Source organism: Lampetra fluviatilis, chromosome 31 (genome assembly GCF_964198595.1).
Source record: "Lampetra fluviatilis chromosome 31, kcLamFluv1.1, whole genome shotgun sequence".
NCBI classification, from domain to species: domain Eukaryota; kingdom Metazoa; phylum Chordata; class Hyperoartia; order Petromyzontiformes; family Petromyzontidae; genus Lampetra; species Lampetra fluviatilis.
In genome coordinates, this window is record NC_136305.1 from 7,037,566 (window position 1) to 7,281,730 (window position 244,165).

At 48.5% G+C, this 244,165-nt stretch overlaps 2 protein-coding genes across 11 annotated transcripts; one reads left to right on the top strand and one right to left on the bottom strand.

Annotated features, from left to right (window-relative positions):
- The first annotated feature begins 7,885 nt into the window (after positions 1-7,885).
- On the top strand, positions 7,886-65,958 carry GAD1 (glutamate decarboxylase 1). The gene is made up of 17 exons (XM_078870994.1): positions 7,886-8,101; positions 22,927-23,202; positions 31,589-31,651; positions 38,500-38,709; positions 38,941-39,183; positions 42,243-42,333; positions 45,453-45,565; positions 46,242-46,357; positions 47,585-47,664; positions 48,429-48,483; positions 48,918-49,034; positions 50,620-50,684; positions 52,751-52,829; positions 53,643-53,792; positions 54,654-54,761; positions 54,989-55,078; positions 55,365-65,958. The coding sequence occupies exons 2-17, from the start codon at positions 23,106-23,108 to the stop codon at positions 55,536-55,538; spliced, it is 1,851 nt and encodes a 616-aa protein (XP_078727120.1). The 5' UTR covers positions 7,886-8,101; positions 22,927-23,105; the 3' UTR covers positions 55,539-65,958.
- An 11,099-nt stretch (positions 65,959-77,057) lies between these two features.
- LOC144943498 (5'-AMP-activated protein kinase subunit gamma-2-like) lies at positions 77,058-219,420 on the bottom strand. Of its 10 annotated transcripts, XM_078870997.1 has the most exons (17): positions 219,113-219,420; positions 208,581-208,668; positions 169,692-169,766; positions 167,512-167,911; positions 151,760-151,968; positions 94,160-94,211; positions 89,885-89,988; positions 88,982-89,063; positions 88,367-88,425; positions 85,966-86,011; positions 85,225-85,279; positions 84,280-84,406; positions 83,308-83,473; positions 82,184-82,221; positions 81,482-81,628; positions 80,806-80,899; positions 77,058-80,052 (listed from the first exon to the last, which is right to left on the bottom strand). In XM_078870997.1, exons 3-17 carry the CDS (start codon positions 169,746-169,748, stop codon positions 80,033-80,035), a joined length of 1,656 nt encoding a protein of 551 aa, XP_078727123.1. In that variant the 5' UTR covers positions 169,749-169,766; positions 208,581-208,668; positions 219,113-219,420; the 3' UTR covers positions 77,058-80,032. The 10 variants fall into 10 exon arrangements, with proteins under 10 accessions (XP_078727123.1, XP_078727122.1, XP_078727121.1 ...); XM_078870996.1 differs by lacking the exon at positions 208,581-208,668; XM_078870995.1 differs by lacking the exons at positions 208,581-208,668; positions 219,113-219,420 and adding an exon at positions 186,185-186,322.
- Positions 219,421-244,165: the final 24,745 nt, after the last annotated feature.

Here is a 244,165-nt window from a genome sequence, read left to right on the forward strand (position 1 = left end):
AAGAGACGTAGCGCAGCAGGTTGATGCCAGAAGACAACCGCGATAGCTCTCGGGACCTCTGCTTTAATTCTAGATTTGAAGCTTTCGTGACTGCAAGGATTCATATTCTTAGGTTTTTTCGGTAAAGTCACGTAGGTAAAACATTTAAATTAATAAAAGTAAAATAAAAATAAAATAAAAATCACGACAACTTTTCGGAGGCAACACAAGCTTCCGTCTTCAGGTGGAACCGTCACAGCACGATAGCTGTATCAAGTGAGATATACAGCTTGATACAGCTATCGTGCTGTGACGGTTCCACCTGAAGACGGAAGCTTGTGTTGCCTCCGAAAAGTTGTCGTGATTTTTATTTTATTTTACTTTTATTAATTTAAATGTTTTACCTACGTGACTTTACCGAAAAAACCTAAGAATATGAACCTCTGCTTTATCCTCGTGGCCTCGCTCCGCCCTCGGCCATGCCTCCTTCTGGATCTCACCAAAAGGCTCTCGGCCCAGAGGCGTAGCTAGCTGGGGGGGCAGGGGGGTACATATGTCCCTGGGCGCCAAGGTAAAGGGGCGCCAAAATGAGGCTTACAACGTCACATTATAACTTATTGCGGCGGGCGCGGCAGCCTGAAACTACTGCACAAATCTACACCTCAACCTAAAAGTGTATATATCCCGCCACACACAGCCGACATGTCATGTAATTACATTTTGGTATGTGATTAAACGGGGGGGGGGGGCGCCAATTTTATAGTTCGTCCCCGAGCGCAAAATATCCTAGCTACGCCACTGTCTCGGCCCCTTCTCACGTGTCACTCAAGCCCCCTTTGGGCCCCCTCACTACCCTGTACCGGTCACGCGCCCTCTCGGGTTCACCCAGGCCCGCTATAGGTCGAGGTACACTGATTGTTCTCTTGCACACATTGACGACGTTCGCCAATTTCTCTTGTAGCCCCGCCCACCACCCCCACGTGACATTCCCTGGTTACCACATTCAGATAAGCCCCTCCCCCCTTAACTTGTATTTAAGGGCTGGTCTCTTGGAATTTTGATTCACTTGATGCAGTCACGAAAGCTTTAAATCGAAATTGATGCAGTAATTTTAGCTGTGACGGTCCCACCTGATGACGGAGACTTGTGTTGCCTCCGAAACGTCGTGATTTAATATTTTATTTATATTATTACTGATAATTGTTTTTTTACCCTTCTATCTGGCAGCAAAACTGACACCTTTTTACAAGGAGTCATGTTTGCATAGACCACAATACCTGCAGTCATAATGCAAACAAAAAACATAACTCTGATAATGTGCACTGTCCTTGAAGTTGATTGGTCCACACCCGAGACAGCTTTCCTTAGAGCCTAGTCTCACATGGGTTGGACCAGATGACGCCAAAAGGCGCACAACTCAAAGACAATGCACCATCAGAGTATGAGAGCTCGGGGCAAGCATCTACACTATGGGAACCTCATTTGCCAGTAAAAATATGATAATTGTTTTTTTACCCTTCTATCTGGCAGCAAAACTGACACCTTTTTACAAGGAGTCATGTTTGCATAGACCACAATACCTGCAGTCATAATGCAAACAAAAAACATAACTCTGATAATGTGCACTGTCCTTGAAGTTGATTGGTCCACACCCGAGACAGCTTTCCTTAGAGCCTAGTCTCACATGGGTTGGACCAGATGACGCCAAAAGGCGCACAACTCAAAGACAATGCACCATCAGAGTATGAGAGCTCGGGGCAAGCATCTACACTATGGGAACCTCATTTGCCAGTAAAAATATGATAATTGTTTTTTTTACCCTTCTATCTGGCAGCAAAACTGACACCTTTTTACAAGGAGTCATGTTTGCATAGACCACAATACCTGCAGTCATAATGCAAACAAAAAACATAACTCTGATAATGTGCACTGTCCTTGAAGTTGATTGGTCCACACCCGAGACAGCTTTCCTTAGAGCCTAGTCTCACATGGGTTGTAAAAAAGGTGTCAGTTTTGCTGCCAGATAGAAGGGTAAAAAAAACAATTATCATATTTTTACTGGCAAATGAGGTTCCCATAGTATATTATTACTTTTAGTATTTTTTTTTTTACCTACGTGACTTTACCGAAAAAACCTAAGAGTATGAATCCTTGCAGCCACGAAAGCTTCAAATCTAGAATTAACGCCATAGTGACATAATTTACATCATAACACGTAAGCAGTGACTACCTTGAACCTTTGAGGCTGCACAGCCATCATAAGATCAGGCCTCTCTCGCTGAGGGGAGTTCTCCATTCCCCAACATGTCAGCTCAGCAGATCTCCAGACCTATTCCTTGGGATCAGAGATAGGATCGCTTGATGATGGGTAATAGGGGTCGTGCTTCAAGCTCTTTCTATTGTATCAACGAGTGATTTGTGATCGTGGGGCCACGTAAACAACTTATTGGTTCTTTCGGTAAAGTCACGTAGAAGGGAAATAATAAAATAATAAAAATAAAACAATAAAATTAGATTTTATTATGTTTAAATAAAACATTATACATTTTTATTTTATTATGTTTTATTTTTTATATTTTATTATTTCCCTTCTACGTGACTTTACCGAAAGAACCAAGAAGATGAATCCCTGCAGTCACGAAAGCTTTAAATCGAAATCCACTTAAATAAGTTTTCATCTCCTCGGTCGAGGGGTATGTAGATGGTGATAATGGACTCACCCCTGTAAACCAGGGCTTCTGGGAACCCCGCACTGGGTCCCTAACGGCAGCCATAGCAGCTGCGAGAGTCACGGTCCTTCAGCTCAAACATTCCCCCCTCGGCGTCGACTTGAGACAGACAGATGTTAATTGCAGCTGCAGGTGATGTTTACAGTATTTCTCTACGCAAAGACACACGTGCCGCACACCCACGCAGAATAGCATTCTCAGCACACACACCCATACACCCCCATACACAAACTGCCATACAGCCACACAAAGTGAACTCGTGAATGAAACGCAGGGTTTAGCAAATCTAACGCTAGTTATAGAGCTTGATGGTATATAGTGATAGGCAATAAGGGTAGTAGCTATCACATCTGATGACACCAGCTATGGAAAGAAAATCACGGAAGCGAAGTGTGATAAATGGGTGGTCATCGAACTAGTCTATGAAGACAAAAAAAAATGTTGACTTTAAATTAACACCACCGCTGCCGCCACAATTCTTGGCACATTAATTTGGAGTCAAGCCCATGAGAGCCCGGTACTGAGATACATCCTCTTTAACATGGATAACTTCCGTGGCAACTGGTATCTGGAATGACGACTCAAACACATTCCTGCGGAGGGAGCTGGTAGGAACGTTGGGTTGCTCGGTCAATGGCCAGGGTCAACGGCGGCGTGGCGTATTCCGCAAATATGGCGAACTGTGAGGGTGGGCACAAGCCGGCGTGAGTAGGTTAAACGTTGAGTTTTATAAGGGCGACACGGGGTGACCAACCCCTCCCCACCCAGCCCCACCCCACCCCACCCATCCTTGGACGGGCAAAAGGCGAGTATAAAAGAATTAGAGATCACCAATAATAATACAGCAATACCCTTAATATATCTAGAAACACCTCAACGAGTTTGTAAGAATTTCTCTTTTAAAGAGGAGGATCCTTTATTGAAATGTTCATCCATTAAAATTAACGAGTGACATTGGGGACCTGTCTCGGGCCTCTCTTAGGTCAACTCAGCCTTAATTGAGTGTCCGGTACATCGTATCTGCAATGACTAAACACGTTAATGCCACCTGCACCTGCAATGTGTATATATAGATGCAATGTGTATGATTAAGGTGACCGCACCGCCACTCACAGGCCATGCCTGCTGTAATATGTGCTCGCCAGTAGCACCCGCTACTACAATTCATTCGGAGAAACAGCGGGCCTTCGACTTTGTGCATTAAATACAGACACAGACATACGTCACATATTCGACTCATTGGGGCCTGAGGTATTTCGGGGGATGTGAGACAAGGTCGGATAAGCGAACATCTGTAGCACGTGACAGTTGCGCGGTGCACAGACACTGCACTTGGGTGTGCACGGTCAACTCGTCAGGGTGATTGTGTGACTCTCTCATATGCAACGTTGGACTTTAATTATGTCACGGGGTCGATGAACTCTCGCCTCAATGCAGGCCTGAACCGTGTCTCCGCGTTTAACCAAGGGTTGGTAGAACTGGTCTGGAACAGGTCCTGCCACTGATTCAGTTATCAGCCACCTGTTGTCAGAGGTGTCGATCAGGGCCGATTAAGCCAGGTGGGTGAGGGGGGAAGCTGTAATTAAAAGCCCCCAGGTGGAAACGGGTGAACCGCTCCTCACGATGTGGCCGATGAGCCAATGGCGAGGCTGCAGGAGGGGGTGGTGGCTGGCACACGGATATAACGATATGGCTTGGACCAGAGAGACCGTGCACCGTTGTGGTGCTCAACTTGTGAATCGGCAGCAACGAGGGGACAACAGGCGGTTTGGCAAGAACCAGTCTTCGAGGCCGTGAGTTCAATCTTACACTCGCCCTGTAGTTGCGGCGAGATGGTTTATTTGTGGGTGGAGGAGAGTCCGTGATCGGGCTTTGCTTGCACGAGGACCTGGTTGGGAATGCAGCCTGTTTGAGAGCAAGAGGACGCGCAGGAGGTGAGGGACCCAACGGACGTAGGGAGGTTTTAATGACCGGAGCTTCGGCAAAGGAAGTCGGCAGCAGGCGAACGGGTGGGGCGGCCACGAGACGGGGAGCGACCAGCGGTGTTTGCTCGGGCGATCTCCAGTCCGGAGGGCTGGTAGGGTGGGGTGGAGATTATGCAGCGATAGTGGTGGACGGGGGTGCAGGCGAGGCAGGGAGAAGGGCACGGCCCCAGGTCTCCCCGAAGTGCCCTCCTCGGCGTGCCCTGCTTGGGCTGGGAAGGCGGGCTGACCAAGCCGCGTGCGGAGCGGTGTCCGCGAGCATTGGGGCTGGCGGCTCCGACACCGGGTGGAGGGCGAGCACACACGAGAGGGCGGTGCGTGTGTGTGTGTGTGATCCCGTCGGGACTGGGTTTAAATGTCAGTTGTTGCCAGTTCCCTGCCGTGCTGGATTGTGGAGATTCTTTGGTTTGAGCACCGTATTTTTAAACCGACTCGACGCGTAATCCCGCAGTGTCGCATACCGTCGGACTCCACCCATGGTTCGCGTCTTTAAATGCCCCGATTCTTTTAAAAATAATATCGACGGCATGCGAGGGTCATGTGGGGGGGAGGGGGGGGGACCTCGCACGAGCTCACGGTTCGCCTTCCCAGAACCTGACGTAACAACTTCTAATTGATTTGCAACTTGCAGTGGTGAATTTTTTGTATCGTTGTGGCGGTTGGAGGACTTTGTATCTAATGTGGTATTTCACTGCACCGCGTGAATCTGCCAGGGGCCGTGCGGGGAACGCAAAGTCGGTGGGCCTGCGGTCTTTCTCGATTACACCAGTTGGTTATCGGGTTCCAAATTCGGCATTCTAACTAATTTGTTTTAAACCTTTATCCAGTTTTAGATTTGAAGCTTTCGTGACTGCAAGGATTCATACCCCCTCTCGATACGTTCTATTCATTGGCTACCACATTCTGATAAGCCTCCCCCTTAACTTGTATTTAAGAGCTTGCATCTTGAATCCCTGCCTCACTTGATGCAGCAAATCTGGCTGTGACGGTCCCACCTGATGACGGAGACTTGTGTTGCCTCCGAAACGTCGTGATTTGTATTTTATTTTTATTAATTTAAATTTCATTTTTACCTACGTGACTTTACCGAAAGAACTAAGAGTATACTTCATCCAGTTGCAGGGCTTGACCGTATGATCTCATGAGTGGTGAAATAAGCATCTGCAATGGCTATTGTTCAATACAGACACAGCCAGGGTTTGCGCCTGACATCTCGAAGCTGCTGAAATTGCTGTTCTACCATGGCCATTATGAACTTCCAAAAAAACATACGATTTTTCATCCGCTAATGTTAAATCGGTTATCTAACACGGCCACGTTGAGCCTCTTGTGGTAAGAGGGACGCCCAAAATACCCAAGGCATGAGTTTGAGATCTCAGCGGTGCTGAAGAGGGTTACTCGGATACTGGCCATTGTGAATCTCTGAACGGAAGGCGATGGTGGCGCTAGGCATAAGCAATTGAAGCAAAAACTCGCCTAACACATGGATGGATGGGTGGGTGAGCGCGGTAGATGATTCAATTTATCCAGAAATTCCTCCCCGAGTCTCCAATTTTTTTTGTTTTCAAGGAGGCTTCCTCCAAGTGTCGATCCCCAATGTCACTAATTGGGGATGTTCGGCTGATACCAGTTGCATGTTTTTTTTCCCGTGAGAGGAAATCCTGAGAACCCGAAGGAAACCCATGCATAGACACCACAGACGCCTGAGGTGGGAATCGAACCGTAGAATGTTGCGTGAGGCGTGTAGTTCAATTGCACTGCCCTATTAATAAAAATCGAGGCGCATACAATAACGGTCAATTTCCTCCATAAACACAAGCTAATTAGTTTGGGGAAAACCAACGAATACTATCTGCATCCTACTACATTTTCTATTTTTGTCTTCCATTACGCTTCCTACGAATATATTTATTTTGTCTCTAACTCCTTCTGTCATCTGACGGCATCTATTCTGTCATCTCCCTGTGTCTTATCTCTTGTTTCTATCTCTTCTGTGAGCTCACTAGGATTTTTTTTATCAACGGAAATAGCGCCTCACCCCCCTACCCCCCCAATATAATTTCTGCTTCGGGCCCTCTGCTCTTGCACCTGGGGGGGGGGGGGGGTGCGAGATGCCCTTTCTGGGGCTGCGAGACGTGGCCAGATAATATATTTTTTAGAAGGTAAATCCTCAAACCCATTAAGCACGGACACGTAAGTACAACTACTGTGTTTTGTCAAACCTCTATTTGCTAACATACATGTTTTAACCGATTGAGAAACAAAGGGGGGGGGGTGCAAGGCTGCGGTAAAGGTTAAGAAGCGCTGTTCTAGAACAATTCTGAGAGCTCGGGGCTATCCGGGTGCTCCACGTGGCCATAATGGGTCTCGTAATCCGCACATTCCCAGATGTTCTTCTACACGTTTCTGGTATGGAGTAGTTATGTAAACAAAAAAATCTGGCGCTGCCTCGGGGCAACGTTGTGCGTACTTTGTGTGTTTTTGTTTTTTAACACCGTAAGGCGAGGGTGCAATACCGTAAGATGATTAAACAAAACTAAAATGTTTTTTTTATAATATACTGTGTTGCACAGGCATGTAACGGCCCGACGCTTTTGTCAAATAAGCCCTTGCACAAAGAACGGATTGGGTGACGTTTCCGGCAATGACCCTTCGTAGCAAAGAAGGGCAATTGTCCCGAAACGTCAACCGTTGTTTCCTGTACGCTGCTGGATCGTGGTCTCTCTCTGTGCCATTGTCATCATTTGCGATATTAAAAGCGACATTTTTTAGATTATTTAGCAAATACAATAGAATACTGTCATTATGGATAGGTCGCACATTTGTACTCTAGCCAGTAACGTAATAAATTAACAGAAAACACCCCTCCTGCACGTACGTCTCCCCTTTTAATTTAAACGATGAAAGTAGTCTCGTAGTGGTGGTGCCTCCCGTCGACACGCTACTCCTCGCCATCCTTGCAGCGTTCCGGAAAATACCGAGGTGAGGAATGAAACCGAGTGTGACTGTCTGAAGTAAGGACCAGGGTCTGGGAGGAGGAAGAGAGGGGGGGTGTTAGTAGGTCTGCGTTTCGTAACAACACCTACCTTGCCGTGACTCACCCTTCCATCACCACCCACCCCCAAATCACCACCCACATTCTCGCCAGACATCAACCGCCCCCCCACCACCACCACTACTATCAGCAAGCAGCCTCGGGCAGCCCAGCCTCGCTGACTCTGTCCGCCACCGCTGCCTTAGCCAACATTCGCTCGCCAAAGCCCTCTCGACCGCACGCACGCGCCACCCAGCAGCAGCAGCGGCAGCAGCAGAAGCAGCAGGAGTGTGAAGCAGGGGAGGGAGGAGGAGGAGGAAGGGGAGCGCATTCAACAAGCCAGCCAAGCCAGCGGACAATCATCCACCCGAGTACAGGTGTGTGTGCAGAGGTGGGTGAGATGAAACCGGGCCGCGCGCGTGTGTACACGTGCGCATATGTGGTGCACGCGTTTGCAAACCTGCGCTAGCGTGTGTTTCTAATATACATACGCGCGCACCAATACACGCGTGTGCATACGGGCGTGCAGGTGAGAGTAGTGCGCGCGTGTATTTATATTTGTGTGCGTACATTTATGATTTTATACGTGGTGGTTTTTGCGCGTGGTTTCTAATGGAAAAGCGGGGACTATTATCAGAACCGGCGCCGTGCCTCCACCTAGGAAGATAAAGGCGTCCGGGTGTGATCCTGGCCACACCACAACCCCCTCTTGTACTGTCGACCTTCATGAGGTGTTCTATGACAGCATTTGCCCCAACAGTCTGTTAAGACTGAACGGGAGAGCTTTTTTCACATTTGTGTAATTATAGTTGCATTTTTGCGGCGCTTTTTAAAATTATGTATTTATATCAAGGTGGTGCATGTGTACGTGTGTACTCTTCTCTCTCTACACGTGCATGCGTATCATATGGGCCGCAGCCATCGTCATAAGCGAGTCGGATCTGAACCGCTCCAGTGCCACCCCAAGGTCTGCTCGGCCTTAATTAGTGCGATGTGTAATCGTCAACGCTGGGGATACAAAAGGCGGCCGGGCGTGATGTTGACTACACACCCTGCGAGCGCCGTCGTGGTCTTAATAGGTGCTTGCAATCTTCACTTCAACAATATCTAGGTTGTACAGGGAGGGTATTTGCACTGACGCCTGGGTTGTGTGTAATGAACGTATACTATGGGGAGCCGTAGTGCAACGGTTAGCGCTACGCTGCGCTACGAACTTGTCGGGCCAGAGTTCGATTCCCGTTCACGATCAACGCCCGGTGACGATTATCTAAACGGGTCCTGGATCTCCCCTAGGTCGATTTTGCCTCGTGAGTAACCTGGTGCGGCGTGTAAACATCGCCACGAGGGAGACAAAGACGGCCGGGCGTGGTGCTGGCCACCCACTCCCCCCCCACCTCGTGTGCCGAGCCGGCCTTCATAGGTGCTCGCTAACAGCACTTGCCCGAAAAGTGTTCGGGCTATACGGGGGATCTTTGTGCATGCATATACTCGTTTAAGTATATTTATTTACATATACGTGTTTTTTTTAAGATTACGTTTTATTACATCCGTTTTAATTACCGGTAACCGTTCGGGAAAAAAATCGATTATCGTTTTTTCTGCACGAATATAACTGCCGAGCACTAACGCTGGAGTTGTATCTTTATTAACCAAGCGACGTAGGGACCTTCTACCGCTTCATAGTTCATCGGATTTCTCCCAGAATAAATTATTCCGAGTCTGCTATCGCAGCGGACTTGCAATCCAGAAATCGTCGGGTTGGATTCGATCTCCAGGCGTGGCAGCAAACGAAACGAATGGGCAACGTTTATTAAGTTATACACGCAAGCATGAATGACTATTCCTCGGTCGATCGGCAAGTTGCGTCCGGTGGGGTAAAGTGTGGGTACACCCCCCTCTCTTCTTTCAAAACGTCCGATCAGCGTGGAGGAGGAGACCAAATGCCGTCCGGGGAAATCCATCCTTGTGGCGAGGCCCTTACGCGAGCAGTGGCTGCGCCTTTTACCCCCCTTTGTTAACTTGAGAAACGAGGGCACGATCTCGCCACGCGGTGACCCGGGCTGCCGTCCCGTTTGCACGCGCGCGTGCACCCGCTACCGACGCTCCACTCGACAACTATCACCGTTTTCTGACCTTTCCGAAAACGGTTAATCGTTTCTGGAAACTGTTACCGATTTCCCGATTCTATCACTCAACAACCCCCCCCCCCTACAATATAAAATCGCAATTAAATATAACGATATCTCTGGCTAATTGCGAGGTTAATTAACCCAACGTGCCATTTTAATCTGAATCTCCAAAGTGACATCTGGCTAAGTTAAAGGACGTCGATCAAAAATATAAAATCCGTATCAATTGCTGATGTGGTAACACAAAAAAGGAACTTTAATAGAAGACTATTAATCTCGCTGCGAGCTCACCTGGCTAAATAAAGGACGTAATAAAAAAAATGAATGATCCATATCAATTGCTCGTCACCTGTGGTTCAATAAAGGACTTCGATCCCAACGACAACGCCACAACGAATCTCGATGGGGCTTCGCCTGGATACATTAATTCTCGTGTACAAATCGCACCAATAAAAAAAATCTACTGCGATTGGAATGCCGCCCTCCCCCTGCCGCCACTTCGTTTGGTTCTTTGACCATACTTCACCGCGCGGGTTAGTAGCGGGGAGGTGGTGGGGGGGGATTCGTGTGCGAGTGCAAAGACCGGTGGAAGATATCCTTCGGATGCGAGAGCCCTGCCCGGGAATCGAACCCGACTGGAGCCGGGTTTACGGCGCAGTGCGCTAACCACTGCGCCACCGCTCAATCCCGGGGCGAAAGCACGGTCGGTCAAAAATAATATTGCGTATAAAGTGCTCATTACAATTGTATATGGAATGTTAGATAAAGCGGGGCAATCGGGGAGTACACGACGCTCTCTATAGGCTACCATAGCCATCACCCCGGACCGTAGCTTCAACAGGTGCTCGCTGACTAACAGGTGTGCACGCGCATTGCCATGCACAACAGGTGAACGCGTACAGGTGTGCGCGCGTGAGCTGAGCTCATCAGTGCACTGCGCTACGCTCACGTGCGTGTGTGTGTGTGCGTGCATGTGCACGGCGCGTGTGCACGTTTTTCTTTGTATGTAGCGCAGCGTTTGGCCGTCGGCGCTTCGCGACACGGCGACCCGAGTTAGATTCGCGTTCACGGTCAACCTCACCTGGCGAATACCTGTACCGGTGACGATGAGCGTCTTTTCCCCCCGGCCTAACTCGACTCATCCTTTTTTGTTTGTTTTAAACACGAGTTACCTGGTGCGGGGTGTATAAACGTCGACACTGGGTGAGACAAAGGCGGCCGGCCGTTTGTGCACGTGCTCTGTAAAAGCACAGTGCTTTGCCCCCGGGTGCTGTGTGGATGTATTTGCGCGTCGTACGGTATATGGCTGTGTAGTTGTCTAATCTAATAACTATGACTGTGTACTGTATCAACACGCACACACTTATGCATTACACGTGTTTTTTTTTACTTTTGGAGGGCGGGTGGTTGACTGCGCTAGGGTTCGAGATATGCAAGTGCACGCACGGGTACACGACTACGTGTACTTCTACACAAGCATACGTGCGCTCATCTACGTGTTTTTTAGCAACTGCGTGCGTGCAAAAGCAACTATGTTGAGGTGGTGTACGTGTGTATACGGTACAAAGGTTGTTAAACGATAACCGGTAAATCGTTAACTGTTTTCAGAATCTGTTACCGGTTCAAAGTCAGGAACCGGTAACCTTTTCGAGTTGCGTTATTAGTAACCAATGCGCTAATTTATTTCGCACGTGCAACCAGTAACAAACCGCACGGCGGCCGAGGTCATCGCTTGGCACACTTGCCATTGTTTTTATTCAATTAAGAAGATAAAGGTGCAGCCCTGAAATTGCTCTGTTAATGCCACTGTTGTGGGAAGGGCCTCTACGAGTAGGGGGGCTTTGTAATGGTATTTGGCCTACTCTGCCACGCTAACCAGTCGACTTGGAAGCGGTGGCTGTACCCCATCCAGGCGTGACCTGCCAAATTGACAGGACAGTTTTAAAAAGGTGTATTGCTGAAGTTGTGCAGAAACCCGTTAACCGGCTTTCGCTGGAGATTTGTTTTAATGCGGTTACTGGTAATGCAAATACTGCAAACGTTTAACAACCTTACGACTTGATGTGCGATTTAACAATCGCCCAGGACGTGGACGATCTCCTCCCCTCGAAAGCTAAGCCGGATTGGAGCCTGGCCAATGCTTCGAGTGACCATCACGCAAAAACAGGTTTGCGATAGTTGGCCACGTGGTGGGCAGCATTGGGCAGTGCAGCAACATTCACAGTTGTACGGTACTTCTATGCTCCAACGCCTTCATCACGCACTGACCAGCGTGTTTTTTGTAGTGTGGTCAAATAAATGCCATCACCCGAAGGGGCCTGGAGCTGTCCCTCATCCAGCAGTGGAGAGACGGACTGTACGCCCCCACGTACGGCAACACACACACACGGTTCGTGCTCTTGGGCGGTTGTGCCATGGCCCAGCAGCAAGCTTGCTGTTGCAGATGCTTACGGTTCGACATCCAGCGGCCGCCCTGTTTAATACTGCCGGTGGTTAATGCGCCGTGTGGATACGCGCCCGCTTGTTTACACTGCGGACGTCCAAGATCCCTTGACGTAATTCCACCCTGTGCGTCGGCGTCGCGGTCCAAATGTGCCACAACTTTTTTTTTTAATAAAATGACCCGACCCGCGGTCGCAATCATCGACCCTCCAGCCACCCCCACCCCCCCCCCCCCATTACGAATATTCGGCAGGACCCTCCTGAGAAAGAGGGTCGTGAGACTCGGTGAGGCGTCTCCCTGGGTAAGGAAGCCTCACAATAAGAATGATGCGATCAAGTCACTGCTGGGGAGGTGGGGGTGGCGGGGTGAGGAAAAGGGAGGCCACCTGAATGGGACGCGATAGGATCGACGTGCTCGGATTTGTAATGAAATCTGTCGAATCGGATTTAAAAACATTCCATCTCCCGATACGGTCAACGCACGAACATGCTGCACAGCCCCCTTTGTCACTCCACCGTTGGATGATAATAGACCCCCCCCCAGGTCGTCCGGTTCGTGACAGGCGGGGGGGGGGCTATTTTGACCATACCTCACCACGCTGGTCAGTGCGGGTTAGTGAAGGCTGGGGGGGGGGGGGGGGAACGGCAGTACACGTCGGAGCGTAGAATCAAAGTACGGGGATGCGAGTTGACGCGAGCTCGTCAACATAATAATCCTCATCGGCCAGTCTCGATTCGCTGCTGGATGGATGGGTCTCCCCAGGTCGTGGCCATCTCTCACGGTCGCGCCGTGCCACAATCCACCTCGTGCCGGCAACAGCTCGTTTCGTCGCTCCATCTCGTCTGGTGAAGGGGGGGGGGGTGGTATCCATCTCTCCTTTGATTGACACTCTGCTGTTGGTCTTAACCGGTGCACATCATCCCCCCCTCCCCCCCCCGTGACAGTCGCCAGGATGCCTCTCCTCGCTTGTCCCCTGCTCTTTTGGTGTCAATAAAGTTTTTTTACAAATCTGCACACGCGCACGCACACACACACACGCACACACATACTGGACTCATTATATGACGCAACCATCCCCAAATTCTGCTTTAAAATACGGGGACAGAAAGTGCGGGTTTTTTTAAATCATGCGGCCAACACGGTAATTAAATTCGTGGTGGAGGTTGGGGGGGGGATCCGTTACATATTTTCTGACCGCAAATCTCAATGTTTGCCGTATCGGCCTTTAATGGGTGATCGTTAACAGCCCCTGAAATGTGTGCTTGTCGAACTTCTTTCGCGCCGTACGTAGCCAACCGTGCTAATCTGAAGTGAATCCACGGCCTGTAAGACCGAGCCGCGGGGGGCCCTTTGTCTTTGTAATTGGTGATGTGTCTGTGTGGGGAGCGGATTGTGTAGCGGCTGGGGCACTATTCCGATCCAGGTGTCCCGAGTTCGATTCCCGCTCACGCCAATATTGGTGGCGAATATCTGAACCGGTTCTGTGCGTCCCCCTGGGTCGAATCCTCCAGGACCTGGTGCAGTGTAAAACAAACAAAACATCGCCACTGGGGAGACAAAGGTGACCGGGCGTGGTGCTGGCCACCCTTACCCCCTCGTGCAGTTCCAACCTTCCTAGGTGCTCACTAACTGCACTTGTCCCAACAGCCTGTTAAGGCTATACGGGGAAAGCAGGAGGGGGGGGGGGCTTTGTCTTTGTTTTGTAATGTACGCTCGAATTTACTGGCAGGGCAGTAAGCTAGCACGGACGGACGCGTGTGATAACGGAGCCAGAATAACTCTCCTGAAGGTCGCGGAACGATGACATTAGCCGGGTTGACAATCCGACCTTAGAGGAATAAAAATGATCGTCCGATGGTGAAACACGTGGGTGTGGTGTACATTCGCCGCGTCGCTCGCAAGGTTGCGAGTTCAAATGGTGGTGGAGGGGCGGGGGGAGTCGATCAACCCAATCGTCCCTCCCCCGGCAGGGTCGATAAAATTAGTATCCACTTCTCTGGAGAAATCGGCAGTGGGGGGTCCTAATGGAGAGACTCGCTCCCGCCATAGGAAATGTGGAATTCGCACCACTGGATACTGCACGGCTGTAAGTGAGTGGGGCGCAATAGGCGAAAATTTGGCTTGGGTTTGTTCTTGACTTCGACAGAACAGCGCTTGGGAGGCAAAGGGGTTGGTGGATCACGTCGAGATTTAAGAAGCTCCCAAAGCCGCTGGGCAGCCAGGTGTGGCTAAGGCGGGGGGGGGGGGGCTGTGCAAAGAGAGTGGGTGGGTGCACCAGTCGGTGTGGGACCACAATATCGGTGTTCATCATCTCCTCGTACCGCGGTTCCCTTCCCACACTAAGAACCAAACTCCCTCGATACAGGGTGGCCCGAAAGTAAGGACACCATATAGGGTTATTTACTGTATGTCGGTATGGACTTCTTTCGCACCGAATGCAACCAGCCGTGCTAAGCGGAGGTAAGATTTTTTAAATGTCATTGTTTTATTTAAGTTAATGTTTTATTACCGTTATTTATGTCAAATGCGTCTCTCGTTTCCAGTGGGGTCGCATCAAATCCGTTTATTAAAACTCTTATCAAGAACCCTGCGAATTCGGATGAAGCATAGTTGAAGAATGGTAAAATATTACCCCTAAAAATATAAATATATCCTAAAATGCATTTAAAAATATTATTTATACATGCGTTTAATGTCAATGGACGTCTGTTTTTGGGATTCGTTAACTTTACATAGGTAAATGATTGAATTCGGAATTGTATTTGCAATATATATACCCACTTCCCTCCTTCCCTCTATAAATCTTGGGTCCCTCGGCCTGAATCTGGCGCCGTCTCCACGACGTCTTGAATGCTGATAAATGTTTCAGCTGCACTGCCCTCTGCTGACGACGCCGGAGCCTGCAGAGACCTACAACACCTGTTATGCATGGTCCATCCTCTATCCAGGGCTACATCTGCTTGGCGTTCGATATTTGACGCGGTCGGCTACATTTCGGGCTATATGGTCAGATGGGCACACGGATAACATCTCCTACTAATTATATATCTGGGCAAACCAGAATTCCTAACGAAGCTCCTTCCAAGCAAAAACATATCTTAATGGGTCTCATTTCGTTAAATAAATGACCATCAATCAAACGCGACGTCAGGCCACTTTGTATCAGCGTGTCTGTGCGTTGGGGCAAATGCTTGTTCGCAAGCACCTAATTGTCTGTGCGGATCTGTGCGTGTGCATGCGTGTGTGCGATGGACGTGTGTGTGTGTGTGCGTGTGGGGCAATCGGTAGTGTAGTAATTGGTGCGCTGCTAACGACCCCGAAATACTTTCACCGATCCTAGCCCCCCCCCTAGGTCGACTCGGCCTAAACTGAGCATCTGGTGCGGTGTCTAAAACGTCTATCGGGGAGACGGGCAGTAACCGGACGTGTTGCTGGCCACGCTCTCCTCCGTCGTGTGCCTTGCCAACCCTAATAGGTGCTCGCAGACAGCATTTGCACCAATAGTCTGCTAATAATAAAACGTATGCGTGTGTAAGTGTCTCTATAATTCTCGTGTCGCGGTCATCGTCCTATTTAATGTTCTGAAATCTGTTAACACACGTACGTTATAAATATATACATGTATCACCATCGTACTACTAAAGCACGCATACATGAATGTTAATATACACTTGCAATGTTTGCTGATATACATACACACACACACGAAATGTATCGACATAGGGGGAGCGGTGGCGCTGTGGTTGACGCGCTGCATTATGAACGACGCCGTCTGAATTCGATTCCCCGCCATAAATTACATAAAACGAACTCGACAATCGTATAACACACACTGGCCTTACCAGGAAAACTATAACGAACGACGTTTCGGGCAATGACCCTTAATTCAAATGTCTCCCCCCTCGCCCTGCACGCCGTGACCAGCGTGGTGAAGTATGGCCAAACGCTCCCCCCAGCCACCCCCGCCTATGACCAGCAGCCGATTGACAAAGGTCTCCAAGTTATTTCGTTGTCTTTGTATCCATGCGTGTTGATTCTCACGTGATCCAACGTAGTATATATTACACAGTGCAAAATCTGTACATTTGTATCTATGCAGAGGTGTTTCCTGTATATATAGTAGTGTGCATTTGTTTTTTTTTTATATTGAGTACGATTTATATTACAGTGACATAACCCATTTCCACGCTGCCTTCATAAATTACGCCAGATTCCATTCCATTCGTTTGTTACATATATATGCACCTACTATTCTAAAATAAATGTGCACAATTTCGCATGCGTTTTTCGTGTACGTGCAAAAGAACGCACGAAATGGATAGCGGTGTCCACTACCTTCTCCGGTAGACGGGTCACGAACGAACAAAAACAAACTGAAGTGTACACAACAAACACGTGCAGAGATGCACGTCTGCAAATGGAGCGAGAGACGACGGGAGGAGGAATCAACCACGAAGATTGGAGAAGGCACGCTGGGTTGGAAGCCTCCAAACTGTTAGGACGCGGGGAAGGGGGAGGGCTTGGGCACGACTCGGGGCTAGACGAGACGGTGCCAGACGGCCAGGGATGGGTGACGGGACGCCAATGCAACGCGACGCGTCCGAGAAGGCGCCCGGCGGGCAGAGATGGAGCGATGCAGGAATCTGTGTGCAGGTGCCAAGTGGATTCTTAACCATCGTAGGGTCGTTGAGTATAAGCGGCGGGTTGCGATTAGCCTTCATCCAGCAGTGGATCAATCATAGCCGCCGCTGCTGCTGATGATGATCTTCTCCCAGAATATTTAGGACTCGCGATCTTAGCCTCAATAATTCCTGAAGGTCGATCGGTCGGAACGTCCAGATGATCGTAATGATAATAGAATAGCGCGCGCGCGCACACACGTGTCGTGTTTTATAATTATCCCTGTAAGATATTCGTATATTGCCTCGCCGTAAATATCCGGAGAAGAGCGGGATATTGTATTGAATCTGTCCCCATGAACATGTTATTTACGCGTATGCCTAGACTGAGTTACCTGGTACGTAACACATTTTCCAATTAGCCATACAAAAAAAACCGTGCGTGATATGTATACTGTATACACATTCACAGCGCACAGACGAATATAAGCCTCGTCCGTATGAACTTGAATGTCACCAGCGTGGTGAAGTATGGTCAAGCAGCCCCTCGATGCTGAGTGCGGGGGATATGCCTTCATCCAACAGTCAACTGACAACAGTTACATATGTGTACAGTACTTAATGTTTTATCCTAAGTGTATAAAATACACATATCGTAAATGCGTATTCGTAGTAGATATATATGTTTTTAATATGCACAAGCGCATACCTTGGCAAACACAAAGATGAATGTCCCCGATTTAGCGATATTTCATACAAAGACAAAGATCCCCTGAATGGCTGTTGAGACGAGTGCTGTTAGTCGGCGTCAACGGAGGCAAAGCGCTTCGCACAAAGACCGAGCTGGCGTGTGGCCCAGACGCACGCCCGGCCGCCTTTGTCTCCCCAGTGCCGATGGGTTTTTACACCGCACCCAGATTTATTTAATTTTTTTAACGCCGAATTGACCTAGGGGGAGGCCCCAGTAACCTGTCCGGAATAGTTTTGCCCAACCGATGTAATCCGTCCGGCGGGAATCTTGACTCTGAATGCTCAACTCGGGATCGTCTCACAATGCCGCCAACCGCCGCGCCACGGCTCTCCCCCTAAGAAGATCGTAACGAGAGGCTCACGTGAAGGCGCGTGCGCGACCATTGCATATGTAGCGAGCAGCGGTCTCGCTACGTTAGCCGTGCGTGTCCAACACAATTTGAATGATGGTGCTATCACCCCGCCTCCCCATCACGCATCCCCTCTACCCCACCCCCCACACACCACGTTACCCCCATCTTATCCCATCGCACGCAATCGCCATCGCACCAACAGCAGCCGACATTCGCCACCTAAGTGGCGGTCACGTCACAAAGGCGCCTGTGCCAGGCTAGGTGCACTTTGAGGCCACGTGAAGCGTCGATGGCTCGCTGGCAGGAGGTCTCGGAACACACCCAGGTGCCGTGGGTTGACTGAGATGACTGACATGCCCCCACCACCTGTGCTTCCTACTGTGCCAAATGTTGCAGTATTATATCCGCCTGGTATTCCGCTCGTTGTTGTGAGCGTCGCTCCTGGAATGCGACTGCCTCCTTCACGAGCCTCCTCCCATGAAGGCCGATTTTGACACCGCTGGTACCAATCGTCGGCAAGTCCACACGGCTGCACATCCTCCTCCTTTGTAACACATCGGTTCAACTCTTCTCCGAGCCCGTGCCGCACCCGTTTAGCCGCCTCCGTTCTCCGGCCAAACAGAATCGACACTCTTCACTCGCTCGTCATCCGCACACCATTCTTAGTCCCAACACCACGTCGCATATCGCACGCTCGTTACACTCACTCGGATCGTGGGTTTTTTTCCACGCAGTTCAAGCGAAACGTCGTATTTTGACTGCGATTTTGTTTTTAATTTTGTAAGATAGTTGTTGATTATATTAGCCGTGAGTTGGAACAATAATAATGATCCGCGCGCTTTTAACAACGATTGTACACGACCACGTGACAATGTGCATTTGTTTTGACTGTCGGGTGGCGGAGGGTTTCACTACAAAGACAATTGGGCCAGGTCACTGGCCGCGCACAAACCAATGGTGAACATTACTTATACAGATGTTTGTCAATCCGCTGCTAGATGGAAGGCCTCCCCACGCCGTATCGATCGGGCGGGGGGAAATTGTTTGACCATACTTCACCACGCTGGTAAAAAAATGATGGTTTGGTTATTGAAATAGGAGGGAGCGGATTTAAAATCGTAGCGGTTGCTCCAATTACAAACCAGGCTCTCCGATAGCGGAGACAAGATCGGCGGACTTTTATACGTATGATTTGGTGTGTGAATGTGGGTTCACACAGTGTTGTACGTGTGAGTATTTACACAGCATACGTGTTCTGTACACACAATACGCGTGTCTAGCCGTGTGTGCAGGTGTGTTTATGGAGCCGATAAGCGTGTCTGCTTATACCACTGCTTATATGCATGTCCAATGCATCACAGTGAAATATATACATTGTGTATATATGTGTGTTCGTTATATACATATGTACGCTTGTAAAATGTGTAATTAATAATTGTCCGCTCGCATTAATTTCCGGCATAAGACCACTGGGCCGAAACGTCGCGATAAAATGTATTCTTCTACGATTTATAGGAAGATAATTAATCTAATTGCCTTTTACCGTTGCCTCTCATGCACCGGTGAACACGCGCGCGCGTGCACACGCGTGCGTGAACACGCGCGCGCGTGAACACGCGTGCGTGAACACGCGCGCGCGTGCACACGCGTGCATGTACACGTGCGCGCGCGTGCACACGCGTGCATGTACACGTGCGCGCGCGTGCACACGCGTGCATGTACACGTGCGCGCGCGTGCACACGCGTGCATGTACACGTGCGCGCGCGTGCACACGTGCGCGCGTGTGTGCTAGTACGTGGGGAGCGGTGGCGCAGCGGTTAGCGCACACAAACCCGAGGTTAAGAGTCTCGCGCGCGACCTCCTCTAGGTTGACTGAGCCTTAAAACGATTATCCGGTGTAATGGATTGAACACTGGCACTGGGGAGACAAAGGCGGCCGGGCGTGTCGTCGGCCACTGGACCCCCCTCGCGTGCCGTGCCGGCCTTCATCGGTAGTAGATTATGGCACTTGCCCCCCCACAAATAGTCTCTGAAAGGCTGTACCGGGAGGGGAGGGTAATCATTATATTTGTGTGCGCGAAGCAGCTTATGAATGTGTGGAGGCTGTTATATTTGTACGATTTTAAGATGTTAATGTAAATCGAGGTGTGTGTGTGTCTCATACGTGCTTGTATGTACAGTATATAATAATCCGTACAGTGAAATGCGGTGTTGCGTGTGTGTGGGGAGCGGTGGGACAGCGGTTAGCGCAATGCGAACCCGGCTTCTTTTCCCCGCCTCGCGAGCAATGAAAGATGACGGCGAATATTTGAACCGTTCCTGGGGCTTCGATAGTCCTGATGTTTAAATATCAGCACTGGGAAGACAAAGGCGGTCGAGCGCGGTGGTTGGCGACCCACCGCTTCGTGTGCCGTGCCGGCCTTAATAGGCGCTCGCTAACACCACTTGCCCCAGCGGTTGGTTAAGGCTATGCGGAGGAATCAGAGTTTTTTAATATTTAGATTACATTTAAGTGTGTGGTGCGTGGTGCGCTATGATATATATAGAAGGCTGTGTGTTTGCACGCATGCATATATGTATTTGTGTCTTTTAGGACGTGTAATCCACAATCTGGTGTCTTTGTATATCGGTTTGTGTAATATGTGCGGTCTATGTTGTATGTGTGTATTTAAAAATATAGCGCAAATATCTGTTGTGTGTGTAATATGTTTCTATAGAAGAGCGGTTACATTTATTTTTTCAATCCCGGGTAACCAGTTTTGAAAAACCGGTTTTGATAAACCGGTTTTAATAAACCGGTTACCGCTCTATACCACGCACCTTGTCGACTGAGAGACGCGATGGGAGGTGCCACCCGAGGGTGAGTGTCGGTGATGAGCTCTCGAATTCGCTTCCCATCTCCCGCCGCGGCAGTGAAACCCGGCGGTCGAGACCGTGTGGGTTCACCCACACAGCTGATCGATCGTGTGGTGGGGTAAATCGTGGGTACATTCCACCTAACTTTTAACGACCATTTGGTGGGGTGTGTGTGTGTGTGCAACGTTCACACGTGCGTGTGAACTGATGGGTGTGCAGTTTGTGTTAACTGTAATGCGAATATTTGTGTGCATATGTGCGCATGTATCTCATATGCTTGTGTGTATTTGTGTGTGTGTGCGTCGTGTGTGCGTCGTGTACACGTCATGTAATGTGGGGAGCGCTGTAGTGTAGCGATTAAATTGCTGCGCTAGGAACCGAGCAAAGAGTTCGATTCCTGCTCGTGGCCAGCAGCAGGTGACGATTTGTCTGAACCTGTGCTGGGCCTTCCCTATGCCCACTCGGTCTCCAAACGAGTACCTGGTGCGGTGTGTAAATAGCAACACTGGGGAGACAAAGGCGGCCGGGCGTGGTGCTGGTCACCCCCCCCCCCCTCGTCTGCTGCGCTGTCCTTAATAGATGCTGCTCGCTAACAGCACTTGCCCCAACAGTCTGTTCAAGGCTATACTGGGCATCTTTGTCTTTTGCTATGGAATGCGCATCATCCAGCAATGGATTGACCATGGCTGCTGCTGATGACGCGTGCAGTACGCGTGTAACAACACGCGGGATATGTGTAAAACTATACTGCATCTGTATATGCGAACGAGCAGTTATACTGCATGCGATGACTGGCACTGCACGTTTTATATAATACGTTGATTGTGTGTGTGTGTGCGCGCGTGCGCGCGTTCAATCCACGTGTACTGCATTTGCTGTACGTGGGGAGCGGTAGTGTAGTGGTTCACGCGCTGCACTACGAACACCCCCGGCCACCCGCAGTTCCATTTGGCGCTCAACGCCACCCAACGCCACCCAACGCCACCCAACGCCACCCAACGCCACCCAACGCCACCCAACGCCACCCAACGCCACCCAACGCCACCCAACGCCACCCAACGCCACCCAACGCCACCCAACGCCACCCAACGCCACCCCAGGTGACGATTACCCGAACCGGTCCTTGGACTCCCACGAGGTCGACACGGCCCCGTCCGCGTGCCGAATTCGATGCGCAGCCATCGCCACTGAGTCTGCGCGATGGAAGCGAGGAAATCCTCATCCCGTTCCGCATCTTCCCTCCCCACGTCTCCCCCGTCTCTGAACCCACGGGCGTGCATCACACGCGCGTGCACAAGACAAAGATCCGCCCCCCCCCCCCTTAACCGGACCTTTTGCCGGAGGGGGGGGGGTAATGTGGTGTGTTCGCGAACAGAAATGAAGGGCCGGCCAAGAACCACGCACTACGAACACCGCGGCAGGATACCCGTTTAAGGGCCGAGTCGACCTAGGGGGAGGTGGGAGGACCGGTTCAGATAATCATCACCCGGGCTGGTGGCCATGAGCGGGAATCAAACTTGTTGCACGGCTTCCTCCCTCGCACTGCTCCACTTTGGAATTCCCTCCTCCCATCGTCTCCTCTCGTCCCCCCCCCCCCCCCAAGCTCTTTACAACCTTCCTCGATCCAAGACTCGGTGTCTTCTACTCGTGTCCACTACGGCAACTTGGTGCTCCATAGCAGAAGTTTGTGGGTTATATCGCGTAAAATATAAACGCGTCGTTAAACCCGCCGTCGCCGCCGCCGCACGACCAACGAGTAATGTTTGTCACGTGAACGGGAGATGCCAATTAGTTACGAGCTCAGCACACCGGTGTGGGGAGTAAACCCGCAACATTTACAATTCGAGGGCGACGTTTCGCCGGTAATTACAATCAACATCGTCAAGCGACAGCCAGAGTTGTGGAGAAATCCTGTTTCGCTCTTAAACTTAGTGCTGTTTGTTGCTGCCCGCTTGGCGTTTTGGGCATTTTTTTGGACGTGTACTCAGTCGCCACGATGCAGATTATAATACATTTTAAAGTGCCATTTGTTGTTTTTTTGCCCTCCACAGCATTCGCTCGCCAACGTTCATCGGCCACCTCAGAACGGGAGTCCGGCTGTTACTTCGGGAGGTCTTCACAACCGGGATAACCCCTTTCTGAGACGGAGAAACAAGAGGACACCAAGGGGGGGGGTCTTACGGCACGCAACATCTCCTTGAGTTCAACTCCGAGGGAAGGTTCATTCATAATGGCTACGCCGCCCAGCACAGCGGAGAGCGGAGGGGGGGCTGCCTCGAGTGGAGCGGGGAAGGACCCCTCTGCGCGTGTCCTGCGACCCCCAACCGGTGAGTGTGAGTGTGCGTGTGGTGACATTGATCGAGAATGTAAAGATACGGAGGTGATTGGACTCGCCGATTTGACCGGGTGACCAGTGCGGTGTCAAGATCGCCCTCTGTGGAGGAGGCTCGTGAAGGACGCTGCTGCTGCTGCTGGGGAGTTTGAGGCAGTCGCCCTCCAGCAACAGCGGAGGGCAGAAGAGCGAAACTCGCAACAACGAGCGGAGATTCATCTTCTTGGTTCTTTCGGTAAAGTCACGTAGAAGGGAAATAATAAAATAATAAAAATAAAACATTATGAGATAGAATTCTCACGACGTTTCGGCCACAACGCAAGCAGCCGTCCTCAGGTAAAGAGCAGGTCTGTCGGAAAGACAGCGTCTGAATGGTCTTTCCGACAGACCTGTTCTTCACCTGAGGACGGCTGCTTGCGTTGTGGCCGAAACGTCGTGAGAATTGTATTATATTATGTTTTATTGTTATTATTGTATTATTTCCCTTCTACGTGACTTTACCGAAAGAACTAAGAAGATGAATCCCTGCAGTCACGAAAGCTTTAAATCGAAATTTAACGAGCGGAGAGTTGTCACAGTCGGGGAGCACTGTTGGTGTATCAGCCAGCCATCTCAGTCCGTGGAAGCATGGCACCTGGGTCTGTTCCGTGGCCTCCTGCCAGCAGGCTTTCGACACTGCACGAGGCTTCACTGTGCACCCAGCATGGCACAAGCGCCGTGGAGACGTCACAGCCACTTAAGCGGCGAACCGCGGTTGTTGATGGCCACCTATCCCCCGCGTGTGTTGCGTGCAGGTGCTTGCAAACGACACTTGCCCCAACAGTCTGTTATAAACTACACTGGGGTGTTATTTATTAGGCAGATGGACGGGCAAACAGTCGTGTTTAGCCACCACTGCGAATAATGGACAGAAGTTGGTCCACACGAGTCTAGTAGCCAATTGACACGATCTTAACAGCAAGTACACTAATGGATTTTACAGTAGAATGGAAATAATAAAATAATAAAAAATAAAACATAATCAAATAATTCTCACGACAGCGTCTGTCTCCCCGACAGACCTGTTTCTTCACCTGAGGACGGCTGCTTGCGTTGTGGCCGAAACGTCGTGATAATTATTTTAGTATGTTTTATTTTTTATTATTTTATTATTTCCATTCTACGTGACTTTACCGAAAGAACAAAAAAGATGAATCCCTGCAGTCACGAAAGCTTTAAATCGAGATTTTACAGTAGTACACAAAGGTGTGCTGCTCTGAAACTGCAGGAGGGCACGAGTCCCATCCGGTATGCCAGGTGACCGCTTTGTGCGTGAAATTGTTCCAGGAGAGAATCTTGAGTGTTGTTTGTCTCCGTTGTAACCGTCTCGTTTGCATCCCGTTTAATTCTCGCATCTCCCTCGCGGTCTAATTAATATAATTAAGCACAGGACAGGTTTTGGATATTTTGCCGCTGGCAAAGGAGGTCCCATGATGGAGCTGCTCACCCCGAGCTCTCAATGTCCTGACGGTGGCATTGTCTTTGTGCTGTTCGCCTTTTGGCGTCCTCTGGTCTAACACTCTTCTTGGTTCTTTCGGTAAAGTCACGTAGAATGGAAATAATAAAATAATAAAAATAAAACATAATAAAATAATTCTCACGACGTTTCGGCCACAACGCAAGCAGCTGTCCTCAGGTGGAGAGCAGGTCTGTCGAGGAGACACTCTGTCGTGAGAATTATTTTATAATGTTTTATTTTTATTATTTTATTATTTCCATTCTACGTGACTTTACCGAAAGAACCAAGAAGATGAATCCCTGCAGTTACGAAAGCTTTAAATCGAAAAATGGTCTAACACTGTTTGAGACGAGGCTCTAAAGAAAGCTGTCTCTGGTGTGGACCAATCAGTTTCAAAGACAATGCATATACTGTCAGAGCATGTTTTTTGTTTGCATGTTCACCACAAGTATAAGTGGTTAATGCAGACATGATTCCTTGCAAAAGGTTTCAGTTTGGTGTTTTAACATCTTAACAACTGTTTTGTTGTCAGAAAGTGGAAAACCGATTTTTATGTGGGGGATAACTCTCCTCCTGTGTGGTTACTCCCCCAACCTCCTTCCAAAACGTCTGGCCAGTGTGTGTTTTGATAGTAGGCCAAATACAGTACTGAGTGTTACCGTCTAGATGGGTCTCTAGAGCTCCCCCGGGGTGGGAGGACACCCACCGCTATAGCGGTGGCGTAGGGCTGCACCTTTTACCATCTACGCGTTGCCCCATTCCACACGCACGCGTTAATAAATCACGCGCGCGCGCCAATGCAGGGCTTATTTTAGCCCAGCGAGAAAAGGGGGGTGGGGGGGGTGTTATGGGGAGCGGTGGTGTAGCGGTTAGCGCGCTGTGCTACGAACCCGGTGATCCGGGTTCGATTCCCGCTAGCGGCCAACACCAGTGACGATTATCTGAACCGGTCTTGGGCCTCCCCCAGGTCGGCTCTGCCTCAAATGATTACCCAGTGGCGGTGTCAACATCGCCACTGGGGAGACAGGTGGTCGGGCGTGGTGCTGGCCACCCCACCACCCCCTCGTGTACCGTTCCAGCCTTCATAGGTTCTCGCTAACAGCACTTGCCCCTACAGGCTGTCAAGGCTATATGGGGGGTCTTTGTCTTTGTTTGTGTGTGCGCGTGATGTGGCGGTATGGATTTTTGTGTCGAGGTACTTAAGCCCGGAGAGAGAAAAAAATACCACAGGTGCCCCCCCCCCCCCATCATTACACACAGCCCCCCTCTCCCCCCCCACATCCCCCAATCCAAAATAACGACGTCACGACGCCTCCCACACGGTACGGAGCAGGGTGGTCCGGACGGGCGTCCTGCTTGTCCGTCATCTTGACGAGGAGGGGGGGGGGTGGTGAGAATGAGTAAGTCGGGGGTTGCTGGACCACGCAAAGGTGGAGCAAATCCGTAGGTGGTGCCTGGTGTGGAGGTTGTTCCAGCAAGTGGGGGGGGGGGGTGGGTGCGCGTCCCCACGTGGTTTCCAGGGCGGCCGAGGTTAGTGGATCGGGCAGAGACGGAGCAATGGGGACGAGAAGGCCGTGCAGTATGTAGGAGATGTGCATTGCTGCTGTTATAGCCATCGAGTCGGTGATGACTGAGCGAGTCCTGGGATGGTGGAACCGTGAATCGAAGCCAGGATATATGTGTGCAATATATATATATTCTAGTTGTGAACGTACGCTCGACCGAATAATTTTGCCAATTTTTTTTAGTTTTCGTCCCCTTCCACCTAGAATATCGTTGCATTTCTGTCGGTTGCTCAAGATCGTTTGACATGTAAGGAGACATTCGGGCGCGGCACGGACACTTGATGAGGAGGCGAAGGAAAGCAAACGAAGCCTTGCGATAGCACGGCGGGGCTAAATCCTGCAACCAAGCGTGGCGATGATTGTCAAATGGGGGGAATGAGTTGACAGGGCGATGGGAAGCGTTTGAGTGTGTCAGTGTCTTTGTGTGTCAGTGTCTGTGTGTGTCAGTCTTTGTGTGTCGGTGTCTGTGTATGTATAAATGTGTTGGGAGCGGTAGTGCAACGGTTCGCGCGCTGCGCTTACGAACCCGGCGGGCCCAGTTCGATTCCCGCTCACGGCCAACACCGGTAACGAATATCTGAACCGGTCTTGGACCTTCTCCCCCAGGTCGACTCGGCCTCAAATGAGTACCTGTTGCGGTGTGTAGTAAACATCGCCACTCGGGGAGACAAAAGCGGCCGGGCGTGGTCCTGACCACCCCCCACCCCCATCGTGTGCTGTTCCCGCTTTCACGGGGGTGCTCCGCTAACAGGACTTGCCCCAACGGTCTGCGTAGGACACATGCCAGGGAGGATGTTTGTGTCCGTCTCTCTCTCTCTCCCCTTCTGTGAGATTGGCTTGGACAAATACAACAGAGGGGGCAGCGGTGCGTGGAATGGGGAGGGGGGGCAGAGGAGAGAGGCCTCGGGGTTCATGAACAACAGAACGCCCACCCCCCACTCGACTCCCCATACTGCTCAACACAGCCGTCTCGCCTACCCAATCCTCGCCCAGCTGTGTCGCTCTTCTTCATATTGCAGCGTTTCCCCATCTCTTGGTGGGATTTCACTCTGGGTTGGAGTGTGTTTGTGGTGTTTTCAGTAGTAATATAGCGGTTAGCACGCCGCGCTACGAATCCGGCGACCCGAGTTCGATTCCCGCTCACGGCCAACCCAGTGACGATTATCTGAACCGGTCATGGGCCTTCCCTAGGTCAACTCGGCCTCAAATGAGTACCTGGTGCGGTGTGTAGTAAAGTCTTCGCCACCAGGAAGGCAAGGACGTGGTTCTAGCCACCCATCCCCTCATGTGCCGTGCCGGCCTTCATAGGTGCTACTCGCTCACCGGGGGTATTTTGTCTTTGGTGTTTTTGGTAGTTTTTTGGAGATGCGAGATTTTTATTTTCAAGTGAACCAACTTATATATGTCAATAACTGAAACCTTGTGAACCCGATTCCTCCTCCATTGTGTCCCTACCGGAACGGTGAATCAAGTCAGCGGGTGATGCAATCCAAATGCAGATCCGCATCCATTGACCAAGTGGGTAAAAAAAAAAAATTGTATGTTAAATGAATTTTTGCCATCGCGATCTGTGTAACATTCCTCCCCACGAATATTAGGATTCTGTCTTCATCGTGGGACTTGGGTCCCATCGTTCTCCCCGAGGGCTACCCACCTACCATGTGGGATTCCCAAATAGAACCAACCTTTTTTTTTATCTAGCTCGGATGCTTTTTTTTGTGTTTGATCGCGTAAATATATAAATGTGTCCGTTAAACCCGCCACCACCCGACGCAACCAATTAGTAAGGTTTGTCACGTACACAAAACGTGCCAATTCGTTACGAGTACAGCACACCGCTGTGTTGGAGAGTAAACCCACAACATTTACAAATGAGAGAATGACGTTTTGACGGTAATTACAACCAGCTTCATCAGGCAACGGCCAGAGTTGTGGAGAAAATCCTGTTTCGGTCTTTATATTTACACGATATAACCCAATCACCTTGTATATTTGCCTTTGCACTTCCCCAATGCTTATTTTGACGTCTCTAATCAATTCTGTTTTTTGTATCCTTTGATTTTTGTTTTTCTTATTTTTTCTAATAGTTTTTTACAGTAAATTCTGAGAACCGTATTTGAGTCCTTTCGTTGTTGGACATTTGCATCTCTCTCTCACTCGCTCCTCTTCAACAAATCCTTTGTGGTCCTCCGATCATTATGCAATTTTTGATTGTTACCCTTTTCTCTCCATTTTATAGGCTGGTTAGCGTGCTAAAATTTGTAGAATGATGATGTCCCCGTTGACATTGTGCTTCAAAGTAGTGTGTGTATTTATGTTAGGTGTTTGCTAGCCGCACCTACCCTCGGTCTAAGGCTATATGTGGGGGATCTTTGCCTTTGTAATCTATGATCTGTAGTCTACCAGTCTTGTCAGTCGGTCAACCCATGACACTCGGGCCTGCCCCATAATATGTCCAGCGAGCCTTCGACATTTCACCTGGTCTCCAAAGGGCACCTAGCCTGGCACCAAGCGCTGTGGTTCATTTCAAGTTCAAGTTCATTTATTAGGTGTAGCCCTGTGAGCCATTCGGCTCTTGAATCGGGTGCAACCGCAACAAACAAAAAACAAAAACATGAACAAAAAACATCTTAAAGTGAATATGTGACTGAGTGCAAACAGAAAATCCAAGAAAAGACAGCAAAATATTGGAGAAAAAGCACCGTACACAAAAATGTGCAAAAATCCCAGTGGGATGCAAGTCAAACAACAACGACCACAAGCAGTGGCGGCTCCTGCAAAATCTCTCAGGGGGGGGGGGCAAATGTCTGGATGATTTATAAGGATAAGGTCCACCCATGCAAAGGATAAATTAACAGCTTAAGCATGTAAGGGCAACTTCACTTCTTTAATATTAATGAAAAATAAAGTGACTCTTACAATACATCATGTTTGTTTCTATATTCACTATTAATACAATCCACTCAAGTTTATTTTATTAAAGATTCCACTAGGTGGCGACAAATACAATTGTTGACTGAAACGTGCTTACGTATGATGACGTAAGCACGTTAGTGCGAGCCCTCCCGGAAGCCATAGAGAATGCATTGCAGCGCCACCCGTTCGAAAAAAAAACATCTTTGAATGTAAGTCTATGGGAACACTCGGGGCGATTCTCAGCCGGAGTGAAATCGCCCAAAAAGAGGCGGTACTCCACAGAACGTGACATGACGCTGATTGGACTATATCCAGAGGCACAGTGACGGCTAGCGTGACTCTGTGGTTGAATTACATTGGTGGTGCGTCGCCCAATCGCCCTAATGAAGAAACCGCCCCTGACCACAAGACAACTTAGATTAAGGCCATCAGTCTAACTCTGTACTACAACAAACAAACATGGCCAAACCAAAAAACTTATCGAAAATCACCAAAATAAAGCCATAAAAGCACAGTGATCATAGGAACATAGAAATAAAGCCATAAAAACAGTGATCATAGGAACTGTGACCGAATTTTCACAATAAACGACGTAAACAACATGTACCATCAAACTCTGCAGCCATATCTGGCTGCATGAGTTGCACGTCTTCGCCACTTTAGTGGTGAATGGGTGGATGTTGATGGGCCTTGGCAACTTACATCTGACAGTTCTCCTAGAATGTATTTCAGGCAGGCCTGACTCTGCTGACGAGACACCACGTGTGTCAAAACCAGCCCAAAGTGTTTTCCTGAACTGAATCCATGCTGCTGAAATTATGCACTTCCAGAAAGCACATGGGGCCAAGGGCATGCGAGACGACACTTATGATTATCTTGTTGGGAAAAGTAATGGTTTATTTTAAATGCCTAAAAAAGGCTCGTAGTGCCAGACGAAGGCACGGTTCCATGAATGTTCTTATGATTCTAATGGATATCCAAGACGAAGCTGAGGTGAAGGCTAAATATATGTTTAAGCAGCTTAGGGGTTTCATATTTCCTGTTTGGAGAGCCAGACTAAACACCTTTTTGTTAGTGGGAGTCCGTCTAAAGCTCCGTTACAATTGAGATCTCTGGGTGAAAGGCGATTTAGAAGTGTCAATTATTATTATTATTGTTACTGCAGTGTTAGGGGTCAAAGACTCGGGTGTCTGACTGACACCATTTTAAGATCCTTAGAGGTCACGCTGTTAATGTCTGACCATTTAGTGAGCCAGTCTAAGGTACGCTTGACAAACAGAAAAACCTCGTCAGTAACACTCTTAAAAGATATAGAATCGGTGACGTTTCAAGCAATGCCAGTGTTATTGACGAATGTGTTGAGGTTTTTAAGGCTTATTTTAATATTCTTATGGTCCACTGTTAATGTCCCCGGCTCACGCAGTCGGGCCGCAGCAGTTACACGAGTCAGATTGTTGGTGCACGGGCTGCAGTAAAACAGCTGATATACCCTTTTAAAGGGCTTCTATCATGAGTGCACCTGCGCGCACACAATGAACCTTCATCCGTCGCAACTAATAAATTTCGCTTGCATTGTCTAATATTTTAAGTGTTTGTGTGTGTGAAGCCACTGAATCGATGGCAATTAACACACAGGCCTAATGATGGTGAGATAATTAATTTGGAGCACCGCATCTCCTTAATTTGTTTTGCAAAATGTTCATTATTAATACTTTACGTGCCGGGTAATAATATAAACATAAGCCTTCGCCATTAGTCTTTGTGCAAAAAATCATAAACGAAACGAGAGTAATTAAATGCATGAAGGGGTTTTAGCGTGAAGCGTTCGTGCTGTGTGGGATGTTTGTGGAGTCGAGGGGTATGGGTTGGTGGAGGTGTGTGGAGAATGGGGGTGGTTTTAAAACCTCTGCTTGTGTGCAATAATATTTGTGGGAAGTGGTAAGTTTAGCGGTTTGCACATGAGGCTCCAAACCCGGTGACCCGAAATTCGATTTCCGCTCGCTGCCAACACCAAGTGGACGATGATGAAATTATCTGAACGGGTCCTAGGCCTCCACTAGGTCGACTCGCCCTCAAATGAGTATCTGGTTTCGGTGTGTACACATCGCCACAAGGGAGACAAAGGTGGCCGGGCGTGGTGCTGGCCACCCACACCCCCCTCGTGTGCCGTGTCGGCCTTCATCGGGTGTGCTACTCGCTAACAGTAAGTTAAAGGCTATACGGGGGCTCTGTTTTCGAGTTTGTGCGGTGCGAGTTTCTCTACTAGTGGTGTGTGCGCGTGTGTGGTCGTGTGTGTGTGAAATATTCGTAAGCGTGTGTGTGTGTGTGTTAGCGATGTTGCGTTTTTGCATGTCCTAGGTGCGCACAATAACAACAACAACTGCTGTGGGTATTTCTCGCAGATTACAACGATTGGTGTGAAGTGGCCCACGGCTGCACTCGCAAGCTGGGCATGAAGCTGTGTGGTGAGTCTCTAACATCCCCCCCCTCTTCCCTTTCGCAATCGTCCGTGTCATTGTTGTTTGCCAGTTCTCTGCCTGCTGCATCCACTGCGTGCCAGCCTACGTGACCGCCTAACAGAGGTCGCAACCGGGTACCCGATACCCGTACCCTACCCGATACCCGGCTACCCGTACCCAGCCGGGTAAGGGTACCCGTTTGCGACCCTGGTGCGGCTGGGTACGGGTAGGCCGTGAGTCACTGGTGAGTAACCGTTTGTCACTCATTTCTGGTAGGGTACGGGTAGGATACGGCTACCTGTACCCGTCCGGGTACGGGTACCCATTTGCGACCCTGGTGCGGCCGGGTACGGGTAAGGAATCAAAACCCGTTTGCGACCTCTGCCGCCTAACCCCCCCCCCACCCCGTTGCACGACTACCGCGATCGCCGCTTGTTGCAGAAGCTCTACGCTTCCAAGCCGGGCAGGGCGCCCTGCCTGGCTGATACCGCAGGCGGTGTCGACCGTCAAATGCGGCGCCTCCATCGTGCGATGTCGTTCGAAAAGAGGGGGGGGGGGGGGGCCGTTGTGTGCTGGGTTTCGTGGTGAAAAATTTGAAAGCATTAAAAAATTGTTCTCTGTTGGGGAAAACTCTCCCAACGACAACGTCGCCCCCATCCTGTAAAGCTGCTGCCGACTGTGTCTGTGAAACACAGCAGCATTGTGATCAGCCTTGCAACTACCAAACGAACTGGATTAGTATTACTATTACCTGCAGGTCTGTGTGTGTGTGTATACTATTGTGCCTGCATGACTGGCAGGCTGTGTAGGTGTCTCTTCTATATTATTCCAGTCTAAGGCTGGTCTCTTAGCGCTCTGTGCACATCTCTTCTTCACTGTCATGCCAAGTCTCCGAAATTCTGCCAAGTTAAAATCTCACCCGGGTGCTACGGTGGCACACTTTCACTATACCTCCTAAAGTCTCTCTCCCTCCTCCCAATGAAGTTTCAAACTCCTCTCGGCAGACAGCCCTAGACACGGCTCTGGGTGTGTAGCTCCAAGATTAGAGCCGTGTGTCCTCCTTTGAAAGGTTGAGTCTTGCTTTAACTTTCCCTTTTGAAGACCCCTCTCTATCTCTCTCTCTCATGGCAGTACAGCTGGGCTATGCAGAGGCAGATCCAGAAACTGCCCAAGTTGGGTTACGTTCTGAAATGTTAGCATTTGAAAAAGGGCCTGGCATTGATGAACAAAAACATATTTGGTAAATATCAATAATATACCAGTTTACAATCCTGGAGGCTTCCATCCAATCAATAATATACCTTGTCAGATATTTGTTTTGACGCCATCGTCATGAAGAGACATGATGATGATGACGACGACGACGACGACGCTCTGTTCCATTCCGGTGCAGTTCCAACTTTTTCACCAGCGGTGCGGCTGGTGAGTGTGCAGGCAGTGCAAATGCATCGACGCCCATGGGCCGAAGGGGCCCTGGTGCTCTGCTAAAGAGGTGGTGGGGGGGGGATCTTACAGCCCCCCCCCCCATTATATTCTTTGGAGCAGGGCCCATACCAATCGCGCTACGCCACCTCCATTCCCCACTCCACCTGTATGGCCCTGACTTTGTCCTTGGCCCAATGTGTACGGGTCCCCTGACCTCGCCCTTAAGTAGTGAGGATAAACAAATGATTGCTGGTGGGAACCAACATATAAATTCTGCTTGAGGAGGGGGGCGGGGGGGTACAAATATTCCGGGTGGGTGTGAACCGATCTTCATTTCATCACCAGCTCGCTGTCACTGACACGGCCATTATGAGGCCCCCAGAGCCACGTGGCCAACTCGCGGCGTTTAATCTTTCGAGAGGCGGAAAAACGCAGAAGCACTTTGCGACGGACTCCCAATTTATCGCCGCGACTTTGCCGCCGTAATCATCGCCGAGAGAAATGTAAATTGTCACCGTAAATGCCGGGAGCCCCCTTTTTTGTTAACTGTAAAAGCCGCCCCTGAGTAATGGAGAACACCGGTTCATTTGTGGCTCGTTGAAGGCAGTCGTCGTATTTATCACTGCGCGCGGCTCGTTCACGAACAAGAAATGTTTTATGTACAGAATTGTTAGTGCAGGCATCCAACGCCACCGTCGGCCACGAGCAGCTGCGCTTTATCCACTGCTTGATGATGGAATTGGAATCCTTTTCAGCCCCTGCAATGGTGCGATGTATTGCACACCTCAACTCGGAACGACTTTTCCCCCCTTCGGCTGCACTCCATCGTAAGGCTTGACCGTCGAGCATCGTGTCCTGACCAAACCCGGTCTTGTTGCTGAACAGTCGGAACGATGTCTCTAAATTGCATTGGGTGGGTGCATGGTACAGATAAAGATGCCAATTTAATTAAACCTCCGGAGTAGTTCTCATTGAGGTCATCTTCCAGGACCATTCTCTGGCACAAGGGATGTGCGCTGCTGCTCGCTTCTTGAATTGAAAATGTCTTGATCTCATGACATGGTGCTGACGGCACAATTGAAATAAAAATAAATCTAAATTCTGTGTGCGTAATACATGTGAAGACATTATTCACTGCTGTGTTGGCAGTGATGCAACAAGCATAATTTAACGAAACCATTCCCAACGTGTTCATCAATGACACTGGCCTGAAAATGAAAAGTGTATAATAGGCGACGTTTCGGAAAATGACCCGTCTTCATGTCGCATGTAAGTTTGACTCCGTATATAATGCAAACCGATGTTTGCTAATGAAGAAGGGTCATCGCCCGTAAGGTTGCCTCCTAATTAATTTTCCTGTTTTTGAAGGGACACGGTGTGATTGACGAATGCGTCGATGTTTTGTTGTCAAATTGTGAGATTAACTTGACTTCCGATTTTTTTTTTAAAGGCACACTATGTATTGACCATTTTTTGCTTAATCAACGTTGCTTTGTGCACGCTAAAAAAATTATTGTGTTTTAACATGACCATCACCTTTTTAAAAAGGTAATTGGCCCGTCCGCATTAAGTAAAAGTGAACCGATTACGACCCGAGTGGAATAATGACGTCTGGGGTTAGAAGGAGCGTGATATACAAGGTGCATAAAAACACATTCCTGCTGCGGAGGGAGCTGGTAGGAACGTTGGGTTGCTCGGTCAATGGCCAGGGTCAATGGCCAGGGTCAACGGCGGCGTGGTGTATTCCGCAAATATGTCCGACTGTGAGGGAGGGCACAAGCCGGCGTGAGTAGGTGTAACGTTGAGTTTTATAAGGGCACCACGGGGTGACCAGCCCCACCCCTCCCATTTTTGGATGCACGACGGACGGACGGACACAATAATCCCCTGTGGGCTGGTGGAACCAGGAGGTCCCTACCAGTAAAAGTGAGCGCTTTTGAGAATTTGCAACAACAGCACAAGAAGTCTACCTCCCAGACTCCGGAGACCACCTGGAGAAGATTCCAGGCACGTGACAATGATGGCGAACAAGTGGAGACTCTTTGACTTTTGAAGCTATTAACATACATTTGTTATCATGTTACAGTGTATTATCCGTTCTTTTTCCACTTTAAAAACGATAGTCCCATGTAAGTGTTAAAAAAAATTTGAAGCAACCTGTGTTTAGCTCGGAAAGCCTTTAATAAGGTCCCACTAGAATGTGCAATTAATCCAAGTACTGCAATCGATTCACGATTATCGGTTGGTATCATAGGCCTTGACCAGGTTAAAGCAGATGTGTAGGTCTTGTAGGAAATTCCCTACACCTCTGCTGTAGCAGACGGACAGAGAATATGGCTTCTGAGCAGAACCGCCCTGCTATGAACCACATTGGAGCTCTGCAAGCCTCTTTGCGTGCCTGGTAAGGCAATGTTGAATTATCCTTGCCAGCACTTTTCCCGTCACACCTGAGGAGAGGGAGATGCACCTGCAGTTGTCACAGTCTGTGCGGTCCCCCTTCTCAAAGAGGGAGGCCACCAGGGCATCCTTCCAATCCTGCGGAAAATCGTCCTGTGGCCCAGACAGTTGCGATGATGTCATGTAGGACAGTCTGCACACAGACGGCCACCCTCCCTCAACATTTCGCTTGGGAGATCATCTCTGCCCGGTGCCTTTCCTGGTCTCAGACTCTGGATCGCCGCTCGTAATTCCTCCAAAGATGGCACCCTCGGTCATCCACTCGGAAGGGGTGTTTACTTCTGCCAATATTTGAGGCACCGCAGCCACAGCAGGGTCATGTCCCCCACCTTTTGCTCACCCACTCACTCACCCACCCGCTCACCCACTCCCCTGCTCGCAGGGGCTTGAGCGTTCGTTCCCCGCTTAAGTGACTGCTCCACTCTACCCAGCGCCGCTCCCTCTCTTCCCCTCTCATCGCCTCCCTCTCCTCTCTCTCCTCCTTCCTCCTCTCCTTCCTCGTCCTCGTCGTGTTTGTGTTTTTGTATTTCGCTGTAAGCACCGCACACGCCGCACGTCTGTCTTTGCTTAAGCCGTTACGTTGAGGCGTGTAATGACCAGTCCAGCCGACCATGTAATGATGTTACGGGGGGCTGCCTGTGTGTGTGTGCGCGCGCGTGCATCTCCATGTGTGTGAATGGGTGTGTGTGTGTGCACGTGTGTGTGTGTGTGTGCATTGTGTCTGGGGGTACATGTGCGTGCATCTGCACGTGTGTCAGTGTGCGTGCATCTGCACGTGTGTCAGTGTGCGTGCATCTGCACGTGTGTCAGTGTGCGTGCATCTGCACGTGTGTCAGTGTGCGTGCATCTGCACGTGTGTCAGTGTGCGTGCATCTGCACGTGTGTCAGTGTGCGTGCATCTGCACGTGTGTCAGTGTGCGTGCATCTGCACGTGTGTCAGTGTGCGTGCATGTGCACGTGTGTCAGTGTGCGTGCATCTGCTTGTCTTTTGTGGGCATGTAGTGGGTAGCGGTTAGCGTAGAGCGCTACAAACCCAGCGACCCGAGTTCGAATCCTGCTGAGGGTCAACACCAGTGACGATTATCTGAACCGGTCCTAGACCTCCCCTAGGTCGGCTCAGCCTTAAATGAGTGCCTGGTGCGGTGCGTAAAAACATCGCCACTGGGGAGACAAAGGCGGCCGGGCGTGGTGCTGGCCCACCCATCCCCTTGATGTGCCGTTTTGGTCTTCGTAGGTGCTCGCTAACAGCACTTGCCCCAAAAATCTGTTAAGGCTACACTGTAGGTCTTTGTCTTTTTTTTTTGTACTCGCGTGGTCGTGTGCGGCTGTGTAGTATCTGTCGTGGTGTGTGCGCGTCGTCATGTTAACGTGATCGTGCGTTGCGTGTGTGCGGCATACGGGCATTCGTGTGTGTGGTTGTGTGCGAGTGTGTTCACGTGGTGGGGTGTGACGGGGAGTGACTGACGGAACGAGCTCTCTAATTACAAACGGCCGTGTTGCCGCCGACCTGAAAGCATTAGTCCCCTCCACTGCCCGATTAGTGCGCCTAATATGCTCGCCGTGACGGATACATATCGGCTGCGGGCCGTTGCGAAGTGAGTTGCCTTTGACGCGAGGCCGTATGAATATAAAATCACCCCACCCCCTTCCTTTGAAAGCGTCCTACATATGAGCACATTTTAATGTCTACTCTTCGCAGACGGAGCGCTGGAGGAGGAAATACGATGACAATTATTTAAACATATACGGGCATCGGCCTTAATCTATCCACTGCTGGATGACGACTTCCCCAAGCTGCGTGCTATCTCTCGCAGCCTTGTCTATCTTCGACACGCAAGTTGATGTAATCTCTCTCGGATATTATGTCTTGTTTATATTGAGGGCAAATGTTATTTTTTTTTACAAACTGCAAAGGGAAGTGTAATTTGCCCGTGGCGCTAAACGCAAGTGACCTAAAAAAGAATGTCACCTGTCGAGGCAATAATCCCGCCGTTATTTTAGATTTTAGCGTCGCTCTGTTTTACAAAAACGGCAACATTATTAGCAGCGGTCTTGTCACGAGCGGCTACGCGAAATCGATTTTCCTATCGGCCACACGACCATCTGCAGCCAGATGCGTTTCCGCCAATGTATTTGTCTTTCTCGCCTTAAACTCCCGTTGACTGGAGGCTGTAGGAGCGCAAGGCTATTGAATTATACAATAAACAAGCGGCCCTCGGAGGATGTGTCCAACATGCGAGCCAAGGGGGAAGGCCTGAAGCTAATCGTGGCTGTGAGGGGGCATTTGCTTCGCTAGCGTTTCAACAGTGGGGGGGGGGGGGGACCAGGTAGAAAAACGTGCAACAGTTCTGAGACCTGGCCGAAGGTGATGTGGTATATCATCGCTGTTTACCCAACGAAGAAGGAACTCTTAAATTCAATTTGTCTCCCCCCTCCCCCACCACCCCGCTGTTGTTATTCCAACTTTACTTTTGGAATCGTGCCATGGGACGAATCGACGATTCCGAAATCTCTCGGAGCAGTGCAGCGCCGCGTGGCAATGGCCTGCGGATGGCGGTAACCACAGAGCTGCTTTCCAGTTGGCGCCGGGGGGGGGGCTTCCTCTTTGCCCTCCTCCCCTGGGTGCCCCACAGGAATTTTTGCCGCACGGAGGTCAAAACCAAAAGTGTGTGTTTTTTTTATTTTCGAGCCTGAAATGTTAATCAAATCGAGTTCAAACCAATACAGTATTACTGTCATGGCTATTTTAGGGGCAGTTATTGGTTACCGGGCTGAACCCACCAACCTCCCTACACTGGAGAAACCCAATTTAATCGCCGTGCGGCTGAAACCCCGGATTCAAAATCTCCACACCGCAGCTTCGTCGCGTGTCCGTTTTGCGAGCCGTGCGCGTAAACAGCGAGTCGGGGGGCAGGGGGGGGGGTCGGCCGGTCGTCTTTGATGGGCGCCTGTTGTGCCGGCGTGGTCCGCAGGGTTCCTGCAGCGAGGGGTGTTGGACGAACGCGGCTCTGGCGGCGTGCCGGGCTCGCTCGGGAGCCAGCAGAGCCAGCAGCAGGCTGGCGGGGGTCGGCTCGGCGGCGCGGACGGCACCGCCGGCTGCAAGGGAGACGGCGCCGAGATGGACGGCGACCCCAGGGTTCACCGCCGCGCAGAGGTCAACTTCTCTAACCTGTACGCGCGAGGTGAGTGCCCTGACGGATGGGATGGGATGGTTGGGTGGACGGAGGCAAAGATAGAGAGATCGATGAGGAGGGGAGGATGGATCATCATCGTCACGATGATCAATTCTTCCGTCCGTAATCGTGACAATGATGATGATGACAAATGAGGAAAATGATGACAAAGAATGGCATTGTCGCCGTCACGGGCAACAATGATGACGGTGACGACAACGATTATTACGATCACCCCAGACCTGTTGCCGGCCAAGAACGGCGAGGAGGCGACGGTGCAGTTCCTGCTGGAGCTGATGGACATCCTGCTGAGCTACATCCGCAAGACGTTCGACCGCTCCACCAAGATCCTGGACTTCCACCACCCGCACCAGCTGCTGGAGGGCCTCGAGGGCTTCAACCTGGAGCTGTCGGACTCCCCCGAGTCGCTCGAGCAGATCCTGGTGGACTGTCGAGACACGCTCAAGTACGGCGTGCGCACAGGTCGGTCGCTCGCCCATTAACGCGCCCACTTTGCTTGACAGCCCACCGACTTGATTACTCGTTCAGAGTTCAGAATCTGTGTTTTTATCCTGGAGAAATCCGATGGGTTATGAAGCTAGTTTGTTACGGACGTCCACTCGAGGCAGGTTTCAAGGTTGCAACAGACGAACGATACAAACAACGATAGGAGTGCAAAGTATAGGAAATGTAAGCAAATCGCGAAAATTAAATGCAGAAAATAGATGAAGTATCCAGGTTCAAATTACATAAGTACACCAATTCCCAATCTTGTGCAAGGCAGCAAAAAAAGACAGTCCCAGACCACACCAAGACAACAACAGTCCCTCCAAAATGAGTTGGTCCCATCCATTAATCTGCCCTTATGCTCACACTCGCCAACTTAAGGTTGAAAGTTTTGACGCCGTGAGCCCTGTCCCACGTTGAAGGGAACTTCAGTTTGAGGTCGTTCTGCTGTCGGGGACTGACTTGGCTGAAAGGAAGCCAGATAAATTGATCAATGGGGTTGCCCAAACCTTTGGAAGATCCGAAACGTGCTCGCCCTGGCGACCAGATGCCCATCGGTAATTCAATAATTCTGAAGACAAAAACTCGCGTGCCGGAAAGCGTCGCGTGACGCACGTTTATTCCTAACTTGTTCATGATGGATTTTATTCAGCCGATCAATCGGGTGTGTATTTTATTTGCTACACGGAGAGAGTCCCGTTTATTTATCCGGCCAGTTGTCTTGTCCTATATATATTTCTATAGCAGAGCCTTATTCCAAGGGGCCCAGAGCTTCGCTCTTCGCGATGCGTGGCGGCACAACCCCCGTGGGCGGACGCCTCGAATTGGGTCGAGCCCCCCCCCCCCGTACCGTGCTACTAGCCAATGGCACAATGACAGCTCGAGGGGGCATGTCGTCAAAGCAAGCCCTGGGCCCAACGAGTCCACCAATGCGACCTCCAATTCGTCTGACTCTCACACACAAGACAAAGATCCCAACCCGCCCCCCCCCATAGCCTGTACAGGCTGTTGGGGCAAGTGCTGTTAGCAGTGCCGGATAATTATATCGTAGAAGCAAAAGTTGCTACAAATGTAGCTACGGGCCCCACACTTCCAAGGGCCCCACGCTTTCAAGGGCCCCGCACTTTCAAGGGCCCTGCACTAAATACTTTCAAGCTATCAATTCCGGTTCAGTGATTCTGCACTTGCTCTATTACTATAGTACTATACTACCTTCAACTTTTATGAACGACTGGGTGTTTAAGGTTAGCGATTTGTCGTATTATCTGGCTGTATAGCAAATGAAAAAATACAATTACTTTACTATGCAAGTTAAAAATGTGTCTTTTAATATTTGTCTATTTTTATTTAAGGCCCGTTTATAATATATGCTACAGGCCCCGCACTAGCTTAATATGGCACTGGCTGTTAGCGAGCACCTATGAAGGCTGGCACGGCACACGAGGGGTTGGGTGGTCAGCACCACACCTGACTGCCTTTGTCTCCACAGTGGCGATGTTTACACACCGCACCAGGCACTTGTTTGAGGCTAAGTCGACCTAGGGGAGGCCCAGGACCAGTTCAGATATTCGTCACTGGCGTTGGCTGTGAACGAGAATCGAACTCGTGTCACCGGATTCGTAGTGCAGCGCACGGACTGCTACAATACCTCCACCACCACACTCGCGCGTGTGTTCGCTTCTGTTTTTTGTGCCCTTGGCAAGCCGATTCGCTAAGAATGGACCATCCCACCAAGGAGGATGATGATGATGCTGCCGGTGCTGATGATAATGCTCACAATGAAGCTCAGACTGCTGATGCTAATGATGCCAATACTTCATTTGCCATTGCCGCTGATGATGATGATGATACAAAGAGCTGTTGCTCTAACTCAAGCTGTTGCAGCTGATACGGTTCTTTTAGCTGTTGCTGCTGCTTAGGTTAAAAGGTGGTGGTGGTGATGATGATGGTGGCTATCATAATGATTATTGTGATGGGTCTTTACAAATCTCACTGGCTGGGATGTGAACTCATCATGTCGTGGCGCGGGGGAGGGGGTGGTCGCCCTGCCTATGGAGCTGAATCAAGGGCGGGGGGCGGGGGGGGGGGGCAGGTTACGTGCGATTCTAAATGGAGATGGGGGGCTGACGGCTATAAACGCTTGGGGTTATAATTGCCCTCTCCTAATTGCCGCTGCAGATGTCCGCTATTGGGGCCGTGTTTTTGTTCGACTGCCGTGGTGGGAGGGTTATCTGGCACCAGGGGGGTGGGGGGGGGGGCGAGTAAAGTGTCACAGTGACACCTTCAGCCCGCCCCACTAGAATGCAAAACCAAAGACGACAGAGACCCCCCCCCCCCCCCCGTGCAGCCTTTAACAGACTGCTGGGGCAAGTGCTGTTAGCGAGGTAGCACCCTAATGAAGGCACGGCGGGGTGGGTGGCCAACACCACGCCCGGCCGCCTTTGTCTCCCCGGCGGCAATGTTTACACACTGCACCACGTGCACCCTAACGCACGCACTCGCACTCGCACGTGCTCGCACACGCAAGCGATCTTTTCCAAGCCTGCTTATAGCAATGCAATTAACTGGCAAAATGTGTACAGGCAAGGGAGTCTCTCTTTAGTTATGGCTCCTGGTTCAATGCAAAACTATACAATACCCACCGCAAAATAATCATTAGCGGAATTTCGAAGCATATAACAGTAATACTTGCTGAAACATGTAATTCCCAGAAGGCAGTGTGTGGACAATAGGTTTTGTAACAAAAAATAAATGTATACGTGGAGAGACCGATTATTTATCGGAAGTTTCTACCTATTGTATTTAGCATAACATTGTCCATGTATGACGCTAACGGTTGCTTCATGTTTGCGTCGATGTTTACAATTTATAAATGTGTGCAGAGACGGAGCGAGGGGAACCGGCGGCTCTTGTGCGGCGTGGGGCTCGGTGGAGAGTTGCTGCCACGGGGGGAGGGCGGGGGATTATCTTCATCCAGCAGTGGATGGATAACGCCCGGCGATGATGGCTTGTATTGTACGTGTCGTGTGTTCCAGGTCACCCACGGTTTTTCAACCAACTGTCGTGTGGCCTGGACATCATTGGATTGGCGGGGGAGTGGCTCACCTCGACAGCCAACACCAACATGTAAATACCCACTTGTGTGTGTGTGTGTGTGTGTGTGTGTGTTTGTGTGTGTGTGTGTGTTTGTGTGTGTGTGTGTGTGTGTTTGTGTGTGTGTGTGTGTGTGTGTGTGTGTGTGTGTGTGTGTGTTTGTGTGTGTGTACGTATAGACCCTTGTCAACCTACTGTTGGATGAGCGCCTCAACCACGGCGTGGCGTTTGTCGCCTGCACAGCGCCCCCCACCAACCTTTGTTTCCCTCTACCACCCCCCCTACCCAATGCTGTTGTTTGCACGCCACACCGGGTACAGCTCTCGCTTAAGGCCGAGTCAACCTCGTGGGGAAATCCACAACCGTTTATGATGACACTTTTTCCCGTCGTTAAAATATTCGCCACTCTTATTAAGTCGTGAGCGGGAATCAAACTCTGGAGGCCGAGTTTGTGGCGATGCGCGCCGACCGCTGCACCACCGCTCCCCTCCTACGCGCTCTCGCAACGCACGGTAAACCTCGCACTCGCCGCGTCACATCGGCCGCGATGCCGAAAGCCCCCTTCGTCGCTGCAGGCAAAGGGCTTTGAATTTAAAATCCCTCTTCGTTCAATTTGCTGGAGCGTGAACGTGTATCAATTAGGCGTTTCATCTCTGGTGGGGTGGGCGGTGTAGGCAGAATGGGGGTGAGGGGGTCATGTGATGGTCTGGGTCGGCCTAACTCCATCAGCAGCAGCAGCAGCACTAACACCACCAAAATCATTATGATCAGCAGCAGTATCATTGACAACACCATCGAAATCATCATCGGCAGTAGCAACAGTAGCAGCATCACTAACACCATCGTCAAAATCATCTAAATTCATCACGGTCAATCCACTGCTGGATTAAAGCCCCCCCCCCCCCCCCACAAATTGTGATGCCAAAAGAATCGGCATCACAATTTCTGTGTTTTGTTTTCCCCCCAAGAAATCAAAATAAGCGCACGTCTCGCGGTAGCAGAGCGGAGTGCGCGCGACGCTTGGCTACGGCCAGGGGGGGGGGGGGGGAGAAAGAGGGGGGGGGGGAGAAAGAGGGGGGGGGGGGGAAAGAGAGAGGGGGGGGTTGTTAAAAAAAACAACCTCCCACAAGCGCTGGGGCGAAGTTTAATGGAGACGAGCGGCAACATTGCTACCGCCCCGGAGGATGACCGATCCTCCTCCTGCTCCTCGTTATCGGGGCTTGATGGGTGGAAACGCGATCGGCTCTGATGTGGCGGCGACTCCAGCCCCCGGTAGTGACGAGGCGGTGGCGGCCGAGCGCTCGAGATCACCCCCCACACACCCCCCCCCCACATCCCTCCCTCTCCTCCGTCAGCTCCGTGAGAGCAAGGAGAGCGGAATCGTGAAAGATCGTGAGCGATGGAGTTGGAGGAATCCGGGTTGGGCTCGTGGCTCCGAGCACCGATCTGAGTGCCGCTGAGAGATTTCGTTCTATTCCCGAGGGGTGGGGAGGAGGGGGGATCTAGCCGCCCGTGATTTTTAGCCGGGTTTTCAGTCTCAGCGTGGCGAGGGAATTGTGGCGGTCTCAGCCCGGTCACTGATGACTGCACAAAAAAAGAGAGAAGCCCTCCCCCCCCCAATCGTTACATTCTTGGCACGTTGGACTGTAATCCCGAGGTCGTCGGTGCGGCAGTTGAAACGTTGATGCAAGTTTCTTAAATTCTCCCCCCCCCTCCTCCCTCCAATAGGTCCCTGTGTGTGGTGGGGTAAAGTGTGGGCACCTCAATTTTTTCAAAGATGTCGAGTGATAATGGAAGAGTAGGCCCAACACCCTCCATTGGGGGGGTGCTCTAGGATTCTGTCTTGTGTAGGCCCCCTTCCTACCACCAGTGGCGTGGTAAGGCAATTGCAGGGCTTCACCTTTGCATTTTCCCTAATGCAGTGCAGAACATTGGATGATTTGTCTTCATTGTGTTCTTGCCGAATGGGAGGCCGAGTAATTACAGTGAGCAGGGTTATGCATCCGTGGATGTTGAGTGTGAGATTCACTGGTTACTGCCCTAGTAGTTCTACTTGGCCTCAATGAGTAGCTGGTGCGGTGTGTGTGTGGAAACAAAGGCGGCCAGGCGTGGTGCTGGCCACCCACCCCCTCGTGCGCTGTGCCGGCTGCCATCGGTGCTACTCGCTTAACAGCACTTGCCCCGAACAGTCTGTTAAAGGCTACACGGGGGATATTTGACTGCCATCGTGACATCTGGTGGATTCTCATCAAGTCAATTTCAAAGATTAAAACAAATCAGATAGCTCGTTGTCTTTGAGAATTCGCCTTTTGGTGAGAGTAAATGATGCCACGGTTGTTGGGTATTCGCCGCTGTGCTGCTGTGCACAGCTCGCGGATGCGCGTTGTTTTGGCACGATGTCCGACGTTTCACTCCGCGTGCCCGGGAGCTCCTCGAGGATGTGATTTTGTAACGCCATGCTGGCGGGGGCGGCGGCTGCTGCTGGTACCACGCCTCGAGTGAACGGAGGCGTTCGTAAGGCGACGGTCATGTTGTGAATCGGTGTGTTTTGTCACCGGAACGTGACGCCCACATCCTCCACACGCATGAAAAATATATCCTGCACGGTGTCCATGCCACAGCCTATGCGATATTCCCCACCCCCCCCCCCCCCCCCCGAAAGCGTCACCCTGGGGTGGTTTGAACCACCGCCAGAACTGGAAGAGAACTCCACCTCATCAACCCATATAGAACCATCGTTTCATCCAATACAGAGCCCTCTTCTCATCCAATGTAAACTCATTGACCCATATAATAGTGCCCTAGTGAAAAAAAGCATCTTGGTGTAACTATGGCAAGCCTGTGTTCTGTGACGAATGTTAATGCATTTCAATGGGTCTTCGCCAAATAACTGTAAATTGGAAGTAATTTCCCGAGTAACATGAAAAGGTAATTGTAGTAATTTCCTGGTAGATGTTTGGTCTATTATTGTGTCTGTGTTGTGTGTGCACGCATTGAATGTATTGTGGCACAGTGGTGTAAACATCAGTACCGGGGAGACAAAGGCGGCCGAGCATGGTGCTTGGTCACCATGCTCCATAGGTGCTTTATAACAGCACTTGCCTCAACAGTCTGTTAAGGCTATTTGGGGGGGGGGACCTTTGTCTTTGTAGGTTCACCTATGAGATCGCGCCCGTGTTCGTCCTCATGGAGAAAATCACGCTGAAGAAAATGCGCGAGATCATCGGCTGGCCCAACGGCGATGGCGATGGCGTCTTCTCTCCAGGTCGGCACCCCCCCCCCTCTTCCTCCATCTCATCTCCCTCGCGTGTTTCTATGTTACATTTCTTTCGCACCGTACATAGCCAGACATGCTATTTGGGAGGTGCAGGGGAAGGATGACGAACTAAACACAAAAAGGAGTTTTTAAGAAGTAAATTTTAAAAGTGCACAGCTCCCAGGTGGCTTCCTTTTTTAGTTTCGGAAGGCAGAGCGTTCCAGACGGCCCCAGAAAAGGTGATGAAGCCTCTCCTTAGAGTTCCTTTTCCTCGCACCAGCCTCGCTGCCTTCAGTGCTTCCGAGGGCCCCATGGCGAGTGGCAAACAGGATCAACGTGGGGGGGGGGGCGAGGGTCGTCGGTATGTTAGTCTCCAGCCTGTCCCCTCTCTTGTTCTTCCTCCTCCCCAGCCGGTCAGCCTGCACGGTCCACTCCGCCTTCACCGTCGTAGGTCAGGGGAGTAGTCCGGGTGTCTTCTTCGATTCCTGTTCACCGCTACCGGTCCTTGAGTACCTGGTGCGATTGTGTAAACATCGGCACTAGGGAGACAAAGGCGGCCGGGCGTGGTGTTGGCCACCCAACCCCCCCTCGTGTGCTGTGCCACTCTTCGTAGGTAATCGCTAACGGCACTTGCCCCTACAGTCCGATAAGGCTATACGGGGGATCTTTGTCTTTGTGCACACAGGGGGAGCCATCAATAACCTGTACGCCGTCATGGCCGCTCGCTACAAGTTCTTCCCGGAGGTGAAGATGAAGGGGATGGCGGCTGTCCCTCAGCTCGTGCTCTTCACCTCCGAGTGTGTGAGTGCCAGCACCGGGCATCTTTTTAAATCGCATTCGACAGCATCGTCAACGGCGACGGCATAAGCGTGAGAATCTCGTCAGCCTTGGCAGCAAGCTTCGCCGCCATCGTCAATGGCACCGCAAAATAGATTTTTTAAAAAGTGGATCGCACGAGTGCAATGTTTTTTGTTGTATACCCTCCTCCACCCGACCCATGGCCGAGGTCATAAAGTTTGTCACGTGAAGAATTATGAATCGTGATATTGGTCCCGAAAGCCGACCGTGTTTTTCAAAGCTTTGCCATGGTCGACCATTGTATAAACAGAAATATTAATCCGTTGGCGGCAGCAGCTGCCTCCGCAGTAGCACCATCATCATAGACATTCACATTATCAACAGGAATATCAGCAGCAGCAGCATCTTCACAATCGCCGGCATCATCATTACGCGACGATTATCCCTAATGAGCGGCCCAGCCATCCGTATGATTTGAGCCACAGGGTACAAATACTGTTACGGCAACTTCACTTTCCTGCCCTTGAGAATCGGAACTGGAGTCTGGTTGTGAGTTTTGACCTCCCAGGGGTCAAAATGAGGCTTTAGGTTTGAGGGTTAAACTACCGCACAAGGAGGGGTTAAAATAATTTAGAGGATTGTGACCCCTTGGTTCGAATTCTAGGAGGTTAAATAAACTTTCTGGGTCCGAGCCCCAAAGACACCTTGACCTCCTGGTTGTTCCATTGGAACCTCATTTGCCAGTAAAAAATATGATAATTGGTTTTTTACCCTTTTATCTGGCAACAAAACTGACACCATTTTTACAAGGAGTCATGTTTGCATAGACCACAATACCTGCAGTTTTGTTGCCAGATAGAAGGGTAAAAAAACAATTATCATATTTTTTACTGGAAAATGAGGTTCCAATGGTGTAAATGCTAACCCCGAGCTCTCATACTCTGATGGTGCATTGTCTTTGAGTTGTGCGCCTTTTGGCGTCATCTGGTCCAACCCATGTGAGACTAGGCTCTAAGGAAAGCTGTCTCGGGTGTGGACCAATCAACTTCAAGGACAGTGCATATATTATCAGAGTTATGTTTTTTGTTTGCATTATGGCTGCAGGTATTGTGGTCTATGCAAACATGACTCCTTGTAAAAAAGGTGTCCGTTTTGTTGCCAGATAGAAAGGAAAAAAAACAATTATCTCCCGATTGTTGTTGTCACCGTTGTTGTTGTTGTTGTTGACAGAGCCACTACTCCACCAAGAAGGCAGCTGCCGCGCTTGGGATTGGAGCCGACAATGTCTTTCTCATCAAAGCCGACCAGAGGTGATTTTCTCTCACCCCCCCCCCCGCGCGCCTGCCATGCTCTATCCACTGCTCGGCGAGGAACCAGGGTAGGGTTTGGCCGAAGGGTCTCTCCACGTGTCCTGCTATGCCCAGGAATAGTCCTATTGCTGAGGCCGCTCTCCTGGGCAATCGGATGAAGCTCTGTTTCGTGTCAGAAATCTGTCGAGCAGAGATGGTGATTTATCAATTTTCTCCCCCCACTACCGACTCTCGCTTGCCTCCTGCTGCCACGAGCCAATCTCGCACTAGCCACTATCCGCTGGTCACTCTCACCAGAGTTGCCACCTGTCCTTGGTTTTCCTAGGATCATCCAGTTGTTGTGAGGGGGGGGAGGGTGGGGAGCTGCAATCCTGGGGAGTCTGTCGGACTTCCCGGGACATTGCAAGTCCGAGTTTTTTGTCAGTTTCGTCGTAAAGAATAATAATGCACTGCCGTAAACATCGCATTTACATGCAGTTCTCTCCTCTTTCGATTGTCAGATATTCCGACGCTTTCCATGGCTGTCCCCTTTATTTCCCGTACCTCCTCCTAAAAGGTGGCAACCCTACTTAAAACCCACCCTCCTCTTCCCTGTGCGGAGTCTTGAGTCTCTGGTCCTGCCTGCAGAGACTCGCATTTCAAGGCACCAAGTTGCGCTTTTTTCCAAGAGATTTTTAAACGAGCAAGTGTTGTGCGTGCTGTGGCCCAGTGCATTTTTTATTTTCTTCAAATCGAGAGAGCTGGGTTGTGGCGTTTTCACACAGGGGGAAGATGGTTCCTGCTGATCTGGAAGCCAAGATCATCGACTCAAAGAAAAAGGTTCGTTTATTTTTCGTTGCAATTACTTAAATCGAGAAATTATAGCAACGTGCGTGTGGATCGGGGCCTAGTGGTTTGGCGCACTGCACCACGAACCCGGCGATCGGAGTTCGATTCACGCTCACGGCCAACGCCAGTGACAATTATTTTCTCTGGGTCCTCTGGTTTATCCCTTCCACTTTTTAGAATCAACTTGGCTGCTATAAATGTCCACATGCTGAGCCACGTGTTGAGCCGATCATTTGTGATAGCCAGGTTGCTTTGGAAAAAGAGCTACATAGCTCAGTGGGCCTTACCTAGTAAAATTAAAATTAATTTTTTTTTTCTTTTTCGTTTTTTGACCTCGACATTGGCATCGAGCTCCTGAATGTGCTGCTGCGGTGATGCGTGTGAGCGTAGAGGGGGATTTTGACCGGTGCGTGTGCGGTGCGCAGGGGATGGTGCCGTTCTTCGTGAGCGCCACGGCTGGCACCACGGTGTACGGCGCCTTCGACCCGCTCCACGACGTCGCCGACATCTGCCAGCGCCACAACATGTGGATGCACGTCGACGTGAGCGTCACTCACCCACCACGCCCTTCGTCCACCACGCCACTCGTCCACCACGTCACTCGGCCACCACGCCACTCACCCACCACGTCGCTCACCCACCACGCCGCTCACCCACCACGTCGCTCGCCCACCACGCCACTCACCCACCACGCCACTCACCCACCACGTCACTCGCCCACCACGTCGCTCGCCCACCACGTCGCTCGCCCACCACGTCGCTCGCCCACCACGTCGCTCACCCACCACGCCGCTCACCCACCACGCCACTCGTCCACCACGCCACTCACCCACCACGCCACTCGCCCACCACGCCTCTCGCCCACCACGCCACTCGTCCACCACGCCGCTCGCCCACCACGCCGCTTGCCCACCACGCCGCTCGCCCACCACGCCGCTCGCCCACCACGCCTCTCGCCCACCACGTCACTCGCCCACCACGCCGCTCGCCCACCACGCCGCTCGCCCACCACGCCGCTCACCCACCACGCCGCTCACCCACCACGCCGCTCACCCACCACGCCGCTCACCCACCACGCTCACCCACCACACCACGTCACTCACCCACCACGTCACTCGCCCACCACATCACTCGCCCACCACGCCACTCGCCCACCACGCCACTCGCCCACCACGCCACTCGCCCACCACGCCACTCGCCCACCACGCCACTCGCCCACCACGCCACTCACCCACCACGCCGCTCCCCACCACGCTCACCCACCACTCCCCTCACCCACCACGCTCACCCCTCACCCACCACGCTCATCCACCACGCCGCTCGCCCACCACGCCACTCACCCACCACGCCACTTGCCCACCGCACCACTCGCCCACCACGCTCACCCACCACGCCACTCGCCCACCGCGCCACTCGCCCACCACGCTCACCCACCACGCCACTCGCCCACCACGCTCACCCACCACACCACTCACCCACCACGCCACTCGCCCACCGCACCACTCGCCGCTCGACATTCACCAGCCGCCACTCCTGCGTCCCACTCACCACAAATGCGGCACTCCACCACGACACCACATTCGCCAGTCTTGCCGACCCGCCCCGACTAGACATCTGTGAAAGAGCTTCATAGCTCATCGGATTCCTCCAGGATACACGAAGATTCTGATTTTGACCGGTCGCCCAATGCACCACGCTCGCCACTAAACTACACTCGCCACTACACCTCACACTTAATGCTTTACTCGCCGCTATTCCACACTCGACGTTATATTTTATACCCGCCGTGGTTGGTAATATACCAAGCTCGCCACTATTACGACGCTACACTCGCCACTAAACCACGCTGCTCACTGCGTACTCTGCCACTCTATAGTTAGCACGTTCATCATTACGCTTGTCGACCTCGGGAAGCCTCGCTGAGGCCTCATGGCTCTCTTTCAACAGGGTCCTGCCAAGTTTTCACAGCATTGGCAGATAATTGCTCTGTATATAATTCCCGAGTAAATTGGCAAACAGACTTTGTAGACTTGCCACGACCATCCCACCACGCTCGCTAAACGGCACTTGGCCCCAGCAATCTAAGGCTACACGGGGGGGGGGGATCTTTGTCTTTGTTTGTGCCAGGCGGCGTGGGGAGGTGGGCTGCTGATGTCTCGCAAGCATCGCCACAAGCTCAACGGAGTCGAGAGGTCGGTGTTTGGCGTGTCACTGCCTTGCTCGCGATTTAATTTATGTTTTTTTACCAGGTATTGCCCACTGAGCGTATATCGCTATTTTTCAGAAGCCACTTGGCCAACAATGATAGCTCAACAAAAAAAGTGGCTTATGTGGAGGGAAACACCGGAGGAGCTGGAGGAAAATCCAGAGAGAACCTGCAAACTCCAAATTATACAAGCGTCGGGATCGAACACGTGATCTCCTGCATACGAGGCGAGGTAGTTAACCTCTCGCCACCATGGCGTGATTCCTTTCCTGCGGATACCACGGGGTCAGCAGCAGCACCACTGGACTTGCACTCCAGGGGTCGCCGGTTCGATTCCATCTCCCGGCGCGGCAGTTGAAACGATGAAACAGGTTCATTCAAATCCCTCGGGGGGGGCCCCCTCTCTCCACCCAGCGGTAAATAAACCGGACTGGGGTGTTATTATCTCGGCTCGTAAGGCCCCATTTGAGCTCGGTTAGCTCTGTTACGCAAGGAATACCAACCGGGTTCAATCACAGTCTATCGAAGAGTCGCGTGTGTTTTGGAGGTCATCTTCTTTTGTACGGCTGATCTCAATATGTTGAGTAACAGCCACAATGTCACGTGTTCAGGTGGTCAAGCTAGACAACAACCACGTCACGAGCAGCGGGCTGTATCAACGTGATGACGTCTCCTTCGTATTTGTGGATCGGGGCATCGCGTTGTTGTACCGTCTGTTCCCGATGACCCCACAATCGCACACTACTGGAGAGTTTTTAATTTTCCATTTGTGCCGTGGTTTGTACGGATGCGGTATAGGGTGAAACCATGAGCTTCGTGCGAGGTCAAAACCCCAGGGGTCTTTCTGCGTCGGCCCTTTCACGAAGTGTTTGTGTCATTTTGAACTCCAGAGTTACCGAGCCCCACTGGCCCAACAAAACGTCAAGTGGCCCGGCAACCAACGGTGACGTCGGAGTTGTACGAAATAAGAGTAAACACCTTCTTGGTTCTTTCGGTAAAGTCACGTAGAAGGGAAGTAATAAAATAATAAAAATAAAACATAATAAAATAATTCTCACGACGTTTCGGCCACAACGCAAGCAGCCGTCTTCAGGTGGAGAACAGCTCTGTCGAGAAGGTAGAGTCTGAATGACCTGTTCCCCACCTAAAGACGGCTGCTTGCGTTGTGGCCGAAACGTCGTGAGAATTATTTTATTATGTTTTATTTGTATTATTTTTTATTACTTCCCTTCTACGTGACTTTACCGAAAGAACCAAGAAGATGAATCCCTGCAGTCACGAAAGCTTTAAATCGGAAAAGAGTGAACACGTTTCTTACATTGATCAAGGGTCATGCACGAACTTGGGGAACCGTGTGGTCAGCGAGGGAAGAGAGCCTCTATGGGCTGTCTCTGGAGGGGCTCTCAAGATCTACCCCCCCCCCCCCCCGCCTAGAGGAGGAGTCTCTTCCATCAGCAGTGGAGTGAGCATGGCAATCGCAGGGCTTGCAAGTGTTGCACACTCGAATTGAAGGACGGTGGGCAGGTGTTCCAAATCGGGGGCAAGCACATTTATTGTGGTTAATAGTAATCTTGTGAAGAACAGCACCGTCACTCTGTAAAATGCACCGGCACGTGTGTCACACACAGCAATTCTTCCGAGTCGCCATTAACCACGTGGCTGGTGTATCCGCGCGGTCATTCAATAACCCTACCAACCACCTACAGGCCCGACTCAGTCATCACATGCTGCTGTACACACGTGCATTGATGCACTGCACAGCACATCAGGACTTTCACAGAACCACACTTTTACTCCCTTGCTGCACAAATATATAATTAAAAGAGTGATCCATTCCTAATGTGCCACACAAGGCTTTGTATGAACTCACAATTGTCGTGTGTCTTGACGTGTGGTTGGTTTGTTTACGTTGTGTGTGTGTTGGTGTGTGCAGTGTGTGGGAGTCACTGTTTATTTACTCTGCGGGCGCGTGGCGTTTCTGCTGTGGGCGCGTTGTGTTTACGCGCTGTGCGGTGTCTGAGTTGTGGTTGCTTTGTTTTGACGCTGTGGCAGGGCGAACTCTGTGACGTGGAACCCCCACAAGATGATGGGGGTGCTGTTGCAGTGCTCGGCTATTCTCGTCCGTGAAGAGGTAAGAGATGCACGCTTCTCCCCCCCCCTCCCTCACCATCGACACGATCAGCGACACGATCAGCGCCATCATCGGCAACCGTTCAGTATCAATTGGAGCAAAACGCCTGAAAGGTGCGCAGAGAAGCTTGGAATCGCAGAAAGAGGAGCGCGTGGATTAGAGACAATACCCCAGGTTCAAAACTGTTTCTTAAATTTTGAAGTGAGTGGGCTTGTGTGCAACACGCCACTCGAAGGCACGATGGTCAACTAATGGAGTGGCAGCCGAGGGATGGAACGAGTGGTGAGATCGGCTGGTGAGCAGGAGCGAGGTGGATTGTCGCATCGCAGAATCGCGAATGGTGGCGACTGCTTGCGGAGGCCTTCATCCAGCAGTGGATTGACCATGATGATGTTGATGGGGGGGGGGGGGGATAGTGTAGTGGGTAGCACGCTGCGCTATGAACCCGACAACCCGAGTTCGATTCCCGCTCACGGCCAACGCCGGTGACGATTATCTGAACCGGTCCTGGGCCTCCCCTAGGTCGACTCGGCCTCAAATTAGTACCTGGCGTGGTGTGTAAACATCGTCACTAGGGGAGACGAAGGTTGTCGGGCGTGGTGCTGGCCCACCCACCCCCTCGTGTACCGTTCCGGCCTTCATAGGTGCTCGCTCACAGCACTTGCCCCTACAGTCTGTCAAGGCTGCACGGGGGATCTTTGTCTTTATATCGATGTCTCTGCTGGGTCTCTGGAATCTCATCTACTCGGCCGTCCCCCACCCCGCCCCCCTCCCCTGGACGTGTCTTGGGTTGCCCCGCGTCTCCACTGACAGGGCTTGCTGCAGGGCTGCAACAAGATGTGCGCCGGGTACCTATTCCAGCCCGACAAGCAGTACGACACGTCATACGACACGGGCGACAAGGTGATCCAGTGCGGCCGCCACGTCGACATCTTCAAGTTCTGGCTCATGTGGAAGGCCAAGGTTTGGGGACGCTCCCAACGAACGCACGCACACACAGAGACCTCCCCTTATAGCCTTAACGAACTGTTAGCGAGCACCAAATGAAGGCCGGAATGGTGCACGAGGGAGGTGAGTTGCCAGCACGGCGCCCGGCCGCCTTTGTCTCCCCAGTGGCGATGTTGACACACTCATTTGAGACCTGAGTCGACCTAGGGGAGGCCCGGGACCAGTTCACATATTCGTTACTGATGCTGGTCTTGAGCGGGAATTGAACTCTGGTCGCTGAGTTTGTAGCGCAGGACGCTAACCGCTACACTACCGCGTACAGGCACGCACATTGCGCGCACACGCACCCTACCAGGCATGTAAATCCTAACCCCAAATCAAGTCAAAGTGATTACTTGCTCAAATAAGCATTGAGGTGGCAGCCATCTCCTGTTTGTAGCCCTGAGCCAGTGGCGAAAACTCCACTTCCTATGGAGAAGTTAGCGATTGGGTGAAAATTCCCCCATCCTCCTTCCCGCCAGAAGGTTTTGTGAAAATTAGGATTATCACCGGTGCTAAGCTCCATCATTTACCCCGCATTACGAGCTACCTGAGCAGTAGGTGGGGCTACCTGAGCAGTAGGTGGGGCTACCTGAGCAGTAGGTGGGGCTACCTGAGCAGTAGGTGGGGCTACCTGTGAAGTGGGCGGAGTTGACAGGGTTGGACGGGGCTATGTAAAAGTAGGTGGGGCTGGCATACGGGGAGGCACGACCAGCCCACCATGTGGCTTTTAGTTGAGCCTCCCTGAAATGTGTAGTACCTTTTTTTTAGCCAATCCACAACGTGCATATTGTCGGCGTTGTTAATTGTTGTGTGTGTGTGTGTTTGTGTGCCCAGGGCACGGTTGGGTTCGAGGCTCAGATCAACAAATGCCTGGACCTGGCCCAGTACCTGTACAGGACCATCAAGAACCGAGAGGGATACGAACTCGTCTTCCAGGGGGAGGTAAGCATGGGGTGGGGTGGGGGGGAGAGTCCTGAGGAGGGGAATCGGGATTCAGGATTGCATCGCAGTTTTGCATGCACGGACGCGATTTTTTAAAAGTTGTATGCATGGACGTGTCTGTGTGTGTGTAGCCAGTCCTTGATAGGCGCTACTTTTGAACGGCACTTGCCCCAGCAGTCCGTCAAGGCTATACGCGGGGGGGATCTTTGTCTTTTTCTTTTGTTTAGCCGGAGCACACGAACGTGTGTTTCTGGTACATACCTCTGAGCCTGCGAGGGATGCCTGACGGGGAGGAGAGGAGAGCCAAGCTCAGCAGGGTGAGTGTGGGACCCCGAGTTCACGTAGTCAGCAGCAGCGCAACCAGTAACCGCCACGCAATACCCCCAGTGCCATCAGCATTGGCGGCGTCACCACCAGCACACGCTAATATTACCACCGGCACTACTGGCACTACCCCCGATGATACCAGCATCATCCACATGGATAGTATGACGCATTGATAACAGCATCCCAATCGCAACAACCGGCACTACCATCACCACCCGTACCACCACCACCACTACCCACGCTGTGATGGAGCTGTTTGCGTTGGCGTCGGTGCAGGTCGCGCCCAAGGTGAAGGCGCGCATGATGGAGGCGGGCACCACCATGGTGGGCTACCAGCCGCAGGGGGACAAGGTCAACTTCTTCCGCATGGTCATCTCCAACCCGGCCGCCATGCAGTCCGACATCGACTTCATGCTCTCCGAGATCGAGCGTCTGGGCCACGACCTGTGAGGGCAGGAGGCAGCCCTGCCCTGTTGCTGCCCCCCTCAACTTCCCACGCTGCCCCCCCCCCCACCCTCCACCGTGGTGCTGCCACCCACCAATAGGGTCCCTAGGTTTGCCAGCGCTGCTTCCATGGCTTGGCGAGAGGAGGTGTGTGTGCTGGATGTGGAATTCCGGGTGCGGAAATGTTTTCTGGGGTTCCTGCCCCGAACAGAACCGGGTAGAGGTTTAGCCCTGGCTGCTCCCATGAATGCCGGCTGGGTGTAGTACTTCAGCGCTGCCCCTCCTGCGATACATATTCACCCCCCCCCCCCTTATCGCCATCCACTCTCGATGAAACCTCATCGTAGCACCTCTTTCCGTGTGCCACCCATCTTCGATAAATCTTTTATTGCCGCCTTTCCGAGTATTTCCCAAAAACTGTTTGACCGCCACCCAAAGTGCTTCCCTCCCCCGTCCGTGGCACTCCGTCTCCCCGTGGCCGCCCGTCCTGTGATTTAAATCCTTCGAGCACCCCCCTCGCTTGGTGCTTCCCTTCCCAGAGCTGCCGCCCCCCCCCCCAACCACCAGCCCCCATTCTCTGGGAAGCCGTATCGTGCCCCCCACACAGACACAGTGATTCCCTTTCAGCGCCACCCCTTCGAAGAGCTGCCTTTGCTAAGCTTTCTACAACCACCACCTTTACTCCGTACGCAGTCCAGCGGCGTCACACGGGCGACACGCCAAATCCATCTCGACTGGCTGCGACTATTCCATGCGCGGAGTACCGTAACTCGGATCGGAGCCGCAACGCGCTGTTCCACACAATGCATCGCAGGTGCCACGCGCTCAATCACTCTGCTGCCACCTCTCCCCCGCCCGCCTCTATCCCCATTTGATGCCCGCTCCAATAATTTTCTGAGTAAATCGGCAATATAAATCTTCTTCTGCGCCATGGGATGTGAAAAGAGCGGCTCAAATTTTGAACAAACGATACGTCTTGTAATTTTCGTTTCAATTTGACAGATCGCTGAACGTGGCACGAGCGTCGGCACTTGTGTACGTATGAGAAATTACGCCGAGCGAAAGAAGGAAAAAAAAATACTTCTCTAAATCACACGCACGAGGGAGGGATGTCCCGACCTTGTATAACGGTGAGATACGATCTCCCGGCGGGGGGCATTTAAAACGACAATGGAGCAACTTTCTATTTAAACCTCCGTTGCCTCTGTCCATCCCAGTCCTGCGAATCGGTTCACTGATCAGCGGCTCGACTGCGCTGGAATCCAATTTTGGTGACTCTTCCCACCTTGTCCCAAGGACATCCGGTCAAATAACCGTGTTGCAAGAGGCCGTTCCCGCCAGCAGCGGAGTGAGCAAAAGAGTTGTAGTCCTGCGTATTTACCTTTTTTGTTTTTTTCCAGTCTTCATGTTGCGTTCACATGTTCTCGTCACCTCTCTCACGGCTACCCGTCTCTTTTCATTGTCGATCCAGCCAGGGGCAGGCTGCTGTTGTAAACGCACATTCCCTCCTGGTGGACATTGCTCGCTGGACACTTGCAGCCTTCTCCCATGTCCTGTAGCATGTACTACACATGTACACTCTCTTCGGGGTGGCACAGCAGATGTGTCGCTTGCCTCACGCTGCCGCTAGCCAATCTCACACTCGCCCCGATCCACTGGCCACTTTCACGTACGGTTTGCCGCCTGTCCTGATCGTCCCCTTGCTGAGGGAGGCAGCCATCAAAATCAACATCCTTGATTCCAATTTTGTTTTGAAATGCCCAGCGACGATCACAAATTGCTGTAGGTAATTGCAGGAAAATAGGTTTCATTATGTATACATATGCAATCGAACTTCGCTCTTGAACTCAACCCTATTACCGTGGTTCTCATTACCCCCAGGACCTATAGAATTTACGAAAACTCCTATTATCCGCAGCCCCATTGTTCCTATTGTTCACGGTTACCGGCTGTTTTTCTTGTCCTGCATTGCACGGCTTTCTATTATCCGCACATTTTTCGCGAGTTTCCATCGGCAAAATAATCCCGTTCGCAATAATCCTGTTTTTTTGGGGTTGTTGCCTGCAACAGACGAGTGGAGTCAAATTTGGGGACTACATCCCCCGATAACAGCTCCTGCGTTCCCAGTAAACGCGCAACGTTGGGGCAACGTTGACCCAACGTTGGGGCCCAAACCTTGCACGTCTTGCTGGCTTGTTCATAAACTCGCATCTCGCATCACAAAAGGAGGTTCTCCGTACCTCTTTCAGTCTCGCAGGTTTCCAGTGGAACCTTTTTGTACATTCGTTTGGTTGAAATGAGGGCCAAAGATTTCCGGTGATTTTGAAATAGATGATGAGATCTTGCGATAAACGCTTTGAACAACAATCTACTCCGATGTTTTTTTTTTTAAAGACGGAAAGTAAATTAACAAAGAAGCACAGTGCAATAAGCAGCAATGTTGTATGCTCACAGCATGTGCATTAAACTATATATCATAATTCAACTGAAATAGCATTCGGGTTCTAGTGAAGACAACTCAAGCGTGTCACGCAGATGTCTATGGAGAGGGGCGATAGCGCCTCTGTGCGGTGTCACGGGGCAATTGTAAGGAAGAGTTTGGCTGCTTGCTGGCAGGTGGGGGTCCCGTTCAGGGTTAGTGGGGAGCGGTGGTGTAGCGGTTAGCGCTACGCTCTGCTGCGAAACTTGGCGGACGCGAGTTAGATTCCCGCTCACGGCACAACACCAGCTGATGATTATCTGAACCGGTCTTGGGCCCTCCCCTAGGTCAACTCGGCCTCCAAATGAGTGTCTGGTGCGGTGTGTAAACCGCCACTGGGGGAGACAAAGGCGGCCGGTGCGTGGTTGTTGGCCACTCGCCTTAATAAGTGCTCGCTAACAGCACTTGCCCCAACAGTGTTACAGGCTATACGGGGGATCTTTGGCTGCACTGCTGGTGTTGTATGGGGAAAGCGATGCTGCGACAGAATTGGCAGCAGCTCGAGGTCGAGTGTGAATGTCACCCATCTAGCAACTATTCGATTTGGCTGACTAAACGGAATTGTCTCCTCCGTTACTTTACACAAACTTTCGTTTGTTATTTTGAAATAAAGTGTATTTTGTTGCAATAACAACTTCCCCCCCCCCCACCCCCGCCCCCACAATGGTTCTATTTTCTTCGCAGGATAATTAAGTAAGCCTCGGAGGGGCCCCATGATTTCTCACCTCGAGCTCTTGCCCGCTTTGAGACGGCTGTCATGTCCCGGGGCTTCTAGAGGTGATGTGAGAGGTAGCAAAGAACGGGGGCCTATCTCAAGCGCAGCGGGCTTTGGCTCTAAATGGGTCTCTGTGGTAGTAAACACAAAAAAAAAATCTGTATTTAGCAACGTACGAAGCAACGACGTTTTAGCATCAAACGTTTAAACAAAAAAAAAACTGCGCAGTGAGAATTCGTGACCTTTGTCGACCTCCAACGTGCGTGACCCCCCTACTACCCCACGTGGTGTTCTTTGTGAGTCTGTATGCCCCCCACCCCATCATCATCATTCGTGTGCCCGTGTGGTTACAGGGTGTTTTCGAGACCGTCGTCGTTTTCACACCGTTTTTGGTCCCCTACCCTTCGCGTCCCCCCCATCCCCTCCCCTCCCACCAACCTCTCCTCCCACTCGGTCGCTCGGTGTCTCGTCCGGTGCTGTCAACTCTGCGACCCTGTCGCCTTCGACGATTTGATGCGCGAACATTTCGATTTTGTGTTTTGCGTGTCGGGTTTGCCAACGGCAAAACAAAAGCGGTGTTCGATTTTTTTTTGTGTCGAAGCGAACGAGCGACAAAACTTTTCCCCGCGGAGCGAATTTTTGAGTTTGTGTCCAGTTGGCGTGTGGCATTGTTTTGAAGGTTTTCCGTGTTAGCACTTCTTCGTAAATTGCCAGGTGATAAGACTTTTGGAAGGGTCCTTCTCGCGACTTTGTGAAGTTTTTTTTTCGTTCGTATTTGGTGATTCTCCACTTGTCAGGGAGAGTTGGCAACGCCGGTCTTTTTGGGGCACCCCCCCCCCCCCCCAATGTCGCGTCCCCCTGTGTGACCTTGCGTTGTGTGGCACCAAATAGCAATAGTGGTGGGCTGTAGCTATTCGCCGTTTCTCGCTGTTAGGAACTGATTTTTCTCTCGAACAAATTGCACTCGAGTTTAAGAATATATATAGATTGTGTGTATATATATATAAACCGTATATTGCTGTGATGTGCGATGTAACTGAATGAAATGACGAACAACCCTGTAGCTTTATGGATTGTTGGGGGGGAGGAGGAGGAGGTTAATGTTATGTCAGCAGTGAAAACACAAACACACCCCCCCCCCCCTCATCTTTCCCCACCATCTACCCCAAAACGACAACCAACTTTGTCCGCTCAACCCAACTTTGCCCGCTCAACCCAACTTTGCGAGCACCTCCAACTGAAATGTAACCAACGCAGAGTGGAGTCCAACGGGTTCGGCCGTGCATGGCAGTCCCCCCCCACCACCCCCATTCACGAACGAGTTTCTCCTGTCTCCTGGCCGTACCGCCGTGGTTGTCCGGCACGTGTCGCTTCCGAAGAAGCTCTCCGGCACATGGCACGACCCTCAAACGCGCGCAGGAGGGATGACCACCACCACCAACAACAACAGCAACAACAGCTACAGCTGAGTCATCACGGTGGCAACACAAACAAAAAACACACATCAACCGCCCATAGCAGAGTTGTGGGCCTCCAATAACACGCGCGGACAAAATCTCGTTCGGCTCTCGTCGATTTTCCAACATTTCACGTTCCCCGTGAGGTTTGAAAACCTCTCCTCCTCCTCCTCCGACCTTGCATTGCGAATCGCCTCCATTCGCGTGCATGGCTCCGAGTTGACACGCGATTCAATTGCACGTACAAACCCGCGTGTCTTCGCAGCGAGTGTGTGACGGCCGCTGTCTCTCTCTCTCTCTCTACTTTCAGAGGTACAAGCAAGGTTCACGCTCGTTGCGGTTCTTTTAAAACAAGCAGCGGTAACTTTCATAGACAACAAACCTATTCCACAACCAGAGGTGGGAACCACCGGGTGTGTGTCTGTGCTGTCGTGCCGAAGAAGACTTGACGCTATTTTGGCAATAACGCGACCAAGACACTTTGGTGCACGGTTTTGTTGGCAGGTCAAACAAAAATACCCCCCCCCCCCACCCTCTAGTAACCAATTAGTACGGCTACGATGCTTGTACTGTCGTGAGGAATAAATAACAACAAAAACGGAGAAATATTGCCGTTTCAAAGCGGTAGGGCCTCCAAGAACCTCGGGCCGTACGAAATGAAGTCTGGGATTTGGCCCAAGCATCATAGTTTCCCATACTGCCCCCTCTGTTAAAGCGCCGTTCAATCTCCGAAACCTACTCAACTCGATCGCCAATTCCATCACGCGTAGAGATGTACAAACGTTCACCACGCATATACTTACCCCAATGTTTATTCCCAGTAATGCAAACATCCATTCCAGTCATAATTAAAGAGCTTTTTTTGTTTTGGGTTAGATCGCGTAAATATAAATGCGTCCTTCGTAATAGCCTACGTGTTAAACAAGAAATTCGCGACCAATATCCATTATAGAGGTTTTTGGGGTTAATTGCTGAATTTATGAATAAATATAAATGCATCGTTCCACGACCACCACCCGGCACGGCCAATTAATCAGGTTTGTCACGTCAACAAAAACGTGCTAATTAGTTACTACTTCAGCACACAACACACGCCGTTTACAATTCGAGTACCGTCACGTCTCGCTGGTGATGACAGCCATCTCCATCAGGCGATTCGCTTGCTCCATCTCATTTACCGACTCCTCGTCTCTCCACCCGGCAGTACAAATCGGTGGGTCCGAAGGTGGCGTGTGGAGGAGTTTAAAGCGGTGGGGTTATTATCTTCCAACACGTCCGGTCAACGTGGAAGAGTAGGCCAAAAAAAAAAAACCCCACCCCGTTGAGTTTCCTCTCGCGTGGAGTGGCCACTTTTCCGTCGGCAGTGGCGTGAGCTCGCAATTGCAGGGCTGCGCCTTTAACCATCAATGTTATTATCGTACTCGTGAATAGCCACCACCGTGTTCACCGCTACAGTTCTACTGAAGTGAACGAGCAGGTTGTGTTACACGGGGCCGGATTCAGGCACGGGGCTTTAGGGGACGCGGCCCAGGAGGGCCTCCAGAGAAGAAGTGAAAAGTTGTTTCAGTTGTGAACTCTGAATTGTATTTTGTTAGCCTTGTAAAAATACAATTTCTTTTCCTTTAATTTTGTTTTCCTTTTGGAAATATTATTGGGGGGCCTCTCAGTACCTGTAGCCCAGGGGAGGCCTACACAATCTTAATCCGGCCCTGGTTGTATATTGGGACTGGACCTACAGTAAAGAAGGAATCTATTGCGGTCGCAGTATTTTACAACAATGTATCTCGCCAGACGTTATGATAACAACATGCAATGTTTGACCGTGACACCCCCCACCCCAATCACAGCCCGTGACACCCCCCCTACTCCCAGCGCTGGGTGTGTAAAGTTGTGATGGTCTCCCCCGTGTGTGCCGTCTCCCTGCCCACCCACTCCCCTAATCCTAACCCCCATCAATAGGTGTGTCCTTAGGTGCTTACAATAGATGTGGGTGTGTTTACACGCTTGTGCTTTGTAGATCAATCGGTGTGTGTGTACACAGTCGCTTTAAAAATGTTCGGGTTAAACAAACACAAGTCCAGTGCTTAATTCTTGTGACGGCAGAAATGCCCTCTTTTAGAACGCTTTGAGAAACATTCCACGTTCCTATGGCAGGGACAAGTATGTTATTAATGAATGCGAAGACGACAGCTGGGGATTTCCCTGACAGAGTGGTGCTTATTTTACTGGCAATGGGAGGATGATGATCTTTGTTTTTGATGATGACTGATGATGACTGATGATGACTGATAATGGTTGATGGTTACGGTGATGATAAGTTTACGCCGTTCTGGATTGGAACTCTCATTTCAATGCTCGATTCGAATCAAATGGAGAGACCATACACTGACACCCATACAGAGTCGTGGGGCAATCCTTTATCGATTGTCCATTTAATATAGAGTGCGTTTCACGACGCGCGTGTCGAATCACGCCTCCCTAAGAATTCGATTCGTATAAGCTTGTTAAGTAATAATGGGTTAACATTACCCCTGCAGCCGCTAGTGGCAGCATTCGCCCACAGTGTTGTACAAAAATACGTGATTGTGGAGTCGATCCGCGTTCTTGCATTTGTGAAGGACTTGGCTGCTTGAGATTTTTAGTCGGGGTTTTTCGCACATGGGAGAACCATTTGTTACCCAGAGAAAACCTTATCGTATAATGCGGAAAAAAAAATCCGTCAAACCTACTTGCTGTACTTCTATATAATTGTCCACCGTATATAGCGCTGCTGGATTGGAGCTGCTAACCAACTTGCGACCTGACGCTCTGGTTTGCAGGCGTATGCCACCACAATGTATACATAACTAGTAATATAATATGCCACCACAATGTATACATAACTAGTAATATAATATGCCACCACAATGTATACATAACTAGTAATATAATAACGTACTGTAATAATACAACATGCCTCTGTCAATCCACTGCTGGATGAAGGCCTCCCCATACCCTAACACGGTTTTCATCCCATGTGCAATTTGTCAAATACCTTGAAATTGGGTCCATTTCCAAAAGGTTTAAACCGTCAGTCAGACGGTTCTTGCCTTACTTTCGCAACAGTAATACAGAAGTACAATTTAAAAATATACAGCATCTAATTGCAGCTCAAACCTAGTCCCGTTTCAGTTCAATCGTTGTTAATGTCTTTGGCCACGCATAATAACTACTAGACACTTTATATACGTTCATCGGGAATGAATAATACAGTAATCGTAATTATAAACCTTACCACACCGTAATAGGTTGCACAGTGATCACTTTGTTCGGAGCACGTATGTGCTGACAAGGTTTACGAGTTCGAAGATTTTCAGAGGTGACGTCCGTCACGATGGTGGAATGACTGAGTGTGGAATGATGCGATGGGGAATGATTGGATTTAAGGTGCGCGGGTTACCCTTGTATTCCCCAGTGAAAGCACATACACAACGGGATTTTATGTATAAATATATTTATGTATACAGTACAGTATATATACACAAGCTCGCAAGTAGGGAATTGAATTCCATGTTTTCGGGTTGTGCCGATATCTCAATGATTCTGCTTTTGTTTTTGTTTTAAAGCTGCGTTTCTCTTACAGAGTTTAAATGTTCCCCTTCTCCAATGGGCATGTGGTCGCTCTCATTCAGCTGTAGGAATTTTACTTGAATTACCTTTGGAGGGATGATGGGCTGAATTGACATTCACCCAGGGATTAGGACTCAACTTTAGTAGTAAGCGGAAGTGGTATAATAAAAAAACATTCGATGCTGTTACAATAGACGTCCTCCAGGAGTCTGGTGACCCAAAGACCTAAAAGCAGATGGTAGGATCGTGAAGGTTAGTGCCGTGTCGACTGAAACAGACCACAGCCGACGCCTGCGGGATTTTTTTTTCCATCTGAGCCCCGGGAGGGACACGTGGGTAGACCGATGACGACGTGGCGGCGGTGGTGGTGGTATCAACAGCGATCTTGTGATCAAAAGAAAAGTAGAGATGTATTCGATGCGAGGGGTGATGTTAAGGGTCTAACGAGCTAATATAAAGAGCGAACTGCTACAGTGGCGAGATGTTAACTACCTTGCCTGGTATGCAGGAGGTCGTGGATTCGATCCGGACGTCTGCTGTATATTTGTACTCTTTGGTTCTTTCGGTAAAGTCTCACGAAGGTAGAAAAAATAATAAATCGAAACGTCGTGTTCTATTGTTTTTTTCTACCTACGTGACTTTATCGAAATAACCAAAGAGTGGATTCCTGCAGTCACGAAAGCTTCAAATCAAGATTGTATATTTGTAGTTTGCATGTTTTCCCCGTGGTCGTGTGGATTTTTATCCGGGTCCTCCGGTTTTCTCCTCCCACGTTAAGAAACATGCGTTTAGAGTATTTGGTTGCGACACATTTCCACAAAGCCACTTCGCTATCATGTGTGGTCAGGTCGCTTCTGAAAAAAAGCTATATAGCTCAGTGGGCCTTACCTGGTGAAATAAAAAAAAAAATAGTTTATAACGAGAGTCTCGATGAAAAATGAATTGTATCTCGACGTGGTTTAATTACAATTCAATAGACTTTGGTACCGTCGTCGGCATCATCGATGTCCCAAGGATTTAACTCATCCCCGGAAGAACTCTTTAACAAATTCCTCAAATCACTCGGAGCTTCAGTTCGGGTCATCGCCGCTCGAAAAATCCGGTTTCCCAGCAGGTTTAGCTGTGAAAACTTGTGGGAGCCAGGTTTGGTGGACATGGATTTCTGCAGATTTCTCTGGATGTTTCTGCAGACGTCTGACTTTTTGAGACGTTATCCACCGTTTAATTAACCCGCATGTCGGTCAGAACTCAAAAATATAAATAGACAAGACGCTACAAAATTGAACTAAGGAATAGATTATTATTGACCCAAAATCGTGACCCAATTTATTGACTCGCTGAGCGAATTAAAGTGGTTACATGCCTCCCTAAACAAGGAACATAAACGAAAATAAACTGAATATAAGCGGTTTTTCAACAGGTTGAATAAGTTATGAATCTTCAATGGTTTTCATATGGTTTATTAAAATTCGTCAGTCGGAAATCTCAATGAAATTCACCCGGTTAAATTCCACAAATCTCATGAAATCTCCAAGTTGTATTTATAACTGTACAGCCCTTTTAGAAACCCTCCACTGCTGGATGGATGAAGGCTTCTCCAAACTGCCAGTTCGGGTTGTTTGACCACATGCCTCGCCACGTCGGCCAGTGCGGGTTTGTGAAGGCGCCGCTACCACGACCGGTTTGGATATCGCTCCCCATTCTTGTTCGCCATGGCCGGGAATCGAGCTCGGCTCGCCAGGTTCATTGCGCATCACGTAACCACAAAGCTACCGTTCGACCTTCGTAACTGGTTAAGTAAACAAATTCTTTCAAAAGGTCCATGAATTGCAATAGCCCTAAACAATGTTGAATAAAGTTCGATGCTTTAATCAACAGCGGCAATTGCTGAATTATTCGTTCAACGTTACTCCCGATAGGGTGGACATCTTAACAAATATGCCAAAAAACTGAAAACATGGAGTTCTGGAGATGTGTATAGTGATACGGAATCCGAGAGGACTGGCGATTCACTCGTGTGTGTGTGTGTGTATATATATGTGAGATTAGGCGTTTTTGATCCTGTCGGTTGTAATTATTTTTGTATCTGTATTATGTACTATCTGTTCCTGCGTGGCATTCGTGAGAGTCGCATTATATTTAAGAGGTCTATGTCGAGCTTATAATAAACCCAATAGTTTTGCATTATGCGAGTGTTTTGTTTGAGTGCGTGCGTGCGCGTGGAACGACTGGTGCTACGAATCCGCTCACCCGAGTTCGAATCCCGACCATTGGCTACTGTTGCACACTCGAAATGAAGAACGTGGGCAGGTGCTCCAAATCGAGGGCAAGCACATTTATTTATTGTAGTCAATATTAATCTTGTGAAGAACCGCACCGTCACTCAGTAAAATGCAACAGCGCGTGTTACACGCAGCAATTCTTCCGAGACGCCATTAACCATGTGGCTGGTTTACACGTGCGGTTTTTCATTAACCCTGCCAGCCACCTACAGGCCCGACTCAGTCATCGCATGCTGCTGTACACACGTGCATTGATGCACTGCACAGCACATCAGGACCTTCACAGAACCACACTTTACTCCCTTGCTGCACAAGGATATAATTAAAAGAGTGATCCATTCCTAATGTGCCACACTACCATCGGTGCCGATCGTCCGAACCGGGGCATCACCACCATCCCCCAATGGTCGCGCGGTGCAATGATCCATCTCGCTCCTTCACACGAGCTCCTCTCATCCTCGCTCCATCTCCTCTCGGGTGTGTTCACTCCTTTGCCTGTCGTCACTCCGTTGTTAGTCTCGACCCACTGGTTCATCGTCATTACAATCTGGTAGCATCACCTGCGCATGTCCACTTCATAGCGATAACAATCGTCATTCGCCACGAAGGGCCCCATGCCAAGCGCACTTTGAGGCCACCTGAAGTGTCGAACGCCCGCTGGCAGGTCACGGGACAGACCCAAGAGCCATGAGTTGAGGTGACTGGCAGATGCACCGTAACAATGATGTCTCAAACATGCAAATCTTCTCAAAACCACGTGCTCCTCTTTAAGTCCCTTAAGAAATTATAACTCGCTATCTGCGACATCTTGACGGGGCCCTGCCGAAAGAGTCAAGACCCGGTGAGGCTTTCTGGGTAAACGAGCGCACTAAATAACAAAACTTACACCGCTGTTATTTTGTTGTTGAAGACTGATTTTAAATGAATAACCCAAACCCGCCACAACCCGACACTGTCAATTAATACGTTCAGATGGTGATTGCTTGGAAGGTTTGAAAGCGAGAGAATGCGGGGGATATTTGAATGATGGGAATCTTATTCTTTGGGTCTTTTGGTAAAGTCACGTAGAACAAAAAAAACTACGACGTTTCGATCGCGAAACAAGCAATCGTCATTAGGAGAAAAACGAGCGAAGGGGGGGGGGGGGATCTGTTGAGACGGTTTAGAAGGTGGAGCAGAGGTCTTGGCGTGATGGAAGTGATGCGCGGAGCTTGGAGAGGGGGGGGGGTATAAAACTGAAGGCCAGGGATTTGTGTTGGCTCGTGGTCGGCACTGGACATTGTTGTTGAGGATAATAAACTTTATCTAAGAAGTACCGAGTTTTTAAGTCCTTAATTCACACTTGCACCACGTGATGGCGATGGGTTAACGACTGTGCTGTGAGTGTCAGCCACAATCTCCACGATTCCCAACTCGCCGTATTTTATTCCGCCCGGCACAACGCTACTCGTTGAGATGGAGCTGCTGTGATCACAACAAAAACCTGCTCGTGTTCAGGTGCTGGAGAGGGAGTGTTATACTGGTAGGAACCACCTGGTTCCACCAGCCCACAGGGGGCTGAGGGTGGGGAGGGGCTGGGTGGGGAGGGTGGAGCTGGGTGGGGAGGGTCAGGAGGGTGGGGCTGGGTGGGGAGGGTGGGGCTGAGTGGGGCTGGGTGTGGAGGGGCTGGTCACCCCGTGGTGCCCTTATAAAACTCAACGTTTAACCTATTCACGCCGGCTTGTGCCCGCCCTCATAGTCGGCCATATTTGCGGAATACACCACGCCGCCGTTGACCCTGGCCATTGACCGAGCAACCCAACGTTCCTACCAGCTCCTTCCGCAGGAATGTGTTACACATCGAAAGACCGCGGCGATATGACGGATGGCTCGGGACCTTCGTCCAGCAGTGGATTGATCATGGCAGACGATGAGCTAAAAACACAGGCAACGTTTAGAAATCGAAGCATCAAAATGCAACGTTAAAAGTTTTACATCAAATAAATAACTGTAATCAAATAGGTGGATATATAATTTAGCCAGTGCCAGAGAACCAGAGCATTCGTATTTTATTAGCATCGAATGTGTTTTTTTACTGTATTATTAGCGCAGGCCCTGCTTTAAAGTCTTGAAATTTGGGTTCGCCTTGGGCGGTTTCTCGATCGGCCTCTCGACTTCGCCATTCTTCTTCGCTGTTTTTTCGTACGGATTAATAGCGGCAGATTTAAGACGCAATTTTAGACGTTGTCTACTCAGTTTCCTGTTCGGACTCAGAGTGGATCCCCGTCCGTTCCTCCTTTAAAGGAGGCAAGACAGACGTAGCGGCGGCGGAGTGTTTACGACGTGGGTCGATGGTCTGGGGATTCGTGGCCGCTCCCACTGCGCCGTTTGTGGCATCATCCGGTGGCCCAATCGGCCACGTGGCCCAGTCCTGATTTGGTTGATGGTCGACCCATTGGCGGCGTGGGAGGTTGAAACTCGGGAGGTTCGACGAGATGTTGCATTTTTTTTGACGTCGGCTGCAGTCCAGATGCTCGCTTCTATCTCTCGCCTTCATTTCTATTTTTCTTTCTTCCTCTGAACGGACAACGTTGGTGCTCATGCCACCGGCGGGTCTGATGACACTGTGTAACACTTTCTTTTTGTTCCTGGCTAGTAAGTGTTATTTCCTAATTGATTATGCCTCAAAAGTACATAACATGGCTAATACTCCCCACAAACTTTGCTTTTGTGACCAGAACAGTGATTTAAAAAAAAAAAACTATTTTCCAGAACATTTGAGATAGATTCAGTGCTGAGTAAACTTGGAGTAACTTCTAGAACATTCTAGAACTTTCCAGTAATTTAAATAGTAGTATAAATACAGGGGCCTTAAGCCCACCAGGTCAGTTTAGTTCCAGCTGCCTAAGTGGATACATCTCTGCATTTTTCTGAGAGGGCATCAAGAGGCTGCAAGCATCCGGCAGACGCGTTTTGCGATGTCTGCGGCCAATTTACCAAGACAACAGCGATAGAGTTACTCTGTGGAAGCATCTGCTAAGGTGTGTGAGGCCTACAAGGCATATTTCGGCATGCCTGTCAGGGAACAAAACAAACCCTGGGCACCTCATTTCACCTGCGAGCAATGCAAAAAAACTCTGGAAGGTAAGATGGACAATTGTTGCTTGGAATTTTACGTTATAAAATTTGTTAAAATTTTTTAAATTGTCAAAGTTTTAAATTTTAAAATGTGTTACAATTATAAATGTTATTGAAAAAATATATATCATATATGAAAAATGTTGCGAGAATCTCTTAAACATTATTCATGGGTGAAATAAATGCATTTGTGTAGGATGGTACAGAGGGGAAAAGAGAGCCATGAAGGTCGCTATCCCAATAATTTGGCCGGGAACCCACTGACCACTCAAGCAACTGCTACTTCTGCATGGTGGACCCTTCCAAACGTCGGACTGGCAAGAATGCACCTGCTATCACGTATCTAGACCTTCCTTCATCCATCGCCCCGGTGCCACACTGCCATGAGCTCCCCGTACCCACTCCTCTGGAGAGAGAGCAGCCGTCTTTAGAAGAGAGCAGCAAGTCAGAGAGCGAGGAAGACGTAGATCCAGATGACAATTTCAGAGGTGGAGCTGAGACAAACAGAAGGACAACGGACTCTGTGCCGAGGCCTTGCTTGTCTGTTCCACGCTTAACTTCTAATTTAGCAATCTTTGGAAGAACGTTAATCAGCCAGGCTATGCGTTAACTGTGTTAACCGACACTCTGTGTTGCATTGCATTACACTTTTACTTTTACTAAATTTGCTTTCTCAAACTTTCGATTTTCTTGCTCTAAACCACTGCCTCTCCTCCGGCCACTGTGGTCCACACTGCTCCCTCGTCTCCTCGTTTGTCTGCTGCTCCACTCATTTTCCTTCGCAGTCCTCTCTCTTCCCCGGCCCCTTCCCCCCCTCTCTCGTTGTCCTTCTGTTTGTCGTGGTGTGTGTCTTTGTGTTTGTCTCTCTCTGCATAGTGGAGCGGTTAGCACGCTGCCCTATGAACCCGGTGACCCGAGTTCGATTCCCACTCACGGCCAACACCAGTGACGATTATTTGAACCGGTCCTGGGCCCTCCCCTAGCTCGACTCAGCCTCAAATGAGTACTTGGTGCAGTGTGTGAAAATATCGTCACTGGGGAGACAAAGGCGGTCGGGTGTGGTGCTCGCCACCCACCCCCTCGTGTACCGTTGTGGCCTTCATAGGTGCTCGCTAACAGCACTTGCCCCTACAGTCTGTTAAGGCTATATGGGGGATCTTTATCTTTGTCTCTCTCTGCATGTTGTCTGATTATGTTGTTTGCGTGTCTGTGTTTTGTCTTGGTGTGTGTATCGCTCGGTGTGTCTTTGTGTGTCTCTCTCTGCATGCGTGTCTGCCTGTGTTGTTTCCGTGTCTGTGTTTTATCATTCATTCTTACCCTGACGATGGTTGCTTGTGTTGCAACCGACACGTCGTATTCTACTATTAATTGATTTCATTTTCTACGTGACTTTACCGAAAGAACCAAAGAGTAATTCCTGCAGTCACGAAAGCTTCGAATCTTCGAATCTAGTTTGAAAATACACAAATTCGCCCGTTTTCTCATTGGAAATAGGTAAATTTCTAAATATCACTGTCCTGGTCACAAAAGCAAAGTTTGTGGGGAAACATTACGAAATAACACTTACTAACCAGGAACAAAAATTGTGTTATGTTGTGTTATGCATGTTCTTCCTGGCATCATCACGCACGGACGCGATTAATATTATTGACCACGAGGTGGCACAATGACTCCACTACAGAAAACAATTGCGCCAACTGCTGAAATTATAAACCCTCAAAAGGCCCCGGTGCATGGCTGATCGGATGTGTACAAAAATTATTTTTTTACATTTTACGTGGATGGACAGACATGGAAAACTGGCTTGTCTGAGTATTTAAGTTTCGTCTTACATTCTACGTAAGGTAATCGCACTCATGATATTTTGGTGATTTCGAAAGTTTTTTGGTTTGGCCATGTTTGTTGTAGTACGGAGTTAGACTGATGGCCTTAATCTAAGTTGTCTTGCGGTTGTTGTTGTTTGACTTGCATCCCACTGGGATTTTTTGCACACAGCGTTGGTGAACGGTGCTTTTTTTCCTGGAATTTTTGCTGGTTTTTTTCCTGGATTTTCTGTTTGCACTTAGTCACATAGTCACTTTAAAATGTTTTCTTGTTCATGTTTTAGTTTTTTGTTTGTTGCGGTTGCACCCGATTCAAGAGCCGAATGGCTCACAAGGCTATACCTAATAAATGAACTTGAAGTTCGCACGACTGTCCTGCATTTAAATCAGTTGAGCATCCTTCAGTCGCCATCATTTGTGCATGATATTGCCCCCTTGCGGGTGAAAAAAGTTGGTGCTTTCAAGGGCGCGGGGAGCGGTGGTGTAGCGGTTAGCGCTACGCTGCGCTACGAATCCGGCAACGCGGGTTCGTGACGATAATTATCTGAACCGGTTCGGGGCCTCCCCTAGATCGACTCAGCCTCAAATCACTACCTCGTGCGGTATGTAAACATCGCCACTGGGGAGACAAAGGCGATCGGGCTTGGTGCTGGCCACCCACCCCCTCGTGTACCGTTGCGGCCTTCATAGGTACTCGTTAACGGCACTTTCCCCAACAGTCTGTTACGACTATACGGGGGATATTTGTCTTTGCCTGTAAGGGTAGTACAGCAAGTAGGTTGTCTGTGCAGCAGGGTTGGGCTGTGCTCTTGTCATTTGGATGGTTTCCTCCCATGTGACACATACACACGCACAATAAGGAATTGGCCAAACATCCCAATGTAGCATCCCTCCTGAAAGCTCCCTGAGAATCAGTGGGGCGTTTTGTTTTGAGTCGTGTATATGGGGTGAATCAAGGGAAACCCATTGGGACACAAACAGCAGGCACCACTTGCCACGTCACTAACCCTTTGTCACAGCTCCTGAATGTGAATGGCCCTATGTTAGTCCAGGGAGGAGGCATCATCAAGTCTCCAGTCTCACTTTTTTTCATTCTGAAGATGTGACAGCTCAAAATGTCACCGTCTCATGGAATTTAACTTCCCCACAACACAACTGGGATGCAATTGCTGCTAGCCACGTTGGATCGTGAACACTCAATAGTCCCTCAACGCAGGCCTAACCCGTATCTACACATTTGGGGCCGTCCATAAATGACGTCACGCGATTTTGGACGATTTTTGAACCCCCCCCCCTCGTCACACGGCGTCACAAAAAGTCAGACCTCCCCTGAAATATGACGTCACAAAGCTCTACCCCACCCCCCCCAAATCATATTTCCATTTTGAAAATAAAACATGCTTCAAATCGCTTCAAACTATTGTCATTGTAGTGCATATTTAATGTGGCGCTGCACTCTGATGTTGAAGGAGAAAACATTTGTTAAAAAGTCGATTTAATTAAGTAGAACGTGTTGTCAATATTTATTCAAAGTTGCGCATTTTGATGTGACGTCACATTTCTCACCCCCCCCCCCCTCGTCACAAATGTCTGACCACCCCCCCCCTAGGTGCGTGACGCCATTTATGGACGGCCCATTTGAACAAGGGTGGTAGACCTGGTCGGGACAGGTGTTGCCACTGATACAATGATATCATCAGCCACCTTTTGTCAGAAGTGTCGATTTAGGGTGCATCCGTGCGCTTCGTGTGTTCGATATTCCTTGCAGCTGCGTGCTCCACCCCAAATCGCATCCGCCCAGACCATGGCAGCTGATGCGTGCACCTGATGGACAAAAGGAAAATTAAAAACTCTCCAGGCAGTGCGCGACGACCAGAACAGACCGGAGCGACGGGCAACGGACGCCCTGAATGTGACGTTGTCGCTGTTTCTCTGCGCCTACATCAGCCATTGGGGTAAAAACCAGAAGAGGTGGTCGATCAGGACTGATGACGCCAGGTGGGTGGTAGGCAATTGAAGCCCACAGGTGAAAACAGGTGAACCGCCTCTCATGGTGAAGCCGATGAGCCAATGGCGAAGCTGCGGGGAGAGGGTGGCTAGCTGGTTCGCGTCTAAAACGGGCTGAGCCAGACCAGAGCGACCGTGGATTTTGGAAATGTAAGTGCAGAGGAGAGCAGCATCCCAGGACATCAGGCGCTTTGGCAAGAATCAGTCTTCGAGGCTGTGAGCTCAACCTTCCGCTCGCCATGGCGTTATGGCAAGAGAGTTTATTTTGTGGGTGGAGGAGATTCGGTTATCGGGCTATGCTTGCAGGGGATGATGTGGGGGCTGAAGAGCAGTGGAGCGCAGAAGGCGAGGAAGCCAACGGATGAGAGACGTTACAATGGCAGGGAGTTTCGGGCAGAGGAAGCCAGCCAGCCAGCCAGCATCAGGCCAGCAGCTGGCCAGGGGACGTAGCGATCGGCGGTGGTTGCTCGGGCGATCTCCAGTCCGGAAGGGCTGGTGGGGTGGCGATTCTGCAGCGATAGTGGTGGACGGGGTGCAGAGGCGAGAAGGACACGGTCCCAGGTTTCCCCGAAGTGCCCTCCTCGGCGTGCCCTGCTTGGGCTGGGAAGGCGGGCTGACCAAGCCGCGTGTGGAGCGGTGTCCGCGAGCATGGGGCTGGCGGCTCCGACACCGGGTGGAGGTCGAGCACACACGAGAGGGCGGTGCGGAACTGGTGTGACGGCGCCGGTATTGGAATAAAACTGCAGGTTGTGTTACGGGTTGTTGCCGGTACACTCATGCCACACTGGATTGTGGCGATTACCTTGGGTTTTGAGATTCCGTATTTAAAATTGGGCTCCACCCCTAACTTTGCTCTACGCGTCATCTCGGTGTCTGACCGTCGCACTCCACCCACGAACGCCCCGATATAAATTGTTCGCCTGCGGTAGAACGGGGAGACTGTTTTGGAACTCCACACAGACCACGGGTTCTTGTGCCCGAGCGAGCCGTAACAGGGTGATAATGCACTTTAAAAATCAGTAATGTTCCTGCTTGACAAACTCTCTTACAGATTGCATACGTAAATAAATTGTGACGCACCGATACAGCCCCTGCCATTGACTGCATGCAGTCTCGTTTATTAAACATTGCAATTTTGGCTTTGTTTGGGGGGGGGCGCAACGTTTTCCTTGCTTCATGTTCAAGGGAGGATGAGGAGATAAAGGAAAACGACAAAACAAACACGGACAAACGAATTGCAGTGTGTATATGGGAGCGGACTTGATGGAATAATTCCCTGGAGCTTCAAGCTTCCAAAGCAACCTTGGGATATTCCAAACTCGAATTTGAGGCATTCTTATCAAAGGTACGGCAGCCTAAGCAGCTGAGGCTTTCCCGCCTGTAACATGACAACCATCCTACCAAGCACAAGGCCTGCCGAGCCAATATATAAGGGTTTCAAAGCCAAACCATGAGGCCGTAAGTGAACTTGTCTGCCAAACTAATCTGCCACTTTCTCCACCAGGGCCAACGTGTGTGGCTTTGAAAACCAAATTTAAGGTCTCCTAACCAAAGGGATCATTTGAGGCCTTCCTGGCTAATGAGAACTTGTGTGCCAACTCTCGAAGCCTTATGGCCCGGCCTCGCATCGTTAGCGATCTTTTGGGTGACCCATTCACAAATGCGTGGGTTGCAAGCACTTCAGATCGGCCACGCTCTGTCCACTGCCGAGTGAATGCTTCGTGCCAAGTGGCTTTTTTTTCAACACAAGTTTCATTGCAATAATTGAGTATCAAGGCTTTTTCAGGAGGCTGATGATTTTAGAATACTCCCTTTAGTTACTGACTAGTGAAGTATTTTTTGCACTTGGGTATAAACGGCATACCCAGACAAAAATCGAAGGAAAAAACCCTTTAATGCTAATGAAGCACAACATGCATTGAATCACTTCCTTGCTGTACTGCCTTTTTTACAGGGACACTTTTCAATACCATCTCCAAACATGATCGTAGCGCACAGCCCTTTTGTCGACCCATTACTGGACGAGGGCCTCTTCCTGTGCAGGTAATGGGGGCCATTTAACCATACTTCACCATGCTGGTCAGTGTGGCTTTGTGAAGGCAGAAAGGGCCTTTATGTAGAAGCATAAGGAGGGCAATAATGTGTTTTTCTGTACTGCCCTCCTGCATGCCACCCAGAGCCTCTGACGACAAATCCAGGCTCGAACCTGATTGGCTTTTAAGCGAATTGGTAATCGACACGCATGGATAATGTGCCAAATATTAAACACGCAATTTGTAATCCAGTGTCTTGGAGGCTTCAACAGATGATCACGTGAGCAAGACCTCCAATCCGTAAGGACACAGGGCGGCTTGTAGGAGACTGTACAGCAAGTAGGTCGTTCACCGACCTGTACGGAACTTTCCGTCATGTACGCTCATGAGCATGGGTTTCAGTTTCCTCTACTAGGCAAAAAAAATATCCAATGAGCAATCGGTGAAAACAATGCAAGACACTCGGTGAGCAAATAACTTTAAAGTTGTATCGTTTCATCGGCACGATGTCCAACGTTTCGCTCCACACGCTCCCAGCACGTGGAGCGAAACGTGGGACGTAGCACCAAACAACACAAAGTGCAACCCGCAAACACAGCTGCGCGGCACTACCGTGGAAACGTACGCAGTAGGACTATCATTATTTATTGTGCGCTGCTTTATGGGCTGTTCATTCATTTAAAATGCGGTTCCCAAATAAGCGATCTGCTGTGCAAGATGCGTGAAACTGCATTAGCAAATGGAATGGCCAGTTCACTGGATGACTGACGGACGCGCGCGCGCACACACACACAATCGGCACACCTTGTGATTAAGTAACAAACGTACACAACTCCATGCTACGGAATTACATGTTCCATGAAAACACATCGTACGACCAGCCTTGACGCGAGCAACGATAACCATACACGCGGCGAAAGGTGATTTCTGGACGGCAAAAGCTTCCGATTGTGACGATGAGATCACCCCCCTCCCATCGTGTTTCGCACGTCACTTGACACCACCACCGCACTGCGTGGACACCGCAGCCTCCACCGAGACCACAATCTCAACCAGACTTAATATCTGAAGCGACGCTTTTTGAATTATCAATACATAATTTTGATATTTCCCATTTTTTTTTTAAACACGTATCCAACCGTGCTATTGTATTGGTGTCACACGAAACAAGGTGACGTAATTATGCGACCCGCCTCCGCGTGGCGAATGTGTCGTCTGACACAATCGTCTTCAAGAACTCGGTGGTTTCTTTGGGCCTTCCTCGCCCAAGATGACGACGACTGCGTCGCCATGCTCTGCCAAAAAAAAAAGAGTGCTTCGCCGTGAGTGTCGCTCCTGGAATTTCATTTGTGAAGTTTGGCCATCGGTTGAGGTAGGCTTAGATTACGTGGTGGGGGAGGGGGGGGTCTAATATTTTTGTTTTGTGTGAAGATCGTCTGCTTACTATGCACGGATGGTTTATTTGCAGGTGTTCCTCACCTGGGTGCAAACTTGGGATCTTGGCAATTCTGGCCAAGTGCTCTACCAGCTGACCTACAGTATTTTTAAATCATTTATATTAAGTTCACTTGCTTGCTTGCGCGCTTACGACTGTGCAAATCTTTCGGTCGTTTTTTAACCCACTTCCCGTGACCCAATCGAGCTGACATTTTGCACACAGACTCGTTGTGCGTGACAATTTATTTTCGTGAAAAAAAATCAAAAATTTTCCACTTTTTAGGAATTTTTTTTTTTCATATTTAATTTAAAATACCAATGTGATAAAAATGAAACTCTTACTCAAGAAAAAAAGAAATGAATAATAAAATAAAACCGATGCCACGCATATAAAGGATTTATAGTGAAAAACTTTGTTTTTACGGGTTAATTTTTTGGCCATTGGGTTAAATCCACTTAAAACGGTAATCCTGTTTCTAATGGGGGAGGGCGGGCAACTTGGGAGGTTTATTTTTGATTATTAAATGTGCGTCAAGGCAATATACTCCTTGGTAGACTGGGTGGGGTTCTTTTTTTTTTATTTGGTCGAATTTAATCGACGATACCTCAGTTTGATATTTACTCTCATAATGCAGATTAGATCCTATGAATTACAGCGGATATTATTAATTATCATGTATTTTTTAGACACTGCCTAATTCTGCGGCCCATGATGTGGTATGATCATTAATATTGTTTCCTAGTGTTTTGTAATATCACCTTTTTAAAAAATTTGCCTGTTTCGCAAAGGTAGAATTTGTAAATAATCGAATTAATTTATAACAAAAAAAACATAAATTGAATGCAAGACCATGGAAAATATTACCATCAAAATGCATAACGCCCTTTAACATTTTTTCTGTGTTATTCTGAAACTAATGCATTTAACAAACCTCCATTATCGAACGCTATATCAGCATTCACCCTGCTGTTAACTCAAAATATAAAAAAAAACACAAGGAAATCATCAACAGCAACAATAAAAATAACATACAATTAAAAAAAACCAGTAACAAATTAACCATTAAGTTTTTATCTACAAGAATAAATCAAGTTCCAACAGTGTTCTGCTCTCTGTCACCTTATGGTCAGATTAAAAGGCAGGTGTGCAAATAGGAAGCGTCGTAATCATCACCACCAACTCCTGCCATAACCATTGTTAACAGCTGTCTATTGTTAATGACGCTGATCATTTTGATGTCCGATTCTCAGGACCATCACAGTGCTTGTGGTGATGGCGTGATTTATCTTCCAATATCAGCATCATCGTTGTTAGTCTGTTGGCAGCAAGTTTTCATTCCTTAATGGTCAATGTCATATTCCACAATATCATTAATGAGCAGTCATCAACTGGCTTTTGTGTGTGACTAGTTCCAACAACCTTGCTACTTATCAACGTTGTTATCCATATCATTGCAATTGCCATCGTGCATCGGTACTTTTTTTGTGATAACTGATCTCATTGGTAATTTCATTTCGATTACGGCTGAATGGAAATGTCTATTGCATATATCAGCCTCGCCTCGGCGCATTCATGTCATCGACAGTCTGTCTATTGATGCCACTCGTGATGTTTATCATTGACGTTATCACCACCAATGCAATGTAATCATTTCATCATCACAATCATGGTCGTAATTAAAAAGTCAACCTTCCACGGTCAGCGGTGTGGCGTCTCGATCGCTATCATTCACTGTCACGGACTATCAACGGCATCGTAGTGGGGTCACCACCACCACCGTTGCCATCTTCGTTATTGTCATCATCATTCTTACAATCGTAATATTCATTATTTTAATGGTTATCATTGTCATGGGTGGCACGGTCATCTCCGCCACCGTTGTATTCACATCGCCACACTGTTGCGTTAACCACCACACAGACTACAGCCTCTCGACAACAGCAACACGATGAAACAATGCAATACCAGCATTAACAGCGTTTAAAATGACAATTACAATATAGACACAAACAACAATGACCCATGAAAGCATTGTATCATACCCAAATGCATAACGATGGAAAAATAACAATGGTGACAACATAAATACACTAACACGTGGACAATAATGAAAGTGTGTAACAATCATTACAATGACTAACAATGATTAGAATGATACAAAATCAACATGACAATATCCTTCAACAGTAGGGATGTAACAATTTGCCCGCAATTAATTATCACGATTCAGAGTCCGGTTCCGACCCACTCTTTGCACTTATGACACGTGTGCGATCCTATAGAGCAAGGTGAATGCATGGGTGCCAGGCTTTTACATCTTGAAGGCCCCAAAATAATTTTATAGTCTGTGTTCCTCTCAATCTGTCACTAGTTTTTGTGCGAGGTTTTTCTCTTATCTTTGCATTATTCCTTATACAACTCTATTTTTGTATGTCACCCTCTGCGTCCATGAATCCATGTTCATGCGAGTGTCTTTTTAAAGAGTCTGCGTCTGTCAACTCCGTGTCCATCTCCGTCTATTAATGCGGTTGTCTTCATGTATCTATAAATCTCTAAGCCCAGTCTCCCGCTCTCATCTACACACGGGTCCCACTTCGTGATGAGGCAAGCTCTGCGTACAAACGCACACCTCCATCGGAGCATTCTGAATCGATGTCAACCAACCGAGCAATGAATCGTCACATGCCTACTAAACGGGAACAACGCATCAAGTACATCGTAATAACAAATATGGTAATCAATCGCGGATAACGCAAAAACGGAAATAAATAATGACGTCAACGGCGACAGACGAACAGCTGAAGAACACCTCATCCCCCAAGGCCGGATTCCCAGTGACGATTGCACCACGAGGCCCTCAACTCCTTGCCAAGTCACACTCAATCTCAACTTTCTCTCTCCGTTATCCCCTTTGTCCATCTGTTTCAATGTCTGTCCGTCTGTTTGTCCGTGCGTGCATCTTCATTGACTTTATAGGACATCAGCTGCCCCTGTCATTGACTCTGTATAGTTATTCAAATACGTGCACGTCAATTTATATGTGCGTCTGTAGGTCCTTAAGTTGGTCTGTCAATCTGTTCCACCACCATCTGACTGTTCATTTCATCTCGGTCTTTGTCTGTTATGCATATCGGGCTAATGTGTCCCATAAATATATCTGGTACTGTAATCATCCATTCACCTGTCCGTCCAACTAGTTAATTGGTCCATCAATCAGCCAAATGTCAGCATCCATCTATTGCTTTGTCTACATCCATATCTGCCCATCCATGTGTCCTTAAAGTCTCACAATCTGTCCATTCGCCTGTCTGTACATCCATTTGTCTACGTCAAACTGCCCGTCTCGGCGTGAGTCCCCTCCTAAATACAGTATAGAGATATATAACATCAGGCTGTCCCTTCTTCAAGCCTTTGATAAGGTCTCATTGGAAAAATATAATTAAAATTAAAAAAACTCAAAACCACGGCTATCCCTTGACAGCAGAGGTGGTGCATCGGTGACAGCGATGGAAAGCCATCCACTTTGCAGAGGCGGTGCCGCTATTTCTCCTTGTCATTATCTGTAACAGAGCCGGCAAACTATTGATCAGCACAGACAAACACATGCCAATGGGTCCTAAAGAACGTTTGTAATCGGCGCTTGCCATCTGCTATTCATGATGTATTATTACTTGTTTGCAAAGGAAACGCACTTTTAGGAGGGGCCTACCAAGTTTTTTGCAGCAAGTGGCGATGATGCTTTGTCTTGTAATCCAAATTAAGTAATCTGCAGGTATTCTTTTTCAGCATTGGCATGTTTTGGGCAAGACCAGTTACATTATAGGGGTTTCTGTAGTTATAACATGGTTCGTAAAAATATTCATACATTGTGTGGCAATATGTGAAGGAGCTAAGTGCCATAGAGTTCTGCTAGCCACGACGAGAGGGCTTCAGGATAGAGTTTGTGTAGTTTTGCTGTTCCTCCATTTGAAGAAGCGCAAACCACTGGGTTTACTGTGTGGTCCATAGTTTGGGTTGCATTTCTACAATCACGTGACTGGCTTGTCTTAACGTTTCCTTTTGTGAAAGATGTGCATTTATAAAGGGTGGGAGATCATAGCCTTCTTGCAGTGAGGTCACCTGTCATGTCACTTTCTGCACAATTAATACTGTTATCCAGGAGAAATGGATATCAAATCCAGATATGCATGTATATTTATGATATGCTATTACACTTAGCAATCCGATTTTACAAATTGAAACCAGTAATAATATTGCCATTACTGTGTCTCCTGCCTTTATAACACTGCAGGTGAGTTCAGCTGTATGTTCACCTGCGGGAGTGAGCACCAGCGCTTGCAAGATGTCTGAAAGTGACACTATTCCTTCTACCACATCGCTCTCGTTCACCACCACCAGACGATGAACCTGAAGACGCACAAAGATGGACACGCACACGCGTAAGTGCGTACACGCATACAGGCACTGTCCACGCTCATTGTCAATCACCAGCACATGACAAGCACCGCCAAAGCCAGCATCAGTAGAGCAACAGCCACGAACCCATCCAGTGTCATGGTCGTCACAGTCACATCTGACACGGCAACTGTGGTGTCCACCAGATCCACAACTGCCACCCACACCACACTTGCCTCCACCACCATGGTCATCCGCTCCCGTGTGTGTGTGTAGCGTTAAGCGCGCTGCGCTATGAACCTGGCGACCTGAGTTCGATTCCCGCTCAAGGCCAACACCAGTGATGATTATCTGAACCTGTCCTGGGCCTCCCCTAGGTCGACTCAGCCTCACATGAGTACCTTGTGTGGTGTGTAAACATCGCCACTGGGGAAACAAAGGCGGTGGTCTGGCGTGGTGTTGGCCACCCACCCCTTTGTGCTGTGCCAGCCTTAATATAGCCACTTGCGAGCAACACTTTCTCTAACAGCCTGTTACAGGCTACACAGGGGGGGGGGGAGGGAGGGGCTGTTTTGTGAGTTGAGTGGGCCCAACCTCTGCCTTCACAAGCCGGTCGACGATGGTCTGCAGCTGCTCGTGACGCCGACACGTCATGACACCCTCGAAGTGCTGCGAGCGGTGCCGCAGCGCTTGCGTCACCGTCACGTCCAGGTTGTTGTAGGTCTTCTCCGCTGCCAGGTTCTGTATGGAGGTGATCGGGCCGGCACGGGTGACGGGGTGAGGGAAAGCCAAAATGAAACAAAACCACACGCAACACGACATGCAGCTGTGGCTTTGGCATTTCAACTCTTTGTATTTTCAGCCTTGACCAACAAATAAGGTAAGTTTAGAAACCTTAAGGCAGACGAATATGCAGACAATACACCTCCCTTTCTATATTGGTATTTTTGTAAAAAAAAGTTCTACATCCCACCAGCCACATGGCCTTCTGGGAATTCATAATTATAGCGGCAATGGTTCGGCACAAAGCAAACTCCTGACTGGTTTTGACATTTGGTCTCAGAAGAGGCAGGCACACTTAAACCAATGCTCGTGAACTGCCTTGTGTTTATCAGCAATGACTTGTGAATTCCATATGGGTGCTCATCTGATCCCCAAGTATGTAATACGTAAAACAAAATCATTGTATCCATAATAATTCCAGATGTAAAAATTTGCTGTAATTATCCCACATAGGTAAAAACGATTGCACTAGTGGGGAGCCCGGTTTTGGTGGGGTTGTACCGCACTACTTACAATGACATCAAACTTGGAGTAGATGTCCACAACCTTTCCTGCAAGAGAAGAGATGTTGAAGCGATGCCACGGCAAGATACAGAACAAGAAGTTGAAGCGACTAGGCAGCAACAACCGCAACAGGCTGAGACAATTATGACCGTCTTTGGACTACCAACAATTTTTCCAGTAGAAGAGGTCATTCTGGAAAAAACTGTTGTAGCCGGCAGAATGACCCTGGAAGCTGAAAGCAGAAGCACCACTTCAACCAGTTGCCCCTTCAACACAACTTGGTGCAACACTGCCAACGTGGGGTCACCATTTAAACAAATACATTCAACAATAAGTGCCTTAAGAAACATGCACAATACGTGATATTTTAGGCCATAGACTTTGTTAATACTTTTCAATAAAGTTTGTACTCTACACTAAATTGTATCCCTCCATGGTCTGTAAAGAGTGGGTTGCCACAAGCTGAATCATCCCAAAATACTGATGCACATTAGGCCAACTTTAGTAAAAAAATAATCTGCACTTGTATGCGTTTTTTTAAGTGTGTCATGGTGACTGTCAATACTATAAAATTCATTAAGCGAGAAACTGAGAGCCACAGGTGGTTGAAACCGGCATGCGTTCAACACCAGTGTCTGCTGGCCCAAAGCCTCAAAAAGCTCTGTATGAACTCTCAGAGCAAACCATTTCATTCATTAAAACTTGAACTAAGGCCCAAATGCTTCATTTTCACTACTATGCCCTCTGGTGGACTGATAAAAGGATGACATATCTATGAGCAATGCTTGCAAAAAAAAACAAATTTTTTAAGAACTCCATATTAATTATTAGCTGCTCTGGGTCCTCAACAACATGCTTGCAAGTAAACACACCACTTTAAGAAGCAATACACAGGAATACATTCTATACCACCTCCCCATTTTACACAGGTAGATGTGTTATAATCCCATTTACATGAGTTTTTTTTTTTTTAGGCCCTCCCCATTACCCCAGATAATCCAGAATTAACTATCACTAAAACCTGACGATTCTCAATTTTTGGTCCGTTCCTCCTGGGGAGATGACACGAGTGGGCTAGCACCCAGGGCTGGTGAATAAGTGAGTAGGTGGGTTGGGCGAGTGGACACACTGACCAGAAGAATCGACGACAGGAAGGGCTGAGACTCGTCGCTCCACAAAGAGGGAGAGGGCGCAGATGACGGGCGTTCCAGGGTGGATGATGGCAATGTCCCGGAAGGTGCCGATACCGAGCTCCTCCAGGGAGTGCTTCATGAACGGAGGCTGTGGCATCTCTGACATCTGGCGCCAGGTGGGGGGGGCAAGACATACATTAATATATATATAAATGTTTTAAAAGCTAAAAGTGCCCCTATGCTCTAGCCATGAGAAATGATCATTTACGTCGATGGGGCAATTGATGACTCTGAGCCACGGGTGAAAATTACACATTGCTGTAGCACAGAGCGGTCTAAAATGCATTCCTCATTCATGGATCGTGTAGATTTGTGAGACTCCCAAACTCGCTGTGCTGCCACGAAGCCAAGAGATGGCAGTATAGCGAACGGCTTCTGAACTAATGTCCACAGACCCTGCGTATGTTTGGGATTTCTCTCAATGCTCCAGTTTCCTCCCAATTTGAAAGACACTCCTGAAAATGGAACTGGCCAAACTGAAAGTCTTGATACTTCAGAGGCTTTTGTAGATGAAGAAAATGTATGAGTGCCCGGAGAAAACCCATGCATACGAGGGAGTAACAGTCAACACTGCCACATCAATTAAACTTCTACAAATATCAATTAACATAGTAAACATAACAATGTAACGTAACACATCAATTCATCTCTATCTTATCTGCATCTCTATCTCTTGTAATCTCACCGGGATTTTTTTGTAAAACTGAAAAGGGTAGGCCCCAAGAAAACATTTTGGGTCAATGCCCCTAATTGGATAGCACCACCAACGACCCAAACACAACAATTTGGATGTCGGTCAGTCGGTCGGTCTGTTAATTTCAGATAAGGCCCATTGCGTTTGGAAGCTCAATGGCGACACAATTTATATAGTATTTGAATACGGTTACACAAGGCGCAAGCACAGGCACTCACAAAGAGCGTGAGGAATCGCAGCACGCGCTTGTGCGTGAGGATGTAGAGCGCGTTTCCTGTCACGGGGTCGACAACGGGGAGCCGGTGAATCTTGTTCTTGATGAGCGAGTTGACAGCATCGAAGAGGCTACGACAGCCGGAGAACAGAGAGAGCAGAGCAAAACCAGAGAACAGAATTATTCAGTGTAGTAACAGGAATAAGATCAACAAAGTCATCACTGCTGTCGCTGCTGCTGCTGCTGCTGCCGCTGTAACCTCAGCTGACCATATCTGCCGTCTGCCAGAACTGAATATTTTCAAACTTTTAACATGGTTGTTTTTTGCTCTGATTTTTAGTTGCTTTCGTGTTATACTTAAGTTTCTATACTATTGCGTTTGTCATTTTGATGACCCAGGTTACTTTTGCAAATGAGACTATCCTTCAGAATTTATATTTTTTTGGTCAGATCGTAGAAGTAAAATGTGTCGTAAAACCACCTCCACCCGATCTCACAACAATTAACCATTGGGTAGTCTGACGTTTTGCTGGTAGTTACTACCAGCATCATCAGGCAGTTGCGAGAATTGTGAAAATGTCCTCCAGTCTTGCGCATGAATTAGGTGGTACGATGTCATCAATGTGCACTCACAAGGGACCAGGCTGTGGTAGGAAGTGATACCTAGAGGATCATGTATTTATGTTCTTAGAAAGAGGCTACTCTTTTCTTCAACAAAATAAACCTGAAACATGACCTGGCAACACTGTGTTTATAGATTTAGCGAGTTCTGTCACCTTGGTGCGTGTTAACGTGGGCAGCCGAAGCCATTTGAAAGTCCCTGACCCTCGGTAAGGAAAATACTCAGAGAACTCGCAATAGTTTTACACGTTCGTAAGTTAGTGAACACATGTTATTCCTCTATGCACACAGAGATGTGGACGAGGGAATGAAACCCATCGCAACTCACCTGGCGTGGGGAGGGATGTTCACCAGGGGCTTGAAGGAATCTTGGAGGTACAACTCTGTCAGGGGTCACATGGGAGGAAGGGAAAAAGCCGCCACATTACAAAATATTTTGGAAGAGGCAAAACGTCAATTGGGAGAAAATGCAAACACTGTTTACCCAAAACAAATCTAAGGCCATTTGTCAATCCATTGCTGCAGGCAGGCATCCCCCTTCGCCGTGTCGATCATGGAAGTTGTTTAACCATACTGCACCACGTGGATCATCCAGGTTGGTGATGAGGAGGCCCGGGATTGGATCAAAAAGCAAGTTAGCCAGGGAACCGAGGTCGCCGAATTCATAGCGCAGTAACTACGGTGCCATGGTTCTACCCCTTACCCGAGATACAATCACCGAGTCCAACCACGAGTTTACATAGCGCCCCACAGGGCCAAGGCCTTGCGTGTCGCACGACTACCTGACCACAATGCGACGACCCAACCACGATGCCTGCGTTAGTACACCCCTTATGCCAACCCACTGATGGATAAGGGCCCCTGCACGCAATACAATTATGGCGGCGATCTGACCATACTTCGCCATGCTGGTTGGCGCAGGTTTGGTGAGTGCGGGCAGCGTAGATGTTGGAGCACAGTAAATTACCGATGGGTTACCAACATTTGCCATGTTCAGTCACCGATGTCACCTATTCTCCCTCGTCCCCCCACCTCCCCTACTGAGACCAACTGGGGTCCCCATCCTCACCTCTCCACGTCTCGATCTTGTGTTCCTCCAACTCGTAGATCTGTACCTGCACGGGAGATCGTGCGAGTGAGGGATGTGCGCGCAAAAAGCCCACAAGGCTCAATCCAAAGATCATTCCCCCAGGGCTCTGCACCTCCGATTAGCACGATTGTGGTGGCACCTTGCCAAGCCACCGCCTTACGTCACCTCGTCACAGCAGCTCATCTTAACTCAAACCACCACCAGCTCCTTGCATCATCACCTTGTTAACTCCTTAAGCCATTGCTTAGTCACAATCAGGGATAATGTAACATTTTTGGATTAGAGAGACGGACAGTTTTAGTTATATTGGCTTCAGTGTTTGGATTTAAAATGAGTGTTAGTGTTAAGAGCGCTAAGCTAGCACTGCTGGGATCCTGTGTTTAGATACAGGCAGCCGCCACCCGTGATCAACCCGGGTTCAAGGGTAGTGGAGTTGACCGTCTCAGCCCAGTCACCAATGACTGCACGAAAAAACACTTCACCTTCGAGTTAGTTTGTACCTTTAAATTGGTTCAATTCCAGCACTTAGAATACAAATGATGGGTTCGACTGTCATGTCGATGGACATTGTGTTGAAAACAGGCCGGTGGTAATTCAGGTGCTGCTTCGTAGTGTGGGATAAGACGTCATTTTAAAGGATCTAAAACATAGATCTGCAATATTTGCTTCTGCAGACCATTCTATAATGAAAAATGGTGTTGCGCTGCCCCGTACCGCGAGAATTACAAATTAAAGTATTTGCGCACGGTAGGAAACAGGAACTCCCGGAGAATAAACACACAAAACTACACTGTGCTAAATCTCTCGCCAAAAAAGCCACTCGCTGTACTGCATCCAACAACATTCATCAACCGCTTTGCCTTTTAAGTCGATCATCTCACACACACACACATCATAATCACAGCATTTACTTAGAACTGCGAGTTCATCCCTAAGCAATCCAGCAGCCAAGAGCCCCAGGGTTTAACAAAGACAATGCATTCCCACATGACAGTACACATTTTCAGCATTAAACAAACGTCCAAGAGATCAAAATCCATCTCGGGTTCGCCAATTCAACAGGAGCATGCTCAACCCGTCACCGCGTAGGGATTCCCCGCCCTTGCGCCAGGAGCTCCCTCCTCTTCAGCAATCGAACTGAAGCTCACAGCACGTGCAGCGGAACATCGGACATCGCGCTGAACGACAATGCGCGGTTTACGACCCCCTCCCTCCCCCCCCCCCACATCGCAAAGCTCTCGTCAATTTTGTCGCCAACTTGACGTTTTTGCGACGGAGAACTTTCCGAGAAAAGGAATTTGTATGAAAATAAACAAGGGCGAAGGCATTTTCCAGCACTGTTTATTGCCCAATAAGGCTTCATAATTACTGTTCCAATTTCCAAATGGGATTTATTTAATTTTTTTTATTACCTCCATTTAAGTTTTATTTTGGTACTGGCTAATAATTTCTTAAGTCTGCACGGCAAACTCTGACCCAATTTGGACCGAGTACATGTCTGGCCTTGTTTAAAATCACAACAGTACTAATGTTACTGTCGTGTATATACACACAGTGCACATGTATGCACGCACACAAGTACATTCTAAACATATGCAGAAGATGCATAGGCATCCATACGCACGACTGTATATGTGTACGTGGGTCTCAAGGGCAGAGTTCAAACCCTGGTTGGTGACTGACTGGGCCCGTCTATGAAATGAATACCGACTGTGGGGAAGTCAACAGTGGTTCTCCTACGGAGAGACTCGCTCTGTCATCGGAGTGGGGAATGTCCACCACTGTCTCAGGGATGTAAACAGGAGGAGGAAGCACCGCCTTCTTCATGCTCGTTTGAGCAAGAAAGTCACCGACTTTTTTTATTTTCTAACGTGAACCCAATTACACACGTGCGCATTTTTTCAATTTAGCAATATGGATAAAGTTAAGAATTCCAGAAGAGCCCAATGAGCGGACACAGCGATATTAATAAACAAATCTACAGATCCTTCATTCAGCAAGGATGCTGGTGCCTGTAGAGGGCAGTGCAAGATTGTAACAGGCTATCATCTATAATACTGGGGTTTTTTGGGGTTAGATAGCGTAAATATATGTGTCGTTAAACCCGCCCCCGATTATTAATTATGGATATTAGTCGCAAAAGTCTGCGTGTTGAACAGGCGATCATCTGTGTGCCCCAGGCTTGCCTTCTCTCGGGGGTCACTCCCGGTTTATTTCCACATGCCGTTTTAGCAAAATATCCATAAAGAAAAAGCATTCATGAGCCATAATCTTGCGGGCAGGACCCTCATGGGGAAGAAAATGGTCACGAGGAGTGAGGATTAGTGATGCATTCCTGCGTAAATATTTAGAAGGAATGTGATCATCTTAAAGGCCTTACCAGTGGAGACTTGTAATATCTGTGAAGGATGTTGATGAAGTCTGTTATAGTCAGCATTCCTGCAAAACAAATCAGTTCAAGTATCCTGAATGAGCAATAAAAGAGGCCTTTGAAATCCAGAATGTATTTCAAAGTGATACTTGATAATCTGTGTTCATAGGGACACTATAAAATATTTTTATCGCTTGTATTATATTTTAGATAGAGGGATGACGTAGCGGTTAGCGCATAGCACAATGAACTTGGCAAACAGACTTCTAATCCCAACCAGGGCTAACATCACTGGCGAGTGATACTTAGACCACAGTGACGAACGCTGCCAAGTATGGTCAAAACCCCAATGACTGAGGAGGCACGGGCAGGCCTTAATTCAGCAGCGGATTGACAAAGTGCTGTACACTTTTCAGACCTTATTCTTATAAAAGCAAGACACGTAACGGTTTGTCGCAGGATCTTTTGACATCCACTTGCCACGGTGGTAGACAGCATTGTAACGCACAATAGGCAAGTTACATACCGAGAGCTGATGAGATCGGGCGCGGTGTGTGGGCGATCTGGTCATGGGCAGCAGATTGATACATCTTTAGTGCAGAGATGAAGGTGGTGTGCTCTCACCCACGAAGGCCTGCCTGTGATTGTCCCACAATGGTGCAGCCCTCACTCCATTGGCCACCAGGGCAAAGAAGGCCTTTTTGACCTGAGCACAAACACACAAAGACAAAGATTCCCCCCCCCCCCCCAGTATAGCCTTAACAGACTGTTGGGGCAAGTGCTGTTAGTAAGCACCTATGAAAGGCCCACGAGGGGGTGGGTGGCCAGCACTACGCCCACACACACATGCCCACGTACGTATAAAGGCCCCCACACACACACACACGGTACATCCACAAATACACAAAAATACAACCATGTGCCATTTAGTATTTACAGACTGTTGGGGCATGTGCTGTTAGCAAAGATCTTTTAAGTTAGGCATGGCGAGAGAGGCGAGTGGTGTGACCAGCACCACCCCCAGCTGCCTTTGTGTTCCCCAGTGCTGATGTTTACACACCACACCAGGTACTCATTTGAGTCTGAGTCAACTTAGTGCACACCCGAGACAAGTTCTAATACCAATTGCTGTGACTGGGAACGTAAGTTTCCAAGTTGTTAGCTCACGCATCCACGCAATCACGTGCGCAGCCATCATTCGCCACTAATTTGTAGTGCTTGTACCGGGCTAGGTGCACTGGGAGGTCGCGTTCACATGAAGTAGATGACGTGGAAAGTGAAGGCTCGCGCTGGCAGGAGGGTCATGGTGATGAGCCAGCGGTTACGAGTTCACAAGCAGGGTCACAGCGATGACAGGCAGATGCACCGACATGCTCTAACCGCTGTCTCAATTTGCCAAATTTCATTCACATGACGCTCAGCTGCTCATTGTTGTAAGCAGTCACTTAGGGCTGTGTTTAGCGGTGGAGCTGGAGTTTTATGTTTACGGACAGAAGTACGGTTAGGGCTCCGGTTGGGACGCCTTACCTGCAGCGAGACGTCAAACACCACGAGCTTGGAGCTGGTTGGGATGATGTCGTAACATCTGTGCGCCTTCATGAAGCGCGTGTACACCGTGTCTTCCGAATCCTCTGCGCAGAGATATGTGGCGGCAAACGAAGTGTGAACGTCAGTTGCATTCGTTCATTTCATTTAACATCCATCAGCTTTTACACATTTATTTTTGGTCTACATGCTAAAATGATATCCCGTCACTCATAACCAGGGTTGCTGCCACAGTGGTGTGGCAGTTAGCACACCGAGCTTGCAATCTTAAGAGATCGCCTCCAATTTTGTCTCCCAGCCACGGCAGTTAAACGAAAATTGGTGGCAAGTTTCTTAAATCGCCCCCACCACTGCATCTGTCCACACAGCAGTAGAAGTGGGTACACGGCACAGTCAGACGATCGGCAGGTCGCGTGCGGTGGGGTAAAGTGTGGGTACTCCCACCTCTCCATGTTGTCTCACCAGCGTGGAAGAGTAGGCCAAAAACCCTCTAGAGCCCCCTCTGGCTATATATGTGCAAAATTCAGCTTTATGGTGCTTCTGGAACATCATTAGAATGGACGTCAATCGCTCACAAAATTGTGATCATCTCTAAGAGTGAGATTACGATCATAACATCATGTCATAATGTGACAGGAAACCCCTGGTGGAACTGTAACAGTCAACAGTTTCAGGTGTCATGTAACTGCCCCAGAAGCTGACACCACACAATTCCATCCATAAAGATCTCTTTTACAAATGTTTACAATGAGTCTTTCTCACCCTCACGTCAGTTGCCTGATATTCACAGCCCACTGCGAGTGGCTGGTTATATGCCAATTATCCGATGCGTTATCACAGTTTTTGCTGTGGAGTTAAACCAGGCCAAATCAAGTTTAAAAAAAAAAACTAATTTAATAAACAGGGGCATACTGTGCTTGAGTGCAGTCATCGGTGACTGGGATGAGAATCTGGTATGATAATGGGGAGGCTGTGCGGATTGAAACCCACGATCTCAGCCATAATACGGGCTCAGTGCTCTGACCAAAGACAAAGATCCCCCGTATAGCCCTAACAGACTGTTGGGGCAAGTGCTGTTAGCGAGCAACACCTATGAAAGCTTGCACGGCACACAAGGGGGGTGGGGTCGCCAGCACCACACCCAGCCGCACCAGGTACTCATTTGAGGCCGAGTCGACCGAGGGGAGGCCCATAACCGGTTCAGATAATCGTCACTGATGTTGGCCGTGAGCAGGGAATCGAACTCGGGTCACCAGATTTGTAGCCAGCGCGCTGGTGCTCTGACCCCGGCCATTATCAGACCCACGAGCTCTTATTCCGATATTATTTGTCCACCTTACGCCAGGTCTTGCTTGTAAAATAAATGCGCACACGTGTGGTCATTTCAACCAGCAGTGGATTAACACGACATAAGCACCCCCAACCCCCCCCCCCCTCACATGCCACGCAGGTTGTGGGGGTGATTTGACCATACTTCACTCACACTGGTCAGTGAGGTGAAGGTAGATTGGGAGCGCATATGTGGGGCCATAGAAGTACAATGCAACAGTGGCGTTTGCTACAGTGCCCCTCTGCTGCCCATCACACAGCCCCATAGCAGCCTAGATGGATGTCTGTCATGCAGAGCAAAGGAAATATGTTACCGAATTCAACTCTAGCCTAGTTTCCTATTTTAAAGGGTGACCCATTAAATAGATTAATCTATTAAAATAAAAACATTCATTTACCCAGAAAAGCCTCATGGAAGCCATAGAGTATATATATTATGACGTGACCTGTTCGAGATATTTGACCAACCGTTGAATAAATATGTTTTGCAATGTAAAGAAAACACATGAACATCTGGGAGAAAACCCGACATATAGGAGAGACAGTGGCGTGGTCTCCAGGCGTTCGGCGAACCAAGAGAAGGGCCCAACACCAGAAGGTGGTGGAGGCCGTGAGGACAGATGCTGGGAGGTCACCGTGTGTCTACTGTGCAGCAGCAGCAGCTGTGGTATCTGGCAGAGGGTGGGAAACGCTGGAAAGGAGCGGTGGTGCAGCGCTGGTGGCATCAACGGCTCTGGCCATGGACTAAAAATTACATAGAGATAGGTCATCAACCCAACTCTGTGTACTGCCACGTACTACCCAAGTAGCCCTACAAGGTTTGGCATCTCGTTCAATCGGTGATCTTGGTGCGATCTGCTAACCCCACTTCATAGTCTCCGAATGATCAAAGGCCAACATTTACTGCCATTAAAAACATTCATAATAAAACACAATTCTTTTACGGCACAATACAATGGAAAAGTTGTCAAACTTATGAGAAATATGCATTGTCGAGTGAAATATGCCATTACTATACATAGGGCATACGAAGAGGAACACGTGGATTAGGGTTTGAGACGACATATTGACCCTCAAGAAAAATAATTGTCAATGGGCAGGACACGTCGCAGGAAGGGATCATAGCCGGGTGATTGAGCAGAATGACAGAATCACAGCCAAAGGAGGGAACATGCCTGAGACTCTGTCCACCGTGGAGATGGAGTGGTGAAAATAATCTCACGTGTAATTACTAGATGGATTGTTGCACTCCAATATGGTGAGAGATGGTGACAGCTTGGGGGATGCCATAATCCAGCATTGGATTGATCATAGCTCATGATGATGTAGGATAGTATATCAATTATCTAGACAGCTGTCACCGTGGTAGAGTGCTCAGCACAATTGCAAAGCCCCGAGTTCAAATTCCAGTCAGATGGACCAGGGGTCATTCAAAGGAACACCACTTGGTGGAATATCACCAACATAAATATTACGGATAAACTGGCCTCTGCCATAAGAAAGTGGAATTTCCTAATTTAGCTCGGAGCACCACCATACCCTCACATTTGAGCATTGATCGTTGTGCGATATATCTGAAAAGACGCCAAGCTGATGAAATACAAGTATCTATAAAAAGTAAATCAACATATAGATCAATAACTGTAATCAATTAAGCGGTCGTAAGAGTGTGTGGTGCATAGGTCAGCGTGATAATTCAAGCTCGGGTGGCTGCAATCGTTAAATCGTAACGCAATACAACCGCACAGAGTTTTGAAGTGGGGGGGGGGGGAAACAAGGCAGCCACACTATGCGGTTGATGGCATTTCCCCTGCGAGTGTTTATCATTTTTCAAAGCTTGATTCGCGCTTGAGCACCACTGCCAATGCAGTCGCCTAATTATTTTAGCCGTTGATTTTCACTCTCAAGAAGGGGCCAGACTGACAATGTTAACGATTAAATTGTGTGTTGTAAGGCAACCGACAATCACAGTATTTATTTATACCGGAAGAATTCGTTGAGCTATAAAGCTCTTTCTCACAGATGTCTGGTAGACCAAGGAATGGAACACATCTGAGAGGACATCCACCACAGAGATCAAACGATGAAATCGGCTCGTGAGAGGTGGCGGTGGCTTGGGGAGGGGCCTTCATCCAGCAGTGGACTGACCATGGCTGATTGATAATGATGGCAATATTAATGATGGATGTGGTGATTTTTTTTTGCTATTTGTAGTTGTGCACGACTGCCAACAGATCTTTTTCTTCTTTATAAACAGACTTTGATCATCACTCGAATTAGTTTGGTTCTGTACGACTTGTATTTCTAGTGAACTTTAATAGACCATAACAATAGCCCCAAGCGTATTCTTTGACTTTTGGAAATTTGCAGTGCACCTCAAGGAGGCCAACAGTGCCTTAGATTGGTTGTTCCAGTCTTGGCCAGCATCTTGATAAGCAGCTGTTACAAGAGGGCAATTACGCTGAGTCTTACGAAGCATCAACGAGTTTATACCTGCCTTTACCTTTTTACATTTGAGAAATGCATCTGAGGAATTCTACGCGTACAATACGGTTAAGATAAGTGTACTTGTAAGGGTGCAGCAACGAATGGCAGTATAGCAAGCAGGTTTGCTGGCCTACGTATGGTGAGTATTACCCATTGTACGCGTGGGTTTCCTCTGGGCGCTTCAAATAACTCTCATATTTCCAAAAGGACTCCATAAAGAATTGGCCAAACATCAGAAGTAGTTCTGGGACATCAACTTCCGGAGACTATTTGCTGACACAAGGTTGCTTTTGAGAGCACCAAATGGTAATTGATTTATCTCGTTACCCGATGCCAACAGCACGACCGTAATACCACTTTGGGATTTTAAAAAAACGTAGCGTTATTAAGCCTTGGGTTCCGTCTCAAGATCGTGCTCGGGGAAGAAGTAAAGGCACTTACCGTCCCCGTAAAGGTCGAGTTTATCCAGCATGCCGTCTGCCAGCGAGGAGACCTGTAAAGGCAAATACACGCACACACAGACACAACGGTCGGTTAGCCTTGTACAGAGTATATAGCATGAGGGGCAGCTTCTGTAAAGCAACAACTTTCAACGACAGCATGCGACGGGTGTGTGATGTTGGACATTAGCTCGCACACCCCTTGCACACCCCGCCGTCTTTGTCTCTCCAAACATTTGCCAATGATGGAAAACGAATACTAAACTATTAAACTACTTTTTATCTTATCAGGTAGGGTCAACCGAGCTATGTAGCTCTTTTTCAGAAGCGACCTGGCCACAAATTATAGCTCAACGAATTGGAATTATACCGTGCAAATGTATCTCTGCCAAATATTCTAAAATACACGTGGAAGTGTAGGCACGCACAAGAGGGACTGTTTACAGATACAGACATAGAGCCGGGGCCACCACAACCCAGGACCCCAGTGACAAAATATTTGTTCTCCCAGTTTGCCATGTGTGTATATCAGGCTTGTCCAAGCACAAACACAAAGATCACCCCCCCTACCCCATGGAGCCTACACAAATTGTTGGAACGAGTGCTGTTAGCGAGCACCCATGACGGCCGGAGCAGTGCCACGAGGGACCAGCATCACACCCAGCTGCCTTCGTCTTCCCAGTGCTGATCTTTGCACATAGCACAAGACACTCCGCACCTCCGATTAGCACGGCTGGCTACGTAATGGTGAGAAATAAGTTCAGCAGGTAGCAGGTAGTCTGCTGATTTTTGTGTAAGTACATCGTGAATACATAAGATCTGATGCACAAGCCGTCGATCATTAAGAGATGTTAAGTGTGACCCATTGTAGAAATCGCAATGGTGGGTCCTATATGGGCAGTTCAACACACATCTTAAGGCCGAGTGATAAATTGAGTCAAGCTTCTTCAGTACAGTACTGGGGGCTGATTTACATACGATGTCACAGTAATCAAGTAGAGGCAGGACCGCTTCACGTAGCCACCTCTGATATTATTCGTGGCCTGGAATGGAACTCATCAAAGTCGAGCAATGAATCACTTCACTAATTTGCAGGGAGCATACACAATATCTCCTGTACGGCCTTAACAGAGGCTGTTGGGGCAAGTGCTGTTAACGAGCACCTGTAAAGCCCAGCACAGCACACAAGGGGGTGGGTGGCCAGCACCACGCCTACACACCAACACGCACATGCCGACATACGTAGAGAAACAAAGATGCACTCCCCCCCTCCAGTACCACACTTAGCCGCCTTTGTCTACACATTGCACCAGATATTGAGTTGAGGCTTAGTCGATCTAGGGGAGCCCAAAAACCGGTTCAAATAATCGTCACTGGCATTGGCCATGGAGCTGCAATCGAACTCGGGTCACCGAGTTCGTAGCGCAGAGCGCTAGCCATGATACTACACACACACACGTCCAAATACAAACTATCACATTCACTCTTGGCTCTCAATGAGCGAGGGTTGTGTGCGTGTGTGTTTGTGCAGCGAATACCATCCTCCTACTAGCTAGCACTCGACAAACAAACACGGCCTTCACAAACAGCGGGCAGCATTGTTTATTATTTGTTCAGCCCAACCCTGAAGGGCCAAGACCGCTTCTACCCCCCCACCTCTCTCTACCAGCTGGGAGTGACTCATTTCAGAAGCGATCAACCAACCACCACCTCCTGGACTACCTCCGAGGTTTCACGTGATTCGGAGTTGCGACTTAATTCAGGTAGAGTAGAGTATCCTGTTCTGGCCGATGTCTCCAACCTCCCGACAAGGAGAAGTGCTGCCCTCTACTGTGTGGAGCAGGGATTCCGTGTCTCTGACATGGGACATCCAAAGTAGAAGTAAGAAAATTAACCCGTAAAAACAAAGTTTTTCACTATAAATCCTTTATATGCGTGGCGGCTAGAGTCCTCTCGTCCTCTGGCTTGAGATGGCTGCCACCTATGGGTCAGATGATTGCCTGCCACCATTAAGCAATTGGTAATTAAATATAATTTATTTTTTCCTAAAAAGTGCAAAATTTAGGAAAAAAAATTTCACCAAAAGAAATTGTCACGCACAACGAGTCTGTGTGCAAAATGTCAGCTCGATTGGATCACGGGAAGTGGGTTAAAAAACGACCGAAAGATTTGCACGGTCGTAAGCGCGCAAGCAAGCAAGCAAGTGAACTTAATATAAATGATTTAAAAAGATTGCATGCAGTAAAAGACCTGATGATGCTGGCAGTGATGAGAAGGAAACCGGGCACTATTTGGACGCACGGATAGGATGGACAACAACATGAAAATTTAAAGCGTTGCTGTTCAGAAAAATGGAAGGAACCGGAAAGAGAGGAAGACCTCACAGAGAACGTTCCGGCGACGACAGAAGGGATTGGTGCCAGCAAGACGTGGCACTACCTGAGCATATTGGCACAAGACACAGAAGAGTGGAAACAAGTGACTAAATGTGCAGTGGACACCTACGGCTATCTGCCCATGGATCGTGATGATAATGACATGGCCACTGAGTCACTTTTGAAGGGCAAAAGACGACCAGTCCCTGGAGTTGAACCCATGGTCGCGAGCAGGCCTCTAACCTATACAATAGCACCAAACTGCATAAGCAAATGATGACGATGATTAAACATTGAGCCCGTTTACATTTAAAGGCAAATTATACCTACCCTGCATGTTTTAATTACAGTGGCCAAAAAGTCCAGATATGATTTGCTGTCAGATTAGCAAAGGTGTCTGGAACTGTCCGAAAGAAATGGCTTAAAAATGAACTCAGGCAAAGAGGCATGGCTTGGGATGGTTCATTACGACTGTTTCAGTCACGGCGCCCGGGCCAGGCAAAAACTTGGGTTCGAGTCTGGGTTACAGCCACCTGTGATTGAACCACACTCTCATGTGAGATGGATGGTCGTCACGTGTAACTGCCAGGGACAGCAATAGCTTGGGGCAGTTCTTCATCGAGCTGAGAATAGATCGTGGCTGATGATGATGATGACGATGATGAGTGGGAGGCAACTATTTTCATGAACAAGAAATATGGAGCAAAGGCCATAGCTCTACTGGACTGTACTTCTATGCTCCCACATCTCTGCCTTTCCCCTCTGTCTTCGCCAACATACACTGACCAGCGTGGAAAGGGCATGGTCACATTATCGCCACCGTCCACACGGCGTGGGGAGGGCCCTCATCCGGCAGTGGAATGACCAAACGCTGTATATGTACAAATTAAAATTCTGGCTTTTAGAGCCCACCCAACCGCAATATTCACCAGCTTATCTCCAAATGGATTAGAGTGAAACTCAAGGGACTCTTTCCTGGATAAATAACGGTAGGGTGAATGCAACGGGTTTTACAGTGTGAAGCTCAGAGGGTTCAATAAGATCTGTTTAAAGGGTTAACATCAGTCATTGTGAGTGCGCAGTCACTGGAGCCAAGGCAAACACTATCACGCTTGCTGCCCTTGTTAATCCGTGTCGAGTTTTTTTTGCAGTGCCAAAGATAGTGAAAGACAATGAGACTTTTTTTTTGTTATTCTGAAACTCAAGCCCTCACTCAAGTTGTACTGGCTTGGTGCCCCAATGCAGCCAGCAGCCCAATGAGAAACACTCAGGCCCAGGTCTTGAACCCAGGAAATGCAGAAGTTGGTGGCTAATTAAACCAAAGTTTGTCATCCCTCTGAAGGAACACCCACCCCCAGGTCTCAAATCTTATACCTCAAAAATTGTTGGTTTTCCAAACAACATAGACACGAGGAAAAACAAGAAATACTGACTCTACAGGTCACAAACCCAGATCCTGAAGCATGCTGATTGAGTGAACACCAGTGATTAGCCTCCCTCAGCCTTGACTCACAACCAACCTTATGTCTTCAACCTATGACATCAAATATGTTTACTGAACAACAGAGATATCAGCCTCCTGTGAAATAATGTGTTCAGCTCAAGGAAATTAACCCAGACCCTCCAAGGCGATTGATTGGTTCGCTTGGTAAACAACATAGACACCAGGTCATTGAGAGATGCCAACCCTAAATCTCAAACTTTAGAACTTAATGATGCTGGTGAGTTCACAACACAGAAATGTGCATCCTGTGACAGACCCAGCCCCAGCACGGTATAATTTAACCCAGGCCCACGATGTCAGCTTTTAAAAAAAAAATCTAGATTGAAAACTCATTATCTTTATAGCTACTTTTCGTGTTTAGTCTGTTGCCCTTGCCCCACACCTCCGATTAGCACGGTTGGTTACGTACGGTGCGAAAAAACGCTCGACATACATACGTTACTTAGCACAATGAAAGGCGGGCATGAACCCAGGACCTCATAAACAATGGCTGAATTCCTTATTCTGTTGAAAAATACAGTTTCCGTTACCGAACATTGGAACTGGTAGGAAAGCAATAAATTGGCCGGCAGCGGTAGGCAGCATGAGTCACTGGCTCCGTGCGAGTCACACACAGGCGCAGCACAGCGTGACTCATTCGGCTCATTGATGTCGGCCAACAAAACACACAACAGGTAATTTTGTTGGGAGGCGTAATTGCCCCTGCAGACCCCTGCTATACAACAGCAATGCAGCCACACTTGCAGGCTAAGCATGCGTCTCCCGCTCCCTCTTAGAATTATTTGTGTGCCTTACAGATTTGCTCTGGGTTTTGGATCGTTTTCACTGAACGCTGAGAATCCTATAGATAAAGTGTGTCAAGTGTGAGCATCCGAATCTTTTATTTTTAGCCTTTGCCCCGCGTATTTACCCTCATTGTGTCATCGGCTTCAATCGTTGTGGCAATGCACGCCTCGAACCCAGGACTGTGGAGGCGGGGGTTGACGGAGAGCACGTGTTACGCGAAACTCCCTTCCCGTGGGCATTGAGGTGCCACATACCCTGGCTTGCCAGGAGAAAGTACAGCAAGTAGACTAAACGCCATCTTCTGGGTTCTTTCGGTAAAGTCACGTAGAAGGGAAGTAATAAAATAATAAAAATAAAACATAATAAAATGAAATAATTCTCACTGTGAGAATTATTTCATTTTATTATGTTTTATTTTTATTATTTTATTACTTCCCTTCTACGTGACTTTACCGAAAGAACCAAGAAGATGGGTCGTGAGAATTGTATTATTTTATTATGTTTTATTTTATTATTTCCCTTCTACGTGACTTTACCGAAAGATCCCAGAAGATGAATCCCTGCAGTCACGAAAGCTTCAAATCGAAATTTAAACGCCATCTGTTTCGGTTTGTACAGGCATCGAGTGTTGCCCCCTTGCATATGTGTGTGTTTTCTCCAGGTGCACCAGTTTACTCCAACATATATAATAAACACTCATTAGGAATTGGTTGCAAACATCTTAAAATAAAAAACCCAGTTCAGGAACCTCCTGAAGAAAAAGTCCTACAACTGTGTGGCTCTCCTGGATTAAACAAAAAGTAAACTATTTGTATTATTGAGTAAAACAGGCTGGTGTGTGTAGTGAGCCGGTTCCACTGAGACTGTGGGTTCCAATTTGAGTGTCAGCCACTTGCTATTAAAACCACGTTGTCATTGCGTAGTGAGTTGATGGACTCAGCCTGGTCAGCGGAGACTGCCCAAAAACCATTACATTTTATTTGTGGTTTGTAACTTAATTTGGCCTAACTCAGTTTGGCTGATATGTGATGATCCATTGTACAGAAAGCGTAAAGCTGCGCGCTTGTATAGCATCGCGCAAGAGATGCCTATTTTAGCGACTCCTCTTCCGGGATCGTTCCATTCCATTTGGATTCGTTCAACTAAATTAATAGTTTCACGCTTTTGATAAATCGCTCCAATCTTATAGGATGAGGCTGTCACGAAGAAGCTACGTGACAGCCTCATGGCGATGTTGCCACGTGTAATCCCAATCAATTCATTAACTTGCAGTGTAATTTTCAAATCATGGCCCTTGACACCGGCACACAATGGCCTACTCTTTTTGAATGGCATCAAGGGGACCTTTGCCATCCACGCGATCCTTTTCCCGTGAGCCTCTGCAACAGCCAGCGGTGGAATTGGGCCGTGTCACCTCCCCAATAATGACATCATCCTCATCAGCTGACGCGAGCTACAGCAAAATTATTCCACCAAGTTTCAAGATTACATTTTCAAGAGGGTGCTCCTTATTGAGTATATTACACATGAAAAGAAACTCAGTCTCTAAGGACGGTTGCTGACCACGGGCTCAAAGGCTCGAAATGTCGAGCAGCCAGTAACAAACAGCACTGTTGAAAGTGTAATAGATAAGAGTTAACACATTTCTTCAGTTGAGTTATAAAGACTTGGGGATAAGAGGCGATGGGGAGCCAATAGTTTTGACTTGCAATATGGATGAGACGAGAGATTCGGTCCGGAAGATTGAGTCGTCAACATCGGTGGAAAAATGAACGAGTGAAATTCACGGCAACGGAAAACTACGATAGCAGCAACAGAAAAGTGATAAGGAGGCGCATGACCACCGGTGCGCGAGTGACTGGAGAAAAACCCATGCCCTCAAAGCAAACGGCAGCGCCTTGCTGTACTGCATCTGGACAACAGGACACCCACAAGACCATTTCTGATAAAAATCACCACAGCCACTTAAAAAGCAAAATAATCCGGCGGATACCGCGTTGGCGGTGGCGCCCACAAGCACAACTAATGCGACCGCGACACAACACGCTCGTCAACAACAGTCGTGGGGGAAATTTAAAAAGTATATGCTCGGTGACGTTCTGGCCAGCGGCTCTATTTCACAGCACGTGTGTGACCCTCTCTGCACGTCTCATATCTGCATTACTTTTTTATGTTCAAGGCCGCGGTGTTATTGACGAAAAGTGATGAGTTTTGTTTGTTATTTGCAGATTTTTTTTTTAAAAATCCGTAGACCCTAGCAGGCAGAGTGGGAAAAAAAACCACGTTGTCAATTACGCAAACTCTGGGTTGAACTCTTGTCAGTTTCGGATGTTGCTGGTTGCAGCCGAGTGGGACAAATATCTTGCTCAACTGGTTTTATATGAGGTAGCTTAAACCCCTCAAAAGCCAACAGGAAACACCGTCCTTTAGACTTTATAAAACACCAGCACGTATTTTACAACTTCCTGTGTGCAATTGCTTAACGTGTGCACACACACACGTACAGTTTAGTTGGCTCTCCACTGCTGGATGAGGGCTTCATCCCCACGCCGTGCGCGCGGGGGTCGTGGGGGATTATTTCACCATACTTCGCCTTGCTAGTCGGTGCGGGTTGGGTGAAGGCAGGGGAGCAAAGGCGTGGGAGCGCAGAAGTACGGTACAATTGATTTCGCCGTCCTATTAAACGACGGGCCCCCAGGCATGGAAATGTGGAATTTTCACTGCTCGCCCAGAACCCTCATACAAAGCAAATCGCCACTCCATGCCTTTATCGAGTGCAACTAAAATTTTTTTGAACAAAGCAGAAACGCAGTTATTGGCACAACTGCGCAATGAACCCCCCACCCGAGTTCGGGCCACGGGGAAAACGTCGATGGCGTTATGGTGATATCAGAGCCGGTCCTAGGGGTGGCCCCCTCTCTTCGCCAGTACGCACTGACCAGCGCGGTGAAGTATGGTCAAACAACCCCCGGGCAGCGAAACGGTAACGCAAAAGCCTTCACCCAGATGGCCGCTTGACAAACGGGGCTGAGAGTGAATTGTCATTGACCATATAATAATTTCAGTTGAAAACACATTTTATACGAATTACTCCACACCGCGACAGATTGAGAGAAAATTAAAAAGGCGGTTAAGTGTAGGTGTGCATTGATTTACGTGACCGTCCCACCTGCGGGTTAGCTCCGTCGGAACTGCCGTGTCGCCCATCCTGGGGCTCTGCGGACCCCCGCTGCCTCCGTTTACCCACCGGCCCGGCCATCGGGCCCCCTTCAAAATACAAGTGCCGGCAGAGGCTGTGTCGGTAGTACGGGCTGCTGCTGCTTTCACAATGACGGCCGTCGTCCCCCTTTTGACGAGTCGCGTCTGCAACAAGGAAGGCCGGCTGTAGTCGAAACACAGGCCGTCTCAGAATACGCAGCCTGTATCGGTGTAAAGGCCGAGTCGGAATGAAGGCTTTACGACAAAAAAAAACCTTCAAGGCGAAGTATTTCTCAACATTAAGGGGGCTGAGCCAATGGGGAATGTTGCCTCAACGTAAGAGGCTGCCCTCCGTTTTAAAAAGGATGCGCCCCCTCCCTCTGCCTTGATGTCTCTCACGTCTCGCTTTCTCTGCGTCTCTCTCTACATAAGCCGGTCCACCCCCCCCCCATCTCTCTCGTCTCTCACAATCTCTAACCCACGCGTCCAGGTTCTGTCTATTCTCACTCGGCACGGAGAGTGACAGACAGCTGCATGGCTTGCCCTCCACTCGGTCGCCAAAACACACTGCTCGTAAGTGCCCCAAAAGTTACAATGTACGGTGTACATGTTTATTCACAATGCGAAGTAAGGGCCAAATAACGACAGTCGCATTTTAGTGAACTGTGCATGCTAACAGCAGTTGTCCCTACAGGTCAAGCCCCTCGCATCTGGACACGCATGCAAATCGCAAACACGCACACAGATGTTACACACAACACGTACACACTCGCACACTCGTGAATACTAAACACAAGGTGCTGTCAGCGGGCACCCTTTGAACACCGACAAGGCACACGAGAGGGAGGGTGGCCAGCACCACGTCCGGCCGCCTTTGTCTCCCCAGTGGCGATGTTTACACACCGCGCCAGGTACTCATTTGAGGCTGAGTATATCCATGAACACACACACTCCACCACGTACGCACATTCACGCCTACGGACACAAGTACGAATATATAGACATTACAGACAACGCCAAATATCCCCGTTATAGCCTTGAACAGACTCTTGGGGGCAGTGCTGTTAGCGAACGCCTCTGAAGGCAGCAACGGTACACGAGGCGGTTGGTGGCCAGCACCAAGCCCGACCGCCTTTGTCTCCCTCGTGGAGATGTTTACACACCGCACTAAGCACTCATTTGAAGCCGCGTTGACCTGGCGCACGCACACACACACACCAACGCACCATCTCACACACATACCCCAACACAAAACACGTAGCACACCTGTGCTCGCATAATCTCACACACTCAGGTACACGCGACGCTGTTCAGAAAACACACGTGTGCGTGCGTGCGTGCGTACCCTTTCGTGGGGGTACGCGCACGTACCACGGACACGCGGACCGGACGACGCACGCTCGCACAGATAACCCACGCACGCCACTTAAAACCCTGCTGCCCACCTCCCTCATTTCATTGCTTCCCTCCCAGATGCCCCTCTTATGCCCCAGCTACCCAGCGTCTCTACCCACAACACAGCATGCAAAGACACTCGCTGCTCTTATCAACGCGCCGGAAAAAAACCACGCTATCCACAATAATTATCATCCGCCCTTCGCCAGCACACAGGCTACATTCTTGTGGTTATAGACTCACCCCGGGAATGCAGAAATAATAAGAAAATGTAAACGCATTGGGGCGTTAGCGTGCCCAGAAGTCGCACAATAAACAGACCCTGCCAACATCCTGATTGGCCGTGCGTGTGTACACGTGGGGTCGCAGGTGCACCTAGCCTGGCACAAGCGCCGTGGCAACGTCATTGTTGGGGTGGTAGGTGTTTGGGTTGATGGGTTAGTGGTTGTGCGATTTGATATTTGGGTAGGTGAGGTTATTGTGTCGGAGGATGACCGTGGGTTAGTTGGTAGATACTGTACGTGGGTAGGTAGTATGGAAGATGGATTCATAGCTATTTAGGTGAATGGGTTAATGAGTTAGTAAAAAGTTAGATGGGGTAGATGGTTGTGTAGAGATATATGTGGGTTGGTTGGTAAGTGATTAGGTGGATGTATGTTGATAATTGGATCGGTAAATCAGTAGGTAGGTGTGTGTGCATGGGTGGGTGGGTAGGTGGGTTGGTAGGGATTCAGGTGGATAAGTTACTTGGTTAGTAATTACATAGGTCTGGAGCTACATGGTGTGTGGGTAGGTGAGTTTATAGTTATTTTGACTTGTGGATTAGTAAAGAGATTTGGTGGGTAGATGGTTGGGTGGGAGGATGGGTAGATAGGTAGGTTGGTGGGTATGAGCGTAGGTTGATACTTGAAATATATGTCTGGACTATTGCATAGGTGGGTTTGTAGATAGCTAGGTAGGTACACATCTAAGCAGTTAGGTGTGGAAGTTAGGTGCTTAGTTGACCATGTATTTGTGGCGATAGTGTTTGATAATTGGTTTTTACCCTTTTATCTGGCAACAAAACTGACACCTTTTTTTACAAGGATTCATGTTTGCATAGACCACAATACCTGCAGTCATAATGCAAACAAAAAACACAACTCTGACAATGTATGCACTGTCCTTGAAATTGATTGGTCCACACCCGAGACAGCTTTTCTTAGAGCCTAGTCTAACATGGGTTGGACCAGATGACGCCAAAAGGCGCACAACTCAAAGACAATGCACCATCAGAGTATGAGAGCTCGGGGTAAGCATTTACACCATTGGAACCTCTTTTGCCAGTAAAAAATATGATAATTGTTGTTTTTTACCCTTTTATCTGGCAACAAAACTGACACCTTTTTTACAAGGAGTCATGTTTGCATAGACCACAATACCTGCAGTCATAATGCAAACAAAAACATAACTCTGATAATGAATCCACTGTCCTTGAAGTTGATTGGTCGACACCCGAGACAGCTTTCCTTAGAGCCTAGTCTCACATGGTGTTGGACCATATGACGCCAAACATGACTCCTTGTAAAAAAGGTGTCAGTTTTGTTGCCAGATAAAAGGGTAAATCGCCAATTATCATATTTTTTCTTCTGGCAAATGAGGTTCCAATGGTGCGATAGTGTTTGTTACAATCAGTGCGTGGTGATGGATATACATTGACGGATGGCTGCGAGCGTATGCACGAATTCTTGTCAAGTGGTGTGTGCCCATACGCACGCAGATCAAAAGTCGAGCAGAGTGTGCGCGTCTGTGTATTATTAAACGCAGATGCTTGCATTCGTGAACGTAATCACTGTAGCGGATGTCAAAAGCAGTTTTGAATGCAGTTGGATGGGGGAGTTTGCGCGTGGACCGAGCAAATTGAGATAATTGATGCAGTAACGGGTTTTCAACAGGCTCAATAAACAAACAGGGGCCAAATTAGTTTCTCGTAAATCTCAACAGACTCCGTTCTGGTTACATAAAGGATAATTGATGAAGTCTTTATTTATTTTATCTGTTATATACCCTGGAATGGGGCTGGAGCGGCGGTGGGAGCCGTGATCGGAACCCGGCAACCCGAGTCCAATTCCCGGTCACTGGATCACTGAAGAGACGATCACTGGGCTGTCGTCATCCTAAAGGTCTTCTGAAACAGTTCCGACAATTACCTACAGAGAGCACTTAGCTCCTCTAAACTCCCTCCCGTAGCCTCAGAAGTGCCTCCTCGTACCTTCAACAACAAAAACATGTTTTGCTAAAACTTTGTGTGCTTCAAAAAGCCTTTCCGCGTTACTCATTTAAGGCCGAGTCGATCCAGGCGAAGCCCAGGACCGGTTCAAATATTTGCCACTGTTATTGGTCGCGAGCGGGAAGTGAACTCCGGTTTGGAGCAGAGCGCGCAGGACCATGACACTACCCAGCAGAAACAGACATTGAGCACGATTGGTGGCGCTGCGGTTACAGCCCTCAACTCACAATCTCATGGGCTCCAGTTGAATGTCCCGGTCGGGGCTCTATTCAGCAAATCATCTTTCCGCGGCTGATGTTTTTACGTTCGCCCCACACACCGCTGCTGCGTCATGGGACCAAGGGAGTAAATTTCCATTCAGAACCCTCGGGGGGGAAACCACCGCCGCATTAGACCACGGTTAGACAACCGCCTCTGGATGGCCACGTCATAAAGCTTATGGCATCGCCATTGAAGAGTGGATCAGGACGACTTCTTCCCAATTCTGGCTAATCGCCTGATGAGGCTGGGTTGTTGTAATCACCAGCGAAACGTCACAGTACTCGAATTGTAAATGTTGTGGGTTCACTCTCCAACACACCACCGGTGTTCTGAACTTGTCATGAATTGGCACGTTCTGTTTACGTGACAAACCTTACTAATTGGCTGTGTCGGGTGGTGGCGGGTTTAACGAAACGTTTATATTTACGCGATCTAACCCAAAAAAACCTTTATCATGGCTAATATTGGTCGCGAAAGCCGACTACCACGTGTTCAACTGCCACAAAACTATTTTCGTCGTCCTTTCAATTGCCTCGCAGCCACACTGGGGGTGCTGCAACACGTGACCTGCCGCGATGACTGAACACAGCAAAAGGTTTCCAATCCTTCACACTGGAAATACGTGAAGTTAAATACCATTTGCGAAACTAAAGTTGTAATGGATGGGGGGGGGGGGAGCAGGTTTTGTGTAGTTGTTGGTGACCACCGGACTGGGACCATCAACTCGCTAGGCATGACAACCTGGTGTCATCAAATGTAAGGTTGCCCGGATTGGAACCCAGGTATCAGCGGTGCTGGCTCAGTCCTCCGACATCGTATTGTGCCGCCAAATCATCAGGTCACCTTGGATGTTACTAACGATAAGTATGCAGAGGTTAGTCTGCAGTGGCTACTCCACAGACAAATTGGCTATCACCACCTACGTACTGTAGAGCATTTTGTCCATCCACTGCTGGATGAGGGCCGCCCAACACGCCGTATTTTTTACACCATACTTCACCACGCTCATCGGCGTGGCTTGGCGAAGGCGTGGTGATGGCCAGGACAGATTCGGTTATCACCGTGCCGCTGATGTTTGCTGTGGCCGGGAAACAAACTTAGGTTGCCGGGTTCATAGGGTTCATGCGGCAGCTGCTTAATTCTTACAGATCACTGGAACATGGAACAATTGCCAGAGGGATGGTGGTTGGCTGTTCTATCAGCGAGCGTTAATACACTGCTGCTATTTGACCCAGAATCCTAAAGACGAGCTTTGGGATGAATTCAGAATGACAGTAGGCGTACTTTGTTGGTGTGTGCGATGCTCTTTCATCTGCCCCCTTCTCTTTGTGTGTGCCTGTGCCTCTCCCTCCATCGCTTTTGTTTCTGCCACAATTCCTGAATAAATGAACAGGACAAGCCTCTAGGCAAAGACTCTAGGTCAATCCAGGCTGCATTCACACACAAAACAAATATCACTCAGACTGTTGGGGCAAGTGCTGTTAGCAGGATGGGTCGCCAGCACCACGCCCGGCTGCCTTTGTCTCCCCAGTGGTGATATTTACACACCACACTAGGTACTCATTTGAGGCCGAGTCGATCTGGGGGAGGCCCAGGACCGATTCTGATAATCGTAACTGGTGTTGGCCGTGAGCAGAAATCGAACTCGGGTCGCCGGGTTCGTAGCGCAGCCCACTAACCCGTTGCACTTCCGTTCCACACATTCAAACACATTCAACTGCACAAGCATTATTGTACAGTCACATGCAGTCATACCCAAACACGCAGTCACACAGTTATGCGCGCACGTAAACATACGAAGACAAAGATCCCCATTATAACTTCCACTGACTTTACCAAGAAGATGAATCCCTGCAGTCACGAAAGCTTTAAATCGAAATTTACACTGACTGTTGGGGCAAGTGATGTTAGCGAGCAGCGTTAAAGGCCGGCATTGATGTTGACCAAAGCAGTCATTTAAGGCTGAGTGGCTAGGGTACTACAGTCATTTAAGGCTGAGCGGCTAGGGTACTACAGTCATTTAAGGCTGAGCGGCGATCGTGGAAGCCCAGGCCGGCTTCAGATATCACTTGCCACCGATGTCAGCCGTCGTCGGAAATCAAATTCAGGTCATTGGGTTTGTAGCACAGTGCGCGAACACCGTGCCTGGCCGCCTTTGTCTCCCTAATGGTGATGTTTACACACCACACGAGGTACTCATTTGAGGCCGAGTCGACCTAGGGGAGGCCCAGGACCGGTTCGGATAACCGTCACTGGTGTTGGCCGTGAGCGGGAATCGAACTCGGGTTGCCGAGTTCATAGCGCAGCGCGCTAACCACCGCACCACCACTCCCCGACACACACGTGCAAAACCCGTCACACACATGCTGTCAGGTATACGCGCGCACACACACAGTACAGTAGTCCAGTGCACTCTCTTTCAATGTGGATGCCACCTCCCCCACACCCCCCTATTTGTACAGCGTTTGAGATGAAGCCACTTTAGGAATCCAAATTGTATTCTATAAATACATTAACACACTCACAGTCACATGCAAAGTGCCATATGCATGCAGTCAGACTTACAAGTCACACAGTCACATGCACAAAACACACACACTCCCACATACACAAAAGACAAAGATCCCCAGAATAGCCAGCCAAAAACAGACTGTAGGGGCAAGTGCTGCTAGCGAGCACCGATGAAGGTCGGCACGGCTCACGAGGGGGTAGGTGGCCAGCACCACGCCCGCCCGCCTTTGTCTCCCCAGTGGTGATGCTTTACACACCACACCAGGTACTCAATTGAGGTTGAGGCGACCTAGGGGAAGCCCAGAACCGGTTCATATATTCATCACTGCTGTTGGCCGTGAGCGGGAATCGACCTCGGGTCGCCGGGTTCGTCGCGCAGCGCGTTAACCGCTGCGCCACCACTCCCCGCATCGTCATACACATAGCATCATGTGCATACAAATTGACAACACAATCACACGTACATTTATACGTAAACTAACAGCAGCAATAACTGCATTTCGCCACTAAGTGGAGGTGTTTTCATCACTGCTTGTACCAGGCGAATTGTGCGTGCACACACAGAGGTTGAAAACAAGTGATACGCACACATTCACAGTTACATAGACACAGGCTTCTCAGTTTAACGGGAGCCTATCTACTAACAAAGGAAACAGCCAAGGGAAGCTATACTTGAAGGCATGACTGTACTGAAGTGAAAGTCTGCATGCACGTGCTGTATGGTTATGCACGTGCTGTATGGTTATGCACGTGTGGTATGATTATGCAGGTACTTTTATACAGGTTTTCCTTGATTTCTGCGGTAGATGCATTCCAAAAACGAGGGGCGCACAAAGCAAAACCTCACGAGACAGCTGCTGCCGAGTAGCGTGCGGAGTGCACACAATGTTGTCCCACGTCCCACCCCATAGCGTGAGTTCAAACCGCACAACAGCTAATTTTGGGTAGAAACAGGTTATCCGCATACACGCAAAATCACGCAAACCAAGCCCGCGTAAAGCGAGGCAAAGCTGGTTGTAACCCCGTGTACTCAAGCCGATTATCACGGTTGGCTACGTAACGGTGAGAAAGAAGTTCAACACACATACATGCACACACAGATGTTGTCTTCCTACAAAGAGTCTCCTTGCTCCCTGCTCAAACGAACGTGGGCCAGTGCTCAATTAGGGTTTGCAATCCGTCCGGATTTTACCCGAGGTTTGACCTGTGCACAGTCCAGGAAGAGGCCTCTGCGTTCCGGTGGCAGGAATTGATCTCGACCGAGATATGGTTTCTGGTATTTCGTTGAACTTTGTCGCAGTATACTGCACACTTTTGGTCATAGACCGCGTGCCCGACTGAGAAATGTGTGGGTTTGGTAAGCGGAAAAGGTGGCAAAAACCTAGGGAAAATTTGAACTAGAGCCACACTTCCTAACAACCCAATCAAAGAACCGACAAACATTCGTCACGAATAACCTCATATTTCTAGCCGTACAGCCAACACATAGTGAAACCTGCCGTATAGAACACTGCAGGCAAGGAGGCTGACGGGAGATCATATTGCGCGTATGACTACACTGACCCGAGTCTTGCTTTGCACGGCTTTACCAAATGACATAAGAGCAAAGGATAATTATTCTTATGCTGTATCTGTTGCTGATCCGAAGGCGGGGTGGGAAATTTTATATTCTTGTGACGGGCATCTGTCCCTACTGAAATAAACTCACAGCCCATTGTCAATCCCCCATGGCCGTGTCAGTCTTGGGGGTTGTCTGACCATACTTCACCATGCTGGTCAGCGTGCATTGGTTCAGATATTACTCGCCACTGATATTATCCATGGCCCAGAATCGAATTCAGGCCAGTGGTTAGTGCTCTAACCACTGTGCCACAAACCCACCCCATCCTGTGATAAGATATTTATTTCCTACAAAGAGTTCCACATTTTATTGACCCTGTAAGGGTTGGTAAGTCGAGTGAAACTCCAACAGGGATTTGAACTGGCAGCCTTCTGATTGTGGGTTAAACCTTCGAACCACGGCTGAATAAAAGTGATATTAAAAAAAAACTTTTTTAAAAAACACGCTTTAATGAAATGTACCGTACTAGTAATGGAAGAACTCCATGACTCCAGGAAGTGGCCCCGAGGCTTGCCATAACATAATGGACCGTGGTGATTTACAGCCAACGTCAGTTGAGCGTGGACAATTAGACCCAAGCCGAAACATAACATATACAAAATAATGTTAAAAAAAACTGTTTTAATGATAGAATATAGTATTGTCATCAATATGACATAAGTATCTCAAGTTTGCAATCGATACCACATTGGGAAGTGGGTAAAAATTGAGTTACACGATTTTAAGATACAACAGACAGAGTGAGTTAAAAAAAAGCGTGTAATAAAAACAGAAGCCAGGTTGCCAATCTCTCCTCCGCCGGCAGTGGCATGAGAAAGCAATCGGAGGGCCGCACATTTTTGTCTATTTCATCAACACTGCAGTGGCATCAGCATCGACATAAACCCGGCTAACGTTCGGGGAGTGCCATTAATAGCAGCGCGAATAAACTAGGCCATGACAATACAGTGCATGAGTCTCACAGCGTCAGCAATTCTCTCCCCCCCCCGCCCCCCACCTGCCTCACAGGGGAATGCCTCGAGCATTTTAATCACTGAAGAGAAAATCCAGTCGCAAGAAACAAAAAAAACCGCAACGGCAGCCCAGTGAATACTGCGGAAAATCTAGCGCAGCAGTGGAGGAAAGGGCCTTTGAGATCAACGGTGCCTTAAGCGTCCAGGGGTTTTTGCGCTGAATTTGGAATCGTTTGAACGAGTTCCAAGGAGATTGAATAGTTCACCGATAAACACACGATCGTTGTCGTAGAGATCACATGTAGGTGTGTAATGATTCACGCAACACTCGCGATTGGATAAAAACACCGCCGAGGATTGGCATCGGGCTTGGATTTAAGAATTTATTTTCTTTTCGAAGTGGTCGCGTGGCTCAGAGGGGAAAGCCGCTGAGTTTCCACCCCACCCCGGTTAGAATCCAGGCCAGCTGCCTGTGATGAGAAAAAACTGGGTTCTAAAGCGTTGCGGAGTTGGCGGTGTCAGCTCGGTCACCAGTAACGGCGCTACAAAACCAAACGTTTCGCGAAATTTGGTTCTGCATTCAAATTTGGCCTAAATTTCCAGCTGTCGTGATTTTAAAAAGATATCGGTACAACTCTCACGTGGCGAACATTGCTCTCCAGTTATGCAGAGAGAGTTGGGAAAGCGCTGCCTCCTCAGATGGTGGAGGACCAGAGGACACGTGAAAGGGATTTTAGAAGCAGTTCTGTGATATCCGCCTCTGCGGGCCGTTCTCTAACACCAAAGGGTTGCGCAATGCTCTGTGAGCGTTCCGAAAGGACATTTCGTCTCGTGATATGACGCGAAGGCACAATCAGGATAAAATTGGCGATAAAATACAAAGTGGAATGAACTACGGCAGATCATCAACTATCCGGCAAGCGATTAATTATCCGGCTTTCAACCTCCATCACAGCTGATGGAGTTAGATTCGGACTGAATAACCACCTCCAATTCTACACCCCGCTATAATTACCCTATGCAAAGTCTTCCAGATTGGAGTGGTAAGTACAGTACAGTAAATACGGTAACTTTTTACAGGAGGATATTTATTTTTGTCTACTCTTAGGTTTTTTTGGTAAAGTCACGTAGGTTTTACCTACGTTTTACCTACGTGACTTTACCGAAAAAACCTAAGAGTATGAATCCTTGCAGTCACGAAAGCTTCAAATCTAGAATTATTTTTGTCTATTTGTACGTATATTTATGCCAATTTCATATAGCAAACAAATTTACAGGTTTTTTTTTTTTAACACAGCAGTGAATGTAGCACCTCTAGTGGTTGCCAACCGTGCACATCGGAGGTGCGGGATGCATAACAATGAATTCGACTTGATGCATCATCTATTGTGAGCTTTAAGAATCTATGTCAGCCTACGGGTTCATTGTATTATTAATTACCAACAATTCAGGAATGTGTTATCAATCATATTAAAGCAATAGAAAATAAATATACATCATTATTGTTTTGTTTGGCCTCGTATGCAGCTAGGCAAAATTGTATCACTGCTGGTACTGTAAGAGGTGGGTGGAGTGGTGGTGCAGTGGTTAGCACGTAGGGCTCTGAGCCCGAGGACCCGGGTTGGACTCCTGGCCACGGTTATGGGTGTAAAGTGATATCAGAACCGGTCCAGTGCCCTTCCCCCTTTTACCAACCTGCACTCACCAGCATGGTGAAGTATGAACACAAACCTCCGTGACTGACAAGGATGGTGTGGGGAGGCCTTCGTCCATTGGTGGATTGAGAATAGCTCAAGTCCGTTATCTTTGTTTTACACAATTTCTAATAGCAGACAATTACGTTCAAACTTAAATCCAATATATTACTAATTTGATCATGTTTTAAATTATGACCGAGAGGGTGCCTATTTCTGGACCTGCCCACCGCGTATATCTGGGCCTTTAAGTGAACATATATGCCCATTATTGTCCTGTTATGAGTCTGTAATGAGGATTACAGACCCATAAGTATTTTTGGTCTGTGCTTCTACACCAGAAGAAGACAAAAGATCCCAACGTATAGCCTTAACAGACAGTTGGGGCAAGTGCTGTTAGCGAGCACATAAAGGCCGGCACAGCAGACGAGGGGGGTGGGTGACCAGCACCACGCCCGGCCACCTTTGTCTCCCCAGTGGCGATGTTTTCAACACCGCACCAGGTACTTATTTGAGGCTCAGTCGACCTAGGGGAGGACCCAGGACCGGTTCAGATAATCGTCATCGATGCTGGCCATGAGTGAGAATCGAACTCGGGTTCACCGGGTTCGTAGCACAGCGTGCTAACCACTCCACTACCGCTCCCATTCTACACTACCTCTGCCAAGACAGTTGCTTCAGATCTATTATTGAAGAGCCACACAGCGTAGGGTTGGCCTGTGAAACACTGGACGCACTTTAACAAAATGGGCTGATGCTGCTGCTGCCGCCGCGGAATCTGAAAAGATAATTGAGCGCAGCGTACAGTCAATGCCACTTAAGCGTGTAGCGCAAATCTTCAGAGTCTACTAAATTTAGCTCTCATACTCGTTTGTTCGTCACTGTGTCAGCTGTCAATTAACAGCATTGTTCCTTGCCGCAGACGGCCAACCGGCCCACTGCCACCACCGCAGGAACGTGCTCTACCATATGCTTCGGATTATACGAGGCTGCGGAAAGTTAACACGCACCCCAAGACTTGTGCCCTGTACCAATACAAAATCTGGTAGACCAACACACTCACACCTACCCCGGTTACGAGATGAACCCCCACGTGCCCCCAACTTTTGCTTTAAAATACAGGGAGGGGGGGGGTGTGTCATATAATAATGTAGAGAATATGATACTGCCAAGAGTTATCTATACCTTTGTGGGAACGGACAATCATACTATATTATACTGGTAGGTACCTCCTGGTTACACCAGCCCACAGGGAATTATTGTGTCCGTCCGTCGTGCATCCAAAAATGGGGGGTGGGGCTAGGTGGAGAGGGGAGGGTGGGGAGGGGCTGGGTCGGGCTGGGTGGGGGGTGGGGAGGGTGGGGCTGGGTGGGGAGGGACTGGTCACCTCGTGGTGCCCTTATAAAACTCAACGTTTAATCTACTCACGCCGGCTTGTGCCCGCCCTCGCAGTCGGCCATATTTGCGGAATACACCACGCCGCCGTTGACCCTGGCCATTGACCGAGCAACCCAACGTTCCTACCAGCTCCCTCCACAGGAATGTGTTTTAAAGTTTTGCTGGCTGGAGGGATGAACGGCCACGTCGACAGGACGTGCACATTGCTAGTGATAATTAAAAACAAACATCCTTCATACAGCAAAAGCCAGATATAAGTACACCTCGTATAGACAGTTCTGATATAAGGATATGCTTACATTACACTGGGGGCGGGGGGAGGTGAAGGGGAAACTTCTGATATAAGCACACGACTTCGGATATGAAATCCAGTCTTTTCACGACGGTGGTGTATCCTTAAGCACATTCGCTCACTTCTACAGCACAGCGAAGCGTTTCTTTCCCATCTTCTAAAAGCAGTTTGCGTTTCATGTTTGTTCAGTGCCATATTTGTTGTGCAACTATAACTTTCTATAGATGTTCATATTACCGACCTTTTCATAAACTGTATCCGCTTATACCTCGCGCCCTCCCCCGCAGGAGTCGGATATGCAATGTTGTGCTGTGTTCACATTCATTGGGGTTTAAGAGTAACGAACATGAATCTCCTCTCACCTGGTAATACACAATGTTTAGGCTCATAAGTAAACCAGCTTAATTGTCACTCACCCGGTTAAATACATTATCAACTAGATAACGCCCAGACTACTGAGCGAACACGTGAATTTCATCGTCAGGGTCTGGGATCGAACTCACAACCGCCTGCGTACCAGGCGAGGGAGGTAACATTTCACCACCACGGTGCCCCATATTTAAGTGTAGTCACTACACTCCTCCTCCTGTAAAGCTTCAATAATATTTGATTCTTAACGGAGAACATCGCCCATAATGGTTAAAGAAATGTAATTTACAGTGCTTACCTTCTTATAAAAATAAAATAATTATATATTATTATATTCTATTATTTTATTATGTTTTATTTTTATTATTGTATTACTTCCCTTCTACGTGACTTTACCGAAAGAACCAAGAAGATGAATCCCTGCAGTCACGAAAGCTTTAAATCGAGCGCTTACCTTCTGACAAACTAAAAGAAATAAAAATTATTAAGACTGCTTTGGATGGGTCCATCTTAGGCAAACGCATCCGTCTTTTATTTTAAACACCCGTGGGACGTTTCACAAATAACAATAGCTCACGATGATTAACGTCTTTGTGCTCACTTGACTAAATGTAGGTTGCTTATTGATTGTGTTACTGGATTGGTCTGGCTGGGACGACTCTATGCTAGAACAATCGACTCACAATCAGGAAGACTGTGCCGGTGAAATTCCACTCGTGGGTTAAATCAGCCCATCATCCCTCGAAGGTCGATAACATGAGTGCCACTTTGTTGCACAGACGCAATTGTCCAAATAATACACACAAATGGTGATTCATAGCCAGTAAACAGTATGATTGTAACCATGAAATCGTTCCTCCCATCATGCCTTGCATGTCATGTGACAATCACCAAACTGCATGTATAATAATGCACACAGACTTGATTTAGACGACCATCTAAATTGTCAAAATTGTGGCGATATTAATTTAGACAGCAGCAGGGCAACGAGACAACTATATTACTGGTCGGTTTCATTTTTGTTAGTAAACCAAGCCCTCCCCAATCACTGTAATGGATGGTTTTGGCCCTGCCTAAGAGCAACAATAAACCATCATTTGCAGGTGTTTACAGATTGCCCTATAGGTTATTAACTTGGGCTCTCACGTAAATGTGGATTTTTTTACCACTGTCCAGCCTACGTCAGAAAACCAGCAGCATCAAGGGAGAAATATGTCGTCGCTCAATACACCTCCTGAAGAAGCTCCCAGCAAGTCGCACGTGACGACGGACATCACGCCGACTAGCACGCGGCACACAAGCAGGGAAGCCGCGTCGGAGAGGCGACACCGCACGACCACGAAAAGTGGCAGATGAAGCAAGTACCAACGCCGATCCATAACACAAGTTTTTTTTTTGTTAAATCGCGGAAATATATAAACGTGTCGGGAATGGGATTTTCCCCTTTTTTCTGGCAACAAAACAGGTGCTAAGATGTTAAAACACCAAACTGAAACCTTTTACAAGGATTCATGTCTGCATTAACCACAATACTTGTGGTCAGAATGCAAACAAAAAACATACTCTGATAATATATGCATTGTCTGATTGGTCCACACCAGAGACGGCTTTCTTTTGTGCCTCGTCTCAAAACAGTGTTAGACCAGAAGACGCCAAAATGAGGTCCCATGATATAAACGTGTCGTTAAACCCACCATCACCCGACAGCCAATTAGTAGGATTTGTCACGTAAACAGAGCAAGCCAATTCGTTATGAGTACATCACACCGGTGTGTTGGAGAGCAAAGCCACAACATTTACAATATTGAGTACTGACTAACCCCGATGCTGCGAGTATGTCACTGAACTGCTGGTTGTTTTTTTTTACAAACTACGTGTTGGATTCAAGAGGATGAGAGTGACACGATAGGTGAAGTGATCGAGTGCAGATTAAATTTCATCTAAGGGCCATGATGCTTATATATAAGATTTACGATTTCTGTTGCCAATCTGCGATCACTTTTGCCACCGGATACCCGTGCAGAAAAACACCCCCCAACCGGCTCCGTGCAGAGTAAATGTAAGATGACTTGCAAGCCCTCTCCGGAATCCTGCTGGTCTCACAATTAACCTTTATTATGGGGCCTTACCCCAAAAAACTCCCCCATGGGGCAATACATTTTCTTTTAAGGGCAGAGAAAACAGAGACAAATGTCTCTTGTGCGGCCAACATAGCCTGGGGTGGGAAAAGCACTGTTAGTGAACACCTACTGGCTGAAAACATCTTAACATATAGAGAACTGCAGAGCATGGGGCATTCTTGGCATCGGACTCACTGCGCCTGGCTTGCCTGTGGTTTCTCGGTAAATAAGTATATGGCAATTTGAATTTAAGGGATAAACAACGATATACACACTCTCACACTTCACACCGTTGGGGTCTCATCCCTCTTCTAACCCTGCATGTGCTCGCTGTGGAGTTGGCGATGCACGCCGTAGCTATGTGTGAGAGAGAGAGGCCCACGTTTTCACCAGCAACTTGGGGTTGTGATTGTTTCAACTGCCCCGTATATGCCGCTGCCGATGATGATCGCTCACGCCATTTGTTTTTTTTCGATACAAACTTTATTGTTCAAATAACCCTGGAATTCAACTGCACGGTTCAAACTGTTTTCTCATTATATGTAACCACCATTCGCCAATATAAGTAGTGGTGACGTTATCACGGTATTTGTGCCAGGCTAGGTGTACCTTGAGGCCACACGTATTGTGAAAGGCAGGTCTCGGATTAACCGTGATGACCGGCAGATTGCAGCACCCGTGCCAACTTGCTGCGTTCTCACCGCCAGCCGGCAGAGCTCACAGACAGCGGACTGTGTCCAGATTTTTCATGGATCTGTGAGCTCCTCACACAAACAAATTCTGGTTAAACCCAGGATGGATCGTAAGCAGGGCCAACGTTAACGTTTCAAACCGGTGCAGATATTCCCTGCAAAGGGTCCACGTTTCACACGGGGTCCACGTTTCACACGGGGTCCACGTTTCACAAGCGTAGAGAAATGAGGGCATAATTGTGGCCGGTAAGGTCCGAAGAGATTCGTATGGACACGCATTCCCATTACAAAAAAAATGCCCTTTCTCACACACACACACGCAAAGCCCAGACGCCCACACACTCCGATGACACACTTCTCACAAGAATCCATGCATGTTGAAACACACAGGTTGGTACAGTACAGACCCCACTCATGAGACGACTTGAATGGTCAAATACTCACAGCCGCATACCATCATGCATGTCCTTACACACGTGTGTTCATACCACCATCACACGCTCGTGTGTATGTATGTATATTTTATCTTCTACACAAACAGCGCAACAACAACAACACACCCCAAAGACAATAGTCCCCCATATAGCCTTCGTGGGGGACAAGTGCTTTTAGCCGGGCACCTATTAAAGGCATGCTCTCTCACACACACACAGTACTCAACTGGGATGATACAGGGCAATCGTCGCCCCCCTTACTCGGCAAGACCCTCCTGAGAACGAGTCACAGGACTCAGTGAATGCGTTCCCGGGTAGACACGTGCATTAACAACACTAACAAGGCCACAGTGCACACACAGGCGATGCACACATGGTGGATGCACATACGCCGCACACAGCAAATGAGTACGCACACAATTCACATGCTAAACACACACACACATGCCAAGAACATGCACACACGTCAGGAACATGCACACACAAAGAAGTAATAGGTTTTTACCCTTTCAACTGGTACAAAAACTGACACCTTTATACAAGGCATCATGTTTGCAATAACCACAACACAAGCAGTCAAAATGCAAACAAAAAGAAACAACTCAAGGACAGTGCATATCATTATCAGAGTTGTTTCTTTTTGTTTGCATTTTGACTGCTTGTGTTGTGGTTATTGCAAACATGATGCCTTGTATAAAGGTGTCAATTTTTGTACCAGTTGAAAGGGTAAAAACCTATTACTATATTTTGCCACTGGTAAAGGTCTCATAATGCACACACAAAGACAAATATCCCTCACCCTTATAGCCTGTAACAGAATGTCGGGGCAAGTGCTGTTAGCGAGCACCTATGAAGCCCGGCACTGTGGCACACGAGGGGGTGGGTGGCCAACACCACGCCCGGCCCTCTTTGTCTCCCCAGTGGCGATGTTTACACACCGCACCAGACACTCATTTGAGGCCGAGTCAACCTATGGGAGGCCCAGGACCGGTTTCAGATAATCGTCACCGGGTGTTGGCCGTGAGCGGGAATCAAACTCGGGACCCCGTGCACACACAGAGACACACGACGTGAACACGTGGACGTGGTATGTACATGTACACACTGTACGCAAAAACACATGCTATGCATACAGTGCATTGCACACACACGCGGTGAAAGTCCACACACACACAGTGTACACATATAACATGTACACATCACCCATAGTATATACCTAGCACATGTAGACACAGCACATGGCACACATTACACGTACGCAGTGTATCCACACAGCACGTGTACCAACGCGTATACCACGCACACAGACAAACCAACACCACCACCACCACCACGGAATCCACCACAGCCGCTCAAGCAGACACAAACCTCGCAGCTCCCGGCAAAGGAACGTAGATCCCCTCTCGTCTTCTCCTGGCCGTGTGTATCTCTCAATCTCTCTCTCCTCTTCCTCATCCACCTCCTCCTTCTTCCCTGGCAATGCCGCTCGTCCCTCTCTCTCTCTCGACAGTCTCGCAGTCAAAAAAGTGTCACGAACGCTGCCACCGCGGCGCCCTCGCTGCTTTTGTCTCTCACGGAACCCCCCTCCTCCTCCCTCCCTCCCCGCCCATCTTTCCTCCATCCCTACCCCCTCCTCCTTCCCTCCCCCCCACCTCCTCCCTCCTCTCCTCCCTCTCCGCCCCTCTTTCCTCCCTCCCCCCTCTCCTCCTCCCTCCCCCCTCCCTCCCCGCCCTCCTTTCCTCCCTCCCCCCACCTCCTCCCTCCCCACCTCCTCCCTCCCCTCCTCCTCCCTCCCTCCTCCTCCCCCCTCCCTCTTCCTCCTCCCTTCCTATTTCCTCCATCCCTACCCCCTCCTTCCTCCCCCCACCTCCTCCCTCCCCCCCACCTCCTCCCTCCCCCCCACCTCCTCCTCCTCTCCTCCTCCCTCCCCTCCATGCAAGACGCGAGACGTACACAGGCTGTGCGTGCCTTGGTATGTGTGTGGCTGTTTGTGTGTCTGTGTCTGCGTATGTGTGTCTGTGTGTGTATCTGTATGTGTCTGTTTGTGTGTGTCTGTGTGCGTGTGTCACCGTCTGCGGGCTCATGAACCCGGCGACCCGAGTTCGATTCCCGCTCACGGTCAACGCCGGTGACGATCATCTGAACCGGTGCTGGGCCTCCCCTAGGTCGACTCGGCCTCAAATGAGTACCTAGTGCAATGTATAAACATCGCCACTGGGGAGACAAAGGCGGTCGGGCGTGGTGCTGGCTACCCACCCCCTCCGTGTGCCGTTTCGGCCTTTATAGGTGCTCGCTAACAGCACTTGCCCTCTACAGTGTGCTGAGGCTACACGGGGGATCTTTGTATTTGTGTCGCCGTGTGTGCGAGCGTGTCTGTGCTGCCATACCAATGTTGCCTCTGCTTGCTGATGACGCTGCTGATGATGCTGTTGTTACGACTGCTGCTACTGTTGCTGCTGATGATTATGCTGCTGTTGTTACTACTGCTGCTGATGATGATGCTGTTACTACTGCTGATGCTGTTGTTACTACTACTGCTGCTGATGATGATTCTACTGCTGCTACTAATGATGATGCTGCTACTAATGATGATGCTGCTACTACTGCTGCTGCTACTACTGCCGCCCCCGCTTCATCAACGCTCTCTCATCTCTCGTCCACCGCGTGAAGGACCCCTCGTTCTCAGGGGCTGCCCGCCACGCTGCCCAACTCAATTACAAACACGAGAGGGACCTATTCCCCCCCCCACCACCAGCCCCTCCCCACAACAGCCTCCCCCACCAGCCTCCCCCCCCCCCACCAGCCCCCCCCCCCACCAGACCCGCCCCACCAGACCCCCCCACCAGCCTCCCCCCACCAGCCCCCCCCCCCTACCAGACCCCCCCCCCACCAGACCCCCCCACCAGTCTCCCCCCACCAGACCCCCCCCCACCAGCCTCCCCCCCCACCAGCCTCCCCCACCACCAGCCTTCCCCCCCACCACCAGCCTCCCCCCCACCACCAGCCTCCCCCCCACCACCAGCCTCCCCCCCACCACCAGCCTCCCCCCCACCACCAGCCTCCCCCCCACCACCAGCCTCCCCCCCCCCACCAGCCTCCCCCCCACCACCAGCCTCCCCCCCCACCACCAGCCTCCCCCCCCCCCACCAGCCTCCCCCCCACCACCAGCCTCCCCCCCACCACCAGCCTCCCCCCCAACACCAGCCTCCCCCCCACCACCAGCCTCCCCCCCACCACCAGCCTCCCCCACCAGCCCCCCCCCCAGCCCCCCCCCCACCAGCCTCCCCCCACCAGCCTCCCCCCCACCAGCCTCCCCCCCACCAGCCTCCCTCCCCCCCACTAGCCCCCCCCCCCCACCAGCCACCCTCCCCCCACCAGCCAAGGAAGCCCAAGGTGGAGGGGAGAGGAGAGGGAGCCCATGTGTTTTTTCTGGCGTCAACATTTTCACGCAAAAAAAACCGGCAGTGTTGCTGGCCACCCCAGAACACGAGCAGATATCTGTGAATGACCAGCCTATAAAATATAATGAATAACCAAGTCCACCCCGCCCTACACGCAAACAAGACGACTGTCTGAAGATGGTACTGTAAGAGATATAAATTAAAAAAAATAAGTTTGGCAATTTCCTAACGCTAAAAAATGACCTCGTATTTTGATAATTTAACATTGGGAAGGTTTATCCAGGATGTTTCTATATTCTTGGTTCTTTCGGTAAAGTCACGTAGAAGGGAAATAATAAAATAATATTAATTAAACAATAATATTCTCACGACATTTCGATTACAACACAAGCAATCATCATCAGGTGTGAAAACCAATCAAAACGTCGTGAGAATTGTATTTATTTTATTATTTCCCTTCTACGTGACTTTACCGAAAGAACCAAGAATATGAATCCCTGCAGTCACGAAAGCTTTAAATCGAAATTCAGGATGTTTCTGTTGCGCGTCGTCGCTTTAAGATGTTCTTCGTTCATATATTTTGTTTGTTTTGGTTGCACCCGACTTAAGAGCCACATGGCTCACAGGGCTTTACCAAATAAATGAAACTTGAATCTTATCAATGCCCTACCTTATTACAGACCAATTCAGATCTTATTGGTCGCCCCGTGACGTTCATCCTACGTCCCATTACAAGGGAGAAACACAAATAGACAAAACTACATTTAGTTTTTTTTTATTACCTAATAGTCGTGTGTATGTAACTTATTTATGCAAGAAGCCACACCGTGTCGTAGGACTCGGTAAGTCTGTATTGGGTTTTATTTTAAGATGTGTACAACCACTTAATGAGTGTCTGTACAAGTGGGAAGAAACCGGAGCTCTCGGGAGAAACCCCCACGCGTGCGAGGGGGCAACGCTCTATCCCCGTACAGATGGAAACATATGGCGATCAGTCCCATTCGTTGCACTCCCTTCTCCTTGCGAGCCTGGAGTTGTAGCACCTCGACGCGCACAAGAAGGGAATTTCACAACATTTGTGTGATCCGCCAACCCTCACTGCCTGCACAGTGCTGCATTGCAGAAGGGCAGAGGCAGCAACGCCCAGATTTATTACAGTTGTCTAAAAGGGGTTTATGAAATCGTAATGAATATTGATTGGCTCATCGATGTCCTTTACTTAACCAGGTAGGAGAAACAAGAGATTCACTATTTCTTGAGTGAGAACCTGGCAGACAATAGTTGCGCACGGTCAGATGATAATCATCAGCAGCCATGGTCAATCTACTGCTGAATGAAGGTCTCCCAAAGGCGCCACATATCATGTGGATCTTGACTAAATTACGCAATTGCGTTTTTGGACAGAATTTTGTTCAGAAATGTGGGTTATGACACTTAGCTGGACTTAACTAGATTGATACTTGAATCACAATAGAATCCCATTCAGTTACACTAATCTGTCAAGCCAGAATCTCAGTTAAAATACAATTCAGATGAACCGATATTTTAACATGGCAATCATCCATAATGAAAAGGCCAGGTGGCTCATCTCGCAATTGGAAGGTTGCGAATTCAAATCTTGGATCGGGATTGACTCAGTCCATTTATCCAGGATCGATAAAATATTCACCAGTTTGTAGGGAAGTCAACAATGTCCTTAGGGACACAGACTCACCTCCATCATTGGAAAGTTAAATTTCCACAGTGGCTTGTGGCTGTAACCAGGAGATGAAGCACTGCGTCAATGCTCATCTGAGCAGAAAATCTAAATGACAATTAAAATCACCTGTTAAAGAATCACAATTCCAGAGTAATACGACACTTGTGGGAGTCGGAATAACACTAAAGTTGTGGAACAGCTAAACCTGGAAATACTTTTCGTGTACTCACAATGACTAAAGGAAAATGACGCTATTTTCAGTTGGCGTATGGATAACTCAAATGAAGTGGACAAAAAAATTGAGTGAAGTCTCAAGCACAGTTTACCTTTCCAATTTAGTATTTTTCTGGTTCGTGTATCTTTTCTGTAACCACATTGAATTTTGAACCGTATCGTATTTTGTCTGCAGCATTTCCCTTACTGAGCAATCATCTCAAAGAACCCTTTAGACTGGCACTATGTGATGTACTGCATGGGAGGAGCGAGATAAAATAATCGATGATGATGACAAATTCGATTCCTGCAGGAATCTCCCAGCTTGACTGGTGGTACACAGCAGCCTATTCTTGTGAAAGATGTCACTGGGTCTTTGATGTCTGCTTTACAACAAAGTGCATTGATCATTAATACAAGAAGTCACTCGTGTTATACTCATCAATAAAGCAAGAGGCGGTAGAAATTCCACGTTCCTATGCCAACGAGGCAGGTAATCCACAAGAAAACCACAGATGAATTAATGACACTGAGCAGAGAAAAGTAATATTCCTGTTACCTTTCTGTTGCAGGAATGTAACGGGAATATTACTTCGCACACACTTGTACGATTATATCAGTGGTGTGTACTGCATTCCACGTTTTTATGGCAGTGCCAGGTTCATCCATAATTCAATAAACCTTGCAACATCTGGTGGGAACCTCACAATGCAGTGCTTATTGTACCGACCACAAGGGGATTGACGATAATTACGGTGTCAGTGAATGACAACCAGAATTTCTACTCGTGAACCTCACGATCATAACCTTGGTGGGAAATACAGTATGGCAATTAGGCTACCGACAAATTAAAGTGTTTGAGTGCCCTTTCCTCGTTGGCGTGCGTTCCTCCGTGCACTCGGGAAGCGGAATCTGCGGGGTTATCGTCTCCCGGAGCTGTTCTCCGGTGAGGACGCACGAGCATCTGCTCGCAGTGCCAGCGCACAGGAGCATGTCCCCGTTCATCTCATCACGTGATACTGCGACGATGAAGTACGTTTTCGATATATATACACACACAGTCCACTCTACAATATATTATATTTCGTTTGTGATGCACAGCGCCTTGAGTACCTTGTACAAAAGCGCTTTATAAAAGCGGCGATGTTTGATGATAATAAAAAAAACATTTATAATGAAGTTATATTTATACCTCCCCCCACACCTCTGTCCACCCACAGCAGCATCAACTGGTGACACCACAGCTCGCCCGAACGGGCACGCCGTGTGTGTCTTTCAAGCCCAGGGTGGAAGAGTAGGCCAAAAGATCATCTGCAGACTTCTCTAGGGCTCCCTCCAGTGGAGGCCTTTCCACCTGCAGTCGCTTGAAAGGGGCCTTTATCTTCACCGCACCGTACTATACGTGATCAAATATGTGGCAGGATCGGGAATGTCATTGTTTACTTGTTTGTATTGTTCGTTTATATTAACACCGTGCACGCACGCTTCCCCTTTGTGTTCCGCTCTTTTTTTCCTGTGCGATTGACGCGTTTGTTTCCCACGTCGTCCCTGACAATGGAGACCCTTGGTTTCAGACAACTCCCACTTGGTTAATGCCACAAGACCTACAAATTATATATCTTTCATAGGGTGGAGCTGGGGCAGTTAGTGGCGCAGTGCTAAACCCGCTGTGGCATCAATTAGATTCCAGGCCATGTGGCGAATATCTAAACCCGATTCTGGGACCACTGCCCACTGTTGGTTAAGTATGGCCAAACAACCCCCTGACCGACATGGCTTTGTAAGGCCTTCATCCAGCAGTGAATTTACAAAGGTCTATGTATTATTATTACTATATTGGAGAATCAGGGGGCACTTCAGGCAGAGCTAGTCTCACAATCATAACGTTAATAGATCAAAAACCTGGTAGGGGTCAACTCGTGCCCGCATGTAACTTGCTGACAACGCCCCTACTGGAAATCTGTGAAAAAGAGCTTCAAAGATGATGATTCTGCATACCACCCTGTGGCACTGTGGATATCTTATGGAGAGACTTCAACTGCTATTGGAATGTGGAATATCCACCTCTGACTAACGGTCACCAATGTGAATACAGTATTTCACCAATGCTTGCCTGGACATGAATCTGTTTTAACACTTTAATAACTTCTCCTGGAAAGCCTTTCCGGGCATGAAGACCCACTCTGAGGAGGTCCTTGCCAGTTCATGATTTGACAAATGCCTTGCTGTGACAAGCGATGGTATTGCCCGAAGCAAACCCACGTACACTAAAGGAGAAAAATAAAAATGGCACACAAACAGACACATTTACCGCACTCAATTCCACAGGCACCGCTGCTCTGTAGGAGGGGAATCCTGCCCAATTCAACACGCACACAAACCCTCTAGCATCCCTAAGCCGAGTGATCCACCAAATCTGTCTGAAAAGCAATGTATTCACCGGACAAGCGCAACTAATATGATGTTGTTGGCATTGGTATGCAGTGTGATCGATTACATCCATCTATTTTACTTCCTCTATACTTTGGTAACGCACACACACACACACGCGCGTTTTTATTAACGAACACAAAAAGACAAACGTGCCATTTAGTATTGACAGACTGTTGGGGCAAGTGCTGGTTGTGAGGATCTATCAAGGCTGGCATGGTACACGAGGAGGTGGGGTGGCCAGAACGATGCCCAGCCACCTTTGTCTCCCCAGTGCTGATGTCTGCACACTGCACCAGGTACTCATTTAAGGACTAGTTGACCAGGTGCAGTTCAGACCTCAAATCGCCACGGGAGTCGAACTTAGGTCGCCGGATTGGTAGCACAATGTGGCTATGTCGCTACGCAATTGCGTGTGCCACTGCAAAGACACACGCACGCACGCTTGCAAAAGTACATACATAGCACACGCAGTGCACACACAGCACACACACAGAATGCACTCTCAGCACAAACACACACACACACAAGACCCGTGTGCTTACTCAGCCCCGGTATTGTACATCTGTGACCCCATTGCATTCATCATCACAATGTGACGTTAGCGAATGTGCATACGTGTGTGCATTGAGAGTTCGTGTTTGTGTGTGCCGAGGTTCACGTGCACTTTCGTGGACAGCCTGCGCGTGCGTGTGTGTACACGTGTTTGCAAAGTCACGCGTGTATCAAGTTGCATCGGTCGTGTGTACGTGTATATGCATATTTATCGAGGCGTTTGTTCGTAATGTAAATCAAATACAATGTGGATGTACAGCATAATGCATCAAATCAGCTGTGTGCGCGCAGGTGTTAGTATCAGCATGTATGCATATCAGCCAACTGGCTCAGAGTGGAGAGTGTGTGGCTCGCAATCACAAGGTTGCGAGTTCAAATCCTGGTTGGGAGAGCTGACTCAGCCAATTATCCTTCCGGGGGTTAATAAAATGAGTAAAGCATGGTGGGGGAGTCAACAATGGTTGTCCTTTGGATAGACTCGCCCCCACCATAGGAACGTGGAACTTCCACCACTGGCTCACGGCTGTGAAGAGAAGAGCAGAGCAGCACACCTCTGTGCTTATTGAGCAGGAAATCGCTTCGACTTGCACAGCACACAGCTGTGTCTACAATGGAACGTGTGTTGGCTTTAGCATGTGCGTATATGCTCCTGTGTAAGAACAATGTTTGGAAAGGGATGTTTGTACTGTATACTGAGGTGTGTGTGTACATGGAATTGAGGGAAGAGGTGAGAGAACCACGATATGTGCCTGGCGACCTAAGTTCTACTCCCGGTCACGGATAACACTTCTTCATCAGTGATTTCTCAACTGGTGATTTAGTCCGGACAGCCTGAAATGAGTAGCCGATGCAGCCGGGCATGGTTTGGCTACACGAGATCTTCCCAGTATGCCTTGCCTGCCTTAATAGGTTCTCACGAACAGCACTTGCCCCTACAGTCTTTAATTCTATACGGGGGATGTTGATCTTTGTGCATGTGATAACTAACAGTGCATGCGTTTGTGCAGTGCTGTATGTGGGTGTGTATGTATGTGTGCAAGCCTTTGACAGTTCACGTGGGGGCTCTCTTAGTGACAAATGGCAGCGGTTGTTGTTTATTCACAGCCGTTTCTGAGTGTGCTTCCACGGGGAGCAGTAGTGCAGCGGTTAGTGGACTGAGCTACAGACCCGGTGACCCGAGTTCGGTTCCTGCACGTGGCCGACACCAATAATAAATACTCTGAATCGGTTCTGAGCTACTCGGTCGAGTCAGGCTCAAGCGAGTACCTGGTGCGGTGCATAAACATCGCTACCGGGGAGACAAAGGCGGCCGGGCTTGGTGTTCGTCACCCACCCCCTCGTGTGCCGTGCCGGCCTTCTTAGGTGCGCGCTCACAGCACTTACCCCAACAGTCTGCTCAGGCTATACGGGGGATCTTTGTCTTGCGTTTCTATACAGCTGAATGTACTTATTTTAGTATGCGCGTGTGCTCGCACGTTATTCTCATGGAATAGATGCACTTTAATTTTCTAGGAACATGGCACTGCCTCTCTTTCCACATTGCCTGGGATGAGGAAATCACCGTTTGGACACGGCTCCATAAATCTCACAAATCTATAAATCCCGGCAACAACTATTCACGGGGCTCAAGGGCTCACGCTTGCTTGGGCAGACGATAAGAGAGCACTCTTTAGCATGAGCTTCAGACACCTGAGGGTTACCACGTTTTCACCACGTGACCAAGCCCAGACAGGTATCTTATTCATCACTCGGGCTATTAAAGCTGTGCAGTGTACGTGTACTGTTGTTTCTATTGTTGCGTATGATGGGCAATGTGTTCAGGAGGTAAATGCCAATGTTAAGGTCTGCTAGCCGCGACCAGAGAGGGCTTCAAGAGAGAGTTGGTGAAGTTTTGCGATTATTCCTCCTCCTCTGTTGAAGGAACGCATACTACAGTGGGTTTGTTTAACACGTAGGCTTTCGCGACCAATATTATTCATATTTAAGACCGGGAGCAAGAGCAGAGCCTCTCCATTCTGGCGAATTGGCCGATGATGCTGGATGCAATTACCAGCGAAACGTCGTACTCAAAAATTGTAAATGTTGTGGTTTCATGCTTCAACACACCGGTGGGCTAAAGTAGTGAACTATTTGTCTTTTGTCAACGTGACACTTTTTTGCTGATTGGCCGTGTCGGGTGGTGGAGGGTTACGACACATTTTTAAATAACGCGATCTGGCCCAAAAACGTTTATTATGAATACAGTGGGTGTATTATGCGGTCCATAGTTTGGGTTGCATGGCCACAATCGCACTACTGCGGCTTGTCATTACGAAGCTGTAATGAAGTTCAATGTTATACGTGTACCAGCTGCAGGTACAAAATTAATTCCTGCCTCCTGAACTGGGATGCCAGAAAAAAACCGACTAGAGAATTAGATTCGTTATATACCTATTGATGGCCAATGCCTGTAACAACAAAAACATTACACCAGCAATTTTAAATCTTATCGTTTGCTTAAATGTGCAATATTCTAGCTACATGTACGACAAACGTTGAGTTTCATTGCCATGTGGCGAACACCTAATTTCCAGAGGTGTGGACTCGAGTCATGTGACTTGGACTCGAGTCAGACTCGAGTCATGAATTTGATGACTTGCGACTCGACTTGGACTTGCATAACAATGACTTTGTCCCACCTATGAGATGTGGACTCGAGTCATGTGACTTGGACTCGAGTCAGACTCGAGTCATGAATTTGATGACTTGCGACTCGACTTGGACTTGCATAACAATGACTTTGTCCCACCTCTGCTAATTTCATCACGAACGGCTGCCCTGATTTGAACTCCGAGCGGCTCGCGGGGTGCTCAGACCGTATTATCCTTTTCCTCCTGCGCCATCCAATTCAATCTCTGCACAGACCATCCCACACTGTTGCATGGGCTGGTCATTGCGAGGGAAGGTGGGGGGGGCTAGTTTACTGGACATCTGTGAAAAGATCTTTACGGCTCATCGGATTCCTCCAGTATGAATAAAATATTGTCATTCTGATTCTGGGTGCATGCAGGGAGGTAGCATAGACGTGGGAGCATTGAAGCATGGTACAACAATGGATTTGTTTCGCTGTGCTCATCTGCTGACCAACAAATGTCACAGCCCTGTAGATGCTTTTATGATAACCTCGTGTGCATGGTGATTATCCAAGTACTGTACTATACAGGCACAAGCATGTTTAAGCTTCCAAGTAGCAATGAGATTGGGTGCATTCTGAGTGAATATATGTGCAGTTTTGTCTTTGGAAACTCTGGTTTCCTTACACACACACACAAAACACACTGTACTCAATCAGAACTTTGATGATAAAAAAAACGAACCAAGCGGGACCCACTTCAAAGCTCCACAAGAAAAAAACTCAAAACACTTTTTGAGACTCTGGGAGACTTTGACAGGTGGACAAAAAACATCACGGTCACAAGGAGCGGCCCCGGGTGCCGCCTTCCATGGAAATGTAGAATTTCCACCAAACGAAGATAACCGTACACTAGGAAACCGCCTTCAGACTTCTACGCAGCGTCACCGCGCCGTTCGACGAGAGGGACAAACGTCCTCAGGCGGCCCGCGCAGCCTGGCTGCCTTTAATTTAATTCTGTTTCATCTTCTTGGTTCTTTCGGTAAAGTCACGTAAAAGGGAAATAATAAAATAATAAAAATAAAACATGATAAAATAATTCTGACGACGTTTCGGCCACAACGCAAGCAGCCGTCCTCAGGTGAAGAACAGGTCTGTCGGAAAGACAGCGTCTGAATGAACACCACCAGGCTTCGAAGCGTATATATATGGCTGCTTGCGTTGTGGCCGAAACGTCGTGAGAATTATTTTATTATGTTTTATTTTTATTATTTTATTACTTCCCTTCTATGTGACTTTACCGAAAAAACCAAGAAGATGAATCCCTGCAGTCACGAAAGCTTTAAATCGAATTTTTGTATTTTTTATTTGTTTCCACGGTGGCAGCAGTGAGCACGTACGGCTCTCGCTGGTGGGAGTCGCCGGGGGTCCGGGGTTGTCGGCCCTCTCCCTCCGAGGAGCAGGCGCGCTCACAGCATGCGAACGAGCGAGCGAGCGAGAGAGCGCGTGGAGTCATCGGGCAACAGCTCGATTTATTCGGCCTGGCCTGACATGAACACGAAGCTTGCCATTATGCCTGCTTAAACGCGCAGATGTCCTGATGCGAGCACAGCGTACCAATGAGTACCGTATTTATTTTTCGATCTAAAGCTTTCGTGACTGCAGGGATTCATCTTCTTGGTTCTTTCGGTAAAGTCACGTAGAAGGGAAATAATAAAATAATACAAATAAAACATAATAAAATGCAATTCTCTCACGACGTTTCGGCCAGAGAGAGAATTTGTATTTTATTATGTTTTATTTTTTATTATTTTACCGTATTTATCTCAGAATTATTTTCGGGCTTGCGCCGCGTGTTAATAATTATAATTCAGAACCGAATTTACTTACACTTGTACATTCGGCTGCTGAAAAAGCTCCCAACACATGCAAGCAGAACGTCAAGACACCACGCGTAGCAAAACACGCGGTACAGCACTGAAGACGCATCGGCGAGGTGTACGGCAACAACTGCAGAAGCCCTACGCAGCAATGCTGTGTTCATTCTTACAGTTGGGGACCGTCCATAAATGACGTCACGCGATTTTTTACTATTTTTGACCCCCCCCCCTAGTCACACGGCATCACAAAAAGTCAGACCCCCCCCTCAAATATGATGTCACAAAGCTCTGCCCCACCCCCCCCCAAAAAAATAAAACATGCTTCAAATCGCTTTAAACTATTGTCATTTGGCGCTGTACTCTGATGCTGTAGGAGAAAACATTAATAAAAAGTATATTTAATTAAGTAGAACCTGTTTATATTTATTTAAAGTTGCGCATTTTGATGTGACGTCACATTTCTCAAACCCCCCCCCCCCCCTCGTCACACATTGTCACACATGGTCACAAATGACCCCCCCCCCCCCTAGGTGCGTGACGTCATTTATGGACGGCCCCTTATTTGCGTGCGTTCATTTTCACGCGAGCTGTAGTGCTGTACCATTCATGTAAAAGCGATTTTTTTTCACCCCCCCCTCCCCCCGTGCGTGATTCTCGACGCATTCACGGACCTCGAACCTGCCGAGCGATAATTTAAAATCGATCTGGAGGCACGCGCCGATTAATTTCAAGGGACAATTACAAATGCAGCCCCGTGCCGTGGTGTGGGTGTAGTGGCTGCTCACTGAGCCGCACCCAACTCGCACCAAATGCAAAAGGCAATGGATCGGTAGGATTCTCGAGCCAATGATAAGATGTGGTAATTGGCAAACGGCCTTGCTAGGTCATGAATATTTTTTGTTTTTAATCACTGGAACAAGAGAACCCATCAGGATGCTTTTGGACGCGATGCGTCGTTATCTTTAAAATCCCTCGATCCCATCTGAGCCTCGTGTAAACCACAACTTCAAAATAATGTCTTCACTGCCCGCCTCTCACATTAACTTAAATCAGGCAATGTTCTTCTTGGTTCTTTCGATAAAGTCACGTAGAATGGAAATAATAAAATAATAAAAAATTCAACATAATAAAATAATTCTCACGACGTTTTGGCCACAACGCAAGCAGCCGTCCTCAGGTGGAGAACAGGTCTGTCGAGAAGACAGAGTCTGAATGTCTTCTCGACAGACCTGTTCTCCACCTGAGGACGGCTGCTTGCGTTGTGGCTGAAACGTCGTGAGAATTATTTTATTATGTTTTATTTTTATTATTTTATTATTTCCATTCTACGTGACTTTACCGAAAGAACCAAGAAGATGAATCCTTGCAGTCACGAAAGCTTTAAATCGAAATTCAGGCAATGTTGTTGTTAATATAGGTGGGAGTACAGGTGCAGCCCTTCAATTACCTGCTGGCACCACTGCTTGCCGAAGGGCCTCCACAACAGGGAGCTCTAGAGGGCAGCTCTTGAGAGGCTATTGTTGGCTGGCCAGATATCTTGAAAGAGGGTGAACCAATAGGCTGAAGATGTAATCCCCAGTCCAGTAATTTTCAGGTAATTCTTCAGCATTGGGGTGTTGTGGCCAATACCGGTTGCATTGTGTGTGTGTGTGTGTTTTTTAGCTATGGCATGAAACCGGCAAACCGAGAGGACGCCCGTGCAGAACAGGAGAACATACAAACGCCACGCAGAAAGTGTGCCCAGAGTCTGGAATCAAACCCAGGCTGTTCCTGCTATGAGGCACGAGTGTTACCATTTCGGCGCCCTGCCACCCCGATACTTTCCACCTTCAAATAACCCCAAACAACCCGCATGGTGATGAGGGAGGCCCTCACCCAGCAGTGGAATGGCAAGAGAGCTGTTCACGTTCGTAAACAATGTACAGACCGGCACATTGTTTGGCTAAATGGTGACCATGCCGCGAAAAAGCCGCAATGCCATTCATTTAACGAGGTGACCAAATGCTGATAGCGATGCCTAGGACCCTTAATAACGTGGGGGTTGATCGTACGGAGGAGACCTTGTGCAGTAGACACCTGCCCGCCGGGCTACGACACAGTCGATGGCAGTACACCAAGTAGGCTGTCGACCCAGGCGTATGTATTTTTGAGCGTGAGCATACCCTTGGACGTGTGGGTTTCAACCACGTGTTTTTATGTTTTCGCATACATTGCCCCACCTGTATGTGTGTATGTTGAACTTCTTTCGCACCGTACGTAGCCAACCGTGCTAAATCGGAGGTGCGAGGGGGGGGGCACAGGACAACAAACTAAATACAGTGGAACTTCGGTATACATCGTTAATTCGTTCCAGAAGGTAGGACTTATACCGAAAATGACGTATACCAAACTATTTTTTCCCATAAGAAATAAAGGGAAAGGAAATAATCCCTTCCAGAGTATAAGAAATTATATTTTATATGGAATATTATACATTAATGGGGTTGTATAAATTAATTTAGACACTACTTATTACTAAAATGCATACATTAATTAAAATAAATGCACAAATTAATTGAAAGAAAATTAAAATTTTACGTCACTTTAACTTGCTGAGAGGAGTTGATAGCCTACGAGGATGGTGGTGAGGAAGGGGAGGAGGAGGAGACAGTCGTGAACGGGATATACGCGGGTACGTGGTGACTCATCCCGACCCATACAAGTTCTAGCAAGCGCGTCGTATCCCAAGCAAGACGTCGTATCACAAGACATTTTTTTCTCGTCAAAACACGACGTATACCAAATTCGACGTATTCCAAAGCGGTCGTATACCGAGGTATGACTGTACCTACCTTAGCTCCACGGGTGGAAAACATTTGTATAGAGTACAGCGGATGATCATCGAGTGTTGGGTAAAGAGAGCTCTATTGAAGAAGTGACTCGCACGGGGAATGTGTTTATAAAACGGAGAAAAATACAAGCGGAATATTTTCATTTTATTTGGAAATGTTATTTACAATCTGGTGCTTGGACACCACGGAGACACTGCAGGCAAGATTACATCCGTTCTGCGGAAAGGCCAATGCCCAATGTGTTTGCATACTACTTCTTATAAAGGTGGCGTTAATGGCAATACCAGAAGAAAGAATGCCCCCCCCCCCTCTCATCTCCCTTTACTCTCCTTCACATTCTCTCTGATCCAGCAGTCAAGGTCTCCTGTTGACCCTCCCCCCCACTGCCCCCACACTAACCTCTACCCCATGGGAGATCGATTCTTCTCCTCTGCTGCTCTTGCAATATGGAATCCCCCCCTAACCCCGCCCCCCCCCAGCCATAATGCTGTCAACTCCCTGTCTCAGTTCTCTTCTGTCTATGAATGACCATGTCTTCTCTGGACTATACACCTAATACATTGAACAAAGACGGCCACTGTATCGCGTGCTTTCACATGTGCTTCTGTGGCCGTCTGGAATGCTCTTCCGATTTTCGGAAGCCACTGGAGCTATGCACTTTTCGACCTAGATTGAAAATTAATTTCTTTAGAACTGATTTTTGTGCATGATGTGTTGTTCTTCCCACGCACCTCCGATTAGCACGGTTGGCTATGTACGATGCGAAAAAAGTGCAACATACATACATATATGTATCTATTACTGCCCAAGTGATGCACATGTCACACCGTTTTTTTTCAGCACCATGAGCTGCCGTTGTATTTAGACACCATTTAAATCTGCATTGTATTTTACAATTGTAAACAAGTGTCGCCTACTAGTCAGCTCCACTGGTGGTTTGGAGCCAGGATAGGGGTCGGCACGGTTTGGCTCAAACCACCAAACCGCGGTTTGAACCGAACCAAATCGGTTTGGTTTGGCTCTGTTTGAACTGGTTCGGTTTGGTTTGGGGCTACGAAAACCGACTCGGTTTGGCTCGGACAGGGTGGAACCGGCTCAAACTAGTTTGGTTCAAGCCAACTTAAGAGGTTTGGTTTAGCTTAGTTTGGTTTGGTTTTGGTTTGGTTTGGTTCAGTCGTCGCTGGTTTGGTTTGGATTGCTCAATTTGAAACCAGTTTGAGTCGGTTCAAACCGTGCCGACCCCTAAGCCAGGATAAGCCTTCCCATATGAAATACACTACAGAATCAAACAGAGTCCTGAGTTATCTATAAATAATTTCAATTGCAGTCAAGGTTTCACATTTAAAGCTGGCCTTTTCTCTCAACCAGCATATTAAATATTCAACAGTAATGTCATACTTTATTAGAAAGTTTTAAAAAAGTTTTGCTTGCTGGATTCCTGCCTGCATTCCTAGTTAGATCCTCTTGCTCTACATAGTGATCGACATGTCACTGCGTTTCTGTAACAGGAGGCGAGGAAGGGGGGGGGCACCTCACATCCTCAACCGTGCATTGCTAAGACATCGGCCAACACCCGAGCCCCCAAAAGCAACGAAGGGAACTGGCTCTAGGCGACGTGACCCGGCTCAGCTGCGAGACACGGGGTCATGGAAAACCACCACGGCCGCATACGCAAAAGGGGTGGGCGAGGGCTGCTGTCATAGCCCCAGTTAGATCCGGCGTTGTTCAGCAGCGTGACAAAATATTAAAAGTGCTGGTTAAGCTCTTTGCTTGAGCAAGGAAAGCTTTTACCGGAGTTTCGAGAATTGCATGCATAAGGATCCCACCTTGGAATGGTCAGTCAATTCGTCTTGTGTGTGTGTGTGTCCGTGTACGTCTGTTTGGGGGGTAGTTTTATATATTTTTAAGGTGGAAGAATTATATTCTTGGTTCTTTCGGTAAAGTCACGTAGAAGGGAAATAATAAAATAATATGAATATAAAACAATAAAAATGCTCACGACGTTTCGACTACAATACAAGCAATCATCATCAGGTGTGAAAACCACGGCAAGAAAATGTTCTTGCTGTCGTGAGAATTTCTATTGTTTTATATTTATATTATTTTATTATTTCCCTTCTACGTGACTTTACCGAAAGAACCAACAATATGAATCCCTGCAGTCACGAAAGCTTTAAGTGGAAGGATTAGTTAACTTTTTTTCTCTGTCTGTGTAACCACCTGTCACCGATCCTCTGATACTGCGCGTGCACCTAGCCTGGCACAGGCACTGTGGTGACATTACTGTCATTTAGCGGTGAATGGTGTCTATTGTTGTTGTTATATTGTTGCTGTAAGGGGGAGCGGTGGCACAGTCGTCTGCACACATAGATCTTCCTGAAAACATGAGCTTAGTTTGTATAAGCGTTGTAAGGCAGTCATGTATTAATCATTGGGTTTATGATTACAATATTTGCCCTGCAATTTGTTCAATTAATAATTGCTTAGAAAATAGGATGCATAAAATGTATGCGCCCTTAGAAAAGAAAGACAGATCCCCATCTAGCCTGTAACAGACTGTTGGGGCAAGTGCTGTTAGCGAGCATCTATGAAAGCCAGCAAGGCACACGAGGGGGCGGGTGGCCAGCACCATTCCCAACAGCTTTTGTCTCCCGAGTGGCGATGTTTACACACACCGGAACCAGGTACTCTTTTGAGGCCGAGTAAACCTTCATATGCCATACTCACCATATGGGATAACATATTGATACAGCTGTTATTTTGTCAATACATTTAGGATGCAGTGATTAAGTTCAAAGAATAATTCTATCCCATTGCAGACACTTCTAATCAAGGAAACACTGAAAAAGCAATGTGTAATTCACAGCACATGGATGTCAGTGGGTTGTTAAAAGAGTCCAAAAATGATTGTTGGAAACCGGTCAGTTTTTAAAACTTTTGCGAATAAATAGTGGGAGATTTCAAATCGCAAAAGTTCACTTCCCTCTTAATGAAAACCCACTAAATGACGACGGCGGTCAGTTTATATTCACGGTTTTATCACAGGTGCCAGAAACTCGAATTCAAACGCGGGACCACAATGGCGTTGGCTCGCCGCCCTGAAACCAGCATTGTGAGCTCCGAGAATAACCTGGCCATCACCTCATCAACCACTGCATTTCCCCTACACCCGAGCTTTCCCATCCCAGGCACGGGCTTTTTGCCAACGCAATTATACAAAGTTGAACAATTCACATGCAGCAAAAGCATTAAAACTAAAAAAATAAAGTTAAAATTCAACGGTGACCCGTTCTTGGGCTGGTATAGCCGGTACGAGCTTGCAATCCTCGTCGTCTTAGCCGGGAGCAGCATTTTGCACAAGCTTAATGCGTCTTCCACGGCCAAACATTAACCAAACACGCAGACGCGCTCTGGTGGCTGTGGCGGAGGTTCATAATGGCCGTGTCAGAGCAATGAGCCGATAACGAGGCTGTGATCCTGCGTTCGAAACCAAGTTTCAGCCACCCGTGAATATGTATGTATCAGACCCTCGGTGTTTGATCTCCCTCCCCAATTAGGATTCAAAAACGGCCCATCAGCAAACCGATAAAAATCGCTTTCAGAATCAATTACTGATGCTGAACGTCAGGAACGGATAATCTATTCCAGTGGAATCGTCTGAACCCCCTTGGCACGTGCGATTTTGGTTGGTCAGCAGCAGGCCTAAGTGGCTGCGTGGTAAATTTACCATCGTTTCTCAACTCAAAGTAAACCGTTGTGGTAGTCGTTCAACTCCTTGCTCATGCCACCGCTGGGCAGAAAGGCCTCCACTATTTTAGTATATATTTTTTATTTTACCAGGTAAGGCCCACTGAGATATATATAGTTCTTTTTCAGAAGTGACCTGACCACAAACGATAGATCAATGAAGTGGCTTATCGCGTGGGTGTTTTTTTTTTTATCGTAGCCAAATACTCTAAAACGCAGGTTTTTAAATGTGGAGGGAAAATCCGGAGGACCCAGAGAAAAATCCACCCGACCACGGGGAGAACACGCAAACTCCAAATATACAGGCGTCAGGGTTGGGATCAAACCCACGACCTACTGCATACCAGGTGAGGGAGATAACATCTCGCCACTGCGGTGCCCCTAGAGGGACCGTGAATTTTGATTTCTTTTCCATGGTGACCAGGCATTTTGGAAGAAAGAGGTGGACGTCCCCCCACTTTATCCCACCACACACGACACGTGGACTGACTACCTGCGGTAGCACCCATTCACACCACTGGGTAGATGGAGGTGACGGGGATTTCAGAAACTTGCACCATTGTTTCAACTGTCATGCGAAAAGATAGAAGCCAGTAACCTCAAGATTGCAAGGCCAGCTTGCTACCCATTACACCACTACAGCGCCCGTAAAGAATTGTATTATGTAATTCTTGACATTTCTGTATGTGCAGCAAACTGATAACCCTGTTTTTACCGGTTTACTCCAATGCAAGCAATTCATAATGCAAAAACAAAACTATCTGAACAACCGTAATGCCAATGCAGCGTTTCTACTTTGCTATCAACGGCGTGTGTCGAGAGAAAAAGGAATCTCCATTCGGAACTCGAACAGCAAGTGGTGTAGTAAATTCTAGATTTGAAGCTTTCGTGACTGCAAGGATTCATACTTTTAGTTTTTTCGGTAAAGTCACGTAGGTAAAAAAAATGAAATTAAAAGTAATAAAAATAAAATAATAATAAAAATAAAAATCACGACGTTTCGGAGGCAACGCAAGTCTCCGTCATCAGGTGGGACGGTCACAGCCAGATTTGCTGTATCACTCATCACTCAAGTGATACAGCAAATCTGGCTGTGACGGTCCCACCTGATGACGGAGACTTGTGTTGCCTCTGAAACGTCGTGATTTTTATTTTATTTTTATTAATTTTAATTTCATTTTTTTACCTACGTGACTTTACCGAAAAAAATAAGAGTATGGTGTCGTAAAGTCAGAAAGCCAGAGAATGGTCCCAAAAGTTGACGTCACATTTGTAGTACCAATCCATTTGCCTCGTATCTGCTCATCACATCTCAGTCAGTCATATGATGAGGACGCTCAATGGTTTTTTGTCAACAGACTAATTTCACCCACTACCCTATCTTACCGAGACGACTGAGACTCTCCGCCTCTCCGCCCCTTTATTAAACCTCAATACTTCCTGAAGCCTTTCACAATATTCAATCACCTGTTGAGCGGAAATAAAATTAAAGAGGGTCATTGAAACCAGTGGAGTATCTATAAGAATTGACAACTGTGGTGTATAACGAAGGCTATTGGTTCTTGACTGTTTTTGAAAACGATGTTCATTTGACGCTAAATTGACCTTTAACCTGTAAACTCTTAAAGATCCTGCCTGGATGCTTAGCGCCCGGTAAGAGGTTTATTAAAATGAGGGTGGCGATTAAATGAAGTTGCTCCACATTGTAGCAGCTGGCTGGGTCAGGTTTCCAGCCGTTTTAAAATCCCATTAAAGCTCATTGCAAAAAGCCACGCCAACAAACTTGAGCACTCCGGTACTGTATTTGGGTGTGTGTGGTCAGCCATGGTGAGAGTACAAAGTCCAAGGAATATAAAAAAACCTTATGACCACCACAGGGTGCAGGGAACAGGCAACACATGGGTGGCAGATAACGCAATGCATTCAGTTCCCTGAAGAGGCTCCCAGCACGTGGAGCGGAACGTCGGACATCGTGGTGAACGACGACGCAGTGGTACAACCAGAAAACGCATCAGAGAGCCGTGGAGCGCAATCAGCGAAAACTTAAAATTATCTGCAAAGCAGTCGTGCATTTGCTGCTGGGACACAAGCAAACTTGCTGCATGCAGCATTTCAGAATCTGAATATTTAGTTATACTGGAGGAATCCGATGAGCGGGTAGGAACGTTACAACAACAAACAGTTCAAAAACATGATAGCAGTGCAACGTACAATGTAAACGAATAACCCAAACACATACAAATAGATTTTGACTTGAAACTTTCGTGACTGCAGGAATTCATATTTTATGGTTCTTTTGGTAAAGTCACGTAGATAGAAAAAAAAAATGAAAATAAAGTTAATAAAAAATAATAAAAAATATCACGACGTTTCGATGGCAACACAACCGCTTGTATTGTGATCGAAATGTCGTGATATATATATTTTTTATTCACTTTATTTTCATTTTTATTATTTGATTGTTATTATTTTTTCCATCTACGTGACTTTACCGAAAGAACCATAGAATACATACACATAAATTTAAACCATCCTCATCCTAGCAAGCAAAACCCGCTGAGGTATTGACTTATTTTTCAGAAGCGACCTGGCCACAAATAATAGCTCAACGAAGTGGCCCATCATTTGGACATTTATAGCACAAAAATACAGTACTTCTTTGCAGGATTTTTTTTTATTTGGGGGGAAATTCAATACAGAATTCCTGGAAACATTGTTGCTTCCAAAAGAATTGCCATTGTGATTGACACCTCGTGAGCACGTGCTCAGACAACGTCGTGTGTGGTGAAGGGAAGCGGGGTTTGTGGATCACGTAGAGATTGAGCCATCATATGAGCGACGTATCCACTTACAAAATTAAACAACAACAATGCCTGTGGGAGGCAGAACAGAAGGTAGGGGGTTAAACGCCTACAAATGCAGCCCAGACTGAAATTCATCCTCTCTGCCTTCTTCCTGGACACGATAGTTTTCTCCAACATTGAAAATGTAAAACGTTATTGGCCACTTCCAAACATCCCAAGCCAGATCCTTCGAACACTGTGAGGTTTTCATCGGTGTTGAATTACCATCGGTATTCCTCAAGTTATAAACGTTCGGTTCATGACATTTAGCTTTAACGCAATTGACAGGTTAGGGGCACTTTTCGATTAACGTAATACTATTTCCACAAGAACAAATTTCACATGGCACGCGCCATGAGATCAAACAAGAGACACCCAATCGGGGCTATGTCCTCCATCCGCGATAGTGTCACAGTATCCCTACAGTGCAATAGTGACAATCCATCTTTTCACACAAACGTGAATGTATTCTTAGGTTTTTTTCGGTAAAGTCACGTAGGTAAAAAATTTAAATTAATAAAAGTAAAATAAAAATAAAATAAAAATCACGACGTTTCGGAGGCAACACAAGCTTCCGTCTTCAGGTGGATTTTTATTTTATTTTTTATTTTACTTTCATTCATTTTAATTTTTTACCTACGTGACTTTACCGAAAAACCTAAGAATATGAATCCTTGCAGTCACAAAAGCTTCAAATATAAACGTGAATGTATTTATGCATTACCTCTTTTTACCATGGTGATCAGTAATGTAGAGGTGAGTAATTCCACCGCGGTGTCTAGTATGACCCTAATTGCTGTAAAAAAAAATACGTGACATCATCGTTGATTAATGGAACGTTTTGAAATAATATAATTTTAAGTTGTGCAATCAGCATGTTTTGCTACGAGGCTGCGGTTGACCACACTTATGATGAAAGTTTGAGGCCAATGTAGGGGGTGACATTGCGGTTAAGATACACACTACCAAGTGGGGAGAGTTACAGCTTCATACATTGTTTGAGTTAGGTATTCATTGAGGAATGAACCAACACTGCGGAGATCTTGAGCTTGAATCTGGCCAGCCAGATTCTGTCATTAGGCCACGTTCAATGCCGCGTAGTAATTGGCCGTGGTTTAATTCCAATCACAAATTACTGCACAACAAACCACCACGATTGATAGCGTTTGTTTTCAATTAATTAAGATCGCTACACTTTGTAAACATAATGTACCAGTAACGTGTAGAGGATCAATATTTGCAGTGTAAATTGTCTTTAAAAGAGGTTCAGGAAGTTAATGCATTTGCAAGACCCTTTGGTCCTTCTGTTTCTTTAGATAACTGGGCCCAGGAATGTTTATTATTTATTCGTTGATTGTGCACCACTGCCAATGCAGCATCACCAATTCATGTGTTTTACAGGGTCGGGTCAAAAAGTCAAAGCAATATCTGCTCAAATGAGCATTTGGGCAGTGTTCATCTCCTGTATAGAGCCCTGATCCAGTGGTAAAAATTCATTATTTCATTATTTCCATATTACTATGGAAGGGGCAGGTCAATTCATAGTAACACCACTTTTGACTTCCCTACAAAGTGATTCTCATTTGTACTGAGTCAAGCCCCAACCAGGATTTGAACTCGGCCACCTTATGAATGCGAGCTGATTGCGATCCGATTGCGGGTGGCTCGCTCAACTGCCAAGCCACATGGCCGGTTTAACGCGCGGGGTAAAATTGGGCCGATTGAAGTGACATCCAAGGTAAAGCTGCGCTGTCACCGTCTGCACCTGTTCTTTGATCTAACGCGGGAGGCCTTGCTAACTGGAGGAGTTCCTCCATGCGTTCACCTCTTAAGTGGCTTTGACAGCAAAATTGTCACAAGTCCAAAAAAAAGTTCACGAAGTGCTCCGGTGCGGCGAACTGATGCCCAGCAGTAACGCAGAGGTTTGTGGTTCGAAACCGGCGGCCGCCCTGGTTAATACTGCGGTTGTATTAACCGTAGTAATACTACGTGCCGTCTGCTTCATTGTGGACGTTAAAGATTCCGTGACGTCATTCGCAAGAGTAGTCCAGCGTGTGCAGTTGTCATCGCGTCCAATTTGCCAAAATTAACTAAAATTAAATACCTCAAATTACTACATTAAAATTACACGGAACAACCATTGTTCTCTACTGCAAAAAAAATTGGCAGGATCCGCTAGAACACACGATTAATAAGATTCGATCAAGCTGTTCTGGGTAAACAGCAACGATACATAATAACATGTAGCGAATTCCATGTACCTTTCACTTTTACAGCCGCCTCAAAGCGCATTTATGTTGAGCCTTTTACAAGAGATAAAATCTGTCACAGGCTCTGTTTACGTGGCATGCAATGGTCCGTCTCCTTCCCGGCCTCCCCAGAGCGTTGGCCATGGATTGTGAGGTGCCCTGGAAGAACCCGAACGATAACCCGCGAATCTCATCCGTACGGAAAGTCGACTCTGGTTGGGTAGGCGGTCGCAGCAGATGGATATGGATGAAAAAAGTTATTGACTGTCTTTTGAGTAATCTCTTCTCAACCACGAGAGGGGACGCTGCCCTCGCCCGAGATCCCAATGGGTACTCTGTATCAGGATACTAAGCCGGTACCAAACATTGGGGTATAATTTATGGGGGGGAGGGGCGGTGGAGGGGGGAGGGGCGGTGGAGTGGGGATGCAATTGCAAAAAACTAAAAACTATTTATTTTTTCGTTTAAAATTTTGCAGATGTACTTTGTTTCCGTACGGTTGTGTTCATTCCGAATATTTAAATGTAACCTCGACATATACCATACGCATATTTTGCGTAAATCAGAATAAATGTTTACCTCGCAAGCACGATTTGATGCACGCATCTTCAGAAAAAGAATAAACTTTAAATCAATGCATCATTACCACCTACTGTTAACAACCCATTACACGGTGTGTCTGTATTGCAATGCATATTCAATACAGGACGAGTCAGTGTCTTGCTGCTCAGATGAGCGTTGGGCACGACTCATCCCCATTGGCTGCCCCTCACCAGCAGTGGAAATCCCACATTTTAACGAATTGGCGGTACACCGGTGGTGGGCGACATAAAAAATGCAAATGTTTGCGCAATAATTATTTATTTTCCTGCGAATCGCAACCCTCGGTCAGAAAATCTTTCAGGGTGGTGGCGGTGCGTCGAAATCAGTTCTCGTGATGCCGAAGCAGTCGAAAGACGAATGTCGGATCAAATTTTCATTATGGACTGTTTTATGGGGACAGGTGTGTTATGCTGCACCGGTGTACCGACAATACCCCCGCACCTCTGATTTGCACGGTTGGCTCGCTCAACGCGGATTTTGCTTTGCGCGGCACATTTCAGGAACGCATCTACCACGCTAAACAAGGACTTCCTCTACAGCGGTTTGCTTCCTGATCTCTATGTACGAATTTTTCCACGTTATCCCCCGTGTGTGCGTGTGTGTGCTTTCTTTAGCTAGTGGGGGTTGTCGTTTCCATATCAAACACAGTATGATACAGCACTGGAGCACAAACATGCATCCAAACCCACGGCCGCAGTGCGAGGGTCATGAGATTCCATTGGAAAGTTATTCTGTCATAAAGAATTGCTAGACATTATGATTGTTATTGGGGTGGGTGGGGTGGGAAGGAGTGGTGGTGCAGTGGTTAGTGCAATTCGCTATGAACCATGTGACCTGAATTTGATTCCTAGCCATGGCCAACATCCAGTGACATGTATTGGTGCCTGCCTTCACCAACCCAAAGTGAGCAGTGTGGGCAGGTTAGGTCAAACAGCCCCTCATGAACATCAAAGCATGGGGGAGGCCTTAAATTCCCCACACCGGAATTACAAGGAGCAGCAGACACTTTAACATATTAACTATCGTTATTGTTGTTATAAACAAAGTCGTGCTGGCTCCTCGTCACTGAAATGAGCCACGTAGAGGCACCCAGCCACTCCTAATTTCTTATTCTTAGGTTTTTTCGGTAAAGTCACGTAGGTAAAACATCAAAATTAATGAAAATAAAATAAAATAAAAACAAAAATCACGCCGTTTCGGAGGCAACACAAGTCTCCGTCATCAGGTGGGACCTAATTTCTTGACTTAAAGCTTTCGTGACTGCAGGAATTGATATTCTTTGGGTCTTTCGCTAAAGTCACGTAGATAGGTTTTTTGAACCAATCTAATACTCCTAATTTATTTTTGTAGTCCCTTTGCCTCTAAGGCCTTTATGCGGTGACCATTACCCATCACCGATATGTCTGTTGCGCAGCCATATATTGTACGGGTGAAGGCTCAGGATACGTCGTACCCTGGATGTCAGCAGTGCTGGCTTCAACGCTCCACTACTTCCATAATAAGCCCTCCCACCCCCCTAGCAAACCCGGTCACCCTTTGGTTGTCCAGTGATTAAAGTAACATTCTATGCATACACTGACCACGATTACTTTGGCAAGGCTCGTTTGGCTGCCCGTTCGTTATACCCCACTGTCGTTTGGCCATATAAGGTTCCGTTTTCGGCGTGGGTAATTATCAATGCCTCGCTCGCAAAGGCATCTGTGCACGTCAAGAGCGAAAGCCTCGATTTGCCAAGACCCCCCAGTGTGTACGTGTCCAGTATGTGTGCCCCATTGCCATGCCTACGCGCATTAACAAACATCGCCACCCACTCCACATTGTCGTTTCGGCAGCAAAGGGCGGCATCGAGCTCACAAACGCTGCCCCTGTAATTCAAAATTGAGGTGCCGTTCGGTGCCTTTTGAAGAGACGCATTATTTTTTTACGAAACAAGTAATTTTTTTCTTGGGATACTACGTTGGCAGTGGTGCTTAGGTTAAGTCAATCGTAAAAAAATCTTCGCGCGTTTGTCAATAACGTGCCCATAAAAGGCAAAAAAATATGTATAACGAGGGGCAGTGCCACTTCTTCATTGAGGGTATGTGATGTTTTAACGGTTAGCTTCCCATTGGTCAAATAAGTTTAATTAATTCATTCATTTGTCATTCTCACTCGTAAAATCGGTCGAACAGCACGGCGATTTCTTATTCAACTTCACTCTTCCATCCACTTCAATGCTCGCTTGCATTGTACACGAGTCTTTTCATATGCAAGTCCATTCACACAAGAGCAGAGCTTTGTAAACGCCTGACGATGCTGGTTGGAATTTCCAGCGAAATGTCGTGAAAATATGTCGACATTTTCATTGCTTTTCAACGTTCCTTGCATATTTGCCCACGTGACAACTTTAATTGATTGGCCCTGTCAGGTGGTGGAGGGTTACAGTTAAACATGTTATTATTAAATTTCGATTTAAAGCTTTCGTGACTGCAGGGATTCATCTTCTTGGTTCTTTCGGTAAAGTCACGTAGAAGAGAAATAATAAAGTAATACAAATTTTCATCAAATATTATGTTTTTTATTTTTTTATTTTATTATTTCCCTTCAACGTGACTTTACCGAAAGAACCAAGAAGATGTTATTATTATACATTATACCGACACGACAACCTAACCCAAAACTAATTAACGAATCAAGTCCATTCACGATTGAACTGCTTACTTTTCAGGTGCCCCATATCACGACCCAGCATTGTATCCAAAGTTGTTTTAAAATGGGCACCTGCCGTGTGTTTGCGCGCAAGCTTATTCTACGCAAGCGAGCAAATGTTGACAGGGCACTTGCAGTCTCGTTCAAACCGGATTCGCAGTTGGAAGGAGGGCAACACAATTGGGTTGCGCCGAGACTCTCCCCCCACTGTCGCAAGACGGACATCTATATCCCCACCGTTTTCAGATAATATTACAATCTTGCCATGAGACGGTGCTCTGACGGTCTCTCGTCTTCAGACATTTCTCACGACTACATGCAAACAGACACCACTCTGGACCCCCGTCTCCACAGACAGTGCCTTCATTCAGACACCTCGACACCCGTCTACAGACACCCCCACCCACCCATCATCAGACACCACTTTCTACGTAGACAGACACCAGGACAAGACACATCTCGAACCTCTGTCAGCAGACACCCCTGTCCGCACAGACGCCGTCTTCAGACACCTCTACACCCGTCTAAACACAGACGCTGCTATCACTACTGACTTCAAAACAAAGACAAAGATCCCCCGTATAGCCTTAACAGACTGTTGGGGCAAGTGCCGTTAGCGAGCACCTATGAAGGCCGGCACGGCACACGAGGGGGTGGGTGGCCAACACGACGCCCGTCCGCCTTCGTCTCCCCAGTGGCAATGTTAACACACTGTACCAGGTACTCATTTTAGGCTGAGTCGACCTAGGGGAGCCCCAGGACCATTTCTGATAATTGTCACCCGGGTTGGCGGTTAGCGGGAATCGAACTCGGGTCGCCGGGTTCCTAGCGCAGCGCGCTAACCGCAACACGACCACACATCACTGTTTGCAGACACCCCATCTTCAGGCAGACACACACGTCCCTCCAAACGCATGTCGTCAGACACCCTAATTTAGAAAAAACGCCTGCCTTGAGACACCGCTGCCCTTCAGACATAAAGACAACGCACCTACCCCTTCCTCACCTGCCAGTCCCACCACCCCGACATCTCGTGGGTCGCGCGGATTTTTACTCATTTGTGATAGCCATGCCACTTCTGAAAAATATGTATATAGCTCAGTGGGCCTTACCTTGTAAAATTAAATAAAAATATAGTCGACTCTTGATTATTCAAGTGCAGTTTATCCGAGATTTTGACATAAATAACTCATGGATTTTCCCTTAAGCCCAAATTAATAATCTAAAAACAGTTATAGATTGTTACTCTTGGAAATCTTTATTACAAGTCACGTGCTTAAACCAAACAAATATGTGCTCCGGTTAATCCGAAATCCACGTGATTGCCTCTGCAGTACAGGAGTTGCATTTATTTACAACAGTTGGTGAAGTTGGGTTTATGTCAATTCCCTTGGCTCTCTTATCCACTTTGTGGGCCGAGTCTTCCGTACGGGAGCAGGAAAGTGTTACCATCACTGAGCAAGTGCATCGATCGGTCGGATCGTTGGAATTCGTTCCTAAATCGAAAGAGTAACAATCGAAATCGTCATCTTGAGTGATTTGGTATGGACTTTTGTAATAAAACAAGAACAATACATTCTTTACTACAAATGTTTGTTTTGTTCATTAACTCAATTATTTTACTTAAACATAATTTATACCAATATTAGTGGATTTTTGGCATAGAGATGCGCGGAAAATGGATATTTGTGGATTATCCGCGATTTTTAATTATCCGCGGCCGTCCTCCCCGTCATTATCGTGGATAACCGAGAGCCTGCCGGAGTTAAAAATCTCTGAGCCAGGGCACCTCAACCTCACCTCCATGCCGTGCAGGGCGTCCAGGTTACTGCATCCCAGGAAGATGGTGCTGGGCACCCTCGACTGCAGAGTCTGCAGATTGGTGTTGAACACGGACATCGGAGCTCCTCTGCCTCTCCCCCACCCTGGCCAGAACCCCCCACTGCCTGCCACTGACCCTGCAATGCTACAGCCCGCTTAGGTGAACAGCCCCCCACCACCAACCCACTGCTCGCCGAAGCTGACCAGCAGAGTGAGTGAATGAATGAAGCAGCTGCGATGATGTCACAGGGCACCGGTGATGTCACGGGGCACCGCTGAGTTACCGCTAAGACAGCTAGACTAACACTTCTGGATTTAAATCTTTTCCTTACGTTTTTTTTAGTTAAAAGCAAAAACGCCTTTTTTGTGTTTCTAAGCAGTGCAGATTAGAGTCGCCCTGTGCGAATGTGTGGGAAACTACAGCATAAGCTGCCACTGTGCAACATCAAGTGCAATGTCTATGGTATAACTGGGATAGAACAAGTACTAGAAAATCTAAGGCAGTGAACTTCTGGGAGTTGTATGTTTGTCCTTAGGAGAGTTTCACCCCCCCCCCCCCCCAAACTTGATTCCAAGTACCAAAGACCTGTCACTGTTTAACAACAACAACATCAACACGTGTCGTAGTGTACGTGAAGAAATGGTAGTACTAGAGAACCAGAAAGAAGTACTGCCGAGTTGAACTCTGTAAAGCTGCCCCTAATTCGATCTATCTCTTATGTTGAAGCTGCGTAGACTAGTTCGTTTCAGTTCTCCGCAAGTATAGCAGATGCCGTATCTCGAAGCGTCAACGTGCAATAGGAACGTATAAAGTTGTCGCCCCTATGCAACAGCCAGACTTGTATATTTTATCTAGCCACGGACTGTGCTACGAATACAATCACGGGATGTGATGCAGTACGGCACCGTAAAGTGCAGTGTCCAGCACTGTTGTGATAATGTCGTGCGAGTTCTACATATTAATGCACATTCTAGGTACGACAATAGTACGTGTGTAGTACTTAAGCGTTGTTCTCACTATGTATAAGCACTGCAGTTAGATTTCAGATGGAGTGTGGTTTCTATGTAGATTAAGTTCACTATTTCTACAGTACTACAATATGCTTTAGCTCTGCCTTATACAGTAATAATGCAAGTGTTAATTAGTACGGCGCAAATCGAACAAAGCACTTAACAAACACATTCTAGAATATCCAGCACCACACTATTCCAATGTGTGTCTACTGTCCTATATACGGGCACACTTCTACAGTGGAGTATGTACACAATGCTACCACATAACACTTTACGCCGTACTTTACTGTGCTACAAATACTCTGCTAGTGTCTAGAACATGCACTGCAATACCTGTGCTACAGCTGTGTCTACAGCAGTGCGTGTGATGGTAGCTACTTATCTTACCTATATACAGGCACCTGTGTAACAGTTAAAGTAACTACCCTTACCACTGCAGATGTGTCTACAGCAGTGCGTGTGATGATAGCTACTTACCTTACCTATACACAGGCACCTGTGTAACAGTTAAAGTTACTTCCCTACCACTGCAGCTGTGTGTAGTCTATTATAATTCAGAGACGACGGTCGTAGAAGCTCTACACACACCTGTGCGATGAAATATTAACCCCTGACCGTATGCTGATACACCTGCGTTCCGTGTGTAGTGGGGCTAGCCCCAGAATCCCTGTACAAGCACCTGTGTGATCAAATGACCTACCTGCACGGCTACGGCTGTGTTGAGTCGTGTGCCGTCATGGGAAACACCAGCCTCGTGTAGCCCTCGCACATGTGCAGCGCTGCACAATATTCACGTGGACGCTACTCTGTCGCATACATCTGTGGGACGCAACGCTACCTGTACCCGCTGTAGCACGGCAGGTGTGCCTAAACAGCACGCCGAGCACAAAAGGCACCACCCGTGTCGTATCGTAACTCCTGCGGCTATACAACCCCCGGGTAACACACTCGGCGTGTTGCAGTCAACGCTCCAACTCCCCTGGCAAATGTCGAGGGGGCCCACCAACACCACCACCCTACCACCACCCCCCCCCTACTCTCTCTTTCTCTGCGAGCGAGTTGAGCTTTCGGTTGGCACGGGACGCGCGTGGAGTAAGGAGGGCTCCGTGCAATGTGAGCAAGGCACGAGTGTCACACACGCTTGGACTGGGGGTGAGAGTGGCGGTGGGTGGGGGTGGTGGAGCCGACGCCGTACGTGTTAAAGGCTAACTTATTAACGAGAAGGGCTCACGGAGGCACACAAAGGTTGTTTCAGTCTCAGCCACGGAGAATGAAAGAAAGAAAGACAGCGCCCTTTTTTTTAGTTTGTTCATTTTTGGCGCAGCGCTTCGGGTGTGGGGAAATTATTTGATATGCAGCCGATTGGACATATGGCCCAACGATGATTTAACGAGATAAAAACAAAATTTTACAAAGATAACGATCGCATACAAATCATACATGGTACGCTCACATGTAGACACACGCTGCAGTGTGTGCACCGTACTCGCACAATACTGAACATAAACTCGCACACACAATGCCATACACCTCGTACAATGATGATCCACCCTGCCCCCTTAGGCGTAAGTAACTGTGAGCAGTGTGCTGCTAAACAATCACCCAGTGAACATGCAAACGTTGGACCAACGTTGGTCAATGCTTTGGCCGTTAGTATGCATATAACGATTTGTCGCCTGCCCCCCCTCTACCCATGACACCCCCCCCCCCACATACGTTCCCCCCTGATAATCTACGACATTTCAGTGTACAGGAAGTCGGCCTTTGTTGAGTAAGTATATGAAATGGAGGAAGTTAGGCTAATGACCATTACATTCATTGTGTGTACATCATGGGCCAACAGAAATGCTGCTCGTCGGCCCAACCTTAGCCGATCGACGTTGGCCGATCAATATTGGCCCAGCGATTGCCCAACGTATACTGGGGTCACACATTCACAACATAGCCACAGCCTCAATGTGGCCATAATACAAAGTTGGCATTTTTCGATGTAAAGCTTTCGTGACTGCAGGGATTCGTCTTCTTGGTGCTTTCGGTAAAGTCACGTAGAAGGGAAATAATAAAATAATAAAAATAAAACATAATCTGTTTTATTTTTATTATTTTTGAAATAATAAAATAATAATAATATTACATTATATGTTTCATTTTTATTATTTTATTATTTCCCTTCTACGTGACTTTACCGAAAGAACCATGAAGAAAAAGTTGGCATTGTGAGTGCTACAATATTGCACCACACACACACACAATATTGCTAAATCAGGGTTGCCTGCCAGGTTTAAACCGCGAACCTCTCTCTCTCCACAACAAGTAGCAAACCGTGCACTCCCGCACCACAATGTGTTCACGTGCAAGTGTGCCCCTCGTCATGGGGTTGGTGGCCAGCACCACGCCATTGCCACTGTCTCTGTAGTGGCAAAGGCGGCCCGGTGTGGTGCTGGCCACCCACCCGCCTTCATAGGTGCTTGCCCCGAAAGGGCACCACGATGGCGAGATGTTAACTACCTCGCCTGGTATGCAGTAGGTCGTGGGTTCGATCCCGACCCTGACGATGTCTGCTGCTGTATATTTGGAGTTTGCGTCTCTCTCTCTCTCTCATCATCATAACGGTGGCTAGGAGATGTTCACTACCTCGCCTGGTGTACAGGAGGTCGTGGGTTCGATCCCGACCCTGACGATGCCTGCTGCTGTATATTTGGACTTTGCGTCTCTCTCTCTCTCATCATCATAACGGTGGCTAGGAGATGTTAACTACCTCGCCTGGTATGCAAGAGTTCGTGGGTTCGATCCCGACCCTGACGATGCCTGCTGTATATTTGGAGTTTGCGAGTCTCTCTCCCCGCGTCCGCGTGGATTTTTCTCCGGGTCCTCCGGTTTGTCCCTCCACATTTAGAATCATGAGTTTAGAGCAGTTGGTTGCTATACATTTCGAAATGAATAGCCACTTCGTCAAGCTATCATTTGTGGCCAGGTCGCTTCTGAAAATGAGCTATAGAGCTGAGTGGGCCTTACCTGGTAAGATAAAAAAATAGCTTCGTTTCAAGTCTGTGAAGGCTACAGTGGGGAGGGGGGGGGCAATCTTCGTCTTTGTGTCCATGTGCTCGCGAGAGCTCGCGAGCGTGGGCGCGTGCGGTGCGTTACCGGTGAGTGGGGGAAGCCGTCCCACGTCTCGCGGTTGGCCGGTGCCGACGGTCTCCGCCGGTACGAATGGGGCACCAGCGTCGGCGGCGGTGGCTCGGGGACGCAGCTGTGCGAGTGTCTACGCGAGGCCGCACGCTCCATCTCCAGCTCGGCCGACTCGAACGGCCGCGCCAAGGGCGGGCGGGACAGGGGCGACGTCGGGCCGGACGCTGGATGGCACAAAGAGACATTTGAGGCCGAGTCAACGTAGGAAAAGGTCCTCCTCCGTCCGGCTGTTCAACCGAGGAGGACCGCACAATCGCACAGCGCCTACCCAGCCTCCAGCACCTCCCAAACAAACAACGAAAATCCTGCGTGGCATACGTGTAATTGGTACCAAATGACATAGATCTAGTCGTATCTAAAAAGCTAAGCAGGGTTAAGCCAGGATTGTGCTTGAATGGGCAACCAGAATGCAAGCCAAGTTGCCATAGACAGCTTTGAGGATGTGCTGCTACACTGGATGCAGCAGATGGCAGTGCAGAAAAAAATCCATTGTCGGACTGTACTTCTATGCCCCCATGTCTATGCTCCACGACTTAACCAACCCACACTGACTAGCATGGTGAAGTAAAGTAAAAAAATAACCCACACGACTTGCACGGCGTGGGGAAGGCCCTTATCTAGCAGTGGATTTAAGGCTGAGCTTTCCAATTACGGAAGGTCCATTCCAGGTTTGAATATACTAATAAAATCATAAAAATACATATTTTTTTTGTTAAAGCACATTTCTACTAAGTACTCAAGGCACCTCGCCTCACAAAAAAACATATACACATTACACAGGACAAGAGGAGGAAAAATCAAGACGACAAATAGAAGTTAATTCAGCGAACCTAGAGAAAAACCGCGTGCCAAAGTGGGGTTTAAAGACTGGACATGACATACGCGACGATACGGAACAAAGAGCACCCGATATGTAAGGGTACATTTTGTCCTACCGTTCCACATCGTCTTGGAAGAGGTGATAGTACTCACACTTTACCCCCACCATATTTGACCTGCCATTCGATTAAACGGTGGTGTGCCCACTCATATCGGTGGATGGACAGCGTGTGACAGGATTCGAGACACTTGCCCCGTCGGTTCAACTGCCGTGCCGGGAGATATGGACAGGCGATCTCTGGATTGCACGTTCAGTGCGCCAACCGTTAACACCACACCACTGCAACGTCCCATCCCATATATCGTCTCACTTCATTTGCCAACGCGAAACGTGCCACCGCATTTTAAGGATTTTTTTTTACAAAAACAAGGCATTTCAACAAGCGGGCGAACATTGGGTGACGCTCACCTTTGTTGAAGTCCTTACGCCAGCGGTGCAAATTCCACATTCCTCTTAAGGGTTCGGGACTATCAGTAGGCGAAACACTGTTGATTTCCACAAATTAGTAGTAATGTTATTGGTCTCAGAGGGATGATGGGCCGAGCATTCCCACAACTAGGATTTGAACGCACAATCATGCTCCCTGCCGCAGTCACACACCTGGCTGCGTTCAGTGCTCCGACATGGCCATTATGAAACTTCTGAACCAACAGGCTGCCTGGAACGGCATGCGTGGGGGTCTTCACAAACACTGGATCCCACTGGACTGAACCACCGCAATACCCGCCATAACCACACACCCCCCCACACCCCTATGGCAATGGGTTGGGTGCGCTTCGTTACTCTTGTGTTATCCTCGTAATGCAAGGCCGTAGCCATGGAGTCAACATTGCGGGGGACCAAATATTTCAGAGGGTCTGGGGGTCCCCCCCCAGAAAAAAGAAATCTAAATTTGAAAATGAATTTCCTGCCTAAAATATTTAAAAATTCACTAACACATAGGATTGACTTTTTATATAAAAAAAGTTTACAATGTCTAATAGTGTATTGTATTACAGTGGCAGAGATTAGGGATTTATAAAATACAACCATAACCACAATCATATAAACATAAATCTATTTTATAGCAATATATTGGGGGGGGGGGGGAATTTGAAGCATATTTGAATATAGGGGGGGTGTGTTCCCCCCAATATATATTATAATTACGTCCTTGTCGTAATGTGTATATGAAACAAACCGAAAAGCACTGCACTTTGCAGCCTAGCTCAGATTAGAGCATGACAGTTTTCTGGCTCCAATCCCGAATTTGGAATTAGAATATCAAAGGACACTTGCAACCCTCTGGATGTTTGCATCCGTGTGTGCGTTTGTAAGATAAAGCGGGGAGCGGTGGTGCAGCCATTAGCGCACGTCGCTTTGAACCCAGTCACCTGAGTTCGATTCTCAGCCACAGCCAACCTCCGTGACGATTTACATCTTAACCGATTCTGGGCCTCCCCTAGGTCGACTCAGCCTTAAATGTATACCTGGTATGGTATGTAAAAATCAACACTGGAAAGACAAAGATGGCCCGGGCATGGTGCTGCCCACACAACTCACTCCTGCGCCCATTCTGGCTTTCATAGCACTTGACCAAACAGCACTTGACCAAACAGCTTGTATGGCTGCAGTAGCATCTTTGTCTTTGTGCGCAAGATACAACAAGAGTCAAATTTATCCTCCGGTTCAAAAGTTACACGATGCTCATGTCTGTTTAATTGTCCCCTGTTTAATGGACCCCTAATTTGACCCCAAGTGTAACCCTAACTGTAGTCTTGACCCTCAACTACCATCAACCCTGAGTGCTCACCCGTTGTCCAAATTTTGGCCCTCTCCATACTCCATAAACCACAACACGAGTCACGGACACGAGTTCCATCCCTATCCTACATGGGCTTACTTCCACCTGCAGGGGCTTAGTACAGAATGCAACAAACATGCAGGGCTGAGGTTGCCACCTTTTCCACTGTCGACCAAACCCAGACGCATTTCTCCGTCGGCCTAGGTCTATCAGAACTGTGCAGTAAACTAGCCGCAATAATGTTCGACAACAATACGGGTACCAGATTTCGGGACGAATAAATTCTCTTCCACCCGAACGCAGATGGCCAAAGGGGCCGTCCATAATGACGTCACGCGATTTTGGAGGATTTTTGACCCCCCCCACCCCCCTCGTCACACGGCGTCACAAAAAGTCAGATCCCCCCCCTCAAATATGACGTCACAAAGCTCTGCCCCCCCCCCCCCAAAACCATATTTCCATTTTGAAAATAAAACATGCTTCAAATCGCTTTAAACTATTGTCATTGTAGTGCGTATTTAATGTGGCGCTGCACTCTGATGTTGTAAGAGAAAACATTTATTAAAAAGTCTGATTAATTAAGTAAAACGTGTTGTCTATATTTATTTAAAGTTGCGCATTTTGATGTGACGTCACATTTCTCAAACCCCCCCCCCCCCTCGTCACACATCGTCACAAATGTCTGAACCCCCCCACCCTTTAGGTGCGTGACGTCATTTATGGACGGCCCCAAAGATCTGATTTTCCGGGTCAAACCGGGACAGGTGGCATCGTTATCATAATGATCTCGATCCGTGGGGGCAGACAGCTCGTTTCGTCATTTGCTTCCACTTCTGTCTTCTGCCCATACAGAATTCACATCATTCTGGCACTAATCTCCCAGGTCGTCAGGTGGCAGGAAACCCCTCTGCAGGGTACCATCAAGGCGTCTCCCAGCTCCCACGAGTGTTACTCTCTCGTGCAGCGGTGCCGCAGCGCCCCCTACAGCGCAGAACAACAATAACAACAACCACCATTCGCCACTAAGTGGCGGTGACGTCCCCACGGACGCTTGTGCCAAGCCGTGTGCACGTTGAGGCCACGTGAAGTGTCGAACGCCCGCTGGCAGGAGGTCACGGGGCGGACGCTGAGGTCACGGGGTGGACGCAGAGGTCACGGGGCAGACCCAGAGGTCACGGGCACATCCAGAGGTCACGGGGCGGACCCAGAGGTCACGGGTCGACTGAGATGACTGGCCGATGCACCACCTGTGCCCCCTAATGGGCTAACAGCTAACATGTACGACCAAACTTTGCAGCCAACTCTGGCTTGGTCGTACATGTTATGTATATCGTTTATTGTTAAATTTTAATCACAGTTCCTATGATCACTGTTACATTGCTTTTATAGCTTTATTTTGGTGATTTTGAAAACGTTTTGGTTTAGCCATGTTTGTTTGTTGTAGTACAGAGTTGGCCCGATAACTTTAATCTACATTGTCTTTTGGTTGTTATTGTTTGACTTGCATCCCACTGGGATTTTTGCACACAGAAATGAAATACGGTGCTTTTTCTGGAAGACTTTGCTGTTTTTTCCAGCATTTTTCTGTTGCGTGTAGTCACTTTAAGATATTCTTAGGTTTTTTTTCGGTAAAGTCACGTAGGTAAAAACATTAAAAAGTAAAACAAAATAAAAATAAAAAATCACGACGTTTCGGAGGCAACACAAGCTTCCGTCTTCAGGTGGTACCGTCACAGCCACGACAGCTGTATCAAGTAAATGAGAGATTGCAGGAGTTACCACTGCGTTTATATAATGGTTGGAGAAGGTGGTGGGGCAAGGGCCGCATACTTGTTATTAATATGGTAAGGTGAGGCTTGAGACTAAGAACAGACTGCATAACAAAGGCTGAGCCTTATTACAAACACATACATAATTTCAACCGTGATGACGGTTACAAACTGAGTAATCATTGGAAAGATGTGATTAACCATGCAAAAAAGATTTAACTACACCTATTTGCCAATCTTATTTGACAGACAAACATTACTGTTTAACCATGTTTAGTGGTGGTCTTCTTGTTACAGGTTGAGTCACAAACCGCACCTCTCCATAACAAAGGCTCAGCCTTTGTAATGCAGTCTGTTCTTAGTCTCAAACCTCACCTTACCATATTAATAATAAGTATGCGGCCCTTGCCCCACCACCTTCTCCAACCATTATATAAACGCAGTGGTAACTCCTGCAATCTCTCATTTACTTGATACAGCTGTCGTGGCTGTGACGGTACCACCTGACGGAAGCTTGTGTTGCCTCCGAAACGTTGTGATTTTTTATTTTTATTTTATTTTACTTTTTAATGTTTTTACCTACGTGACTTTACCGAAAAAAAACCTAAGAATATGAATCATTGCAGTCACGAAAGCTTCAAATCAAGAATCACTTTAAGATGTTTCTTGTTCATGTTTTTGTTTTGTTGCGGTTGCACCCGAGTCAAGAGCAGCATGGCTCACAGGGTTATACCTAATACATGAAACTGAACTTGAAGTTCGTGTGTATCAGTGTGTGTTCAACGTCTTCTCAACCGTGCTAATCGGACAACAAACTAAAACACAAATAGCAGCTCTAAAGATAATAATAATAATTCAATTTCGATTTAAAGCTTTCGTGACTGCAGAGATTAATCTTCTTGGCTCTTTCGGTAAAGTCACGTAGAAGGGAAATAAAAATAAATAAAAGATAAATAAAAAATACAAAAACATTTTAGTTTATTTATAAATATGTATTTATTTATTATTTCCCTTCTACGTGACTTTACCGAAAGAACCAAGAAGAATAATAATTCAATTTAGATTTAAAAGTGCAGAGAGCTTCACGGCTTATGCGGCTTGAATAAAATACCTACGTGATTATATGTCTACAGTGGTGTAGTTGCTATGGCTATGATGCAACAGAACTTCAAGGACAGTGCATACATTATCAGAGTTATGTTTTTTGTTTGCATTATGACTGCAGGTATTGTGGTCTATGCAAACATGGCTCCTTGTAAAAAAGGTGTCAGTTTTGTTGCCAGATAAAAGGGTAAAAAAACTATTATCATATTTTTTACTGGCAAATGAGGTTCCAATGGTGTACATTCTTACCCCGAGCTCTCATGCTCTGATGGTGCATTGTCTTTGAGTTGTGCGCCTTTTGGCGTCATCTGGTCCAACCCATGTGAGACTAGGCTCTAAGGAAAGCTGTCTCGGGTGTGGACCAATCAACTTCAAGGACAGTGCACATTATCAGAGTTATGTTTTTTGTTTGTATTATGACTGCAGGTATTGTGATCTATGCAAACATGACTCCTCGTAAAAAAGGTGTCAGTTTTGTTGCCAGATTGAAGGGTAAAAAACCAATTATCAGTGGAGTGGTTGTTAACTTGTTATGAAGATGATGGTGACATGGATGCTAGAGTAACGCTGTGTGTGTATCTATGTGAGTATGCCTGTGTGTGTTGTTGCTATGGACCAGTAACCATGGTGACACGGTTGCCATGGTGACACTGTATGTGCATGCCTGCGTGTGTGTGCGCGCGCGCGCATGAGATCCTGAAAATTAGTATCTTATTGAGTGTTTACCAGAAATAAATAAATAAATATCACTAAATGTGGTTTGATTGATGTCGAGGGTTGGGGTGGGGTGGGTCCCTCGTTAAAACCGCCCGACACTTCTGGGAGATTTTACGATCCGCCTCTGGAGGGTGGGGGGGAGGGGTCCACAGTGGCTGGGCTGGGACCGCCACTGCTGGCCCCTGGGACAGCGCGCGACGCGGGGCCGTGCAGTGTTGTGATTGGCTGGCGCGCGAGAGGGCGGGGCTATGAAGTGTTGTGATTGGCTGGCGCGAAAGAGGGCGGGGCTATGAAGTGTTGTGGTTGGCTGGCGCGCGAGAGGGCGGGGCTATACAGTGTTGTGGTTGGCTGGAGCGCGAGAGGGCGGGGCTATGCAGTGTTGTGGTTGGCTGGCGCGCGAGAGGGCGGGGCTATGCAGTGTTGTGGTTGGATGGAGCGCGAGGGGGCGGGGCTATGCAGTGTTGCGGTTGAATGGCGCGCGAGAGGGCGGGGCTATGCAGTGTTGTGGTTGGCTGGCGCGCGAGAGGGCGGGGCTATGAAGTGTTGTGATTGGCTGGCGCGCGAGAGGGCGGGGCCATAAAGTGTTGCGGGTGGCTGGCGCGAGAGGGCGCTGCTAGCAACCACGGAGAGCGGGGTTTGGGGTGCGATGAGAGTTGCGGTGGGGTCTGGTTGGCTGGTGTGGTTAGGGTGAGGGTCTGGTTGGTTGGTGTGGTTAGGGTGAGGGAGTGGCTGGTGTGGTGTGGTTGAGGGTCTGGCTGATGTGGTGAGGGTGAGGGTCTGGTTGGCTGGTGTGGTTAGGGTGAGGGTCTGGTTGGAGAGTGTGGTGAGGGTCTGGCTGGCTGGTGTGGTTAGGGTGAGGGTGCGGGTCTTGTTGGTGTGGTGAGGGTGAGGGTCTGGCTGGTTGGTGTGGTGAGGGTGAGGGTCTGGTTGGAGAGTGTGGTGAGGGTCTGGCTGGCTGGTGTGGTTAGGAGGAGGGTGCGGGTCTTGTTGGTGTGGTGAGGGTGAGGGTCTGGCTGGTTGGTGTGGTGAGGGTGAGGGTCTGGCTGGTTGGTGTGGTGAGGGTGAGGGTCTGGCTGGTTGGTGTGGTTAGGGTGAGGGTCTGGTTGGAGAGTGTGGTTAGGGTGAGGGTCTGGCTGGCTGGTGTGGTGAGGGTGAGGGTCTGGTTGGCTGGTGTGGTGAAGGTGAGGGTCTAGTTGGAGAGTGTGGTTAGGGTGGGGGTCTGGTTGTCTATTAAAAAAATCTAGAAAAAACCTTCCCCAAAAAAATATAAACTCAACGCCAACAAAATAAACATTCAATCACTTCCTATTTTGTAGAATAAATGTATTCGGGACGCGGTGACTATCTATTTCAATCTTGATTTGAAGCTTTCGTGACTGCAGGAATCCATACTCTTTGGCGATATTTCGATTTAAAGCTTTCGTGACTGCAGGGATTCATCTTCTTGGTTCTTTCGGTAAAGTCACGTAGAAGGGAAGTAATAAAATAATAAAAATAAAACATAATAAAACAATTCTCACGACGTTTCGGCCACAACGCAAGCAGCCGTCCTCAGGCGAAGAATGAGAACATTATAAAGCTAGGAGCTTATATAGGTGTAGCGAGGAGGAGCGCCTTAGAGTCGCGGCATCTCTTCAGAAAGGTGAGAGACTCGATTAGCTGAGCCTTCTTATCCCGGAGCTTGTTGAAGGATCTCTTTGGCGATATCCACGATGTCTGCAGCAGACATCGTGGATATCGCGATTTTTACCTGAAGACGGGTGCTTGTGTTGCGTTCGAAACGTCGTGATTTATCTGATTCAAGTTGAAAAAATCAGCTACGGGTGACGGATTCCATCAAATGACAGCTCCGTGAAATGGCACATGAACCACAGCACAGGGTGTCAGTAGCGATCATGAATGAGAAACAAATCTAGGAACATGAAGAGTTACTCAGCTTTATGAACGCGTAATGACTTGAATTCAGCTGATCTCTTGCTCATACTTGGTGAATTTGTTTTTCACTCTCTCGCTAAGGAGTAGGACCCTCTTCCCTTTTCATCTTTGCAATGTTGTCATGCTTCTTGGATCAGCTGCAACTACCGCACTCGGATAACATGAATAAAACATTTTAACAGGAGCCGAGCAAAGACAAAAAGGTGCAAACATCAAGCGTCCAGAAACAAACAGCACTGTCAACGTTGTAATCGGATTAGAGTTCTAACGCGATTCTTGAATTGAGCAAAGTTATCATGAGAGCTTGGGGGGAACAGGGACGATGGGAGGGAATTTAAAAGTGGAGCGGTACAAGGGAAGAAGCAGAAAGAGAAGTGGTGTGACCTGCAGTGTGGTGGTGAGTGAACGCGGTGTGTGTGGGTAGGTGAGTTGGTGAGTGAGTGGGTGAGTAGGTGAGCGAGTGATGTGACCTGCAGTGTGGTGAGTGAATACGGTGTGTGTGAGTGGGTGAGTGAGTGGGTGAGTAGGTGAGCGAGTGGTGTGACCTGCAGTGAGGTGGTGAGTGAACGCGGTGTGTGTGGGTAGGTGAGTTGGTGAGTGAGTGGGTGAGTAGGTGAGCGAGTGATGTGACCTGCAGTGTGGTGAGTGAATACGGTGTGTGTGAGTGGGTGAGTGAGTGGGTGAGTAGGTGAGCGAGTGGTGTGACCTGCAGTGAGGTGGTGAGTAAACGCGGTGTGTGTGGGTAGGTGAGTTGGTGAGTGAGTGGGTGAGTAGGTGAGCGAGTGATGTGACCTGCAGTGTGGTAAGTGAATACGGTGTGTGTGAGTGGGTGAGTGAGTGGGTGAGTAGGTGAGCGAGTGATGTGACCTGCAGTGTGGTGAGTGAATACGGTGTGTGTGAGTGGGTGAGTGAGTGGGTGAGTAGGTGAGCGAGTGATGTGACCTGCAGTGTGGTGAGTGAATACGGTGTGTGTGAGTGGGTGAGTGAGTGAGTGGCTGAGTGAGTAGGTGAGCGAGTGATGTGACCTGCAGTGTGGCGAGTGAATACGGTGTGTGTGAGTGGGTGAGTGAGTGGGTGAGTGAGTGAGTGGGTGAGTAGGTGAGCGAGTGATGTGACCTGCAGTGTGGCGAGTGAATACGGTGTGTGTGAGTGGGTGTGTGAGTGGGTGAGTAGGTGAGCGAGTGGTGTGACCTGCAGTGTGGCGAGTGAAAATTATGAACGAGACAAGTCAGCCAGTCTGGTAGAACAAGTACTCAACACGGGTGGAGGGATCAATGAGTGAACATTATCGGTTCAATTTACAGCCCATTTTCAATCAACTGCTGGATCAGGATCTTCACATGCCATGGCAATCATGGGGGGGGGGGGTTGTTTGACCATACTTCAGCATGCTGGTCAGTGTGGGTTAGGGAATAGGGGACAATGGGGGGTCTGGCAGGCCTGGCACAGATATAATTCGTAAACGATGTTATCCGTGGCCAAGGGATTGAACTCAGATCACCGGCTGGGTGCAACCCCACCACTTGTGCCACTGCATATTAATTGGACGTCCATCAAAGCAAAATAATTTATAGAGCTGGAATAAGCCAAACTAAATTAAAAACCAAATTTTAATCTAACTTTTGTGCAGTTGTTGGTGACTGGGCCTTAGACTGTCAGCTTACTACAACAGGAGAACCTCAAATCCGGATACCAACCCAGAATCTCAGTGCCGATGCCCCTACGCTCTAAAACAGGGGTGGCCAACCTGTAACACACCAAAAATAAAAAAAAGTACCCGTGAGTTCTGAAAAGAGCCAAGTCTATATATATATGTGTATACGTATATATTGACAGTTTTCAGCACAGAATGGGAGATATTCATTAATCTTTGCTACTACTGTGACAGTACGTTCTCCGTTATGTCCCTTCGATCGAGCCGCATGTGATGGATTAAAGAGCCGCATGTGATGGATTAAAAAGCCGCATGTGGATGGATGAAAGAGTCAAGTATGATGGATTAAAGAGCCGCATGTGATGGATTAAAGAGCCGCATGTGGATGGATGAAAGAGTCAAGTATGATGGATTAAAGTGACGCATGTGATGGATTAAAGTGACGCATGTGATGGATTAAAGAGCCGCATGTGATGGATTAAAGAGCCGCGTGCAGCTCAGGAGAAGCCAGTTGCCCACCGCTGCTCTGAAGGAACATTTGTTCACCCATCACCCACCTACTTACATTCACGCATGAAGGTGTGTTACGTGAGCACGCTTTAGCAATTCATCAGCACGTTTGGCTACGTGCGGTGCGAAAGAGGTTCAACATACATTCATTTTGGTACGTGTTTTCGTACGATAATAAACGCACAGTCCTTTTATCAATGCACTGCTGAAGGTCTCCCCATGCCTTCCGGTCAGAGGAAATGTTTGACTATTGTGGCACATTAGGAAGGGACCACTCTTTTAATTATGTCCTTGTGCAGCAAGGGAGTAAAGTGTGGTTCTGTGAAAGTCCTGATGTGTTGTGCAGTGCATCAATGCATGTGTGTACAGCAGCATGTGATGACTGAGTTGGGCCTGTAGGTGGCTGTCAGGGTTAATGATTAACCGGACTTGGACACCAGCCACATGGTTAATGGCGACTCGGAAGAATTGCTGTGTGTGACACACATGCTGGTGCATTTTACAGGTAAAGGACCCAAAGGATGTTTTTGATCGTTATATAAATGATCTAGACTTGTTCTAGACTTTAAGCTTGGCTTTGAATTGTTCATTTGTGATATATGCAATTAGAGGGGTTTTAGCACAATGCATTGTAAAGGATGACGCACTGTAATTACCTACTGTCATTGTAATTCTCTAACCCTAATACTGTTTAATCTATAACCATGCCCATGCACCCAGAGTATGACTACTTGCAATGCTATTGAGAATAGAACACGTGTAAAGTAGTAAGTTGTACAATAGTGACACATACAGTACGTATACTGTACACATACAGTACAGATAATGGGTGTAAGATACCGATATAAGTGGATGGTATAGATAGACATACAGCTTAGGATTAAAGTAATATTCGAATAGTGATGTTCAAATGTTATTGTCAAAGACAAAGATAGTTTATCAATAGTAGCATTGGGTTTAAGAAAAAAACTGTTATTGAATAACCGCACTTGGACACCAGCCACGTGGTTAATGGCAACTCGGAAGAATTGCTGCGTGTGACACACGTGCTGGTGCATTTTACAGAGTGACGGTGCTGTTCTTCACAAGATTACAGATTAACCACAATAAATGTGTCTGCCCTCGATTTGGAGCACCTGCCCACGTCCTTCATTTCGAGTGTGCAACGCTATACTTCACCATGCTGGTCAGAGTGGATTGGCGAAAGGGGGAGCCCGCGACCAGTTCAGATGTCGCCTAGCCGCTGGCTTTAGCCAATGCCAAACATTGAACTCGGGTCGTCAAGTTCATCGCGCAATGCGCTAACCAACGCGCCACCCTTCCACCCCCAGATGCTTTAAAAAAAAAAGGCGCCTTGGATGCATCACGGCCTTCAACAGAAATTCCCAAGACTGAAAACCTATTCCGCTTGCACAACGAGAGTACCACGCGGAAAATTAACATCGCCGTTACCAAAGTGGCCCCTGTGCTTGGTGCCACATTTAAGGGTCTGCGACAAAGCGCTCTTCACTTTGTGTCTAGGGGCCTTCCATGTAGTAGGTACACAAAAATCTGTCAAAACTTGACCGCTCCCCACCTACTCTTAGGTTTTTTCGGTAAAGTCACGTAGGTAAAAAAATAATAATAATAAATGAAAATAACTAAGTTAAATCACGACGTTTCGGTAGCAACACAAGCCTCCGTCATCAGGTGTAAATGCTCCAGTAAAATTACTTTAACGTGTGAAGAGAGCTATTCAAGACACGTGTTTTTTTTATATAGGGTGCTGGGCAGGGAGGAGCCAATGAGTGGGGGGGAGATAACCATCTCGGTGCTTGTACACTGCATGTACGGTGCTTGTACACTGCACGTACGGTGCTTGTACAATGCATGTACGATGCTTGTACAATACATGTACGGTGCATGTACGGTGCTTGTACAATACATGTACGGTGCATGTACGGTGCTTGTACAATGCATGAACGATGCTGGTACAATGCATGTACGATGCTTGTACACTGCATGTACGGTGCTTGTACACTGCATGTACGGTGCTTGTACACTGCATGTACGGTGCCTGGACGCTGAATGGCGAATGGGATTGAAACACTGTTGTAAATCAAACTTTTTCCTTAATGATGGTGGTGTATCAGGCTGGATATGACTGTAAAATTATAAGAATCAATATGGATATGATTATGAGAGTAAATATAAACTGGCTGTTCCCTGTACGCAAGCGTACTTTTTCTACCCCCCCTCCACCTGCGTACGTACGCTTGACCCCCCCCCCCCCAGAATCCTATAGAACAGCCGATATTTAATCCACGCAGAAATGATCAAGGAGTACTAATATCAACAGAAAGTCCACCGCTGAACTATCTAACTAATTTGAAGGCCAATGTAGACAAATTATTATCGAGGCTTCAACCCCCCCCCCCCCCCCGTTTCCTATGCGTACGCAGTCAGTAGAACCCCCCATACACAAGCGTACGCATTTGGGTTAACCCCCCTTACATGCGTACGTACTAAATGGATGGCCCCTAAGGAGATTTAGCGAAGTGATACCCAGTGGGTGGGGGGGGGAACGTGCCCCCCCCCCCAAATGATTCGATCGAAATCCCTAATTTCGGTCGGATCATTGGGATTGATTAGTAATAAATCGGAATTTTGCGACCCCCACTGCCACTGTGTAGCATAATATTACGTGCCATGGACTCTATGAGATGATAGGACAATAGTGTGAGATCCATAATTGGCAATAAGTAACGGCAAAGCAGTTATAAGTGACTCACAGAATTGTGCGCAGTTGCATATACAGGACACGACTTCCCTGAAGGCATTCACCTTCAGCGAGCGCGATGCCGATCACACACGGTTAGAATTCGACCCTCGATCGATGGCTGCACCATCGCCGCACACGCGTCGAATAAAAAGCAAGGGACAAGTCCTTACTTACTAACAACTCCTCTATCATTGTTCATTGCTGGAGGGGTTGCCCCCCCTACCTGAAAATCCTGGCTCCGTCATTGCCCGCACCGATGAGCACTGTTGGCTATGTACGGTGCTAAATAAGTTAAACGTACATAACGAAGAAACACCGTTGGGAAACATTAATCTGGAAGCCTCATTTTTTGTTTCATGTTCATCACAGCCATTTTGTCAATCCACTGCTGTTCGAGTGCCACCTGAAGCCGTGTGGGTCGTGGGAGAGTTATACTGCCATACTTCACCATGCCGGTTAATGCGTGCTGGTGAAGGCAGGAAGCGTTGATGTGGCAGCACAACAACGAACATTGCCCCAATCATCGTCTGGCTGCCACAAAACACAGTCCCACGGCGGCAGCCGACAGCACCCCGTTCGTGCACACGGCAGTCACCCATCCGAGCACTCTCCAGGCTCAACCCCACTTAGCTTCTGAGACCTGGCGAAAATCTGGTGCAGTTCGATGGAGCCCTTCCCATACCTGTCAACCCATACGGTTCAAACGTATTCTTGTACAGGGAAATGGAGTTTTCAGGTCCGTACGGTGTACAGCCGGTTTCAATACGGGCAACATTTTTTTGTCTATTTGTTTGTGTTTCTCCCTCGTGATGGGACTTTGTAGGATGAACATTGAGATTTATAAGTGGCATGGGGTGACCAATAAGGTCCGAATTGGTCTGTAATAGGGTAGCCACTGATGAGGGCTTGACAGGTGTGCCATCCCATGCACGGCCGAGCTCCGTCACTCCTTCCCGTCCGGTGCTTTGCCAAAAATGCCTCCTCCCAGGTCCCAGCACAAGATCTTCACAAACAGACTCTGAAGTCTGCGTCTAAAACGCCATTAAATATTTTGCGCAGAAATAACCACCTTGCGCATCACCCCTCCGGGGGTCATGGAAAACGATCAGCGGCGATTTTTTGGGAAGTCAACTGGAGCCGTCCCATGGAAAGACTGGGCCCCCGACCATGCAATGTGGAATTTCCACCACTGGCTCAATAGCCAGCAATGGAGACTTAATGCTCAAGAAGGCAATTTGACTTTTTGACCTGGATTACCGCCACGTTTGTTTATTGTGCACATTAATAGAGCGTAATTCTTTAATTTCATAGCAAAGCCTCATTAATTCTGGAAAGCCTTTCTTGGAATGTTAGGTAAATTCCTTTTGTAGTGTTTTTTTTCCGAGTGTGGCAGGAAACCAAAACCCATATATATGAGGGCTAACACTCAACTTTGGCATGCACACTCCAGAGGACAGAAACCTACTTGCTATACCGTAGCCACGTATCGGTTCACACTCCTTGAAATTCAAGGAAGTGTCACAATTTATAGCTGCAATGCGATTCAAGAATTGATTCAGTTGTTTCACGTTATGGTGAACCCAGCGGCCCCTGACGTCTTGAGGGATCAGAGTTCGCTTACAGCCCTTTGTGCCATCTGCTGGATGGGTCGCTTTATCCATACTTCACCAGTTCTTGTATGGGTTGGTGAACGAAGGAGTGGGGGGCAGGACCAGTTCAGATATCCGTCGCCACTCACGTTAGTCATGATCAGGAACACAACCTTGGGTTGCTGGGTTCGTAGCGCAGTGCACGAATAACTGCACCGAATCATAATTATAGATCAGGTCATACACTTCATATGCAGCGATCAGCACACTGCACTATGAACCTATCTCCCGAATTTTATTCCCAGTTATGGCTGACATCATTGACGAGTGATTAACCGAACCGGTCCTGGGCTGCCCCACCCCAACACCAACCCGCACAGACCAGGGTGGTGAAGTACGGTCGAACAACCCCCCGCCATGATCGACACGGCGTGGGGGAGCCCTTGCAACCAGCAGTTGAGAGACAGGGAAAGTTAAATAAATTAATGCAAATTATATAATGAAACTTGCGTGACCTTGCACGATGACAACGTGCAGATTTAAAAGAGTAACCAGTCCTTGGCAAAACGTTGCATTAATAATGCACCTATTAATGCGCGCTTAATTGGAGTTCATTCTTTGTTCAATTAACTTGCCAAACTCCTGCCCTCTCCTCGACCTATTGTCCTTGAAACTTGTGATCATTCACATTTAATCCTACCCCGAATTCTTAATAATCCCAAAAGGCTTCATTTAATAAAATTTACATGGAAGCTGAGGTTGGTGGATCACACAGGGATGTTGAATCACCAACGTCTAGCACAAGGGCAGTGGCGATCAACTTATTTCTGTTTCGCGAAATTACACCATTACCCGCAAATCACTCAATTGGGATCGTACACAGCAATCACCGCTCCCTACTCGTTCGAGAGCTTACAGAATCAGAATATCTATTTCTATGACCTATAAAGCTCTCGACCCCCCCTCCCGCCTCCCACATCCCCTCCCTCCTCCAGCCGCCCCTACCTCGCCTGGACCTGGAGAAGAAGCGCGAGGCGATGGACGGCACGGGCGGAGAGCCCACGGCGGACGCTGGAGCCGACCCCGACCCGGAGCTCGACCCGGAGCTGGATTTCTGCGGCGAGGAGACGGAGCGGAAAAGGCCCGGGAGGCTGCGACGTCGACCGCTCGGCTCCACCGCCGCCGCGGCGAGGCGGTGAGGCGAGGACAGCGGCGCTACCGGCGCTACCGGCGCGACCGGCGCCGGGGGAGGTTGTCCGTGGCCGTGGAAGGCGCCCGCCGGCGCGTGCTTCTGCGGAGGCGGCGCTGGCGTGGATGCTCGCCGCTGGAGGAGTCGGTGGCTCGGAGCGGGGCGCGGAGGAGCAGACGGTAGGGCGGCCGGGAGGCTCCGGAAGCACGGCGCGTCCTGGCGAGCGGCGGGCACAGCAATGGGGCATTACGGAGGAGCGGCACCGCAAAGTGCCTCTGCGTGACGGAGCGCAGAGTAACGTTGGTTACAAATCGATTATTGGGCTTACGGTACATGTGTAGCCAACGGAATGGAGCTGATGCTGGTTGCTGTAATCTCCAGCGAAACGTCGTACAAAATAGTGAAAAAATTGCTTGCATTTCAACTTTCCTCCTCTGATGTTACTGGAAAACCAAATAAATTTGCACATTTCCCCATGATGTAACACCTGGGGCACCACGGTGGTGAGATGTTAACTACCTCACCTGGTATGCAGGAGTTCATGGGTTCGATCCTGACGCCTTTTTTATTTGGCGTTTACATGTCTCCCCGTGGTGATGTGGATTTTTCTCTGGGTCCTCCGGTTTTTCCCTCCACACTTAGAAACAACGTCACGCGTTTAGAGTATTTGGCTGCCATACATTTCCACGTGACAAGCCACTTTGTTGAGCTGTCATTTGTGGCCAGGTCACTTCTGAAAAGAGCTACATAGCTCAGTGGGCCTTATCTGGTAAGGGTTATGGCTAAAAATGGACATTATACCAACACGACGATCTAATCGTGGTACTGGTCGTGTTGTCCTTTCATGGCAATGTCGTCACCCCCCAAGTTGACGAACCGCCCCCCCCCCCATGGCAAACAACCGCAACGCGCGGCATGGCTGGGCAACACGGCCAACGCCGACAGCCACCAAACGAGCCCATGGGGGTGGGGGCCCATCGGGGGGAGCCTCGGACTCAGCACAACGTCGTGGCACGGACACTCACGTCAGCATGGACACGCATGTCGGTACAGACACTCATGTTAACATGGACACGCATGTCGGCACGGACACTCACGGACATCACGGTAACATGGACACGCATGTCGGCACTGACACTCACGTTAACATGGACACGCATGTCGGCACTGACACTCACGTTAACATGGACACGCATGTCGGCACAGACACTCACGTTAACATGGACACGCATGTCAGCACTGACACTCACGTTAACATGGACACGCATGTCAGCACTGACACTCACGTTAACATGGACATGCATGTCAGCACTGACACTCACGTTAACATGGACACGCATGTCGGCACTGACACTCACGTTAACATGGACACACATGTCGGCACGGACACTCACGTTAACATGGACACGCATGTCGGCACTGACACTCACGGACACTCACGTTAACATGGACACGCATGTCGGCACGGACACTCACGTTAACATGGACACGCATGTCGGCACGGACACTCACGTTAACATGGACACGCATGTCGGCACAGACACTCACGGACACTCACGTTAACATGGACACGCATGTCGGCACTGACACTCACGTTAACATGGACACGCATGTCAGCACAGACACTCACGTTAACATGGACACGCATGTCGGCACGGACACTCACGGACACGCACATCAGCATGGACACGCATGTCGGCACTGACACTCACGTTAACGTGGACACGCATGTCGGCACGGGCACTCACGTTAACATGGACACGCATGTCGGCACGGACACTCACGTTAACATGGACACGCATGTCGGCACGGACACTCACGGACACTCACGGACACGCACATCAGCATGGACATGCATGTCGGCACTGACACTCACATTAACGTGGACACGCATGTCGGCACAGACACTCACGGACACTCACATCAGCATGGACACTCACGGACACTCACGTTAACATGGACACGCATGTCGGTACAGACACTCACGGACACTCACGTCGGCGGAGCTCTTCCCTCCTGTTGGTCCATCTGACTCGGGCTCCAGGAAAGGCATCGTGAAGCAGCTCAGATCCTGCTCCGCACACAAACGCACGAGACAAAGATCCTTGAACAGACTGTTGGGGCAAGTGCTGTTAGCGAGTAGCACCTATGAAGTCCGGCACGGCACACGAGTCGGTGGTGTAGCCCCACCACGACCGACCGCCTTCATCTCCCCAGTGCTGATATTGACACACCACACAAGCTACTCATTAAAGGCTCAGCCAACTTAGGAGAAGCCCAGGGCCAGTTCAGATATGCATCATTGCTGCTGTTGTTGGCCGAGAGTGTAAATTGATCTCGGGTCGATCAGGTTCGTAGCAAGGTGCGCTATCCACTACGCTACCGCTCCCCGTACGTACATGCGTGCGTCCGCGCACATACGCACGCACGCCCGCAGCCACACGCAAAACACGCGGAGACGCAGACGCATCTCTTCCAAGTGCGCTCACTCATTTAGGAACCACACATTGCTTGCCGGTCACAATTGAACTGCTGGCTGCTTTCAGAGCAGCTCAAGAATGCGTGCTGTGGTGTGACTGTTTGGATAAGATATGGCCCTGTGCATGTACTGTACCACTCAGCCCAGCCACACCATCGTCAACATCCCAAAGGTTTTGGTTGCCAGTGCTGGAGTGTGTTTGGGGCGGAGGGAGAGCAATGGACTTGGGCATTGGGGAAGGAGGGACAGAGTTCATTAGCCGTGGGGCTCAATTTGAGCCGCCAAGGTTGCCACCCTGTATTTGATTTGTATCCTTGTCCGTTTTACATCACCCGTGCAATAATCCATTTCGACGATTCTCTCACTTAGTTAGAATTTGAACGTGAATGGTAAGCATCTATCTATCTATTAATTAACATATTTATTTGTTTATTTATTTATTTTAGCCAGCTTTCACGACAGAAAAAGGTATTTTATTTAATATTGAGTTACGTTTTTGCACCGATTTCTGTTTGCTGTCCCGAGTCACTTTTGCAAAGGAAACTCTGCCCACTTCTCTTGAGTTCTCATCGAGTTAAACACATTTTACTTGAAACCTGCCCCTGAATACTATTCATTTAAGGTGCACGGATTAATTATTACCCCTATATAAAGGTTAGGGGGAGGGGGCAAACACCCCCCCCCCCCTAATCCCATGGTCCCCCAAACCTATGAGGGGGTGAGAAAGAGGGAGATTTAAATGATCACACCACCAACGTCACGTGATCAATAATTCGATCATGCGACCACGGGCAGCCGCCAATTGCGAGTCAGCTGCCAGAGTAAAGGCTGCAAGCCGCAGGTTGTCCTGTAAACGATTCGAATATTCACCAAGCAAAGCAAGAAAAAGATCGTGCACACGCACGGATATTCAACAGGTGTTTTGCTATAAATCTCCACGTTATAGGAAACTTTGTTGAGCTATCATTGTTGGTTGTTGTAACGTTCTTACCCTTCCATACTGGACATCTGTGAAAAAAACAGCTTCAACGCTCATCGGATTCCTCCAGTATCAATAAATATTCGGATGATTTAATGGGCGGCAATTACGGCAGCGCTCGTGTCAAGATGCACAGCAAAGAGCGTGTCCACAGGGGTCTCAGATGGAAACTCTGTTGGCGCGGGCAACCTCTGTATGTAGTCTGTTGAACTTCATTACGCATCGTACGAAGCCAACCGTGCCAATCGGAGGTGCTGTACCTCAATTTGACCGCATCTTGATTTCGGACGAGTCCCTCGGAGCAATAAAGTTTTACGCTCAAGTTTCGTTCACATTGGATCAAATTACGTGAGTTATTGCGCCCTCCCCCCACTCCCCCCCTTGTGTTCCAGGTATTGAACCGGACAGAGCTGATTCCTTCATACAGAGGGTTTCCCCGAAACCCCAGTAGTCCTCGCGACCCGTCACGCCACGTTTACCAATTTACTCCCAGTTCAGAAACGAATTATCTCGTCCCACACTGCCCTCTTGAATCTAAGGTCATGCCGAACATTCATTCGGTGGTGCTATTCTCCGTTCGTGGCCAACAGCCAATGGTTGGAAATTCCATATTCCCACGGCAAGCGCCATAGTTCTATCGGACATGTACAAAACCTTGAGCCTATCCGCTGCTGGATGAGGGCCTCACTCCATGTGGGCCATGGAGGCCATTTTGCCGGTCAGAGATGGCTCGGCGACACCCACAACATTTTGTTGAAAGGTCACGGCATACATTTTTTTTGTCCGCGTTTTACCTCCCTTCAACACGGTGACACAAATCGTGGTTATGCCAATGATGGAACCTTTACGTGCACGGTAGCGCACGCACAGTCGGCTCGGTACGGAGACAGCGGCCAGCAGTGCTTTTAGATTCAATGCGATAGTTCAGTGGACCGCCTCTCATCCGTGGTGAAGTGGAAGGGAAGGGGTGCGGGGGTGGGGGATGGGGGGGGGGTAACTTGACAGGACCCAGTTACCCAGTTATCACTGGGTAGCATCCGCTAGCGAGGCAGCCCCAACTCACTCGCTGCGACTGTTCCCCTCCCTGACTTTCCGCCCCGAACTACACAGGAAAAGAAACTGCGATCTTGATCCGGAAGAACAACAAAAACCAGTGTGATTTCGAGTTAAATTAAATTAATCCGTTCCTAAAGTTGATCTGTAAACACAGATTCGAAGGCGCATATTTGTTCTCGAGTTTGAGATGGTTTCAGAATTATGTGTATACGGTCAATGTGCAAGTTCAACCATCGCATTACATAAGAGTTGAGCGCAAGAGGTGCGCTGACATCATACAAACAAAACAAGCAAAGAATGAGATGTAACCAGTCGTGTGGATTTTGACCTGAATTCGAGATTGAATTCGAACTCCAAATCTGATGCAGAATTTTTTTTTTTTTACCAATTACAGATGCAATTTTAGGCCCAACAAACATGCAAATATGGGCACAATGTTTTATTATTCTTCATAATTTATTGATGATGACGATGATGACGAACGATAAACATGATGGATGATACGGACGATGATGGACGATGCAGATTATGACGAGTCAGTTATGATGAGCCAGGGGTTGAACCTAGGCTCTGTGGAGGGTCTCCTCTGACATGGCCACTGTCAGAATCCGAACATTTTTTTATCCTGGAAGAATCCTATGAGCTATGAAGCTTTTTCATCTCACAAATGTCTAGTAGGGGCACGTCAGCAACTCACAACAAACAATATTAATACATTAATCATTCACGCCTTTTGGCGTCCTCTGGTCTAACACCGTTTTGAGACTAGGCTCAAAAGAAAGCTGTATTTGACGAGATGTTTATTTGATAACAATGTGGTATTTGACGAGATATTTAATTGATAACAATGTGGTATTTGACGAGGTATTTAATTGACACGAAAGCCAGCGCAGCTCCCAGGCTATGGAACGCTTTTCCTTCGGTAAAAACTAAAATCAATCGTTAAGAGCTATTAAGTCTTCCCTGAAAACTCACATTTCTAAACTGGCCTTTACCCCCCTTAATTCCAGCCGCTGACCCTGCAGGTTATGTTTATTTCCTGCTTTCTATACACGGTGACGCATTTGGGATCTACGGATGAAATGCGCCTTACAAATGTGAATTCTTATTATTATTGTTACATGTTTCAAAACGCATTGCGTGTGTTTTGCCGTATGATAATATCAGTAAATAGAAATTTAAAAAAAACACCACCAATTCTAAGAAATATTTATTGTTTACCTACAAAAGAAAAACCAGGATGATATGCATGTGTGTGCAAGCTGTTTGTTGCGCATGTTAATGACAAAGGGTTTCTCATTAAGCGAGTCAGGTTTTTTCGGTAAAGTCACGTAGGTAAAACATCAAAATTAATGAAAATAAAATAAAATAAAACAAAAATCACGACGTTTTATTGTTTTATTTTAGTTTATTTTCATTAATTTTGATGTTTTACCTACGTGACTTTACCGAAAAAACCTAAGAATATGATTCCTTGCAGTCACGAAAGCTTCAAATCTAGAAGTGAGTCGGTGGTTGAGTGAGTCAAGGGAGACCAGTGAATGAATAAATCAATGTGTCAATGAGAGTGAGCGGGTGAGTGACTGAGCGAGTCAAGGAAGGGTTGTTATTAAACAGGTAAGTCAGAGTGAGCGAGCAAGCGGTCGATCTAAATCGTGGTGAGTCACTCGGCATGCGTGCGGGACCGAGGGAGACAGAGACGGTCACACAAAACAACATTCTTATATTTTCCACTCGGTATTCGGTACCCACACAATACGTATGCTAGTACATTTTCTTGCCAAAATTCAAACACTGAAACACGATAGGAATCTAAGAGCGCTTGCAAATGCCAACTCGGGAAAAAAAAACCGTTTATTTAATTTTCTCTCAGCAAAAACAATCGGCTCCTGCCAAAGTCACAGCTCCATCACAATCATAGCACACAGAAGAGCTGGTGGGCCGGGTGTGCGTTACTCACGGGGGCTCACAGTGGCTCAGCCCGAGCCACAGAGGCTGCATCATCGTGGGTTAAGCGTGTCCCCAGCTCCCACGCTCACAAGGATGTAATCAGGCTCTGTCGTGCGTATGGAGTTTGATGGGCTCACGTTATAAATTCGACGCTGCTTCCGATTGAGTATCGTGGCTTTGATAATGATGCTTGAAGGATGGCAGCAAGAACAGCGGTTCTGGATTGTGGCGTGTTGTACTGCTGCTCGTAGGAGTCATCAACATTAGTCGCAATTAGCCATGATCTATCCACTGCTGGATGACGGCTTCCCCATGCCGTCGCTCAAGGTCTTGCTAGGCAATCATCCGTCTAATCTCCTCGACATGCACGCCCATTACACCGCTACATCTCTATCGGCGGACACCCTAATTCGGCGCGTGGCCTCCTGCTAAGAAGAGCAAGGAGTCTCGGGGCAGGATACGTCGCCAGAAGGGATGCCGGCTGTGGTCGAGGCTAACGACAGTTTGGTAACCACAGGAGGGAACACACCCAAGGAGTAGTAGAAACGTTGTAATCAATCGGTTTGCTTGACCTCGACAGCCATTCGAGGTGATAAAAGGCACCATGATGTGATTTAAATTAAACATAATGAATTGTCAGTCATACGATGCACGTTATCTCTCAAAGCTGGACAAGGCTCAGTTCGCCAACGATCGCGCTCATCGAACAAATGTGATGCGCACAACAAGCCATGCTCATCTCAGTTAAATGGATTCCAGAGTTAGGCGCAGGCTATCAGCACCGCTGTCGCAGTGGCCACCACCTCGGCCCGTAGAACCCAAGTCGAGCGGCCGCCCGTCCACTACAACCTTTGTGTCGATCGACAACCCAAATCGCAAGGGATCCGACAGAAGCAGAGGCAGTGCTGCAGCGAGACCGCGGGCGGACCCTCTCGGAAAGTGTAACCGCGCGAAGATGTGAGAGCAATTTGCCTCCCGTGAAGCCGGACGAATTGTGACACCGGGCGATGAAAAACGACACCCCCGTGACACTCGCGCTCCACCAAAGGGCTTAGGCGAGGATTACGAGCCGTCCTCTGACGTGTTCTCTGAGGACGTACGGACCGCGTGTTGCTCGGTACGATGTCCGACGTTTCGCTCCACGTGCTGGGTGCTTCTTCTTTTTTTGGCAAACCAAAATTCCTCCGGAAACATGGGGGCGGAGGGGTTGGGCGCCAAACGTCGGACATCGTGCCGAACAACACGCGGAAACTACCCGGAAACCGCATCGGACAGATGTACTGTACGGCAGAACCGCGAAATTCCACATTCCCCACGGCAGAAGCCAGTCCTATCCCCAGGACAACAACCGTTGACTTCTCACGACAGGTCCATGTAAAGTCCAAATCTAAGGCTGGGTGAGGGCCTCAGCATGCCATGCATGCCATGCATGCTGAGGGTGGTAATATGAACATACTTCACCGGAGTTAGTTTATATTTATATTCTTGGTTCTTTAAAAAAAAAATTCTTGCTGTGGTTTTCACACCTGATGATGATTGCTTGTGTTGCAATCGAAACGTTGTGGGAATTTTATTGTTTTATATTGTTATTATTTTATTGTTTCCCTTCTACGTGACTTTACCGACAGAACCAAGAATATGAATCCCTGCAGTCACGAAAGCTTTAAATCAAGAGTTAGTTTAGTTAAAAATGAAGGCGGGAAGAATAGATGCTTAGAGTGGAGAAGCGCAGTGCAGTACAACAGTGGGTGATGCTGCACTGGCCTCTGCTGCACCCAGCCACGCAGCCGTCTATGACAACCTGGAATGCATGGCGGTCGCCCATCCAGGCACTGCCCAGGCTCAACGCCATTTAGCTCCCGAGATGTGGGGATATCGCGCGCATTCTGGGTGATAATTTCAACAGCACAGTTGTTTCATTGCTTGTGATCATGGCGATGATGATGATGATGGATGATTCAAATCGCGATGTCAAGAGATGATACAGATGTTGCGGAGCTGGCGACGACTCACTCAGAGACGGAGGTGAGGTTAAGGGCTTCCGCCGTTTATTAAAGGGCTACACAAGACACAGGAGGGGTGAACCACTGGGTCCCGACACAGCCGGCTGCCCTGTGATGTCTCCTCCAAGCCGGCCGTGGGATCAGCCAACACGGCCGACCGAGGAGCACAGCCACGTCCAGTCCTGGCGCTGAGCTATCTCCACTGTCCCTAACCCTCTTGACCCTGGCTCCCCGTCTCACCCTCTCTCGACCCTTGACTCCAGCTACGACCCCGCTTACGTCACGGGGTCCCCCCTTTACCTTCGAGGAGCTGTGTCGTCATGTGCACTGTCCAGCGCGCGTGACCCCACGTCCCGTGACGCCATCGTACCGGACAGCGCACACGACGCCACTACTCTCCTCTACTCCTCTGCACAGATAACGGATTACGCAAATGATGATGGAGGAAATTAATGATACAGATGATTCAGCGTTGCGAGATGAAATTTGCATGAATGACGCTAAATAAAATGAAATTAGAATTATTATTTTGATGTGGATGATCATTTTTGTGATATGGTCATGGGTGACTTCCCACAAAGTAGTAGTATATGTTTTTCAGCCTCGAGGAATGATGGGCTGAGCCAACCCGTGATTTCAACTCATGCCCTTCTGAAAGAGAGTCGAATGCTCAGCTGCAGCGACACACGGCTAGCTACACAAGTACATGACCTCAAATTGCTTGAGTGGAGATATGCATGAGTCTGGCCTGTTGTGTAACGGTCAGCACACCCCAAGACTCAGAATCTAGAGGTCGCCGGTTGGATTCAGAACCTTTCAGAATCTTTATTTATACCGGGAGGAATCCGATGAGCTACTAAGCTCTTTTTTGACAGATGTCCAGGAGATTTGGAGTTGAAACGATGGGGAAAGTTTCTTAAATTCCACCCCCCCACCCAAACTCAGTTCGCCCAGCCTGTGTCAACTGGTTCACCACAACTAATCGACCGACAAGTCGGTTATTGGCTGCGTAATTTGCGGGCCCTCCCAACCTTTCCAAGACGTTCGTGTCTGGCCGTCGTGGTAGTGTAGGCCAAAGGGAGCTCTCGAGAGCTCCCTCTAGTAGAGGCTTTTCCACCAACTGTGGCGTGAGCTGGGCATTGCAGGGCTGCACCTTTAGCTTTTTTTGTTAGTATCCACGTCTCGTAGCCTTCCGACTGATGAACTGTGCAGAAACGTACATGTCATCAGGAGATAAATACATCATATATAGTGTACGGTATTTAAACTAAAGTAAACTATTTTTTTTTTCACCAAGGTAAGGCCCACTGAGCTATATAGCTATCTTCAGAAGGGACTTGGCTATCACAAATGAAAACCACACGAAGTGGCCGATCGCGTGGAAATTTATCGCAGCCAAATTTTTTCAACGGATGTTGTTGATTCGACATGTGGTGGGAAAGACATGAGGGCTACGGGGAGAACATGCAAACTCCAAATATGCACGGTTGTGAGGGTCAGGATCGAAGCCACGACCTCCTGCATACCAGGCAAAGTAATTAACATCTCGCCACCATGGCGTCCAGGTATACAAATAGTTATACCTATTTAATTAGATATGCAACAGCATCTCACTGTCTCATACCGAGTGTCATTGGACAGCCCACCCCAAGATGATTCCAGTGCACCACAGTTGGCCTGAACTGATGCTGGCGCTTCCATGATATTCTGAGTTACTTGACTACCACGCAAGTTGGGCAGAACTATCTCAGTAATACCTCCGAGTAAGACTTTCCCAGAAATGCTCGTTAATAAAAGGTCAACACCCGCCGCGCTGACGAGGTTAAACATTAAATGCGAACGAGCGCCCTCCACCACACGCGACCTGCCGTTTGACTTCACTGCGGCGTGACCCATCTTTGCTACTGGGTGGACAGAGATGGCGGGGGGCATTCGTGAAACTCACCCCCCTCCTGCCGCACCTGGAGATCGAATCAACTGGCTACCCTCTGGATTTCAATTTTCAAATATAATAATGTGAAATTAAACGTTTCCGTTGCCTTACGACGTTGCTGACCGACACGCTTGGTCACGTAGTGCTGCTTGGCCCGAATCCTCACGTAGGCAATGGAGGCCAATCCGTGAAGCAAAAAAATGGGCCCGTAAAAGGCAGGCCTCCAGCCTGAGATTGCAGGCAACTCGCATATGCTAAAGACAAACACACACGGTTATGGGTTGGTGGTTATTCGAGTACACACTCGGGTTGTGCGGTTGACACAGAAGAGGTATAAATACGATGGGCTTGGTGGCATCGTAGCCAAGGCGTTTGACTCAAATTCCAGTTCAGGGTCCACTCAACAAGCAGGACTTTGCACAAAGTCAAGGGTGACTGTCCTGTGGTCTGACCCCTGACGTAGGAATGTGGAATAAACACGAATGGCCATGGGCCTCACGACGGAGACACACATGAGACCCGTTTGAACAGGCTCAGGGCTTTGACTTTGAAATCAATAAAAGGACACACAAATGAATTTAGAATCTCGCTCAATAATATGGCCGCAACCTTCCCTCGCTTACGGTTTAACATTGAGGACAAAGTCAAAAGACAGCAGATAGGGGTGCTGGGTGGGTGGGTAGGGGCACAGCGAGACTGAGAAGGGGATAGGAGGATTAGGAGGGTGCCTCACAACAACTCATGGTGGAAAAAAAAATGTGGGCATCAACCCGTGGAATTTTTTTTTAACGCTGCGTTGACTGCACATCCATCCTCCTTCCCCGTTACGACCTTCGTTTGGCAGAATATTCTGCCGCTGCCAGCGCGTAGTGGCTACTGCTGCACGATGCACTGGCAGGCATTGCCTCTGCAACTCAGTCAGAGTGCTCGCCATTCAGCATACCATCACTCGATGTAACTGTTGCATCAATAATTTTGCGGATTATCACTTCACACGGCCACGAGAGATGGTGGTGGCTTTGGGAGACCTACATTCAACAGTGGATGATTATTATCATAATTTGCTCGTTTACCCAGGAAAGCTTCGCCGAGTCTCATGAATATTTTTCAGGAGGAATAGGGTCCTACCAAGTTTATTTTGCAGTCGGAAGTGATGATTGTTGTACATCATCTTTATTCAGTCCATTCGTGAGCGATTATTCAAATGCGGCAAATTTGGACGATGACGATGGCACTCGATGCGCCTACTCTTGTGAACGACGTCACAGGAGCCTTAACGTCCACTGCGAGGCAGGCTGTGACTCGTTTTGTTTTGGTTAGTACTCTCGACGCAGTCTTAACCAGGGCGTGCCGCTGGGTTCGAACCGCGAACATCTGCCAAAAATTTCGATTTAAAGCTTTCGTGACTGCAGGGATTCATCTTCTTGGTTCTTTCGGTAAAGTCACATAGAATGGAAATAATAAAATAATAAAATATAAACATAATAAAATAAAATAAAAATTATTTTATTATAATAAAATAAAAATTATTTTATTATGTTTATTTACTACTAGGGCTGGGCCACGCCACACATTGACCGTAGCTGACCATGGCTCGTGTCTGCGAGGACTCGCAAAGCGGTCGTGATTTTATTGACCGCCCCCCCCTCCCCCCGTATCCATTATAATCATTGACCGAGTTGTTCCCCGACGTGGATTGAAACTGGTTTGGCTACGTACGGTGCGAATAGAAGTTCAACGTACGAACGTACGGTTGTGACGTTGCATCTGAGAGTTGAGCGCGCCGTAAAAACAACGCCCCAACAACGACATCGATGCAGGAATAATCGTTATCATGTATTTGCTTACCCATGTGTCATTGCGGAAAGCCGCGTTTTGAGATATTTGCGCAATTCCATTGTTAATACAAACGCAATTGTGTTTGGCAGGAAACTGGGAGCGCCCAGAGAATACTGTGTTTTTAAATATTATTTCTATCAAACAAAAAAAATACAATAACAGTTTACAAGCCTGTCAATTCATCGCTGGATGAGGGCCTCCTCATACCTTGTCGATCATGGGAATCGCTTGACCGTACTTCACCACTCTGGTCAGTGCGGGTTGGTGAAGGCAGGCATCGCAGACGTGGCTGATGCACGGCAAGCCGCTTTTTACAGATCATAAGCCAAGAGAGGCCTATTGAGGAAATGCATGCAAGGTGGCCCATTTATAGATACCCCACACAACAAAAAAACAAAGAGAAATCTAAAGAGAAAACATTCGATTGAAAAACCTCGACACATCCCCCACCAATGTCAAGGCACTCGTTACATCTTGCAACTCTCTCCTGATATACGCGGCACCATCATACTTACTCTGCTCCTCTGTAATACATGGAGGCATCCATCGCGTTCACAACACAGTACAATACCTTGTCCAATAACCCATTAAAAGATCAGTGAGGTGGATATAAAAGGGGACCTGTAAAAGAAGTGTTACCTGTCGCGGGTCCTGCCACATTGCTCAGAATCTGCTATTCCCTCGAACACCATCTATATCAGCACCATCCCCATTGCTCTAAGTTGCTGCGATGGACGCAACGTGAATGAACCCTGTATCTTAAAACACAATAGTGCCGTGCGATCATCTTTCCCAGGTTATTTTCTGGCAGCGGCATTCAGTAACGCCTTGCTGGATGTAGGAATTCCAGAAGGCATTTTTTTTCACCTCCTGTACCGGTGACTCTGATAGCACCAGAGATACAAAAGGTGAAATCGTTGTGCAATGTCCCCTGGACAATGCACAAAGCGGTTGGTTTTAGGACCAAGCAGGTAATTCATATCACGAAGAAGTTAATGTTCAATTTAAGCAGGCAAAGGGATTTTGCTTGACTTTGCTCAAGGTCAACTGCACCGACCCTGGACACACGTGAGAGCGCGAGCGAAAAAAAATAAAAACATCACGTGGTCTCGGCGACAGCTCCCTGTCAGTGGTCGATTTACCTCTGCCTTTCACCATCCACACTACAACGACCACCTCCGTGTTCGAGACTCAGCTCAAGACTTCCCTGTTCACCATGTGCAGAAGGGACTGCCTTTCTCCCTACGTGGTGAATTCATACCCCCCCCCCCCCATCTATTTAAAGTGGCCTTCCCTCATTAGTTTGGTCAGTTACCCTGTTTTTGTTTCCTGCTTTTCATGCATTGCGCATCAGGATCATAGGATGAAATGCGCATTCTAAATTTGAATTCTCATTATTATTACTATAATGTAATGCCATCATCTCAGTTCTCTCTCTGGCCTAGAACAGTACCCTCCTCTCGTACTCAAGTTCAAGTTCATTTATTAGGTATAGCCCTGTGAGCCATTCGGCTCTTGAATCGGGTACAACCGCAACAAATAAAAAACAAAAACATGAACAAAAAACATCTTAAAGTGAATATGTGACTGAGTGCAAACAGAAAATCCAAGAAAAGACAGCAAAATATTGCAGAAAAAAACACCGTACACCAACGCTGTGTGCAAAAATCCCAGTGGGATGCAAGTCAAACAACAACAACAGCAACCACAAGACAACTTAGATTAAGGCCATCAGTCTAACTCTGTACTACAACAAACAAACATGGCTAAACCAATACACTACCAATACACTACTCAGCTCAGACAAAAAGTCACAAGAAACACCTTCACAATCCTCCGGATGTGCATGCTTCCCACGATACCGCAGCGTATTGGAGATGCTGTAACCTTGAGATGCTTTATAAAACGACCATTGCGATTGTGACCACTGCTGGCTTGTATAACAGAAGTGGGTACTCGTTTCGTCAAACGCAAATCCAGGATTTGAACTCGTAACCTTTTCGCTGTGATTCGAGCGCTCCGACCACTGCTAGGAGCCTCCTGCCAACCATCCTTAAGTGTCAGCGAGGCTTCTCCGAGTTATGTATTCTTCAAACCAGGCGATTCTATAAATATCAAACCACTTTTTTTTTACACGCTGTTTATTAACTCACTCTGTTGTTGTATAATCAAATCTTGTAACTCAATTTTTACCCACTTCCCAATTTGGTATCGACTGCAAACTTGGTATACTGATGTCATACTGATGACAATACTATATTCTATCGTAAAAAAATAAAAACATATTTTTTAAAACATGTTATGTTTCGGCTTGGCTCTAATTGTCCACGCTCAACTGACGTTGGCTGTAAATCACCACGGCCCCTTACGTTATGGCAAGCTTCGGGGCCACTTCCTGGAGTCGTGGAGTTCTTCCATTACTAGTACGCAGAGGTGGGACAAAGTCATTGTTATGCAAGTCCAAGTCGAGTCGCAAGTCATCAAATTCATGACTCGAGTCTGACTCGAGTCCAAGTCACATGACTCGAGTCCACATCTCATAGGTGGGACAAAGTCATTGTTATGCAAGTCCAAGTCGAGTCGCAAGTCATCAAATTCATGACTCGAGTCTGACTCGAGTCCAAGTCACATGACTCGAGTCCACACCTCTGCTAATACGGTACATTTCATTCAAGCGTGTTTTTAAAAAAGTATTTCCAAAATATTACTTATTTATATATACATTGCCCAGCGTCAATGGATATCCTCCGTCGCCGTTATTCAAGTGTATTGGTCGGACTGTGTGACGCGGTGTGTCACGTGTTTGGAGAGCAGCATCACGTGACGTCTTGAGATCTGAGCGTCTGTTCAAGGGATTGTCGCCTCTGGTCTCCAGGTCATGCACCTCTCCTCTGAGTCTATCTCAAGAGTCTTTATGGCTTGTCTACAGTCCTCCTATTCCTATCTCTTGTTTATTTCTCCTCTCACGAATCTAGTGCCTCTGTGCCGTACAGCCGTATTTCTCCATAGCTCGCAGAGCCCTCAATGGCCAAATATGGGCCAGTGTACCACCGGCGAAAAGAACCCTGGCCTATGTCAAACACTGACAAAAATACACAGCTGAAGTACAAAACACACTGGAAATGTTTCAGATAAGACACAATCGTGGTGTCTTAATTACATTCTTGAAATCGACAAACCTCTTTAAAATTAAATATATATTTTCTTTTTCCCCGAAATTCCATTCAGTGTGTGTGGTCTTGCCAACGTGTCTCGAAACTAATCGATTTACATGAACAAACCCTGCTGGTGAGCAGTGCGTTGTCTCCTCGTGCAAGAAAATAGCTCCAGCAGTAGACGCAGCAGAGCTACTACGGAAGTCAATTCAAAAGCCTCTTATTCACACCCAAGTGGTGCACCAATATATTTGTGGAAAACATGTTGTAGCAACTATCTGTCAACCCACTTTTACATCATTAGACCTCCTTTGCCAGTACCAAAATATAATAATAGGGTTTTTCCCCTTTTTTCTGGCAACAAAAAAAGGGGAAAAACCCTATTATATTTTGGTACTGGCAAAGGAGGTCTAATGATGTAGATGCTTACCCCGAGCCCTTATTACTCTGATAGTGCATTGTCTTTGAGCTGTATGCCTTTTGGCGTCATCTGGTCGAGCACCAATTGAGACGAGACTCAAAAGAAAGCTGTCTCTGGTGTGGACCAATCAGTTTCAAGGACAATGCATATATTATCATAGTGTGTTTTTTGTTTGCATTTTGACTGCAAGCATTGTGGTTAATGCAGACATGAATCCTTGTAAAAAGGTTTCAGTTTTGTTGCCAGAAAAAAATGGGAAAAACCCTATTATTTCAACCCACTTTTGTTTATCGCTACGGTACTGATTTAAATCAAACGACTCATCGGAAGAGACTTTTGCTCGCAATGTTATATATTGCCTTACGGGTTTAAAAATGAAGGTCATCTATAAACCAATCACTCCGAACGCATTTTGGCAAGTCCACTCATGCACTGATAAGGTCAATTTAGTGGCTCCCTTTGTCCAAGGTACAAACTAGAAAACTGGGTTACTCTGAACACGTCGCGTGAAAAGGCGACAGGGTCCACGATGATTTGAGCCAAATTCCCATGTGACTTTCAGATCGGCTACGTTTCTCATTGCGACGTGTCTTAGCTTATAAGGGCGTAATGATGCATCGGATCGTCGAATATCCGTTTTGCGATTGTGAACGAGGTCGCTCTAGCAATTGGGAACTATGCCGGTTATCTTGAGTCATTACCTGGTTTAACAAAGTAAAAATGTCTTGACTCTCAAAGCTCAAGGTACATGCATTTAATCGTGCATTTTCGTTTCTTATCCTCACCTCCGATGAGCGAGGTTGGCTACGTATGGTGCGAAAGAAGTTCAACATACATTTGTAACAATTACGCGTTTAAGGTAACAATTACGCGTTTAAGCTTAAAATGCAGACTAATAAAAACGATTATTGAGCCAAATTGAGGATCTGAATTGCAACAATTTATCGGATCGGTGTGGGTGTAGGTTTGAATTATTACGGCCATGACAGCCCAGTCGGTTAAAATCCCATGTAAGGGAAAAAAAAATCCCATGTAAGCGATTTTAAAATCCCATCCCATACCCATCATGATAAACTTGTCTTTCTGGAGTCAGTAATACGAGTACCACCGACTGCCGATGCCACAACTTTCCTCGAAAAATTAAGGAATATTGGACCCTCCCACCACATCAACTTGTAATTTCCATCAATACTATTCAAAGCCCTTCCTAAATGACATTTATAGCATTTTATTTAGACAACACAAGGCATGCATATGTATGTTACGAATTGTTGGAGAAAACAATATCCTTACTCCAAATCTCTTACAAACGAGAGAATGACTCAACGGTCTAAAGAGTTGAGAATTCGACTTGTCAATGAGACGCTCTTAAAAGGCAAAACGGTGCATGAACTAGCGAGGTGAAGTATGGTCAATACAGTAATATCGTGCACTATGTACAATATTCAGTTGTTTGTATGTTTTCAAACTAAGACCTTGATACCGTATTCCAATAAGCAAAAAATACACTTTTCTCAGAGTTGAGAAATTTAGAAGTTGATACAATAAATACTGCATTTAGCTTTACGACAATTTGCAGTGTCAGTATTGGCACATAGCGACGAATTTTGTTTTTGCAAAAGCTGCAGAGGTCCTGATATCACCGATTCGTTAACATCCCCTTTTACAGCAGACTTCTCATTTTGGCGAGTACAAAAATATATAAAACACATTAAGAAACACCAACAGTGCAACATGTATACCGTCCTTAATGTATACACCGAGTATATAGTTGCGTACAATACAATACACAGAGCACACACCAAATAGGGGGAGCTTAATGTGCCATGAAAGATGTAATAGTGATGGGTAGGAGCACACTTGCCCCAACGTGGCAAGTTTGACAATTGTAAGTGTTGTTGTTGCTGCACCACGGTTGGCTGGCGTGGTGGGGAAGAGTGTGGGGGGCATTGCTGCCACTTATTCTTCCGAGACGTCTGGCCGAACGTTATGAGCGAGGTTGGCCAAACACTGCCCAACAGAGAGAGAGAGGGAGGGAATTTCAGAGCGGAGCTCCCTCCAATTGGAGCAGGCTCCGACCTACTTCTTGGCAGCCGGCGGGGTGAGAGCGCACGCCGTTGCGGGGCTGCGCCTCTTTTGTTTCGTCCCCCCATGAGACGCTCCGGAAAAGTAAGACGCACCCCAAATGTCGTGCCCGATGTCAACCCATTAAAAGGCATACAGATGTGGTTTCTCATATATGCATGGGCTGAGTTCGGGGGGGGGGCACGGGGGGGGGCAGTGTCCCCCCAAACTAGACACTTTAATTAATGAATTTTCAGTAGTTTAAAAGCAAGATGAAAAAAAAGTTTTCTATGCGCACGCAATTCCTAATACTAGGGCCAAAGCGAACCCCTACCACCCCCCCCCCCCCCCCAATTTAGAAGTCAAACTCCACCTATGCATATATATTACACACACAAGACTCCCCATATAGAACTAGCAACTCCTGTTTGCGAGAACCTATCTATGGCACAATGCCAACCACACACACACCCCTACCGAATTATAAGACACAACTCCAACTTTTTCTTTCAAATCCAGAAAAAAGATGTGTGGGGCGGGGGGGGCGGAGGGGTGAGCGATAATTGCTCTCTTATAATCCGCTGAATCGGCAGCGACACAAAACAAATACCTGCAGGAACTGCGAAGCCCGCCTCCTCGTCGTCGAGTTCATCTGCACCGCGGACTGGGAGTCGAACCCTAGACCTGGATCCTCTGCGGCCAGCGCCGCCGTGCCCTTGCGCGTCCTCCTCATCGCCTCGCGAGCGCGCTGCGCTCCGCTCACAGCGGAGCTTCTTTGCGGCGGCTCAAGGGAGCGTAGAGGTGCCGTTGCCCGTTTGTCTCAGGGCTGTAATTCAAGCAGAATTCAACCCCCGTGTTCGTAGATCCGCGGGTGATCCCAGCTCTGCCTCGCCAGGGAGGTTTTATTTGACTGCCCGCCTGCCTGCCAGCCTCAATCAATCAATGAGCTCTCGCCTGGATTTGAGCACGTTACCGCCGTATTGAGTGAATTCATTAATGCCCTCTCCATAATCTCGCCACCCTGCTACCCATTCGACCAACGACCGACCCCCACCCACATACTCAACTTCCAAAGCACTTCTTCAACCAATCGCCATTCAAATCGTCCACTTAGCTAACCACCCACCTACCCCTAACCACGCACCCACCTGCCCACCGACTCAACCGCACCTCCCATTAGCACGGTCTGCTAGGTACTGTGCGAAAGAAGTTCAACGTACATACAACCACTTACTCATCCACACACCTAACCCATGCACTGACCCGACCACCTATCCACCCACCCACCTACTCACCTGCCCAACCACCATCATTCACCTACCGACTTGACCACCCAGCCACCCACCCAACTACCCTACCACCCACCCAACTACCCTACCACCCACCCAACTACCCTACCACCCACCCAACTACCCTACCACCCACCCAACTACCCTACCACCCACCCAACTACCCTACCACCCACCCAACTACCCTACCACCCACCCAACTACCCTACCACCCACCCAACTACCCTACCACCCACCCAACTACCCTACCACCCACCCAACTACCCTACCACCCACCCAACTACCCTACCACCCACCCAACTACCCTACCACCCACCCAACTACCCTACCACCCACCCAACTACCCTACCACCCACCCAACTACCCTACCACCCACCCAACTACCCTACCACCCACCCAACTACCCTACCACCCACCCAACTACCCTACCACCCACCCAACTACCCTACCACCCACCCAACTACCCTACCACCCACCCAACTACCCTACCACCCACCCAACTACCCTACCACCCACCCAACTACCCTACCACCCACCCAACTACCCTACCACCCACCCAACTACCCTACCACCCACCCAACTACCCTACCACCCACCCAACTACCCTACCACCCACCCAACTACCCTACCACCCACCCAACTACCCTACCACCCACCCAACTACCCTACCACCCACCCAACTACCCTACCACCCACCCAACTACCCTACCACCCACCCAACTACCCTACCACCCACCCAACTACCCTACCACCCACCCAACTACCCTACCACCCACCCAACTACCCTACCACCCACCCAACTACCCTACCACCCACCCAACTACCCTACCACCCACCCAACTACCCTACCACCCACCCAACTACCCTACCACCCACCCAACTACCTGCCTACCTATGCCAATAACCAACCCAACAAGGACTAAGCGACGTCCCTAAACCGCCGATAATCCAAGCAGCCAGCGAGCTCCCCGACACAACCACGACCCGGGTTCGAACCTGCACGCGGTTTGTTTTGAGCGCTGCAGTTATCACCTCAGCCTCCAACAGTGCCAACAATCGCTGTTCAAACACGTTTTTCTGGCACGTTCACTATATTTCTGCTCGTGTGTGCTCGTGTCTGTGTGTGTGTGCCTGTGTGTGCAACAGGATAGACGTACAAATATATTGACGCAGTGTGGGTGCGTGTGTTTTCCTTTCGTGTGTCAGTGTGTGTGTGTGAGCGTGAGTTGTGAGCGTGTGTTGGTGGATGTGTGTGTATGTCACTGTGGGTGTGTCAGTGTGTGTGAGCGTGTGTATGAATATCAATGTGCGTGTGTTGGTGGATGTGTGTGTATGTCACTGTGGGTGTGTCAGTGTGTGTGTGTCAGTGTGTGTGAGCGTATGTATGAATGTCAATGTGTGTGTGTGTGTTGGTGGATCAGTGTGTCACTGTGGATGTCTGTGTCAGTGTGTGTTACAGTGTGTGTGTCAGTGTGTGTTACATTGTGTGTGTTGTCCTTTTGTCTGTCAGTGTGTGTGAGCGTACGTATGTAAATGCGCGTGTGTTGGTGGATAAGTGTGTGTGTGTCACTGTGGGTGTGTCTGTCTGTGTGTGTGCGTCAGTGTGTGTCACATTATGTGTGTGCGTGTTCTGATCGTTTTGGTTTTTGAGTGTCAGAGTGCACATATATAGCTGTGTGTGCACGTGTATATGCAGCCTCTGTATGTGGTACGTGTGTTGTTCGTGTGCCTTGCATGTGTTGAAGGGTTGGTCTATGTACGTGTGTTTATGTTGGTACGTGTGTGTGTGTGTATCCGTATGCGTGTGCATGTTAGAGGGTGCGCCGGCGTGTGCGCATCTTGGGTGTCTTTCCATACATGTCACGTGCATATTACCTGTGTATGCACATGCTGTAGTAGTTGTGTGTGTGTGCTGTAAATAGTGTGTATTAATTACAGTGCAGTCCTGTGTTTGTCGGTGAATACGCATGTCCAGGATGTATTCGTGTATTGTTATACGACACGAAGCGTGTGAGTGGATCTGCCAGTGTGCTTGTTAAGATTATACGAATATGTAATACGCGTAAAGGTGCACGCAACCTGCAGGTGTTTATGCACGTGATAGATGTACAGTATCTGGAAAGCGAAATAATTATTTGTGTACAAATGTGATGAAGGTGGCTCTGTATGCACATTAGTCTGTTTGTGCATTTCCGTGTGGTCGCTGTTTGAAAGTGTTAGGAATTAATGATGGGGTAGGTGGTGGGTGATGGTCGTGTGTGCATTGGTATGTTGGCATTTGGCTGTATATGCGCGCGCGCGTGTGTGTGTGTGCACTTAAATACCTGCAGATATAGTTATGAATCACAGCTTTGCATGTGAATTGACGATGCCCGCCAACAGTTCCCCAATGGACATGCACTTCCGCGAATTCACCTGAAACGCACCTGACACTCAGCTGGCCACCCCGCTCGCTGCTGCTGCTGCAACCACTTTCACGAGCTTGAGTCCAGCCCTATCCTGCCCTTTACCCTGGGGATGTATATATATAAACAATTGGAGGTAAGCAACAAAGAGAGAGAGCGGGGCGAGGGAGAGAGAGCGAGAGAAATATCCTCGCAATAATTCTGCCCCCAAAAACGGGAAAGTATCTCTTTTTTTCACTGGACTTAAAAAAATATTTAAAGAAAACAAAATGGTAATTTGCTGACTCACTAAAATGTCTGTCGCTCGGAGGTGCCGTGAGCTTTTAAAGTCAAAATACCTCACTTGGAGCACTCACAAAATCCTAACCCAAACCATAATAGACATTCAGACCCTAATCCTAGCCTAACGAACCAACCAGACCCTAACCGGAACAAAACTAGCCTCTAAACCGACACTCAACTCGAATGAAACAAGCCAACCAGACCATCACCCGAGCCCAAACCCTACGAGCAAACCGCATTGGTTTTGGTTGCCCTATGGATAAACTTTCACCCGACATATGAATGTGGAATTTCCACCACTGGCTTAGGGCTGTAAGCAGCAGATGACCACCGCCCCACTGATCATTTGAGCAGGAAATCACTTACACTCGCCAACAATACATACCCTAACATCAGCCCGATCCATATCGAACGTAACCAACCACAGACCAAAACGCCACCCAATCAGACCCTGAGCCCGATCCCTAACTCCCTCATCTCGAACCTTGACAGCGTGGCTCTGGCGCATAACCGGGGACCGTGTCGGTGACTCCCCGGGGGGAAGGGGGGGGGTTCAGGTTCAGGGCTCGATTTGCTCTTCACTCCCAGAACGTTACCGTCCACAGTGCTCCGTGGTCATCTTTTGTACAGGCGTTGGTTAACGCCACGCATTCCTATTCTCTGAAGGTCTGTCAACTGTTCAATTTCAGTCGCCATTTTGATTCCAAATGGGTCACGTATTTCAATAACCGCCCACGTGTCTTTTTTGGAGTAGAAGCTTGCAAAACATAATAGAGTGCTAATAATCTTCTTCTATATATATAAAAGTTAAAATTTGTCTGTGGGTTTGTGGCGGGGTTTGTGGCGGGGTTTGTGTGTGTTCGCGCGCTTGCGAAGGATTTGGCTCTCCAACCGTGGGGTTTACGTTAAATAAAAATAGCCAGGTACCACGCCGTAAGCCCTGCCGTGAGCAAGCGCTATTCCTTTCTCACATCCGTCAACTTTAAATTAGTTTAATTAGCGATTTAGTGCGATTTCTGTGCGCTTTGCATTTATTTATTTGTGACGCGTGCACGACCATACCAATTCACGCGCCTTTGGTGGGGAGGACGGCCCATGCCAAGTCGCACGCCTTCGGTGGGAGTGAGGGGGACATTTTCTTTCGCGTTAAAAATGCTATAAAATACACTAAACGCTGACGTTAATGCTTCACCGTGTGATGTCCCCCCCACCCCGATGCGTGCAGTTATTACTACTATACAGTCGCTAGATGATAGCACTATAGGCCGTAGATATTACTGCACAGCGGCCGGGGAGATCGTGGCTGGGGGGGGGGTCAGGGGTAGCAGCCCAGCCCCAGCCTGCCAAGGTGCCACTTCGGCCGGCTGGACAATCTAGGCGAGGCCAGAGGCTCTGCACGGGACTAGGCCTCACCACGCCACTCTGTCAGGTGAGTACTTTGTGCTATGGAGTCGATAAATACTGCTATAGAGTCAGCATGTACTACTGTAGTCATAACAGGTACTACCACAGTCGGTATGCACTGCTGTAATCATAGCAGGTACCACCACAGTTAGTACGCACTGCTGTTAGATTTTTAGGAGTAGTTTTTAAATATTTTTTTGGCCCGGGAAACGCCGGGTACATAAGCTAGTACATAATAAAAAATAAAGTGAACACAAGTGGTCGTCATCATGTGTTGCGATCGAAACGCCGTGATAAATTTTACTAACTTTCTTTTTATTTATTTTTTCTATCTATGTGACTTTACCGAAAGAACCAAAGAATATGAATTCCTGCAGTCAAGAAAGTTTTAAGTCAAAATATAATACGGTGCATACTCTCTGGTTCTTTCGGTAAAGTCACGTAGGTATAAGATAAAATAAAAATAAATCACGACGTTTTGATTGCAACACAAGCAATCATCATCAGGCGATAATACAGTGCGTTGAGGTACTGCATACTTTAAATCAATTGATAAAGGACAACAGTGCATGACCTATGGATAGCCTTACCCCTGCCATAGAAAGATGGACTTTCCCCCTAGAACTCTTAAAAACGGTCTTTTAAAGAGGGGGTACAGTATTTAGTCTCAATTGGGCTCTCAAACAAAACAGAGTCAAACAACTTAAGTTCCTTTGTTAATCCGCTGCTGAATGAAGGAAAGCCTCCCTCACGCCGCGACGTGATGATAACTTTTACATCATTAAACCTCCTTTGCCAGTACCAAAATATAATAATAGGGTTTTCCCCCATTTTCTGGCAACAAAACTGAAACTTTTTTTACAAGGATTCATGTCTGCATTAACCACAATACTTGCAGTCATAATGCAAACAAAAAACATACTATGATGGTATGGACCAACCAGTTTCAAGGACAATGCATATATTATCATAGGACTAGTGATGTCGTAAGCCGCGACCAGGACTCAAACTTGGATGTCCGGGTTCACAGGAGAGCGTGGTAACCTGTGCGCCACAACTCACCCTTAGGGCCCTTATACCTGGACATAAATGTAGGACTTTATTTACCTTGTGACGAGCACTGCTCTGAGCTAGTTTGACCAGGAAACAACTTAAAGACGTTTTTTTCTAGGCAGGAGAGAGTGAGTGAGACAAGCAACAGAGAGATAAGATATACTCTACGGAGGAGAGAGAGAGGAACACAGCCATGAAATAGATAATGTAGATGTAACGGAGGAATAAGGTACACACGGAGATAAGATAGGTTAATGGGAAAGGGACTTGTTGATTTGGTGCGGTGGTTCGGGCCACGGTCTTATGAACCCTGAGTTCGATTCGCTGTCGGGGCTCTAAGATAGGCAGCGAATGATATCTGAATCGGTGCACCATCCCTTCCCTCAATCTTCACCAATCTACACTAACCAAAGTGGTGAAGTATGGTCATACAACCTCTCTGCATGATACGGGGAAAGGCCTTCAGGAGTGAATCAACAAAGGGGTGTACATTTCTATTTACAGTCCTGTATCTTATTTGTTGATTTAGTTTGTGTATACTGTATAGATCTGATTTGTAGATTTTTATTCAACTTTGAGTCATGATTCTTTTGTATGATTGTATCTTGCTGACCCGCCACTACTGGGCATCTGTGAAAAATAACTTCATCGCTCATCAGATTCCTCCGGTCTAAATAAAGAATCTGATCGTAATTATGGAGAATACCAATCTCACCAAGGCCATCACTCTCACCTAGAAGATGCAAACCAAATATGTCCCTCGAAATTGGGGAGAGGATCTAGGTGTGGAAGTAGGGTCTCCCCAGGCCTACTCAAGCAGTAAAAACAAAGGTATTCCACCGGATAAAAATATATAAACTTAAGTGGAAATCAAAATTGTGTGTATTGCCTAAATTGCATGCTGTGACATACTCGAAAGTTCAGTCGTACGTTTTTATTGCCCCGTGAAACCCAGCTGCGATTCTTGCAAAGCTTGGCGATGTTTCGCTGGACTTGCTGCCGTGTGTGACATCCACATGGCCACATTTAAAACAAAAACACAGAGCTTCAGGAATCAACTTGGATAATTGAGTCACTGAAAGACCCTCCTCTCGGCACTTGGAAGTGAAACTTTGGATATCATCCAAGAGCAAAACGCGCCACAATCTGAAAACACATCTGACGGCAGCTATACATCAGTATACTACCACGAAATCCCACAAAGCCGTGTCCTTACATGGGATGTTTGACCCATTGCTTCCTGATTATTGGTGTGTACGAGGAAGCTGGATTGCCTTTTGCCTCCAGGAAAACCTCACCGAGCCTCATGACTCCTTCAAGAGGATCCAGCTAAAGCTGTTACTCGGTAGTGGGGGATTGAGAGACAACTACACACATCTTGTTTAACAATTTACTGACTGTACTGTTTATTACAAACGATTTCCCATGCATATAAACCTTTAACACGATCCAGTAAACCATGCCCTCACAGTGCAGGTTAGAGCAATCAATTTAAATACATTTTGTATTAGATAATTGTACTGTTAGATTTTAACATACAGTACAGCCGTTTGTAAAGCCACTATTTGATAAAGGAGTCACCACGCCGTGTCGGTCAATGGGGGGGGGGGGGGGTGTTGTTTGACCATACTTCACCATGTATGGTCAATAACGCAGGTTGGTGTAGCTGGGAATCAAACTCAGGTCGTTGAGTTCATAGGGGTTGTTCTTGTTTTTGTCATGACACTGCCGTGTTTCTAAATGCCAAGTTGCCCCACGCACAGTAAAACCATGGTAGACTGCGCGAGCACAGCTAATTTTAAAGTGAATCCTGAGTTCGATTCGCTGTCTGGGCTTGCAGCTGCGTTTCAGGCTGGATTTATTAATAGCTCGGCCTACATGTGTATTTATTTCCTAGTCGCTGGTCTTATTTACACACATTTTCCCCTTTCTCCTTCCGATGCTAAAAGCAGCATGGAACAGCCTTGGAAAAGGACCCTCGGAATATTGGGCTACCACACCAACTGCATTTGCATCCAGCAGTGTGCTTACTGGCTGCACTTTGTCAAAGCTGTATTTCTCGATTTAAAGCTTTCGTTACTGCAGGGATTCATCTTCTTGGTTCTTTCGGTAAAGTCACGTAGAAGGGAAGTAATAAAATAATAAAAATAAAACGTAATAAAATAAAATAATTCTCACGACGTTTCGACTACAACGCAAGCAGCCGTCTTCAGGTGAAGCAGCCGTCTTCAGGTGACTTCAGGTGAAGACGGCTGCTTGCGTTGTAGTCGAAACGTCGTGAGAATGATTTTATTTTATTATGTTTTATTTTTATTATTTTATTACTTCCCTTCTACGTGACTTTACCGAAAGAATCAAGAAGAAAGCTATATTTTTTGCATTCCTATAATGTTGGTGTGGGTTTTCTCTGGGCGTTGCGATATTCCCCCCCCCTGCATATAAAAACGAACGAGTTGCCAATCTATCCGAGCACAATACTCCTAACTGAGCCTTCAGACTCGGTGAGGTTGTACCACATTATCATGAAAAGGCAAAGGTGCAGCCCTGCAATTGATTCCTCACAGCACTTTCCTCACGGAAGTGCTCGAGCCCTTACAGACGGATATTCAGCCTAATCTTCCAGGCCGGCCAAACATTTGAAAAGGATGGAGTTACCCACACTTCACCCCACCAATACACGACCTGGCAATCGACTCCGGTGTACCTTTTTATATTACTGGGTGGACAGAGATGGGACTGCTTTAGAATCTTGTCCACCGTTTTCACTACCGGACCGGGTGTTGCTAACTATTGCCAAATCTTCCATGTAATGGCACGATGGGCAAGCGATTTTAGATGTTGCAATTGTGCTTGTATTTCAACAACTATAAATGGACCGTCTTTGAACAACCCTCACTAACACCGAGCGCCAGATGCCGCCCGTGGAGCTTTGTGTGGGTGCAGCTTCGAATTTGCTTGTCGTTGGTGAGCTCTTTATAATACTGCAAATCAGTTAGCATGGGGGGGGGGGAGGCACTTTATAAACAGGCTACAACTTTTGAATGGGTGCAGCCTGTAAAACGAGCTTAAGCTTTGCACTTGGGACCATCCCTGCACGGTGCTGGCACGATAAGAATGTCCGCGGTGTGGCCATTTAAAAAAAACGTAAACACACACTCAAGAGTGCACACACACACACTCACACAGCAGCCTGCAACAGCAGCAGACCTCCACCAGCCCTTATTTAACCCTTGCACCCTCAGGGAAAATGTAATTACAGCAGGGGCACAACACCGCGGCCCGGCTCCACGCATCACATCACTTTATTTTCCACTTGCAAGCAATGCGTGGCTCACATAGAAGCAGGTGGCTATGTTAGGGTGGCGTGGAGGGTGTTTCGCTTTGGATAAATCGGTCTACGAATAGTAATAGGTTTTTACCCTTTCATCTGGTACAAAAACTGACACCTTTATACAAGGGATCATGTTTGCAATAACCACAACACAAGCAGTCAAAATGCAAACAAAAAGAAACAACTCTGATGATGATAATGGTATGCACTGTCCTTCAAGTTGATTGGTCCACACCCGAGACGGCTTTTCTTTGAGCCTAGTCTCCATTGGTGTTGGACCAGATGACGCCAAAAGGCGTACAACTCAAAAACAGCGCACTATCAGAATATTGAGAGTTCGGGGTAAGCATTTACACTTAAGCATTTACACTTACCCCGAGCGCTGTTTTTGAGTTGTACACCTTTGGCGTCATCTGGTCCAACACCAATGGAGACGAGGCTCTAAGAAAAGCTGTCTCGGGTGTGGACCAATCAACTTCAAGGACAGTGCTTATCATTATCAGAGTTGTTTCTTTTTGTTTGCATTTTGACTGCTTGTGTTGTGGTTATTGCAAACATGATCCCTTGTACAAAGGTGTCAGTTTTTGTACCAGATGAAAGGGTAAAAACCTATTACTATATTTTGCTACTGGTAAAGGAGGTCTCATAGTGTAAACGGTCTACGAATGTTTCCTTGATTAGTACAGATTTCGAGATGCGCTAACATTCATCATCGATACATCTATCCCTTACACCCCAACAGCCAACACGGTTCCGTTGGGGCACGTGCTGTTAGAGAGCGCGCCTATAAAGGCTGACGAGCATCACGCTCAGACGCCTTTGTCTTCCCAGTGCAGATTTTTTTTTACACGGAACACCAGGTACTCATTTGAGGCTGAGTCAATCTAGGCGAGGCCCAGGACCAGTTCAGACATTCGTCACTGATGTTGGCCGTGAGCGGGAATCGAATTTGGATCACCGGTTCATAGCGCAGCGCGCTAACCGCTACACCACCGCTCCCCATATTCAGGCACACACACACAAACGCACATCCATATATATCAATTTCCGTAACGTGTGACAGCTAAAAGATTCACTTACATTAAATGTATACATACACACAGTAATACACTGATGCACACCCATGCAAGTTCGCTTCGGTTTAGATAAATGGGTGTACGAATATGTAAACATTAAACAGACCCACGTAGCAGGGTTGCCCCAGGATGATCCATCCACTTGTTGAGGTCACTGGCATAAGAATGTTGGAGATCTTCCGGGGACATTTAGCGCTTTCCTGTTTTTTTTTCTAAATCTACGTTTATTATTCTGGCTGATTAAGATGAGAAGAACGAAATCCAGTCGGTGAAACCGGACGGTCAGCACACGTACCCACGGCGCGAACTTTCAAGTACTTGTGCATCTACGATGCATCTACGATGCACAAGATAGTGGGGAGCGAGTGGAGTGGCACATGACGAGAAAGTGCCAAATTTGAACGGAAAGAAAGAAAACTAAAACTCAACTATTATTTTTATTTTACCAGGTAAGGCCCAGAAGTGACCGAGATTCTAAATGTTGTTTATTCTAAATGTTGTTGATTCTAAATGTTGTTGATTCTAAATGTTGTTGATTCTAAATCTTGTTGATTCTAAATCTTGTTGATTCTAAATCTTGTTGATTCTAAATCTTGTTGATTCTAAATGTTGTTGATTCTAAATCTTGTTGATTCTAAATCTTGTTGATTCTAAATGTGGAGGGAAAGACCGGAGGGCACAAAGAAAAATCCACGCGACCACGGGGAGAGAGACACACCGCAAACTCCAATTATACAGGCATCAGGGTCGGGATCGAACCAACAACATCTCCTGTATACTAGGCGAGGTGGTTAACATCTCGCCACCGTGGCGCCCATTAGACCGGCGTTGTGGACAGCTCGAAGCGCTTCTTTTTCTTCTTCCGCACGTCAAAAATATTCTCAGCGACGGGCCGACGCTCGCGTTACTTTGGTCCCCTGTTGAAAGACCTTTTTTGTGCCGTCGCTTTTCAGGCCGGGACATCTTTGTGGGGCATTCAGGCCGCCAAATTGACGACATTCGTTGTGCTTTCGCACACAGCAGCGGGGAAGACCGCGGGCAGGCTGTCAACTTCTCCACCCCTCGGAGGTGCTGGGCGGCACGAAAGAAACGGCTGGTGCACACGGGTGACAGATTTGTGGAGTGAGTGAAGATCACATCCTGATTCTATCTTATTCTTCTGCCTTCTGTGTTACTTCTTTCTTTAGAATTTATTTTCGCGTTCAGTCTGCTGTTCTTTTGTCCGCACCTCCCGTTAGCGCAGTTGGCTACGTACGGTGCAAAAGAAGTTCACCGTACACATACATCGTCGATAGAAAAGTTGAGGGAGAAATAGACCGAGGTGGTTCGGACATGTCGGCAGAAGTTTCGGGGGTTCTACGTTGGAAGGAAAGTCCAGAACATGACAATTGAGAACAGGGCCCTCCATGAGGGGTGTGAGTGGGGGGGGGGCTGGGGCAACTCACATCGTGTGGGCCGCCCCCGACGCCTTCAAACTAAACGGGAAGTTTTACATCCGACACCGTGACGTCTAAGCGCGGGGGGAGGGGGGGCCGGGGGGGGGCTTCCCCAAAGAACAGGGCCCGGGGTGGTCACCCCGATTCGCCGTGTGCCCCAGGGACGGCTCTGGGGAAGAGAAAACGGGGGAGTTGTCGAGAGCGCGCGTCCGTGTGGCCGTGGAGATGGCGATGGATCGAAGGCTGTGGGGAGAGATGAATCGGGGATCGGATCCGGCTCAGTGGGGGCCGCTGTTGGCCTGTCTGTCTCTACACGTTCGTCGTGGCTACTTGTTTGTTCATAAATTCATAATTGCGTCTATGTACTGCCAAGGAGCATAAACCAGCAAGCGGGCTCCGGTAATCTTCGCAGTGGTTTGTGGATGACCATCAAACAAAGACGGTCACCGCATCGCACGGTTTCAGATGCGCTTCTGCGGCCGTCCGGAACGCGCTTCCTTCCAATATTAGGAAGCCACTAGAGCAGTACGCTTTTAAATCTAAGTTGAAAATTAATTAATTTAGATATAATGTTCGTGTTTAGCTTGCTGTGTGTGCTTGGGGCTTCTTCAGTAAGTGAACTGTTCCTCTTGATATTCTTCTATTTCTCTGCCATCTATCTGTCCATCTGATTACCTGTCGCTGCGTTTGCCTCTTTGCAATATCAGACCTCCCAGTTGTTGTAATTATATAGCAGACCGCCCTGCTCTTGCAAAGGCGAAACTGCTGGCAGGATTTGTTTTGCTTCTTGGTTCTTTCGGTAAAGTCACGCAGAAGGGAAATAATAAAATAATAAAAATAAAACATGATAAAATAATTCTCACGTTTCGGCCACACCTGAGGACGGCTGCTTGCGTTGTCGCCGAAACGTCGTGAGAATGATTTTATTATTTTATTATTTCCCTTCTACGTGACTTTACCGAAAGAACCAAGAAGATGAATCCCTGCAGTCACGAAAGCTTTAAATCGAAAGGATTTGTTTTGCTTACCAACAGGCTGCGGGGGGAGGCGGTGGCTTAGAAGGGGGCAATTGGATGATGGAAAACAACTGTCCAGGCAGGTGCGGCCGGACACGCGCCTGTGATGATGCGCGTGGTGGTGGCAAGGGTTGGTGGATTCGCGGCAAGTGGGTTCGTGGCCTCCCCATGTCTCTGCGGGACTGCTGGCTGTTTTCTCTGCGGGTACTCGCAGTGTGTCTGCTCACGAATTGGCCAAACATCCCAGTGTGGCACGACCCTCTTCAAAAGCAGTGTTGAGGCTCTACTGAGCCCTCCATCCGCCCCCCTCCTCCGCAATAAACCACCCCATAAATTTCGATTTAAAGCTTTCGTGACTGCAGAGATTCATATTCTTGGTTCTTTCGGTAAAGTCACGTAGAAGGGAAATAATAAAATACTGATGATGATTGCTTGTGTTGCAGTCAAAACGTCGTGAGAATTTTATTGTTTTATATTTACATTATTTTATTATTTCCCTTCTACGTGACTTTACCGAAAGAACCAAGAATATGCACCCCATAAATGTTTTGCATCGACGAAACAGATTCTTGTTTTTGCTGACTGTTGTGTGGTCGTCTGGCACGACCCAACAAACAACGCAGAGCTAAAGAGAAACAATTCGTGCTCCCGCTGTGTTGGTGTGAACATGTCACTGTCGAACTATTAACTCTGAATGGTTCCCAGCAGAAAGCAAATGTATTTCGCCTTTATTTTTCTACGTGGCGTTTAATATCCACACACCGTTAGCGCACACGTACGCGAGCTCGTGGCCAATGGTAAGTTGTACCGGCCCATCTGAGCCCACATCGCTGTGTGTGTACGTACTGTATGTTCCATAAACACAGTTTAACCTCGCCATGCTTGTGTTTACTTAATGGCACGACATTATCCTGACTTGCTTGTATTTGAGACGATTAAACTCTGCAGTGTGTGTGTGTGGTGAGCGGTGGCGCAGTGGTTTAGTGCACAGCTCCATAACACCCAGTAACCTGGGTTTGATTCCCGCTCACGGCCAACATCAGCGGCGAATATCTCAAAGAGCTACTAAATGGGCCTTCCCTAGGTCGACTCGGCGGTAAATGAGCACCCGAAACGGTGCGTAACCGTCAGCAGCGGGGAGACCGAGAGCCTGGTTCACGATCCGTGCCGGCCTTCATCTCTGCTCGCTGACAGCAGCACGTGTGACAATTCACGTGTTACGATTCACGTGTGACAATTCACGTGTGACAATTCACGTGTGACAATTCACGTGTTACAATTCACGTGTGACAATTCACGTGTGACGATTCACGTGTTACGATTCACGTGTGACGATTCACGTGTTACGATTCACGTGTTACGATTCACGTGTGACAATTCACGTGTGACAATTCACGTGTTACAATTCACGTGTGACAATTCACGTGTTACAATTCACGTGTGACAATTCACGTGTTACAATTCACGTGTGACAATTCACGTGTTACAATTCACGTGTGACAATTCACGTGTTACAATTCACGTGTGACAATTCACGTGTTACAATTCACGTGTTACAATTTACGTGTGACAATTCACGTGTTACAATTCACGTGTGACAATTCACGTGTTACAATTCACGTGTGACAATTCACGTGTTACAATTCACGTGTGACAATTCACGTGTTACAATTCACGTGTGACAATTCACGTGTTACAATTCACGTGTGACAATTCACGTGTTACAATTCACGTGTTACAATTTACGTGTGACAATTCACGTGTTACAATTCACGTGTGACAATTCACGTGTTACAGTTCACGTGTTACAATTCACGTGTTACAATTCACGTGTTACAATTCACGTGTGACAATTCACGTGTGACAATTCACGTGTTACAATTCACGTTTTACAGTTCACGTCCTCTGCGCCCTCCGCTCCCGCGACCACCACCCCCAACCCCCGCGTTGACCAGCGTGGTGAAGTATGGTCAAACACCCCCCCCCCCCCCCCATGACCGACACGGTGTGGGCAGTGCCAGATTATTATAGTAGCAAAAGTTGCTACAAATGCTACGGGCCCCGCACTTTCAAGAGCCCCGCGCTAAATGCTTTCAAGCTAGCCATTACGGTTCAGTGATTCTGCACTTGCTCTATTACTATAGTACTATACTGCTTTCAACTTTTATGAACGACTGGGTGTTGGAGGTTAGCGATTCGTCGCATTATCTAGCTGTATAGAAAATGAAAAAATACAATTACTTGACTATGCAAGTAAAAAAATATGTGTTTTAATATTTATGTGTTTTTTATATTTATAAGATAAGCTAAAAACGTGCAAACAAACGCGCTCTCATAATACATGCATCGCGGAACAGTGGTTAGTGCACTGCGTTTTGAAACCCGCCACCTGAGTTCGACTCCTGGCTATGACTAACATCAGTGATGAGTCAACCAAGGGGAGACCCAGGACAGGTGAAGTAGACACCATCGCTGTCAACCCATACGGCTTACCCCGTATTCTTGTACAGGGAAATTGAGTTTTCAGGTCCATACGGCGTACAGCCGTTTCGATACGGGCAAAACAACAGTTTTTGTCTATTTGTTTGTGTTTCTCCCTTGTGATGGGACTTTGTAGGATGAACGTCGAGGTTTATAAGGGGTACATGATGACCAATAAGGTCTGAAGTAGTTTGTAATAAAGCAGGCACTGATAAGGGGTTTACAGGTATGAGATACCACTCACCATGATGTCCGACCTTTCGCTCCACATGCTGGGAGCTTATTCTTATTCTTCTGCTCCCAGCAATGTGGAACGAAACGTCGGACCATCGTGTGGAACAGCACGCGGCATGACCTGAAAACGCACGGAAGAGCTGGGCAGCGCACAGCCACGAAACCCAATGCAGGAGTGTTTCTCGCTGCCTGTGTGAGGAAAACGGAGTGCCTGGAGAAACTCCGCGTGTACACGGAAAGCCCTCGCTTCATGCGTGGTGTTCACACTACAACGCGGTTTCGCTATAACGCGCTTCTTCCATTAGGGGGCACGTTTTGCACAATGCGTAACGCGCGCGCCGCTGATGCTCCTGCTGTTGTGGAGTGACTCATGCAGCCAGCTATGGCTGCAGGGTTTTGGTAGTATATGTTGTTTATGCCATTTATTGTGAAAATTCCGTCACAGTCCCTATGATCACTGTTTCATTGCTTTCATCGCTTTATTTTGGTGATTTCGAAAAGTGTATTGGTTTAGCCATGTTTGTTTGTTGTAGTACAGAGTTAGACTGATGGCCTTAATCTAAGTTGTCTTGTGGTTGTTGTTGGCTGTTTGACTTGCATCCCACTGGGATTTTTGCACACAGCTTTGGTGTACACGGTGTTTTTTTCTGCAATATTTTGCTGTCTTTTCTTGGATTTTCTGTTTGCACTCAGTCACATATTCACTTTAAGATGTTTTTTTGTTCATGTTTTTGTTTTTTGTGTGTTGCGGTTGCACCCGATTCAAGAGCCGAATGGCTCACACGGCTATACCTAATAAATTAACTTGAACGCGCTTTCTGAGTGGTCGGCGGCGAACTGCTTTCTTTAGCTGTAGCGGTGTGATGGAGTGACATCGACAAACTTTAATCCTTACTACATTCTTCATGGGGGGAGGGGGGGGGGTTGTATTCGCTCAACGCGTTTTTCGCTTCAACAGGAACGCGCCTGAGCGGACCTTGAACGAGGGGCTGAACTGTTAAACACTCCAACCCGAAGACAGCAGCTTGTGAGAAAACAGTTTTGCAGTACTGCCACCTGCTGCCGTTACATATGAATGCCACGTGAGAACCTCGCTGTTTTGTTTACAACACAACTCACAAAATATCTTCCCAGAGATGCCCCTTCATCGCCGATTCCCCCCTCCACCCTTCTCCCTTGTTTAAGCCTCGTGATGCTGCCACGGCGGGTGTAACGGCGTGCGCGTTCGATCTCCTGGCGCGGCACAGTTGAAACAATGGGGGGGGGGGGAGTTTAACCAACGTCCACCCAACAGTTTATTGAACTCGAATTTCGCACCTCGCCCGTCGCTCCCACTGATGCCCTCTTCTTCCCCCCACCCACCCACGTGTGCAGATACTACTGACTCTATTGTATGTAGGGCGTGTAGGCAATATATGGTCTACAAAATAAATTAGGGGGCCCATGGGCCAGCGGGGCACAGGATCGGGGCTATGAAGCTGGGGGTGGGTGGGGGGAATTGGGCACCAGGACCGATGCCAACCATGCCTCCGCCAGCTTGTTGCCATATTCATAACGCCCCTTATTGACTAATGCACAGACAATCAGGAAAGCCTTACCGAGTCTCAAGGCTCTCAGGTGGGTCGTCCATTGGGATGTTTGGTCAATTTTTGTACATTCATGACTACTTGCCTCCATGTAAGCGGGAGCTGGAGTATCCAGAGAAGACGCTTCACGCATCCCATGGGACAGCTCCAGAAATGGGTCCATGAACCCATTTGTTGGCCTCCTTACATCACACCTATTGCCATCGTGATGACGGTAATGGTGGCGATTGTGGTTGGTGTGGTTCATCTTCTTGGTTCTTTCGGTAAAGTCACGTAGAAGGGAAATAATTAAATAATAAAATAATAATAATAAAACATAATGAAATAATTCTCACGACGTTTCGGCCACAACGCAAGCAGCCGTCCTTATGTTTTATTATTTTAATTATTTTATTATTTCTCTTCTACGTGACTTTACCGAAAGAACCAAGAAGATGAATCCCTGCAGTCACGAAAGCTTTAAATCGAAATGTTGGTGTGGTTATGGTATTGGCATCTGTGGCAGTGCTTTTGGTTGTGATGGCAGGAATGGTGGTGGTGCGGCTGATGGTGGTACAAATAACGGTGGTGGTGGTGTACTAGTGGTTGCGACGATGGTGGTGTAGTTGTGGTTATGGTGATAACGGTGGTAGTCATTGCGTAGGGTTGTGGTGATGGAGGTGTTTGTGACGGTGGCTATGGTCGTGTTGGCTGCTCTGGTCGTGATGATTAGCACGGTCCGCACCTCCGGTTAGCAGAGTTGGCTAACGTACGGTGCGAAAGAAGTCCAGCACACGTATGTACATATGTATGTTGAACCTCTTTTGTGCCGTACGTAAGCCAACCGTGCTAATGATGACGGCGACGGTGCTGCTGGTGGTGGCTGTGATGTTTTTTTTATTGGTTGCTTGGAAACGATTTTGAAGTTGGCAGGAAAATCGCCCTGTGAAGGCGGGGCTATTTTTAGTAACTTGGGGAGAGCGGGGGGGAGCTGGGGGGGGGGCACAAAATATTTCTCGGGGGGGGCAACCTACGGCTTGACCTCCATCCAACATTTTGGGGGTGTCACCTACCTCCCAGCCTCCTGTGTTTTACGGCACCCGATGTCAATCGACTCCCAGGTGATTGCTAAACGTGTGGCAGCAATCCATCGAGGCACTGTGACTCATTATTCCGCGCGTAGATTTTTTTTTTCATAGAAGCCGAGTCCTGCGCTGCCAATTTGATTTTGTTTTGTTCTTTCTAGCAGCAGCCGCCGCGGTCAACGCACCTCACATCCCATCAATTCCGAAAGCACCACGTGACCTCCGCCTCCCTTACTTGGGATCTAATTATTTTCGATTAGGTGTCCACGTGAACACGTGGTCGTATCTCCCCGTGTTGACACGCACGCTGTTGGGGGCGCGCGTTCGTTAGCGAGCGTCCTATGATCTCCCCATTAACAATGATTACGCACTGCACGCGGGTACTCATTAAAGGCTGAGCAGACCTAGGGGAGACCCGGGACCGAATCAGATGATGGTCGCTGGGTCCATGCCACTCCCCCTGCGCAACCACCCCAATTATATTATCAAAGAAGAGCACCTTTGACTCGCCGGTGCTAATTGTAACCATTTTAGGCGATGCTGTGAGTTCAGTCATGGCCAGGAATTGAACTTGTGTTGTCGCTGCTGGCATGCTAGCGCAGCGCCACGGATCTCCCGTGTAAAATAGCCGGGCAACTGGCTCCACGGGGTCACAAATCAGAAAAACTCAAACTTAAAACTTACATCGCGTTGAAGTTCCGGCACATTCTCACTCTAGATCTGACAACTCATTCTGATTGGTAGCGGTTGTCGTGCATAGAGACAGCACATACGCACGCACGGATTTGTACAAATACAAAGTCTATAAAGACAAATATTTATTTTAGTGTTATTGACAAAGATCCCTTACACCGTACTATAATGTATAGTCACATATCCAGGCTGGGGCAATAGTGCGAGTGGTGGCGCTAGGCAGGCAATGTGAGTGCCAGGCTAGGTGCACTTTGATGCCTCGTATACACATGTGCAGCCTGCCATGTTGCACACACACACACAGACACACAGACTCTCACACAGACTCTCACACAGTACACGAAGATCCCCCCATATAGCCTTTAACAGACTGTTAGGGACACATGCCATTAGCAAGTATCTACGAATGCTGGCATGGTACACGAGGGGGTGGGTGTGGGTGGCCAACAACATACCCGGCCGCCTTCGTCTCCCTAGTGGCAATGTTTACACATCGCACCAATTACAATACTCATTTTAGGCTGAGTCGACCTAAGAGAGGGCCCATGGAACGGTTCAGATAATCGCCACTGATATTGGGCCATGAGCGAGAGTCGAACTCGGGATCGCCGGGTTCGTAGCGCACTAACCACTGGGCCACCGCCCTCCTAACACACACACACTGACACACACACTGACACACACACTGACACACACACACGCACTGACGCACGCACTGACGAACACACTGACGCGCACACTGACGCGCACACTGCACTGACACGCACTGGGACAGAAGCCTCCACAGCAGCACGGCTTTGTGTCCTCTTGACTTTGGCTCGAGGTTTATGGGCATGCGGACCCGCGCGCGAATGTCGATTGATGAATGACGCGAGATGCCGGGCAACACAGGGGCCACCTCTCCCGGGAGCTCCCCCTGAGAGAGCCCCATCCACACGGCCAAAGGGATCGCTTTGCAGAGCCCCGGCTCTGAGCTACGACAGCACACTAAAGACAAACTCCCCCCCCCCCCCCCGTATAGCCTTAACAGACTGTTGGGGCAAGTGCTGTTAGCGAGTGGCACCCATGAAGGCCGGCACGGCACACGAGATGGTGGGTGGCCAGCACCACGCCCGGCCGCCTTTGTCTCCCCAGTAGCGATGTTTACACATCGCACCAGGTACTCATTTGAGGCTGAGTCGACCTAGGGGAGGTCCAGGACTGGCTCAAATTTTCGTCACTGGGTGTTGACCGTGTGCGGGAATCGAACCCGGGACGCCAGGTTCGTAGCGCAGCGCGCTAACCGCTACACTACCGCTCCCCGACAGCACACACGCATATCAAAGATCAAAGATCCCCCATATAGCCTGAACAGACTGTAGGGGCAAGTGCTGTTAGCGAGCACCTATGAAGGCCGGAACGGTACACGAGGGGGGTGGGTGGCCAGCACCACGCCCGACCGCCTTTGTCTCCCTAGTGGCAATGTTTACACACCTCACCAGGTACTCATTTGAGGCTGAGTCGACCTAGGGGAGGCCCGGGACTGGTTCAGATAATTGTCACTGATGTTGGCAGTGAGCGGGAATCGAACCCGTGTCGCCGGGTTCATAGCGCAGCGTGCTAACCGCTACACTACCGCTCCCCACTACACACGCGTATGCACACACGCACACACACACACGTGCACACACACACACGCGTATACACACACACGCACGTACCGTCGTGTACGCCGGGCAGCAGGCTGGCGCAGTGGTAGCAACTCGTGCCTGAAGCAAGAAGGCGTCTGGGTACCTTCCTGCGTGAGGTTTGCTCGTTCTCTCCTTGTTCTGCATGTGTTTGCTCTGGGTTCTCCTGTTTGCTGCCATCGTGAATAAAACCCCTCATACTAACTAGCTATTGTTATTTAGCCAGCTAAGGACCAATGAGCTATAGGGCCCTTTCTCAGAAGTGATCTGGCCACAAATTATAGCTCAACGAAGTTGCTTATCATACGGACATTTATCGCTGCCAATTACTCAAAATGAGTGCCGTTTCTAAATGTGGAGGGGAGAAACCGGAGGACCCGGAGAAAAATCCACGCGACCACAGGGAGAGAGAGAACACGAAAACTCAAAATATACAGCAGGCGTCAGGATCGGGATCGAAACCACGACCTCCTGCATACCAAGCGAGGGGGTTAACATCTCGCCACTGCATCCCAGTGCTAAATAATGACCTGCATATGATTCAATTGGGATCGCACACAGCAGCAGAATCGCCCCCTACTGCGAAAACTTGGCAGGACCCTCCTGAAAACGAGTCTTGAGCGTAGTAATGAACACATTCCTGCGGAGGGAGCTGGTAGGAACGTTGGGTTGCTCGGTCAATGGTCAGGGTCAACGGCGGCGTAGTGTATTCCGCAAATATGCCCGACTGTGAGGGCGGGCACAAGCCGGCGTGAGTAGGTTAAACGTTGAGTTTTATAAGGGCACCACGGGGTGACCAGCCCCTCCCCACCCAGCCCCACCCCTCCCATCCCCACTCCTCCCACCCAGCCCCACCCTCCCCACCCAGCCCCTCCCCACCCAGCCCCTCCCCAACCAGCCCCACCCCACCCTCCCCTCCCCACCCAGCCCCTCCCTCCCCACCCAGCCCCTCCCTGCACGACGGACGGACACAATAATCCTCCGTGGGCTGGTGTAACCAGGAGGTTCCTACCAGTATAATAATGTAATAATACTCCACATACACACATCCACATCTACTGCGCACACACAGTTCCAATCCTCAATATATTCAGGGCTTCATTTCTCACCCAATATTTTCCAGACCACCATTATAGGCTGTCATAGTAGCGATTATCGGCATAAGGCACTACCACTAGTGCACGACGATCCAATATTACTGTCTGAGCCTATCCTATGAACATGTTCATGAACAAAATGCTAATAATAATAATGCCAACATAATTCCTGGAACAGCATGCCATACTCTTCTGGCTGAAGTTAAGCACTTGCAGATGATAATAAAGAGAGCAACCCCTTTGTCAATCCCCTGTCTTATCACCAACTCACCTGGGACGTGCCAGATCCCATCAGATCTCCGAGGCTGGAAGGGGCAACCACCCTACATAACAGGCGTTATAGCCTGCAGGCCTACATAGTGGGCAGCAAAGGGCTGCACAGCTAAATCCATCGTTGTAGCGTACATCTATGTTCCAGAGTACACGCCGAACCTGCAGTGACCGGCGTGGTGAAGTATGGCCAATTAACCCCCACGACTCGCGCGGCGTCAAGATGCCCTCATCCACGTCAATCCACTGCTGGATGACAGCCTCCCAAACCTTTCATTGATCCGCGGCAATCTTGCGCAATCGCTCAGCCCAATTGTTACCAAGCCGAGCTGATTTATCTCCAATAATGAGAAGCCGCCCAAGTACAATTTAAAACAGATTTGTGTGTGTGTTCAGTTTGTTGTCCTTCCCCGCACCTCCGATTAGCGCGGCTGGCTACGCACGGAGCGAATGAAGTTGAACATGCACACATACAGTTGTATTTAAACTGGTGTGAAAGGTCAACTTGTGCGCGGTTTATAAACTTGATTTTTTGTTGCAGTTTAAATGTTTTGCCCTTGAAGGGGGCCCTTGGCCACTCGAGTCCCTAGCGACCGCGTGCCACTGATAGCAGCACAGTTACCTGGCACTCAGGAGGCGAGATGCCCCGCAGCCTTCAAGAACTCTCCCGCCGGGAACGGCCTCCCATCATCTCACGGCAGAGACCGGCCCTGGAAGATAACGGCAAGGAGCCACTTCAATACGAGATCAAAACAAGGCAGACGATGTGTTTACTGCCATTACATATCAGTCTCTGCACACAAAACATTCAAGTATTTCGCGCAAAACCCATCAGCCGTACGCATGGCCTCTGGGGCATACAAAGTAGCAGGTGCATTATTTCAAGACGAGCAAACTCTGAACCGATTTTTTTTTATCATGCAGTGTCTCATCAGCAGATCAATCAGGCTTGTTTGAATCAATGCTGGTGAACGGTCGACATTATCGGCAAAGAGGACCCAATTTATCTTCAATGCGAGTTGCTTCAATGGTATGGTGTTGCAGGCTAAACTGCCAGCACGGGGGGGGGGGGGGTCCATGCCAATTTAAAGAGGAGAGTTTTCAGGACGGACTTCAACACGTCTCACGACTCGGTCTTGTTAGCAAAGGCAAAGCGTTCCGAAGCCTGGGAGCTGTGCTGGCAAAAAGCGCGATCACCCCAGCAATTGAGTACGCTCATCAGATCTTCCAGCACATCCGGCCAACGTGGAAGAGTAGACCAAATACTGCTGAGAGCTCCCTCTAGTTCGGAGGCCCTTCTGCCGGCAGTGGGGTGAGCGAGCGATTGCGAGGCCGCAGCTTCATCTTCTACACGATGCCAGTGGCACCCTAACGACGATGCCACGCGTAGGCTAACCCGAGGTGCGAACGTCTCTGTACAATTTAACACGTGGGTAGGCTTTCGCGAACAATATCATCCATAATATAGGTTTTTGGGTTAGATCGTGTAAATATAAAAGTGTCGTTAAACACATTTATATGGCGGGTTTAAAGATACATTTATATTTACGCGATCTAACCCCCCAAAAAAAACCTTTATTATGGATCTCTGTACAAATCTCGGGACGCAGCCCACACCGTTGGAGCTGTGGGCTGTCCGATTAGTGGTGGGTTCTACGTGGTCACCGGTTTAGATCCTGCTGGACACGTGTGAAAAAGAGCTTCATAGCTCATCGTATTTCTCAGGGATAAATATTCTGAGTCGCTGGATGACCTGGTATTTGCTACAAACTATTTGGTGGCGCTGCTGCTGCTGCTGCTGCATTGGCGGTGCTGCACGAGCACAGAGAAAACAACAAATAAGTCAACACGTGAATGAATAACACTGTGACTTTAAAATTAATGAAATAAATAACAGCATTATGTACGTGCCGTGAAGAAAGGCCTTGAACCCGAAACGTCGCCTGTTTCATTTTTTTTTCATTTTAAGGCCTGAATAAAAGTGGTTGACTTCCTTTCGATGTTTACATTTCTGTATGCAGGCCACCCACTTTTATTCAGCACATCAAATTGTATTCATTTCTGGGGTGACTGCTTTTCTGCTTTTGAGTGCAAATAAAAGTGCGTGCATTGAAAAACTTGTTTTTGACCTATTTTTTTTTATTTTAAGGCAACGGTGTTCTTGACGCACGTGTTGAAGTATTGTATTATTGTTATGGTTTGCTCATGCTATCACGAGTTACTGTTGTACCGCTATAAGTAGTTCTGCAAGTTGGTCGCCAACTGCTCAATGAATTGACGGTAGGGCTTTATCGGACGAGATTAACCACGATGCAGTTCTTCCGGAACTGGTGGTTTCTTTTCTTTCCCTCCTACAATGCTTCAGGCCATTTCGCCGTTTCGCACGTGTGAGCTTTTTTTTGTGTGTGCAGCCCACGTGTTTTGTGGGCGTTGTGAAAGGCCCCCATGGTTTGTGATTTCAGCTACACGCCCTATGTTGTAGCAGTGCCAGCCGAGTTCCGGGGGCTCGGTGACACCACGCCAGAGGAAGCATTTCATGCTCATAATCGATTTAAGCGGCAATTAGTCACGGATAAGTGTTCCTCGGGTTCTGAACGACGTGAACTGGAAAGACACCAAACGGCAATAATGAAAACCGCAAGTGCGTTTGCAACTGTTTCGCACAATGAAAATTACGTTATCGCTTTTAACCTAAGCGGCGGTAATTATTTTACCCGTTATTATGCATGTAGTTTGTGTATTTTATAATTTTTATGATTATTTTATTACAGTAGTTTAATGGCATTTTATTGTGGGGGGAGGGGGGGGCCTCAAGTGGTTACCGGGTGGCTTTACACGCACACGGTAACGTTGGTGCGCCCCCTTGGGGCTGTGAGTTATGAGGCCACACGCACTGCTGATGGGAATCGGTGAGGTTGAAACCCAATTCAGGAGGGTTGCCTCGCGCGATAAGACGAATTCGACTGGGAACCGTGCATCCGGGAGACATCGCCAACAGGTGATAGATGACGCTTTGGTTTGTGTTCCAATCGAGTCTGAGCATCGCAACTCAAAACCATGGACCGTAAAAAACACGTGGAGGCGGTGGCTGGGTGTGTGGGTGTACATATACAATTCCCCGACTCGGATGAAGCAATTGATCGGTTACATCGCTGAGATTCTAATTGGTGATCCTCATAGGCCGCGCAGTGCAAGGGAAACAAAAGGGATTGGTGGCTCGCACCCTGTGATTCAGAGCGTTGTGAAGAGGGAAAAAAAGCTTCACAGCTCATCGGATTCCTCCGGGCTGAAGAAATATTCTGAATTTGGAATGCGAAGGTTTGGGTTGATGACGCACATTTGTGAAACTCGTAAGCTCGGCCGGGTTGCGAGGTCGTGACGAGGATGACAATGCACGACAGTGGCGTTCACGGACCTGTGGATGTTAACCAACTAACTGCGTGGCTCCATTGGAACCTCATTTGCCAGTAAAAAATATGGTAATAGTTTTTTTACCCTTCTATCCGCCATTTGGTCCAACCCTTGTGAGAATAGGCTCTAAGGAAAGCTGTCTCGGGTGTGGACCAATCAACTTCAAGGACAGTGCACATTATCAGAGTTATGTTTTTTGTTTGCACTATGACTGCAGGTATTGTGGTCTATGCAAACATGACTCCTTGTAAAAAAAGGTGTCAGTTTTGTTGCCAGATGGAAGGGTAAAAAACCAATTATCATAACTGCGTGGCTTTTTACTTTTTACACGCTTTGTATTAACTCACTCTGTCTGTTGTTGTAGTCGTATCCTCAAATCTTGTAACTCAATTTTAACCCACTTCCCAATGTGGTATCGACTGCAAACTTGGTATACGTATGTCATACTGATGACAATACTATATTCTATCATAAAAAACTTAAACATATATTTTTAAACAATCTTTTTACACGCTTTGTATTAACTCACTCTGTCTGTTGTTGTCATATCCTCAAAGCGTGTAACTCAATTTTAACCCACTTCCCAATGTGGTATCGACTGCAAACTTGGTATACGTATGTCATACTGATGACAATACTATATTCTATCATTGAAAATAAACACAAATATTTTTTAACTATCTTTTTTGTATGTTATGTTTCGGCTTGGCTCTAATTGCCCACGCTCAACTGACGTTGGCTGTAAATCACCACGGTCTCTTCATGGCAAGCTTCGGGGCCATTTCCTGGAGTCATGGGAGTTCTGCCATTACGAGTACGGTACATTTCATTAAAGCGTGTTTAAAAAAAAAAGTATTTTTAAATATTACTTATTGTTGTGTTCACCTCAGGGCTGCGCCTTGATAAAGAAATGTGGGCCCAGCAAGACCTCTTCTTTTATTCTCTCTCCCTGGTGACATAAATGTCCTGTTATGTAATGTAATCCGTAAGCTGTTGGGAAATGTTAAGTGTTTAATGAGATGGAGGTAAATGTCAGTGACTCTCTTGATGGTTAAAAATTATATTCTTAAGAGTTGGCGGGATAACTAAGGGGTCACAGCACGCTGACCTGGTTTTTAATCGAGTTACTCACCTGTGCTATGAATTAGGGGCCATTCCTCGAAACGTCGCCTGTTATATATGTGTATATGTTTCCTTTAAACGCCACACGGTATTAGTGAGGAATGTGTTGAGTTTTTTTTAGCGACTATACTGCCTTTTCAATTGCGGCATGTTGATCGACACACGCACACACACACACACAAACCCCCATCACAATAAATCTGGCTCTGTACTTAATACGACTAAATTCTAGCTCTGACAATTAAGACAAAATACAAACATACATATTGTTTCGCCAGTGACGCGATGAACATTACCCTGTCGGTGGCAGGGCGGGTTTAAAAGTGCTACCCCGTGACTGTGGTCATGACAGGCCACTTCGGGAGATGCTCTTTTTATTATTACACATTTATTATTTACTTAGCAAGGGTCCTAAAACCCTCCCTCCACCCGACACAGCCGATTCGTGAAGTTGTCACGTGGTGAACAAACGTGATGAATCTACGAGTGCTTCAGTAGCAGCACCAGCAATCCACGACGACACCTTTACCGCGGTGGCTAGGAGATGTTAACTACCTCGCCCGGTATACAGGAGGTCGTGGGTTCGATCCCGACCGTGACGATGTCTGCTGCTATATATTTGAAGTTTGCGTGTCTCTCTCTCATCATCATCACGGTGGCTAGGAGATGTTAACTCCCTCGCCCGGTATACAGGAGATCGTGGGTTCGATCCCGACCCTGACGATGTCTGTTGCTGTATATTTGGAGTTTGCGTCTCTCTCTCTCATCATCACGGTGGCTAGGAGATGTTAACTCCCTCGCTTGGTATACAGGAGGTCGTGGGTTCGATCCCGGCCCGGACGATGCTTGCTGCTGTATATTTGGAGTTTGCGTGTCACTCTCTCGTCATCATCACGGTGGCTAGGAGATGTTAACTCCCTCGCCTGGTACACAGGATGTCGTGGGTTCGATCCCGACCCTGACGATGCTTGCTGCTGTATATTTGGAGTTTGCGTGTCTCTCTCCTTGTGGTCGCGTGGATTTTTCTCCGAGTCCTTCAGTTTTTCCCCTCCACATTTATAAACGTGCGTTTTTAAGTATTTGGCTGTGATACATTTCCACGCGATAAGCCACCTCATTGAGCTCTCATTTGTGGCCAGGTTCGCCTCTGAAAAAGAGCTATATAGCTCAGTGGGTCTTACCCGGTAAAATAAAAATCGCTTTTTTTGTATAACAAATGGCTACGGACGTTTCGCTTGCAGTTACAATCTGCACCATCAGGCAGTTGCCAGAAATGTTACTCTGCTCCCCCTCCCTCCCTATGCACACATGGCTGTCTCAGCAACATACTTGCTGTACTGCCACACGTTGTCCGCGTGGCTCAGCAAGCTGGTATATTCATGCCTCACGACACTTACCATGCCCCCCAAAACGTCAGATATTACAGTCACCCATGTTATGCACCTCATGGCGCATAACATGAAGAGGAATTCCTCCTCCAACAAGGACAAAGATCCCCCGTATAGCCTTAACAGACTGTTGGGGCAAGTGTTGTTCACCTATGAAGACCGGCACGACACACGAGGGGGTGGGTGGCCAGCACCGCTCCCGGCCGCCTTAGTCTCCCTCGTGGCGATATTTACACACCGCCCCAGGTGAGACTGAGGCCCAGGACCGGTTCAGATGACCGTCACTGGGTGTTTATGGCCGTGAGCGGGAATCGAACCTGCGTCGCCGGGTTCGTAGCAGCAGCGTAGCGCTAACCGCTCCGCCACCGCTCCCCATGGCGTGAAGAGGAATCCCCCCTCCAGCACGCGCGCGCACACGCGGGTTCCACGGCGTGATCCCCGGGGGAGGGGGGGGGCCTCTACGTTTGACCTGAGAACCAGGACACTGATGTTTACTGGAGAAATCGTGCATCTGTCTCGTTCATAAACAACGCAAAGTAAACACAGAACGAGCGCATTCCTGGGCGGCTCGTTCTGTTTATTTTTGTTTTTAGTATCCGAAGTGAATCCAACCGTGGGGATCTTTTTTGTTGTTTGCGTTCGCTCTTTGCCGCCTAAACACCCTGGGGCCGTCATCGTTGGTGCGCTCTGGCGGCGATGAGGCAGATGTCGCAACCGGGTACCCGATACCCGTACCCTACCCGATACCCGGCTACCTGTACCCGGCCGGGTACGGGTTTGGGTACCCGTTTGCGATCCTGGTGCGGCCGGGTACGGGTACGGGTAGACCCGTGAGTCACTGGTGAGTCACCGTTTGTCACTCATTTCCCAACGTCGTGTCTCTTTTCACAATTCAAGTTCCTAGAATCAACCCACCCGCGCCTGCAACATGGCTGCATCCCAGAGGTCGCAATCAGGCACCCGATACCCGTACCCTACCCGTACCCAGCCGGGTACGGGTAGGGTACGGGTACGGGTAAGGAATCAAAACCCGTTTGCGACCTCTGCGATGAGGTGTGGAGCGGCCGTGGCATTGCCGATGAACACTGGAGCGAAGACCGTCTATGCAGTGCTGGCACCGAGCTCGTGATGATGATGTCCATTATTGTCATCATAGTTCACGGCCCTGCGTCAATCCACAGCCGGATGGAGGCCTCCCAATGGCATTCTGGTTGCGGGGGTTGCTTTGATCATACTTCACCATCCTGGTCAATGGGTTGGTGAATGAAGGAAGTGGGGGCGACTGGGGGGAGGTGAGTTACCAGTGCACTCGTCACCGATGTGACCCGTGGCTGAGAACCAAACTCAAATGTGTTGATGTCCTAACCACTGTGCCACCGTTCCACCCGATTCAGTGATGCTGCGTGTTCCCTATACCGGTGAATTCCACATCCCAGGGACTGTAATTTCACATTCCTATGCCTGGGACTGTAATATATATGGATTCATGCGGTGTATCTACATTTTCTCTCATCTCACCAAATCTCTAGCTCTTGTCTACGGCGTCTCTTCGGGCATCGTGATCGGAGCTCAGAAACTGAAAAGTTTGGGGCCCTCTTTTAGTTTTGCTTAGGGCCCCCAATGGAACGGCACCACCACTGACCATCACCAAAGACAAAACTCCTCCGTGTAACCTGAACAGACTGTCGGGGCAAGTGCAGTTAGCGAGCACCTATGAAGGCCGGCACAGCACACGAAGGGGTGGGTGGCCAGCACAACGCCCGGCCGCCTTTGTCTCCCCATTTGCGATGTTTACACACCACACCAGGTACTCATTTGAGGCTGAGTCGACCTAGGGGAAGCCCAAGACCGGTTCAGATAATCGTCACTTGGGGTTGGACGTGAGCGGGAATCGAACCTGTGTCGCCGGGTTCGTAGCAGAGCGCGCTAACTGCTGCACCACCGCTCCCCACTAGCACCACCACCACCGCGAACGTTCCACACACGAATGCAAATACCAACCCGGGAGAGAGAGAGGGAGCAGGCGAGTGAGCAGCAGCAGCAGCACACGCGGTTATGTAACCGCGAGCCGCTTTCGTTTCGAGATTACCAATTTTTGTAAAGGCCCTCTATAAAACTGAGTGTTATCCTCAGTTTTGTTGCCAGATAAAAGGGTAAAAAAAAACAATTATCATATTTTGCTACTGGCAAAGGAGGTTCCAATGGTTTGTTATCCTCGTTATTATTATTATTTCACCACGAGGCAGCAGTCAATTCACAGCCATAAAGCGCCTTGCAAAAAGGTCGTCGATGACTGTGATGACGACGACGATTATTTATTGTGACGGTTATCATGGGCCGTGCTTCATTTCAGCCGGAACAAGTCCGGGACGTTCCTTGCGGGGAATAATTTCGGCACTCCGCCCAAATGCATCTCGCCTCGTTGTCTTTGCAGGTTTCTTGGCGAGCATACTGCGCCGTACAATATTCAAAATAAACCCGTTCGTGGGATTATTGGAATATAATCGAACGTGGAGGTGAGTTTCCGGCATCGAGGCGGTGCTCATCTCACGTTCACAACCCTGAGCCGGTGGTGGGAATTCCACATTCAGATGGCGGGGCCGAGTCGGTTCCACTGGAAAACTACTGTTGACTTCCCCCTAAAGTGATACTCATTTTATAGACCCCCCCAGGAGGAATGTTTGGCTGAGTCAACCCAAAAGCAGGGATTGAACTCGCAACCTTTAAATTGTAAGCCGCTCACTCCACCGACAATAACATACAGTATAGTAACGCGTAGGCGTACCTTGTAACTCTAGTTGTAGTGCCTTACGCCGAGAATCCCGACTCCAAGCCCGCCTAGTAGCGTTTCCGAGAACAGAAAGTTCTGGATATCATCGGCATCACTATCGTCATACAATTCGTTGTTCATGATGTATGATTTTAAGGGATAACTATATTTTTTTATTTTTTGTTCCTGGGTAGTAAGTGTTGTTTCCTAATTGCTTATGCATCAAAAGTACAGAAAATGGCTATTATGCCCCACAAACTTTGCTTTTGTGACCAGGACAGTGATATTTGAAACGTACCTATTTTTTATGTGAAAACGTGTGCATATGTGTCATTACTTCGTGTAAAGTCCTGGTCACAAAAGCAAAGTTTGTGGGGAATAATAGCAATTTTCTGTACTTTTGAGGCATAAGCCATTAGGAAATAACATTTAGTACCCAGGAACAAAAAAATAATAAATTTGTTACACAGTGCTTTTTTGGAGTGGATGATTAACTTTGCTTTTGTGTCCTGGTCAAGCCTTCATCCAGCGGTGGATAGACGAAGGGCCTTCCAAAGATTGTTGCGCAATTCATTGTTTGTTTGAACGGTGTGTGATTTGCAGTGATACGTAACGTGCAGGAGAGCTTTGTCTATGAATCGAGCCGTCGACGTGACCTTTACCGTCCAATTTAAATACGAATGGCCCCGCTCGAGTTAATATTTAATAAGCAAACCGCGCCGCCGTCGCTGTACGCACGCTTTCGGAAGCCAAACAGGTTCCCAGCCTGGCCAATCGTGCTTTAGATGCGTGACATCTGCGCACAACAGGTTGCTCATAGCTCTGCGCCGATACCGAGGGCAGGGCAAACAGCGCAGTAAACGTGGCCCGGGCGATGGCAGTACATACAATCCACTGTGTTGTACTGTAATTCTATGCTCCCACGTCTATTGCTCCCAGCCGTCAAACGCACCGCGCCGCCACCACCACGGACCCACACGGCTTGGGAAGGGCTCTCATCCAGCAGTGGATTGATGAAGGCCGAGATCGACATCTGTAGATTCATTATTATTTTTATGACTGTGAAAGTATGGCTTAGAGTTAGCACACCCAGGCACGTATTATACAGTAATACCATATCAATATTGTAATCATCATCATCATCACAATTAGTGCCATAATCAGCATCATCATCACCATCAGCAGCGTGTCGTGGCAGCATCAGGAATAGTTCCATCATCATCATCAGATGCAGCAGCAGCTGCATCATTACTAGCAGCAGTATCGTCATTACCATCATCATCAGCAGTAGAATCATCATCAGCAACAGCATCAGCATCATCAGCAGCAGCTTCATCTTCATAAATAGCATCATCATGATCAGCATAATCATCATAAGCAGTGTCATTATCAGGAACATCGGCAGCAGCATCATGAACAGCATCATCATCAGGAAGTAGCAAGGGTGTCATTATATCACTGTGTAACAAAAACATCTACATTTTTTGTTCCTGGGTAGTAAGTGTTATTTTCCAATTGCTTATGCCTCAAAAGTACAGAAAATGGCTATTATTCTCCAGGAACTTTGCTTTTGTGACCAGGACAGTGATATTTTGAAATGTACCTATTTTCAATGTGAAAACGTGGTGTGCATTTGTGTCATTCCTTCACGTAAAGTCCTCGTCACAAAAGCAAAGTTTGTGGGGAATAATAGCCGTTTTCTCTACTTTTTAGGCATACGCAATTAGAAAATAACACTTACTACCCAGGAACAAAAATCGTGTTACATAGTGAGCAGCATCCTCAGCAGTACTGTCAGCATTCAGCAGAGTGTACTGCGTTCATCAATATTTGCAAGGTTCGCAGGCATCTTCTATGTGCAGGTACAGGTGTGTACAGGTGTGTACAGGTGTGTACAGGTGTGTACAGGTGTGTACAGGTGTGTACAGGTGTGTACAGGTGTGCGTCAGTACGTGCAGCTTTCCGCAAGTGCACGTGTGTAGGTGAATGTAGGTTTCTGTGCCGCATTGGTGTTTGTGCAGAGGGGTTTGTGTGTGCATGTGGGTGTGTGTGTCCAGGTGTTTCGTGACCTGTACAGGTATGTGCATGCGTGTGGCGATTATCTTGGTGTGTGTGCTAGCGTACACGTGTGTATCTGGCACGTGTGTGTATACATGTATATGTGTATGCGCGCAGATTCATAGGTGCTCGCAAACAGCTCTTGCCCGAATAGCCCGTGCAGGCTATATGGAGCTTATTTGTCTTTGTAAGTATCGTATATGGTAGTTACACGTGTGCAGGCTTACGCAACATTGTGTATATACTGTATACTATATCTAGTTGTATTCCTGTGTGCGTGTGTATGCGCGTGTGTGTACGAGTACGTGTAGCTACACGGCAGACAGACACGTGTACACACGTATGTAGGTGTACGTGTACAAACACACACACACACCCATACAACCAACAACGATGACTTCATACCATTCCGCTAAGATGATCCTCCTCTGCGTACGACAGTAAATTTTCCCTCCAGAGATGACCTTCAGAAGGCGTCCTCTCTCCTCCTCTCTCCGCTCTTCTCGTCTCTCCTCTCTCCTCGTTCTCTCTCCTCCTCCTCCCGCCCCCGCCCTGTCTCCCTCTCGCCGCCTCTGCCCGACTCGCAACTCTGTCCCCTCCACAAGTCTCTCGCTGCTCCGGGCTCGGGGCGAGGCTGCACTCCGGGCTATATCGGAGGAGACGAGTGACGCTGCTGCTGCTGCCGCTGCGTGGGGTGGGATGGAGCCGCTGATGATGAAAGGCGGAGCACTGCCAGGGGCAGGTTGACGCTTCGCACGTGCACACACAGACACACACACACACAAAGACAAAGATCCCCCGTATAGCCTGCAACAGACTGTTGGGGCAAGTGCTGCTAGCGAGCAGCACCTATGAATGCTGGCCACGGTACGCGAGGGTAGTGGGTGGCCAGCACATTGGCGATGCTTACACACCGCACCGGGTACTAATTTGCGGTTGAGTCGACCTAGGGGAGGCCCAGGACCGGCTCAGATAATCGTCACTGGTATTGACCGTGAGCGGGTCACCGGTTTGGTAGCGCAGTGCGCTAACCACTAGGCCACCGCTCCCCATGCACACAGACGCGCTCACACTCAGACAGACGGACATACACACAGACAGACGCACACACACACAGACGCACACACACACAGACATACGCACACACACACGCACACACAGACAGACGGACACACACAGACAGACGCACGCACACACAGACATACGCACACACATACAGACGCGCACACACACAGACGCGCACACACACAGACGCTTAACACACACATGGACGCGCACACACAGACGCGCACACCCACACACAGACGCACACATACAGACGCACAGACGCACACACACAGACGCGCGCACACACACACAGACACAATGCACGGGGAGACAGGAAGAACGAGGAGTCGAGGCTGAGCTAATCACAGCTCGCAGCGATAAGGGCTGAATGGCCCGTGCCAGTGTCATTACATGGTGCGACATAATTTCTGGCCGAGTGGACCTAAAGGTTCAGAGAGCCACTCCCGGGCAATTTATTGTGCGATATTTATCACACCCGTTACTGTTGTTATTATTATCACTGCAGCGTGGTGGCGGCGTGGCCAGAACGCGCGACTTACAATCGGAAGGTCATCGTAAGCCAGTGCTCTATCCGCTGCTGGACGAAGGCCTCTCTAAACCGCCTCTATCCCTCGCATGCTCCCGTGGTGGCCGTGCTCACGGTGCACGCTTCCCTCCTCTGGCTACCATTCCGTTACCAGTCTCAGCTGCCCGGTCGTCGTCCGCTCTCACCGCTTTCCCTGCCCGCCATGCCCACGTGCTCTGCCCACCATGCCCACGTGACCGGCCCGCCATGCCCACGTGGCCTGCCCGCCATGCCCACGTGGCCTGCCCGCCATGCCCACGTGGCTTGCCCACCATGCCCACGTGGCCTGCCCGCCATGCGCACGTGACCGGCCCGCCATGCCCACGTGGCCTGCCCGCCATGCCCACGTGCCCTGCCCGCCATGCCCACGTGCCCTGCCCGCCATGCCCACGTGGCCTGCCCACCATGCTCACGTGCGCGTCTCTTCGCAGTCGCGTGCGTCGCCGATTTGGTGTCGGTTCTCCTAATCACGTGTCCCTCCACCTTCTGTGTCTCGGTCTAAATGCAAGTGTGCGTCCTCAGCCGTTGTTCGCTGTGCGCTTCCCAGGAACAAACGCATTGTCACAAGCAAGACGTGGGCACCGGTTCAACAATTTCCGTTTCAGCGCCCTATAACGTGGCTTCTCATGACCAAATTAGACTTTTTTTCCCCCAAAAGCATCGTGACCTGCTCTGGATCGCCTCTTGGATAAATACAGTAGAACCCCTCTTAACGACCACCCCTGTTAACGACTAATCGCGTAACGACGGGGCCTCCATAGAGCCAAATGTGCAGTGTATAGTTAGTGTATAGTAGTGTAGTGTATAGCAGTGTATAGTGTATAATAGTGTATAGTAGTGTAGTGTAAAGTAGTGCACAGTAGAACCTCTCTTAACGACCACCCCTGTTAACGACTAATCGCTTAACGACGGGGCCTCCATAGAGCCCAATGTGTAGTGTATAGTAGTGTAGTGTATAGTAGTGTATAGTAGTGTAGTGTATAGTAGTGTATAGTAGTGTAGTGTAAGTAGTGTATAGTAGTGTAGTGTATAGCAGTGTATAGTGTATAATAGTGTATAGTGTAGTGTATAGTTGTGTAGTGTATAGTGTGGTGTATAGTAGTGTAGTGTATAGTAGTGTAGTGTATAGTAGTGTAGTGTATAGTAGTGTATAGTTGTGTATAGTGTAGTGTATAGTAGTGTAGTGTATAGTAGTGTATAGTGTAGTGTATAGTTGTGTATAGTGTAGTGTATAGTGTGGGGTATAGTAGTGTAGTGTATAGTGTAGTGTATAGTAGTGTATAGTGTAGTGTATAGTAGTGTATAGTGTAGTGTATAGTGTAGTGTAGTGCCTCCATAGAGCCCAATGTGTTCACTTACCAACCATTCCCCCGTTAACGACGAGCTGTTGTTGGTACAGTAAATATTAATTAGTGTATTGATGTACATGCTTCTTAATAATCATTACGATTATAATGTCGTTAGTATAAATATTATAAAGTACGTTATTTGGGTGAAAAAGTGTAACTTTCGATGCTCTAGGAACGAATTAATCCTTGAACGTGCATTTCCCTATACTCGCTTAACAACCAATTCACTTAACGAACGGTTTCGTGGAACCAATCGCCGTCGCTCAGAGGAGGAGTTCTTCAACTCTATTTGCCAATCCCGATCACCGACGTAAACTCACTCTGCCATGCGCAGAAAATCGCGCTCCTCCAAACAACGACGTTCGCATTTCTTCAAAGCAACGTTTGCATCGAAGAAATGCGTTCATGCATGGCCCTCATTGTCACTGACCCAACACGGTCCGACCCGTCTTCTTGGTTCTTTCGGTAAAGTCACGTAGAAGGAAAATAATAAAATAATAAAAATAAAACATAATAAAATAATTCTCACGACGTTTCGGCTTGCGTTGTGGCCGAAACGTCGTGAGAATTATTTTATTATGTTTTATTTTTTATTATTGTATTACTTCCCTTCTACGTGACTTTACCGAAAGAACCAAGAAGACGGTCCGACCCCTAAAGAAACCAATGATTAGTCATTCTACTTTTTGCTGCAGCGTTTACTTCAGAAGATAATAAGACGATACATTTATACTGGAGAAATCCGATGAGCTATGAAGCTCTTTTTCACAGACGCCAAGTATGCGAGCTTGGATGATTGCATCGATTTCCACCGACTCAAATTGCTTTTCATTGCTAGCGCTGAGCACAATCAAACGGCGATTGATATCCGTTTGCCTTTGTTTATTATTTAGAACCTGATAGATAGTTTGAATGTTTTCAACTTTAGTTCGTTTAACCAGGCGATAACTCTAGAGACCAGGATTGGAGTCTCATTTGCAGGAGACACCAAAACTGACAAAAAACAAAAGAGAAAAAAAAATATGCAGCAGCATCAAAGAAGCAAAGAGAAATCGGGACAATGAACATCTGTGTCACGTGAGGAGGTGAACACGCAGCACGAACAATGCAAATCGATAACAAATAATCAACTCCCTGCAGCGCAAGTCGGCTCGGGCAAATTATCCCGAGACCGATCGCGACACAATGATAAATGAAGTTACAGAAACACCAAACGGATGTCATGGGGATCATTTGTTTGCAGAGAATTTGATGACTTGCGACTCGACTTGGACTTGCATAACAATGACTTTGTCCCACCTCTGTTTGTTTGTATGTTTTCAAAGGCTGGCTTCTGAATTGTCCATTATTCAATTCCCTATGATATTCGTGAACAAGTTATACATACCTGTGGTCAGTGCCGGATTAAGCTAGTGCGCGGCCTTTAGCATATGTTATGAAGGGGCCCTAGATTTAAAAAACTCACTTATTAAAATACATAAATGTTTTACTTGCATAGTACAGTAATTGTATGTTTTCATTTGCTATACAGCCAGATAGATATAATACGACAAATCGCTAACCTTAAACACCCAGTCATTCATAAAAGTTTAAGGCGGCATAGTACTATAGTAATAGAGCAAGTGCAGAATCACTGAACCGGAATTGAGAGCTTGAAAGCATTTAGCGCGGGGCCCTTGAAAGTGCGGGGCCCGTAGCTACATCTGAAGCTACTTTTGCTACTGGGATAACTGGCACTGACTGCCGGTGAGCTGTGTGTCTGTGTGTCTGTGTGTGAGCTATGTGTGTGTGTGTGTGAGCTATGTGTGTGTGTGTTACGTTGAACTGATGGTCTCGTGCCGTACGGGCTAATCGGAGGCGCGTGAGGGGGGGGGCAACGAACTAAACACCAAAGGCAGTCCTAAAAAAATTAGTTTTGTCATTTACCAATGATCAACTTATTCTCTTCTGCTTTGATGTTTCCACTGTTTCGACATCTGTTGCGTTCTGTCAATCAGATTGTCGTTGTTTTCCAAAAGTTTATCAAATAAGCACCGTATTTGTGTGAAGTCAATTTTAAGTTGTTCTGTAGATGGGCCCGTCCCCGTCATGTGAATGTGGAAATGTCCACCCCTGGCTCAGGCCTGTAAACAAGATAATTATCTCGCTAATGTTTTCTGTATAACCATTCAGTGCTGTTTTGCACACTTAATACAGTTAATACATTCAACACGTAGGCTTTCGCGACCAATATTATTCATAATAAAGTTTTTGGGTTAGATCGCGTTATTTATAAATGTGTTGTAAACCTCCACAACCCGACACGGCCAATCAGTAAAAAAAGTGTCACGCTGACAAAATACAAAATAGTGCGGCCTGGAAGCGTATTATTAAATAATACATATTACAATTCCTTATAGGGGAAACAAATACTAATTAACTGATTACTAACGTAGCATATAATTACAATAACACGCATTACAACTGATTACTAATCTACAACTCACATCGTAACAATTGCCTGATTGCCAATCTAATATATAATTACAATAACCCCCACCCCCTCCACCTCAAACCGTTGCACCTGATGAGTTAAATGATGACGTCTCCCTGCTGCTGACAAAGACCCCCGTAAAGCCTCAACTGACTGCTGGGGCAAGCGCTTGCTAGCAGCAATGTTTACACACCAGGTACTCATCACTTAAGGCTGAGTCGACCTAGGGGGGGGGACTGGTTAAAATATTCGTCAGTGATGTTGACAGCGAGCGGTTATCGAACTCGGGTTGTCGGGGTGGGTTCGTAGATAAATGCGCTAACCACTGTGCCACCACATCCCACGAAATAGAGACAAAGATCCCTGTATAGCCTTCACAGACTGTTGTGGCAAGTGCTGTTAGCGATCACCTAGGAAGGTCGGCCCGGCACACGAGGGGGTGGGGTGTGCAACAACCAAGAGCCGCAATGTTTGCACAGAGCACAGGGGACTCGTTTTAGGCTGAGTCGACCTAGGGGAGACCCAAGACAGGTTCGGACAATAGTCGGTGGTGTTGGCCGTGAGCGGGACTCTAACTCGGGTGGCCGGGTTTGAAGCGTAGCGGGCTGACCACTGCCCCACCGCTCCCCACGGACATACACACGTGCGGAGGGTGAGGGGGCGGGCCTGGGTTTATCAGTGTGAGACGTGTCGATATGAATCATCATCAGTCCACTGCTGGATGAAGGCTCTGCCCAATCTGCCGCCACCTCTCACGATCACGCGATCCGCCAGCCGCGATCCCTCCCCTGCACACGAATTGATATCCCAGCGCTCCGTCTCACCCGGCGAACGGCAGCACGTCGGAGACGGCGCGTGCCCAATGCCTCTTGGCTGCCACTAAACTCCGTTTGTTATTGTTTCTGGACCACCGTCCACCAAAGCCTCGGACGGAAATAACAAATTTCGATTTAAAGCTTTCGTGACTGCAGGGATTCATCTTCTTGGTTTTTTCGGTAAAGTCACGTAGAAGGGAAGTAATAAAATAATAAAAATAAAAACATAATAAAATGAAACAATTCTCACGACGTTTCGGCCACAACGCAAGCAGCCGTCCTCAGGTGAAGAATGAGACAATCCAAGCTAGGAGCTTACATATAAGCTGGGTTGGGGGTGGGAGAAGAGCGCCTTAACAAAAAGAATGTGCATATCAAGAGGAATTTAGCATATACATGGGAAATGCGCAGGGGGCGGGGGGGCTTCAAAGTCATACCATGCCCACGCACTATGCAGGATCAAGAGCACCAAGGGGGGGTGCAGGGATTAGCATTAACAAAGGAAAGGAATGCCAATGATATGTAGCTGCAGTTACTAAACAACACCGTAGAAAACTAAAGTATAAACTACATACAAAAAACTAAAATATAAACTGCATAGCACCATCTTACTATACTCTACAATAAGCTGAGTTACTAACAGCAAGTAATACATTACAATTCTACGTCGTAAAAGTTATATAATATGCTTCCATCTAAACTTTATTCTCTTACATCAACCGAGCATATACCGTACTATATACTGCCATAGATAAACCCAACATTAAATTATATACTGTATTGCAATAAACCACATTTCAACATAACACTATGTATTATTCTACCTACCCTAATGTGTATCAAAATGGTTTATTACGTCCTTCCAATGATTGCTAAGCCAGAATCCATCTTCTCGATTAAAATTGTCTCTGTGTTTGTATATGTGGATCGCCTCATGAACGAATCTCTCATGATAGCCAGGTGGCTTGCAGAGAACCTCTGTCTTGGAGAAGTCAATGTCATGTGAGCCCACTGAGTTGTAACAGTGATCTGCCACGGCTGAGGTGTTTGTCCTACCGTGTTTCAGGTCAGCTTTATGTTCACGGATGCGGTCCGAGACATGTCGTTTGGTTTGTCCAATGTAACTGCTACCACAGAGGCAACTTAGTTTGTAGACACCAGGGTGCTGTATGTCTGGAACCACATCTTTTACAGACGGTACCAGATCACGGATTTTATGTACTGTGTTGAATCGGACCTGGATCTTGTGTTTAATCAGGATTTTGGAGATATTTTTTGTGACCCCAGCAATGTAAGGTAAGGTGATGGTCTTGAAAGGCTCCTCAACAGGATCCTTCTTGATGGTTGGAGAGATGGCTTTGCGGATTGTGTAGTCGGAGTAACCATTAGCCTTAAGAGCTTGGCGTACGTGTTTGAGTTCACTGGAAATGTGTTCATGGTCGGATATGCATTGGGCTCTATGATATAGAGTCTTGATGAGGGAATTCTTCTGGGATGGATGGTGGTGGGAATCCGGTTTTAGATAAGCGTCCGTATGGGTGGATTTCCTGTAGACAGAGTGGCTCATTGAACCATCAGGTCTCCTTTTGATTAGGACATCCAAAAAGGGTAGCTTGCCATCTTTTTCGACGTCCATGGTGAATCTGATGGCTGGGTGTATGGAATTGATGTGGTCAAGAAATTGGTCTAGAGCAGGTCGGCCATGTGGCCAGATGACAAAAGTGTCGTCTACGTACCTCTTCCATAAGGTCGGGCGTAGAGTGGCAGTCTGGATGGCGTCCATCTCAAATTTCTCCATGAAGATGTTAGCTACAACCGGAGATAGGGGGGAGCCCATTGGGGTGCCCTCAATTTGCTTGTAGAAAGTTTTATTCCAGGTGAAGTATGTATTGGTTAAGCAGTGTCTCACCAGGGGGGGTACCCCAGCATTCAGTCCCTGATGAACCAAGTCTTCAATGATTGCGATGGTGTCAGGTACAGGAACCTTGGTGAATAAGGAAACCACATCAAAACTGACAAGCAGGTCGTCTGGGGACAGGGCAATCCCCTTGATTGTCGATACCAGGTCAGTAGAGTTTAGTACCGCAGAGGTGGTTTTTCCAGTGAAAGGCCGTAGGATTTCAGACAAAAAACGAGCCAATTTATAGGTGGGGGAGTTGATAGTAGAGACAATGGGACGAAGAGGTGTATCTTCTTTATGTATCTTTGGTAAGCCGTATAATCTTAGTGGCCTGGCTGCAGAAGGTTTCAACGAGAACTGTTTGGTCTGATCAAATAAAGCGGTTGAATCAGAAATGATATTGTTGGTTTTAGTGACAAGGCTGTTGGTGGGGTCTCTTTATTTTTGTATAGCTGCCATCGTTGAGTAGTTCTTGAATTTTGTTGTTGTATTCTATTTTGTCCATGATGACAGTGGCATTGCCTTTGTCGGCTGAGAGGATGACAATGTCATCCCTCTTTTTTAATTGAGCTAATTAAAAACGCTCATCTTTGCTGATGTTGCTAGCTGGCATCTTGGCGTTTTTGAGGGTTGCAGAGATTTCGGATCTAGCTACGTCTGCAGCGATGTGACTCAAGCCCTTGAGAGCTACATCTACTCGAGCAATTATATCATTAACTGGTATGTGTCTAGGTGTGACTGCAAAGTTTAGTCCTTTAGCTAAAACGGATTTCAAACCTTCAGAAATAGGCTTGTTACTGCGATTAATTACGACTTTGTTAACATCTAGCTTTTCAATGTGTGGGTCCGGTTTCTTGTGAGAATTGTTTCATTTTATTATGTTTTATTTTTATTATTTTATTACTTCCCTTCTACGTGACTTTACCGAAAAAAACAAGAAGATGAATCCCTGCAGTCACGATAGCTTTAAATCGAAATTTAACCGCCTCTACGGGGAGGGTTTCCACATAACATTGAGATCCTTCAACAAGCTCCGTGATAAGAAGGCTCAGCTAATCGAGTCTCTCACCTTTCTGAAGAGATGCCGCGACTCTAAGGTAATACCAAACGCATTTACACTAACATCTGCTGCTGTAACTTCTTCTAATGCGAAACGAATTCTGTCTAGAACTAGCTTAGCTCTTATCTCAGAGAAAATCAGACTTACGCGCACCGAACTAGATCAGTTAGACAAGACACTCTACAAATCACACTTATCTTTGAGTGCAACAATGTCCACATCGGATTGGGAACATGTAGAAAAAATGACTGCCTCTTCAGCTGCCGCTATGTCGACTAAATGTAAGGACAACTTGATTTCCAAATTCAACCGCCTCTCAAACAAGAAACCGGACCCACACATTGAAAAGCTAGATGTTAACAAAGTCGTAATTAATCGCAGTAACAAGCCTATTTCTGAAGGTTTGAAATCCGTTTTAGCTAAAGGACTAAACTTTGCAGTCACACCTAGACACATACCAGTTAATGATATAATTGCTCGAGTAGATGTAGCTCTCAATGGCTTGAGTCACATCGCTGCAGACGTAGCTAGATCCGAAATCTCTGCAACCCTCAAAAACGCCAAGATGCCAGCTAGCAACATCAGCAAAGATGAGCGTTTTGAATTAGCTCAATTAAAAAAGAGGGATGACATTGTCATCCTCTCAGCCGACAAAGGCAATGCCACTGTCATCATGGACAAAATAGAATACAACAACAAAATTCAAGAACTACTCAACGATGGCAGCTATACAAAAATAAAAAGAGACCCCACCAACAGCCTTGTCACTAAAACCAACAATATCATTTCTGATTCAACCGCTTTATTTGATCAGACCAAACAGTTCTCGTTGAAACCTTCTGCAGCCAGGCCACCAAGATTATACGGCTTACCAAAGATACATAAAGAAGATACACCTCTTCGTCCCATTGTCTCTACTATCAACTCCCCCACCTATAAATTGGCTCGTTTTTTGTCTGAAATCCTACGGCCTTTCACTGGAAAAACCACCTCTGCGGTACTAAACTCTACTGACCTGGTATCGACAATCAAGGGGATTGCCCTGTCCCCAGACGACCTGCTTGTCAGTTTTGATGTGGTTTCCTTATTCACCAAGGTTCCTGTACCTGACACCATCGCAATCATTGAAGACTTGGTTCATCAGGGACTGAATGCTGGGGTACCCCCCCTGGTGAGACACTGCTTAACCAATACATACTTCACCTGGAATAAAACTTTCTACAAGCAAATTGAGGGCACCCCAATGGGCTCCCCCCTATCTCCGGTTGTAGCTAACATCTTCATGGAGAAATTTGAGACGGACGCCATCCAGACTGCCACTCTACGCCCGACCTTATGGAAGAGGTACGTAGACGACACTTTTGTCATCTGGCCACATGGCCGACCTGCTCTAGACCAATTTCTTGACCACATCAATTCCATACACCCAGCCATCAGATTCACCATGGAAGTCGAAAAAGATGGCAAGCTACCCTTTTTGGATGTCCTAATCAAAAGGAGACCTGATGGTTCAATGAGCCACTCTGTCTACAGGAAATCCACCCATACGGACGCTTATCTAAAACCGGATTCCCACCACCATCCATCCCAGAAGAATTCCCTCATCAAGACTCTATATCATAGAGCCCAATGCATATCCGACCATGAACACATTTCCAGTGAACTCAAACACGTACGCCAGGCTCTTAAGGCTAATGGTTACTCCGACTACACAATCCGCAAAGCCATCTCTCCAACCATCAAGAAGGATCCTGTTGAGGAGCCTTTCAAGACCATCACCTTACCTTACATTGCTGGGGTCACAAAAAAGATCTCCAAAATCCTGATTAAACACAAGATCCAGGTCCGATTCAACACAGTACATAAAATCCGTGATCTGGTACCGTCTGTAAAAGATGTGGTTCCAGACATACAGCACCCTGGTGTCTACAAACTAAGTTGCCTCTGTGGTAGCAGTTACATTGGACAAACCAAACGACATGTCTCGGACCGCATCCGCGAACATAAGGCAGACCTGAAACACGGTAGGACAAACACCTCAGCCGTGGCAGATCACTGTTACAACTCAGTGGGCTCACATGACATTGACTTCTCCAAGACAGAGGTTCTCTGCAAGCCACCTGGCTATCATGAGAGATTCGTTCATGAGGCGATCCACATATACAAACACAGAGACAATTTTAATCGAGAAGATGGATTCTGGCTTAGCAATCATTGGAAGGACGTAATAAACCATTTTGATACACATTAGGGTAGGTAGAATAATACATAGTGTTATGTTGAAATGTGGTTTATTGCAATACAGTATATAATTTAATGTTGGGTTTATCTATGGCAGTATATAGTACGGTATATGCTCGGTTGATGTAAGAGAATACAGTTTAGATGGAAGCATATTATATAACTTTTACGACGTAGAATTGTAATGTATTACTTGCTGTTAGTAACTCAGCTTATTGTAGAGTATAGTAAGTATACTGATGGTGCTATGCAGTTTATATTTTAGTTTTTTGTATGTAGTTTATACTTTAGTTTTCTACGGTGTTGTTTAGTAACTGCAGCTACATATCATTGGCATTCCTTTCCTTTGTTAATGCTAATCCCTGCACCCCCCCTTGGTGCTCTTGATCCTGCATAGTGCGTGGGCATGGTATGACTTTGAAGCCCCCCCGCCCCCTGCGCATTTCCCATGTATATGCTAAACTCATCTTGATATGCACATTCTTTTTGTTAAGGCGCTCTTCTCCCACCCCCAACCCAGCTTATATGTAAGCTCCTAGCTTGGATTGTCTCATTCTTCACCTGAGGACGGCTGCTTGCGTTGTGGCCGAAACGTCGTGAGAATTGTTTCATTTTATTATGTTTTATTTTTATTATTTTATTACTTCCCTTCTACGTGACTTTACCGAAAAAACCAAGAAGGGAAATAACAAATGCAAAATGTGTGAGAGTGAGAGGGTGGAGGGGGGGGGAAAACGCCCGACAGAAATGTAAAATACACCACGCACATACGGAGCTGAGAACAATGGCAGTGTAATAATAGTGCGTGCCTTGGCAATAGATCTCGATTGAAGGTCAGAGTAAGGGTCATAGGGGTGGGGTTGGTATGGGCCTGGGGAGAGGGGGAGGCTGAGGGTGGGGGCTGATGGGTGGGTTAGACCAGAATCGGAGTCTTTGTTGACACTGGAGGAATCCGATGAGCAATGAAGCTCTTATTTTCACAGATATCTAGACCGACGACATCGTGTACACGAAAACACACAGACACACACAGATCCCTCCTTGAAGCCTTGAAACACACTGTTGGGGCGAGTGCTGTTAGCGAGCACCTATGAAGGCCGGCACGGCGTTAAAACCCGCCACCACTCGACACAGCCTTCTAGTGAGGGTTGTCACGTCAACAGAACGTGGCCAATTCGTCACTAGTACAGCACACCGGTGTGTGTTGGAGAGCCAAGCCACAACATTTACAATCTGTGGTCTGCGCTCCTTCAACGGAGGAGGAACAGCAAATGTACACGAACTCTCTCTCTCTCTGTGCTGAAGCCCTCTCGTCGTGGCGAGAACAAATTTTTATATTTTTTTTAACCAAATGGCAACTACAGCACTGCTTGGCAGTTCGATCGAGTGGTATAGACTCTCTCTCTCACTCTCACTCACTCCCAAGCCGAGGGACGTCAATGTCAAATCTATAAGCGTCCAGGAAATGACAATTTGGCAATTGCCGTCAACGAGCTTACGTTTGGAGAGGCACAAATAAACAGAGCGCATGCCAGCACGCATGCCAGCACGCACGCACGCAGTCAGCACGCACGTATGCCAGCACGCACGCACACACACACGCACGCAGTCAGCACGCACGCAGTCAGCACGCACGCATGCCAGCACGCACGCATGCCAGCACGCACGCACGCATGCCAGCACGCACGCACGCATGCCAGCACGCACGCACACACGCAGTCAGCACGCACGCAGTCAGCACGCACGCATGCCAGCACGCACGCATGCCAGCACGCACGCACACACACACACACGCAGTCAGCACGCACGCAGTCAGCACGCACGCAGTCAGCACGCACGCAGTCAGCAGCCCGACATCTCGAACGTCACAGGCTGCCCTGAGCAGAACGTGATCCACGTGCATGACCTATACATGACCACATGCATGACAACATGCATGACCTATACATGACCACATGCATGACCACGTGCATGACCTATACATCACCACATGCATGGCCTATACATGACCACATGCATGACCACGTGCATGACCTATACATGACCACATGCATGACCTATACATGACCACGTGTATGACCACATGCATGACCTATACATGACCACATGCATGACCACGTGCATGACCTATACATGACCACATGCATGACCACATGCATGACCACGTGCATGACCTATACATGACCACGTGCATGACCACATGCATGACCTATACATGACCACGTGCATGACCACATGCATGACCTATACATGACCACATGCATGACCTATACATGACCACGTGTATGACCACATGCATGACCTATACATGACCACATGCATGACCACGTGCATGACCTATACATGACCACATGCATGACCACGTGCATGACCTATACATGACCACATGCATGACCACATGCATGACCTATACATGACCACGTGCATGACCTATACATGACCACATGTATGACCACATGCATGACCACGTGCATGACCTATACATGACCACATGCATGACCACGTGCATGACATATACATGACCACAGTGCATGACCGCTGGTCGTCACTAACGACGCTCGCACACTGCACAGTTCCTCGTTGCTCGATTGACCATGGGTTGGTGGGCGGGGGGCGGGGCTCGTGTCCGCTGGTGGGCTCACGTCAGCGGTGCACATTCCACATTACCATGGCAGGGACCGCTCACTCTGCAGGCGGTGGCGCTGCCAGACTCCGCACGCTGCATCCGTTCCCCGACGTCTTCATTGGCTCCCGACCCAATCCAGGACCCATTTGAAAATCGCACTCACGGTCTTCAAGATCTTCAATTGACTCACCCCTGCCGCTCTCTCCCCTTTCACCTCGCTCTGCTGCCCTCCACGCACTCTCCTACCTCCCCCCTCTCATCTCAATCTACTCCCCACCACGCACTCTCCTGCCTCTCCCCTCTCATCTCACTCCACTCCCCTCCACACACTCTCCTACCTCTCCCCTATCATCTCACTCTACTCCCCTCCACGCACTCTCCTACCTCTCCCCTCTCATCTCACTCTACTCTCCTCCACGCACTCTCCTGCCTCTCCCCTTTCATCTCACTCCACTCCCCTCCACGCACTCTCCTACCTCTCCCCTCTCATCTCACTCTACTCTCCTCCACGCACTCTCCTGCCTCTCCCCTCTCATCTCACTCTACTCCCCTCCACGCACTCTCCTACCTCTCCCCTATCATCTCACTCTACTCCCCTCCACGCACTCTCCTGCCTCTCCCCTCTCATCTCACTCCACTCCCCTCCACGCACTCTCCTACCTCTCCCCTCTCATCTCACTCTACTCCCCTCCACGCACTCTCCTACCTCCCCCCTCTCATCTCAATCTACTCCCCACCACGCACTCTCCTGCCTCTCCCCTCTAATCTCACTCCACTCCCCTCCACACACTCTCCTACCTCTCCCCTATCATCTCACTCTACTCCCCTCCACGCACTCTCCTACCTCTCCCCTCTCATCTCACTCTACTCTCCTCCACGCACTCTCCTGCCTCTCCCCTCTCATCTCACTCCACTCCCCTCCACGCACTCTCCTACCTCTCCCCTCTCATCTCACTCTACTCTCCTCCACGCACTCTCCTGCCTCTCCCCTCTCATCTCACTCTACTCCCCTCCACGCACTCTCCTACCTCTCCCCTATCATCTCACTCTACTCCCCTCCACGCACTCTCCTGCCTCTCCCCTCTCATCTCACTCCACTCCCCTCCACGCACTCTCCTACCTCTCCCCTCTCATCTCACTCTACTCCCCTCCACGCACTCTCCTACCTCTCCCCTCTCATCTCACTCTACTCTCCTCCACGCACTCTCCTGCCTCTCCCCTCTCATCTCACTCCACTCCCCTCCACGCACTCTCCTACCTCTCCCCTCTCATCTCACTCTACTCTCCTCCACGCACTCTCCTGCCTCTCCCCTCTCATCTCACTCTACTCCCCTCCACGCACTCTCCTGCCTCTCCCCTCTCATCTCACTCTACTCCCCTCCACGCACTCTCCTACCTCTCCCCTCTCATCTCACTCTACTCTCCTCCACGCACTCTCCTACCTCTCCCCTCTCATCTCACTCTACTCCCCTCCACGCACTCTCCTACCTCTCCCCTCTCATCTCACTCTACTCCCCTCCACGTACTCTCCTGCCTCTCCCCTCTCATCTCACTCTACTCCCCTCCACGCACTCTCCTACCTCTCCCCTCTCATCTCACTCTACTCCCCTCCACGCACTCTCCTACCTCTCCCCTCTCATCTCACCCAACTCCCCTCCACGCACTCTCCTACCTCTCCCCTCTCATCTCACTCTACTCCCCTCCACGCACTCTCCTGCCTCTCCCCTCTCATCTCACTCTACTCCCCTCCACGCACTCTCCTACCTCTCCCCTCTCATCTCACTCCACTCCCCTCCACGCACTCTCCTACCTCTCCCCTCTCATCTCACTCTACTCCCCTCCACGCACTCTCCTGCCTCTCCCCTCTCATCTCACTCCACTCCCCTCCACGCACTCTCCTACCTCTCCACTATCATCTCACTCTACTCCCCTCCACGCACTCTCCTACCTCTCCCCTCTCATCTCACTCCACTCCCCTCCACGCACTCTCCTACCTCTCCCCTCTCATCTCACTCTACTCCCCTCCACGCACTCTCCTACCTCTCCCCTCTCATCTCACTCTACTCCCCTCCACGCACTCTCCTGCCTCTCCCCTCTCATCTCACTCTACTCCCCTCCACGCACTCTCCTACCTCTCCCCTCTCATCTCACTCTACTCCCCTCCACGCACTCTCCTACCTCTCCCCTCTCATCTCACTCTACTCCCCTCCACGCACTCTCCTACCTCTCCCCTCTCATCTCACCCAACTCCCCTCCACGCACTCTCCTACCTCTCCCCTCTCATCTCACTCTACTCCCCTCCACGCACTCTCCTACCTCTCCCCTCTCATCTCACTCCACTCCCCTCCACGCACTCTCCTACCTCTCCCCTCTCATCTCACTCTACTCCCCTCCACGCACTCTCCTACCTCTCCCCCTCTCATCTCACTCTACTCCCCTCCACGCACTCTCCTGCCTCTCCCCCTCTCATCTCACTCTACTCCCCTCCACGCACTCTCCTACCTCTCCCCTCTCATCTTACTCCACTCCCCTCCACGCACTCTCCTACCTCTCCCCTCTCATCTCACTCTACTCTCCTCCACGCACTCTCCTACCTCTCCCCTCTCATCTCACTCTACTCCCCTCCACGCACTCTCCTACCTCTCCCCTCTCATCTCACTCTACTCCCCTCCACGCACTCTCCTACCTCTCCCCTCTCATCTCACTCTACTCCCCTCCACGCACTCTCCTACCTCTCCCCTCTCATCTCACTCTACTCCCCTCCACGCACTCTCCTACATCTCCCCTCTCATCTCACTCTACTCCCCTCCACGCACTCTCCTGCCTCTCCCCTCTCATCTCACTCTACTCCCCTCCACGCACTCTCCTACCTCTCCCCTCTCATCTTACTCCACTCCCCTCCACGCACTCTCCTACCTCTCCCCTCTCATCTCACTCTACTCTCCTCCACGCACTCTCCTACCTCTCCCCTCTCATCTCACTCTACTCCCCTCCACGCACTCTCCTACCTCTCCCCTCTCATCTCACTCTACTCCCCTCCACGCACTCTCCTACCTCTCCCCTCTCATCTCACTCTACTCCCCTCCACGCACTCTCCTACCTCTCCCCTCTCATCTCACTCTACTCCCCTCCACGCACTCTCCTGCCTCTCCCCTCTCATCTCACTCTACTCCCCTCCACGCACTCTCCTACCTCTCCCCTCTCATCTTACTCCACTCCCCTCCTCGCACTCTCCTACCTCTCCCCTCTCATCTCACTCTACTCTCCTCCACGCACTCTCCTACCTCTCCCCTCTCATCTCACTCTACTCCCCTCCACGCACTCTCCTACCTCTCCCCTCTCATCTCACTCTACTCCCCTCCACGCACTCTCCTACCTCTCCCCTCTCATCTCACTCTACTCCCCTCCACGCACTCTCCTACCTCTCCCCTCTCATCTCACTCTACTCCCCTCCACGCACTCTCCTACCTCTCCCCTCTCATCTTACTCCACTCCCCTCCACGCACTCTCCTACCTCTCCCCTCTCATCTCACTCTACTCTCCTCCACGCACTCTCCTACCTCTCCCCTCTCATCTCACTCTACTCCCCTCCACGCACTCTCCTACCTCTCCCCTCTCATCTCACTCTACTCCCCTCCACGCACTCTCCTACCTCTCCCCTCTCATCTCACTCTACTCCCCTCCACGCACTCTCCTACCTCTCCCCTCTCATCTCACTCCACTCCCCTCCACGCACTCTCCTACCTCTCCCCTCTCATCTCACTCTACTCCCCTCCACGCACTCTCCTGCCTCTCCACTCTCATCTCACTCTACTCCCCTCCAAGCACTCTCCTACCTCTCCCCTCTCATCTCACTCTACTCCCCTCCACGCACTCTCCTACCTCTCCCCTCTCATCTCACTCTACTCCCCTCCACGCACTCTCCTACCTCTCCCCTCTCATCTCACTCTACTCCCCTCCAAGCACTCTCCTACCTCTCCCCTCTCATCTCACTCTACTCCCCTCTCATCTCACTCTACTCCCCTCCACGCACTCTCCTGCCTCTCCCCTCTCATCTCACTTCCCTCCACACTCTCCTACCTCTCCCCTCTCATCTCACTCTACTCCCCTCCACGCACTCTCCTACCTCTCCCCTCTCATCTCACTCTACTCCCCTCCACGCACTCTCCTACCTCTCCCCTCTTATCTCACTCTACTCCCCTCCACGCACTCTCCTACCTCTCCCCTCTCATCTCACTCTACTCCCCTCCACGCACTCTCCTGCCTCTCCCCTCTCATCTCACTCTACTCCCCTCCACGCACTCTCCTACCTCTCCCCTCTCATCTCACTCTACTCCCCTCCACGCACTCTCCTGCCTCTCCCCTCTCATCTCACTTCCCTCCACACTCTCCTACCTCTCCCCTCTCATCTCACTCTACTCCCCTCCACGCACTCTCCTACCTCTCCCCTCTCATCTCAATCTACTCCCCTCCACGCACTCTCCTACCTCTCCCCTCTCATCTCACTCTACTCCCCTCCACGCACTCTCCTACCTCTCCCCTCTCATCTCACTCTACTCCCCTCCACGCACTCTCCTGCCTCTCCCCTCTCATCTCACTCTACTCCCCTCCACGCACTCTCCTACCTCTCCCCTATCATCTCACTCTACTCCCCTCCACGCACTCTCCTGCCTCTCCCCTCTCATCTCACTCTACTCCCCTCCACGCACTCTCCTGCCTCTCCACTCTCATCTCACTCTACTCCCCTCCACGCACTCTCCTACCTCTCCCCTATCATCTCACTCTACTCCCCTCCACGCACTCTCCTGCCTCTCCCCTCTCATCTCACTCTACTCCCCTCCACGCACTCTCCTACCTCTCCCCTATCATCTCACTCTACTCCCCTCCACGCACTCTCCTACCTCTCCCCTCTCATCTCACTCTACTCCCCTCCAAGCACTCTCCTACCTCTCCCCTCTCATCTCACTCTACTCCCCTCTCATCTCACTCTACTCCCCTCCACGCACTCTCCTGCCTCTCCCCTCTCATCTCACTTCCCTCCACACTCTCCTACCTCTCCCCTCTCATCTCACTCTACTCCCCTCCACGCACTCTCCTACCTCTCCCCTCTCATCTCACTCTACTCCCCTCCACGCACTCTCCTACCTCTCCCCTCTTATCTCACTCTACTCCCCTCCACGCACTCTCCTACCTCTCCCCTCTCATCTCACTCTACTCCCCTCCACGCACTCTCCTGCCTCTCCCCTCTCATCTCACTCTACTCCCCTCCACGCACTCTCCTACCTCTCCCCTCTCATCTCACTCTACTCCCCTCCACGCACTCTCCTGCCTCTCCCCTCTCATCTCACTTCCCTCCACACTCTCCTACCTCTCCCCTCTCATCTCACTCTACTCCCCTCCACGCACTCTCCTACCTCTCCCCTCTCATCTCAATCTACTCCCCTCCACGCACTCTCCTACCTCTCCCCTCTCATCTCACTCTACTCCCCTCCACGCACTCTCCTACCTCTCCCCTCTCATCTCACTCTACTCCCCTCCACGCACTCTCCTGCCTCTCCCCTCTCATCTCACTCTACTCCCCTCCACGCACTCTCCTACCTCTCCCCTCTCATCTCACTCTACTCCCCTCCACGCACTCTCCTACCTCTCCCCTCTCATCTCACTCTACTCCCCTCCACGCACTCTCCTACCTCTCCCCTCTCATCTTACTCCACTCCCCTCCACGCACTCTCCTACCTCTCCCCTCTCATCTCACTCTACTCTCCTCCACGCACTCTCCTACCTCTCCCCTCTCATCTCACTCTACTCCCCTCCACGCACTCTCCTACCTCTCCCCTCTCATCTCACTCTACTCCCCTCCACGCACTCTCCTACCTCTCCCCTCTCATCTCACTCTACTCCCCTCCACGCACTCTCCTACCTCTCCCCTCTCATCTCACTCCACTCCCCTCCACGCACTCTCCTACCTCTCCCCTCTCATCTCACTCTACTCCCCTCCACGCACTCTCCTGCCTCTCCACTCTCATCTCACTCTACTCCCCTCCAAGCACTCTCCTACCTCTCCCCTCTCATCTCACTCTACTCCCCTCCACGCACTCTCCTACCTCTCCCCTCTCATCTCACTCTACTCCCCTCCACGCACTCTCCTACCTCTCCCCTCTCATCTCACTCTACTCCCCTCCAAGCACTCTCCTACCTCTCCCCTCTCATCTCACTCTACTCCCCTCTCATCTCACTCTACTCCCCTCCACGCACTCTCCTGCCTCTCCCCTCTCATCTCACTTCCCTCCACACTCTCCTACCTCTCCCCTCTCATCTCACTCTACTCCCCTCCACGCACTCTCCTACCTCTCCCCTCTCATCTCACTCTACTCCCCTCCACGCACTCTCCTACCTCTCCCCTCTTATCTCACTCTACTCCCCTCCACGCACTCTCCTACCTCTCCCCTCTCATCTCACTCTACTCCCCTCCACGCACTCTCCTGCCTCTCCCCTCTCATCTCACTCTACTCCCCTCCACGCACTCTCCTACCTCTCCCCTCTCATCTCACTCTACTCCCCTCCACGCACTCTCCTGCCTCTCCCCTCTCATCTCACTTCCCTCCACACTCTCCTACCTCTCCCCTCTCATCTCACTCTACTCCCCTCCACGCACTCTCCTACCTCTCCCCTCTCATCTCAATCTACTCCCCTCCACGCACTCTCCTACCTCTCCCCTCTCATCTCACTCTACTCCCCTCCACGCACTCTCCTACCTCTCCCCTCTCATCTCACTCTACTCCCCTCCACGCACTCTCCTGCCTCTCCCCTCTCATCTCACTCTACTCCCCTCCACGCACTCTCCTACCTCTCCCCTATCATCTCACTCTACTCCCCTCCACGCACTCTCCTGCCTCTCCCCTCTCATCTCACTCTACTCCCCTCCACGCACTCTCCTGCCTCTCCACTCTCATCTCACTCTACTCCCCTCCACGCACTCTCCTACCTCTCCCCTATCATCTCACTCTACTCCCCTCCACGCACTCTCCTGCCTCTCCCCTCTCATCTCACTCTACTCCCCTCCACGCACTCTCCTACCTCTCCCCTATCATCTCACTCTACTCCCCTCCACGCACTCTCCTACCTCTCCCCTCTCATCTCACTCTACTCCCCTCCAAGCACTCTCCTACCTCTCCCCTCTCATCTCACTCTACTCCCCTCTCATCTCACTCTACTCCCCTCCACGCACTCTCCTGCCTCTCCCCTCTCATCTCACTTCCCTCCACACTCTCCTACCTCTCCCCTCTCATCTCACTCTACTCCCCTCCACGCACTCTCCTACCTCTCCCCTCTCATCTCACTCTACTCCCCTCCACGCACTCTCCTACCTCTCCCCTCTTATCTCACTCTACTCCCCTCCACGCACTCTCCTACCTCTCCCCTCTCATCTCACTCTACTCCCCTCCACGCACTCTCCTGCCTCTCCCCTCTCATCTCACTCTACTCCCCTCCACGCACTCTCCTACCTCTCCCCTCTCATCTCACTCTACTCCCCTCCACGCACTCTCCTGCCTCTCCCCTCTCATCTCACTTCCCTCCACACTCTCCTACCTCTCCCCTCTCATCTCACTCTACTCCCCTCCACGCACTCTCCTACCTCTCCCCTCTCATCTCAATCTACTCCCCTCCACGCACTCTCCTACCTCTCCCCTCTCATCTCACTCTACTCCCCTCCACGCACTCTCCTACCTCTCCCCTCTCATCTCACTCTACTCCCCTCCACGCACTCTCCTGCCTCTCCCCTCTCATCTCACTCTACTCCCCTCCACGCACTCTCCTACCTCTCCCCTATCATCTCACTCTACTCCCCTCCACGCACTCTCCTGCCTCTCCCCTCTCATCTCACTCTACTCCCCTCCACGCACTCTCCTGCCTCTCCCCTCTCATCTCACTCTACTCCCCTCCACGCACTCTCCTGCCTCTCCCCTCTCATCTCACTTCCCTCCACACTCTCCTACTTCTCCCCTCTCATCTCACTCTACTCCCCTCCACGCACTCTCCTACCTCTCCCCTCTCATCTCAATCTACTCCCCTCCACGCACTCTCCTACCTCTCCCCTCTCATCTCACTCTACTCCCCTCCACGCACTCTCCTACCTCTCCCCTCTCATCTCACTCTACTCCCCTCCACGCACTCTCCTGCCTCTCCCCTCTCATCTCACTCTACTCCCCTCCACGCACTCTCCTACCTCTCCCCTATCATCTCACTCTACTCCCCTCCACGCACTCTCCTGCCTCTCCCCTCTCATCTCACTCTACTCCCCTCCACGCACTCTCCTGCCTCTCCCCTCTCATCTCACTCTACTCCCCTCCACGCACTCTCCTACCTCTCCCCTATCATCTCACTCTACTCCCCTCCACGCACTCTCCTGCCTCTCCCCTCTCATCTCACTCTACTCCCCTCCACGCACTCTCCTACCTCTCCCCTATCATCTCACTCTACTCCCCTCCACGCACTCTCCTACCTCTCCCCTCTCATCTCACTCTACTCCCCTCCACGCACTCTCCTACCTCTCCCCTCTCATCTCACTCTACTCCCCTCTCATCTCACTCTACTCCCCTCCACGCACTCTCCTGCCTCTCCCCTCTCATCTCACTTCCCTCCACACTCTCCTACCTCTCCCCTCTCATCTCACTCTACTCCCCTCCACGCACTCTCCTACCTCTCCCCTCTCATCTCACTCTACTCCCCTCCACGCACTCTCCTAACTCTCCCCTCTCATCTCACTCTACTCCCCTCCACGCACTCTCCTACCTCTCCCCTCTCATCTCACTCTACTCCCCTCCACGCACTCTCCTATCTCTCCCCTCTCATCTCACTCTACTCCCCTCCACGCACTCTCCTGCCTCTCCCCTCTCATCTCACTTCCCTCCACACTCTCCTGCCTCTCCCCTCTCATCTCACTCTACTCCCCTCCACGCACTCTCCTACCTCTCCCCTCTTATCTCACTCTACTCCCCTCCACGCACTCTCCTGCCTCTCCCCTCTCATCTCACTCCACTCCCCTCCACGCACTCTCCTACCTCTCCCCTCTCATCTCACTCTACTCCCCTCCACGCACTCTCCTGCCTCTCCCCTCTCATCTCACTCCACTCCACTCCACGCACTCTCCTACCTCTCCCCTCTCATCTCACTCTACTCCCCTCTCATCTCACTCTACTCCCCTCCACGCACTCTCCTACCTCTCCCCTCTCATCTCACTCTACTCCCCTCCACGCACTCTCCTACCTCTCCCCTCTCATCTCACTCTACTCCCCTCTCATCTCACTCTACTCCCCTCCACGCACTCTCCTGCCTCTCCCCTCTCATCTCACTTCCCTCCACACTCTCCTGCCTCTCCCCTCTCATCTCACTCTACTCCCCTCCACGCACTCTCCTACCTCTCCCCTCTCATCTCACTCTACTCCCCTCCACGCACTCTCCTACCTCTCCCCTCTTATCTCACTCTACTCCCCTCCACGCACTCTCCTGCCTCTCCCCTCTCATCTCACTCCACTCCCCTCCACGCACTCTCCTACCTCTCCCCTCTCATCTCACTCTACTCCCCTCCACGCACTCTCCTGCCTCTCCCCTCTCATCTCACTCCACTCCCCTCCACGCACTCTCCTACCTCTCCCCTCTCATCTCACTCTACTCCCCTCTCATCTCACTCTACTCCCCTCCACGCACTCTCCTACCTCTCCCCTCTCATCTCACTCTACTCCCCTCCACGCACTCTCCTACCTCTCCCCTCTCATCTCACTCTACTCCCCTCTCATCTCACTCTACTCCCCTCCACGCACTCTCCTGCCTCTCCCCTCTCATCTCACTTCCCTCCACACTCTCCTGCCTCTCCCCTCTCATCTCACTCTACTCCCCTCCACGCACTCTCTTACCTCTCCCCTCTTATCTCACTCTACTCCCCTCCACGCACTCTCCTGCCTCTCCCCTCTCATCTCACTCCACTCCCCTCCACGCACTCTCCTACCTCTCCCCTCTCATCTCACTCTACTCCCCTCCACGCACTCTCCTGCCTCTCCCCTCTCATCTCACTCCACTCCCCTCCACGCACTCTCCTACCTCTCCCCTCTCATCTCACTCTACTCCCCTCTCATCTCACTCTACTCCCCTCCACGCACTCTCCTACCTCTCCCCTCTCATCTCACTCTACTCCCCTCCACGCACTCTCCTACCTCTCCCCTCTCATCTCACTCTACTCCCCTCTCATCTCACTCTACTCCCCTCCACGCACTCTCCTGCCTCTCCCCTCTCATCTCACTTCCCTCCACACTCTCCTACCTCTCCCCTCTCATCTCACTCTACTCCCCTCCACGCACTCTCCTGCCTCTCCCCTCTCATCTCACTTCCCTCCACACTCTCCTACCTCTCCCCTCTCATCTCACTCTACTCCCCTCCACACACTCTCCTACCTCTCCCCTCTCATCTCACTCTACTCCCCTCCACGCACTCTCCTGCCTCTCCCCTCTCATCTCACTTCCCTCCACACTCTCCTACCTCTCCCCTCTCATCTCACCCAACTCCTCGCCACGCATCCTCTGCCCCGGCAACCAAAGTTTCTTTTAAAACCTCCGTTCAGTGGGAGATTGCTCCTTCTGCTCTGCTGCTGTCCCCACTGTCAACACGTCGTCACACGCGAAGAGGCCGCAATTCCCCGCGAATGTCCTCGGCACGAGAAGACTCCCTTGGTTTCGCACGCGCGCCTCCCGCCTGCCGCTTGGGAGAGAGACCCAGACCGTGACGTACAGACACTGCGGCGAAGCGAAGCCGCGCTCAGCGACAACCACCATCACCTCGAGAGAGAGAGACTCCGTGGCCGGCAGAGAAGCCTCACAGAGAAGCGTCGCGTCAGGGATCTCATCGCGGTCTCAGGCGAGTGAGAGCTCGCGACAACAAAATCAACGCGAGTCGCTTGCCGAACACGACTGACACTCCTGAATTGTAACAACAACAAAAGTGGTTCGCCATATATCACAGGGATAATATATATACAGGGTGCTTCCAAAAAACAAATGTTAACACTTCGGAGATTTGCAACAACACCGCGAGAAATGTTCCTCCGGGCTCTGGAGACCAGCTGGAGGAGATTCCAGGCACGCGTTGACAATGATGGCGAACAAGTGGAGACTGACTTTTTGAAGCTATTAACATAACATTTAAATTTCGATTTAATTTTCGATTTAAAGCGTTCGTGACTGCAGGGATTCATCTTCTTGGTTCTTTCGGTAAAGTCACGTAGAATGGAAATAATAAAATAATAAAAATAAAACAATAAAATAATTCTCACGACGTTTCGGCCACAACGCAAGCAGCCGTCTTCAGGTG

Excerpts from the sequence above, each read along its gene's own strand:
- GAD1 (XM_078870994.1), top strand. The coding sequence starts at position 23,106 with ATGGCTACGCCGCCCAGCACAGCGGAGAGCGGAGGGGGGGCTGCCTCG. Across the intron at positions 39,184-42,242 it reads CAAGTACGGCGTGCGCACAG|GTCACCCACGGTTTTTCAAC; the intron begins GTCGGTCGCTCG and ends CGTGTGTTCCAG. Across the intron at positions 55,079-55,364 it reads GGAGAGCCAAGCTCAGCAGG|GTCGCGCCCAAGGTGAAGGC; the intron begins GTGAGTGTGGGA and ends GCGTCGGTGCAG.
- LOC144943498 (XM_078870995.1), bottom strand. The coding sequence starts at position 186,307 with ATGAGGAGGACGCGCAAGGGCACGGCGGCGCTGGCCGCAGAGGATCCA. Across the intron at positions 167,912-169,691 it reads GAGGGAAGAGCTCCGCCGAC|GACGCGCCGTGCTTCCGGAG; the intron begins GTGAGTGTCCGT and ends GCCGCTCGCCAG. Across the intron at positions 83,474-84,279 it reads TGCGATTCCTCACGCTCTTT|ATGTCAGAGATGCCACAGCC; the intron begins GTGAGTGCCTGT and ends ACCTGGCGCCAG.